This window comes from Triturus cristatus, chromosome 3_2 (assembly GCF_964204655.1).
Source record: "Triturus cristatus chromosome 3_2, aTriCri1.1, whole genome shotgun sequence".
Taxonomy (NCBI): Eukaryota; Metazoa; Chordata; class Amphibia; order Caudata; family Salamandridae; genus Triturus; species Triturus cristatus.
In genome coordinates this window covers 843,599,769-843,888,126 of record NC_140584.1, presented here as the reverse complement: position 1 = coordinate 843,888,126, position 288,358 = coordinate 843,599,769, and the positions used below count along the sequence as shown (strand labels likewise).

The window sequence follows — 288,358 nt, the reverse complement described above, 5'->3', positions numbered from 1 at the left end:
AGCTTCCGAATGGAGAGACGACTGCAGCATATGCTGTCACAACTTTGCACACGATTGTTGAAACAGCACGTATTGCACAGAATTCAGCGCAAGCAGCGGAGTTGATAGCATTGACTAGAGCGTGTGTGTTGTCAAAAGGAAAGAGAGTGAATGTTTATACTGATAGCCAATACGCATTTGGCGTGGCTCATAGTTTTGGTCGCTTGTGGAAAGAGAGAGGATTTCTTACTTCCCATGGTATGAAAATTCAGCATGGACAATTAGTGAGTGAACTTCTTGAATCACTTACTTTGCCGACCCAAATTGCGATAGTGAAGTGTAGTGCGCATAAGAAGGTGACGGATGATGTGGGTCAAGGGAATGCGTTTGCAGATGAAGTAGCGAGAGAAACGGCGAAAGATGTGACGAGTTGGATGTATGTTGCAGGTCCTGCCAGATGGGTTGTGGAAGGAGGAATGTGTGAAGATACAACAGAAAGTGTGAAGATGATTCAGGCAGAAGCTACTGAGAAAGAATTGAGTATGTGGAGAGAGAGTACGGGAATGTTGGATTCAACAGGCTGTTGGGTTGAGTTGTCAGAGCACCAGCGATGGTTGTTGCCGGATGCATATGTGCTTCCGGTGGTTACTATGGCTCATGGGTTGGCTCACATTAGTTCAAAAGGGATATGTAAGTTGTTGGCTTCGGTATGGCAGAATGGTGGAATTCCTAAGTGTGCTGAGATTTTGTTTAAACACTGCATGATTTGCTTGATGCATCATCCTGGAAAGGGAACCCCAACTCCAGCGGATCATTTTGCTCCTCCAACGTATCCGTTCGAGGTGCTGCAGATAGACTATATTCATATGGAAAGATGCAATAACTTGAAGTATGTCCTTGTGGTTGTTTGTGCCTTTTACAGATGGATAGAGGCCTACCCCCTAAAGGATAATACTGCCTTATCTACAGCCAAGGTTTTGCTCAAAGAATTCTTTCCCAGATATGGCTTGCCGAGGATGGTATGGAGTGACAATGGAAGTGAATTCGTGGGTCAGATTATGAAGAAAGTATGTGCGGGTCTGGGTTACATCAGATTGGTCGCACACTGCTACACCTACCAGTCATGTTCCCCCAATGAAAATGGTCCCTGAAGGTCAGCGTCGGCGGATACACCTATGCTCAAGAGTGCGTGCAAGTATGCGTGGCGTGTGCCATCCCTGGACACGTGTTTCGAGGTAGTTGCCTCTCATCAGCAGGGAGTAGGAAAATGAGAGTGGGGTTGCTGTGTAAGCTGCTAAAAACATAATCAGGTCTAGTACCTCTCTTAGCGCGCAGGTGCGTAACCATGAGTCCGTCGACTCCACCGGCTCAAGGGAGCCTGAATATAAAGTTACATCAGATTGGTCGCACACTGCTACACCTACCAGTCGTGTTCCCCCAATGAAAATGGTCCCTGAAGGTCAGCGTCGGCGGATACACCTATGCTCAAGAGTGCGTGCAAGTATGCGTGGCGTGTGCCATCCCTGGACACGTGTTTCGTGGTAGTTGCCTCTCGTCAGCAGGGAGTAGGAAAATGAGAGTGGGGTTGCTGTGTAAGCTGCTAAAAACATAATTAGGTCTAGTACCTCTCTTAGCGCGCAGGTGCGTAACCATGAGTCCGTCGACTCCACCGGCTCAAGGGAGCCTGAATATAAAGTTACATCAGATTGGTCGCACACTGCTACACCTACCAGTCGTGTTCCCCCAATGAAAATAGTCCCTGAAGGTCAGCGTCGGCGGATACACCTATGCTCAAGAGTGTGTGCAAGTATGCGTGGCGTGTGCCATCCCTGGACACGTGTTTCGAGGTAGTTGCCTCTCGTCAGCAGGGAGTAGGAAAATGAGAGTGGGGTTGCTGTGTAAGCTGCTAAAAACATAATTAGGTCTAGAACCTCTCTTAGCGCGCAGGTGCGTAACCATGAGTCCGTCGACTCCACCGGCTCAAGGGAGCCTGAATATAAAGTTACATCAGATTGGTCGCACACTGCTACACCTACCAGTCGTGTTCCCCCAATGAAAATGGTCCCTGAAGGTCAGCGTCGGCGGAAACACCTATGCTCAAGAGTGCGTGCAATTATGCGTGGCGTGTGCCATCCCTGGACACGTGCGGGTCTGGGTATTAAACAGAAATTCCACGCTGCGAATCACCCCCAGTCAGCAGGCCTGGTCGAGTGCTATAATGGCACTCTGAAGCTGAAGTTGGCCAAGGTGCAAGCGAGCTCTGGTCTTACATGGCCCGATGCCTTACCATTGGCACTTTTGTCCACGAGAACGACAGTACATTCTCGCGTGGGACTTAGCCCATACGAGATTGTTTTTGGACGCCCGGCGAATGTCTGGGGTGTGCCGAGGCCTAAGAAGTACAGTGATATCGAGTACCCTATGTTAGTTGACTACTTACATGATTTGACTGCTAAATTGCGTGTTCGTCACCAACAGGTCCATGACACTTTGCCTTCAGTTTCTGTAGACGCAGGCCACACGATTCAACCTGGCGACTGGGTTCTAACCAACAATTTCCAGAGGTCAAAGAACTTGGAACCAAGATGGACCGGTCCATACCAAGTCCTGTTATCAACTCGGACTGCTATTAAGGTGTTCGGCAAGAAAAACTGGGTACATGGTACCCATTGTAAGAAGATACCTTTGCCCTTACCGTACGATAAGTGGGTCCGGGAAGGTGTTGCCGATTCCGAGAGTGAAAGGGTTCCGAGATTTGTACCTTTTAGCGATGCACATCTGGAATGGACTCAGTCAGAACGTGCGGATGATAAAGTCTTGCAAGAAGCTGTGCCACCGTGTTTGAGACTTGATACTACGCACCCAGAGACACTCTTTCAGGATCAAACTGTGCCTGGTAAAGAACGCTACAACTTAAGGTTTAAAATGGACAAATAAAATTTGAATTTTTTTGTGAATTACACTCTTTCAGACAAGAGACTATTTTTCTTTTTCTTTTTCGAACCACCATCCGGGTTCAGCTGCAGGATCGCGGTATAAGAACTTAAGGGGTGGCCCGCGTATTGACGAAAGGTCTGCGGTTCTAGGGACGTCTAGGACACCTGGACGCACACTTGAGTGAAGAAGGAAAATTGCCGTGAGCAGCACGTTAGAGGATGGAGTCTGTTGTAACTGAAAGAGATGTTGAGAGAATAGATCTTAAGACAAGATTTTGTACATTGATACATAGCAAATGTTTTATAATATTGTGCTTTTTGATGTTTTTAAGTATCACATTAGCTTGTGTGGGTTGGACTGTCTATGCTACACAACAGACATCTGCACCCACCTCCCAACCTATGCTTTCTTTCACTACTGTTTCTTTGCATCAGTTTTATACGTTGCCTGAACATGAACAGACAAGGAGATCAGAATTTGTCAACAACTCGTATATACAGTTGTTGCATCAGCATCAGTTAGTAGTAAATACCACTAATTGTTGGGTTTGTGGTCTTATGCCTCATAAGACAGATAAAGGTATGCCATATTTGGTTTTGCCTTTTTCTTTTAATGGGTCTGTGTGGGCTTTTCAGACCATGTTTATCTATGCAAATGAGGTACGCTCCTTACGTTCCCTTAAAGATAACTCGAGCAATAGTGCCTTAATAAGGGGAATAGTAGCTATGATCCGAGATATTGATGCATATAATGCTATCCCTAAGGATGAGGTGCAGGCTTACATTGGTTGGAACGTGACTTGATATAGTACCAGTTTGACAGAAAAGGAGAGACGAAAAAGGCCTCCCCCTATTTGGATTGCACCCCACCGAGGCCACTTTTGTTTTCAAGGTAATGGTCAGAATCCGAAAGCTCAGCTAGGTAAGAGTGTGTGTGCTCAAACCTATGTCTATTCATCTCGGACTTCTCCACCGTTTGTGCCAGCTAAAGGCATATATTTTGTTTGTCATGACAGAGCCTGCACATGGTTGCCACCTGATTTTTCAGGAACGTGTTATGTGGCGTTTCTACTTCCTCCTACATACACTACTGCTTCAGACTATCATAGAACGAGATATGGTAGAGGTGTCTTCAATAAGGAAGATACCGCAGCACACGAAGTAGGAAATTTCTTCAAGGGCTTCTTGCCTTTTTGGGGTCCTATGATCAATAGTAGGCATATTCGACAGCTTGTCCGCGTTGTTGAAGCTACTATTAATGAGACAGCAGGTGCTCTTAGTAATGTTACAGCTGAGCTTCAAGCGGACCGCCTTATGACTTTGCTGAACCGTATGGTATTAGACATCATACTTGCAGATCGAGGAGGAGTATGTAAATTGATTGGATCCAGTTGCTGTGTTTACATACCAGATAATGCCCCTACAGTGTACCAAGCCATCTCTAGGTTGTATAAAATCTCTGAGTCTATCCATGTAGACGAAGGAGACTGGTCATTGACGGGATGGTTTTGGGGACTGCTGTCCAAATGGGGATGGAAGATTTTGACATTCCTTGGTATGGTTTTAACCATCCTTTTCTCTTGTTGTCTTTGCATCCAGTGTGGTCCCGCCATTTGTAGTCTTTGTGCTACTATGTGTGTTCGGAGACCTGTCCCGAGAGAAGTAGAGAATAATAAGATGATGCTACAGCAACACCTTGATGACCTAATGAATATCGACATAGACCTAGATTCAGATTAACATGAGTCTTAGGTTATTGCCTACGTAATGGCAAAAGGAGGGTCTGAGGTTCTGTAATTCTCGAGTCTGACTCCATTTTGTTCTGTGCCACCATTTTGTGTTGCCCTCACATAGGCCTGTGAAGGTAGCCTGGCGAATAAAGTGGCCTGGCCTTCTTAGTTCATGTATACATTAACTAGGTTTCTTTTTGACTCTGAAATGAACTGTAAGAAACTGACCTCTGCACCTGAAACTGGCCCCGCAAAGCCAATTTCCCTGATCGATCTTTGTCTGAGATTGCCAATCAATGTTCAGGACATCGTTAACTTTTAGTTTCCTTGCACATGCCTTATCTTGTTCAGCATCTGTTACCGTTTCTTTTTTTATGTTTCTTCAATACATGGGTTATGCTTTCAATTATAGGTTTGTCCGGCTTGTGGAGATTGAATTTGGGACATTCCTAATAATTAACTTTTGGGTTGGGATACTGTAAATTGAGTTTTTGTTATGTGACACTTATTGGCTAGAATTTTGTGCAGTGGGTGTACATTTATAATGTGAATATTGGGTATAAAAGGAGACGTCTCGCCTTAGTAAAAGGAGCAGTCTCCTGAGAATTTACACCGTGATGTATTTCTAGGATCACTGTTACTGGTTGCAGCTAATAAACTTGGTCTCTGATGCCATCCAGAAGTATTCCGTGTCTCTGTATACCAAGACAGGTGAACTCGTAGATCTTAGGCGTGCCCCTGACGCCGCTGGGTTAAACCCCGGTTCTTCAGCAGGAGATTGTGGGCCTCCACAGGATGCTGGGCAGTGAAATAACTGAGACTGATTGGGTCCTTTTCCGGTTGGGTAAAGAAGCAGACTGCAACCCTGCAAGAACCCCCAAGCTCGCAGATAAAAAAATGCACTACGCTGCCCTTTTAGAGGGCTTGAGATGCTTTAACTTCGCTGCTCAGGGAAGGTGAAAAATCAGGGCCTCTTCTTGCTTGGCTGGTACGACAGGAGGCCCCCGTAAGCCCAATTCTGGAAATATCCATAGAGATCATGTGGTTCCGTGAATTCTGAACCCGTTCAATGAAGGTTGTCGTATCGTGATGATTTGGTGTCAGCGAACCGCGAATGACAAGTGCGGTATGCATGAGTGTTTTCGTCATGCTACACCGATGGATTCACTGTGTATTTGACGATCTAGTCTGAACCCTTGGGTTTCATTTTGTGCATAACTGCCATTTTGTGGTTGCCCTCACATAGGCCAATGACTACAGGATGACTGGCCAAGCAAGCCTCTAGGGACGCATACACTTTAGTTTGAGTTCGTGTTGACTCCTGTTTGACCTGAGTCAACTGACCCTGTTGCCCGAGGCTAAACTTGTTGAGCCAGGTCCTTGTTAAGCAGCTGGTCAGATAGAGATCAAAGAGCAGGACATTATTGATTCTATAGCACATGCACACACCCCTCTATCTTGCTTCTCATCTGTTTCTGCTCCTTCCTTTTATGTCCTTATTGCCTAATTATTGATTTGGGTTGAGGTCTTTTATGACGGGCCCGTCCAGCCTGTTCGAGCAAGAATGCTGGATTTTTACCTTGTCATTGGCGATGGGCTGGATAACTGAAAGTGGGTTTGTCGTTATGTGATGCCTCTGTAAATGTCATCCTCTGATTGGTCAAATTTGTAAGTAATTGATGCTAGCCAGGAATGTGGTTTTTGGCATAAAAGACGATGCTCCACTCCTTTTGTTTGAGCAGTCTCCTGAGAACATACACCGTGTTGTACTTCTAGGATCTCTGTTACTGGCTGCAGCTAATAAATTTGATCTTTGATGTCACCAGAAGAATCCCGTGTCTCTGTACTCTAAGAGAGGTGAATCCGAAGACTTTGGGCGTGTCCCCTGCGCCGCTGGGTTTAAATCCTGGTTCTTCAGTTGGCGCCCAACTCTGGGGCGACTTCAGCGGTACCGGTCCAAGCCTGAAGATCGTGAGGAGCTTCGTGTGAAAATTCTGGAGGGAGGCCTATCACTTCATCGACCCCTGTATGTCGTTGTGGTCCAAAAGTCTTTGCTGCGAAGTTCCCCGCATTCTGACGGCTACGAAGGACTGCTGCCCTGACTGTCGGCCTGTCTTGGAGCCCTTTGATGACTTGTAAAGCAAGACGATAGACGGGTCTTCTGGCGACGTCATCAAAATTTCAGTTAAGTATGAGTGGAGCGTCTCCCAGTCCTTAGTTTGTTTTGGTATCCTTCGGGATCACTTTGATTTGGTACCTGCAGGCCCCAAAGCCGTGGGAATCTTGTATTCACGAGGCTATCGTTTTGATATTCCCTTGAAGTTTGAAGCTAGACTAGTGAGCGAAGATGCCTGGTCTTAGCAGACTTGGAAAGATATTTTGTTATGATTGTAAAAGGGATTCCCGATTGGAGGACTCGTGTTCGGTGCCTCCGATTGGAACTCCGACCTATGAGCTCTATTTAAAACACGGCGTGGGCCCCATCACGTATAATGATGTATGGATTAGGTATACTAGGAAGGATGGTGTCCTAAAGTGGCCCCAATATGGTAGTTACGACACGGAAATTTTAGATAATTTAGAAGTCAGACTCTTCAAAAAGAAAGCCTGGCCGGCAATGTTTGACTCTTTCCACCTTTGGCGAAAGGAAGCCAAACAAAAGTAAATTAAGTTAGCGAAACGAAATAAGCGTGCACAAGGTATGTCGATGGTGCAGGCTGCTATACAGTTTAGGGATAATGAGGAAGAGCAAGAAAGCGAACAGATGTTTAGGCAGCGGTAGACAAATGTTATCCAGCTTTGCCGCCTCAACAGCAAGAAGAAAAGAAAGATCTTGCGAAAGATCATTTAATGTCGCACCTATTAAGTTCGCCACCCCCTTATGCTCAGAGTGCTACCCCACCTCCGCCACTTGTAGTTGCGCAAACTTCAGTTGTTTTACCTCCAGTGGTTCCTCAACAGCCAGCTCTCCCTCTACTGGCTACTACTGTTTCGGCGCAGCCTTCTCAAAGGCCGCCGTCTTTGCTACCTCCTTCGTCTGCTACTCCTATACCTGTGTTGTCTGTTCCTTCTGTTACTGTTCCGACTTCGGTTCCTTCTCATTCTGCTTTGTCCCCTGTCCTTTTGTCACCTTCTCCTTCTGCTCGACGGAGAATGACTGATGCGGTTGCTAGTCTTTTTTCTCCCCTAATGGGTTCATTGGGTATGTCTCCTGTTGTAGAGCGTAAGCAATTGCGTAGTCAATTGCCTGGTCCTGATGAACGGACAGTGCTGGATCACTTGGTGCGTAAATGGGTTACCTATCCTTCGCACTATGATCTTGAGGGTGTTATGGATGTTTTCCATCAATGGGAAGCACCGAAACAGAGATACGTATTTGATATGATGTGTTCTTTCCTTCGTGAACAGTGGGAAGATAGTGAGGTAGGGCAGACTCCGCCTGAGTTGTTCCGAGTTTGCGAAAGGAACTATAGTGGGTCTTGATGTTGAAAGAGCAGTCGCGACATTGTTGTCGTTTAGGAGTGAGTTTCCTTCTAGTTCATTATTTGAGCCTGATTCTTCAGTTAGGAGAAAGGCACGTCAATATCCGATGCATGAGGTTCCTCCCGTTTGGAGACCTGGTGATGCGCAAGCTAATCCACCTGTTCTGCCGCATTTCCAGCGCGTTTGGGTACATGTTCCATGGAAGCGTGCCGAAGTCCTAGCTCTAAAACAGACTCTGCCTGATCCACGTAAAAATCCTGCGGGGTTTTATGAGGAACTATCTCAAACTGCGGTTTCATGTATTATGAATTTGGCTGATATAGATATGTTATTTGGGAATGTTGTTCCACAGCCTATATGGAGTAAGATTCGTCATACGGATCATGCGCAGGAATTAGGTGATACATGGAATAATCTTAGAACTGCAGATGAAAGACAAATAGGTGGTGCTAAACCCGAGAATGTGAATGCTGATCTCCCTGGTAGAATTATTGATTATATGAAGACTTTGATGCCTGCTATGCGGTTGTATGACATAATTTCGACAGACAGAAAATCGACCTACAAATATATCGCAACAAAAATATCGATGTCAAGAATATCGACATCCTATCTACAACATGGTAAGTACAAAAATATCGAAAATTAAATATCGATGTCAAAAATATCGTTATTAAAAATATCGTTTTTTTTTTACTTTAAAAATATATGTAAAATAAACCAAATTATACTTAGAAATTAAATAAACATAATTAAATATATTGTATAATATTTAAAATGTATAATTAATATATATAATTTAATAAAACTTTAATTAAACATATACATATAATATATAATATATATACTTACTTAATAATTAATCTTACTAATAATTTCTGTAACGTATAAATTATTAAATGTTTTTAAAAATTACCAATACATCTATACACATAAAAAAATAACATTAATAAATATTTAATAATTACATATAGCAAATAATAATCAATATTTTTAATGTGAATAATTTTTATTATTAATGATATATTACAATAGCAAAAATAATACAAAACATATGAAATATCAGACACAATAAAACTACTAGTCCAACTCCAACAAAAACAACAGAATGTAAAATGTTGGATACCGTAGGGGTAAAAATTACTATTCCAACTCCAAAGAGTGCAACAATAGGGAAAGCGTTGGATAGCGTAGGGTTAAAATTACTATTCCAACTCCAGAGAGTGCAATAGTAGGGAAAGCGTTGGATAGCGTAAAGGTAAAAATTACTATTCCAACTCCAGAGAGTGCAACAGTAGGAAAAGCGCTGGATAGCGTAGGGGTAAAAATTACTATTCCAACTCCAAAGAGTGCAACAGTAGGGAAAGCGTTGGATAGCGTAGGGTTAAAATTACTATTCCAACTCCAGAGAGTGCAATAGTAGGGAAAGCGTTGGATAGCGTAAAGGTAAAAATTACTATTCCAACTCCAGAGAGTGCAACAGTAGGAAAAGTGCTGGATAGCGTAGGGGTAAAAATTACTATTCCAACTCCAGAGAGTGCAACAGTAGGGAAAGCGTTGGATAGCGTAGGGGTACAAATTACTATTCCCACTCCAGTAAGTGAAACAGTAGGTAAAGCGCTGGATAGCGTAGGGGTAAAAATTACTATTCCAACTCCAAAGAGTGCAACAGTAGGGAAAGCGTTGGATAGCGTAGGGGTAAAAATTACTATTCCAACTCCAAAGAGTGCAACAGTAGGGAAAGCGTTGGATAGCGTAGGGGTAAAAACTTACTATTCCAACTCCAGAGAGTGCAACAGTAGGGAAAGCGTTGGATAGCGTAGGGGTACAAATTACTATTCCCACTCCAGTAAGTGAAACAGTAGGGAAAGCGCTGGATAGCGTAGGGGTAAAAATTACTATTCCAACTCCAAAGAGTGCAACAGTAGGGAAAGCGTTGGATAGCGTAGGGTTAAAATTACTATTCCAACTCCAGAGAGTGCAATAGTAGGGAAAGCGTTGGATAGCGTAAAGGTAAAAATTACTATTCCAACTCCAGAGAGTGCAACAGTAGGAAAAGCGCTGGATAGCGTAGGGGTAAAAATTACTATTCCAACTCCAAAGAGTGCAACAGTAGGGAAAGCGTTGGATAGCGTAGGGTTAAAATTACTATTCCAACTCCAGAGAGTGCAATAGTAGGGAAAGCGTTGGATAGCGTAAAGGTAAAAATTACTATTCCAACTCCAGAGAGTGCAACAGTAGGAAAAGCCTGGATAGCGTAGGGGTAAAAATTACTATTCCAACTCCAGAGAGTGCAACAGTAGGGAAAGCGCTGGATAGCGTAGGGGTAAAAATTACTATTCCAACTCCAGAGAGTGCAACAGTAGGGAAAGCGTTGGATAGCGTAGGGGTAAAAATTACTATTCCAACTCCAGAGAGTGCAACAGTAGGGAAAGCGTTGGATAGCGTAGGGGTACAAATTACTATTCCCACTCCAGTAAGTGAAACAGTAGGGAAAGCGCTGGATAGCGTAGGGGTAAAAATTACTATTCCAACTCCAAAGAGTGCAACAGTAGGGAAAGCGTTGGATAGCGTAGGGGTAAAAATTACTATTCCAACTCCAGAGAGTGCAATAGTAGGGAAAGCGTTGGATAGCGTAAGGGTAAAAATTACTATTCCCACTCCAGAGAGTGCAACAGTAGGGAAAGTGTTGGATAGCGTAGGGAAAATAATTACTATTCCAACTCCAGAGAGTGCAACAGTAGGAAAAGCGCTGGATAGCGTAGGGGTAAAAATTACTATTCCAACTCCAGAGAGTGCAACAGTAGGGAAAGCGTTGGATAGCGTAGGGGTAAAAATTACTATTCCAACTCCAGAGAGTGCAACAGTAGGGAAAGCGTTGGATAGCGTAGGGGTACAAATTACTATTCCCACTCCAGTAAGTGAAACAGTAGGGAAAGCGCTGGATAGCGTAGGGGTAAAAATTACTATTCCAACTCCAAAGAGTGCAACAGTAGGGAAAGCGTTGGATAGCGTAGGGGTAAAAATTACTATTCCAACTCCAGAGAGTGAAATAGTAGGGAAAGCGTTGGATAGCGTAAGGGTAAAAATTACTATTCCCACTCCAGAGAGTGCAACAGTAGGGAAAGTGTTGGATAGCGTAGGGAAAAGAATTACTATTCCAACTCCAGAGAGTGCAATAGTAGGGAAAACGTTGGATAGCGTAGGAGTAAAAATTACTATTCCCACTCCAGTGAGTCCAACAGTAGGGAAAGCGTTGGATAGCGTAGGGGTAAAAATTACTATTCCCACTCCAGAGAGTGCAACAGTAGTGAAAACGCTGGATAGCGTAGGGGTACAAATTACTATTCCCACTCCAGTAAGTGAAACAGTAGGAAAAGCGCTGGATAGCGTAGGGGTAAAAATTACTATTCCCACTCCAGTAAGTGAAACAGTAGGGAAAGTGTTGGATAGCGTAGGGGTAAAAATTACTATTCCCACTCCAGAGAGTGCAACAGTAGTGAAAACGCTGGATAGCGTAGGGGTACAAATTACTATTCCCACTCCAGTAAGTGAAACAGTAGGAAAAGCGCTGGATAGCGTAGGGGTAAAAATTACTATTCCCACTCCAGTAAGTGAAACAGTAGGGAAAGTGTTGGATAGCGTAGGGGTAAAAATTACTATTCCAACTCCAGAGAGTGCAACAGTAGGAAAAGCACTGGATAGCGTAGGGGTAAAAATTACTATTCCAACTCCAGAGAGTGCAACAGTAGGGAAAGCGTTGGATAGCGTAGGGGTACAAATTACTATTCCCACTCCAGTAAGTGAAACAGTAGGGAAAGCGCTGGATAGCGTAGGGGTAAAAATTACTATTCCAACTCCAAAGAGTGCAACAGTAGGGAAAGCGTTGGATAGCGTAGGGGTAAAAATTACTATTCCAACTCCAGAGAGTGCAATAGTAGGGAAAGCGTTGGATAGCGTAAGGGTAAAAATTACTATTCCCACTCCAGTGAGTCCAACAGAAGGGAAAGCGTTGGATAGCGTAGGAGTAAAAATTACTATTCCCACTCCAGAGAGTGCAACAGTAGTGAAAACGCTGGATAGCGTAGGGGTACAAATTACTATTCCCACTCCAGTAAGTGAAACAGTAGGGAAAGCGCTGGATAGCGTAGGGTTAAAAATTACTATTCCAACTCCAGATATTAAAACAGTTGGTAAAGCACTGGATAGCATAGGGATTCTATAAACATAATAACCAATTAAATAATTAGTTATAAAAAAATAGCATATTAATAATTAATTTACAAAATATGTATTATTAAATACCAATTATTTAAAATAATTATTTATATAAATAACTTTAAATTACATCCCACACTATTCCCCCTTTAACACACAACACACTACACATACAAAATACACAATACATTTAAATATCAGTGTATCTATTATTTACAATTCATAATACATTCTTTATAATTAATATACTTATTATTTACAAATTTATACATATTAACTACCAAATTACAATTATTCACAAATTAATGATGAATTAACAATACATTAATTAGCAATAACAACAAATAACATGGAATAATAAATTATTTATATTTACTATATTTAACGTACTAATAACAATTAAATACCAATTATAATTAATTAACAATTAATTATTATTAATTACAAATAAATAAAAATTATCAGTAATTATTTGAATTTAATTACATCCCACCCTATTCCCCTATAAACCCACAACCCACTACACATAAAAATTCACATAATTAATTTAATCATCAATTAATCACTTAATAAAATTAAATCACCAATTAATTAGTAATTAACAATTAATTAATTAACAATACCAATAAAAAAATATTAATATTAAGCTAATTATAACTTATATAATTAACCAATTAATAAAATTAATTTACAATTAATAATTAATTAACAATTAATTAATCAATTAATATATTTAATTAACAATTAGTAATTAATTAACAATTAATTAATCATAAATACCAATTAAACAATACATATTAATTAATTAATAATAATTAAATTACTTCCCACCCTATTCCCCTATAAACCCACAACCCGCTCTGATACTAAAACGCTAAATTATATTTTACATAATTATTAATCTCTAAACATTTATTTTTAAATGTATTAAAATACATTACAATAGTCTTTAACATACAAATAAAATACATATTAAAATACATTACACTAATAAAATATCGATATTCTTGACATCGAAATTTTTGATTACGATATTACTTACATCTATATTAATGACTTCGATATTATTAACTTCGATAATACTTACCTTGGGGTCGATATTCTGTCCATCGATATTCTTGACTTCGATATTCTTTACCTACGATATTTCCAACTCGATATACTTGTAGTTCGAAATTTAAAACTCGATATTCAGACTGCTCACCCTGCTATGCGTGTCAATTGGGACAAATTGTCTGCATGCAAGCAGAAGAAAGACAAAACTGTGTCTGACTTTTTCACTCGATTTGAAGAGACATTTGCAGACCACAGTGGTCAAGACATGAGTACAGAAGGTGGTCAAAGGTAGTTTGTGCATAATTTGCTTCCCGAGTTGTGCAATAGGTTGAAGGATTCTGAAAGTGCTTGGGCTGTTTCTTCGTCAGCACAGATATTGGCTACTGCCCAGTACTATGAGAATAGAAATAAGGATGAGATAGAGAAAGCGGATAAAAAGACTAAAGAATTGAAGACTAAGGTTCTTTTGCAGCAAGCATACCCGCCTCGCAATACCCAGCGTGATTATCAGCAACCCCAACAATATCAGAGAAACTCGCAAAGGTTCGAGTCTTCTCAACAGCGTTTTCCTGTAGGCCCTAATCAGTGTGCGTATTGCAAAGAAGAGGGTCACTTCAAGAATAGTTGCCCAATATTATTACAGCGCACAAATGGTGTTTCTGGTATGAGAGGTCGAGGTGTTCAACAAGCTCCGCGAGGTCGAGGACGTGGTATGTCTCAGATTGCGCGTTCCTTGCCTCCGCAGAATTCGATGAATTGTTTTGATCAACAGAATGGTGCGTCTGGTAGGACGGCTCAGTACTATGCGGATGATTATTACGTTGAAGGTGAGAATATGGAAGGTAATGATTGTTAGGACTAGGGGTGGGCGGAATTTGCGGAATTAACCTTCGCAAATTATCGCGAGAATGTTTAAAATTATCGCAAACAAGCAGAAATATCGCAAAGATGCGGAAGTTTTTTTCCGGCATGTTCGCGAGATTTTCTGCATGGTTGCGGGTCGCCAACTTACCCATGTGGTTGCTTGCGGGCGCGGCCATCTTGTTTTGAGTTGTTCTCGCGGTGCATGATCGCGAGAAGAAAGACGTGATCGCGCGACGCATGACGTCACTGCGGGCGCGAACTGTCGCGAGACAGCGCAAATGGCTAAAAACAATACAACATCTCATGGAGAACGCGACCGGATCAAGAAAACTTGTCGGCGAACGCAGGGATTCAGGTAAGGCGATCGCGCGCGCGCGAGAATGTATCATTTTACAGCGCGAGCAAGAAACAAATTATCGCCAAGCTGCGGAAACCGGAATTTTTGACATTTTCGCGCTCTCCGCGGAACGCAAAAATGTCAAATTATCGCAATTTCCGCGAACGGAACGAAATTTTTGCCCAGGCCTAGTTAGGACAGCCACAGACAAAGAAAGGGGGTCGTTTCAGTTCCAGTAGATCAGAGTGGACCTTATGTTGAAGTGATTGCATCAGGTGTGTCAGAACCTTTTCTGTTGGATACTGGTGCTGCGAAGAGTTCTATCATGCACACCAAACTCCCTGGCGCACCTTTGTCTGGCTTAACAAATGTTTCAGTAGGTTTTTCTGGCGCCCCGGTTAGTAATCCGATTTCTAGTCCTTTGTCTCTTTCTGTTGGACCTTGTGAATTCGAACCCCCCCTCATTCTGACGACAGGTTGTGGTGAGAACTTGTTGGGATTGGACTTGTTGAAGAGATTTTATGCGACGCTTTATTGCTCTCCTTCAGGAAGGGAAGGAGAGTGATCTGTCCGATGTATTTGTCTAAAGATCAACTTCCAGCTGAATTGTCTTCTCTTCCTGATTCTCTTTGGGCTACTGGTCCTAATGATGTGGGTCTTTTGGAGATACCGCCATATGTTGTGACATTGAAGGCGAATGCTAGATTGCCACGTATTCCACAGTATCGTATCTCAAGTGATGGTGAAAGAGCACTTTTGGCGATCATCTCTGATCTAATTGAGAAAGGTGTGATTGAGGAAACGAGAGGTAATGTGTGTAATAGTCCGGTTTTGCCTGTTCTGAAAAGAACCGATTCTTCACAACCTCCTGTATATAGGTTTGTGATCGATCTTCGCGAGGTGAATAAGATCGTTGTTCCACAATTCCCTGTCGTGCCTGATATCACCGCTTTACTGACTTTGATTCCGGCCACAGCCACGTGGTTTTCGGTGATTGATTTGAAGAATGCTTTCTTCAGCATCCCGATTGCCGCGGAGAGTAGAGATATCTTTGGCTTCTCTTTAGGAGGCCGAAGTTTCCGGTTTAGACGCGCTCCTCAAGGCTATTGTGAGATTCCATCGATCTATAGTTAAGCTTTGAAGACGCAACTTGATTTGTTGGTTTTACCTGATGGTGCTGCCCTTGTTCAGTATGTTGACGATCTTTTAGTTGCTGCTGACAATGAAGAGATTTGTAGAGAGGCTACTCTGTCGTTGTTACGTCACTTGTCTGATTTCCATCATAAGGTTTCTCTTTCGAAGTTTCAGTATTGCCGACAAGAAGTTACCTACTTAGGTCATCTCTTATTGAAGGAGGGAAGAAGATTGACCCCAGAAAGAATTCAAGCGATTGCGAAAATTAGTGTGCCTACGACACAGAGAGAAGTGCGTGCGTTTCTAGGTATTACATCGTACTGTAGACAGTGGATTGCTAATTTTTCGTTGCTTGCAAAACCTTTGATAGCTCTTACTGTTAAGGATACTCCGAATCCTATGCCTTGGACTGACGAATGTCAGAAGAGTTTTTCAGAATTGCGTGATGCGCTGTGTACGGCTCCTGTGTTGGGTACCCCCGATAACAGTAAACCTTTCACATTGTATGTCCACGAGAGAGAGGGATGTGCATTGTCAGTTTTGACTCAACAGTTTGGCAATAAGCAACGTCCATGTGCTTATTTTTCGTCGACTTTGGATCCGGTAGCTAGAGCGTTGCCGAGTTGCTTGAGAGCTGCAGCTGCTGTTTCAATCCGACAGTCTGCTGGTTTGGTGATGGACAATACACTGACTGTGATGGTTCCACATGCAGTGGATACCTTGTTGAACCGTACCAAGACACAGCACTTAACTAGTGCTCGGTTGTCAGGTTACGAATTGACCTTGTTAGCAAGTCATGTACATATAAAAAGATGCAACATGTTGAATCCAGCCACGTTGTTGCCGATCTCAACTGAGACAGATGATACCGAACAGCATGATTGTTTTCTTAGGACTGAGGAAGAAACGAAAGGGAGGATAGACCTTAGGGACACTCCTCTTGCAGAATGTGATGGTACTTTATGGGTTGATGGTTCGTGCTTCAAGCTTCCGAATGGTGATACGACTGCGGCATATGCGGTTACGGCTTTGCATACGATTGTTGAAGCTGCTCGTATCCCACATAATTCAGCACAAGCGGCAGAGTTGATGGCATTGACAAGAGCGTGTGTGTTGTCGAAAGGGAAAAGAGTGACTGTGTACACTGACAGCCAGTATGCGTTCAGTGTTGCTCTTAGCTTTGGACGATTGTGGAGAGAACGTGGGTTTCTGACTTCGCATGGGACCAAGATCCAACATGGTCGATTGGTGAATGAACTTCTTGAATCTCTTACTTTGCCGTTGCAAGTTGCGATCGTGAAATGCAGTGCGCCCAAGAAAGTCACGGATGATGTTGGTCGTGGTAATGCGTTAGCAGATGGAAGTCGCGAAAGAGACTGCGAGAGATATGATGAGTCGAATGTATGTTGCGGGTCCGGCGAGATGGATTCCAGATAGAAGTATGTGTGAAGATTAGGGGTGGGCGGAATTTGCGGAATTAACCTTCGCAAATTATCGCGAGAATGTTTAAAATTATCGCAAACAAGCAGAAATATCGCGAAGATGCGGAAGTTTTTTTCCGGCATGTTCGCCAGATTTTCTGCATGGTTGCGGGTCGCCAACTTACCCATGTGGTTGCTTGCGGGCGCGGCCATCTTGTTTTGAGTTGTTCTCGCGGTGCATGATCGCGAGAAGAAAGACGTGATCGCGCGACGCATGACGTCACTGCGGGCGCGAACTGTCGCGAGACAGCGCAAATGGCTAAAAACAATACAACATCTCATGGAGAACGCGACCGGATCAAGAAAACTTGTCGGCGAACGCAGGGATTCAGGTAAGGCGATCGGGCGCGCGCGAGAATGTATCATTTTACAGCGCGAGCAAGAAACAAATTATCGCCAAGCTGCGGAAACCGGAATTTTTGACATTTTCGCGCTCTCCGCGGAACGCAAAAATGTCAAATTATCGCAATTTCCGCGAACGGAACGAAATTTTTGCCCAGGCCTAGTTAGGACAGCCACAGACAAAGAAAGGGGGTCGTTTCAGTTCCAGTAGATCAGAGTGGACCTTATGTTGAAGTGATTGCATCAGGTGTGTCAGAACCTTTTCTGTTGGATACTGGTGCTGCGAAGAGTTCTATCATGCACACCAAACTCCCTGGCGCACCTTTGTCTGGCTTAACAAATGTTTCAGTAGGTTTTTCTGGCGCCCCGGTTAGTAATCCGATTTCTAGTCCTTTGTCTCTTTCTGTTGGACCTTGTGAATTCGAACCCCCCCTCATTCTGACGACAGGTTGTGGTGAGAACTTGTTGGGATTGGACTTGTTGAAGAGATTTTATGCGACGCTTTATTGCTCTCCTTCAGGAAGGGAAGGAGAGTGATCTGTCCGATGTATTTGTCTAAAGATCAACTTCCAGCTGAATTGTCTTCTCTTCCTGATTCTCTTTGGGCTACTGGTCCTAATGATGTGGGTCTTTTGGAGATACCGCCATATGTTGTGACATTGAAGGCGAATGCTAGATTGCCACGTATTCCACAGTATCGTATCTCAAGTGATGGTGAAAGAGCACTTTTGGCGATCATCTCTGATCTAATTGAGAAAGGTGTGATTGAGGAAACGAGAGGTAATGTGTGTAATAGTCCGGTTTTGCCTGTTCTGAAAAGAACCGATTCTTCACAACCTCCTGTATATAGGTTTGTGATCGATCTTCGCGAGGTGAATAAGATCGTTGTTCCACAATTCCCTGTCGTGCCTGATATCACCGCTTTACTGACTTTGATTCCGGCCACAGCCACGTGGTTTTCGGTGATTGATTTGAAGAATGCTTTCTTCAGCATCCCGATTGCCGCGGAGAGTAGAGATATCTTTGGCTTCTCTTTAGGAGGCCGAAGTTTCCGGTTTAGACGCGCTCCTCAAGGCTATTGTGAGATTCCATCGATCTATAGTTAAGCTTTGAAGACGCAACTTGATTTGTTGGTTTTACCTGATGGTGCTGCCCTTGTTCAGTATGTTGACGATCTTTTAGTTGCTGCTGACAATGAAGAGATTTGTAGAGAGGCTACTCTGTCGTTGTTACGTCACTTGTCTGATTTCCATCATAAGGTTTCTCTTTCGAAGTTTCAGTATTGCCGACAAGAAGTTACCTACTTAGGTCATCTCTTATTGAAGGAGGGAAGAAGATTGACCCCAGAAAGAATTCAAGCGATTGCGAAAATTAGTGTGCCTACGACACAGAGAGAAGTGCGTGCGTTTCTAGGTATTACATCGTACTGTAGACAGTGGATTGCTAATTTTTCGTTGCTTGCAAAACCTTTGATAGCTCTTACTGTTAAGGATACTCCGAATCCTATGCCTTGGACTGACGAATGTCAGAAGAGTTTTTCAGAATTGCGTGATGCGCTGTGTACGGCTCCTGTGTTGGGTACCCCCGACAACAGTAAACCTTTCACATTGTATGTCCACGAGAGAGAGGGATGTGCATTGTCAGTTTTGACTCAACAGTTTGGCAATAAGCAACGTCCATGTGCTTATTTTTCGTCGACTTTGGATCCGGTAGCTAGAGCGTTGCCGAGTTGCTTGAGAGCTGCAGCTGCTGTTTCAATCCGACAGTCTGCTGGTTTGGTGATGGACAATACACTGACTGTGATGGTTCCACATGCAGTGGATACCTTGTTGAACCGTACCAAGACACAGCACTTAACTAGTGCTCGGTTGTCAGGTTACGAATTGACCTTGTTAGCAAGTCATGTACATATAAAAAGATGCAACATGTTGAATCCAGCCACGTTGTTGCCGATCTCAACTGAGACAGATGATACCGAACAGCATGATTGTTTTCTTAGGACTGAGGAAGAAACGAAAGGGAGGATAGACCTTAGGGACACTCCTCTTGCAGAATGTGATGGTACTTTATGGGTTGATGGTTCGTGCTTCAAGCTTCCGAATGGTGATACGACTGCGGCATATGCGGTTACGGCTTTGCATACGATTGTTGAAGCTGCTCGTATCCCACATAATTCAGCACAAGCGGCAGAGTTGATGGCATTGACAAGAGCGTGTGTGTTGTCGAAAGGGAAAAGAGTGACTGTGTACACTGACAGCCAGTATGCGTTCAGTGTTGCTCTTAGCTTTGGACGATTGTGGAGAGAACGTGGGTTTCTGACTTCGCATGGGACCAAGATCCAACATGGTCGATTGGTGAATGAACTTCTTGAATCTCTTACTTTGCCGTTGCAAGTTGCGATCGTGAAATGCAGTGCGCCCAAGAAAGTCACGGATGATGTTGGTCGTGGTAATGCGTTAGCAGATGGAAGTCGCGAAAGAGACTGCGAGAGATATGATGAGTCGAATGTATGTTGCGGGTCCGGCGAGATGGATTCCAGATAGAAGTATGTGTGAAGATTAGGGGTGGGCGGAATTTGCGGAATTAACCTTCGCAAATTATCGCGAGAATGTTTAAAATTATCGCAAACAAGCAGAAATATCGCGAAGATGCGGAAGTTTTTTTCCGGCATGTTCGCCAGATTTTCTGCATGGTTGCGGGTCGCCAACTTACCCATGTGGTTGCTTGCGGGCGCGGCCATCTTGTTTTGAGTTGTTCTCGCGGTGCATGATCGCGAGAAGAAAGACGTGATCGCGCGACGCATGACGTCACTGCGGGCGCGAACTGTCGCGAGACAGCGCAAATGGCTAAAAACAATACAACATCTCATGGAGAACGCGACCGGATCAAGAAAACTTGTCGGCGAACGCAGGGATTCAGGTAAGGCGATCGCGCGCGCGCGAGAATGTATCATTTTACAGCGCGAGCAAGAAACAAATTATCGCCAAGCTGCGGAAACCGGAATTTTTGACATTTTCGCGCTCTCCGCGGAACGCAAAAATGTCAAATTATCGCAATTTCCGCGAACGGAACGAAATTTTTGCCCAGGCCTAGTGAAGATACGATTGAGAGTGTGAAATCCATCCAAGCTGAAACTACAGAGAAGGAGTTGAATGAATGGAGAGAAAGCAAGGGTAAATTGGACTCGAATGGTTGTTGGGTTGAGTTGTCAGAGCATCAGCGATGGTTGTTGCCTGATGCGTATGTACTTCCAGTGGTTACGATGGCACATGGAATGGCCCATATCAGTGTGAAAGGGATTTGTAAGTTGTTGGCCCCAGTATGGCAAAATGCTGGAATTCCTAAGTGTGCAGAGAATTTGGTCAAGAACTGTATGGTTTGTTTGATGTACAATCCTGGTAAGGGAACTCCAACTCCAGCTGGTCATTTTGCTCCTCCCACGTATCCGTTTGAGGCGTTGCAGCTAGATTTCATCCACATGGAGAGGTGCAACAACCTGAAGTATGTCTTAGTGGTTGTTTGCTCTTTTTCTAGATGGGTGGAAGCCTACCCTTTGAAGGACAATGCTGCCTTGTCCACAGCTAAAGCCCTTATTAAGGAATTTTTCCCTAGGTATGGGTTGCCGAGAATGGTCTGGAGTGACAATGGGAGTGAATTTGTGGGTCAAGTGATGAAGAGAGTGTGTGATGGGTTAGGTATCCGGCAGAAGTTCCACGCTGCCAATCATCCCCAGTCAGCTGGTCTAGTTGAGTGCTACAATGGCACGTTAAAATTGAAAATGGCCAAAATTCAAGCGAGCTCTGGTCTACAATGGCCTGATGCTTTGCCGTTAGCCCTTCTGTCCACAAGAATGACTGTGCATTCGCGAATGGGTCTGAGTCCTTATGAGGTTGTGTTTGGTCGCCCGGCAAATATTTGGGGAGTGCCGCGGCCGACAAAATTTAGTGAGATAGAACACCTTGTATTGCTTGACTACCTGTACGAATTGACGGCTAAATTGTGTGTTCTGCATCAACAGGTTCATGATACTTTGCCACAGGTTTCTGAAGATCCAGGGCACGCCATTGAACCTGGCGCGTGGGTGCTCGTGAAGAATTTTCAGCGAACCAAGAACGAGCAGCCCCGCTGGACAGGACCTTACCTGGTGTTGTTATCTACCCGTTCTGTAGTACGAGTGCACGGTAAAAAGAACTGGATTCACGGTGTACATTGTAAGAGGGTCCCTTTGCCTCTGCCGTACGACCGGTGGGTCCAAAAAGGACTTCCTGACTCTGAGACTGAGACCGTGCCTCGTTTTCTGCCTTTCAGCGATGCCCGTTTGATTGGAACAAACACCGAGCCAGAAAGCGATGATCTTCTTCAAGAAGCTGTACCTCCATCGAACCGTTTGAACACTTTTGAACCCGAGTTACTTTTCTGAGAACAGACATTGCCTGGCAAAGAGCGTTATAATTTGCGACCGAGAGTCGCGGGACAAATAACAAATTAAGTTCCTTCTTTGCTATTTTTAAGGTTAGCTCCCCTCCGAGAAACTATTTTTGTTTTTCGAACCACCATCCGGGTTCAGCTGTAGGGTCGCGGTGCCAAGTCCTTGGAGTGCAAGCCGAAGACGTTAGGTCGACGGTTCTGGTTGGTCTAAGGGCGTTCCCTGGACCGACAGGCGCATTCCTTAGCACGGAACACCCATCGTCCGCGAGCAGCACGATTAGAGGATGGAGTTTTTCGGGATGGAGAGACCTACTAAAAGAATGAGCTTCAAGAGCGAAATGTGTATAATAATGAGTAGAAAACGTTTTTTAATATCATGTCTGTTTATACTGTTTAGTTTAATGATGTTTTTAATTGGATATGTGACATTCTCTATTCAAGTGACATTCATGCCCACTACACAACCCATGCTTCCTCCTACTGTTTCTTCACATTCTTTTCACCCTCTGCCCGAACATGAGTCCATTAGGAGAATGGAATTCGCTAATAATTCCTTTGTTCAGCTTCTGCACCAACACCAGCTAGTAGTGAACACAACTAATTGTTGGGTGTGTGGCCTTATGCCCCATACTACCGATAAAGGTATTCCTTACCTGGTCCTGCCATTTAGCTACAATGGTTCTGTGTGGACATACAGAACAATGTTCATTTATGCCCGTGAAGTTAACCCCCTACGTTCTGTGAAGGATAATCCGAAGAATAGTGCTCTGGTCAAGGGAATAGTCGACATGATTAGAGGAATAGGTTCTTACGAGACTATCCCGAGAGATGAGACGCTAGCGTATATTGGATGGAACGTCACTGGATATGGAGTTAGTCTGAGTGGGAACCAGCGGGCGAAGAGATCCTCTCCGATTTGGATAGTACCCCATCAGGGTCATTACTGTCTGCAAGGTAATGGCAAGAATCCTAGAGCTCAGTTAGGGAAGAGTGTTTGCATTGAGACATATGTTTTTGCATCCCAGACTTCCCCACCGTTTCTAGCAGCTAAGGGTACCTACTTCATTTGCCATGACAGAGCGTATACATGGTTGCCCCCTGATTTCTCGGGCACATGTTTTGTCTCGTTCTTGTTACCTCCTACATTTACAGCTGCGGCAGATTACCACAAGATGAGAGTCGTTGGAGGTGTCTTCAGTAAGGAAGATACCGCAGGACAAGAATTGGGAGATTTCTTGAAGAGTTTTCTGCCGTTTTGGGGACCTATGGTTAACAGCAGGAACATACGGCAATTGACGAGAGTGGTTGAGTCCACCATAGTCTAAACTGCCGGCGCCCTTAGTAACTTGACTGCTGAGCTCCAGTCGGATCGCCTCATGACTCTTCAGAACAGAGTTGCGTTAGATGTCATACTTGCAGATAGAGAAGGGGTCTGTAAATTGATCCAATCGAGCTGTTGTGTTTTCATTCCAGACAACGCTCCAACAGTTTTCCAAGCCATCTCCAAGCTACATAAGATCTCCGAGTCCGTACATGTGGACGAAGGAGATTGGTCGTTAATGGAATGGTTCTGGGGATTGTTATCCACCTGGGGATGGAAGATTCTGATGGTCATTGGGATGGTATTAGCTATCCTTTTCCTGTTCTGTCTTTGTGTACAGTGTGCTCCTGCTATATGTGGCCTTTTTGCTACCTCGTGTTCGAGGAGACCTGTCCAGAGAGAGTTACTAAGTACCAGAATGATGCTACAGCAACATCTCAATGATCTGATGAACATAGACCTGGATTCAGATTGACATGAGTTTAGGTTATTGCCTATGTAAGGGCAAAAGGAGGGTCTGTGGTTCCGTGAATTCTGAACCCGTTCAATGAAGGTTGTCGTATCGTGATGATTTTGGTGTCAGCGAACCGCGAATGACAAGTGCGGTATGCATGAGTGTTTTCGTCATGCTACACCGATGGATTCACTGTGTATTTGACGATCTAGTCTGAACCCTTGGGTTTCATTTTGTGCATAACCGCCATTTTGTGGTTGCCCTCACATAGGCCAATGACTACAGAATGACTGGCCAAGCAAGCCTCTAGGGACGCATACACTTTAGTTTGAGTTCGTGTTGACTCCTGTTTGACCTGAGTCAACTGACCCTGTTGCCCGAGGCTAAACTTGTTGAGCCAGGTCCTTGTTAAGCAGCTGGTCAGATAGAGATCAAAGAGCAGGACATTATTGATTCTATGGCACATGCACACACCCCTCTATCTTGCTTCTCATCTGTTTCTGCTCCTTCCTTTTATGGCCTCATGGCCTAATTATTGATTTGGGTTGAGGTCTTTTATGACGGGCCCGTCCAGCCTGTTCGAGCAAGAATGCTGGATTTTTACCTTGTCATTGGCGATGGGCTCGATAACTGAAAGTGGGTTTGTCGTTATGTGATGCCTCTGTAAATGTCATCCTCTGATTGGTCAAATTTGTAAGTAATTGATGCTAGCCAGGAACGCGGTTTTTGGCATAAAAGACGATGCTCCACTCTTTTTGTTTGAGCAGTCTCCTGAGAACATACACCATGTTGTACTTCTAGGATCTCTGTTACTGGCTGCAGCCAATAAATTTGATCTTTGATGTCACCAGAAGAATCCCGTGTCTCTGTACTCTAAGACAGGTGAACCCGAAGACTTCGGGCGTGTCCCCTGTGCCGCTGGGTTTAAATCCCGGTTCTTCAATCACAGTCCGCTCATAAGGTGAGATACTTCAGGCATTTTTCAAACTCTACTCTCCATATATCGAGCATCCCAAAGGAATTCATGGCTGAGGCAAATGCATTCTTGCCGGGCCTTACCCTCCGCGTATCACCGATGCTGCCAGACTCTCCCCAGATGGCAAGATCACAATGTCCGATTCAAAACAGGCGATCCTGGAAATCACTAGGAATAAAACTATGGGCCTCAACAGGCTACCAATAGAATACTATATTACCTTCTCAACCAGTTGGGCACCCCACCTTGCGGAGATGTTTACTGAAGCACTCCAAACTTGTGGGCTCCCCGTGCCAATCCTTGAATCTCTCTCAATCCCTAAGCCAGATAAGAACTGCACCCAATTGGTATCATACTGGCCTATTATAATTCTCTGGGCAGACCACAAGATTCTTTTTAGTAGATATGCACAGGTACTTCCGGAACTTATACACCCCAACCAGAACAGCTTAGTCCCAGGACGCAGCACATCACAAAACATCAGATGCCTATTTCACAGGCAAGATCAGGTACACCAGCGGTTCCCTTGCGTGTCCTGCCTCATACTAGACCTTGAGAAGGCATTCGATTCACTGACATGGGATTACCTTTTCCAGATTGTCACCCAGATTAGGGTAGGTGGCCATTTGCTCACTCACACCAATTTATTCTACACCTAACACAGCTCCCAGATAAGATTTGGCAATCTCATTTCTTGAACCTTTCTGGTGCAGTGAGGAACCAGGCAAGGCAGCCCACTCTCCCCCCAGCTCTTTGCGATGGCCATGGAACCCCTTGCTATCCGGCTGAATAGGGAGGGTCAGACACAGGTTAATCCCCTAGCAGATAGGACACACACGGTATCCCCCTATACTTACGATTGACTTTTATACCTGCAGGACATAGGTCTGACTTTTCCCGACAGCAGGGCTTACTGACTAAATTTGCTAGACCTACAGGGCTCCGGGTTAACTGGGCAAAATCATTAGTCTACCCTTTCAGGCCCAACCAGACAGCACAGGAGATACGCCTTGATGACACATGACTTTGCTGGTGTGGGCAGGTGATCCGCTATCTAGGTATCCCCCTCTATCACACCCTATTTGACCTATATGAAGGCAACCTTCGGAACGCCGTGGCTGGCATCAAATCCCAAGTACACCACTAGAAGGGTCTTCCCCTGGCCTCTATTGGTAACATAGTACCAGCTAAAATGGTCATTCTCCCCAATCTTCTATACTATTTTGCAAACCTACCTATGATCCCACCAAAGACCCTCTCTGACGAGGTCTACTCTCTGCTCTGTGTCCTGATCTGGGGCGACAAACGCCATTGTATTGTACTGAAAAAACCACAACTCCTGGTGGGCCGAGGAAGACTAAGGGCCCCCTCCTTCAAGGCGTATTTACAGTGATTGTGACTTTGGACAGCTGAATGTTACATGGGAGAGAGGAGCTGTGGACCCGGCACTCTGCCCCTGTCCACAATTTGGAGCCTCCTCCTCCCCAGGATCTCTGGCCCCTGCAGGTGTTGATAGCCTGTGGTGTATCATCCGCCTACACCGTCTCACACATGGCACGCCTGCATATGCTCCGGCATGCCCCCTAATTGGTCTCCCACACTTCCTGGCGTTTTCCACATTCTAAGAGTTACGCAGTTGAAAAAAACAATGCCTGTAGACCTGTTCTCCGGAAGGACACCTCATCACATTCAAGCAACTTATTGCAGACCATGGTTTCCCACCCGGGCAATGCCCCACCCACAGACAGCTTCAATGCACCTGTTAGATTCTTTGGGGCGCACTAGATTCAGAGCCATTTACACACCCTGTGCTACAGACTATACTTACCGTGGGAGAGGGGCCTCGTCTGATCACATGGATATACAAGGCCATCCGAGAACTCACAGGCACTCCCCTAATAGCGATGCAAAACAAGCGGGAGGTTGACCAATGGAGAGCACTGCATGACAAAGAATGGGACCAGGCATTTCAATTCCCCCACCTTGTCTCCCAAAAGGCCCGCTTTAAAAATATACAGTTCTTCATGCTCCACCAGCCCTATCTGACACATGCACAATTAAATTGTATCTTCCCTGAGGTAGAACTTAACTGCCAGCTTTGCCATGCAATAGGTGGTGATCTACACCACTAGACCATAAGTTGTGGTCGCTCTGACCCTCCAGGATTACTGGCAACCGATAAACACCACAGTTCGAAAGGTCACAAACCTACCTAATATTCACACATGGGTAGCATGAGCTGTGGGAATTTTGCAGCGCAAAAAGCAGCACAAGGAGCGTGCGTACTTCGCAGCCCTGTCACTTCTCTTGGCCAAACATGCATGCACACTCCAGTGGAGATCCACGGTGGTGCCAATGGTAGTGGCATAGCAGGAAACAATATGAGAATTGGGGAGGGCAGTGGAGGAGGCTTTCTGCGACAAGGAGGCTCGCCAATTGCAGAAGTGGGCTACCTCTCCTGAGTGGGACACCCTTCCCACCCACTTTCTTCAACACATGGGGAGTGACGACCTTCCCCAGGGCGTTGCACTGGTTAACACCTCATATTATGTCTGGTCCGCCCCAACCACAGAGCACCACACCTTGAGCCTCCATCCCAATTCCAAACCCTATGAGCCCTTCTTAGAGGATCGGAGAGCCCCCCTGATGCCCCTTGGTCTGTGCACACTTCCAGCCCGGGAACAATACCCCCACAAACCGATATAGCCCCTGCCCAGAGCACTTGCCCACCCACACTAAGCAGCCCCATCCCCACTAACTACCCCCCTGCCACCACCCCCCTTTTGATTTCCGCTCCCCTGGTTCCACCCTACACCCAAGTTGGGTATCCTGCAACCACGAACCAGACACATCTATCTATATTACGCTGTTTAACCTTTAGAATCAGAGATGTTCTCAGACCATTCACCTGGTGCAAATATCAAGTTTCTATCATTCTGAGCCTAATCATAAATGTATTTACTCTAAGTGGTGTGTCAAACAGCATTATTTCTTTCTTGTATAACCCATGTTGTGAAACTCGAATTAACTGGTTATGGAACCTGCACACCGTTGAATCTCTTCCAACAAGTTGATTCAAGTATTATTTGTAATTAGAATTAAAATGCTGTGGCGGCGTGCACCGAGGTATCACCCTCTAAACCTGGGTGTGTGAACACAATGAAACTGTTGCACTTGCCGGACTGGCAAGCGTCCCTCAGAGTGCACTGCCTAAAGTCCAAATGGAAAAATGTAAATCCAAATTCAAGATAGGTTATTCCACCATATCAATTTATTGTAAGACATTGGTGGTTATACTTTCATTAACTCATGAAAATTATTATATTCTTTATATATCCATATTGACAATGTTTAAGGAACACAAACGTATGTTTGTTTAGCCCCAATGCATTTCGGGCAACCTCCTGCCCTTCGTCGGGGGGTTATTCCTTGTGATGTTGAAGAATGTACCCCGTGTTGCTCCGAAAACACGAGCCAAGTAAAACTTGAATTAAAACATTTATTCAAAAAAATCAGAAAGGAGTGTCCAAAGGACCGAAGCTCACTCCTTGGGAGGGCTCTGAATTGATATGGCCATTTCGACGTTACAACATTACCCAAAAACACTGACTAGGTACCCAGTAGCGCTTCCCCTAATTCCATCTGCTTGGCCTCCATCTCTGGAAGTTTTTTCCCTTGGATCTCATGGCTATTTACTTAAATGAGTAGAAATTTGCTCAGAAGAGCTACCTTCTCAGACTGCAGAAATCCTAACCTGGATATCTGTCTGACAATTGCCTGGCTATAGCTTCTGTCAAGACCCTTTCCCAAAAATTATGGGTCCTGTCTCTTCAACCAATTGTCGGATTTTTCCTTATCCCTGGTATTCTGGTGTTCCCCACAAACTCACAATCTGTACAATTCATACTTTCTGATGCTAATCATTGCAGGTTATTTCTGGACAAAAGCTCACATTGTGTTTCATGTACCAATCAATAAATACATTAATTACATAAGTTAATTGTGTTTTTTATAGAACATCACCACGTTTATCCTTTGAAGAATTAAGACCATTCATCAGGAGGGCTCACACAGAAGTGGCCAAAGGGCATGTGTCTGCATTGTTCATTTTTCTCAGTACTTCTGGGCTGTGACAAGAGATACCACAGGTGTGTGGTGAGCACACTGGTCTTGGTGAGCCTGAGTCTATGGGACTGTTGAGGACTCTCTCTCTCACACATGACCTTGGTCCTTGGAGCCTTTCATCTGCTGTGGTGGGGATCCATATTACTGTGTAGCTGGTGGCCCATCTGGCTGATTTCCACTGCTGGCTCAGCAGGGGTGACTGGAGACTGTGATCATGGCCACCATTGGCACCGCAGATCTGCCTTGCTGTGACCACCTCCTTCTCTCTTTTAATATATGTTTATAAAAACCTTACACATTTTGAAAATAGCCATTTCCAGTGACATTTTGGTTGCAGTGCATAACCTAAAAGCCACTGAAATGTGTCTATTATACAAGCTGCACAAGCCATAAGTTGTACTCCCACACATTACTCATAACCTCACACAGGACATCACTGATAACTGTGAGAAAGTGCCATCTTTCTTGCATGGTATGCCCCCACTTTTTGCTGAATTGCTGAATGTACTGTTGCAGGGATTCTGCTTATGCACAGAACTATGTGCAGGAAACCAGGACCTCAGAGAATTGTGGTGTACCAGAAACTCCCCTCAGAACCAAGAACCCCATATCCGACTAGCTTAGTGTCCCATTCGTTAGCCTAGATCTAGCTAGGCGGTCCCAATTTATAGACAACCCAGAACATGCGACTTAGATATTTCTCAGGAGTGGTGGGAATCCGAAATACCTGTTTGTACTTATTTAGCAGTCCACAACAGAATAATACAGACACGATAAAGTTTAAAGAGTTTATTTTTATAAACCTTGTGTCCTAAGATGCAGTACTTTGGCTAACACTAGTAGACAAATGGTTAAGATCAGAACCATCAGCATTGTTACAATACCATACACAATGAAAGGAGCAATCATAATAATAATGACAGTGGTAAAGTTTATTATACTAATAGAAGGTCTCTTAGGCTAACAGGCGGGACCCCATACCGTATATATCAGCTTAGTAGAATCACATCACAGGATCAGCTAGGCTCTCTCATGCATCAGCTCTTCTGTTCGAATGAATCTAAAACATTCTGTCCTGCAATATTAAAAGCACTTGTCCTTCAGATATTGGCAGCTGCATGTATGATATGTCTAAAAAGTGGTACGATCAATCTGAACACAACACTCTGCACCATCTAGTGTCCTAGACTTGTTCTTTACATGATGTACAGACGAAGGTCGCAGCACACTGTTAAGAATGTTAAACAACAAACTGTTATCCTGTAAGGCAAAGTCGAGTAAGCATTTCTAAAATGAATAACATATAACAACAGTGTCGCGTGCAAAGCAGCAGAAACGGCAAGCTGGATTTCTAACAGTTGGCTCGGTTATGCTAACTTAGTGTTGTAAATAGGGAGTGGCTAACCGATCCTACACCCCCCCTTGATCGGACTACTAACCACTAGGGGCGCACTTATCAAGAACGCAGAGTTCAAGTGATATAGAACAGAACCAAGGGCATGAACTATAAGTCCATATAAGGTAAGTGTAAAGTTCGAGAAAAAAAAGAAGAAGAAAAAATCGTGTAAAAAAGTAAAAACGATGTCCTAGAGAAAAAACCATTAAAAAAAATTTTGATAAAAAAATTGACATCTATGGATGCATCCTGTCTTGACTACGTGAAACAGTCAATCCATCAAGGTATTCGCACCGTAAGTTGCAACAGCTTCCAAGCGGAAATCATTGGAGCGTTCCGAAAAAGTATCTGCCTTCCAATTTAGCAAGGGAAAGGAACACACGTGTTCTTCAATTATCGGAGCATCCAGCACCATAACAGGACAACTGTCAGCATCCTCGAGATAACTCCGTTCAAGGAATTCAATAGCGGCCTCTCCGATATCCCAGTTACCAAGGACTCCTTGTGTAGCACCCAAAGCCATAAACCCAATTCCAGAACAAGCAAACTCATGATCCAGTAATGGACACATTAGTTCATCAAAATCCGGGTCAGGTGACACCAAGTTTGATAGACACAAGTCCAGAGCCCATTGGAAGGGACAATCTAGGCAATGAAAAACAGGTTGCGCACAGGTAAAATAAGCAAACCGGAATGACAATCCATACTTGACGCTTAAGGTCGCCAGAGGTAAAGTGCCGTAGTAATCAAGCATCCGGCTACGAAGATGGAGCAGGTGGAGCATTCTGTCTTGTAACCCCAGGCGTGCAGCCATAACGAAATGCACAGATCAACAAGAGGATCCCGGCCCCAAGAGCGAGGAGCAAGGGAAACCCTCCGAAGATACTTGAAAAAATAGAATGTAAAAACGCGGGGATCACACCAAAAATAGTTTGGAAAGATGTCACGAGGCCTGAACCGACAATTTTAAAAAAATGAACAAGGCCAGACGTAGACGAAGCATTAAAGATAGTCTGTATCAACGTTCCAAAATGTAGGGGGAGGTCAGTATTTAAAAGAGCTTGTACTTCAGTGCGTGTGTTTGCTATGTGAAGAAGAAATGTTTCACGGGACGAAGTCAAAGAAACTTCTTTCTGAGACAAAAGAGCTCCTATTCTACTCATCCTGTTGAACTCTGCGTTCAAGGTTGGAATAGCCGGCCAGATGGACATATCGAGCCTGCCGTGCGGGGGTGGGAAAAGGACGTTATTACAGCAAATCACCCTTTGTGAAACGGTGACTATGTAAGGAATACCCACTAGCATCCCACAGCAAGCTTCATTATTTAAAAGCAAATAACTACCGTTGGCAAGCAGCTTAAAAGAAGAAGTTATAACTGGCATTGGAATACCTTTTAGGACACAAGCTAAATTAGGAGCGTGTATATTGCAAGCGCCATGTAATTGTATATGTCTACAAACCACAGAATGATCAGGAGCTGAAGTGCATTCTTCACCTTTTAAGTAAACTTCCTTGCCATCCCTCACGCATCTATAGGTGAAAGGAAGTGACCAAACTTCGTGCAGGAAGGCATTACCAAGCTGTTCATATCTGCCTATGGCATAATGCTTCATGCACGAACTGAACTTAAACCGAGAAAAAGGCAACCTGATCAATCCGTGTACAAGCCACACAGCCGAATTCAACTCAGCAATAGAAAAAGGTAAAGGTTCTAGTTTTTCAATGTGCAGTAATGCGTAAGTTGCGTCTTTCATGGACATGAACTGCTGTTTATCAGTCAAATTAAAAGGAAGGAACAACGAAGACGTATTCATGTAATCCCAGGGGACTTTCCCTGCTTTTAACGTTTGCAAGGTCCATGCAAACTGCATAATTGAACGCAACTGATTTTGACCATGATATAACTCAGACACATCATCTTGCACAATGTCTACGACAGATGAAACAATATTATCTAATGTATAAATTCTAGAAGACAAGGTGTTAATACTATTATCTATAACTGCCAATACTTTCTCCATATTGGCCTGGTCAATAGCACGTAGTCTGGAAGCAGCTTCAAATTGCGATACCTTCCAAACTTCATTGTAAATAGCATAAACCCATCTCTTGGACCTGCCAGTCGCAGGACCCTTAATAAAATCATTTAAATCTATTTTGTCATTTAACCGTGATAAATGAAGCTTAACTGAAGCTAATGTGGAATGTTGCAACCATGACTGGCATAACTTACCTACCGAGTAGGTAGTTACCGTGTGTGACGATGGAAAACGAGGGTCTACACTAAATTGTGTATACCCTGGTGTCAAATCCAGAAACCGACGTTGACCGGAATCTGAACCTGTCTGCCATACCAACCATCCTTCGGGATCTATTGCTGAAATATTGAAGGTGGTGTTGGAGACGAGGGACTGCAACATAGTAAGGGACAAATCTGTGTGATTCGCCCAATTAGGATAAGCACCCAGATCCGGGATTGTGGGGGAATTCAATTTTTTAGATATAGCCAATCCAAAACAGGTGGTCTGAAAAATAGTTGAATTCAAAAATAACATATGATTTGGGATAAGACAGGCACGATGCAAAGCTTCTGTTCCTTGTACCTGCCACGGTTTAGTTCCCCAAACCGATTTAAGATCGACAGTAGCTTTTCAGAGGTCATAACCTCCAATAGCCAATTCATCCATAAAGGATTTGGAATATAATAATTTGGTGTGTGTCAGTCTAACCTTAGAAGCTGGTTCTACCGCCACCTTAAAATAAAAAGAGGCAGGGTGAGACACACTAAAATCCGAAAAGTATGTGAATTGTTTCACTAAAGTGGCAGAACTGCCAGGCATAGGGACAGGACAATGTTCCCACTGAGTGAAATTAACAAAATTCCGAAAGGTATTTGCCCTGTGTAGGAAATGTGTGCCATAATGTTGATAGCAAAATTGTTCATCGTAATTTGCATTATTTAAATACAAATCTTCAGCATCAAATGCAGCATAATATTTCAAATCAGAAAACTGTGCTTCTATCGCGTGCATATCCCAATCATCTGATCGGATGTTCTGTTTAACTACATCACCCATAGAAACACGAAAAACAGTTGGTACATTAATCACTTCTGTGGGTCCATGAATTTGAAAGTTCACAGCATCCCAAGCAATTCCATCACGTACAGGCCAGGCGGTGATGTTCACAAAAGTCTGGTCCCTTTTCATGATGTGTGATGAGGAATGGGGGGCTAACGTTCCATCAATTAATCGAATTGTAGATCGTTCATTCAGGTAGTGTCCATTGATCAATTTAAAAAACACTACCACAAAGCCAATGGTCATGAACAAAAAAATACTTATTAGCACCAGCCAGATGTAAGTCCAAGGTGCAACCAAAAAATGTCTCTTGAACCAGGCAAAAAATTTAGAAATTTTGGAAGGGGCGGTGGAAGTCAATGATTCAGTTTCAAAGGAAGAATGTGACTGGGCAATTGTTGTTGAATGTAATAGAGGCAAAGGTACTTCTGTTGGATAAGCATACTCAGGGTCATCAGGTAAACCACCAGCATTAGATGACATAGAAGGACCAGTAACTGCAAGCATCTCAATGGAAACTTCAGGCAAGATGTTAGAGGGTGGCACCACAACAGAGTTTCTCAGCATTGAAGGGCAAGAAACTGAAGGTGTCATACTATGGAGAATCGGCCACCCGCTGTAGCTTGACATTGTCAATCGAGATGTACCTGTTATCCTTGCGACCAGGAAGTGGAGGTAAAACAACTGTACGCGTACCCAGGACTCCAAGCACCGGGACCGGTGCACGATAAGAGGGGCCGAACTCCTTCTTGTTCTCCACCTTCTCACGGACCAGGTCACCAACTCGAGGTAGCCAGCCGACTACCGGAATCTGGAGCGCAGCTTCGGATGTAGAGGGTACGTGTCCTTTCGCTAGAGTGTCTCTGGCTTCTTGTAGATTCTGCAATACAGCACAGTGGTCATCTAGGTCAAAAGGGGCGGCTGCTGCCGCCATGTCTAGACCATCAAGGTCCGGGACAAACATTCTCACTCCAAAGAGCATCATGTACGGGGTCCTCCCACCCAGAGACCTTCTAGGGAGATTATTAAGTGCACGTTGCACGTCATACAAGTGGGACAGCCAGTTCCGGCCTGTACCTAATACCCTCGCTGTCAAAGATTGCTTTAGGTCACGGTTCATCCGCTCCACAACACTATTGCCCTCAGGCCGGTATGGAGACGAAAATTTGACTTGGACCCCCAGTTCTCGCATGGCCTCCTTGTACGCCCTTGAGGCGAACGCAGGACCCTGATCAGAATGAAGGGTACCACATGCAAAACTCCCTATAAAGACACGCAAATCCTTGATGACAGTTCTGGCATCAGCACTCCTTTGTGGCCATACCCACAGGAAACGTGTGCATGAATCAACTGCAACCAAGATATATTTGTACGCAGTATCAGAGGTAATAGGACCGCACTCATCCAAATAAACGCACGCAAGTGGTTGATTAGATATATGCAACTGTGTTTGTGGTGGACGCGCTGCAGAAGAAGGTTTAATCTGTTGGCAAATGTCACAATCAAGAACGTATGCCCGCGCTTGTTTGTACAAACCGTACCACCAGTAACGTTGCTGCAAAAGAGATATAGTAGCCGACACTCCGGCATGCGCAGACGCAACACCCTCGTGGGCAGCTGATATCAAAGATGGTCTGCAGTCCGCGTTGGGAATCAATCTGTCACCAACGTCGTTAATCCTCACTAACGGGACGTTATCAAGACTTAAGCGATAATGGAAGCGAGAAGGGAAACCCTTCGGAAAGTTTTTCCCGGTCTCGGAAGCAGCAATAGCCGCCAAGATTTCATCATCGATCTTACTTTTTGATCTTGTAACTGCTGCTACTAGATATGTCGCCACTGCTGCTTTTGCTGCCTCGTCAGCCAAACTGTTATCGACAGCATGGACGCCAACTCGTTGGTGACCAAGAGTGTGAATTACATTCACGAGTGGCAGCAGTTCTTTAAGTGCTGCCACTCGAACCCAAAGTGTTTTATGCTTTATTGTGCTACCTTTGGAATCATGAGAATCATTCTGAATCCAAAAATGTAGATTGTCATTGTAAGATTGAACACAATAGAACGAGTCACACACCACGAGAGTGGGGACTCGAAGATCAGCAAACTCCAGTGCAAGCACTAGAGCACGAACTTCAGCCAACTGCGCGGCACAATCACCCAATGTCTGTGTATGCACAGCTTCAGATTGGAACTCTCCATTCACGAAAGTACCCACAACAATTGCGCAGGCAGCTGAATAGGCGTGCTTCGATCCAGTAGCGGGTTGCGCAGACCCATCAGTGTAAATGACACAACGGTACTCCTCAAGTGGGCGCAACGTCGAAGGAGTCGGATGAACGAATTCATAATCCAAGAACTCCTGAGACTGCAACGCCGCGTCAAAGATATATGTGACGTCTTGCGAAGCTAAGGAAGTTGCCCATTGTATCCACCTTGGATGCAAAGCATTAGAATTTGGTACACTAGCTTTAGTGACTGCCTCGAGGGCAGGGTACGGTGTTACCACAAGCATGTGCTTTCCTTGTGATAGCGCTCGTTCTTTCAGGATCGCCATCTGAACTGCTGTCAGTACTTTTTCGACAGCGGAAAAGCGCAGCTCAGCTGAAGTGTACAGATGAGATTTGTAAGCAATGGGAACGGTGTTGCCTTCATTGAACGTTAAGTACGTGAAACCCACTGCGCCTGGTACAATTCTAATGACCAGGTTAGTGTGGTTATCACGAGTTTGTAAGTATTTTGAAGCAAGAAGATCAGACTGCAAAGTTTGCAATGCAGCTGTATGCTCTGACAGCCAGCATGATTTGGTAAAAGTAGGTTGTACCAAGGCATAAAGCGTCTTGATACGCTGGGCATAATCAGGAATGTAGGTACGACCGAAATTCAGAAAACCCAGCAATGATTGCAATTTTTTCAGCGTTGTAGGAGTACAAAGGCGTGCGCACTTCTCAAGGAAGTGCGGAGCCAAGCCGCGACCCTCACTGTTGAGTTCCTACCCCAAGAACAACACTGTGAACTCGGCAATGTGGCACTTCGCAAAATTGAATTTGTAACCGAAGTCTGCAAACATAGTAATTATGTTATCCACGTGAGCAAGGTGTGGAAGCAACTCGTCGTCTGTTAGATAGATGTCATCAACATACGAGTATGCATCCGGGTCCATATACTCTAGGAGCGAGACCACTCGAGCAGCAAAGACCCCAGGGCTGTTCTTATAGCCCATAGGTAGCCTTTTAAACTCTCTTTGTTTACCGCCCGAGGTAAAAGCCGTCCACTCACTACTCTGAGGGGACAGGTTATGGCTGTAAAAGCTATTGGAAATGTCAAGTGTGGTTTGAAACCGTTTTCTCACAAGACTATCGACGAGAGCCGAACTGTGAGTATTCTGTACCGCGCACGTCCGGCAGTGAGAGTTTAAGTGCCGGTAATCCAAAACTAGGCGGTACGACCCGTCAGGCTTCGTCACAGTGAATAAAGGGTTATTCATAGGTGACACACACGTTTCAATTACTCCCTAATATTCCAATTGTTCAAGGATAGTCGCGACGTGAGATCTAGCCTCGCGACGCATGGGATATTGGGGTTGAGGATGGGGATCGGACCGCAACGGAATCGTATGGTCGGGAGAAATTGTATCCCAGCCCACTTGATTGCGATACAACGCAGGCGCTTGCACCTGCGCCCACTCCCCGGCCAACCTGTTAGAATGTTCCATAGGCACTGTGTGCCCAAAGGAGGGGAGGATCACCACCTCCCCTCTAGGAGCATCTAAAATGAAAGCCGGAGGCCAATCCTTCTCCGCTAACAGAATGTCATAAGTGGAGGACAAATTATCCCAAAAAACTACTCTAATTCTACGATGTATGTCACCCTCTATTTTAAGGATTATGTCAAACATCTGTTCAGGGGGAGCTACGCGAGTTTCAGCAGTTTCAACACTCACATATGTATCAGTTGCTGTCACCTCCAGATACGGACGCAGTGCTTGCCGCACTACTGTAACTTCCGCCGCGCTGTCTAACACCGTTAGAGCCCATGTCCGGTCCTGAAGCAGTGTCCATACCATCTGAGGCATATCTCGCTGTTAGAGCAGCAACCTTCTTTTTCTGAAACGGAGGTCTTTGACGCGCAGCGTCGTCCTGCTTGCCATTTACGTCAGTCTGGCGGGGTTGCTCACGACCTTGGGCACCCCTTCCTCTTCCACGGTCTCCGCCACCGGATTGTGAAGCCGATGTTTCCTGTGAAGAACGAGGAGCGCGTTCAGAAACCTGAAATCTATCAGGTGACTTAATATTCCAATCCAATCCAAAATTTCTTTATTTCGGCCGATTAGGCCATAAAAGATAGAATCACACAATACATTTAAAACGGTCACTAAAAATACAAGCATGATAAAACCAGTAAAATCAATATACAAATGTTACGGACATCTAGACAATGGAATTCATTAAACAACACAGTTCTTATTTATATTAGACCTTATGTGCCACATAGCCGTTAAAAATTTTGCAACTGCAAAGACTATGTGCGGATCAGTGTTCGTTTTCAATATTCTGTACACCTGCTGATGACTCCTAATGCCCAGATTTCTGCATAGCGGGACTAGCCAGTATCTTCTTGGTCTATTGTAAGCTGGGCAAAAGAACACAATGTGGGTTTCTTCCTCATCATGATTGCAGCAGCCTGGACAGATTTTATCATTCTTTATTGTCCAGTTGTGGGTAAAAATTTTGATAGGGAGAGTCCCTAGCCTCCATTGTATGAACAATTTTCTGGATAAGATGGGAAAAATAATATCCATAAATCCCTCAAACTGGTAATGGTCCTTGAAAGTCAGAAATCGATCAGTCAAGGACCCTTTGTTAGATGCAGAGACCAGGGAGGCATAACGTTGCTCCCTATATATACCCACAAGGCGTTTGCGGGAGACCCCAAGACAGCCTTGCTCGGGCGATTCCCATAATTCGGGGAGCCCCAGCCGATAGAGTTCTTTCTTAATCGAGGCTAGCCAGGTAATTTTATCGCAGGAATTCAGATTCATAACATGTACAAGCTCTTGCCTATAGTGTAGAAGCTCAACAGTGGACCAGAGCCTATGCCAGAACCTTAATGGCATAAGTTCCAGGTCCTCTTTTATAGAGGGTAGACCCATATCCATTCTTAGGGGAAGAAGGGGTGTGCCTCGGGGGAGGGCCAGGAGACGCCTTAAAAAATTGTTTTCTACATTAATGATTCCTGTGCCCGCCGTGTATCCCCAGAGTTCTCCACCGTAGGATGCGGCTGCTTTGGCTTGCGACTTGTACATTACAACTGCCGGGCTAATTGGTTTGTAGGTGGAGGAATTTGCTACCTTCAGAATTCCCCCGGACAGTTGTGCAAGTTTCATGCGACTAATTGCTACGTGAGGTTCCCATGATAGGTTCTCATGCAGCGTTACCCCTAGGTACTGAAAGGTTTTTACTCTCTCCAGTGTGACTGAACTCAGGGATGGGTTTGGTCTAGTTTTGGCTGAGGGGTTAAATATCATAAATTTGGTCTTCCCTGTATTTATTTCCAGGCCATGTTGGCTACAGAAAAGGCCAAAACCATCTAAAATCCGTTGAATCCCCATCGGGGATTTGGACAGCAGGAGGGTATCATCCGCGAACATAATGGCCGGTACCCTCCTGCCGGCCAGAGACGGGGCGTCATTATCATGAACATTGTCAAGATATGCAATTACATTATTAACATAGAGGCAGAACAGGGTCGGGGCAAGGACACAACCCTGTCTGACCCCTCTATGTACTGGGAATTTAGATGTCAGCGCACCCGTCCTTCCATACCTGACCTGTGCAAAGTTGTTTTCATGGAGCCTAATAATGGCATTTAGTAGATGGGGTGGAACTCCCAGCCCCGTTAGTGTCTCCCATAGTTTCTTCCTGGGGACCAGGTCAAAAGCTGACCTCAGGTCCACGAACACCATGTACAGCCTTCCCCTCTCAATGATCACAGTTTTCCAATATAGGAGTACGAGGCGGAAGATCTGATCCATGGTGGACGTGTTTTTCCGGAAGCCAGCTTGTAAGGGGCTGAGAATTTTATTTTCCTCCATCCACTCCAAAAGGTGGTTTAGGAGTAGGCGCGAGTATATTTTCTGGGGGACATCTATGAGGCTTATTGGCCTGTAGTTGGCTGGGAGCAGAGGAGAACCCTTTTTGAAAATGGGCACTATCTCAGCCCCCAGCCAAGTACAAGGAATCTCCATCCCACCCAGAATAGCGTTAAAGAGTGTAAGGAGATAGGGACCCCATATGTCTGCGTATGAGCGAAAAAGATCGCCAGGCAACCTGTCAAGACCAGGGGCCTTCCCCCTCGAAAGGGCTAGAATAACATTGACCACCTCGGAAAGAGTAAATTCCAGGGCTGGTACTGGGGCGGGAGCAGCAGTAGAGACCATATCCCTCCCACCATCAATTTGAGGTGGTTCCTGGTATAATTGGCCAAAATGGCCCTCCCAAACGGATGCTGCAATATTTGGCTCTATTGCAGCTTTGGGGTCTGGCATACCAGTATTCACCAGGGACCAAAATTTCCTCAGATCTTTCGCTTCCAGTGCTGATGTTAAATCCTGCCATTTATTCCAATCCCATTCGGCTCGTGCCACTGCCATGGTTTTCTTGTAGATTCGTCTAAGCTCAACAAGTTTGCTCTTGTCCGATCCTTTTTTAACACACTTCAGGAGTTCGGACTTAGCCTTTTTACAAGATGCATTATACCAGGTTGGAGTTCGAGTTGTATTTTTCCTTGGGGGTAACACTGGGTAAAAGACCTCACCTAAAAGGGCCACCAATTCCTCATGTATGTGGGCTAGTTTCTTATTGAATTCCAAGTTTCTGGGCTGTGAGATTAGATTGTCCGTTTCTATTAGCTTCGGGAGTGCTAGCCGAAAAATCTTACTTAGGGACTCTTCGGAGCTCGCCAGTTTCCCCCATTTGATCCTACGTCTATTGGAACTAATTGTCAAGTTCCCGGGATCTTTGCTGGGCTCAGCGGCAAGTGATCGATCAGCACCTTTAGGGTGCGCCATATACATTACAAGTGCATTATGATCACTGTCCGTTCTTGATATTATTCTAAAATCCAGAACCATAGGCCAGAGACTAATGTCTACAAAAATGTAATCTAGCCTAGATTCTTGGTTCACCCTGTTAAAAGTACATGCAGAGGGAGTATCTGAGGTACTGCGGCCATTACATGCCCTTAAAGAAAAATTTAGCGTTAAGGACAGAATTTGTACTACTAGGGGCGACCAGATTTTGACATATGGCGATTGACAACGCGGTACGCCCCAAAGGTCGTCTTCCACTACGAGGGCTCCTTCCTTAAGGCCTTCTAAGGGCTCAAAGTGGCAATTCAAATCGCCTCCCAAGACTATCTTAAAGTCATTAGGGAGGCTGGCCAAAAAGCAAGTAAGATCATCAAGTGTGGGAGAATCCATGGCCAGCTTGGTGGGACGGGAGTATACATTGATTATTGCTAGACTCGAAGCGTTAGGCCACCTGAGTAGAACGCACTGGATGTCCTGCGAATGCGTCGGTAAGCTCTCCGCATTACACCCAATGTGGCTAGCCACCCAGATCGCCAACCCTCCGGAGGGCCTCCCTCTGCCTGACCAGATCGCGTTTATTTCGAACACAGCATACCCCACTCTAGATAATGGTTCCCTTGCCCATGTCTCTTGAAAGAGGCAGATGTCGCTGTTGGCTATCAGGGACTCCCAGTCGCTCGTGTCGAGTTTATTGACAATGCCAGCGACATTCCAAGAAAGAACCTTTAAGGAGACGTTAAGCGGGTCAGGGACACTTCCAGCACTTTTAAGCGGGGCAGCATCCAATGGTGCAATCGTAAGACTGGGCAGGAATGTTTCCACAGTAGATAGTTCCATCGGGTCTGCATTATGATGCGTTGGGACTGACAATTTTAACTTGTTATTAGTACAACCCAAGATGATTTTAGTTTTGGATGTTACAGTTTCTTCACCGTGGGGGTTAATGGATGTCAAGTTCTCCCCTTGGGGGGCACCGTATTCTTGAGTGGCGGTATCTATTTCGCATACGCCATGCCCCTGACCCTTAGAGAGTCAATCTGTCTGTTCAAGACAGCTATATCTACTGGGATGGAAAAGGTTACCAAAGTTTGTGCATGAAGCATTACGGGTGGGCCTGACTCTGCGGCCATCAGCAGCCGTTCCAACCCGGGTCCAGCCATTGTCAATGTTCAAAATTGGCTTAAAAATATTGGGATAAAAGTATGACAGGTGGACCACTTCAATAGATGTAGACCCTTTGTTCCCGGTCCAATTACAAATATAGGACACAATTTTGGGGTTCCTAAAATTTACAATTATACAGTCACCAGCACATTTCTTATCGGTATGGCCGATCCAAGGGACTCTTCTAACCATGAGAATTTCTCCCTTAGTGTTAGGTGGTAGTGGCCTGTGAGTGTTAAGCCAACTAGTGACCTTGTTATGTAAAGAATCATATGGTTCCACCACGGTTCCCTCGAACGGGGGTACTCCCTTCAAAACAACAGAATAGGCAGCAGCCTCGGGAGGCAAATTTACCACTTTGCGCCGATCTTGTAGACTGTCTTGCCTGTCTGTAGGGTTCCTTGCGTCATTTAATAATTTTACCTGATTAGGACCAGAGGCCGTACCAGATGAGTTCAGCCTACTGGTAGATCCTATGACGGGTTGGTGGTTGCAGGGTAGTGCGGAGGCGGATTTTAACAAAGAAGCTGGCTGCACATTTTCCAATGAGGTGGCTGTGAGGGGTACAGGGGACGGGATGATGGAATTTAAAAGTAGATTAGGTAAATTGGGAGCCCCTATGGAGTGCCCACCTACTGCGTGCATACCTGCTCTTTGGTCTGAGACTAAACCTAGTAATCCCCTACGCAAATCTATTAGGCAGATTTCAATGTTGGCCAGACGGTCTTCTAGGGGATTAAGCAGTTCCCTCAATAGAGTGCGTAAATCAGAGAACATACTATCATACATCCCGGCAGCGTTTTGTTGGCTAGGAGGATTTTTTGCCGGGGTGTGTTGGTGCAGGGCTTCGTGTTTACGGGATGAGACCGGCCCTTTGCTAACTATGTCCTGTTTAGTTCCCCTAGCTCTAGGATTAGCTTTAGTAGCTTTAGAATTACCCCCCCTGGTTTTGTAGGCCCTTTTATCCAATTTCGGGATTGCTCCCTCCTTCTCCTGCTGTATGGGCTGAGTCAGGGCCTTGGTATTGCTTATGGTCTGCTCAATGACAGCTACCTCAGCAGTGGTGTGTACTGTGGGGCCCTTACAGTTTGGGAGAGGTAGGATGCTAAGCTCTGCATGCTCAGAATTTTCACAGTCAATAGAGGAGGTAATGGAGCAGTTAGTAACAGATAGGTCTGGGAGAGCAGGCAGCCCAACTACCCCCCCTGCCGGAAGTGTTATGAGATTTGGTTGCTTGGCGGGGGTGGCAACATGTGCGATGGGTCCTAGGGAGGATCTCCTCACCCAGTCTATTTCTTGGGAGATACGTCTTTCAAGAATGGAGATCTCATCCACGAGAAGGGACCCAGCTTTAGCAAAGTACGTATCCAAAGTACCTGTTGGCCTTCCCGTCGCCATAGCACTCTTGCTCCTAGTTTCTCTCGTGGTCATAATGTCACCGACGGCACCTGATATGTGGTGGATTGCGGACACGCTGGAGTGCCCCACGCCCTCCCTCGTCCGTACTCGAACGGCCTCAAACGGCCCGCTCTTTGCCCGGTCTTTGCCCGGTCTTTGCCCGGTCTTTGCCCGGTCTTTGCCCGGTCTTTGCCCGGTCTTCGCTCCGGGCGCGTTCCGCTGGCGCGTTCGGGGAATAGGCTTAAACTGGGGGGAGGGGTCGATAAAGGGGCGGGACCGGGAAGAGACACCAGGTGTGCCGAGTAAGGTTGTCAGAGAGCACCCTGGTCCTCGCAGTCCCGGTCTCACGAGCTCCGCAGCGGCCTCTCCGCAGGCAGCGCGACTTCCCCTCCGGTCCAGCAACAGGATAGAGACCAGCTCCAAGGTATTCCTCAGTCCGTGGCAGGTTCAGCGAGCGGCACCCCACTTAATATTAGAACGATCGCGCAAATCATATTTACGTTCAGTAGACGACTGAACTGGCGAAGCAGAACGCGACCTACGCTTCTGTTGCTGTTTCCACTGTTTTTTGGTTAGCCAACTTTCCTTCGGAAACTTGGGCTTCTCGTCTTTTGTAGACGAACTCACCTTAGTCTGCTGTACTACATCAGGAATCTTAACGGTGGACTATGCGCAGGAAACCAGGACCTCAGAGAATTGTGGTGTACCAGAAACTCCCCTCAGAACCAAGAACCCCATATCCGACTAGCTTAGTGTCCCATTCGTTAGCCTAGATCTAGCTAGGCGGTCCCAATGTATAGACAACCCAGAACATGCGACTTAGATATTTCTCAGGAGTGGTGGGAATCCGAAATACCTGTTTGTACTTATTTAGCAGTCCACAACAGAATAATACAGACACGATAAAGTTTAAAGAGTTTATTTTATAAACCTCGTGTCCTAAGATGCAGTACTTTGGCTAACACTAGTAGACAAATGGTTAAGATCAGAACCATCAGCATTGTTACAATACCATACACAATGAAAGGAGCAATCATAATAATAATGACAGTGGTAAAGTTTATTATACTAATAGAAGGTCTCTTAGGCTAACAGGGGGGACCCCATACCGTATATATCAGCTTAGTAGAATCACATCACAGGATCAGCTAGGCTCTCTCATGCATCAGCTCTTCTGTTCGAATGAATCTAAAACATTCTGTCCTGCAATATTAAAAGCACTTGTCCTTCAGATATTGGCAGCTGCATGTATGATGTGTCTAAAAAGTGGTACGATCAATCTGAACACAACACTCTGCACCGTCTAGTGTCCTAGACTTGTTCTTTACATGATGTACAGACGAAGGTCGCAGCACACTGTTAAGAATGTTAAACAACAAACTGTTATCCTGTAAGGCAAAGTCGAGTAAGCATTTCTAAAATGAATAACATATAACAACAGTGTCGCGTGCAAAGCAGCAGAAACGGCAAGCTGGCTTTCTAACAGTTGGCTCGGTTATGCTAACTTAGTGTTGTAAATAGGGAGTGGCTAACCCATCCTACAGTACTTTGACTGAGTGTGCCCTGGACTCCTGCCAATCAGGTGCCCAGGGCCTATGTTCCTTCCCTAAACAGACAAAACCCAAATTGGCAAACCCTGGACACATGTCAGCCCCTGGTAAATGGTACCCTAGGTACCCAGGGCCTTGTGACCAGGGAAGGCCTCTAAGGGCTGCAGCACTCGTGCCACCCTTAGAGGCCCTGTACCCTTACACAGACACACTGCCCTTGCAGGCTGGGTGTCTGGGTGCAAGACAAAACAAAGAGCCGACATGGCACACATCCCTGTGTGCCATGCCCATCATCTACACTGCCATGGCATATATCAGCCACCCCTCTAGCTGGGTGCCCTATGCCAAAGGTGTGGGCACAGGAGCAGGAGCCCTGTGCCCCTACAGTACCCAGGTCCATTCCTGGGCACTGTAAGTGCAGTGCTGCCATTTAAGAGTACATGGTGCTGAGAGCTCGTCAAACACGAACTCCACAGCACCATAATGGCAACACTGAAGACTGAGAAGTTTGGTATCAAACTTCTCAGCACATTAAACCCACACTGATGCCAGTGTGGGATTTAATGTACCAAGCACCCCAGAGGGCATCTTAGAGATGCCCCCTAAAACCTAACCTACAATCCACATCTGTTCTGAGACTGCCTAGGCTGCCACACAGCAGACATGTTGCTGGACCCCTGGGTCGGAGAGACCCTGCTCTCCCGGGCCTGCAACAATGCACATCCTGGGCGAGGTGCTAAATCTCCTCCCCCAGGATGGGCAGGGGGAAGCTTCAAAGACATGCCGCCTCTGTGAGCTTCCCCAGGCCACTGCAACCCCCAACTCTGGCGGGAAGCTTGGCCGGAAACCCCAAATAAGGACAGGGGATGTGCCAGCCTGCCAACCCCACCCCTCAGGTGGGGGAGGCGAGGTGAAAGCACAACTCCGGGCTCTCGCCATCTTGAAGATGGGAAGCCCTACCCTATCAGGACTAGGCTACTGCCCCTCTCCCACAGGAGAGAGGCAGGATAGGGGGTGTACCCACCCCAGGACAGCGCCCCAATTGTCCCTGCCCTTCACCTACCTGTAACGCCCCTAAATCTAGTATTTAGGGGCACCCTGAACCTTCCTTCCCCAGATTCCAGATTCCAAAATCCGAAGAAGAGCTAGAAGAAAGAAGACCTGCCCTGCAGCTGCTAAGAAGAGGAAGACACAAACTGCTTTGGCCCCAGCCCTACCAGCCTGTCGACCCTCGAACCTGCTCCTGCTCCAACCCGGCATCTCTTGTGGCCAGCAACCTCACAAACCCCGGAGGACCTGGCTACCTTTTGACTCTAAGCCCCTGGGACTCCCATGAGTAGAGGCTCTACTCAAAATCTACTTCTAATCCCTGGCAGCAGCCCGGAACCGCTAACCCAGCACACTCTGCACCAGCCAAGCCTGGCCTGTGCCGGAGTGAACAAAGACCACGAGGACGGCCCCACGGCGGCTGTGACCCCGAGTCCGGCACCCAAGGACCCCCCTTGACACTCCTGAAGAAGCCTGCAGCCTCAGTACAAGGTGCCCCCAACCGCGATCAACAGAGGGTAAGATTTCCCGACACCAAAAGGCACCCCTGCACCCGGCGCCCCGCGGCCCCCTGTGCCCAATCCCGGGGTACCTACCGATCCTCCAACTACCTAACTTACCTCTCGAAGTTGTGGTGGCACCTGAAGAATCCTCGTCCCCGAGCTTGCAGTCTTTTTCTAAACCGGAGATTTCCCGTTGAAATCAATTGAGCGCCCGAAGGCTCAAAAGCACCCTGCACCCAGCCGCCCGAGTGGCCCTGGCAGTGCAAGCTCTACACCGATCTACTTCCCCACTTGCCCTGAATAAGTGACCAGGAGCCCAGCTCCCACAGCCGCATGGTCAGCAGCACCATCCAAGGCCCCCCTACCTCTCATAGGATAACATTGGGCCTAACTCTCTCTGCACCCAGTCGTCCTTGTGCCGCTGGGGGTGAACTAACTGTACCTACCTGACCCTGGGAAACCCCTGAGTCTATGCCCAGAACCTTAACTCTGCCAGTCGAGTACTTACCTTTAAACCGATAACTCAATTTTCTCCATAGGGTAACATTGACTGGCTTTTTCTGAAATTTCTTCTAAGTGTGGACTTTTCAAAACCTAAAATATTCACCAAAAATCAGCCGAGTAACGAAAACGAAAATACTCACCTGCTCTTAGGTGAGCTCCCAGTGCTGGTTCTTGGTGCCCAGCACTGACTCTGAAAACTACTTACAACTGTACTTACCAGTAACCCAGTTTTCTTCCATAGGAAATCATTGACTGTTTTTCTGTGAAATTTCTTCTAAGTTAAAAATCGTATAATATCTGAAAACGTAATTACTTACCTGTTTTGGATAAAGGTCCCAGTACTGAGTCTAGGCACCCAGTATTGGATTACAAAAGTAACGAGAACATACTATACCTGCAACTTTAATTTTCTGCCGTAGGGAATCATTGACTGTTTTTTATGAAATATTTTCCAAGTGTCAACTTTTAAAATAGCAAAATATTGTCTAAAAATCATCACAGTAATTAAGTCGACTTTTATCACTTGATTCCAAGTACTGACCCAGGACTGAATCTAGGATCCAGTCCTGGAATTCCAAAAGTAATCCTAAAAGTAATCTGTGGCAAATAACATGAAACTTCCATTGAACTCAATGCATTATTGTGTTTAAAATAGTGTTGCCTATTGCAACCACTTGTAACTGTTTACAAAAGTCAATTGCATATTGCAAAAGTATTTATATAAAGCATCTCATTCTGAGAAAGTATATTTTAATTCCAATTGTTGGTTCTAAAACAAAAGAAGCATATATTTTTTATATATAAACCATTGGCCTAGAGTTCAGTTATTGAGTGTGTGAGACCATTTGCTGACTGAGTGTGTGCAACAAATGCTTTACACTCTCCTCTGATACTGCCTTACTGCTAAACCAAGCTACCACTTTAGAGAGTAAGGTTATATTTAACTTTAGCCTCTGCCAAGCCTCTGGGGACTGGGGACTGTGGACTCTGTACACCCTGTACCTATTTGGGAACAGTATATACAGAGCCACTTTCTCACAATAACATATCAAAGTGCACCATTGGGACATCACTAATAAGATCTGCAATTACATAATTGATGACTGAAGAAACGAAATGACATGGCCAATTTTTTTTTTTTATTGAACTTGCAGTCCTGGTTTTATAATGGGATGAACAGCACTGCCAATCCCAGTATAAAAAAGAAGCAAGCATTGAATGAATAAATGACATAATTTTATAGAGCGTGCATTACCTGAGGGTGTCTTAGCGCTGAGCAGATCAAAAGACGAAAAGAGGGGCAGCGGGCTGGGGGAAACCTGGATGACTCTGCTAATTACAGTGGAAACAGCCAAGTCTTTAGCTGCTTTCTGAATAGCTGCAGAGTCGGTTGTGAACGGAGAGCAAGGGGAAGGGAGTTCCATAACTTTCCTCCCTGACAGACCAGCGTTCAGCCGCCCCAGTTTACTCCTTTAATTCTTGGGGTTATGACCTTACACACAGAGCTAGATCTAAGATTTCTGAACCGTTCTTGGAAGTAAGAGGGGCAAAGCAATTGGCACGTATTTTCCGTTCTAATATGTACCTCTTGGCTTTGCTAGCGCTTGTGACCCTATGTTTATTTCTGCTTGGGGGTGTTAGGAAAAGGGACGCCCCAGGCAAGGAGCAGAGGATCAATCATGCATTCAGAATCCACAGGCCCTGAAGCTGTGAAGCAGAGTGCAGAGGTCTGCCGTGGGAGCAGCGTCACATATCCAATCACCTAGCAGTTCAACTAAACACCAACGCTACTGCCGAGTAGTCAAAAGGTTGAAACAGAACAGGGATGACGCATACGAGTCAGGAAGAGGCTGTTGGTGAATTAACAGTGTGAAGCAGGTGCCACACCAATGCTGAGAAATCCACCTTATGATGTGTCATGCGCACATTGTAGGTGCAGTGGAGAGAGATGCAGGGGCACAGCGGCGAGAAGCCTGGAGTGGCATCAGAGCCATTGCACTCGTTTAACTTCGACATGAACCCTCAGCAGTCCTCTGCGGGTCTGAGTCCCTGCAAAGACACATGTGATTTTTTTGCTCCATTTTCAGTTCACAATATCAGGAACCATTTTTGTGAAAAACGTGCAGATTTCCATGCGGTACAGTCACTGGGTGTTCAGATAGTTTTGGAAAGTGGGTGCTGTGTTTTCCTCATTTGAGGACAGCCATCAAACGGTTCCGCGCCTCTTTTTCAAGGATTAGGATAGTTTGATCCACTTCATCTACATTGCGTGAAAAAGTTAATATGTATGTCATTACATGTGGAGTTAAAAAGAGCACTACATTTAGAACATATGCATGAGTGACACACGTTGCGCATCATGAGTAAAAGACATGGGGCCACATGTACAAGAAATTGCGATTTTTAAATAGCGATTTTATCCGAATCATTATTCGGAAATCGCTATTCTTTATGCGTGAAACATTTTGTCTCATGCTTGAGATTCCTAGTGGGTCGTTAATCGACTTTCCTCATGAATATTAATGAAGCAGGTCGTAGTTTGTGAGCCATTAGGAATGGCAGCCATCACAGGGATGGTGGCCTGCTGACCTCTGCAGACCACCATGTCTGTGATTGCCTTTGAGTAAGGGTTTTTTTTTTTGTTGAAATGCAACCGTTTTTAAAGGAAAACAGGATCCATTTCAACAATAAAAAATTAAACGTTTAGTTTTCATTTTTTTAAGGATAGGCAGTGGTTCCCAACATTGACAAAAGGGGTTGGTCTCATGGGGACCCCTTCCAATTTGCAAATGCATTACCACCAACTTTGAGTTGGTGGTAAACTGCGAATGTTTTGCGACCTGTACCTGCCATAATTACTACACTCTTATGAGTGTCTTGACTGGTTGTGTGTACTCCAGTCAACAGCAGGGGTCCTGAATGAAGGCCAACTCATCCTATTCAGGAAGGACAAATGTTGACGTTCACGCGCTCTTAACTATCCCTACTTATATTGTATATCCCTGCAGTATATCATACCATATAAACCACTTATTAGTCTTTGGCATTGGTAGTTTTCTTTTAGCCCTTGAGTGTGAAAATTTAAATATTTTTTTTATTAGATAAACATTAACATGTGAATACGCAAGTCTATTTTCTGTTCTTTATCCATGTTTAGATCTACCATTGCTAATGTAGACCTGCATTTTAAAACGGGTCCCATAGTCTGCCATCTTGCTTTGTGACACATTAATTGTATTTCTAGGCAAAGCTGAAGTCCTAATTTACATACATGATGTTCTTTTGCTTTCAATCCCATGTGACATGTTTTCTTAACTGTGATGATCTTGGAATGGTATAATTGGTAGTATATTCACAGAGGCACCTGTAGAGTATAGGCTGGTCCATGTGTCTCAATTTGTTGCTGTTAATGTAGGTTTGAAGGAAGCTGAGAAAAGCTGTATTGTGGAGGATCTTGTGAAGTATGAGTCTGCTATGGTATCATTTCTCTCTAACCTATTTGGATTGTTTTAAGGGAACCTCCTGTAGGTGTATCAGTTGTTAAAACTGTGTGAATTAACCTAGTGTAGAGTAGAATTACACCTCGGAACACGCAAGAGAAATGCTTTGTATGCAGCTTCGAGCAGAGTAGGAGATTTAGGTGCCGATCACGATCCGGCAAAAACCGGGTACGAACCGTCGGACGGAGCATATTCTCCGTCCGACGCGTACCCGGTCGTCAAAATATACAAACATGGAATTACGATTCGCACGGGTACACCATTACCGTACGAATCGTAAAAAAGACCGACCGAACAAAAAACACCTACCAATGCGATCCGGGAAAGCGCCGACCTGACGTCGGGACGCACGCAGCCAGCCATTCACGACCCAGGAATCACGATTCGCACCGACGTCACCCCGCACGGTGAATATTTTGCGGCAGCCAAAAACTGCCGGGAAATCAGGACGACGTGAACAAGGACCACCAGTACGCGACGGACAGACGGCGACGCGAACAAGGAGGACCAGTACGTGACGGACACACAGGACGACGCCACCAAGGAGGACCCGTACGCGACAGGACGACGCGATCAAGGAGGACCCGTACGCGACAGGACGACGCGAGCAAGGAGGACCAGTACGCGACGGACAGACATGGACCCGAACCTACGAGTCATCCCTGCCCTCATAGCAGTACACCTCCTCTACAGGTTACGACGCAGACGCCGCAGAAGGTCAGAATAACTAAGGGAGGGGGGAAAGTGGGGTGGGGTGGGGGTGGCACGACCAGGGCAGGCCACAAAACAACCACATGAGTGACACACTACACATGGCCTGGACATACCTGACTCCCATGCCCTGGTCACCACGAGGGGGTGGGGGCGTGTCCTGATAATCCAGCGACCGCCACAACGGAAGTCCGTCACCACGCGAACCGGCAACACAACCAGACAGGTACGTCCCGTACCCACGCCTGAAGAGCGTGGGTACGAGTCGGACCACGCCCACACACGTCACCCCAACAATGGCGGGACGGATCGCACCCATGTGGCAAAGGCCTGGGTACGGGCCGCACAAATATCACATAGCGTGGGGACGGATATGTACGGACCCTACCCCCACCCCGTATGCAAGGAGCGTACCCCCCAGCCCAACAGTGCAAGTACGACCCGTACCCCCACCCGCGGACGTACGGAGCGTACCCCCAGCCCAACAGTGTAAGTACGACCCGTACCCCCACCCGCGTATGCATGGAGCGTACCCCCCATGCCAACAGTGTAAGTACGACTCGAACCCCCACCCACGAATGCAAGGAGCGTACCCCCCAGCCCAACAGTGTAAGTACGACCCGTACCCCCACCCGCGGACGTACGGAGCGTACCCCCAGCCCAACAGTGTAAGTACGACCCGTACCCCCACCCGCGTATGCATGGAGCGTACCCCCCATGCCAACAGTGTAAGTACGACTCGAACCCCCACCCACGAATGCAAGGAGCGTACCCCCCAGCCCAACAGTGTAAGTACGACCCGTACCCCCACCCGCGGACGCACGGAGCGTACCCCCAGCCCAACAGTGTAAGTACGACCCGTACCCCCACCCGCGTATGCATGGAGCGTACCCCCCATGCCAACAGTGTAAGTACGACTCGAACCCCCACCCACGAATGCAAGGAGCGTACCCCCCAGCCCAACAGTGTAAGTACGACCCGTACCCCCACCCGCGGACGTACGGAGCGTACCCCCAGCCCAACAGTGTAAGTACGACCCGTACCCCCACCCGCGGACGCACGGAGCGTACCCCCAGCCCAACAGTGTAAGTACGACCCGTACCCCCACCCGCGGACGTACGGAGCGTACCCCCAGCCCAACAGTGTAAGTACGACCCGTACCCCCACCCGCGGACGCACGGAGCGTACCCCCAGCCCAACAGTGTAAGTACGACCCGTACCCCCACCCGCGGACGTACGGAGCGTACCCCCAGCCCAACAGTGTAAGTACGACCCGTACCCCCACCCGCGGACGCACGGAGCGTACCCCCAGCCCAACAGTGTAAGTACGACCCGTACCCCCACCCGCGGACGTACGGAGCGTACCCCCAGCCCAACAGTGTAAGTACGACCCGTACCCCCACCCGCGGACGCACGGAGCGTACCCCCAGCCCAACAGTGTAAGTACGACCCGTACCCCCACCCGCGGACGCACGGAGCGTACCCCCAGCCCAACAGTGCAAGTACGACCCGTACCCCCACCCGCGGACGCACGGAGCGTACCCCCATTCCAACAGTGCAAGTACGACCCGTACCCCCACCCGCGGACGTACGGAGCGTACCCCCACCACACCAGTGTCAGTAGACTCGTACCCTCACCTCTAATGCAGTGTGCATAACCCCACCGTGTATGTGCCAAGCGCACATATCCAGAAATCGGAGGTGTGTGTGCAGAGTCCACCCAGCAGTGCCCTGAGACAGGAGGGGTGGGTGCCCATCACTCCCAGCAGTGCCCAGAGACAGGAGGGGTGTGTGCAGAGTCCTCCCAGCAGTGCCCTGAGACAGGAGGGGTGGGTGTGGAGTCCTCCCAGCAGTGTCCAGACCCAGGAGGGGTGTGTGCAGAGTCCTCCCAGCAGTGTCCAGACCCAGGAGGGGTGGGTGCAGAGTCCTCCCAGCAGTGCCCAGAGACAGGAGGGGTGTGTGCAGAGTCCTCCCAGCAGTGTCCAGACCCAGGAGGGGTGGGTGCAGAGTCCTCCCAGCAGTGTCCACACCCAGGAGGGGTGTAACACATGTGTGTGATGCCACAATTACCCACATCCATACTGCCTACAAGGGAACATGTCCCCATGAACTCATGTCAACTGACTCCACACACAAGTACAGTGATCACCAAGGATGCCACGATTGTTGCAGGTGGAGACATGGCCATGCATGCATGGCCAAAGTAGAAGGGCTCCGTCACACACACAGCTCATGTAGACACAGCTCTGCGCTAAACATTGGGAACACCCTGCAGGGAAGAAACTGGGTACACAGAGGAAGGAATACACCCTGGGACAATTGAACCATGCAGTAACTGCTGACATGACCTAAGGAAGTTAGCCAACACCTTGTGATGGCACACAGATCCTAGGGTGGCCCCAAAGAGCAGAACACTACTACAAATCCCACACACCCAAAGCCTTAAACACCACCCAAAACAATGTAGCAGCCCCACCAACACCAATACCACCATAGCAGGAGTGTGATAATGAAAAAAGAAAATAAAGCTTTAATCAGCATGAGCACAATGTCCGTGGATCAACGGCAGTTCAAAGTCAACAAAGGCCATAGGGCAGTCAATTATTCCCAGCTGCATGGGGGTCACAGTGGGATGTGTGTCCCCTACCTTGCCTGCACAGTCAAATGCCATCGTCTTCCATACTGGTGAGGGCATCAGGGGGGGGGGAAGCAACAGGCACCGCAGGGACATCAGGGCAAAGGGGCGGCGTTGTGGGTGCAGGGATGGAGGACTCAACCACAGGGGGTGTGTCATGGCCAAAGGCGGAGGCCAGGATGGCACTACACACCTTAGCAAGGTCCTCCAGGGAGTCCCCTGCACCCGAAGTGACCTCAGGCCCCAAGGAGGGGGGGGGTTCAGAGGGATGGGTTGCAGCGCCACCGGGGGAGGGTGGAGACAGGGGGGGAGACTCAACCACCCTGACCGAGGACTTCCTTGACCGCTTGCGTGGTGGCGTAACTGTGGGGCTCAGGGACAGAGCGGCCATGAAGGAGTCCTTGGGGGAGATGTGGCCAGGAGAGCTGAGGGGAGGGGATTTGGAGGGAGTGGATTGTGTGGAATGCGGACTCCCACTCTGGCTGCGTGTCACACGTTTGCCCCCCGACCCAGTGGGTGTGCCTATCTCACCCTGTGTGTGCGTGTCAGGAGGAGTGCGGTGGACCTTCCCTGCTGGTGTGGTGCCTGTGTCTGTTGTGGTGGGTGCATGCCGACGTCTGGGTGTACGTGGGACAGGCATGGAAGTGGGAAGTGTGGATGGGGCAGGGGTAGGTGGGGGGAGGTCGCGCTGCAGGAGACCCACTGCTGCAGTCAGTGTGGAGTCTAGGGACCTCAGCAAGTTGCGTTGCTCAGCCTGCAAAGAATGAATGCCCTCCAAGAATGCCTCGATGTTGGTGAGGGTTTTCCCGTGGGAATGGAGGACATTCAGGATCGCAGCCTGACCAACCTGCATTTGCCGCTGGATGTCCATGGACTCAGCATTGGCGGCAGCAGTGGAGACAGGGGCAGGGGGTGCGGTGCCTGGCAGGAAGGAGACATGCGGTGACCGGGCACGCTGGGAAGGGACACGAGCAAGTGGGAGGCGGTTGGTGGGAACTGAGGGGGCGGTGGCAGGTGTTGTTCCACTGTCAGCTGCTGGTGCAGCCTCCGCCAACTCTGAGACATCCTCCTCGGACCTGTCAGCTTCGTAGTCTGATGTGCCAGTCGACAGGTCCTCGGCCACACTATCCTCCGCCTCTGTCCCACTCGATGTGCCAGCCCCGATGTCACGGCTGCCACTGGTGCTCGGTCCCTCCGCCTGGTCCGTGTCCATGTCTCCCTCTGTGTCCCCCGACGATGCTGTGGGCAGGGTGGAGAGACAGAAATTAATCAGACACCTGTACACATCTGTCACATGAGTCCAATCTACATAGTCAACATTGCATAGCCTGAAGAGGCAGATCCCTAACATCTGCAAAACAAGGTACCGATGTAGGGCATGAAACACAGTTGGTTGAGCCACCATGCCACTGAAATACCATGGAGAGCATGAGACAATAGCTGATGACAGGAAACGGAGTCTGACATAGCACCCAGGCCCTGGGGACAATCCTGCACTGCCTCTGCACCACACAGCGTTTGTGAAAATACCTATGACCAGGGACAATATCCATGAACTTGAGACACATGCTGCATAGGTAATGCTGCAAACATGCCCAACATAACTCGGTCACTGCACCTTGCGTGTGTGTCCAGTAACATCACACACTGTCCAGACCCAGCAATTAGGAATCAGGATTTGACACATAGGCATTGCCCGCCCCAAGCAACCCCCACACGATGCTAATTGCTGAGACACAGGTGGCACCAACATCTCATAGTCTGGGTGATAAACACAGTGGCAGGCAAAAGGCAAGATTGGACGCAAAACAGCAAAGGTGCGCCTGTACAAATAATGAGGTACCAGTGCCCATCCTCAGATGAGTATAACAAGACACACAGGCACTGGCAACTGTGAGTATGAAGAGGGACAATCAGGTCAGGCTGCACAGTGGACACCTGTACATAATAGCACGTCTATATACATGGTGACAGGGGACAATGGCACAGAGCACAACCTACGCTGTAGACAGTGAGAGTGTCCACGTTGATGATGACACAAACAACACTGAGGATAAGGTGCCCCAGGGGACAGTATTGGGCACGCAACTACATGCTACTGAATGGCTGAATGGGAATGACTGCTACACACGTCACCATCCCTGCACTATGCGTAGCGCACACTCATGCACATCATGTCACAGGCCACTACATAGGACATGCGCGCTGTAAGGCATGACACATGAGAGACCAACTCCCATGTCTGGAGCCAGCATCAGTGCCAACTGACATGGAACCCACATGCAGTGAACTTGACAGTTCACAGGCAAGGTCCCACAACCTGTTACCCACCACCACCACCCATGATGCTACAGTCATTGTTCTCGTGGACAAAGCGCCAGCCTACATTACCTTGTGAAGGAGTGACTACACACAGACCAGGGAACACATTGCAAGGAGGGGAAGGGTGGCAGGGGCGCAGCGCTACACTTGGGCAAACTGGATGGGCACAGCACCTTTAAACCCTGCCAGTGAATTAATGCCACTGTGCCCTTACAAATGCCGGTGACACACAACAAACGCACATGTACCTACCCCCTTCCGCCTGCTGCATCGCCTGTAAGCGCCTCTCCAGGTCTGGAAAGACCACCGGCAGCACACGCCTGTGGAGGTGGGTCAGACGGCGGCGGCCGCGGTTCTTGTGGCTCTCAGGTGAGTCCCCCAGCAGGAGCCGTGCAATCCTCCGCGTCCAGCACCGGATATCCTGCCAGCGTTTCCTCACCTGGGACAGGCTCCGCCTCCGACCATCCACACGCCTCACGGCACTGACGGCGGTCAGCCAGATCTGCTCCTTGGCAGAGGCGCCTACCTGTGAGGAAGTACAAGTGACACCACATCAATACACCAGCCACATGTCACAGAGAGACATATGTGAACATAATAGCTGGTTACTACATGGCATGTAATGCAGCCAACGCATTGCACCTCTGTCATAGGGACATCATCCTCTGGTGAGGGAAAAGGCAGTACGTGCCATAGTGGGTACTCAGGTGGAATGATGGCAATGTCACAATCAATGATCAAGGCTCACACTGTGCATCACACCCACCCCTCCTGTCTCAGGGCACTGCTGGGAGGACTCCACACCCACCCCTCCTGTCTCAGGGCACTGCTGTTAGTGATAGGTCCCCACCCCTCCTGTCTCAGGGCACTGCTGGGAGGACTCCACACCCACCCCTCCTGTCTCAGGGCACTGCTGGGAGGACTCCACACCCACCCCTCCTGTCTCAGGGCACTGCTGTTAGTGATAGGTCCCCACCCCTCCTGTCTCAGGGCACTGCTGGGAGGACTCCACACCCACCCCTCCTGTCTCAGGGCACTGCTGGGAGGACTCCACACCCACCCCTCCTGTCTCAGGGCACTGCTGTTAGTGATAGGTCCCCACCCCTCCTGTCTCAGGGCACTGCTGGGAGGACTCCACACCCACCCCTCCTGTCTCAGGGCACTGCTGGGAGGACTCCACACCCACCCCTCCTGTCTCAGGGCACTGCTGGGAGGACTCCACACCCACCCCTCCTGTCTCAGGGCACTGCTGGAAGGACTCCACACCCACCCCTCCTGTCTCAGGGCACTGCTGGAAGGACTCCACACCCACCCCTCCTGTCTCAGGGCACTGCTGGGAGACATCAGGCACCCCCCCCCTGGTACCCCCCCGACAGTACATGGCATGTGTGTCACACCGGGTCACAATGCCTGAAGACACAGTCACAACATAGGGACAGTCTGTGGCAGTGGCCTATGCACTCACCTGATACCCTGGTCGCCCATACAGCATGGGGTACTGTGGGAGGATCACATCCAGCAGAGCCATGTTCTCCTCCAGGGTGAATGGCTGTGTCCTCTCCACAGCCCTTGACATGGTTCCAGGGAATCAGTAGCAGCAGCTTGGTCGACAAATGCAAAGATGTGCAGGCAAGTAATCCCTCATGGGACCTGGCTGCCTTATATGTGGCCTTCTGCCCAGTCTCATGCACAGGAGTACAGAGTGATTGGTCACTCACATTTGCATCCTATGTTTCCACCAATCCCTTCAAACCTAGCAGTCTGTGGGTTCTCTATCGGTTTCATTCTCCTGCATGATGTCAGCCCCACAAACACATTGCAACAAAGTAGAAGAATTCCAACTGACTTCTGCTGTGCACCTTCCAGAACAAAATCGAAATTTGAACCTGGTCGCCATGACAACCAGCATGCATGTAGGCCTTAAAACATGTCCCCTATGTAATTAGGAGAATCACACACAGGTACGGTGCGTTTCCGGGCCCTAGGGCACCCCAAATGCATGGCAACGGCCCGTACATGCATGCCTACGTTCAAAATCACTATGGGTCTGCACGCGTATGCGTACACGTAGTGGTACGGACCGTACACACGCATGTACGCTCACTATCACTATGGGTCTGCACGCGTATGCGTACACGTAGTGGTACGGACCGTACAAATGCCTGTACGCTCACTATCACTATGGTTCTGCACGCGTATGCGTACTCGTTGTGGTACGGACCGTACAAATGCCTGTACGCTCACTATCACTATGGTTCTGCACGCGTATGCGTACTCGTTGTGGTACGGACCGTACAAATGCCTGTACGCTCACTATCACTATGGTTCTGCACGCGTATGCGTACTCGTTGTGGTACGGACCGTACAAATGCCTGTACGCTCACTATCACTATGGTTCTGCACGCGTATGCGTACTCGTTGTGGTACGGTCCGTACCACTACGTGTACGCATACGCGTGCAGACCCATAGTGATAGTGAGCGTAGATGCGAGTGTACGGTCCGTACCACTACGTGTACGCATACGCGTGCAGACCCGTAGTGATAGTGAGCGTACATGCGAGTGTACGGTCCGTACCACTACGTGTACGCATACGCGTGCAGACCCATAGTGATAGTGAGCGTAGATGCGAGTGTACGGTCCGTACCACTACGGGTACGCATACGCGTGCAGACCCATAGTGATAGGGCCGTACACTCGCATCTACGCTCTCTATCACTATGGGTCTGCACGCGTATGCGTACCCGTAGTGGTACGGACCGTACACTCGCATCTACGCTCGCCATCACGATGGGTACACATACGGCAGCACTCCCACAGTGATTTGGGAACATGCACAGGCCCTCTCAGCAGCAGTACGGCGGATTTTACACATCACTGTGGTGATAGGCGACACACATGTCGGAATAGGGCGGACATACTTGTCCATGGATGGACATACTTGTCCAGGAATGGACACCAAGGCATCGTCTGTGCATTACCACATGTGTGGGGCACAGGTGTCACAGGCTGTGATGTGGAACATGCCTCCTGAGTGGAGAAGGCACCAGATGTATGATGAGATGTGTACATGTGTACTGTGTGAGGGTGCAATGTGTGCCAGGCATGCCCTTGACTCCTTTGACATGTGTGCATGTGGGACTGCGCACTTGGGATGAGCGTCACTGGCATGGCACGGACACCAACACACGGAAGTGTCCCATGATGCCCGGTACAGGGGTCATGACACATGACTCATCACCACCCACAGTGCACAATGTGACTATGCCATATATGTGTCCGGGAGTTACATCGGGTTGATGTTGTAGCACCCTCAAAAGCTGCAGCCGTTGCAGCAACCAACATGTGGCTGTGTGTAGATTGTCATTGCACACTGTTCCCAACACCATGCCACATGTGTTACCGGATGTGAGGTGCACATGTATGCAAGGGACACGGAGTAGCGTGACAAGGCCATGTCAGCAAACTCAGAAGGAATGTGTGGGGAGTCATGACATGTGCACCTTCATGGCAAGGTGTGTGGGCTGGACTAGTGTAATGTCATGTGACCTGTGGCTCAAGTGTTCCGCTGCCAGTATCTGCAATCAGCATCACACTTCTGCTGATGTGTGGGTGTATGTCACTCCTGTCTTGCGTCGGGCAGTGCACTTGCACTGGGACACAGCTATTTTCATGGCGTGGCATGGGGAGGTTCTCAATCACCGTGTGTAGCTGGGTCTTGGAAGGAGCGTCACCTTGCATCCATACGTGTCCTGGGCATGTAGCACATGCCTGACTCCCTATGAGGCATGTGTGTATTGCCAGATTTACATGTGCTCAGTAGACATGAGTTGTTCTCGTAGTGCACTCACTCTTCCTTGTCACTTCCAAATTACTGCAGAGCGCCTCCTGTTGCCCGAAGAATTCCAGACTTGGCCACCATGCAGGAGAATGACACGATCCGGCTCTACCGGTTCACCCAACCGTTGATTCTGGAGCTGATGGCGAGACTGGCACCACACCTGCAACCGCAGCACAGGTATCCTACGGCACTGACACCCCAGCTGAAGGTAATGGCTGCCCTACATTTCCTTGCCACGGGTACCTTCCAATATACCATAGCTCATGTTGGTGGCATGTCCCAGAGCATGTTCAGCGGTGTGCTGCATGATTTCTTGGAGGCCATGTTGATTCACCTGGATGACTTCATCAAGTTCCCAACCCCTGAACAGATGACTGAGGTCAAGCGTGGTTTCTATGCCCTGGGAGGGATGCCCCATGTCATTGGGTCCATAGATGGGACACATGTAGGTTTGGTACCACCACACGCACGGGAGGTGGCGTACCGCAATCGGAAGCACTACCACTCCATCAATGCCCTTGTGGTGTGTCTGTCCAACATGGTGATTTCGCATGTCTGTGCTCGTTTTCCAGGATCAGCACACGATGCCTACATCATGAGGCGTAGCGGGATGCCTGATATGATGATGCAGCTGCGCAACGAACGGGCATGTGTTGTTGGTGGGTACAGTCTGTCTGATCTGTATTCTGTTTGGCCGAGCAGCACTACCGCTTCGCCAGTTCTAACGATATCCATGTGCTTTCCATTTAGGGGACGCTGGCTATCCCAACATGCCTTGGCTGCTGACACCTCTCCGCAACCCCATCACGCCGGCCCAGCTCCGCTACAACACCGCCCATGGCCGGACAAGGCGAGTGATAGAGAGGACGTTTGGCATGCTGAAGAGCCGATTTCGGTGCCTCCACAAGACCGGCGGTGCACTCCCTTATGCCCCGGCGAAGGTCTGCAAAATCTTCATGGTCTGCTGCATGCTGCACAACATGGCAGTTGAGAGAGCTGTGCCACTCATCCTGGATCAAGATGACGAGGACCATCCACCCGTGGAGGACGAAGGGCTTGGCAATGGGGCTAGTGATGTGGAGGATGTGGAGCCGCAAGAGGACATCCGGACTCGGCTCATACGCGACTTCTTTGCTTAGTGGTGAGTACCAGGGTCTGAGTGTGCACGCATTGGTCCCCGTGTGGCATGCGTTGTGATGTGTGTCTCCACCTGCATGTATGGCACGTGGGTCAGAGGTGTGTGTGGGTGTGTCACTGGAGTGATGGTGGCAGTGATGGTAGTATTTCCCCAGGCATAATTGTGACCTAGCATGTTGTCATACATACATGTGTCGAGTGAATGCACATGCAAGTGGCTGAGCTTCTTGTGGCTGACTTCTTGTGTGTCTCTCTTCCCCAGGTACCTGCGCATGCCGTTTGCTGGTTGCATTGTTGTGGCACTGATATTCCTCATGGACATGGCATCGTGGGCTGACTCAGCGTTACAGGCACGGACACGTTTGGAAGTCTCCATGGGGTAAGGGATGCATCTGGGGTGTATTGGGTGTGGCAGTTGTTCACGATGTGTGCACACTGCCCCGGTCGGGGTTTGGGTCCTCTGCAGACATGTGGCATCCCCATGGGACACGACATGCAGCTGGGTACACCTGAATAGATGGGCTGCCTGGTTGTCAGTCATCAGTGATGGGATAGTGGATTGTGATGAAGGCATCAATGTGTGTGACACTGCCCTCGGACACATACGGTTAACATTGTCTTGACATGGCGTGGGACTTCCACATCAAGGGATGTATGGTGTATGGCGGTCTCTCCGTGAGCAGCTGTGGGTATTTAGCTGTTATCCGACACTTGTGTGCCAGTTCCATGCCTATCACGCATTTGTGCTGCAGAAGGGGGGTGCCAGTGTTGGAGCCACATGTTACTCCACATGGTGTGTTCATGTGTACTTCAAGTTGCCTCTGCAATCCCAAACACATGACTATTAAAGGTGTCCCTATGCCTCCAAGGTGCCTCTTCTCAGTCAATGCTGGTGTGTTGGCACGGTGCATCCTGCATGTCTGGCATGGTATTCCCTGATTGTGGCTATGTGTCAATGTGTCGAGTGGCAAGATGCAAGCTGTGTGTGTGTGCTGAGACTGTGTAATGGGCATGATGTCCATGACTGTGTGGGTATTGTGACATGTGCCATCCCCATGCATCCAACGTTGTCCATGACCCCATTCTCTGCATCCACCGGACTCAAGCTTGCAGGACATGGTTCTGCCACCTGTCTACACGTACCTGGGTGCCCCCCAGGACACGGGCCAGGATCCCTGACCTCTGCGCATGACTGTTGCTGTACTCAATGTGTCTGTCAGCACGGTTGTTCGGCCACCCCCTCAGCTGGTTCTGACCATCACGGGTGTGTATGGTGCTCCATGTCTGTCTTGCCTAGAAAACTGTGACCCATGTGTCCTGTGCCAGACTCAGGCCCCAGGGTGTGGATGGTTGAAGTGAACAGATGACTCAGGCATGTTTAGACTGTACAAGTCACATGTTAGGTAATAATGCTACCAGCAGGCATCTACTCTTAATAGTGTGATTTATTATTGGGGGGGGGGGGCCAAGTGAGGGGCTTTCCGGGATTAGGGAATCCAAAGTTCAGTAGGGGAGTTGGTGTCCTTGCCATTGGAAATCCTCAGAGTCCATGCCACAGTCTTTGTCAACATTGGTCAGCCAGTGACCAGCAGGGCCATGTGGCAGAGAATGTCTCTTGATGCTGTGATGCTGTTGCTCCAGTGGGCCAGGTGCCAGGCCAGGTGTCCTGGGAGATGGTGATGTAGCAGCCACCCTCACGGTCCTTTCCGTGGACGACCCGGCTTCCTGCGGGGAACCTCAGCAGCAGGCCGTGACGACGTCTGGGATGCTCCGTCGGATGTTTCCTCCTCCTCCTCATGATCCCTCCCTGTGGGTGGTGATGTTCTCCGCCTTCTGGCACAGGGAGGGTCGGCCATGGTGTTGGCCATCCGACGGAGTTCAGCGTGAATCCCCTGGGACGCCGTCACTTGCTGAGCCTGTCTGTCCTCCATCCTCCGTTGGTGTAGCTGTAGACAGGCTATTAGCTCCGCATGTTGCTGGGCCTGCTGGACCTTGATCCCCTCGAGGACGGACACAACCTGGGCCATGCCCGTGGTGTCCTGCCGGTATGAGTCCAGGATGTTACGGACATGGGAAAATACCGGATCCCCAGCCAACTGGTCAGGCTCGCGCCTCCGCCGTCCTCCACTCCCACCACCCCTGCCCACTTGCGTCTGGCCTGCACTTGTGGGCACATGGGGTCTCCGGGACCCCTGAGGGGTGGCATTGGCGTTGTCGCCTGCCTCCTCCTGGGTGCCCGGGACACCGTGTCCCTCCTGGCGAGCCTGGCTGCATTGTGGTGTTGGGGCAGGGATCCTGGGTGTCTCCTGGGATGTGGCAGGAGTGGGGGTGGTGGTTGGCACGGTTGTACCTGACGCAGGTGCTGCAGGTGGTTGGACACCAGAGGGGCCAGGTCGGTCGGGGTCGTCCGCAGAGTGGTGAGAGTGGTCGCTGCCGGTGGGATCGGTCTCCTGCAGATCCGGGTCCTGTGAGTGTTCCCCCCCAGTGTTGGGGGGTGCAGCACGACGTTGACCTGTGTGTGAGAGAGACAATGTTAAGTTTGATCCATGCAACATCCATGTTTCATCCGTTACAAAGTTGGCACATTTCCTCTTGGAATTTGGATCTGTCTTGCATTCCACTCACAGTGCACTTGTGCATGTGTGTGTCCCTTGGGCACCAATTTGGCCCCTTTAACTATGTGTGGCACAGTCTTACTTGCTGCGTCAAGTGTGACTGCAGTCAGCAGTGGAGTGTGCATGTGTGCCGAGCTATGCATTTGCGCCTTCCTTGTAGCACTGTACATGTGCACATGGAGTGGATCCACACACTCATATGATGCAGGTGGCTGTCCTTGTGCTCGTGTACAGGTTGTAACATGGCCCTGCGTTTTGCCATGATGAAGAGGGGGGGTTCTGGCACTGGCCACCCTTGTCTACATGCACGCAGTCCACCTGCTGACGGGCAGACATTCCCACACACCAAAGGACTGATTTGCTCTCCCTGTGTCTCCCTCCTTCTCTGTCCCCCTCTCCCTCCCTCTCTGTCCCCCTCTCCCTCCCTCTGTGTGTCAGCCTCCTCCCTCTGTCCATCTTCCTGTGTCTCCCTCTCTCTCTGTCCCCCTCTCCCTCCCTCTCTGTCCCCCTCTCCCTCCCTCTGTGTGTCAGCCTCCTCCCTCTGTCCGTCTCCCTCCCTCTCAGTCCCCCTCTCCCTCCCTCTGTGTCCCCCTCTCCCTCCCTCCGTGTGTCACCCTCTGTCACCTTGGCCCAGCTTCCTGGGCACACACTGTTAGCAGATCTTTGAGTGGCCCTTGGCCTGTTGATGTGAGTTTGTTTCTGATCTCCAGGCACCCATTTTGTCTGCTGTGTGTCTGTGCGCTGCTGCTGTGGTGGTGTGTGCTGCCACTCTTTCACACTGTTGGCTGTTCATTAGCTGCTGGCATGTGCAAAACAGTGCCTTCACCCCCATGTGTTGATGCAAGGCGTCCGCCATTTGCTGGCAAGTCATTCCTGTGTTGGGACACAGTGTTTGTCTGGCTGTGACCTAGGCCATATGGGCAGAGGGCATTGTTGTCTACTTTGGAGTCGCACTATGTGATTCTTGGTGCCCAGCCTCCCGCCATCCGGGTTACCGTGTCATGTGTTGTTGTCTTCTGTGGCCTGTGACTTGACATTGTCCAGCTGGGTGCATGGGGCATGGTGGCAGCAGTGGCATGTGCCTGCTCATGGAGTGTGGTTGAGTAATGCGATGGCTTGTGGTGGTTGCGTGCCTGTTATTAATTTTGGTTGTGGTTGCAGTTCCCCCCATGTGAGGTGCGTTGTTTGTGTACTCACCCGGGTCTCGGAGTCCTTCTACTCCTTCAACTGCCTCCACCGGCAGTATGGCCATCACCCTCTCCTCCCAGGGATGGTACTGTACGGCTCTGCGGGAGGGCCCTCCTCCGGTGGCGTTGGCCTGGTCGTGTTCCTCCTGCCTCTTGGCTCTGACCCTCCTCCGCAGATCGTACCACCTGTTCTGGCAATCCTGCTTGGTCCTCCTGGTGTCCGCAACAGCATTCACAGCATCGACGATGGTCTGCCACATGGCTGTTTTGGCTGCCTGGCTGGTGCTTCTGACCAATGTTCCAAAGATCTGTGGCTCGACTCTGAGGATTTGATCAACAAGGACCTCCAACTCTCGGTGACTGAACTTTGGATTCTTGGTAGTGGGCATGGTGAGGGGTGTGGGTGGGGATGGTGTGGGTGTGGGGGGGGGTGTGGATGTTGGGGGGGGGTGTGGATGGTTGTGTGTGTGTGTGAATGTGATGAGAGGGTGTTTGTGAGGGTGGTCGTTTGAAGGTGTGCAAGTGTAAGGTGTGGTGTAGCTTGTAGTCTGGTTCTGTGGTGTCTGGCAGCAGTGAGTCTGTTGGAAAGGCTCATGGTTTGTGTGTGTGGGCCCTTTTTATTGGTCCATGGGTGGGTGTGGCAGTTTTTGAATTTTGGGTGGGTGTGTTATAAGGAGTGGTGGTGTATTGGGCCTCTGTTTGTTTTTGGCAGTTGCAGGTCAGTGATTGTGTTATTTAAGTGGTTGTTGGCCATGTTTAGTGGCTGTGTGCCTTTCGACTGGTGTATTCTTGTGTTGTTTTATTGTGTCCTGGTTGTGTACGTGCGTTTTGAGCGTGTGTACGGTGTGTACATGGGCCATTTGGTTGTACGATTTTGTCCTTGTGTGTGGCTTTGTAAGACTCGTACATGCGGTTGTGATGTTGGGGCATGGGGTGCGCTCCGTACTTAGGAGGTTGTGTTGGGGGTGCGCCAGGAACGTCCAGGGGTGGGGGTACGACTGGAACGTACTGGGGTGTGGGTACACGGGGGGTACGACACGTCCAGGGGTGGGGGGTGTACATTGACGGTGGTACGACACGTACTGGGGTGGGGGGGTGTACATTGACGGTGGTACGACACGTACTGGGGTGGGGGTACGACTCGAACGTACTGGGGTGTAGGTTCACGGTGGTACGACACGTACAGGGGTGGGGGGGTGTACATTGACGGTGGTACGACACGTACTGGGGTGGGGGTACGACTGGAACGTACTGGGGTGTAGGTTCACGGTGGTACGACACGTCCAGGGGTGGGGGTACGACTGGAACGTACTGGGGTGTAGGTTCACGGTGGTACGACACGTCCAGGGGTGGGGGTACGACTGGAACGTACTTGGGTGTAGGTACACGGGGGTACGACACGTACTGGGGTGGGGGGGTGTACATTGACGGTGGTACGACACGTACTGGGGTGGGGGTACGACTCGAACGTACTGGGGTGTAGGTTCACGGTGGTACGACACGTACAGGGGTGGGGGGGTGTACATTGACGGTGGTACGACACGTACTGGGGTGGGGGTACGACTGGAACGTACTGGGGTGTAGGTTCACGGTGGTACGACACGTCCAGGGGTGGGGGTACGACTGGAACGTACTGGGGTGTAGGTTCACGGTGGTACGACACGTCCAGGGGTGGGGGTACGACTGGAACGTACTGGGGTGTAGGTTCACGGTGGTACGACACGTCCAGGGGTGGGGGTACGACTGGAACGTACTTGGGTGTAGGTACACGGGGGTACGACACGTACTGGGGTGGGGGGGTGTACATTGACGGTGGTACGACACGTACTGGGGTGGGGGTACGACTCGAACGTACTGGGGTGTAGGTTCACGGTGGTACGACACGTACAGGGGTGGGGGGGTGTACATTGACGGTGGTACGACACGTACTGGGGTGGGGGTACGACTGGAACGTACTGGGGTGTAGGTTCACGGTGGTACGACACGTCCAGGGGTGGGGGTACGACTGGAACGTACTGGGGTGTAGGTTCACGGTGGTACGACACGTCCAGGGGTGGGGGTACGACTGGAACGTACTGGGGTGTGGGCACACGGGGGGTACGACACGTACTGGGGTGGGGGGGTGTACATTGACGGTGGTACGACACGTACAGGGGTGGGGGGGTGTACATTGACGGTGGTACGACACGTACTGGGGTGGGGGTACGACTGGAACTTACTTGGGTGTAGGTACACGGGGGGTACGACACGTACTGGGGTGGGGGGGTGTACATTGACGGTGGTACGACACGTACAGGGGTGGGGGGGTGTACATTGACGGTGGTACGACACGTACTGGGGTGGGGGTACGACTGGAACGTACTTGGGTGTAGGTACACGGGGGGTACGACACGTACTGGGGTGGGGGGGTGTACATTGACGGTGGTACGACACGTACAGGGGTGGGGGGGTGTACATTGACGGTGGTACGACACGTACAGGGGTGGGGGGGTGTACATTGACGGTGGTACGACACGTACTGGGGTGGGGGTACGACTGGAACGTACTGGGGTGTAGGTTCACGGTGGTACGACACGTCCAGGGGTGGGGGGGTGTACATTGACGGTGGGGCGACACGTACTGGGGTGGGGGTACGACTGGAACGTACTGGGGTGTAGGTTCACGGTGGTACGACACGTCCAGGGGTGGGGGTACGACTGGAACGTACTGGGGTGTGGGTACACGGGGGGTATGACACGTACTGGGGTGGGGGGGTGTACATTGACGGTGGTACGACACGTACTGGGGTGGGGGTACGACTGGAACGTACTGGGGTGTAGGTTCACGGTGGTACGACACGTCCAGGGGTGGGGGTACGACTGGAACGTACTTGGGTGTAGGTACACGGGGGTACGACATGTACTGGGGTGGGGGGTGTACATTGACGGTGGTACGACACGTACAGGGGTGGGGGGTGTACATTGACGGTGGTACGACACGTACTGGGGTGGGGGTACGACTGGAACGTACTGGGGTGTACCTAGACGGGTGGGGGCGTACATACACGGGGGGTACGTGTCGGACGTACGGGGGCTGGGGGGAGTGTTGGGCGCGTATGCGGGCACATGTCTCCATGGTTGCTATAGGTGTTCGGTGCGGACGGTGTTTTTTCCATACGGTTGTACGCTCTGACGCACGGGATGGATCGTGATTCCTCGGTCGGACTTGGCTTTTCACGTTTGTAAGGTGAATCGTCCGAGGACGTGTCGGGCACATTTTCCGACCCGAGGACGTGTGGGGAAATATTCCCAGTGCGGTTCGTATGGACTTTTTACCATGCGAATCGTGATTGCCAGTTCGTACGGCACTTGTACGATTCGTACGGTAAAAAGACCCGATACGAGTCGCACGGGGATATTTTTTGCCGGATCGTGATCGGCACCTTAGGGTCCTCTCGTTATCGGAAAACTAAAGTTTTAAACCAATTCCCTTTGAGGTGACTCCATGATAATTTGTCCTGGAGAGCATGAGATACTGGGTAACTTACTTGAACAACCGATGCATGTCATTGGTCAGGCCACGCCCTCAACCACTCATTTTCTCTGAACAGATCTCTTTATTCAATCATGTGTTCATTCACTTCAACCTTAATAGTCAACTTTGATAGATGCAAACCACAAGTGATCACACAGGTTCTCTCCTCCCATCAGAACCTAAAACACATCCAATGCACCCTTCATCAACTCACTCCATGCCATCCACCTTCTCATCAACTGCCCTTCAGCTGACATGCTGGATGGGATTGACAGAACAGCCGCCCTTTCCCAGGACAGCCTCCCACCCCTCAAATAACAAAGGGATGCCTCCACTGACCTCAGAGATCATCGACAATGGAGAGGTGCTGGAAGGAAACCAAGTCATAGACCAAACGGTGTGCCGCAATCAAAACTCACAGTGAACAAAGCCGTATTTATATTATTATTTTATTTTAGTATGATTTTATTCAGTGCATACTAAGTCCAAATGACATCTGAGTGCTTTACAGAGAAAAAAGGGAAAAGTTTTTCCACCATTTTATTCGCATTGATCAATATTTATTCCTTATTACTATGAAAATATATGTAAAAAAAAAACTAAAATATATTTACATGGTTCGATTCTTCATTGGTGGGTATGAGGTGCAGTATTACCAGGTGGGCGCTCATTATCACAAATCTACGGAGATGTTCACTAAATATAAAACAGGCTGGATGAAGAAAGTAATGTTAGGTGTAGTACATGGCATGTGTGTCCAGGTGGAGCGAGTGTCTAGGACACGGGTACTCATAGTACGGCCCGCGGGCCGCCTGCGGCCCAGCAAGCCTTCCTTGGCGGCCCGCGGACTTTGCAAACATCGTACACGTGTTTAAAAAAAAAAAATAATGAGTGTTCCTAAACACTGCCGGTTGCACCAGCGCGACTCTGACTCTGCTCTGTGGGTGCCGCGGGCGGTTCCAGGGATAGTCACAGTGGAGCTGCGGGGCCTAAGAGGTGAAATGCAACAATTGACATGCAAATGGTCTTTTAAAGACCTGTGAAGTGCTCGGATGCGGCTGTTGGTGTGCCCGGGAAGCTCTCTCAGCCGGCTGACACACACGCAGGGTGGAATGACAGAGGATGACAGAGGGAGGTAGAGGGAGGGAGACAGAGGGAGAGGGAGGGAGGGAAAAGGAGGGAGGTGGACTGAAACATGACTAGTATCCGGACGTGAGGCCTACACATTGCATTGTGAGGTGATGTCATATAGTGTATGTGTGGAGTAGCCACTTTGGTTTGGGACAAGCTTCCTAGGTGCTTGCAAGATTTCATAGCGGTTGTAAGAAGACATTTGTTCTTTATTTTAACCTACTGTGTGATGTCTGTGTTTACTATTAGACATAATTCTACAATACTCAACTATTTAAAGAGAATAATATAGGCCATAGCAAAAAATAAGAACAAATACACTGCAGAATTATTAAATAATATTGTTTCCTTTTATTCTTTGGTCATTTCAATATCATAATTCTGGCATTAAGAGGGAAAGTTGGTTTGTCTGTTCGTTTGGTTAAAATATTACAAAATATCTAGTATTCAGCCTTCTGCTTCTTTTGTACAAAAGACAAATAGGGCAATATTGAATGGATGATGTGGTTGGGTTTACTTGAGAGCTTTTGTAAGATTTTAGAAGAAATAAACTAAACCTCAAAGGACATTTTCTCTTTTGAAATTACCCATTGTAGCTGAAGTTCCTAAGCAATTTATAAATTGATGCCATCTTGTTTCTGCTTCCAGTGAAATAGATGTGTACCGATATGCTGGTCCACCGAAGCAGGGAACGCTTGGAAAAAAATATCCCCGTTCTGGAGTATTATAAATGTTATTCCAGAGGACAAAAAAAGGAGAAGGCTGTGACAAAAGGTAGCTGTATTAAGAAAGCTGGCAGCATTTTGGGATTTTTAGAACATTACATATGATCAAGTTATAAGAGACCACCTTTTAAATAAAGACAAGAAGTAAGGATGTGCCCACACTTAATGTCACTATAAACATAGCAAAGGCGATTGAGCGGTCTAAAAGATATGTTGAGGAAATGCATGCTAAAGAGAAAACGAGGATAAGTGCTTTTTCTCAAACAATTCCTAAGAAGAACAAGCATTTACAATGCAATGGTCTCGGCATTGGTAAAGTTAGAGCTATTGGCATTGCTCATGACATTATTTTTGTTTATGTTTTTTGTTTTTAAAACATTTAAAGAAACGGCATTGTCATGAGCAATGGCAATAGCTCTAACTTTAAGAATGCCGAGACCGTTGCATTGTAAATGCTTGTTTTGGGTAGGCACGGGCGATTAAGTGAGTTGCCCAGAATCACAGAATGTGGAGCGTCCCTGCTGAGACTCAAACCCGATTCCCCAGCTGCGAGGTGACCGCCCTAGCCGTTAGGCCACATTCTCTCCCTATTAATGGAGCCAAGAAGCTTTACGTGTATAACACGTAAAATTTACAGAATAAGAGTAAGTGAATCATAGACTGAGTAACACCATTACAACACAGGCATGCAATCACATCTAAGTTGGTGTGATACCGTATTGGAAACCAAAGTAGGTCTTTTACTGTCTGCCCTGGATCTAAATAATAGAGAGCGCTCCCAGGTCCTCCTTGGTTTCGATATGTAGCTACCTGATGTAACCTCCGTATTCACGGACAGATATTTTCCAATCAATGCTTTCCTATACTCCTCCAAAACCCTCTTATCAAGCGATTGTGCTAATAACATTGATGAAACTTTTCTTTTATTAATGGATACATGTGTGGTGGTATCAGAAAAAGTATATGACAGACCATCCTCATCAAAAGAGCTTTTCACGTAAGCCAACCATGGGATTGACATACCTTTGTCACAATTCAAGCAGTCACTAATTATAGCCCTTGTTAGTCAGGCGTCCTCATGTTAAAAATATGTAATAGTTCATCCATTAGTTCCCTTCTTAATGATTATTTGGCTTTTATCTTTGAGCAAATTCACAGGACTGGAGAAAATATAAACACGACTGGGACAATTTAATTTAAAAATGTATGAATAAACCCATCTAGTTTTATGTTAAAAGAAGCCTGTACACTACGGGCTAGGGACGTTCTATCTTGTGTACACCACAGTCTGATTCTCCACATTGCCAATTGAAAACGGGATACTGCATAGACAGTTAAGTAACTTACATCGTTCTTAAATATTTGGAATGCAATAATATGAGCTGTGGTGCCCATGACCTGGCAAATAGGGATAAGCCACTTTTTCCTGGATAATGTATAGGTGGGGCAGAGAAAGAATACATGCTCTATAGTTTCCCTCTCTGCTCCACAAGTGGGGCAAAAACGTCCCATTAAAGGCAGTTTTTTTAGGGGCTTGATAGCATCAAAGAAAAATTCAAGGCTGTTGGATACTTTAACTTTGAGAAATTGGTCCCTCATAGTGCCTATATTGGAATCTGACCCAATTTAAACTGATAGTTGGGTTTGATCGTGGATTTGCTGTTGGCTGGGTGGTTCTTGCATGCTTCCCATAGATCACTACACCCAATCTTGCCTAGGGTGTCTCTCACATATTTGAACCACAGGATATTTCATGTTTCCACATTTTTCATGCATGACTTCCGAAAATCCTAATCCGCAATGTATGATGGTGTACACTGCAAGTAGCAAAATTGCAGAAACAACTTTGCCTGGGTTGGGATTCAGATGTAGAATCAGAAAACCTGAGTGCAAAATCAGGGAAGAAATGACTCAGCATACTGAATTTACTTTTTTTTTTTTTTTTCAAATTAAGCACTGCCACGAAGGCTGACTTTCCACTCACATTACCAGAGATGGGCTAAAAAAAAAACGAACAGTCGACTCAGCAACATGTCAGATTAAGAAACTTGTGTTTATATGCTGTGCTTGTATGAACGGGCTCCTACCATTTGTACACAAAATCTACCCATTTTGGACACGGGACCCCCTTCTAACCACACCCGTTCAGCACAAGCCGTACAAGTTTAAAACAAGCTTTTTCAAAGCAGGAATTTTTAAAATTCCCACCGTGACTGTTGCACCCCAGCAAGTACACACACACACACCAGAACAGCGGGGGATGCGTCAGTCTGGGCCTGCTCACTACAACGGATGTGACGTTTCACCAGTGGCGCGGGTCTTCAAGAAACCGAGCTAAAATCCATCCTGAATACACCAATGTCCCGAACACGCGCCATAAATGTGCTGCGTTTAACTAGAACGGATTTATGCCATGCCTGAAACGTTCCAACTCATTTCATGAAACAACCTAGTGCATTCTGGGTGTTGCAGTTCTGGCTGGCTTGAAGTAACCCAATATGAAAAATGTAATAGCAATTGTCTGCATTTTAATGCGGGTTTAGAGATCGCCCTCGACCGCTCTCTAGCGTTTGTTTGCCCCGTTTTCACTGTTGATTTGCCCCTATAACTTCGAAATAAAACATTCAGAACTCAGCAGCGGGTGTAAATAGAAATCGATGCCGATTGAAAAAACGTTCAAAAAGGCAATTTTCATTGAAAAAAACAATACGAAATAAATACACAGCATAATTGACATTTTAGGCGAGGAGACATTTAAGTAACTTATAGAATGCCAGGTTCAACAAGCATTGAACACGCCCGACCATCGCTCTGGGAAAAGCGCTCACAGAAACCGAGGCGCAGAGGTGGACCTGTGTCCGAGGAGTCCACGCCCGCCCCCTCCACTCCCCCCTCAAACCAAACACAAGTGACGGGGCTCATTCATGATCAGCATTGAATGAAGGCTTCGAGGGCAGAGGCCGGCCTGGCTCGCGGCAGCGAGGTTTGGAATAAAGTTCCAGTTTGTGGGTCACTCCTAGTCCTACACGCGCACACGTCTTTATGACCCTCCCCCCCCGTTCATCCCTTCCGATGCCTCCCGCCCTCTGTTCGTGGTTTGCTCCTAAACGCTCACAAGTAAAAAACACAGAACTTGGAGCAGATTAAAAAAAAACAACGGAAAGTTGAAGTATAAAAATCAAAAACCAGGATAACTTTTTCTGATAAACCTAACACAGGTAAATCACAATACAAAACACAAACCCTTTACAACCTCCCTCCCTGCAACCAACCCCACTCGCACAGTCAGAAACACCATCAAAATTTACTTTAAAGTTGCTTGCTGTCGCTTGCGAAGGATAAAAAGCCGTATCGCCGCGCCTTCTGCAGGGCGTCCGATGAAAGCGGCGGCCATGTTGGAATGGGTGTAAAAGAGAGGCGTATCTTATCAAAAGAAGTCCATTAAATGTTTAATTAGGTGATTACATTTAACACTATCGCAGACGCTCTAGCGAAAAACTAAAGTGCTGGTATTACTGGACACCGACATTCTGTAGGGGTATCTGCAGAGAAAGCGCCGCCTCCTTCTACCATGATAACCGCGCAGCCCTCCAAGCGGCCGAGACTTCCTGACTAGACGCAGTGTATTATGATGGCAGCGGCACAGACAATGAAGGTAAGTCTGCGGTACCACGAAACTAAAGACATTAACAGCGCCACCGGAGACCTGTTCCAAAGGTTTCCTATTACGAAAGCGACGTGCGCCCTTTCACGAGGACTTGTGTGTTCGAGCTACACTCCCTCCACACGTTTAATAATAGTGCAGCACCGGGACAAAGTGTCCCTGCACCTCTGCACCAGCTCTTCGCAATCACGTCTCATTCACGCTAAAAATACACTTTCCAACACTGCGGATCATACACAGAAATAAAAACAGATCAGCTTTCCCCCACAAGCAATGAGCGCCAGCAACCAGTTGAATGCCGAAAACACCCCATTAGGGCCAACGCTGCCACCAGCAGAGCCTGCAAAGGGCTCGCGGGGGGCAGCGACAGCTGACGAAGTTTCTTACGTGCTCGCAGATCCATGTTTTTGCTTGCCCGGTGCAGTTTGTCCGAGGTTTCCTAGAGGTCTTCGTATTCGTCGTCCGCAGGCTGTGTAGCTCAGAGGTAATCCGAGATAGGATAAACATAGTAATCCGTGCGGCTCATGCTCGCTTTCCCAAGATCGCCGGAGCTCCCCTCGGACACCAACTTGCTCCAATGTGCTTGCTCCCAGAGACACGCAGAGTTCCGCCCCGGTCGGGATCAAAGTTGGTCTCAAACGGGAAGCAAGGCAGCCAAACCACGAGCAGCGATTCTGCGGGAAAGGGGGACCTCAAAGCAGCGCGCGCGCACCCCCACGTAAAGCTTGTGACTGGATTAACAAGCCGAGGGCACCGAAAGACACCACCGCCTTTCTCCGAGGCACAGCAAAAATGCCTCGGAGAAAGGGAGCCTCATTTTCGGATTTGGGGGCGTGTTTTGCTGTTGTCTCCTCCCTGAGACTTCTTGCAAAAAACACGCCCCCCGATCCGAAAAGGACGGGGCTTCAACGGAGTGACTGGACCTCTTCTCCAGTGGCTGGCCAGCATTTAAGAGGCCAGCCAATGGAGAACAGGAGAGAAGAGGGGCGGGTGCAAGCCCCTCTTCTCAAAGTCACTCCAACTCATTAAATCTCGGAGCGAGACTGCGCAAGCGCAGCCTTTCGCAGCCGAGACCTAAAAAAGGGGCATGGAGACAAAGGAATCAAACACAACTTCCGAAACAAGACAAAAGCCATGTTGTCACAGTGGTAGCCAATCACATTTAGCCAGCTGCAGATTTGCTCCTTCAGTTATTAAAATATGCAGTCAGCATGGCCATGGAGGATTTGTTTGAAGTGTATGTTTGAATATAAAGAGGTTGAAGTTAATAATGTGGACAAACAGAACTCTTCTGAAGAAACTCGTAAGGAGAGGGAAGGAGACAGACAGAGGGAGGGAGAGAGAGGGAAAGAGACAGACAGAGGGAGGGAGTGAGAGAGAGGGAGAGAGATGTGTGTATGCCAGGTCTGGAGGCTCAGAGACAGAAGGAAACAGACAGCGGGAAGGAGAGGGAAGGAGACAGACTGAGGGAGGGAGACAGAGTGAGGGAGAGAGAAGGAGGGAGACAGACGGAGGGAGAGAGAGGGAGGAAGACAGAGGGAGGGAGAGAGAGAGAGAGAGAGAGATGTGTATGCCGGGTCTGGAGGCTTAGTGGATGAAGGCGTCTGCTGCAGGGACCTGTGTTCAACCTCATGGTCACATTTTTTTTGTGGCTTTAGCCCCGCCCCCTCCCCCCACTAACCCCGCCCCCACCAGTGCGGCCCTCGGCCACGAACCACACTGTAAATTTGGCCCCCGAGAGAAAGTTTGTGAGTACCCCTGGTCTAGGAGGAGTCACTGCCCAGAGAGCGTTTCAAAGTTCTCATTCATTCCTCCTCAGTTCTAAAGGCACTCCAAGCTGTACACGCCTTTCGATATCAGCCGACTCTAACAGCTAGAGAGCTATGCATTACTGGCTATAAGATTACTGGGGTCATATGGGTTTTTCTCAGGGCCATTTTAGTTATACAGAGCTGCCAACTCGTCCGAGGCTGTATGTACGACCTCCTGCCAGTCCTGGCTAGTTTTCAGCCTGCTGCACTTGGCATGCTGCTACAGAATAAATATGTGTTTCAAGAAGACAGCATACAAAGTGTTTGTGGGCGAAAAGCCAAGACTATCTGAAAAGGTTACTAGACACGCAAACACGGTCAAAAACAGACAGGATGGCCTAGTCTGTTGTTTAAGAGGCACTATGGGTTTAATGACAAACTATACAAGCGAGTGCTTGGTTACTAAAAAGATACAAGTTTATGTTTGTGGAGCTTAATGGACTGTATGAGAAAGGCTCACCTTCAGTAAAAAAAATGGCTATTGTGTATTGTTCATGTGTTATTAGTAACTGTTTGCTGAACGTTTAGAACAGAAAGTAAACATCGCAGCCTGCACTCGGGCCAGCGCACTCATGGTGTGGGGAAGTGACACACCCACCAGGGGGCGCCATAGCCAAAGATCTAGGTTGTCTATGTTTAGAGATTTCCTGAGCAGCACAGTCTTTAGAAAGGTGTCAAACAGGTAAAATGGTGAAGGTTTGAAGGGTTTTATTTATTTTTTTAAATAATAAAATGTTTTAGAAAAAGCATCACATTCTACACATTGCTCGTGGTGGCACGACACACTAAACTTTCCGAAAAAGATGCAACGTACAACGTTTACTTCATTCTTCACTAATCGTTAGCGAAAGATGCTAAAAAATACTGCCTCAAGCTAAATAAAATCCTAAAATATAACCTAAAACATGTCCCTCAATTGTTTAAACGTCAACACCCGCAAGAATGGGCTTCCCAGTACAACTTCACGCTAATTTGCAGTTAGCCCTGGGCATTTTATGGCGGGTCCCATGCGTCTATTATGGTAATTATTCGATACCCCAACCGTTTCCTGTAGGATGGGAGATCTCGACTCATGGGATCTCGACTCATGGGATCTCGAATCAGGGAATGTCTGCTTTATTCTCTCAACTCCTTGTCCATTAACAGGCGTAGCGGGCCAGTACTTCATTTGTAATAAAAATAGAAAAAAAGTGCCTTGGACCCTCGTCAGGTTGCCACCTGACCGCACTTGCACAACCCATTGCCCGCGCTGCCAATGACTGTACCAACACAACTACTAGCTATCACACTCATACAAGTGAGACAATTCAGCAGGAGCGTAGCTTGCGGTCTGCCCCGGCTGGCAGTTTATGGGGGGCGGCAGGTGGGATGAGCCGTTTTTGGCAAGCACAAGGTAAGTGGTTTTCTTTTTCTAAACTTTTATTTTCCCTCATTGTTGTCTGCCGACCTGCACTGGCAGTCACTGGGCGGCGGCAAACTCAGGGACCGCCACACGCGTAACGAAACTTGCAAGGTGCGTCTGGAGCTCTCAGGAGAGAGTACTGTGCTGAGGGGGCTCCCTGCAGCTCGCCCCACCCCCCACACTGCGGGGACTGTGGCGGCCCATGTTACGCCATTGGGTACCGCCCCGTCACTAAAAGCTCTAGCTACGCCACTGCAATTTAGACTATTCCAGGCAGTGGCATAAAAATAGTTTAAGGGGCCCCCCTGCAATGTACACGGAGGGGCCCCCTGCTCCGGATTTTATCTGCAGCGCTCAGGTGTGAGTACTGTGCTGAGGGGGCCCCCTGCAGCTGGGGGGACTGCACCGCAGGGGATGCGGGGGCCTGTGTTACGCCCCTGATTCCAGGCCCCTAAAGCCTTAAGAATGGCTTGGATGACAAATATTAGACACTTTTAATATATTTTGAATTCATAAACAACTATTGTTGTATTCATTTTGAAAGTAGACAAATGGCTTTACCATGAGCAAGGCTGTCATAATTGCCAGTGTTGACAATTAGGTGCCAGTGGCAGCACCGGAAACCACTGGCTCAAATGAAGCACTGGTCTAGACTGATCATTATGAGTGGTTACGTGCATAGTGGAGACAGGTTCACAGTTATCACCTGAAGAAACAAGATCTCCCCATCACATGCATGCTATGTGTTATGTTCACCAGGTGGCCCAGCGTCATGGTACATACCTGAAGAAAATGCGTCATATCTGCGGGACATGAGCTTCTTCGGTCATCTCCTCTGGGAGGTGTTGGGTGATGGAGGGAGACTGTGGGCTCCACTATCATCCCTACCACCATGGTGAGGAGGTAATGGAAGAGGTCCTCTGCAAGGACTTATGTCATCATAACCTCATCTTGGTTACTGCATTGGATATCCATGTCAACACGCAGGCACGCGGTCAAAGTCGCCTCTCCCTCATAGGGGCAACCCTGTAGATCCACCCTTTGGTCACTGAACACCAGTGTGAAGCTACAATAGGCATAGGTTTTGGCACAGAACTTGGGATGATATGGCTGAGAACTGTCTTTGATTAGACACTCAAATGCAAGGTCAAGAATAACTTTGATACTTTCAAAAACTCTATCATCAATTAAAACAACAGTGAGTTGCTGGGTCTTGTGGCTCAGTGGACTAATGCATCCACTGCAGAGGCCTGTGTTTGACCTCATGGTCATAGGTTCAAATCCCGGTGGGTCCCCTCAGCCTTTCATCCATTTAAGGTCGATAAAATGAGTACAGTTGGGTATCAATAAACATCTTTTATTCAGGCCAAGATACCCAGTTAGGGGTGAACAGCTGCTTTACAAATACACATGTTATGTTAAAGAGGGCAGGACTACTATAAAAAACTTGATGGACCACCTTAAGTGTACTTAGCTCCTTGATCTTTGCATCCCTGACACCAATAATTCCATTACTAAGACTGGTGAATCCATACCTGCATTTTGCAGTCGCAGTTGCTTCCTTACTCCAGATTAAAAAGAGACTCTTCCAATTGTTTCTACTTAAGCACTGATGCTCCTATTCGCAGGGACTGAGACCCTAGCACTGTAGTCTGTGCTTGGTTCTTCAATTTCTCTACCATCTTTAACTAACGTAACACCTGCATGCCTGCTTTTGAGCATTTTACCATCTCGTCAGTATTTGTGGGCCTCTTGAATGCCTGTTCTTCCTCCATGTCATCTGCTGGTGCTTTCCATTGGTCTTGATGTTGGAGAGTTTAATATCTTATTCAGTCACCCTTTTCTTGAATGTCTTTTTGATGTTAACCAAACTTCTTGTAGTCATTTTGGCCCAGATGCTCTGAACACGGACAGTAGAAGAGGCAGGTAAAATGTAGTGCATCTAAGAAGTATGTTGCCATGTGTTCAGGTTACAAACCACTTACCCATTTAGAATTTTGGGCCGTAATTAAAATCTGTGCTGCTCCGAGTCCCAAACCGTATGCTGCTTCCAAATTCATGGCTAAATCTATTCTAGACATCATAACCATCAGTGTGAAAGTTACAGATGCATTGTAGTTGCAAATATTATGACTCATATTAGTCATTCCTGATTTACCCGTCTTCACTACGGGGGTTCTTTAAGACTTTTCCTGGTTCTGTGAAGGGTCGCAAGAGTATTGCAGTTGCTTAATGTGAGAAATTGAGTTACTGGTTGACTGGGGTGTTAGCCCTGGTCATGCTGCAACCACAACCCTTGGTTGCTTGGCACAGAGCAGTCAGGCGTAACTTAGAGGCAATGTGTAAAGCATTTGTGCAACACCCTAAACAGTAAAACAGTGAAAACATCCCAGAAAAAGATCCTGCATGAAGTTAGAATAACAGAGCGCCTAAAACCACAAAGCGACAACCGCAGCTATCTGGTTGCACTGGACCGGGTAAAAGTCAAAGGTTCAAGCCAACTGCGATGGAGCACAGTTTGGATACAGTTCCAAATTAGTTCCTCAGAAGTTTTACCTTCTCAAGTTTTGTGCTAAGAGTCCCTTTGCATTGGAGAGGGCTGCAAGGAGAACGTCACAGGAGTCTGCGTAGCGCAAAGTGCAACCGGGCATTGTGGATGTGAGGCTGGAGCTTTGCATTGGCGGTCCCTCGTGAGCAGGCAATGCTACAGTGCAAAGAAAAGGGCTGGCAGCAGCTCACGCTGGTTTTCAGTGCTAGCAGTGCGCTCTCAGTGTAAAGGATCCGTTTGTGGTTGCTAAGAGCCCAAAAGCTTCATTTAAGCTTGTCGTTCCCAGGGCCGGACTGGGAACCGCAACGGAAACCGGACCTGGCAAACTGCTCGGCTGGCCCCCCTGGGGGGGCTGAGGGGGTGCGGTTGAGATGTTTGCAAGGGCTGATTTCAGCTGATTTTGTTACAGAGGGTCGATATTGCCGGCCTCCAGTAACAAAACCGGCCCCCAGGGGACCAAAACCGGCCCCCACCCTGGTGGCCCACTGGGGAAACGCCGGGTGCCAGCTATGGCCATTACAGCCCTGGTTGTGCCACAACAAGGTTCCAGGACCTGAGGGGCATGACTTGGCGGTGGCACAATATGTGCTGCAGGTCCATTGGAAGCATTTATGTTAGAAATTGGATTTTTGGTCTGCTAGGGCATGTGCCAAAGTCAGACAGAAACCACCACTCTAGTCAGGATAAGGTAGTTACACTCCTAAAATAACCCCTGCTCACCCCCTTGGTAGCATGGCACGAGCAGTCAGGCTTATCTTAGAGGCAGTGTGTAAAGCATTTGCACATAACCAACAGTAATACAGTGTGAGCAATACAAAAGGACACCACACCAGTTTAGAAAAATATCCAATATTTTTATATACTTAAGACGAGACCAAAAATCATAAAAATCCACAATACAATACTTAAAAATCTTCGGTTATCAAAATATGCTTCAAAAATAGTTCCTTGATGTCGATAGCTCCGTCCGGGGCTAACACGGCATCGTGAGCAAACAAATACAAACAGTTCTGGCTGACCGCGGCGTCACGGGCCAGCTACGGTGTCGGGAAGACCCGCAAACAGTACCTTTTAGAAATGCAGGGCATCGCCGACCTCTCATTGGGCTTCTGAAAGCACGGCGTCCGCAGGTGTCGGTTCCAGAGGTCGGTGCAGGAGTCGTCGGGGTCCTCAAAGTCACATGCGTTGCAGATCGATCTCCTCTCTGTTGATGTCAGGAGCGCAGGTATCGGCAGGCGTCAGGTGCTGCGGTGCGAAGTGCAGTGGTGCGGCCTGTGGTGCCCTCAGGTCGCGGTGTGAGCAGCCACTCAGTGGCGGCATCAGATGGCGTCGTCGGTGAGACCAGGGTTGCGGTGCGAAGTGAATGAAGTGCTTGTCGCGGTGTTGGCAGGTCGCGGTGCAAGCAGCGTCGTCGTAATTACAGTAGCTTCTGTTGTCGACTGACGAACTGGAGTCGATGGTGCCGGCGTTGGTAGGCCAAGGCTGCATTGCGGGATGAGGGTGGTGCATCGTGTAACTATACGAGCGGTGCCCTCGAACCACGGTGCAAGCAGCGGCGTAGATTTCGGCATGGAGCGGCGTAGTTGGGGATACCAAGGCGTCGTCGTGAAGCGAGGCGGTGCGGAGTGTGGTGCCCACAAGTTGCGGTGCGAGCAGCGGCTCGGTGGTGGCAGCAGCAGGGGGCGTTGGTGAGACCAGGGTCGCAGTGTGGCATTGCAGCGGTGCCCTCTGGGGTGCCTTCAGGACATGGAGTCGGCAGCGGCGTCGTAGACGGCGTCGGGTTGCTTTTTCCTCTGTTGCAGCATAAGACACACCGTCCCCAGTGCTGAAGGCAGAAGAGCTTGAAGGCTTTGCTGTTCCTGAGACTTTTTGAACAAGGGGCAAGCTCTACCTCAAGCCCTTGGAGAAACCCACAAAAGTAGATTGCAGAAAGTTCAGTCCAGTCCTTTCACTGCCCAAGACAGACGCAGCCACTACAAGCCAACACAGCAAAGCATACAGCAAAGTGGTAGTTCCTCCTCACAGCTTCTCCTGCTCTCCTTCTTGGCAGTCTTATTGATCCAAAACAGTTATAAAGTTCAGGGGTCTGGGCCCCTGTATTTATATTCCCAAATCCTTTGATCTCTTAGGCATAGAGTATCCGTGCCCAGCCAGAACCAGTTCTGCCTTCTCTGGTGTGACTTTCTGGCAGGAGGTGGGGACGGCATTGTCAGAGGCAGACCAGGCCCTTTGAGGTGCAAGGAAATCTCCTCCCCCTTCTCCAATTGCAGCCCAGGTCTATTCAGCCCTTTCCTGACCCACCTAGACTATCTGGAGCCACTCCTGCTCCCCAGCCTTCTGTCATCTAATACCCAGACAGGCAATCCACATTCCAGCAGAGGCACACGGGATGACTAAGCAAGAAAATACCTACTTTCTAAAAGTGGTATTGTCAAACACTGAATGTAAAAATCACCTTCACTAAAAGATGCATCTTTAGATTCTGAGTTCAGGCATACTAAACCTTATTTTCCTACCTAATTCACTGAGCCAGTTATGTTTATAAGATGTTATAAACAAACTCTCCATTCTGTTCTGTGGTGAACAGATACTCTTGCAATAGCGAAAAACGAATTTGGCCGTATTTCGCTATCAGAACATGCCTCATACACCAGGGCACGTCCTATCTTTCACATACACTGCACCCGGCCCACAGGGGAACCTTGGGCCTACCTTAGGGGTGGCTGACATGTAAGAAAAGGGAAGGGGAGGGACTGGCCAGGCGTGCGCACTGGCCAAGTCAACATGGCAGTTACAAACTGTGCGCAGACTCTACAATGGCAGGTCTGAGTTATCGTTTCAGGGTTACTCATGTGGGTGGCACAATCAGTGCTGCAGGCCCACTAGTAGAATTTGATTTACAGGCCCTGGCACATCCAGTGCACTTTACTAGGGACTAACAAGTAAATCAAATATCCAATCATGGAAACACCAATCCATTACACCATTTACCACAGGAGCACTTGCACTTTACCACTGATCAGCAGTGAGAAAAGTGCGCAGAAACACTACGCCAGCAAAAACCTGGAGGTCAGACAGCAAAAACTCAGGGGAAACACGCCAAAAGATGCCAAGTCTAACAATTTCATTTACAGGCCCTGGGTATATGGTATACCACTCTACCAGGGGCTTACAAGCAAATTAAATATGTCAATTGAGTATAATACAATCACACCATGTGTAGGGGAGAGAGCACAAGCAGTGTAGCACTGTTTAGCAGTGGCAAAGTGCAGAGAGACCTAGGGCCAACAAAAAGGAATTCAATAACAAAATGGAGGGTGAAGGCAAAATGTTTGGGGGTGAGCCTGCAGAGAGGACCAGGTCTAAAACGTAGTATCACTTTGAGACAAACAAGTCCTGGTAAGAATGAACTGTGAGCAATATATAGTCTTTGTATCGGCACTATGGGCCTGATTTAGAGTTTGAATATCTGAATAATGTCTGTCAGGGTGACAGAGTAAATTACTTCGTCACCCTGACAGACATCCCATTCCCCAAATCTAGAGATGTCCACCGTCCTGTGGATATCTTTTAACATCTGTCACGATGGTTCCTGTCAATGTTGTAAGATTTTGACAGACGGCTCAGTCAGACAGGAAGGCTGTCCATCAAACCTTTATATAGTTTTACATTTTTTCAAGAACAAACTCCGAAAGCAGGAGTTTGTTTCTGAAAAAGTTTAAACTAATGAACCACACACCATGAAAGCTCTCTCCCATGGTGTAGGGGTTGTTTTGTTTTGTTTTGATTTTTGCTGTCCCTCACAACCAGGTTTTGCCTGGTAGTGATAGACTGCAAAAACAAAAGTCCTCCGACCACCCATTCTTAATTGAGCAGATAGTCAGATGCAAGGGAGTAAACAGAAAATTAAAATACCCCCCCCCACTTTGAACCAAAGCTTTGATGGCACTAAGCAAGTGAGCCCAAACCTTCCCTTGTCTCTTCTATCCTAGCATCTATCCTTTCATCCTTTCACCCTTCCATCCACCAAGCTGACATTTACCACTTCACTTTTACATACTGTTGACCATTCGTTTTGACATCCATCATTCAGTCTTTCACTGATGCATCCATTCATCCATCCATCCATTGATCTTTTCACCTGTCCTTTCACCAATCCATCCTTTCAACCACCTACTCATCCTTTCACCCATCCACCCTTTCACCCATTCACCCACCCATCTCTTTATCTACCCATGCAGCAATTCACCCATCAACCCTTTTTACCCACCCACAAATTATTTCACCCACTCGCCCATCCTTTCATCCATTCACCCATCCACTTACCCACTCAAGCATCCATTTATCCATCCTTTTACCCACCCATGCTTCCTTTCACTGAACCATCTATTCACTCACCCATGCATCCTTTCATCCTTTCACCCCAAAACACATCCTTTTATCTCTCACAGATCCTTTGACCCTCCCATGCATCCCCTCACCCATCCTTTCACCAATCCATCCTTTCATCTATCCTTTCACCCACCCACGCAACATTTCACCCATTAACCTATCCTTCCTTTTAACATTACATTCTTCTTTCCCTTTTCTGTCAGCCCATCTTTCTTTAACTTTAATTGTGAGCTTTTGTCTGCAGAGCTGCAGACAGAAGAAGCCCATAAAGAACTCAAAGCCAGCTGGAGCTGGTCAAGTGGGGGTTCACTACACCCCTGGTGAGATGGCTATCCTCCAATGGCCTGTACGGCTTTGGGCCGTCACAGAAGTATGTTGGAGATGGACCCGCAGTTGACTCTGCAATTGATGTACATCCAACTCTAAAATGGGCAGGCAGACTGTGAGTTTGACAGAGAGGGCACTCTGTCACCCTTGTGACAGTGTCTCCTCTCCACCAAACTCTAAATCAGCCTCTATATCTGTTTTTGAGGACACCCTGTCTCTTTTTTGATGGCAATGTCATTTCTTTTTGACAACTTCTTTTTGCTGTCACAATACCTCCTTGTGAGACCACTCTATATAATTTGGAGGATATATACCTTTACTTTGAGGGAACTATAAGCTACCTTATTTTTCAGGCACTTACAGCATCCCTTTGAGAGGAGAAATGCACTTTATATTGACATTCCAGTATACAAGAAGTGCAGTTTAAAGAAAAAACGGTCTGTGTATCCCACGCAGTGGATGTTGGCAGATGACTGGATTTCCCTATCCCTCTCAGATTTGTTCATTTGTTTAGACCACTGTACGTTATATTTAAAAGTAAATCTACAACCCAAACCTGACACTCTAGACTTTAAATGTAGTAACTGAAGGTCGTTTTATTTCTGAAGTGAGTGCATAAAAATATGTTTAAAAAGAGGTTGAAGGAAAAATGTTAGCTGAATTCAAAACATACATTAGATAGTACTTTCTATGTCAATAAAAATAGAACGTCTACTGGCATGTTAAATTGATATTGGAATTAAAATGCCATCTCAAGCTTTGGCTGTAAGAAAGTGATGACAAAGCTAAAATTTAAATTCACACCCTATGCTTTTCCACATCTTGAAGAAGCCTGTTGGCTGACCTCTTTTGCCCAGGTCAGTTCCTTTGCAGACATGGACACCCGGCTGTATGATGGTTTCAGAAATATTTGCAAAGATTCATCAAATGGCGCCAAAGTCGTAAGCAAATAAACAAATCAATTTCCTATGGGAGCTTGGTCCTAACTATAACTACCTAGTGGTGACCTTCACTGGGACACACACATATAGATATATATATACTTATATCTTCCAGATTTAGTATGTGATATATCTATTTATCCATCTATCTATATATCAATATAGATGACAGATATATCGATATATTATATACTAGAAGATGAAGTATCACAAGAAAACAACAGTCAGCCAGGGCAAAAAATCCAGATCCCAAGAAATGAAATATCCAAGAAAGTGACTCAAACAGATGGACTCACAAAAGAGCAAAAATATATTTCCACTACAATGTTTCAGCTTCCGCCTTCTTCAGGTAGTACAAGATTGTTTGATCAGTAGCTGCATAGATGAAACTTCTGGATTTTCAAAGAGCATCATGAGTGAAGATTCCCTTTAGAATGTGGAATAAATGCAGTCCTGAGATCTCTTGAGATATGCAGTAACCAGGTGGTATTGTCAGTGTGTATATATGTATGTGTATTTATATATTGTCACAATCTTGCACAGAAAATAACACACTTTCAGGACACGTAAAAGATGATTACAGTACTCAAGTTTACTGAGCTTCACGTAATGCGATTTGGCTGTCCCACTGCCTTGATTACACTTAAAAACCACCACAGTGAGAGTGCTTTACATAGGAGTTTCAACAAAAATATAGGACTGCTTGTTTGCGTTTCATGTCTACTATGTCGGCCATCTTAAACAGTCTAAATATCTTCACATGGTTTATATGTGTCTTGCATCGAACTGTTAACAATGTCTTAAATAAATTCATAGGTGAGCAAAACAAATAAAAGTAATAATAAACATGAAGTAAAAGGTATGAAATATATTATGAGAATTCATATATTGTATCCCTTTGTAGAATGTTGCAAAACACAAGACTAATTCTCAAAACATGTCAGCCACCTTGAAATACCTAATTTTATATATAAACATATACGTGAATCCTCAAAGCATTCTTTTTTTATGCAGACCAGTTGAATGACTTTAAAAACCGTTGCCCACAAAACCTAACAGACCTACAAAAACAAGCCCTTAAATCTCTGGCTGAAGGCAACAGCATTGTCATCCGCCCCGCTGACAAGGGTGGTAATGTTGTTCTGCTGAGCAGGGAAATGTACATTACTGTGGCCAATGAGTAAGTCAACAACAGGAAATTTTACATCATTGTCCTGAAAGAGACATATTCCAATAGCATTGTGGAGATATGGGATAAAAATACAGAGTGGAAGGATAAAGGGATCTTAGAATGGGAGGAATACTGCTTTCTGAAAAAAGATCATCCTATACTCCTGGTTCTGTATCTACTCCACAAAGTGCATAAGAACCCTGTTAACCCACCGGTCAGACCAATAGTGTCCTCTGAGGGGAGTACCATAGAAAACATCTCCAGGTACGTAGACCACTTCCTCAGAGATATGGTATGCAATTTACCTTCCCATGTTAGAGACACTAAGGAGATTTGGGGAAAACTAGAGGGTATAAACTAGGGGTGCGCGGAATTTATGCAGTTGCACTACGCAAAGCTCAGTGAAATGGTAAAAAATCTCCGTGAGCACGCAGAGTGCAGCGAAAACGCGGAATTGCTTGTTCCGCCAGTTCGCAATGCTTTGTTCCTGTTCGCGAACGTTGTTTGCAAGCTTGGTGAAAATATCTCGCGAACACGCATTTTGAAAGCGCGAACACACACAAAATTCTGCGAAGCGTTGAATTTTTGGCAATTCTGCGCTCTCCGCGGAACGTGAAAATACCCAAATTCTGCAAATTCCGCGAGCGGAATGGAAATTACCGCCCAGGCCTAGTATAAACTAGGTGAAGGATTTCTTCCTGATTTCCCTGGACATCAATTCATTATACATGATTATTGACCACCAGCAAGGGATACAAGCATGCCAACACTTTCTCCAGACTAGGCACATCAGATTCAAAGCACACACGGAAATGATTCTTAGTATGATTGTAGGAGAGTAGGATCTGCACTTATGTCGCCCCCACTTTTTTTTTATGTTAACACTGGTTTCTGGCTATAGTCTGGCTGGGTCCATGCTAAACAGGGCCCCAGTCTCTCTGTTCTCTCTAAACAACTTGGAGTGCATATAAGATGCACTAGTGATTGGATACTGTGGTACCTTATGAGCCCCTAGTATATGGTACCTTAGGTACCAAGGGCATAGGTACTTCACAGGCCTACCAGGGGCTGAAGCATGTATTATGCCACCCCTGGGAAGCAGACTAAATCTGACACCACAGGCCTGCTACTGCAGCTTTGGTGAGGTAGTGTTAGCACTCCTCACTGAGGTATAGGTTCCTATATCTCACCTTACACACACATATAAACCTATCAGTCACCCCTAATGCAGGCCCTATCAATCCTGAGGGCAGGGTGCTTGGCTTACAATGTGAGGGGGTGCCTCTGCATGAGCAGGGCCCCTCTGCAGCTGGCAGAGTATATTCTCTGTGGCTGTTTGTGGATGCGGTTAAACCATATACTCTTAAGTGCATTATAACCTACGGGTAAATGTTAACTTTGGAATGACTGCATCAAAACATGTCGTGTTTGGTGTCAAACAACTTGGAATCATACCCCCACACCAGTAACTGGTGTGGGAGTATGATCTCACACTTCTAGAGGGGAAGACATGTACCTACTGTGGAAACACGGTAGAAATCTGAAAGAGCCCTGGCATCACAAAATGGATGCCACCAGCACAGACACTGGGCTGCCCTCCTGCTGCTGACTGAAACTCGCAGTGGAGGAGGCCCAACAATAGGCATCCTGCCACAGGGAGGTGTAACCACCTTCCAGACAGGATTTAGTGTATTGGGGCTGGGTGCACTCCTAGAGTGCTTTGAAGTCCTGCACTGGGGGAGCAGTAGGTTCCACTGTGCATATGCCAGCTCAAACCGGTTCAGGGGCTACCTGCCCTTGCTCTGGCGTGAAACGGGACAAAGGGAAGTGGGTGTAACCACCCACTCCCCTGACCCTCCCAAACAAGTGGTCATAGAGCTAGTCCCTCCCTTTCCTTTAGTATAAGATAGGGAAACCTTGCCATTGCAAATCAGATGTCCCTGGATGATGCTCTACAAGAAGAATCCTGGCCCTTCGACATTCCACTACCTTTGGAAGACTGAAGAATCTCCCTTGGAGTCAAGGAGTGACTCCCCTGCTTGGCAGGCACCAAAAACTTTAATCAACGGTCGTAAACTTTCCCGCTCCTGCCGGAGTCCGAAGTCCCTGCAGCCCTGGAAGTAGATTTCCTTACTTCTCAATGGCCATTGTGAGTCCCCAGCAAACCTGATGCGAGTGGACCCCACGAGTGACGAGGAACAGCAATACCCGGGTACCATGCACTATTGTCAAGTGCAACCCCTTCACGACGTTCTACGAACTTGTGCATTGGACCACGTGTGGTCCAAGCCTCCAGCAGGATTTTCCTTGAAAATCAGAGGCCTACCTCGTCCCGAGTGACCGTGGGCTCCTGTGAAGTGAATCCTCACAAGGTGTCTTCATGATCCCTTGCTGGCTGGCTTGTGGGTCCCCTGAAGACTTTCTCATCAAACCAAAGGGCTCCCCTGGTTGCTCCAGGCCTGCTCTGACTTACCCTCACTGGGTGAGTTCCTCAGACCTTGCTGGTCTGCACCGCTGACTTTCTTCAATTTCCACAAGACTTACTGTTGCCAAAGCTTATTGGCTCCAATCCAGTTGCTGACACCTCAGTAAGCTGCAGACTCTGTGGGACACTCCGAATCCAGCTCATGGTTGTCGTTGACACCTCCTGGACCTCGTGGCTGAAGAGTCAAAACACCATTGATCACCTGAAATCACCCAACTTCCGTGGGCATCCATCTTCCTGGCCCCGGGTCACTGGCAAGTGACTGTGAACACTGTCCCTTCTGCTTTCAGGTCTTCTTCATCCTGAATCCAGCCTTGGATTCCACCGGACACTTCTCCAGTCTTCACAAGCAGCAATACTTCTTCGGCTTCCATTGAAAACGACGACGCAACCCGACACCAATAGACACCTATGCACCTGGCTTCCCTGGGTGAGGTAACTCGTGCACTCTGGTGCTCCTGTGGGTGTTGGTCCTCGAACTACTTACCTTGTAAGTGGCTTGCTTGTAGACTCCCTAGAAGTACCCTAAAACTTTAAAATTCCAACCGCGACTTGCTCCATTGAAATCAATAGGGAACCCGCGGCTGTGTTCTCACACTGCACGCTTCTCCCGTGGGTCCTTTACTTACCTGCCTTGGGTGGATTAGTGAGGCCCCAGCGATTCTACAGGCCCTAGGCCTTGTCCCCTTGCAAGTCGACATTCCTAAACCTCTTTTTTAGTATATGGTCTGGTACGCCCCTAGGGCCCCAGCCATAATTGTGATTAACTTATTGTGAAACGTTGATATTTGCATATGTTCCTGACTTCTAATCTCATAAAGAGATTAGTAGAGTGTGTCTAGTAATAAATACATATATATTTGATATATATACCTGTGTGGTGTCCTTTCATTTGGTAATTCAAGAGATTATAAGGTAAAACAAGCTGCTTTGCATTCCTCTGAGACTTAGCCTGAAGGCTGCTCTCCACAGCTACCACTAGGATAGCTTTCTTTAAAAGGTTGTCTTAAACCTATCTACCATAAGAGTCGAATTGGACTGGTGCAAGGTGGCCACTATAACTAGTGACCAGCATATGCCAGGCCAACTTCTCACAATGATCAAGTATTGTTTCAAGAACAACAATTCTCTATTCAATGGCACCTTATTTAAACAAATCTTGGAGACCGCCATGGGAATATGCTTTGCCCCAAGTTCTACAAAAGTATTCCTGGGACAATGGGAAGATGAAATCTTTAAAGACACTATGCACTTCCCGGAGACTGAACAGGTCATACTATGGCTGAGGTACATTGATGACCTGTTTATCATTTGGAAAAGAACAAAGGTGGAGGCTAACACGTTTGTTGACAAACTGAATATCAATACACACACATTCTTTTCACCCGCACCATTAGTAACAAGATAGTTGACTTCCTAATTGTCACGATTGAAATTGTTTATGACAAAATACAGACTAAATTGTTTTGCAAAGAAACAGCTGGTAACAGTTTGTTACATAGCCTCAGCAGTCATCCAGATACCCTCAAATGCAGAATCCTAATCGGGAAACTGCTGAGGGGAAGGCAGAACTGCAATACTGATGAGGCTTTTGTAGCAGAACAAAAGATTATTGTGGAAAGATTCAGGGAATGTGGGTACCCACAGTGGGTACTCAACAAAGCGATTACCAGAGTCTCCAAAATACAGAGAAAAGAAATTCTATTCACATCTAGTACCAAAGAGGAGGAGGAAAGTGAGACAAACACCAGACTTATGCTCACCTACAATGACAGCAAGAAGGATTTCCAACGTATCCTTACCAATAGCTGGGATATACTGACAAGTGACCCCACCATTGGACACATGATACAAGACAGGTACAAGATTACATTCAGGAGAAGACGTAGCTTCAGGGATATGCTAGTCCATAGTGATATCACTATGCCCACGACGAACAAGTTACATACACTACAGGGTTTCTTCCCATGTGGTCACTGTGAGGCCTGTAGAAACAGCTATATGTGGAAGGAAAATACCATGGGGGTAGGACAGAAGAATAAGAAGATCGTATCCCAATTCCTCAAATGCAGTATGTCATTTGTCATCTATGTCTTGGAGTGTCCTTGCAAACTTAAATACGTTGGGAGTACAACCCAGATGATCAAAAAGAGAGTATTGGAGCATATGCGGGTTTTCACTAATCAAGATCAGCATTACCCAGTAGCCCGCCATTTCCAGATGAATACAGACAGTTCTCAACTCACGTATTTTACGATTGAGCAAATTCAGAATACATCTACAGGTGGAGACAGGACCCTTAAACTCAGAAAAAGAGAGTCTAAATATATAATTGATTTCCAAACTATGAGTCCTGGGGGGTTGAATCTGGATGAAAAACTGGGGGTTCACTTACACGACAACTAACGTGTACACGTATTTATTGCCCTGTATCCTCCATGTTCATTTATAGCTTCTAGGGGAATCTAGTTAAATTATTGATGCATCCACTCATTGGCCTATGTTGTTTTTAATGCACAATCTATACAACCTTTATCTCAATTATTATTATTCTGTTTGTTCGTTACAGGAGGAAAGCAAGGGGCCCATATGGCTTTGGTGGTTTCACTCACACGGGCTTCCTACCATTTTCTTAGGAGAACTGCTGGATTGCACATCCACAAAGAAGATTTCTTTATTCATGTGGTAATTGGAGTTTTGTCTAGCTTTGATTTTGGAGCACACATTAGATTTGTCCCATTTTGCGACATTTTGCAACAACTATTGGGAGCATGGGCACTAGTCCCTTTATCGGACACCAGTTCCTCTCTATAGAGTAGCCTACTCCTCTGTCAGCCTGAGATCTGCACGGGTCACCCTTGAAAGTAATACTTTATAATATAGAAGTATTAGGTCATGTGTTTTATATGACAGTAGTGACTCTTTAGTTAACTTTGACATTCTAGTCCTCATCTGAATATATTATCGGGTGTACCATGAAAAACCTATACTGTACACCACATAGCATGTATTTTTCTGATCTGCAGGGTTAAGGACCAAACACTTACCTGATATGCTGCTAAGATCCTAATTTTGAAAGTCATTCAACTGATCTCCATATCGTAAGAGTGCTTTTAGGACGCACGTATATGCGTATGTATAAAATTGGGTATTTCAAGATGGCAGTCAAGTTTTGAGAATGAGTGTAGTGTTTTGCAAAATTCTACAAAGGGATACAATATATGAATTCTCACAATATATTTCATATCTTGTACTTCATGTTTATTAATAATTTTGTTTGTTTTGCTCATCTATGAATTTGTTTAAGACATTGCTAACAATTTCAAAGCAAGACACATATACTCTATGGGAAGATATTTAGACTGTTTAACCTCTTCAATGCCTATGACGAGCTGGTCTCGTCATGGGCCGCGGTTGCGCTGTGCCCATGACGAGACCAGCTCGTCATAAACCCCGCCCGCTAATGAAAGCGCCGGCACAGGGCGGGGAAAGGGGCGGGCACTGAAGGGGTTAAGATGGCCAACATATTAGAAATGAAACGCAAACAAGCAGTCTTATGTTTATGCTGGAACGCCTATGTAAAGCACTCTCACTGTGGTGGTTTTCATATGTGATCAATGCTGTGGAACAGCTGAAACGCGTTAAATGAAGCTCAGTAAACTTCAGTACTGTAATTATCTTTTATGTGTTCTGAGAGTCTTTTATTTTCTGTGCAAGATTGTGGCAAGGTTTCAAGTTGGTACACTTCACCGATGGATAAAAACAATGGTTAGGCTGATATTTCAGTCATACAAAAGCAGAGAAATTCAGCTGTTATAGTTAACTGAGTTAACTATAACTTGCCCCCTGCAGTGCACTGCTTATGACCTCATATATTACATCACTCATGACATGGTCAGTGACATTTCATCACACCAGAGCAATCTAGGGTCAAATTTGTGAACTAAACCAAAGCTATGAGAGCACTAAGCAGAGTCAGAATGGATACTAATAAATCCCATCAGCCACCAAGATAGCAGCCCACATCATCTGGGATTCGGTAGCCCGTCCTGAGCCTCCAAGATAATCAAGGCTGCAGATGAGAAGGGCAATTGTAACCTCTCCATTCATCTAAGATGAGGTATGTGCCCTGGATGTTTGATAGGCTACCTAATGTATTGATGGTGGTGATGGAAGCAGTGCAAAAAGAGTGTAAAGTGATAGTAATAAAATCATCTACTAAGATAGAAACAACCTTTAATAATGTCTATCCGAGTGACAAGGTTAAAAACAGTGTAGTAGCAGTTTTAACAAAATAACTGCTCAAGTCCGAAAGAACTAAAAGGGATCTACATGTTTCAGCCGAGGGATCAAATTATAATCCGGCTTTCATCAGGACCAACAAGAACCTGTGCTACTGCTGTATGTATCGTGAAATTTCTATAAAAGTGAAAAACACTAGAAAAACAAATAGAATGACCTACTTGGAATAGAGATTACTCCTGGTTTATTTGTAGGAGAAATATATCTTCAAATCCTGAAAAGAAAGTACAGGAAAAACAGTGCTCATTATGACTTGAATAGTGCCACAACTAAGTTTAAACACAGTCATGATTTGTCAATTGTGCAAACCATGCAGTAGACCACTCTAAACATATGTGTGGCGCAAAGAGCCAGCTAGTGCTCAAATAATTAAATGAATCAAAAAAGCTTACCCGTAAAAAGTACGGGAGACCGCCTCACCTCACCTGGCATCCGCTCAGATAAAAGAGGCCCCGCTCTATATGAAGACAAGCAATTATCAGCAAAATTTTGAACCTCCTGTCTTCTGTTTAAAAACACACCCAAATGTCACACTAACGAAAATAAGCGTCAAACATATATATACCAAAAATATCTATATGTATGAATAGGCATAGTCTGTGTCAAAAAGATATGTTATTCAATATCTTATTGTGGAAAAAGCACAAAGCAAAGGCTATATGAACTGAATCTTAATGTCACAAGACCAAGGTCTGGTGTAATGAAACTTCTATCTTCTGTTTATAGACACACATGGGTATCACCCGTGTCACGCTAACGAATTGAGCATCACACATATATATACCAAAAATATCTATATGTATGAATAGGCATAGTATGTATCTCAAAAGTATGTTATTCAATGTCTTATTGTGGAACAAGCACAAAGCAAAATCTGTATGAACTGTATCTTAATGTCACAAAACCAAGGTCGGGTATAATGAAATCTGAACTTACTAAGCAAAAACGTTACATAGAGCCAACTGCTCTGATATAAAGAAGATATAAAGAAGATATAAATAGACTTGGAGCTCTGGATATATGTGTCTACATGAGTAGTCACACTTCAAATTAGGAACAACAACGTTCCATTCACATGCACCGGAAAAATAGTTTAAACATGTGCAACCAAATGTCCCTAGAGCACCTCTTAGCTCCGCGCACAATGTCAAAAGGATTATATGCCGGCTGACCGGTAATGAAGAACTAACCTGTCCGTCGGTACCTCGATGTGTCACAGAGCAGGACGGGGAGGTAAACGCGCGCGTTTGTTGTATGTTGCAATAGTGCAGCAAAAGGCGCCGCGCGCTGTCTAATGACGTCAGACTGATGCACCCAGGCATCATGGGAAATGTAGTCTTCCATCTGGTATTCAGCTAGTAAACAGAAGTAAGGGACGAGATATACTCGTACTAGTGGATCTGACTAAGTCAGATATAACATCATGTCTTGTGCAGAAGGAGGGAAGATGGAAAACCTACAATATGGGTTTCGCACAACAAAAAGTTTGCATTGCTCCAGATAAATGTGTCAATGTCCAAGTACATAATTAATTCATATTAAGTGTTACAACCGCCCCTCAATAAATACTATTAGGAAACAAAATGGAAGAGCCATGTACTTAAGACATTGGTCATGTCTGAGCAGTTATATCGGTTAAGAGAGAGGTCACCCTATAACTGCCTACACAGGTTAGTCAATGACTGCTATAAATGCCTCCAATGCGGCTTCGATCTAGACTCCTGGCGTCCGCCCCCGGAGCAGAAAGGCCTGCCACCGGTAATGACTTTCAGGATGGCCCTCCTAAATTGCCGTTCATTACCTAGACATGCCATAGAGCTCTCCCTGCTCCTTGAGGAACATGACTTAGACGCCTTGTTTCTTACTGAAACCTGGCTCACAAAGGGAGCTGACTCAGCTGTAGTACAAGCCCTCCCCCCTGGATATGTGATTCAGAGACAGGATCGGGAAGGGAGCAGAGGAGGAGGCCTGGCTATTATTTTTAAAGATACATTTAATTGTCGAATTTTACCTACCCAGATTCCAGTGTGAAAGTTTGCTTTTCTCCCTCGGCTTCTCTCCTACATGTAACTTTTCCGGAGTCCTCATTTATCGCCCGGCGGGCCTTTTTATTAGAGAGCTCCCGGATTTTTTAGCTAAAACAGTTAGCTCCTCTTCAAACTTCTCTGTTCTGGGCGACCTCAACATTCATCTGGATTTATCCACATCTGTAGATGCTGAGGCGATCATAGATAATCTGGGGGCTCTGAAACTTATTTTAAAAGTGCTCGCCCCTACCCATCAGAAAGGCCACCTCCTCGACCCACTTTTCTCCAATATTGATGGTCTTGTGGTAGGAAAGCATACCCCCTTGCCTTGGTCAGACCATTTTCTAGTCCCTTTCGGCTGGACAATCCAGGAGGGTTGCCAGCCACGGGAAAAAGGGAAAACATGGTGCCGAAATTGGTCCAAACTCTCTGTTGAAGCCTGGGCATCTATCCTCAATAACTCTAGATCTGTGCTAGGGGAGAACCCTGAACGGGATGATTATCTAGTCCAGCAATGGCTGGAATCATCCTTAGATACATTGATCCCGGAAAGCTGGATAACTAGGAAGAAAGAGAGGCTTTGTGTAGCATGGTACTCCCCCAAACTTAGAGAACAGAAACAATTATGTAAACGTCTCGAGAGACGTTGGAGGAGGGACTTCTCAAATGTAGAGAAAACTAAATATAAAGAAGCTATTAAAGTCTATAAAACGGAAATTAAATGCGCACAAGCTGAGTATTATTCAAGCAAGATTATGTCCGCATCTAACTCTCCACGGGAAATCTTTAAAATTATGAAAACCTTAATCAAACCCCCCTCACCCACATTGCCTTCAGAGGACGCTGCAGGACGGTGTACTAGGTTGGAGCAGTTCTTTCATAAAAAAAATCAATGATATTTACTCTACCTTTACTCCCCCTCTGTCTTCAGGAATGACTTCGGCAGAAGCAGAGCCGCACTTTGCGGAGCTACTCATTGAGACCATTCCCCACATAGATATAAACTCCCTGAAAACCTATATGGAAAAATTGAAATCAGGATCTCCAAGAGACGCAGCATCTCCCTCGACCCTTTATCGGGTCTCTGACTCTGTTGCACCAACTATTTTAGAACTCATTAATAGCTCACTGTCCTCTGGAATTGTGCCGTCCACATGGAAGCGAGCTATGGTCAGAGCATTACTGAAGAAACCCTCCTTGGACCCCGAGGTGTTTGCCAATTATCGCCCTATCTCACTCCTACCAGGTATTGCAAAGATCTGCGAAAAACACGTTAATCATGTTCTCTCCACATTTTTGGAGGAGAATGATCGCCTACACCCGTCCCAAACGGGCTTTAGACCTCAACAAGGCACAGAGACAGCCCTGCTAGCGGTGGTCGAAGAAGCAAGGAAAATCGTAGACAGTGGCGGGTCCGCTGCTATCGTATTGCTCGATCTCAGTGCGGCATTTGACACTGTCCACCACCAGCTTCTGATCACAAGACTTAGAGAAGTGGGGGTGTCAAGAACTATACTCAAATGGCTGGAATCTTTTCTGTCAGATAGGTGTTTTCCGGTCTTTGAGGGTAGTACCAGCTCTGAAAGAATGCCTTTGGGGTTAACATCATTACATATGCTGATGACACTCAGCTGATTGCATCCCTGAATAGTCTGGATAATACCATGAGCAATTTGGCCAGCTGTTTGGAAGGGATCTCTACCTGGATGGACAATTCCTTCCTCAAACTGAATGCGGCCAAGACCGAGGTGATGTTTCTGGGCAAAACTGGTAATATGGACATCAACACACTCTGGCCGCAATGTTTGGGGGTCCCACCTGTTCCCAAAACCCAAATAAAAAGTCTTGGGGTGTGGCTCGATCATAACTTAAATCTTAAGGAACAGGCACGGAGGGTGGCAGGTACCTGTTATGGCATCCTGAAAATGCTCAGGAATGTCCTTCCTATTCTGCCTTTTGTTGCCAGGAAGCTCTTGGTGCAAGCCCTGATTCTTTCAAGGCTTGATTATGCCAATGGGCTTTACCTAGGGTCTCCAGCCATCACAATCAAAAAATTACAAACAGTTCAAAACTGTGCGGCTCGATTATTGCTGCAGGTGCATAGGCAGGATTCGGTCAGAGCTCATATCAAATCCCTGCATTGGCTCCCGGTGGCGGAGAGAATCCAGTTTAAGTCCTTGTGCATTGTCCACAAGGTACTCTCTGCCAAGGCACCGCCGGCACTTAGAGACATTATTCTCCCTTATCGCCCTAATAGATCCCTTCACTCCGAGAAAAAACAGCTAGCCATTATCCCCAGAGTACTTCGTGCCCGAAGTGGGGGACGCCTCTTTTCCCGCGTTGCAGCTAAGGGTTGGAATCAGCTCCTGGATCATATCAGATTGGAGACCAACCACCTCTCCTTCCGCAAACAGCTGAAGACCCTGCTGTTCTCCGGAACTGTCTGATTGCTTGATTGTTGGTGGCTTGTCTCTAGCGCTGGGAGGCCTTTGATAGCCATGTGCTCTATAAGTACTATTCATTCATTCATGGACATTTAATCAATGTCAAACTCACAATACTGTGAAAAAACAAATAGAGAGCTCGCTTAAATACCAATACTTCAGCACAAGAAATATGAATTCTTCAACAAGGAATACTACTGCACAACAAATATGAAGTATACAGCCAGGATTAATGCTGCTCCTTAAGTGTACTAGGAAAAAGGTATCAATAGTCACCCTCCAGTAACAAAAAGTGAACAAAAGAGACCCTCTTGAGACAGAAGAGAGTCTCATACCCTTTAGATGATATAAGGGATGTAAGAAGCACAATCAAAATAGGTTGTGGATCTAGAGTGATACCCAAGGAATATCATCATTCAATCATATTGTGTCCGTCCGAAGCCTAAAAATCCAATTCTGTTCTCTTCTGAGCAGGAATTGTGTGACATCAGTTATATGTACAGGGATAAGTGGCTGTTCAAGTACCGTCCACCTTAGATCTTCAGCTTTGAGATTAAACAAAAGAAAGTGATTGGTGAGTCTCGTTATCTGTTTTTTACACCGAATGGTGCTCTTATGCTCACTGATACGTAACTTTATTTTGCGTGTTGTCATACCTACGTACCTCAGTGAGCAAGGACAGGTAATGATGTAAATGACCCTTTCAGAGTTGCAATTTGTATGTTTCTTAAGAACCCAAGGTCTGGAAGTTCCTATATCAACTTGTTTGGTATGTTGTGTCTGCGGACAGACTGAGCATGAGCCACAAGGAAAATGGCCTTGTACTGGTGGGAGATTCCACAACGTATTCGTTGGGGTCACTATGACATTCTTAGGCCTTGTGTGTACCAGGCTGTCTCTCAGATTGGTCCCAGTTTTATATGAAAAGAGTGGACTCGGCAAAGTGTCTGGTCCCACATTCAGGATCCGCCAGTGTCTGTGTATACTTTTTTGTACCTTATATGTCAGAGTACTAAAAGTATGTACAAAAGTGAGTCTGTTTAAGGGTGGTTTTGTCACTGGTGGTTCTAGAAGGGCCTCCCGATTGTTATTGGAGGCTCTCTTCCAAGCTCTCTTAACTAGACGAGGAGGGTAACAACGTTCTTTCAATTGGATGGAGAGATTCTTTGCGTGTTTTTGGAAAAGCCGGATTATAATTTGATCCTTCGGCTGAAACATGTAGACCCCTTTTAGTTCTTTCGGACTTGAGCAGTTATTTTGTTAAATCTGCTACTACACTGTTTTTAACCTTGTCACTGGGATATAAATTATTAAAGGTTGTTTCTATCCTGGTAGATGATTTTATCACTATCACTTTACACTCTTTTTGCACTGCTTCCATCACCACCATCAATACATTAGGTAGCCTATCAAACATCCAGGGCACATACCTCATCTTAGATGAATGGAGAGGTTACAGTTGCCCTTCTCATCTGCAGCCTTGATTATCTTGGAGGCTCAGGACGGGCTACCGAATCCCAGATGACGTGGGCTGCTATCTTGGTGGCTGATGGGATTTATTAGTATCCATTCTGACTCTGCTTAGTGCTCTCATAGCTTTGGTTTAGTTCACAAATTTGACCCTAGATTGCTCTGGTGTGATGAAAGTTTATGGATCAATAAGGGATTAGCTATCTAGTGGTCGGTAAATATTTTTCCCTTCGACCCTCCTATGATATATCTGGCTTGTTTTGATATATCGTGTTATTAGTTGTTTAGAGCAGCTTTGGCTGCGGGTCGTCTTTTCCTTCTCGCTCTTAAAACTTTTGTCTCCAATGTGACACAAACATTTTTATACCTTTCACACACTTTTTTTCACTTTACCATTATGGCCAAATATGCAGGCTTGTCTTTTGATGATAATGTCTTACAGTCCATCTTGGCAGATAATCCTAGTATTTTAGATACGATACCGGATGTACCATCAGGCTCTCAGGATGATGGGCAATCCTTGCTTAATTTGAAAAGAACACATACACGAACATCAATCCATGGAGCAATAATGACCGAATATCTCCGTGGCAATTGTGCTCCGACAGGATTGATAGTGACAAATGCTCCTAGGCTCTTTCTGACTGATAAGGGTTTTATGAAAGATTGGTCGCTAATCACGTGGCGCTGTACACGCGATTGGCTTATACTAATTATAAGCACTGCGAATAGAATAGCGGATGCTATTCTGATTGAGATTCAGGTATTAGAAGGCCAAATTAAGACTACTGTCACTAATACTCTGTATAAAATTTTTTGGGAGGAAACAAATAAATCCAACAAAGAATACAAAGATTCTATTCTTCTGAACAAGATAGAAAAATTCAAGAAAGATTTGGCTCGTTTCTCTTTTGAGAAAGTGTACCCCTATACTAAAGAGGGATATGTAGCACCAGAATTCAATAGAAAAGGTAGGAAGAATGGCTCTAACTATTCCTCCTCAGGATCTGACACACTTTTGAGTGATTCAGAATCTTTTGGTTTTGATGGACAGCAAAATCAAGGGATGGGGACCTACTCCAGGCCAAATCGTAGACGAGGAAGACATGGCCCTTACTCACAGCAAGGCCCTTGATGGCCGCCAGTACCATGGGGATATCCCCCCCTCCCACAATATCATCATTCTATGACACCTTTTCCTCTTCCAACACAATTTCCTGGGAACCAGGCTTTTTTGGGACAGAGCCATGGAAGAAACAGAAATCGAGGTAGAAGAAGTAGTTCATTGGGAGGAAGACCCACCCCCTCCGAACACACGGAGCAGGAAGGGTCTCCAACAACCCAGCACGAGCTCAAGTCTGATAACTTAGTGGTCAATTTGAGTTCTCGTATTTTAACAACAGATGAGAACTCGGTCTTGAATCGAGGATTGGGTTTTGTACCGACTAACCCGGGAGATCCTTTTCTGATTAAATGTGAATTGGCGCGCTTCTTTAGGAAGATTCGTTTGCATTTCTTCTTTAAAAATATAAATAAAGAGATTGAAACTGAGACAATTGAGGAAAATTCCACCCATACAGGATTGAAATTACCCTCTAAGTTCAATCCCCCTAATCACTTGATACCTGACCAGGTTTTGACTTTCGAAAAAGCTGTCACACATGATATGAGTTTGATTTATGACACACAGAATAAACCATATCGGAATCTGCCTACAAAAGAAAGACTGGCTTTACTCACTTTATCTAATGACAACATGATCACTATCAAACCTGCAGATAAAGGGGGAGCGATTGTGGTTCAAGATACAGTAACCTATCGCAATGAATATTTACGTCAATTGGGGGACTCGCGTTCTTACCGTCTTTTGAAGTCTGATCCAACATCCAGATTGACCAGAGAAATTGAGAATCTAGTGGAGGAAGCAAAAACTGAAGGATGGGTCACACCAAATGAAGCAGACTTTTTGTTGACAAAATATCCTGTCATGCCTCAATTCTACACACTTCCAAAAATTCATAAATCACAGAGACCCCCACCAGGTCGCCCTATCATTTCGGGAATAGGCTCTCTTTTAGAGCCTTTATCTACATTTGTGGATTTCTTTCTGAAACCCATGGTGAAAAGGATGCCAACCTTCTTACAAGATACTAAAGATATTCTCAGACTTCTACCAGAGACACCATTTGATGTTGAGAAAGATTATCTTGTATCTTTCGATATAGAATCTTTGTACACCTCGATTCCCCAAATGGAGACTCTCGATGCCATTCGAGAACTTTTAGAATCAAATCTACAAGAGGTAGATACTATCACACCTGTTTCATTTATTCTTGAATGTGCGAAGATGGCGATGACTGAAAACTTTTTTAGATTTGAAGACAACATATATCTTCAAGTCTCAGGCACATCTATGGGCAGTATTTTTGCGCCATCTCTAGCGAATCTCTATGTCCATAAATTCGAACAATCTCACATTTTTACTCAGAGTAACCCTTTTAGAGATAAGCTACTATTGTGGAAAAGATATATAGATGATATCTTTGTCATCTTTAGAGGCACATCTGCAGATATCCAAAATTTTCATCAATGGCTGAATCATCAGAATACCTTTTTGAGATTCACAGTAGAATTTACAAAGGAGCGGTTATCTTTCTTGGATATTTGTATATATCCAGGTCATGGACATTTGGCAAGTGAACTATATAAAAAGCCTACGGCAAAAAAATTCACTGCTTACTTTTGAAAGCCATCATCCCAGAGCCTTAAGGGAAAATTTGCCAGTAGGTCAATTTTTACGAATCAGGAGAAATTGCTCCGACCCTGCAAATTTCCAAAAACATGCAAAGAATCTCTCCATCCTATTGAAAGAACGTTGTTACCCTCCTCGTCTAGTTAAGAGAGCTTGGAAGAGAGCCTCCAATAACAATAACACCAGTGACAAAACCACCCTTAAATAGACTCACTTTTGTACATACTTTTAGTACTCTGACAAATAAGGTACAAAAAAGTATACGCAGACACTGGCGGATCCTGAATGTGGGGCCAGACACTTTGCCGAGTCCACTCTTTTCATATAAAAGAGGGACCAATCTGAGAGACAGCCTGGTACACACAAGGCCTAAGAATGTCATAGTGACCCCAACGAATACGTTGTGGAATCTCCCACCGGTGCAAGGCCATTTTCCTTGTGGCTCATGCTCAGTCTGTCCGCAGACACAACATACCAAACAAGTTGATATAGGAACTTCCAGACCTTGGGTTCTTAAGAAACATACAAATTGCAACTCTGAAAGGGTCATTTACATCATTACCTGTCCTTGCTCACTGAGGTACGTAGGTATGACAACACGCAAAATAAAGTTACGTATGAGTGAGCATAAGAGCACCATTCGGTGTAAAAACAGATAACGAGACTCACCAATCACTTTCTTTTGTTTAATCACAAAGCTGAAGATCTAAGGTGGACGGTACTTGAACAGCCACTTATCCCTGTACATATAACTGATGTCACACAATTCCTGTTCAGAAGAGAACAGAATTGGATTTTTAGGCTTCGGAGGGACACAATAGGATTGAATGATGATATTCCTTGGGTACCACTCTAGATCCACAACCTATTTTGATTGTGCTTCTTACATCCCTTATATCATCTAAAGGGTATGAGACTCTTTTCTGTCTCAAGAGGGTCTCTTTTGTTCACTTTTTGTTACTGGAGGGTGACTATTGATACCTTTTTCCTAGTACACATAAGGAGCAGCATTAATCCTGGCTGTATACTTCATATTTGTTGTGCAGTCGTATTCCTTGTTGAAGAATTCATATTTGTTGTGCTGAAGTATTGGTATTTAAGCAAGCTCTCTATTTGTTTTTTCACAGTATTGTGAGTTTGACATTGATTAAATGTCCATGACCAATGTCTTAAGTACATGGGTCTTCCTTTTTGTTCCCTAATAGTATTTATTGAGGGGCGGTTGTAACACTTAATATGAATTAATTATGTACTTGGACATTGACACATTTATCTGGAGCAATGCAAACTTTTTGTTGTGCGAAACCCATATTGTAGGTTTTCCATCTTCACTCCTTCTGCACAAGACATGATGTTATATCTGACTTAGCTGATCCACTAGTACGAGTATATCTCGTCCCTTACTTCTGTTTACTAGCTGAATACCAGATGGAAGACTACATTTCCCATGATGCCTGGGTGCATCAGTCTGACGTCATTAGACAGCGCGCGGCGCCTTTTGCTGCACTATTTCAACATACAACAAACGCGCGTGTTTACCTCCCCGTCCTGCTCTGTGACACATCGAGGTACCGACGGACAGGTTAGTTCTTCATTACCGGTCAGCCGCATATAATCCTTTTGACATTGTGCGCGGAGCTAAGAGGTGCTCTAGGAACATTTTTTTGCACATGTTTAAACTATTTTTCCGGTGCATGTGAATGGAACATTGTTGTTCCTAATTTGAAGTGTGACTACTCATATAGACACATATATCCAGAGCTCCCAGTCTATTTATATCTTCTTTATATCTTCTTCAGAGCAGTTGGCTCTATGTAACGTGTTTGCTTAGTAAGTGTTAAACCTTCACTCACCTGAAGTCCAGGATGTTCAACTTGAGAGATGAGAAGATTTTTCTCAGCTGCCCCTAAGAATCTGCCTCCGGAAAGCTGAATTCGTAAACACAGCCTACCAGGCGCAAAATCCTAAGGGAAGGGGGAATTGGGACAAAATAATAAATAGAGAGAAACACTCCACTTTCCAGCTTCTATCTGTTGTGGCTGATCGGACGTCTTTGTGCTGTATCTCTAGTTTACAAACAAAATAGAAAAACAACAGAACATTAACATATGGTAATGAACGATTAAATCTCCACTTTGGCGAACAGCCGTACCTCTTTATTCTGGCCTTGTCTCTACCAGAATGTCATTTGTTCAAATGCGCAATTTTAGAGTTAGTCACTCACTCTGTAAAAAAGTAAACACACCTGAACAGTGATATCAATAATCACTACATTTGACCAAGGAATAATATGTTTGGCGCTTATTGTAGACTTACTGAAATCATAACGACATCACAAATTATATTATGCCAAAATGTCTTATTTCTCTTAATAATGTTCTCCTATGTACTTTCAGGTTCACGGAGCTGTTCTTTGCCAAGAGGACGAATTGTCTACTGAAAGATAAGTGCTGTTCTTTCTCTTAGCGTTTATGTACTTAATTCTTTGTCCGATGTCTTTTCCTCTTTTTCGATTTTTTTTAAAATAACTTGTAAATTAACGTACTTGATTCATCTGCACGTCCTGCATGTGATCGTTAACTCACTTTCATTTCTTTTCAGGTCGAGGTGCCTTTGCGAAGTGGGGCCGGAACGAAGAAAACAGGTTTCCTGCGCTGAGAAGGGGAAGACCAAGCTGGATGGACCGGAAGACTGTTCAGCCCGTCCAGGATGCCGAGCTGACGGAAGAAGGAACTCCGAATGAAGGGCTGCAGACTCCAGGTAAGTGAAAGCAATAACGAGCGCAAGCGTGTGCTTGAACTCGCTTCGGGTTTAAATAGGTTTGTCAGGAGGGTGGGGTTGTTTGAATGCACAAGGGAACAACACGTGCAGCAGCATATGCACCAACTGTCAGAATCTTCAACGTGACTCACGGGTGTGTTTAAAAAACGTGCGGATAATACTTTGTACCCCAAAACGTGTTCAAATGGAAAAAACGAGGAGCAAACGGCAGCGTGTTATGATAACATGTGCTTCTGCATACAAAATATGTTTTACCACGTGCTGATACTAAACAAAGGGGTTCTATTGGAAAGCTTCATGAAAAACAAAACCTAGCCTTGCTAAAAAGCACTGGCAAATACAAATAAGCACTGGCAAAAGGACAAAAGAAATACAAATACAAATGTAAGCTACACATCTTTGACAATCAATGCTCCAATAACTTGAAGTTCTTTCATACTGAAGCAGCGTAAATTATAATTAGTCAGAAGCTGCATGGGGTTTAGCGTGATTCTTTAGACAAACCCTAACAGTCGCTCCTTCAAAGACCCCCCCAAAGAACGCGGTTTGTGTGGAAATCTCACATAAAACTGCCTCAACAATCTTGGGACGTGAACAAATGTTGCTGGCTCCCAAGAGTTTTCTGTAGCAACATAGCCTTTCCAAGCTATTAAATAATACAGTTTTCCTTGTATTCGTTTTGCATCTAATATTTTTCGAACTTCATATTCTAAATGCCCATCAATGGGAATAGGTGGAGGTGGGGGTTCCAATCTAGTTTCAGGGTTATAAGGTTTTAACAAAGAAACATGAGATGTAGGGTGTATTGCATATTCAGGAGGCAGTTCCAACTGCACTGTTACTGGATTAATAATCTTGATTACAGAAAATGGCCCTATGTATTTTGGTAACAATTTTCTAGCCCCCATTAGATTCAAATTTTTTGTTGAGAGCCATACTTTATTTCCAACTTGATATTCCTGAACATCTACTCTATGTTTGTCTGCTTGTTTCTTCATCACCTCTTTATATTTATTTAGATGTTTTGTTGCTTTTTCTTGGATACTTAATAGAGACGAGAGTCGTTCTGTGACTCCTGGAGGTGAAGAAGGACTTATTGTTATAGGCAAAACTCTGCGATGATAACCATTTAAAAAGTAAAATGGTGTACATTGTGTTGCTGAATGTACATTATTATTATAAATAAATTCAGCAATAGGTAGCGCTTTATCCCATTCAGAAGTAAAGTCTGCCATTAAACATCGTAAGGTTTGCAGTAATGTTTGGTTCACCCTTTCCGTTTGACCATCAGTTTCTGGATGGAAGGCTGTGGAAAGAGCTATTTCCATTTTTAGAATTTTACACAAATTTGTCCAAAACTTTGAAGTAAATTGACTTCCTCTGTCCGAAATGACCTTGGTGGGCAAGCCATGTAACCTTACTATTTCTTTGAGAAAAACATCTGTCAATTCTGCAGCGGTAGGAAGTTTAATCAATGGTACAAAATGTGCCATTTTGGACAAATAATCCACTACCACTAAAATCGTTGTGTAGGAATTAGCTTCTGGTAAATTAGTTATAAAGTCTAAACTGACTGTATGCCAAGGACGTGGAGGAGTAGATAAGGGCTGTAGCAAGCCCAAAGGTGCCTTGTGTAAAGATTTATTTCTAGCACAGATAGCACAAGCGCTTACATAGTTTTTAATATCAGTGATCATTGAAGACCACCAAAAATGTTTTTTACAATTATCCAGAGTTTTGTGGTACCCTGGATGACCAGCTAACATTGAGTCATGATGCCATGTCATTACTTTTTCTTGCAAATCTTTGGTTGGCACAAATAACAATGATTTATGGTGTAGCAAACCATCTTGTATTGAATTATGAGGACCTTTTAACCAATTCTGTGCATTTATTTGTAAATGCTCGGTCCTCACTGTTTTAAAAAAATCCTGTTGAACAATCGGTGCCACTATCTTTTGTGGAGGAATTATGGGAGGTCCTGTCAAGTCTTTTGTAGAGTCCTGTGTATATCTATACCTAGATAAAACATCTGACTGTACTTGCTGAGTTCCTGGTCTATAAGTAATAACAAAATCAAAGGCACTAAAGAAATTTAACCAGCGCATTTGCCATGGTGTCAGTGCCTTTACGGAACTAAAAAACTGTAAATTCTTATGATCACTAAAGATAGTGACCGGAAATTTTGTTCACATTAAATGGTGTCTCCATTCTGTGAATGCCAATTTGATAGCCAAAAGTTCCCTTTCAGCTACTGTATAATTCTGTTCAGCAGGAAGCAATTTCTTCGAATAGAAAGCTACAGGATGTAACTGACCATCCTGAGCATCCCTTTGAGAGAATAGCCCTCCTACTGCCATTTGTGAGGCATCTGCCTCAATGAAAAATGGAAAATCTGGATCTGGGTGTTTTAACAGAGGTGCAGAGGTAAACTTTTGTTCAAGGGACTCAAATGCTTGAGCTGCTTGTTTAGACCAAGAAAATACCTGACCTTTGTGCAAAAATTTAGTAAGAGGCAACACTGTCTCAGCAAAATGAGGAATAAAGCGTCTATAGAAATTGGCAAAAACCAAAACCTTCTGTATTCCTTTCACTGTTGTGGGTTCTGGCCAATCTCTGATGGCGCTCACCTTTTTATGATCCATCATTATTCCGGCTGGGGACAAGCAATAGCCAAGAAAATCAACTGTATCTGTATTAAAAATACACTTCTCCAATTTTGCAAACAAATGATTTTCTAACAATCTGTTTAATACTGCTCTGACGTGATGAACATGTTCTTCCTTTGTTTTAGAATAAATAAGTATATCGTCAATATACAATATTACACAAACATCAAGAAATTCATGCAACACCTCATTAATAAAATATTGAAATGCTGCAGGGGCATTACATAACCCAAAGGGCATTACTGTGTATTCAAACAAACCGAATTTAGTTTTAAAAGTTGTTTTCCATTCATCATTTTCTTTTACTCTAACAAGATGATATGCCCCTCTTAAATCCAATTTTGTGTAAATAGTTGAATGACGTAACTGGTCTAAAAAGAACTGGTATTAGAGGCAAAGAATACTTATTTTTAATAGTAGTTTTGTTTAATCCGCGATAATCTATACATGCGCGGAGACTACCATCAGGTTTCGGAATGAAAAATAATGGCGAGGATACAGGGGATGTGGAATGCCTTATAAAACCTGACGCCAATAACTCATCCAAATACGTTCTCAAATATTTAGTTTCTTCCTCAGTAAGAGCATATACTCTGCTACTTGGCAAGGAAGCTCCAGGTATTAAATCTATACGACAGTCGTATGACCTATGTGGAGGTAAAAAAGCTGCCTTCACAGGATCAAATACATCCTTCAAGTCCTGGTATTCAGATGGAATACTAGGAACAAGAGTTGATGTATTTGCACAATGCAAAGTAGTCAGAGTCGTTAGGTGCTTCTTGATAACAAGATTCACGACAATGTGAGGAATCCAAGGTTACCGTTCGTGAAATCCAATTTATTTTAGGGTTATGCAGTGTTAACCAAGGTACCCCTAAAATAAGGCCAAAAGTAGGTGTATCAATTAAATCAAAACATATTTTTTCAGTGTGACCATTTTGACATACCATGTTAAGAGGACTAGTTCTTTTAGTTATCATGCCTGAGGATAGTGCAGAACCATCTACTGCACAAACTGACTCAGGGTGAGTTTTCCACTCAGTGGCTACCTGTAATTCTTGAGCCATTTTAATGTCCATAAAATTTCCAGTGGCTCCACAGTCTAGTAATACTGGGATGGAGTGACGTATATGAGTGCTAATTATTAACACCACTTGTATAACAAAGTGTCGTGGAATTTTTGGTACTGTATTTGTCATTTTGGAGATCTGTAGATTTGTTTCACTCGTGCAAGTGACCTCCCTTCTTGACGAGTTCCCTAGTTTTCCTGCTCTAGAGAGTTTAATGCAACTGCATTTGCCTTTTTAGACAACTTTGGTTTGATAGGACACTCTTTTGCAAAATGTCCTGGCCTAGCACAATATAGACATAAATGTAATTTTCTTCTTCTATCCTTTTCTTCTACTGACAAAGGTCCTTTAATGGTCCCTATCTGCATAGGTTCAGATTCAACCACCTTGTTATCTGATTCCTTTTTGTCCTGCTTTATTACTGAAAATTTAGCCTCAAATCGTGTTTTATCTCCTTTTCACATCTTCTTTCAGTGCCTGAGCCATAGCCTGGCCGTCAATTCTTACGTCTTCCAAATCCATATCTCTCAAGGAGAACCTTTTGTTTTTGTGAAGGCTTGCGCTTCTGTTAAACCTTCACTCACCTGAAGTCCAGGATGTTCAACTTGAGAGATGAGAAGATTTTTCTCAGCTGCCCCTAAGAATCTGCCTCCGGAAAGCTGAATTCGTAAACACAGCCTACCAGGCGCAAAATCCTAAGGGAAGGGGGAATTGGGACAAAATAATAAATAGAGAGAAACACTCCACTTTCCAGCTTCTATCTGTTGTGGCTGATCGGACGTCTTTGTGCTGTATCTCTAGTTTACAAACAAAATAGAACAACAACAGAACATTAACATATGGTAATGAACGATTAAGTCTCCATTTGTCTATTGACCACTTTGGCGAACATCCGTACCTCTTTATTCTGGCCTTGTCTCTACCAGAATGTCATTTGTTCAAATGCGCAATTTTAGAGTTAGTCACTCACTCTGTAAAAAAGTAAACACACCTGAGCATAGATATCAATAATCACTACATTTGACCAAGGAATAATATGTTTGGCGCTTATTGTGGACTTACTGAAATCATAACGACATCACAAATTATATTATGCCAAAATGTCTTATTTCTCTTAATAATGTTCTCCTATGTCCTTTCAGGTTCACGGAGCTGTTCTTTGCCAAGAGGACGAATTGTCTACTGAAAGATAAGTGCTGTTCTTTCTCTTAGCGTTTATGTACTTAATTCTTTGTCCGATGTCTTTTCCTCTTTTTCGATTTTTTTTTAAATAACTTGTAAATTAACTTACTTGATTCATCTGCACGTCCTGCATGTGATCGTTAACTCACTTTCATTTCTTTTCAGGTCGAGGTGCCTTTGCGAAGTGGGGCCGGAACGAAGAAAACAGGTTTCCTGCGCTGAGAAGGGGAAGACCAAGCTGGATGAACCGGAAGACTGTTCAGCGCGTCCAGGATGCCAAGCTGACGGAAGAAGGAACTCCGAATGAAGGGCTGCAGACTCCAGGTAAGTGAAAGCAATAACAAGCGCAAGCGTGTGCTTGAACTCGCTTCGGGTTTAAATAGATTTGTCAGGAGGGTGGGGTTGTTTGAATGCGCAAGGGAACAACATGTGCAGCAGCATATGCACCAACTGTCAGAATCTTCAACGTGACTCACGGGTGTGTTTCAAAAACGTGCGGATAATACTTTGTACCCCAAAACGTGTTCAAATGGAAAAAACGAGGAGCAAACGGCAGCGTGTTATGATAACATGTGCTTCTGCATACAAAATATGTTTTACCACGTGCTGATACTAAACAAATACAAATAAGCACTGGCAAAAGGACAAAAGAAATACAAATACAAATGTAAGCTACACATCTTTGACAATCAATGCTCCAATACCTTGAAGTTCTTTCATACTGAAGCAGCGTAAATTATAATTAGTCAGAAGCTGCATGGGGTTTAGCGTGATTCTTTAGACAAACCGTAACAGTAAGTTCGGATTTCATTATACCCGACCTTGGTTTTGTGACATTAAGATACAGTTCATACAGATTTTGCTTTGTGCTTGTTCCACAATAAGACATTGAATAACATACTTTTGAGATACATACTATGCCTATTCATACATATAGATATTTTTGGTATATATATGTGTGATGCTCAATTCGTTAGCGTGACACGGGTGATACCCATGTGTGTCTATAAACAGAAGATAGAAGGTTCATTACAGCCGACCTTGGTCTTGTGACATTAAGATTCAGTTCATATAGCTTTTGCTTTGTGCTTTTTCCACAATAAGATATTGAATAACATATCTTTTTGACACAGACTATGCCTATTCATACATATAGATATTTTTGGTATATATATGTTTGACGCTTATTTTGGTTAGTGTGACATTTGGGTGTGTTTTTAAACAGAAGACAGGAGGTTCACAATTTTGCTGATAATTGCTTGTCTTCATATAGAGCGGGGCCTCTTTTATCTGAGCGGATGCCAGGTGAGGTGAGGCGGTCTCCCGTACTTTTGACGGGTACGCTTTTTTGATTCATTTAATTATTTGAGCACTAGCTGGCTCTTTGCGCCACACATATGTTTAGAGTGGTTTACTGCATGGTTTGCACAATTGACAAATCATGACTGTGTTTAAACTTAGTTGTGGCACTATTCAAGTCATAATGAGCACTGTTTTTCCTGTACTTTCTTTTCAGGATTTGAAGAGATATTTTTCCTACAAATAAACCAGGAGTAATCTCTATTCCAAGTAGGTCATTCTATTTGTTTTTCTGGCGTTTTTCACTTTTATAGAAATTTCACGATACATACAGCAGTAGCACAGGTTCTTGTTGGTCCTGATGAAAGCCGGATTATAATTTGATCCTTCGGCTGAAACATGTAGACCCCTTTTAGTTCTTTCGGACTTGAGCAGTTATTTTGTTAAAACTGCTACTACACTGTTTTTAACCTTGTCACTCGGATAGACATTATTAAAGGTTGTTTCTATCCTAGTAGATGATTTTATTACTATCACTTTACACTCTTTTTGCACTGCTTCCATCACCACCATCAATACATTAGGTAGCCTATCAAACATCCAGGGCACATACCTCATCTTAGATGAATGGAGAGGTTACAGTTGCCCTTCTCATCTGCAGCCTTGATTATCTTGGAGGCTCTGGACCGGCTACCGAATCCCAGATGATGTGGGCTGCTATCTTGGTGGCTGATGGGATTTATTAGTATCCATTCTGACTCTGCTTAGTGCTCTCATAGCTTTGGTTTAGTTCACAAATTTGACCCTAGATTGCTCTGGTGTGATGAAAGTTTATGGATCAATAAGGGATTAGCTATCTAGTGGTCGGTAAATATTTTTCCCTTCGACCCTCCTATGATATATCTGGCTTGCTTTGATATATCGTGTTATTAGATGGTCAGTGACATCACTGATGACATCACTAATGACATCTCAAATGACATCTCAAATTACATGACTGATAACATCATCCAGTGACTGTGAGTCTTTAAAAAAGTTTGAGTATTAAATATATATACCTAGGTCTATTGGTGAATCAGTGGGTGTATGAGTTACTGTTTGGACAACTGAGAGGGTGCGTGACTGGCTGTATAAGTGAGTGTTTAGGTGTCTCAGTGAATGTATGGATGAATGACTGGTTCTGTGAATGTATCTGTCTGTCAGTTGATGTCTAAGTGGGTGTATGAGTGTGTTAGTGGGTACGTGAATGGCTATACGGGTGATTGTTTGGTTGACTATCTCTATGGTTGTCTGGGTGTCTGTGTGTGTGAGTGAGGATGTGTGTGACTGCCTCTATGGATGAGTGAGTGGGTAAGTCAGTGCCTGTATGGGGTAGTGAGTGCGTGTATGAGAAGCTGTATGATTGAATGAGTGTCTGTATGTCTGTGTCAGTGATTTAGTGCTTGTGTCAGTATGGGTCAGTAACTATGTATGTGAAAGGCAGTATAGGTGAGTGACTGGGTATATGAGTGACTGTATGTGTGAGTGAGTGACTGTGAGAGTGGCTATATGAATGAGTACATGCTTCTAACAGTGACTGTATAGGTGAATGAGTATGTGATACTATTTGCATGAGCAAGTAAGTGGATGTGGATTTACCTGTTTGGGTTAGTATGCCCCTATATGATTGACTGTATGGGTGAGTGTGTAGGCGTGTGAGTAGTTATATGGGTGACTCACTCAGTGCATGAGTACCTGTATGGGTATATGAGTGAATATGTAAATGGCTGTATTGGTGAATCAGCGGGTGTATGAACGGCAGTATGGGTGAGCAAGTGGATATGTGTGTGTAGATCTATGAATTAGTAAATGGCTGTGTAAGTACTGGTATGGCTCTGTCAATGGGTTTGTGAACAGTTCTGTGGGAGTGCCAATGGGTGTTTAAAAGATTCTATAGGGGTGCGAGTGGATTCATCAGAAATTATGTGGATGATGCCATCTCTGATGTCATCAGTGATGTCACATGAGATGTCATCAGTAATGTCATCAGTGATGTCACTGACAATGTCATGAGGGATTTAATATGTGAGGTGATAAGCGGGGTGCAAGGTATAGTTAACTCAGCTAACTATAACGGCTGAATTTCTCTGGTTTTGTACGAGTGAAATGTCAGCCTAACTATATTGTTCCTGTAACCTTTGTTTTTTTCTGTGAATTTCTAAGGCTTTTTTAAATGTTAATTCCTAACTATATTGTCCCTGAAACCTGTGTTTTTTTCAGTGAATTTCTAAGGCTTTTTAAATGCTAATTCCTAACTATAACGTCCCTGTAACATTTGTTTTTTTCTGTGAATTTCTAAGGTTTTTTAAATTCCATTTCATTTTAAGGTTTCTTAAATTCCATTTCCTAACTATAATGTCCCTGTAACCTTTGTTTTTTAAGTGACTTTCAAAGGTTTTAAAAATTCTATTTGCTAAATATAACGTCCCTGTACCCTTCATTTTTTGGTGAATTTCTACGTTTTTTTAACTAGCAGTCACGTTTGCAGAGTAGTGGACAAAGGTGGCTGGGCCTCCAACCAGCTCTCAGGAATTCTGCTGCGTATGACTTACCGGAGGTAAAAGGAGGGCTTCTTGGCCCCCAAGGTCCCTCTGGAGCCAAGGGGAATTTATCCCCTAACTAGTAGTGTGCCCGGAGACACATTTGCAGAGTGGTGGAGAAACAGGGTGTGGTCTCTGACTGCCTCCTGGTGCACTGCTGCTTGGAGGATGAACTCCACTTTGGTCCTGAGGCCCTCAGGATGCAAGGGGAGTGCAGCGCCCCACCAGCAGTGCACCAATTGGCACATTCGCAGAGTGGTGGAAAAAGGGGTGAGGCCTCCAACCACCTCTCAGAAATGTGTGGACTTTACTGGAGTTAACAGGTGGGCTAGTTGGCCCCTAAGGACCCTCACCATGAATGGAACTTCAACCCCCAACCAAGAGCGCTCAAGGAGGCGCATTTGCAGAGTAGTGGAGAAAGGGGGAAGGGCTTTCCGCTAGTTGCAGACTTAGTTTTTTGTTGTTGTTATTTTAGGAAGGGGTACATTTTGGCCCCCTTCCCTTGACCCTTTTGTGCCCTGGGAACCCCATCCTCCAGGGCCTTTCCATTTTTTATTTTTTTATTAAAATAAAATGGGAAGGGGGCTGCGCAGCCCCCCTTCCGAGACCGATATATGCCCCATGGACCCCCTCCCCGGGGCTGGGCCTTTATCTACATAATTATTTTTAAAGGTGAAGGCCCTGGGGACTCCATCCCTCGAGGCATGGCCATCTCCTTCAGGACCATGGGGTGCCTGAATGCCCCCATGGCCCCAGCTGACTCCCACCTCCTGCGGGAGCCAGCATTGCTTTTTACCCCCGGGTTCCCTGGTGTAAAAAGCAGTGTGATCGCTTTGAACAAGCGAGAGCAAAGTGCTCTTGCTTGTTCAAAACGAGTACACTTGTTTGCTATGGGATGGTGGGAGCAGTGCTCTCACCATTCACAGCAAACAGCAATGTCCCAGGGGTGAGCACCCTGGGACACTGCTGGTGGTGGCCCGGGGAAATGGGGGTCCCCAGGGCCATCTTTAAAATAGCCCCAGGGAGGTGGTGGTCCCTGGGGCTGCTTGAGGGGTATGGAGCCCCACATGCACGCCTATTAAAAATAGCCCCGGGGAGGTGGTGGTCCCAGGGGCTGCGTGGGAGTGTATAACTCACCCATGCTCTCTAAATAAAATAAGCCAGGGGAGGTGCTGGTCCCTTGTGCTGTGTTGGGCCCATGTGGACCCCGGCATCACTATTTTTAATAGCCCCCAGGACCTGGCCCACCCGGAGGCCTAAAGCAAACGAAGGGCAGGAGACCGCGCTTCCCTTTTTAATTTTTTTTCAGCCGGATTTACAGATCCACCGCAAATCTTGCCGAACATTTAAAAAAAATAATGCTTTTTTGGCCCTTATGGTCCCTGTGGGACCTCCTGAGCAGGCCTAGGGGTTCAGGGTGTTTCTACCCTGTCCCCTTTTTTTATTTTCTCACATTTTTTCTTGTGACTCAGTTCAATCAAGTCACAATATGTCTGCCAACACTTCCTGGTTTGAAGTGTTGGCAGCCAATCGGATCTCAAGCCCGGGATCGGGAGGTTTCGCAGATCCTCCGCAGCCACAGTTTTATGTCTGAGTAATCTTTACATTTCTCAGAAACTACTGAACGGATTTATACCATTTAACAAAAAGAGTGTTTTCTTTACCAAGAGCTACCTTTTTTTTCTATATTTGGTGGAATTCCGTTCAGCAGTTCGGGCTGTAGCCGTTTCTGAAATTTCCTATGGAAATTAACATGGAGAAAAAGCGTTTTGGGACCCCCCTTTTTCTCGGCCCCGCTTGACGGATCACTCCACAATTTTAAAGACAGGAGCTGACATAAGCTCCCCATTCGTTTTGAAAAGTTTGCAAAGATTCGTCAAACGGCGCCAAAGTTATTGGTAAATCAAAAAATGCTTTTCCTATGGAAACTAGTTCCTCACTATAACTACCTACTGGCGACCGCCAGTAGGTTATATATGTGAAAACGTGCTCCTAACTATAGCTACCCAGTGGCAGTCATTTCTGGGTAGTTATAGTTAGGGACATATTTGTATATATATCTACAACTTTGGCAACATTTGATGAATCTTCACAAAACTTTACAAAAATGTCTCATCCACCTCAGCTCCTTCCTGGATAGTTTCAGGGTGATCCATGGGGGTGGAGAAGATGTGCGGGTGACACATTTACAACCAAAGCATGTGAACTGAATTACACCAAATTTGGCAGAATGCAAGGTCTGGTCCAGAAAGCATGCTTTTGTGATGTTGTGTAATTTCCTTCAGTAGTTTTGAGAAATTAAGGTTAAAATAATATAGTTATTTCACCTCACAGAGGATCCGTGAAGCTGACAGATTTTATGATAAGATCTGATTGACTGTTACATCAACTAAGATGTGACAGCAACCATTTTAGGACTAAGGGACTCAGGGGCATATGTATCAACATCTCCATTTGCGATTCTCAAATAGCGATTTTTAAAGAATCGCTATTTGAGAATTGCAAAACGGGATGTATTTAAAAAATCGCAAAACTTTAGCGATTTCTTAAAATTCCTTAATTGCGATTAGCAAATTGCGAAATCGCAATTAAGGAATACCTTCCCATTCATTTCTATGGGCCAGGAGACCCATAGGAATGAATGGGAAGTAATTCTCAAATTGCGATTCGTAATTTGCTAATCGCAATTTGAGAATAATTTCAAAGGTGTAAGGGTGTCATGATGACACCCTGATGCACCCCTGAAATGAGCATGTGTGTGCATATGGCCACGTGGCACTTTGTAAAATTCCAAAAAGTGCATTTTTAACAGAAATCGCAAATTACCACAGACTAGAAGTTGGTGGTAATTTGCGATTTCTTAAGGATAATTCGCAATGCTTTGGTGCATGTTACATGTCATTTAAGAAATCGCAATTTGCGATTTCTTAAATGCTTACGCAAAATTATGAAATCGCTAAATTAGCGATTCCTTAAATTTGCGTTGAGAATTTGCCTCATACATCCCGTTTTGCGAATTTTTAATCGCAAATGCTGCTTTTTGCGAATCGCAGCATTTGCGATTAAACATTCGGTTGATACATATGCCCCCCAGTCCCCTGTCCTAGCGTGCTTGTTATTGAATGTTCTCACATTGCCTGACATCATTTGTAAACGAGCATGACCTACTGCATACATCTTACCACTTAAATGTTTCTCGTGACCTCCTTGCATACGTGTTCTTGGTAAGTTGAAGATGGAAGGATTTTTTATATATTTCTCAGATATACAGAGCACTTAAAATACTTGGCAAAGGTCTCAACTGTGCTGTATAAAAACAAAATTTTTTTTTAATACATTATATTTTCAGACGCTTCTGTTCCCATTGCTGTATCTTTGCGTGGTCTCTAAAAGCTGAGACGGGCAGCTGTGAGGTACATTTCACACTGCACAAAACGCCAAAACAATCTACGATGCATTTTTGAAGTGACTCGGAGTTAAGGGTGGAGGTTTGCTCCCATGGCAGCAAGGGTTAGTGCGCAGTCAGGCCGCGTGCCCTTGAAGCACGTGCAGGAGATGTGCTCAGAGTCTGGGATTCGCGTGGTGAACATGGCCCGGTAGAATTTCACACTTTGGCTCCAACACACCTACCACACAGCTATGGAGGTGAGTAAAGTCTTTAAACGCCGACCTGCTTAGGAAACGTGATGCCTTCAGTGGTTCTGTCCGAACCCTGCAATCGCCATAAGAATGCAAACTCTCTCCTCTGTGACTGCTCATGCTTCAATTACGTGGGTATAAAACAAATCTCTATCCCTTAAACGTCCGAACTTCTTGGAGTGCTGGTCACACGCCCTGGCCTGCTATACATTTGTCTGAATGTATCTTGTAACGTGAAGCCTGTCTGATAAAGTAATCTGGTGGCAGATTGAAGCCATGGCCTACTGGCCTGGTGCAGTCTCTGTACTTGTTTGGGAAGTCCCCTTGAATGATCTTGAAGCACTGACACAGTACAGTATTACTTTTAAAGATGGCAGTTCTAGTTTTTACTGTAATTAGGAGTATTACTGTCCGCATCTTGTACAGTGAGTTGATATCCCCAGGCCCATTAGTATTGATGCTGGAGTAATTCTAGCTTTCCGGTGCTTCCGGGGAAGTGAAGATTGGATGCCTGTGCCCTCACCTGTTTGCCTGCATCTGTGTCTTTATTCGTGTTTGACTGTGTGTACCTTTAGTGCCTCTCTGACTGTGCCTTTGCCTATGTCTTTGCCGTAGTTATGCCTTGTATGTATATCTATGTGGGCCCTGTACTTCAATATATTTAGGTATACGACTTTCTAGTAGAACGTACGTGTGTGTGCGCTTGGGGGGTTGTTTGCGTGTACCCATGTGCGGTAATGTCTTTGTGAGCGGTTTGGTTGTTGTTTCCACTTTCTATACCAAGAAGTGAAATCAGTAGTGAACTCTGCGCTATTATTCTTCTTAGTAGGTGGGCAGCGGGTGTACCTTTTTTCAATTTCCAACTAATGCAGCTCCTCCTAATGATAAATGTCAGCTCAAAGCACCCATTTCCTCTCAAACCCCCCCCCCCTACCCCTACCCGGGACCTCACTCCCCTGAGCCGCCCGAAAGGGGTGTTGAGGTCTGGTGAAGTACCCCCTGAGCGCAGTGGTGGACTGTAGTGGGGCAGAGCTCCCTGAGAACTGCCTATGCCATGACACAGAGTCCACCTTATCCCATGCCAATGACGCGTCAAATTCCCTAGCTTTCCTGAAATTGACATCATACTCCTTCCATATTACAGGAAACAGTGGTCCCTGAAACCAAACGATAGAGCAAAAAGTGAATATAGTCAAAATTGAAACTATATTTTAGCCAGTGTCCAGCCGGGCATGGCAACTTTAATAAGTAGAAATTCTTGATAGTGAACAGGGAAATGTAAGTAGAATTCGGTGGGACACAAGCCTGTATCCTCTGACTTACATACCGAGTAAACAGAAAATGACAAAACACATTCAGGCAATTACAGTGATGTTTCTGTGACAGATAATGAATAGCGAAACATCTGATATTCAGACTGCCACCTTCACACTATATTACATACAGCAATATTTATGGTGTAGGGTGGGCAACAGAGTCGACGGCGTTTCGATCCTTATGGGAAAGATACAGGATCATCATCAGGACTAAATTAGTTAAATTGCCCTTATTAGGAATGCCTGAGTAAACATTAGACATAAGGCAAACGTACAACCAACATAAATATGGAAAAAACAATAAAAATAATAAAGGGGAGGGAAGGGAAAAAATGGAAAATAATAATCAATCAGTTGGTGATTACAATAAAAACAATACATTTCGCATCAACCAGGTACTGCGTCAGATCAGGTGCTCATTCAGGTGTGCATTCTTATGTAAAAGTGACATCGCAAGTGGTTGTTTCATGGCGACTAATGTCTATACAGAATTATGAAAGATAGACGATTGTAAAGGTTACGTTAGAAATTTATTAAATTAAAAAAGGCATTTAGGACAGCCGTGGTTCGATAGTCACTAGATGCGCGGTACGATGTGGACCCGTGAGGCGTACGAAGACGTTAAGTGAAGAGGGGTGGTGGGGAACGAAGGTGAAGAGGGGATAAGTGAATAGGGAATTACCTCATGTTGCCATGGAGGCAACGAAAAAGATGGCGAATCACGAAAAGGTACCGTTGAGATAAGGGTACGAGTTTACGGTAGGACAATGCCTGTGAAATAATAGAAAAACATAAGAAGGGCGAAGTGTGGAAGTGAATGCGTAGGGCGTGCTGTGAATGAAGGGCTTACCTACGGACAATTGTTCCGGGAGGAAGGACACGGATAGGTCTAATGAAGGAAAGTGAAAGCAATAAATATGGGTTCAAAACTAAAAATAGTTGGAACTGCGTGTGGTCTGATGCGTGTCTCTAAAGTTTCTTCAATGACGAGCAAAGCCTCTCGTTGGGGGATGTTAGTGTAAAGAGACTCCACATCGAGAGTGCAGAGTGTATCTGTAGAGGGATCAAAACCCTGGTTTTCGACCAATGTAATCATCTGCATGCTGTCTCTGACATAATATGGTGTAGATGGGACGAACTCCTTTATGAAAAAATCTACATACAAGCCTAATGGCTCTAGAATGGAGCCGCAACCGGAGACGATAGGGCGTCCAGGGGGGTGTTCAGTGTCCTTGTGGATTTTAGGTAAGGTGTAAATAACTGGGTTCTACCAACAATTGCCTTCACTCGCACGGCGTTGTTCCTTGGTCACATGACACCATGTGACCACCCATATGACCTGCCACACCATGTGACTTCTCACATGACCTGAAACACCTACATTAGGCAGTTTCACCTTTCTGCCCCCACAGTTGATCCGGCATCGTCCGTTCACACTGCATGGCCACGGAACCCATTTCTGCAAGTTGACTGAGGTAAGCCCTCCCACCACGCACTCACGATCCAGATGTCCCGCTGCTCATACTTGGACCCATATTTATTGCTTTCACTTTCCTTCATTAGACCTATCCGTGTCCTTCCTCCCGGAACAATTGTCCGTAGGTAAGCCCTTCATTCACAGCACGCCCTACGCATTCACTTCCACACTTCGCCCTTCTTATGTTTTTCTATTATTTCACAGGCATTGTCCTACCGTAAACTCGTACCCTTATCTCAACGGTACCTTTTCGTGATTCGCCATCTTTTTCGTTGCCTCCATGGCAACATGAGGTAATTCCCTATTCACTTATCCCCTCTTCACCTTCGTTCCCCACCACCCCTCTTCACTTAACGTCTTCGTACGCCTCACGGGTCCACATCGTACCGCGCATCTAGTGACTATCGAACCACGGCTGTCCTAAATGCCTTTTTTAATTTAATAAATTTCTAACGTAACCTTTACAATCGTCTATCTTTCATAATTCTGTATAGACATTAGTCGCCATGAAACAACCACTTGCGATGTCACTTTTACATAAGAATGCACACCTGAATGAGCACCTGATCTGACGCAGTACCTGGTTGATGCGAAATGTATTGTTTTTATTGTAATCACCAACTGATTGATTATTATTTTCCATTTTTTCCCTTCCCTCCCCTTTATTATTTTTATTGTTTTTTCCATATTTATGTTGGTTGTACGTTTGCCTTATGTCTAATGTTTACTCAGGCATTCCTAATAAGGGCAATTTAACTAATTTAGTCCTGATGATGATCCTGTATCTTTCCCATAAGGATCGAAACGCCGTCGACTCTGTTGCCCACCCTACACCATAAATATTGCTGTATGTAATATAGTGTGAAGGTGGCAGTCTGAATATCAGATGTTTCGCTATTCATTATCTGTCACAGAAACATCACTGTAATTGCCTGAATGTGTTTTGTCATTTTCTGTTTACTCGGTATGTAAGTCAGAGGATACAGGCTTGTGTCCCACCGAATTCTACTTACATTTCCCTGTTCACTATCAAGAATTTCTACTTATTAAAGTTGCCATGCCCGGCTGGACACTGGCTAAAATATAGTTTCAATTTTGACTATATTCACTTTTTGCTCTATCGTTTGGTTTCAGGGACCACTGTTTCCTGTAATACGTATCTACCCAAGGTCCCTGTCTATTTCCTTTGGGTGCCCTTGTTCCTCCTTTGATATCATACTCCTTCCAAGCATCCCCCGGGTACTGCTCGCTCCACCCCACGATTCTACTCTGGTAGCAAGCCAATGACGCCTGCACATTAGGAGGCCGCTCGGCCATGATGGTCGTGAACACTGCAAAAGCCCTAACCCAATTGAGCAAAGATTCCTCTACCCTAAATCTAGCACACTGTGCCCTCCACTCACTTGGAAGCATCCACTCCTTTAGTGTCTTTGCCTGTTCCATCTCCCTGTGATCCAGTAGCAATGAAAAAATGTAAACATATTTCCCCGCCCAAATCAATTCCTTCGTTGCCTGGGACACATGTTGTGCCAAATTCTCACTCCTAGAGGGCAATGACCCATCGCCCAAGAGGGGCAGTGCCACCTCCTTACCCTTTTCCTGCGCCGCGACCGGTTGACCACCATCTGCCTTCGGTTGGGCGGGGCTGGAACCTGCAAGTGAAGAAGAGGGGGGAACCGCAGCTCTATCCGCTGCCGCTGCTGATTTACTCTTTTCTACCAACTGTGCTGCTTCTGCTGCATGATCTGACGACGCTGGTAACACCCCCCCCTTTTTTAGCCAAGGTAATAAAGCCGCTATCTGAGATACCAATTCAGGCGGGACCGAGTCCGGGCTATCTGCTGGGACTACGGGCCCCCCGGGAGGCATAGCCGGTGGCGCTGGCATGGTAGGCAATGGAGAGACCGGTGCCGGCAGACCCGGCACTGGGATCGGTAGCACGGGCGGGGGAGTAGGCCCCACAGGAGGTAGCGCCGGCGGCATGGCAGGAGCCAATGTAACGGGTGCCGGGACAGGTACAAGGGGTACTGAATCAGGTACCAGGGGTACCGAAACCGCGGGTGTGATTGAAACCGGTACCACTGGGGCTGGGGCACTGCGCCTTCGCTTCTTAGCCTTGGACGTCTTGGGCGGGCTAACAAAATCCCCTCTGGACAAGGGTGCCTTCCGCTGCCGCGCGGGCCTGCCTGAAGAAGCTGGGGGGTCAGTAAACCTTTCATTCAATCGTGCTTCCAATTCATCCACTTTACTCAATCTCTTATTGATGCTATTCATCTCCTGCATCATGGCCTGCCACATAGCCTCCATCCTGGACCCCCCTTCACCACCCATTGGCCCCGCCATGACTTGGGTGCACCGCCCTACACTAATACCCTAATACAGGCGTCAGTACGCTTATTACCTTCACCAGATGGAGGATCTACAGGGGGCTGTAAGCACCATGCAACCGTAACCGCAACGCCCCGGCTTATCCGGTTTGTCAGGGGTGAGTAAACTCTAACGTAGACCCACCCGGCGGCTACCAGAAGCAATGTAATGCGAGCCCCCCGCTCTCCTCTTACCGTTCCAATCCTGCGTACTCCCAGCCGGAATTGAAGTGACCTGCGACCACAACTGCTGGCCACCACTCGGGGCTTACCACAAGAAATTGCAGGGACGCAGTAATAACACCTGAAATAGAAAATGTATTAAATCCCGGGAGTTATGCAAAGTTACACACGTATGTACAAGCTCTAACCTTCTTTCACTGCCCAGTCCACTGGCCTTGGCTGTTGCCCCTATCCTACCAACCAGAGAACGTGTACTAGCCACCAGGCCAATGCAGGTGCCCTTATTATTCCCTTGCGCATGTTTCTGTCTCACACAGTTCCAGCAGTAAAGCCGATACCCTGTACTTTCCCTGTATCCCCCTTGCAACTCCTCCTAAAAATAAGCAGCACCAACTTCCTTTAACTGCCCAGTCCACTGGACTTGGCTGTTGCCCCTACCTTATCAACCACTGATCGTTTTAATTATAAGGTGCACCAACAGTACTTTCAACTTTGCTCTGTAGAACAGATTTATATTACCCAACAGCAGTTATTGTATCGACAACGTCGGTAGCATAAAGGCTCAGCTAACACGTTAGGGATTTGAACCTGTGACCTTAATATTAAACACAGGATCCTACACTGGACGCCTTACTCCCCTAATCCACCAAACCCTGCTTAATGTCCGTTCCCTCCCCGGCGGAAAAACGAGGAAAAAGAACCCAGGAGTGACGCCAGCACTTAAAGCGGCACCAGTCGAGAATGGGCGGCAAATCCGCACCCCACCCGCTCCCTCGCAGTACCTCTGTCGTGTACCGCAGCACTCGACCCAACACGACGCACCGGACCGGACCTCGCTAATCCTCCGAGCCGGAACGATCCTCGGAAGGCTCCCGCACCGCAACTCTGCTCTAATCACACGACACCGCAGCGAAGGCACGAAGCAGCTTCCTTCGATAGGCGGGAGCCCAGCGCCGACGAGTCGCGATCCGGCCGACCTGAAAGACAAAAAAGAGAAGAGAAAAGTTTTCCGCCCCGAGCGCCGGGGCACGTCCTATGTGGGGGAGCGTCCAGGGAACAAGGGGGTCACCTGGGCGCTCCCCACCGCTTTATCCCCCCCCCAGTGGCCCGCCCCCCCTCCCTTCCGACCCGGATGTCGATTAACGACATCCGGGTCACGCAGGCAGCCAATCGGTGGTAGGGCGCGCCCCCCAGTGACGCGCCCCACCACCGAGTAGTCCGGGGGAGGTCGCCGCACTGCCATGCAGGCGGGGGGGCCAAGAGCCCCCCCTTTCCATTCTATACCAAGAAGTGAAATCAGTAGTGAACTCTGCGCTATTATTCTTCTTAGTAGGTGGGCAGCGGGTGTACCTTTTTTCAATTTCCAACTAATGCAGCTCCTCCTAATGATAAATGTCAGCTCAAAGCACTACCGGATAGTTTCCCGCACTAGTTTCTAGTGTCACTGGCAGAGCCTATTAATGGAGGCGTAACGGCTAGGGCGGCCAACTATGAAGCTGAGGAACCGGTTCCGGTCTCGGCGGGAGGCTCAACATCCTGTAAATCTGGACAAATCTCTCCGTGCCCCGTGCCTAAAATGAATGTGTCTGTCTGTAACGCAACTGGTGATCACATAGAGCACCCCGATATCTTTGGGTCGAGTGTGCGCTATGTAACAAAAAACAAATAACAAAAAAAAAACAACAAAGTATTGTATTTATCGACCAGTATTGCAAATAAAGTTTGAGAGTTCTAAGGAGGAGGGATGCTTTCCATGTTGGTTGCAGAGTATTTTCATGTTTTTTAAACTGTGTTCTGTAAGTCTCCCAGAAGGGTTAGAATTCCGGAAGGTTGGCGCAGCTACGCCAGGCTGTAAGTCACTGCGCAGACGGGGTGCCCTGATAGCGCATACTGCCCACAGCACTGTCCATTTCTCCTTGAATTCATCAAAAAGCTCATCAAAAAGCTCAAATGGTCTCCAAGTGCACTATCGCCCTATAACACCCTCCCTACCCCCTAACACCCAACGAGGCATCTGCCCGTTTTATTCATTTATTGAATGCAGTTTAATATAGCGCAAACTTTACCCAAAGGTGTCAGAGCGTTTTACAATAGAACCAGGTAAGTTACAAAAGGTACACATGATATAATTTTCATCCAGTAAAGGGTTCCGATGCTTTGCAGAGCGCTTCACAGACAACATTTACTGCAGCGGGAGCTTCTAAAAGAAGAGGCGCTATAAATGGAGTAGTACGTAGTATGCAGGTCAGTCCTTGGATGGATGTTCTGCTCTGCAGAATCACTGGCTGCGAAGTAGAAATAATTTTCTCCCATCACAGAAAATTTCTTCAGAAAACATCATGGCGCTGCAGAAATAGTGCTCTGCAATATTGTGGGAAGATATATATTTTATTTTACTCCTCATGTCCCCAAAAAGAGCTGCCAGAAATGCTTAAACAATGTCCCCTTGTCCCAAAATACCCAATATACTCTGTCCAAGAAATAATGGTAAAGTATAATGTGCCAGCCACTAGTTATGCCAAAGTATTGTTTCTCATAGATGAGACCCAAACGTTCTCTTTCTGATGAATTAGTCCCCAAAAATGTCTGTGTCTTAAATGTTGTAAAAATACAGCGGCCGGGGAATAAAGCCTGCAATACAACATAGCTAAGCCCAAATGAAACAAGCATTGGCATAGCCAATAGGTCTCGCCTTTGGGACCTTATGAATGTTTAGTTATGCAGCACAATATGCTTGGTGCAACAACATCAACTTTTGCATGGCTAAACACTTATAAGGTCCCAAAGGCGAGACCTGTTGGGCATGCCAATGCTTGTTTGATATTAGGGGAGGGTGGAGTGTGGCCCCCCTCCCGAGACATCTATCAGTCTCTGAGGACTCCATCCCATGGGGCTGTTTTCAGTTTGAGGGGAGGGGTGCTCAACCCCTCTGCCCAAGCCATAGCAGGGGCCAGTGATTTTTTTACAGGGGAAAGGACATTGGGACCCGCTCCCCAAGCCGTAGATTGGCTCCTGGGAACCCATTCCCCAGAGCCCAATGTCCCGGGGACCTCATCGCCATGATCATTGTTGTTTTCAATTGTGTCATTTCAGAAGCTATTATTTATACATTTGTAGAGCGTATGGTTACACCATCGGTGTGTTCCCGTGCTAGTAGCTGAAAGAAAATAGCGGACAGTAGGGCAGAGCGACAATCCAGGATCGGTATACTAAACTAGGTCATTCATAGGAGGTCTAGGGAGACAATTCACTAACTTATGGGAAAAAGCCAAGTCTTCAGCTTTCTCTGGACGGTCGTTTCACCAGGCTCTGTTCTTATTTCAACAGGGAGAGTATTCCAGTGTTTGGCTGCCAGGAATCTAAAGGAGCAATCTCCCATCCTCCCCTTTTTGACTCTGGGAATCTTTATTAACGCTTCAGATCTCAGGTTCCTGCTAGGTGTGTAGGTAGCTATCATAGTCTGAAGGTATCATGGTCCTTTATTTGCCAGAATCCGATGGCAGTGGCACATTGTCTTCAATAGTATTCTCTTTTCGACTGGTAGCCAGTGCAGTCTGGCTAAGGCTTTAGACATGGACGTTCTTTTTGGTAATTTTAGCACTAGACGGGCTGCTGCATTTTGTATTGATTGTAGTTTATTGATTCTTTTTTGGATGCGCCTAAATATAGAACATTGCCGTAGTCAAGCTGAGAGGTGACCCTGGCATGTATTATAGTTTTCCTGGCATTGGCAGGTAGTAGGTCAAGGACCTTCTTCAGGATTTTTAGTGTCCCAACACATTTACCTGTGACTTTTTGAATCTGACTCTCAAATGTGGATCGAGCCAGACTCCTAGGTTTTTGACTTCTGTCTTGGGAGTAGGAAGTTGGCCGAGAGTCTCAGGCCACCATGCTGACTACCAGATGGATGGCGTTTTCCCCACTATCATTACCTCTGTTTTTCTGCCGTTCTGCTGTTCAATTGCAGGTAATGATTTGACATCCACGCTGTAACATTCTCCATGCATTGGGAGAAATGGTGGCCAGTGATTCCTGGGTTTTGAGACAATGTGATGATAAGCTGGTGTTGTCTGCATAGGATGCAATAGACACCCTATGACCTTCCACGATGGTGGCCAGCGGGCCCATGTATAAATTAAACAACGTGGGGCTTAAGAGTGAACCCTGGGGCACTCACTGGAGCAGGGGAAAGAATTTGGAAGTATGCTTGTCTTGTGTGACCTGAAAACCTTGTGACGACAGGAAGGACATCATCCATCGCAGCGCCAAGCCCGTAATTCCACACGTTTCTAGTCTTTAGAGGAGGAGGCCACGGGATATGGTGTCAAACGACGCACTGAGGTCCAGCTAGATTAGAACAGCTGTGTGGCCTTCATCCGCTTGGGTCTTAGGGTTTCCGTAGCCAGGAAGAGGACTGGCTCTGTGGAATGAGAAGTTCGAGAACCTGATTGTGAGGGGTGCAATAGATTATTTCAGTTGAAATAATTGGTCGGTTGAATATTCACAGCTTTTTTTGCTATTTTTGCAAAGAAAGGTAGCAGTAATATAGGGCGCAGTTTCTCAAGTACTTAGTGGTCAATAAGCAGCTTTTTCCTTAAAGGACGGACCATAGCTTGTTTCCATTCATAGGGAACTTCTCCCGATTGGAAGGAGCGGGTGATTAGTTCAGATATTATGGGTAAAATACATTCCACTCCCTGCATCAACAATTCTGGGCGAGCTGGGTCCTTTGGGGATCCAGATCTTATTCCATTTGCTATCTTTCTCAACTCATCGAATTCAGGCATCTTAAACTCTTCCAGAGTTTCTCCCTTAAATATAGTACAGTCGTTGCTTTTGCCCAGTTGTACTTCCCTAGGGAAGGTATCATAGATCTTAGCTACTTTATCTGCAAAAAATGTGGCTTTTTTATTGCATGACTCCTCCGTGGAGATATGCGGTTCGGTTAAATTATCAGCTGACTGTAAGGATTTTAGAATGGTAAACATTTCTTTGGAAGAGTTTCTAGCCTTTTCTATCTTTTCGGTATAAAACGCGCTGCGAACTTCTTTAATTAATGTATGGTAACTCCTAAGTTCTGTTTTATACTCCTCCTTGCTTTTGGTGCAGTAGTTTTTAAGCCATCTGCATTTTAACTGTTTGCATTTTTGTTTTGCTTTCCTTAATGTCTCATTAAACCAGGGGGCCGTTGCTTTTGCCCTCTTGGTATTAGTTGTGGTCCACGGTGCTACTTCATTCCGAGCTTCTGTTATCCAAGCTCCCACTTGCTTGTTGGCAACATTTATGTCCTTATCCATATCAGGTTCCTTATTTTTTTATGCCTGTGTGAACGTATCGGTTTTAAAGGTGGTCCATTTCCTATGGGTGACTATCTTATTGGATTTTCCCGCCATTGGGCTCTGTACTGGAATCAGGAAAGGGATTATATGGTGGTCAGACCATGGGACAGGTAGAGGCACCCCACCTCGAGATCATTTACATTGGTAAAGATTGGGTCTAGGATGTGGCCAGCTTGATGTGTTTAGGAATGTTATCAGTGCAGTCATTAAACATGGGATAAGGGATATAATATGCAAGGGTAGAAGCAGTGCATGGAGGGGCGTGAGTTATAGTAATGTTTTAACAAAAATCTTCATCTAACTATAACGTCCATTGCACCTTTGTTATTTCAGTGAAGGTTTTCCTAATGTTAAGTAAGCTATTAATAAAATTTCCAGCTATACCAGGAAATTCAAATTTTTTAGTGTACACACACACACACACATATATATATATAAATATATTACCTAGTGGTGGGTTGCTTTCAGCTTTGGCACCATTGGACAAACTTTCACAAAAATGTCCCCCCAAAAAAATCTCATCCACCTCAGCTTCCTTCTAGAAAGATTCAGTGGGCGGGGCCGAGAAACGGGGGGGGTGTCCTAAAGTGCATTTTCCCAAGTCATTTTTCTATAAGAGAATTGAACAGCGATACTGCAAAAACTGCTAAGCAGAATTACACCAAATTTGGCAGAAAGCTAGATCTTGGTCCAGAAAGCATGATTTTTTAGATTTGGTGTACATCCGTTCAATAGATTTAGAGTACTAAGGGTAAAAAAAAATGAATTTTTCACTGTGCATTCTCGCGCTCAACCACACATTGTGATTGGCTGGCAGTAACCAGAAGGAAAAGTTGTGGCCGCTATCTTAGTATTTGGGGACTCGGTCCCCAAGTCCTAAAAATGAAATAAGATATCAGGGGGCAGGGTAGGGACACCCTGATCCCCTAGGTCCATTGGAAGGGTTCCAACTCCCAGATCAATTTTTTAATGGGTTTTTGGTGTTCCGTCGATCCGCAGATCCACTGTGACGCCCAGAGCAACACCACTGGGGTTTTATCCTTCATCCATAAACACAGTGAGAGCTTAACTCTGGTTGTATTGAAATACTTCAGACATAGGCCACATGGCAAATGCACAGTTCTTTTACCCAACCAATTCCACGGAGCAGCATGCTACCCAACTGCAACTACAATACAATACGAAAACTGGCAAAGCCAAGAGGTCTTGACTTTGACGACTATTGGCTTTGCCAATGGGTTTTTACCCAGCTGAGCAGAATAGCCAAAGAGGACTAAATAAAATCCTATAACATGGCCAGCTGTGTCATTTTATAGCTGCTCATCCCTCGAATACTTGTGCCTACAAATTAATGCAGGTGCTTATTTTTTATTTTAATTTTCTAGTCTTAGTTGGATCTGTAAATAAAAACCTAAAATGTAATGCAAAAGTAATGACTTTTTTAAAAAGTGGGTGGGGGTGAAGGAATAAACACGGGGAGTGGGGAAAAGCAACACAGGAGCAAAAGCAACCCAAAGGTCCAGCAGGAGGGAGGGCAGATGCAACACGGAGGGCACAGGTAGGTGGTAGCTACACGATATGAGAGACAGCAATGCAGAGTGTGAGGGGAGAAGAGAAGCACACGAGTCAGAGACAGCAGCCTGGAGCTGGGAGGGAGAAGCAGGCAACGTAGGGTAAACAATATGATGACGCATCAGGAAGAGGGCAGGGGAGATGCACATAAGTGAGAGAGCAACACCGAGCCACAGAGAGGGAAGTGCACAAGGAAGACAGCCGGAAAACACATGCACTCTCATGAGTGCTGAAGCAAGAAGAAAAACAGTAGTGTCTTATAAAAGAGCAGTGGAAGGACACAAGTAATGCTGCATGTTCCAGGGGAGGGACAAACATAAGATGAGGAAGTAAGCCCACACTAGCTTATGAATAAGAAGCAAGCAAAGAAGAGCGACAATAAAGCCAATGTAAAGCAATAGGCAGACTCAAGTCCACTGTAAGCTAACAACGGGTCTTTACACCAACAAACAGCTAACCAAGCAGACCTAACATGCAACATCGCTTATTCTATTTTTAACAAAAATACCCCCATAAAAACTCTGTTCAAATCTGTTTGTGTCTAGGCGAGTTCCATGGTAGAGATTATATTATGCGAACAATGCTATGAAGTCTTGGTAGACATGCCGTACATCAAAAAGCAAGTTTTCTATTAAAACACTGTCTTTTGCACCTGTCAAATTTTCAAAATAGAGAATGAGTCTGCTACAACATCATGGTAATTAATCGCTCCTGGGTCAGACACTGAAATCTCGGTAGTGCATCAAAAACTGAAACAAATTATAAATTAATTTCCTCAGCACTGTCCCACGTATGACAACATTGATCATGGAAAATAAATCCCTCTAGAGAAATCATTGACAAAGCCGATAGGTCTCACCTTTGGAACCTATTGGGTTTGCAATTGCCTTTAGGCAATGCTGAAAAAGCATTGGCAAAGTACCGTGCAGCAAGGCCAAAAGTACAAAAAAAAAAAGAAAGAGGGAAAAAATGGTGTGATGATGTGGTCCCTGTAGCCGCATAATTTTATATGCACTTATAAGTCATTACATATGGATTTGCAACAACCATTTAAGATGGATAAGAAAATAAAAGTGAAAAAGAAGTAGCGCTAAAGCATGCTTTTTTGAGGTGGGGCTGGCAGTATGTTGCTGCTGGTCCTCCCCTCTTCCAAAAAAACACTTTACAAAAAAGATGATGGGAGAGTGTTCAATGGAGGAACAGGTGTGGTTGAGCATGAGGAGAGGACAGAGGAAGTGGAAAGCCAGTACTCATGGGCAATCAATACAGAGGGCTAATGGAGAAGCACACAAGTGAGAAAGTAAGAAGGAGTGCGGGCAAGCAAGGAGTTTGACTTGGGAGAAGCACACAAGACAGAGCTTGCAACACGAGGGAGTAAGCAGCAGGGAGTGTGGGGTGGGCATGCTGGGGGAAAAGCACATAAGGCAAAAAGTAGTTCTCTAAAAGTGAGCAGTGGAAAGATAGAATCCAGCCAGTCAGAGAGATGGTAAAGAGGCTATTTTCCAGGAAAGGTCCAATCACAACATGGACAAGCTGCGACAAAGAAAACAATCAAACAAGAGGCAAGCAAATTAGAGTGACAATAAAGCCAAATATTGTTAAGCAAGAGTTGGGCTGTAAGCCCTTTTAACTCATGATAAGCCACAATAAGTCCTTGTAATACGCTCTCTGGTAAACTTGACCAAAACACAAACGAAGCCAAACTCTGCCTCGTCTTGAGGAAACATCAAATACTTAGGGGCTGGGGGGATGCAAGTGAATGTCTCCAAAAGAAGCAAGACACTTTTCATCCTTCCAAGGTCAGTCGAATAAGCTCTATGGGTTTGGGTGATGGCAGGCACTAATGGAGTCTTATAAACCAAAGCTAACAAGCATTGGTAAATGCAATAAATTGTGCCTATGTGATTAGTAATAATTTTTTTGTTGCTGTAAGTTTTATCCTGGTGAGCAGGAGTAAAACTGATATCGTAAAGTAATATTTGAATGAGGTACCTGGATGCCAGAAGGTGCGGGTGTGACATGCAAAAGGTGTGCATGCTTACCGATAGAGGTAATGAAAATAATAATACCTTACTCTCTGTGCGACACTGTAGGAGAATAAGGTACAACATTACAATGGACTAAGCCAGGGAGAACAAAATGGTTCAAAAATAAAATGCACAAGCAAGCAACTTATTAAGAGTAAAGTATGTATTACTGCCCAGAGCAGGTGAGGTCAGACACTGTCACAGGCTCCTGGTGACGGGATGAGAGGCAGAAAGGAGTCGTGAGGCAGGCACGCTGGTGCGGCACTAATTGTGCTGAATTAGTGCCCCGGGTGAGTGTGCAGCTGAGGACAGGGCATTATAGCCTAGTGCATTGATCTGTGGCATTCCACTGACTATTTAAGTAATCAGTGGACCAGCCTTTGTCCTAATCAGAGATCGGTACGAGGAGACTAGATGCAGGGTACTCTGGGGGGCCACCAATGGCTTATATAACAACACGTTAACCATACCCATTTAAAGAATTAAAAACTCTAGTGATTTTACACAGAGGGAAAGGACATTTTAACGCTATTTTGTTCCAGGAAAAAGTACATTCTCCGAAGCTACCTTTGACTGTAAACAGTACAAAACGTTTGGAAAACTAAAAAGCTGGGTTCATTAACTGAATTGTCTTGACCTGCACTTTTTAACTAGGGGGCACCAAAGGTAAGAAGGAAGTCCTAACTGAAAAAAACACAGGACTCCTGATGAGTTTTAAAATGAAAGTATTTTACTCCTTACTTTGGAAAGTTGGGAATAAAATCTTTTCTTAAGGAGTAAAAAAGGTAATTCTCGATTAAATATATTTTTCATGTTGAACAACTGTTTTTTTTTACATGCATTAGAATCAAGGACAAATCTATGCTGTACAAGAGTGGCTTCTGACCTTCCAAGATGGAGTGTTCCCTCTACTATAACAAAACAACCACAGACAGGGTGTAGCCTTGAAACTGAACCGGACAGCTGCATTGACCTGAGACTTCTGGCTTATCCTTTTTCCTAAATCCGAAAATGGAGATTACTGGTTACCTGCTCTATTTTGGGGTTTGTGGGTCTTCGGGTATTTTAAGTACAGTGCTCAGGTCTTAAATGATACCTTTTCACAAAAAACTCTCAGAACTGAAAACCAAGCTACTGCAACCAAATGCCTATTTGTGAAAGCTTTTTGACTATCCAGACTCACATAATAATGTGCTTAATAAATATCACACCTATGGCCTGTGGGTGGTAGACATTTTGCACGCCCTTTGTAGGAACCAACATCACGCTCCGACTCAGGTAGCCACCCAAGAGGACCACCAATTCTAGGATGCTGGAGCACTTCAAGGAATGGAGGAAGCCAATTCTCATGTGGCAGTGAAATTAAGCAGTTCCTTTAGGTGAAAGGGAAACATCAGTTGCAAAAGATTGCCTTTTCTCTGCTTGCCATTTTTGTTAGTTTTATAAACTTTTTTTTTCCTGATATTATGACACTGTGCCCGGAGACTGTGCGTTTTATTTACCCATTATGTGAGCTTTGTTCCTAATTGGGTATTGTGAAATTGGTTACACTCTGCGTGCTTAACTTTCCAATAAGTTATTAGCAGTTTGGTCCAGAAATGCATCAGTGGCATGAAATGTATACTTTAAAAGTGGGTTGCAGAATATATTTATGCATGCCACATATATGAATAAAGTGTATGGTTCCAATGAACTTCGTAGTGTCCTGGCTCGAGGGAAGTTGTAAAAATAGTGTAGCGACACATAGCAAGGAAACACAATTTGCCATGCAGAAAACCCTTGTTTAACCTACAGTTGAACTCAGTCTTAAGATGATCCTCTAACTGCTGCAGGGCTGCCCAGTGCATCCTGTGCTGTGGCATCCTCCATATGTTGGGCAATTGGTCTCACCTAAATGCATCCGAGCAAGTACCTCAAGACTAGCATATGCTCCCCTAAACCTTATGTCGTGAAGATGACCCTTTATTTCACTGCGGGTCAAATCGTCAATGCTCAGGGCAATTGGACTTTTTCTTGATTACTCCCATGGCTCATTAGTTATTTAGTTAGTCATTAGCAATGAGGAAATTTGGTTTTTCTAGCTTGTGAGTGCGGTGCGCAGAAGTTATAGCTTCTGGGTAAACAGGTGAGTTTATCCAAAATTTTGGTTTGGAAATTTTGAGGGACATGATAGGCGTGTGCAAGGTGTCGCTGTAGTGGTGTTGTAAGTGTGCCTTGGCTTGCGTGGCATAGGCCGCCTGGAGTCAGTGCTCGAGCCCTGACAGCGCGTGTATGCAGAAGCATCAAAGGAGGTGCTAGGATGTTTTCCTTCAAATGTGTGCGGCTAATTAGAGAGCATGCGGGAAATGCCAGGGCAACAATTCAACTTACTGGCACGAGGCATCTTTTAATTTCCAAGGCAGGTGCGCTCTTGAAACCTAGCGAGCCCCTTATGCCAGCAAGCAAAATGGAGATAAGAAATTGTAAAGATTTTCCACTGTTTGTAAAAACACCCAGCCTATACAGTCTTTCCCAATTCTATCGCCTTTAACGCCAATTGAAACCCTTCCTGTAACACTAGATGAGGTAGTAACAATTGATTCCTTCGCAAAGTTGCATATTTCTCCCCCTATCGAAGTTTCATCTCTGGTTCCGACATTCTCTGTCTTTCCTAATATAAGAGGGGAGAACACATCATCATCTTCCATGTTAATCGATTCTGCAGAAGGGGGTCTACTACCGCAAAATCCTTTAGCAACAATCAACTCAGAACAACAGCCAGAAAGCTTGCAGCAGGCACAGGAACTCTTGGAGAGTGGCCAGATATTATTAAATCAGCCTGAAAATAATAATAATAATAATGGGAATAAAAATGAGCAAGAGAAGCCACAAGAGAATCCGGAATTGATACCCTCTAGGGTTAACTTACCACAGATGGAAGTAAAAGATCTGCTTAACCTTATATTAGAGGAGATAAGGGAAATGAAAAAATCCCAGACCCAAGAGATAGCCATTCTCCATCTTAGGCTTGAAAAAATCGAGGAATCCATCTCAGGCACTCCTGCAAGGCTTGAGGAAGCAGAGTCAAGAATAGCACATTTGAAAGACCAGATGAGCTCTACAATACAGAAAATCAATGAGGTCACGGCAGATAAGATCGCCTTAGAGACTAAAGTAGAGGAGTTGGAAAATCACTCACGTCGTTCAAATCTTCGCATTGTGGGAGTGCCTGAAGGGACAGATGGTACTAATACCTTGCGCTGGGCTGAAATATTTATTAAGCAAAAAGTACTTCTTGACTTTACGGGAGATCTTACAATAACTAGGCCACATCGGAGCATCCTATACCAAACTCCAAATACCCTCGTACTATCTTAATACATTTTTCCGATTACAGAATAAAGGAAAAGGTGCTAAATAAGGCAATTCAACAGAGACAATTTGCTATTGATGAGGGTACCAAATGGCGTTTTTTTCCAGACATGTCGGCAACAGCAGCCCGTAGACGTAAAGAATTTGTTAAGCTTCTGTTTTTATTTAAAGCACAAGGGGCTCAGGCATCCATCGCACAACAATCAAAGTTAAGGGTACGGGTTAAAGGCAAAATTCATATGCTCTCTCGGGTGGAAGAAGTTCAGGAATTGCTGTGAGATATTTCGACCGGGAGATGAATTGATATTGATTGAATCCATGAAATCTAAAATACATAATGTGTGAAGGTTTTTTTTTTTTTCGCCAGTTCTATCCCGGGCATGGGGGGTGGGGTTGCTCACCTTGGGTGCAGAGAGTTAAGGAAAATGTGGTTTGTGGGCTCAGTTAGGAAAAATGAACAGGGAAAACAAAAACGCGTATTTGATTTTACAGATTTTTCTTACCTGATGCAGGCCATGGTAAATGGGCTTGTTCAAATCTATAGATAAATGGTTCAAATGCAGACTGTGAAAATTGTATCCTGTAATGCTAATGGATTACTTACTTCACGTAAAAGAGCTGCCTTCTTAAATTGGGTTACGGCTCTTTCTCCTGAGATTGTGTTTCTACAAGAAACTCCTTTTAGATCTGATAACCCTAAGATAGTATTTCCCAAAAGATATACACAGACATTTTTTTCTTCTGACAATTTAGCTGTCCGAGGGGTTGGGATTCTAATCGCAAATACACTTAATTGGCAAGTCAAAGATGTTCAGCGAGATTGGAAAGGCAGATGGTTGTGGGTAAAGGTTAAACTGCAAGAAACATTGCTGAATTTGGTAAATTATTATGGTCCTATTGAGGATGACACTTCGGCACTTATTCAAATTTACCAATTAGTGATCAGCATGGAAGGTCTTGTAGTTTTGGGTGGTGACTTTAACTTTATCCAGAATATAGCCCTGGGCTCTTAGAATAAAGCAAAGCGTCAATTGAAACCCAAAACTGCAAAGATAATTAGCAGCCTAATAGGAGATTTTTCTTTGGTCGATCCCTGGAGATTAGTTAATCCCACTCTCTCGCAATATACCTGCTATTCCGGTAGATTTAGATCAGCCTCACGTCTGGATTATTTTTTATTGGAAATTGTAACTAACTCATTTTCAGATCATTCTCTAGTCTCTTTCACTTTATTATTAAATAAAAGGGTGAAAAACACACCTAGATGGCAATTTGATAAAACTCTTTTACAAGATACGACCTGGTTAACAGAAACCAGACGGTTTATAGAGGAGTTTTTTCAAAATAATTTAAACACGGCCCCATTATTTTCGGTATGGGAGGCCTTTAAAGCCACGTTTAGAGGGCACGTTATCTCCTATAAGGCAAGAATTAATAACTTACGGAGACATAAGATTGCCATACTTCAAACTGCCGTGGAAGAGGAGAGACAAAAAGTAACTCTTGCAGATTCCTCAGCTCCCATAATAAAGGCACAGCAAAAAGTGGTAGCCACGGCAATGGAGAATCTGAAAGATTTTTTTTTAACAGAGGAAATTGCAGGAAGTAAGGCCTACCAACAAAAATTATATGAGGAGAGCCAGCAGATTGGTAGATTTCTGGCTTGGTCGACGAAATCACAAAAGGCGGCACAATTAATCTCTCAAATTAAAAATCCAGTAACCGGTCATTTAGTTGAGGATAAGCAGGTTATAGGTGAGGTGTTTAGTTCACATTTTGATCATATCTATGGAGAAACGCAGGGAGTGGATGAGGTAGATCTTGAGAGATACTTTGATTTACTGGAGCTACCTTTGTTACCAGAGCAATTCTCGGACGCACTATGCTCGCAAATTGGAATCCCTGAAGCACAGGTAATATTAAAGAGTATGGTGAATGCCAAAGCTAGTGGAGCACACGGGATTCCTGTAGAAATTTATAAGATATTTCCGGTAGAATTGCTTCCTTTTTTAGTAAAATTGATTAACGAAATTAAGGATGGTATAGATACTACAAAAAGTTCTAAGGAATCGGTAGTCATAGTTTTTCTTATAAAAGATAAGGACCCTGCCGATCCAAGTTCTTACCGTCCTATTAGTCTGTTAAATACAGGTAATAAATTTCTTATGAAAATTTGGGCTAAAAGGATTGCTCCCTGTGCACAACAGCTAGTTCATAGCGATCAAAATGGTTTTATTCCTGGACGTTTAATGGTATCAAACACTTATTTTTTAATGCAAGCTATTGATTATTTTTCTATTAATCAGACAGATGCGGTGATTATGATGATGGATGCTGAAAAAGCTTTTGATTTGGTGGACTGGAGTGCGTTATTTTTTATTTTATAAAAATTTGGTTTTCCACAACAACTTATACAGATGTTGATTAAAATATATAGAGGCGCAGAAGCTACAATTATGATCAATGGCTTAGTAAATGGTAAAGTTACTATTAAGCGAGGCACTCGTCAGGGGTGCCCGCTGTCTCCTCTTTTATTCTCATTGTTTATCGAACCCCTGGCTCAGAAGTTTCGGAAGAACATAAGTATCGTCCCCCTACAGATGGTATGACTAAAATCAAGCTTTATGCAGACAATATCATTTTATTTTTGAAGTCAAGGGTAGATAACTTACAGAACGTATTGGATGAAATTCAAAATTTTACACAAGTTGGAGGATATAAAATCAACCATGCAAAAACCAAAATTTTGGCATTTAATATGACTCCTCTAGATTTTCCATCTACCATCCATCTAAAACCCCCGCATCCAATTAGATATTTGGGAATTTATGTTACTAATTATTATGGACAATTATTTTCTATGAACTATGCTAGATTGCTTACTAAAGTTAAAAAGTTATTGGATAATTGGTCTTTGCTGCAACTGTCCTTGGTGGGAAGAGTATCAATGGTTAAAATGACGGTACTTCCATTGTTCTTGTTTTTATTTATTAGCCTCCCTATGAAAATCCCGAGTTATGATTTCAAGGAGCTGGATCAATTCATAAGGAGGTTTGTTTGGAATAATAAACAACCAAGGGTTAGGCTTTCTATATTGCAACTTGATGTAACCTCAGGAGGATTGGCACTCTCACACTTTTTAACATATTATCAGGCTTCTTTACTTAATCTGTTTTCTCAACTGGGTAAGGAAAATTTAGTTTTTGACATATTGTTTTTATATATATGTTAAATGAAAGTGCCATTGGACTTCCAGCTTTCCTACGTTTGGCAAAACTTCCCAAAAAAACGCGTTATAAGGTTATTTTTACTCTGGCAAACTGAATGCAGCTATTTTTTTAATCTTGGAATTTACCTCTATTTCATGCGTATACCCCAATACAGGACGGAGCATTTGGAGGTCTTAAACTTTCCAGAAGGCTTTGTCAGGAATGGCAAGAACAGGAATATCTTCAGTTTGGGGATTTTTACAATGTTGATTCCTTAATTACATGGGAAACTGTTTGTCTTCAGGCCAATACTCCAAATACTGCACTGGCCCTGAGGTTTGCACAAATATCTAATTTTCTTAAAAACAATTATGCAATTTTAGATTAGACAATAAGACTAATTGTCAGGCAGATAGTAAATAAAATGGCAGGAGTTGGCTCCTGGTATCAGTTACTTCATCAGAAAGCCAACTCAGAGGAGGTCATGACAAAAGAGCTCCAGAAAATTTATTCAGAGACAGGTTGCAAGTTTAATACTAAAGAGTGGACTAAGTTAAATGATTTAGCAAATAAAGCTCTTAGAGGCGCTAATTTTAAAATAATTAATTTTTTATCTAGATGGCTATTATACTTTACTCCTCTGAAATTGTTTAAAATGTTTTTAACTTGCCCGAATAAATGTTTCTGCTGTAATAGAGAGGGGGAAGGGGGATGGTTACATATATTTTTTGAATGTAACGATTTACAAAATTTCTGGAAGAGGGTTTTTGAGGAAATGTCTCGGATTTTATTCTTAGAAATCTGTCCGTCAGCTATGTTGGTGTTATATGGTTCTTCAGCAGAAGTGAAATGCCTTACAAAATATCAGCAATATTTTATATTAATTGCTATAGCAGTTGCTAGATCACTCGTTTTGCAAAATTGTAGAACCAGTATACAACCTAGTATTGAACATTGGTTTAATAAATTGACTAAGACTTATGAACTTATTGCCAAACGTGTAGGAGCGGTAGTAAGATTTAGAGCTATTTGGCGTTCCTTTGTCCCCTATTAGTTCACTTCAATTTGCACTTTATCTTTGTATATTGCTCTTGTCACTTTATTTGTTATTTGTGGCTAACCTAATCTTTTTAAACTAATTGGCTCAGCCAGGATGAGGATTGTGGGAGGTTGATTCTTTATCAGCGCTGTTTGAAATTTTTATATGAAATCCTTTTTTTAATTAATTCTTGAACATGCTTGCATTGTTTATTGGCCTGGCTATTTGATATGTAAAATGATGTGTAAAATATTTGCTTTTATTGTTTTTTCCTGTTCTAATAAAAACATTTTTTTTTAAATAATAATGTGTGCAGCTAATTAGAGAGCATGCGGGAAATGCCAGGGCAACAATTCAACTTACTGGCATGAGGTATCTTTTCATTTCCAAGGCGGGTGCGCTCTTGAAACTGTGCTATGGCAGCTGTCTGCACTTGTAAGGTGACATGCAGATTGGCATGAGATGCCGCATTAGAGCTATGTATTTTGTTTTGTGCTGCTACTGTAATCGGGAAAGTGCAAGATGCGATGTAGAGTGCCATTTTAGTTTGGATAAAACATTGTTCCCAGTGAAGATACAAAGGTGGCATATGTTTTAATCTCGCTCAGAGGCATAAGCTTCAAGCACAGACACTACAAAGCTGCGGTTAATTAAAAGGGAAAAACAGAGGCAGAATGTCTGTCGTCTAGAGTAGCGATGTACTGAACATGTGATGAAGCTTACGTTATTCAGAGTTGGACGCAAACTGAAACAAACAAGGGTGTTGACACGCTTGCTCATAAGAAAGAAGTTACATCACAGGCGGATATAGACAAGTGCTTGTGCCATGGGACACTGATAAGAGAAACAGACAGAGAAACAAGAGGAGATACTATGCTACTGCCAATAGACATGGATCAAAAGTAAGTGGCAAGCACAGGAACCAATGAAAAGCAAGGGTGGGGTGAAAGTCCTTTTAATATTGATATTAAGTACAATATATTTCAATGGGCAAAACCTAAAAACAGACTCAAAACAGCCTTTCACAAGTCGCATTTGCCCCAGATACAAGGGGTATTTGCAGCTCAATTTATAACTTGGATATACAAAATGATGACTGGCATGTAATACGTTTGTCTGTGAGGCCTGCTGTTCTATAGAGCTACTTTATGCTGGTGCAGTTACATATATGGTCTCCATTTTATTTTGAGAAACACTCGACCCGAAAGTGCCTGAAATTGCTCAGTTATTCCCAGGTCTTCAGATAATACCCAGAGCATTATCACAAAAACTCTATCGAAATAAAATACATTCAAAGCATGCATATTTTTTTTCTAAGCAACGGTACCAGGTAGACCATTTGTAGTTCAAGAGCAAACAGTCATAAGACTAAGGACCTGATTATGAGTTTGGCGGTAAGGGAACCGCAGTTGAAACTGCGTTGGAAACGCCACTGCCTACTTGGCGGTCCGCCCAACATATTACGATGTTGATTGTTTGCAGAACGAAAGACCTCTGGAGCTCTGCTGTCACTGACAGCCATTCACTAACAGCTGTGATGGTGGCATGGGGAAAGCAGCTGTCAGAGGGCAGTACAGACAAGGTCACTGCCGTCGGAATTATGAGTTGGCTTTCCGTCGAGCCGACTGTGGCGGGAAGACCCTCTGTTTCAAGTCAGCAGAATCAAAGGAATTGGGTTGCACACTCACCCATTTACTCTTCTTCCCTTCCGTCTCCCAGGGCCCACCTTCACAGAAGCATCTTGACCACTGTTGGCGCCAAACATGAGGTCAGTCCATTTTGCAGTATTTACCCACCGACTGGCCTGGGCACTTATGTTCCTGACTCCAGAAATGGAAAGGTACTGATATTAGGTATTTTTTCACATGTGTAATGCACAAGTGCACATTTAACACATGTGCAGTCAAAATGTACACACCTGCAACGAGACATATGAAAAAATATACCCTGCCATCGGAAACACCGCTGCTGTCCCAGCGGTGACATCATAATATGGCGAGCGGGAGTTCGCCCCAGTAGCAGTCTTCTTGGGACCACAGCCGTGACAGCATGGTGATAAGACCCCCAAACTTGTAATCAGGCCCTAAATGTTTCAGGGACCTTAAAGCACCCTTACCCTCCTGTCAGGGACAAATGTTCCTCCAATCCATCCACTAATTAGGCCCTGGCCACTGTGAGGATATTGCCAAAGAATGCAGTGGCTTATCAATAAGACACACTTTTGGGAACACTGGTCATTGGTGGAAATGACATTGGAATCTAGGACTGGTCCAAAGATTGGGCACAAGTGATTAATGTAATTCTCCAAGGGTGCCCCATATAAAAGGTATTTTATCTACTTACTTGCCCTCATACTGGATGGGGAATCAAGATGTTTTGAGAGATAAGTCTGATCCTTTTCCTTAAGGGAATACTTATACCACTGACAACTAGTGCTGCCACCTGTTCTGTCTTTTTGTGACAGTACCTAAAGTTATTTACTGCCTTGCCCTTTAAGCAGGGCCACTGGAATTATGTGGCAGGCGAGGGCCAAATTATGCGGCAGGGTTTAGTAAATTATGCAGCAAGAAAAGACAAATTATGCAGCGTATTCAGGCACATTTTGCTATAGTATTGGGTAATTATTTTGTCACTTTTACATTGTTTAGGCATTGGTTGCACCTCTTTAGTACCAAAGTAAAACCCCAATATAGCGATTGGCAACAGAAAAGTGACCAGCCAACCTTGGCAAAGGGCCTTCCATTAGACGACAACAGCTGTAAATGCCTTTTTAGTAACTTTTAAACCTTTTGAGCTAAAAACATTTTTTTTTAATCTGCAGATTATGCAGCAGAATTTGGAATATGTGGCAAATGCGGGACATCTTTAATTATGCGAAGAATGCCTTGGCTGCACTATTATATAATTCCAGTGACCCTCCCTTTAAGTGTGGTAAGACCATTGACCTCTCCCGACTACATATTTGGAATGCAGATCTTTCTATGTGCTTGTCCAGAAAGCCTCCCACGGTGCTGGGAGGTTGAAAACGAAAACAAGAAAGTTTGAATAAACATATGCAACACAACCAATGCCGCTAAGAAAAGGGGAGCTCTTAGATCAGGTGCTAAACTTGTAAAACAATTAGTGTGGGGCCCGAAGTTATGTTTAGGATGAGGTGCTGTGAATATTAAGGTCACAGAATTGCATAGTCTGGATTCCACCACATGCCTCTTTCCTTCATCACCAGACAGTCTATGCTCCTGTGTCTAACCACACCAGATTCTTTGTCATCCCTGCTTTCTTCTATTTCGGACTTTCTCTTCTTCTTTATTCCCCCCTTTTTCTCCCTCTCTCTCTTACACTGGGTGAAAATCTGATTAGGGAAAACAAGTTTTGGTTGCCCTAAATGAGTGCCGGTGGGCTCCAACTGCAACAACCACATCAAATTGAAAGCGCGAACGTTGAAAAAGCGCGCCATTAGGGCCCGGCACCCTGGGGTCCTGCCCACGCCCACCTTGACGCCAGGGTAGCCAGATTGGCGACTGGCCGCAGGAATTGCTTCCAGGGCACGGTGTGACGCACTGGGACTGGCGATGAGGGGGAGGAACTGGGGGTGCCTATTTAGGGCATGGTCCCCCTCTCCTTTTTCCAGCGCCAGCACCAGTCAAAGTGGATGTCACGAGAATCTCCCACCCACCCGTCCCTTAGATTTAGGCTTTTGGGAAGGTGTTGGAAGGCGAACGGTGAGTGGCGTTGAGGGGGCCACAGAAGACTGACTTACATTGTTAACAGGAGTCCTCCTGCAGACTCCCTAGGCCAGCACTGAGGAGGAGAGAAGGTAAGCTCACCGCAGAGAGAATGGGGATACCGGCTGGGGGCAAGGGTGCCAGGTTACAAGCTAGAGCATGGGGCAGCGGCCCCTGGTTATATCCTACGAGCCCCCTTGGTCAGCCTGGTGGTAGAGGGGTGGGCCCTAAGGTTGCGGACAAGGACCAGATGGCTGGGGCTTACCTCTCACGGACGCAGGTGGTTTGCGCCTTGCGTGGTTCTCAGTTGGGGGACGCGAGCCAGACGGCCCCTTGGGGCTGGAGCAAGAGAGAATTTGTTGTATATAAGTAAGTCTGTCATTTATGCTGATTGTTTAGGATGCTAAATTAAAAGTGTAAATATTGATTGGTGACACCAATCACTGTAAGTCAAGTGCAAACACAAGTCCTATCCTCACCGCTGACAACCAATGTTAGAAATGGGATTTTTAGTCGGCTTGGGCATGTGCCAAAGTCGGGCAGAAACCACCACTCTAGTCAGGATAAGGGAGTTACACTCCTAAAATAACCCCTGCTCACCCACTTGGTAGCTTGGCACGAGCATGCAGGCTTCTCCTAAAGGCAGTGTGTAAAGCATTTGCACATAACCAACAGGAATACAGTGTAAGCACTACAAAAGGACACCACACCAGCTTAGAAAAATTTCCAATATTTTTATACATTTAAGACAAAACCAAAAACGATAAAACAAAATCCCCAATACAGTACTTATGAATCTTCGATTATCAAAAAATGCTTGAAAAATAGTTCCTTGATGTCGATAGCTCCGTCCGGGGCTATCACGGCGTCGTAAGCAAACAAATCCAAACAGTTCTGGCTGACCGCGGCGTCGCGGGCCAGCTACGGTGTCGGGAAGGCCCACAAACAGTACCTTAGAAATGCAGGGCGTCGGTGACCTCTCGTTGAGCTTCCAAAAGCACGGCGTCCGCAGGTGTCGGTTCCGGAGGTCGGTGCAGGAGTCGTCAGGGCCCTTGAAGTCACACGTGTTGCAAGTCGAACTACCCTCTGTTGAAGTCAGGAGCGCTGGCGTCGGCAGGCGTCGGGTGCTGTGGTGCAAAGTGCAGCGGTTCGGCGTGCGGTGCCCTCAGGTCACGTTGCGAGCAGCGGCTCGGTGACATCGTCAGATGGTGTCGTCGGTGAGACCAGATTCGCAGTGCGAGGTGAAGGCGGTGCTCGTCACGGTGCTGGGAGGTCACGGTGCAAGCAGCGGCGTTGTCGTGGGTGAAGCGCTGTCGTCGGCTGATGAACTGGAGTCGATGGTGCTGGCGTTGGTAGGCCAAGGTTGCGGTGCGGGATGAGGGCGGTGCGTCGTGTAACTTTACAAGCTGTGCCCTCGAACCACGGTGCAAGCAGCGGTGTAGATTTAGACGTGGAGCGGCGTAGTCGGGGATACCAAGGCGTCGTTGTGAAGTGAGGCAGTGCGGTTCCCACAGGTCGTGGTACGAGCAGTGGCTCGGTGGCGGCGTCAGCAGGTGTCATCGGTGAGACCAGGGTCACGGTGCTGCCTTGCGGCCATGCCCTCTGCAGTGCCTTCAGGACACGGAGTCAGCAGCGGCGTCATAGACGGCATCGGGTTGCTTTTCCCTCTGTTGCAGCTCAAAACACACAGTCCCCAGTGCTGAGGCCAGAAGAGCTTGAAGTCTTTGCTGTTCCTGAGACTTCTTGAACAGGGGGCAAGCTCTACCTCAAGCCCTTGGAGAAACTCACAAAAGTAGATTGCAGAATGTTCAGGCAAGCCCTTTCACTGCCACAGAAGCAGCCACTGCAGGTCAACACAGCAAAGCACACAGCAAAGTGGTAGTTCCTCCTCACAGCTTCCCCAGCACTTCTTTTTGGCAGTCTTCTTGATCCAAAAGAGTTCTAAAGTTCAGGGGTATGGGCCCCAATTTTTATATCCTTTGATTTCTTAGGCAGAGAGTGTCTGTGCCCAGCCAGAACCAGTTCTGCCATCTCTGGTGTGATTTCCTGGCAGGAAGTGGAGACGGCATTGTCAGAGGCAGACCAGGCCCTTTGAGGTGCAAGGAAATCTCCTCCCCCTTCCCCCATTGCAGCCAAGGTCTATTCAGCCCTTTCCTGACCCACCTAGACTACCTGGAGCCACTCCTGCCCCCCAGCCTTCTGTCATCTAAAACCCAGACAGGCAATCCACATTCCAGCAGGGGCACACGGGATGACTGAGTAAGAAAATACCTACTTTCTAAAAGTGGTATTTTCAAACACAGCATGTAAAAATCACCTTCACTAAAAGATGCATCTTTAGATTCTGAGTTCAGGCATGCTAAACTTTATTTTCCTACCTAATTCCCTGAACCAGTTATGTTTATAAGATGTTATAAACAAACTTCCCATTCTGTCCTATGGGGAACAGGTAGCCTTGCAATAGTGAAAAACGAAATTGGCTGTAATTCACTATCAGGACATGACACACACACCAGGGCATGTCCTACCTTTCACATACACTGCACCCTGCCCACAGGGGTACCTTCGGCCTACCTTAGGGGTGGTTGACATGTAAGAAAAGGGAAGGTTAGTGTCTGGCAAGTGTGTGCACTGGCCAAGTCGACATGGCAGTTACAAACTGCACGCAGACTCTGTAATGGCAGGTCTTAGGTACCTTTTCAAGGCTACTCACATGGGTGGCACAGTCAGTGCTGCAGGCCCACGAGTACAATTTGATTTACAGGCCCTGGCACACTCAGTGCACTTTACTAGGGAATAACAAGTAAATCAAATATCCAATCATGGAAACACCAATCCATAACACAATTTACACAGAGAGCATGTGCACTTTAGCACTGATTAGCAGTGGTAAAGTGCCCAAAGTCCTAAAACCAACACAAACAGGTCAGGACAAAATAGGAGCAAGACGTTTGGGGATAACCTTGCATAAAGGACCATTTCCAACACTAAGCATGTATCTTGAAGCAGAAATGACTCTAACCCCACAAATCTGTGGCATTGTCAAGACCTGCTCTATCCAAGTGAAATAATTACACTATGCTGTGGTGGGCAGTGACCCTCAACAGTAGAAGTGCGTCGAGCAGACTGAGAGCCAATCCCATGACAGGCATTATAATAAATAACAATGCCTATTTTTTGCACCCCCAGTTCCTGCACGGGAAGGAATGCATGACTTGGCGCATTCCTTCCTGTGAAGGAACATGCAATGGTGGTCCCATGGCGGTGCTGTTTAAGGCTTACAATGAGCCTTTAAACAGAACTGCCACGGGACAGTCACGCAGTCTGCCCGCCAAACCACAAAATGATTTGCAATCTGGTGAGCTGGCAGCAGTAACTCTTGGCGGTTCGGGGGCGTGGCAGTGGCATGCTGCCAGCTCTCATACCGCCAAAAGTTGTAATCAGGCCCTAAGGGCCTCATTATGAGTTTGGTGGTGCGGGAGCCGAACTGCCCTGCTCCCGCACTGCCAAACCTGTGTAGGAACCACACAACAGATCAGGAGTTTTCTCCTGGTCTAGTGGGCGGTTCTTTGGCATTCCCAGGGCGGTGCCTATGAAATAGGCACCGCAATGGGAAAGTCAAAGGCAGTACCTGCACAGCATGAACTACTGCAGTCCATGCCGTGCAGGTACTGTGGTGCATACACACAGGGGGGGCATATGTTGTGCCGTCATGTGTGCCCCCTGTGTGCATGCACCACAGAACCTGCATGGCATGGACTGCAGCAGTCTATGCCGTGCAGGTACTGCCTTTGAGGTTCTCATTGCGGTGCCTATTTCATATTTTTTTCATTATTTTTTTAGTGCATATTGTGAAGTGAGTGGCCTCCAGGTACCTGAGTGTGTTCAGGTTGTGAGTTGGTGTTAGTAATAGGGCAGAAGTGAGAGCTCTGGATATAAGTCTGAAGTTTCTCATAGTGCATGTCTGAAGGTCATAAGGGTATTTAGAATTCATACACATCCCACCCATGGCCTCTCTACAGAGTGTACAGTTTAGTAGTGACATATGTGTTAATTGTGATTCTAATGGAAAGTGTCTGAAGAAGGTACACAGCTGCCAAAATATTGACAGTGCCAAAGTAAAATAAGATGAGGTACTTAAAGATGATTTTGTGGGTTGTATGTCGAGAGATCGTGACATGGAAGAGAGGAACAGTGCAGGTGGAGAAATTTGCAAGAAAACGTGAGGATAAAATGGTGACGTGAGATATGCAGATCAAGTATTTCAGAACAATATGGGGTAAAAAGTGTAAAAAGGGTAAACAGAGTGAGAAACAGAAGAGGAAAGTGGTGTGAGGGGGAACAGAAGTGATCGAGACACTCTGAAGACCACCTTGCCTTCCTCAGACCATAGCAATGTATAATTCAGTTAACAAAATTCTGAATTGAAACATTTTCAATTCTAATTAGAACATTGGAATGCTGTGAGCTCCACTGAAGACAATCAAGAAGCTCCTGGCTTATAAAGGCTGGCATTAGCCCGGAACTCCAAGATCGCAATGTTTATCTTCATGTTTCTTCCTTTTTAATTGAGAACATTCTACCCTTAGTGGGTTGAACGTTCTAAAAGCCCTTTAGCCCTCTGTCTTGGGCTATACCAGTTGTTAAAGGCCCTCTCCCACATTATAGAGCCTTGCCTGTGTCTAAGGTCAGGCCTTTAACAACCAGCTTAACTCTTGGCAGCAGCCTATAAGGCTATATAAGAACATTGGAATGTGGAGCACTCCATTGAATACAATGGAGTGCTCTGAGCTTTCTAACTTTACTACTCCTAAAAGCCTTTTTTGAATACCGAAAGTCATAAAGTTAGGATTTTGTCTCAGTTTAGGAGTAGTACAGTTAGGAATCCTAACTTTACTACTTCTTAATGCCTTTTGTGCATACCGTAAGTCGTAAAGTTAGGATTTTGTCTCAGATTACTTTTGTGAAACGGGCCCTCTGTTTTTATATTTTTTTAGTAGCGGGATATTGGAGTTTTAGGGGATAATATTTTAAATGTATTTTGTTATTTTAATATTTTTAATACATTTTAATTTAATATTAAGTCAAATATATACTGATGGTATTAAATAAAACAAATATTTAAAAATTTAAATTATTTAAAAAAAAAATATTGAACAATATATTTTAATAACGATAAATAATTAGGGATTGTTTTGATATAAATGTTTACAATTTTATAATTGTTCTGAAACACTAATTTCAAATAATACAAACATTTGAAATGCATTTTGTTTTAAAATTATGATTTTATCTTTAAATTAGTTTTAATTTTTTTAATAAAATATTGGTTTAAAATATTTTCTATGTTATGATTGATAGTTTTGCATTATTATTATTTTTTTGGATGTTATAAAAGTTTAGGAATGGTAGTAAACATTTTCATAATTACATATATATATATATATATTGATAGACAGATAGATAGATAGATAGATAGATAGATAGATAGATAGATAGATAGATAGATAGATAGATAGATAGATAGATAGATAGATAGATAGATAGATAGATAGATAGATAGATAGATAGATAGATAGATAGATAGATAGAGATATAGAGATATATTATGGCAGCGGCACGAGACATGAACATTATCAAATTTGAGGGCCACAGACTGTGGATGTATCAGGATCTCTCCCCACTTATGTTACAGCGGCGGAGGGCCCTCCGACCTCTAATGGCCTTCCTCCAGGAGCAGGACATTATATATAAATTGGGCCATCCTTTTTGCCTTCAATTTGTATGGCGGGAGGAGGTGTGTGCAATATGCACTCTTGAGGAGTCCCACGTATTCCACGACATGCCGTCTCAGCGCCCTGCCTTGCAGACAGCCTCACCATCCACGAACGCTCTGGCCGCCGGCTCTGATCCCCAGCGCTCCTCCAGATGGAAGAAGAAATTGCTGAATAAGCCATCTGAAGCGGACAGTCGTGAGGAGCGGGCCTTACTGCTACACCATTTGCAGCACAAGGGTGACTTAGTGGGTGGGGATGGCGACCACTAACTGCTGCCGATTGTTGTCACTGCCCTCACTGGTAGAGGAATCTCAATGATCCAATTGACTGCCGCTGCCTCCGGCCACCCCAGGTTTATCCCCCTCTGACACCAGGTTCATAGCTCCTCCTGCGGGGTTCCCATACGGAGGTTTTGTGCTCTACATACAGTCATCTACGACATGGACCCTCTTTCCAAGTTTCCAATGGTCCCCAGGTGGGGGACGCTTTTGGTTCATTGTGTTCCCCCTCTTTCTCTTGTTGCTCTGTACCCTGTCTCTTCCTCCTCTCCCCCTTGCCTCAGTCATGCATGCGAACACACATCAACTGGCCTGTTGCAATTTTGCTGGGCTTGTGTGATACACTACACTCTCATCTAAGCCTCAATAGGGTCTCTATACTTAGTCTCAATGTCCGAGGCCTTAACGCGCCAGCCAAGCGCTTAGCTCTTCTCTTCTTCTTGAAGGATTCAAGCTGTGACATCTGCCTGTTACAGGAAACCCATCTGATCCAGAGTGATTGGCATTGGCTGCGCTCTCTGTGATTTGGTCCCCAGTACTTTTCCTCGGGCATGGCCAAGAAGTCCAGGGTAGTGCTCCAGCTTGCCACATATTTCCCGGGGTGGGTGGAGCGGGTCTTTACGAAGGTTCCTGAGAGACTTTTAGCTTTGCATGTCCTGATACATTGTATTAGGTACACCCTAGCTACAGTCTACACCCCTAATGACCACCAGGAGGCATTCCTAAGTGATTCCTTGGGCCAGCTTCTGACATCACCGGACAAATATATAATAGTGGGTGGGGATTTTAACATAGCGATTGATGCTCAGAAGGATAGATCTACTAGACACTGGCTGGGTGAGGTGGGGCTGACTGATATCTGGAGACACATGCACCCTACATCCACTAAATACACTTTATTCTCTGCGGATCACCAAACATACGCTTTTATTGTATTGATTATTTTCTCACATCCCCGCATGATCCTGAGCACAGTTTTAGTAGACATCGGAGTAGTGCTGCTATGTGACCACTCCCCCATTATCACACGATATAACCCAGGGAGACATTCTCTGGCCCCTCTTGTTTCACAGCTTATCATTAAACTCCTCACCACTTACCACATCCTAGCGGACACCTTGACTGCCATTATCAGTTTTTTGCATATTAACGACACACATACCACCCCTGTTCCCATCTTAAGGAAGACACTGAAAGTTGTATTCAGGGACCACTTTATCTCTATTTCCACAGGTTCTAATTCAGACAGACGGACCAAGCAGCTTCAATTGGAAATGTGGTTCAAGGAATTGGAAACTGGCCACATTAGTTCTGGCTCGGTGATCACTCACCGTCAGCTGACGGTGGCACGAAAACAGTTACTGGCTCTGGACATGGGAAGAAAGAAGTACGCCCTGCTATGTATCCACCAGAAGTACTATGCTGGTGGCAATAAAGCAGGATGCATGTTGGCATATCGCCTTTGTGCGCAAGCGATTGACCATAGGATTCCTGAACTGCAAGAGGCAGATGGTTTCCCCAGAAACCGGGACGAGGATATTGCTATGGAATTCAGGACCTTCCATGCAGCCCTCTATGCAGCAGAGGCCAACACAATGTCCTACCCCTCTTAGTCCCCCCCCCCCAGCGGCACCGGACATATATACCGCACTTGACACTGACATTATACCACAAGAGGTCATAGCAGCCATTTAACGACTACAAAATGGCAAAGCACCTGGCCTGGACGGGTATGGCACTGAGTTTTATTAAAAACCTTTGGAGCACAGCTAGCTCCCGTCCTGGCACGACTTTATAATACACTAAGCTCAACTGAGGAACTTCCAGACCCCATGCACCTAGCCACATCCCGAAACCTGGTAAAGATCCTACAAGTTGCGCATCCTACCAACAAATCTCTGTCTTGAATGTGGACACTAAGATCTTTACAAGTGTCTTAGCCAATAGACTGGCATCCTAAGTTCAAGGGTTGGTGGACCCTGACCAGGCCGGGTTTATCCCAGAGCGATGGTGTAGTGACAATATGAAATGGCTGTGTCACCTGCTGGATAATGTGCTGTGTATCCTAATATCGATTGATGCTGAGAAGTCCTTCGATTGTGTGCACTCTATCTACACCTCGTCCTTGAGAGAATGGTTCCACCAATGGATCCATTCCTGCCACTTTGCCCCTGGGGCCAGGGTGTGCCTGAACGGATTATTGTCAGCAACATTTGCTGTCACCAGGGGCACCAGGCAGGGCTGCCCCCTGCCACCTTTGCTCTGCATGCCTTATATGGAGCCGTTTGCAGAACGGATCCGCGGCAACCCCCAAATAACAGGCATTCCTGTGGGCAGATGGGAACATAAGATCATGTTGTATGCCTATGACATTCTCCTAGCCCTCACTGCCTCAGACACCACCCTAGAAGCCGTGATGACAAGAATTAACTACATTTGATGGAACCTCCGCGTTCAAGACTAATCTACAAAAATCTTTCATCGTCAACCTGACTAACCCTGACTTGATGAAGGCCCGGCTCAGCACACTGTTCCCCTTCCAGTGGGCTGACCATGGACTAACCTACCTGGGACTACAGATCTACCCCACACCCGCGGCCACAGCTGCCCACAACAATGGCCAACTTGTGTTGGCCACACAATCAGACCTCACTAAGTGGAATAGTCATGGCCTCTCTTTGCTTCGGCGAATAGCAGCAGTCAAGATGGCGATCCTACCCAAAATCCTTTACGTGATGCAAACTCTTCCCCTCCAGCCTCCCCCATGGATGCTAGACAAGCTACAATCTCTGATCTGGGATTTTATCTGGGAGAGCAGATGTGCCAGAAAGGCTAGAACCTGTTCCTATTTCCCACTGTCGGTTGGGGGATTGGGGATACCACATTTGTGCTACTACTACAAAGCCGCGCACTTGCACTATATAGTGGAATGGTCACAGACATACACAGAGAAACACTGGTGCTTTATAGACCAGGCGATTGCGGGCATCCATATCTGGAGGGTCTCCTGGGTGCCGAAACCCCATAGGCCAGCTGGGGTTTATGTCTCGCCAGTGGTGAGGGCCACTGTTGGGGTATTGGGACACAGTACAATTGAGTCACGGTCTCTCTACGCCCCTATCCCCACAGACACCACTGATTGGCAACCTGGACTTCCCACCCGCGACCAAGCGATTGGCATTTCAGGCATGGCAGGAGGCCCATTGCAAGCGAATTGGGGACCTGTTCGATGCCCAGGGCCTTATGGACTTCCCTACACTACAGTCGGCTGATAGCCAGCCCTGGATCTGGCCACACGCTAGTCGGATGCTCACATCCTTTAAAAAAAAGTGGATCCTCAACAACACATCTGACAAAAAACTCTTATCTGAAATTTCTGCCTTTCTTGTCACGCCCCTGACCCCTCAACAATCACCCGCCCGGGCCAGATGGGAGGGGACTGTTGACGCCCATTTACTGACAGGGAATGGAATGACATTTTACATGGCGCACAAGCATTAGCCCTTCACACCACTAGTAAAGAAATGTTTTTAAAGATAACACATTACTGGTACCTCACCCTGACTAGGATTGTCTCTTGGGATCTCACCAACACAGGCTGCTGCTGGCGCCAATGTGGCCAGCAGGGATCTCTCCCATTCCTACTATGGCAGTGCCCCAGACCAGATTCCTTTTGGGAGGGGATCCTGGATGCAGTGTATACTTTGATTGATCCTGATATTCCTTGATGTCTGAGTAACGTTTTTATGGGTCTCCCCAATCCACTTACCTACACCTTGAGGTCCAGTAGAGGCTGCTCAATTGTCTTAACACTGGGCCCAATCAAGCAACTCCTTCTTGCCAGATGGGGCACCGATAACATTCCTACACATTTAGACTGGCTGTACAAACTATGGGAACTATTGGGAATGGAAAAGCTAACTGCAGTAGCCACAAATCGCCTCCTCATCTTTGACAGGATGTGGCAACCTTGTCTTATCCTCCTATCTGCGGAATTCCAGGAACTGATCTGCCCACAATACCTTCGGATACTCCGCTTAACCTCTGCAGGCAAATCTGACGCACACTAACCTACCTAAGATTACTTGGTACATGAGATCACTAGCTCAGGCCCGGCATAGCACTGTCTCGTACCATGGTATCCCCCACTCTCACCCCCTCTCAATTCCTTTCTTCTCTCCTTCCACTTTATGTGATGCACATGTATATTCTGATATTTGATGTTTCACCACTGGCCTATGGATGTAGGTGGTTGGTATTTGTATCACTTTCTTTCATATAAACTAATTAAATAGATTTAAAACCTAATTACTTGGTAAGGTAGTTCCCGAGATGTATACATTTTTTCTTTGAGGGTATGGTCATAAAATCAGGCAGAGATTAATCATCTTGCCGCATCTGTCCTTTCTGAAGTCTTTAGTTGATAAAATTAGTTTATCTTTATATTGTTGATTTAATTTTTTTTACGGTTTTATTGGTAAAGGTTGTTTATAGTTTAATTTTACTGGTTAGTTTAGTTTTAGTTAGACTTTTTTATCAGTTATTTTCTTCTATGGTAAAAGCTAATTTAGGTTTTATTTGTAATATTTGATAAATAGTTTGATATTTTTTAATATAATGTTTTATACATATTAATTTATTACTATATAAGTTGTTATATAAATGTTTGTATTTAATGGATTTTTGGGGGTAATATTGTTATGAATTTAGATATAGTGGGCCCGATTCACAAAGGTAAAATGAGGCGAAAGACTAACTTTACGACTTTTGGTATTCACAAAGGGCATTTACTACTTGTAAATGCCCTTTGTGTATACCAAAAGTTGAACTTTACGACTTTTGGTATTCACAAAGAGCATTCACAAGTAGTAAATGTCCTTTGTGAATACCAAAAGTGGTAAAGTTAGTCTTTTGTCTCATTTTACCTTTGTGAATCGGGCCCATAGTTTATTGTGGTGAATTGTAAATATTTTGGTGATTTGATATATTTTTATTTTAAACATGTGTATAAAATGTGTTATCCTTATTTTAAATGATTGTTTTCTGTAAAAAGTAGTTTTTTAATATTCATGAATGATAATATAATTATTTTGGCAATATTATTTTAATCGACATTGTGTGGATAAATAATTTTGCATAATATATGTTTATGTATATTTTCAATATAAGTAAAAATCAATATTTTTAACAACGATACTTCTGTTCTCGGGAATTTGTAGTTTTATTAGTTAAGTATAGCAAGGCAATATTTTTGTTAACAGTATTTATTTTCCAATATTATTGTGTTTCGATTTTGTATGCATGGATGTTATGTCAGTGATTCGTGAACACCACACTACTGACTCGCCAACTCAGATCCTGCACTGACTGACCTCACTTTTCCCAATACCTGCAAACTAATGCCCCTAGCCTTGTAAAATACCACTTTCCAGAGGCCCGGAGTGCCCCTCTACTTTTTAGATGGGTATACCACATTGCATGTTAGGAAGTTTCAGGATCACATCCCCCTCATTATTGACTAAGCTACAACACTCCGCCCACTGGTCTGTAGGCAACACACTTTGCCATCGTAAATGTATGACAGAGGGACGTGGGGACAGGAACGACAGGATACACTGTGCATTTCAGTGCCATTGAAGTGTGCCATGGGTTGGCATAGTCTGCTCATAACTTTCTATCTGGGTTAGTTGAGCCTTCCAATGTTTACAGTCAAACATAATTGGAGAAATGGACACTCTTGGCTTCTGGCAACTTGTTGTTGTCTCAACCCACTCACAGGGACAGTGCCTCCACCTATTTTCCATGATTTCTGTACTCCTCCATATTGCCTCCCAGCATTTATCCTGGTCACGCCGTAGCCTAACAACTAGTGAGTTCTGTTAAAACGTATCTCACAACCCGATAGGGGCATAGCTACCAGTAGTGCAGTAGGTGCAATGGCATTGGGGCCCAGAGGTGAAAGGGGCCAGCCTACGCTGAACCAGCTGCAGATTAGCACTGGAAGACTCATATCTTGTGGCGACAGTGCCTGCCTAGTGCTGGGCTCCATGACTCTATCGGTACTAGTTAACCATGCAGTGATGAAGAATGATGCAGGCCCGAGGTACACATTAGCACGTCATCTACTGAGCCATTACATGGGAGTGAGTGAATACTTTCAGAACGATGGACTGTAAGACTGTATGGATGAGCTGGTTTGTAATTGGATGACTGTGAGCACAGTCTACATTCATGCAATTACAAAGCCGTTCCAGGCACTCACATGCATTGAAGAGTGGTCCAACATATGAGCCTAGCTGAGCATGGAGGTGATGGAAAGCTCAATCAGTAAAGGAAAATTTAACTGGCTGACAAGCAGGATCCAACCCGCCTCCGGTACTGTTAGCTGTTGTGTTGTCCATAGCGGTCCATAGGTCATAAGGTGATGGCTTAGGGGGACTCGGCCGACTCTTGGGGCCTTATTTACCAAAGATGAGGCAGCCCGACGCCGCAAGCCATTTTGCTGCTGTAGTGAAGACTGCTATCTATATACGTACAATGCTAAGTTAGCACAACCGCGTTAGATGTTAGAAAGCCATCTTGCCGCTTTTGCTGCTTTTGCTGCTTTTGCACACAACACTGTAGTTACATGTAATTAATTGAGAAATGCTTGCTCGACTTTGCTTCACATGAGAACTGTCTGTTGTTCACATCGCTAACAGTGAGCAGCGACCTTGGTCTGAACATTGTGTAAAGAAACAGTCTGGGTCGCTAGACGGTGCATGATGTTGGGTTCAGGTTGATCGCCCACTATTTAGCCATAACACGCACGCAGCTGCAAATACCTGAAAGTCGAGTGCTTTTAATATTGCAGGCTGCATGCTTTAGACACATTCGGAAGAAGAGCTTTCCCAGGAGCAGAGTCTAAGCTGATCCTGTGATGTGATTCCACTAAGCTGATCTTTACGGTATGGGGTTCCCCATTCAAGCCTAGAGACCTCTTATTAGTCTAATAATAATAATATTAGTTTACTAGCGAAAGGAAGGTGGCTGTCATCCACTGTCATTTTATTATGATTACTCCTTTCATTTTCTATGGTATTGTAACTATGCTGATGGTTTTGATCTTAATCATTTGTCTGCTTATGTTAGCCAAAGTACTGCATCTTAGGACACGAGGTTTATAAAATAAACTCTTTAAACTTTACCGTGTCTCTGTTTATTCTGTTGTGGACTGATATGAGAATAATTACGAACCGGTATTTCTGATTCCCACCATTCCTGAGAATACCCTAAGTCGCTTGTTCTGGGTTGTCTATACATTGGGACCGCCGAGATAAAACTCGGATAACGAATGGGACACTGATGCTGGTCGGACAAGGGGTTCTGGGTTCTGAGGTGAGTTTTTGGTACACTACAATTTACTGAGGTCCTGGTTTCCTGTGCATAGTTCTCTGCATAAGCAGAATCCTTGCAACATGGCGCACCTAACGTTTGGTCGATTGATTTGAAATGCCTTAGTAGTGCTTATATTAGTCCACAACACCCTCACTCTGGTTTCCGGTTAACGGAAGTGACAGGTTTAACCTACCTGTGTTTCGACTAATAGGTTCTTTCAAGCTTGATCATTAAAAAGGTTATTTTTACTGAACCCCAGTGCTACTGTTGATATCGTTGATACTCTTTAGTGTGACCTTCTGGCGGTTGATATAGCCGCACATAGTCGTGCACCTCTACACCACACCGTCATTTGACGACGTATGGGGTGCTGGATGATGGGAGTGCAGTACGTGTCACGCAACGTGCAGGTGGGGGCACCTGCTGTTGCGGGACAACCAACAAACCACCACGCGGTGGTTGTTAGTCCTGTTATGGTTAATTCGGTTATGGGCAAGCGCCCCCAAAGTAAGGATGATTTACCTTATTGGCTTGCTGAGAAATTTGACCAACTGGAGGCGGTTTTTCCGCATACCTCTCCTGTGGAGAAACACAGGATTCTCACCATTAGTTTGCCGAAAGACTTGGTCCCAGATATGGCCGATTGCACAAACTGGGGCAAGGTCTTTGCCGCGACCTACTCGAAGTGCTTCGGCACTCGGTCTATGTCTGTACTACCCTCCGTCATTAAACGTGTTCAAGAGAATCACGGAGCGGAGGCTGCTGTTGAATTAGGAATGAGGCTTGTCGGAGTGTTCGATGTGGTGGCTTCCATGGTAATGGGCAACCTCAAAGGCGATGCCATGCAGTTCCAAGTAGCTAATTAGCTGGACCGCGTGGATGAACTCGACAGGCCTAAGGAGTTCGCTAAAATAATTGCGCAAGCCTATAGGACCGTAGGCCGTAGTGCCTTGGGTGTTAAACCAACTGTGATAGTTCCTGATATAGTACAGCAAACTAAGGTGAGCTCGTCTACTAAAGACGAACGCCCAAATTTTCCTAAACAAAATTGGCGAGCAAAGAAACAGGGGAAGCAGCAACAGAAACAGGGGTCTCGTCCTGCCTCACCCGTACAGTTGTCTAGCGAACGCACATATGATCTGCGCGATCGCTCTAGTATTAAGTCACCTGATAGATTTCAGGTTTCTGAACAACGCTCTCCTCGTTCTTCACAGGAAACATCGGCTTCACAATCCAGTGGCGGAGACCATGGGAAAGGAAGGGGTGCCCAAAGTCGTGAGCAACCCCGTCAGGCTGACGGCAAAGGCAAGCAGGACGAGTCTGCACGTCAATGACCCTCGTTTCAGAAGAAGAAAGTTGCTGCTATAACAGCGAGGTATGCCACAGATGGTGCGGACGCAGCTTCAGAACCTGACATGGGCACTAACGCTGCTCGACAGCGCGGCGGAAGTTACAGTAGTGCGACAAGCACTGCGTCCATATCTGGTGGCGACAGCAACTGATACGTTCATAACTGTAGAAACTGCTGACACTAGAGTGGCTCCCCCTGATAGACTGTATAATATAGTCCTTTTGATTGAAGGTGACATACAACGCACGATTCAAGGGATTTTTTGGGATAATCTGACCTCTTCCTACGATATTCTATTGGCAGCGGCTGATTGGCCCCCGGCTTTCATTTTAGATGCTCCTAGAGGGGAAGAGATGATCCTCCCGTCCTTTGTGCACACAGTGCCAAAGGACCAAGCTAAGAAGTTCGCGGAGGAGTGGGCTCTGGTGCTTGCACCTGCTTTGTATCGTAATCAGGTAGGCTGGGATAAATTGTCTCCCAGCCATGAGATTCCGTTGCGGTCCACGCCCCAGCCACAACCCCAATATCCCATGCATCGTGAAGCAAGACCTCACGTCGCGGCTATCCTTGAACAATTGGAATATCAAAGGTGTAATTGAAACATGTGTGTCACCAATGAATAATCCTTTATTCACTGTGACGAAGCCTGATGGGTCGTACCGCCTGGTTTTGGATTACCGGCATTTGAACTCTCATTGCCGGACATGCGCAGTACAAAATACCCACAGTTCGGCTCTCGTTGATAGTCTCGTGAGAAAACGACACTTGACATTTCCAGTGGCTTTTACAGGCATAACCTGTCTTCTCTTAGTAGTGAGTGGACGGCATTTACCTTGGGTGGCAAACAAAAACAATGGGCTATAAAAACAGCCCTGGTGTCTTCACCGCTCGTGTAGTCTCTCTGTTAGAGAGCATAGACCCTGATGCGTACTCGTATGTGGATGATGTTTATCTCACAGATGACGAGTTGTGGCCGCATCTGTGTCGCGTTGATCGCATTATTGTTTTGTTTGCAGACTTCGGTTACAAATTCAACTTTGCGAAGTCTCACATTGCGGAATATACAGTGTTGTTTTTGGGATACGAACTCAACAATGAAGGTCGAAGATTGGCTCCGCACTTCCTAGAGAAATGCGCATGCCTACGTGCTCCTACGACACTGAAGAAATTACAATCTCTGCTGGGCTTTCTGAATTTCGGTTGAACGTACATTCCTGATTATGCCCAGCGTATCAAGCTGCTTTATGCCTTGGTACAACCTACTTTTTCCAAATCATGTTGGCTGCCGGAGCATTCAGCTATATTGCAATCATTGCAAGCTGACCTTCTTGCTTCAAAATACTGACGCGTGATAACCACACTAACCTGGTCATAAGAATTGTGCCGGGCGCAGTGGGTTTCACATACTTAACGTTCAATGAGGGCGACACCGTCCCCATTGCCTACAAATCACACCTGTACACTTCGGCTGAACTGCGATTTTCCGCTGTAGAGAAAGTTCTGACGGCAGTGCAGATGGCGATTCTAAAAGAACGAGCGCTATCGCAAGGAAAACGCATATTGGTGGTAACACCATATCCTGCCCTTGAGGCGGTGACGAAAGCAAGTGTACCAAATTCTAAAGCTTTGCATCCACGGTGGATACAATGGGCCACTTCCTTGACATCGCCCGACGTCACATATATCTTTGACGCGGCTCTACAGACTCAGGAGTTCTTACAGTATGAATTCGTTCATCCAGCTCCTCTGTCCTTGCGCCCGCTCGAGGATTACCATTGTGTCATTTACACTGACGGTTCTGCGCAACCGGCTACTGGATCGAAGCATGCCTATTCAGCGGCCTGCGCAATTGTGGTCGGTACTTTCGTGAATGGTGAATTCCAATCTGATGTCGTGCATACGCAGTCATTGGGTGATTGTACCGCACAGTTGGCGTAGCTTCATGCTCTGGTGCTTGCACTGGAGTTTGCTGATCCTCGAGTCACTACACTTATAGTGAGTGACTCGTTCTATTGTGTTCAATCTTACAACGACAATCTACATTTTTGGTCTCAAAATGACTACCGTGATTCCAAAGGTAGCACAATTAAGCATAAAACGCTTTGGGTTCGAGTGGCAGAACGTAAAAAACATCTGCCTCTCGTGAATGTTATTCACACTCTTGGTCACCAACGAGTTGGTGTCCATGCTGTCGGCAACAGCCTGGCTGACGAGGCAGCAAAAACAGCAGTGGCGACATACTTAGTAGCAGCAGTTACAAGATCACAAAGTAAGATCAATGATGACATCTTGGCAGCTATTGCTGCTACAGAGAAGGGAACAAAATATCCTAGAGGTTTCCCTTCTTGTTACCATTATCGCTTAAGTCCTGATAACGTCCCATTAGTGAGGATTAATGACGTTGGTGACAGATTGATTCCCAACGCGGACTGCAGACCATCTTTGATATTAGCGGCTCACGAGGGCATGGAGTCCGCGCATGCCGGTGTTGCAGCTACTGTATCTCTGTTACAACAATGTTACTGGTGGTGCGGTTTATATAAACAAGCTTGCGCTTATGTTCTTAATTGTGACATTTGCCAGCAGATAAAACCTTCAACTGCGGCGCGCCCACCACAAACTCAGTTGTACATATCTAATAAACCACTGGGTTGTGTTTATTTAGATCATTGCGGTCCATTTACCACTGATACTGCGTACAAATACATCTTGGTTGCAGTGGATTCATGCACACGTTTTCTGTGGGTGTGGCCACAAAGGAGTGCTGATGCCCGTACTGTCATCAAGGATTTGCGTGTCTTTGTTGGAAGTTTTGCATGTGGTACCTTTCATTCTGATCAGGGCCCTGCGTTTGCCTCTAAGGCGTACAAAGAAGCCATGAGAAATTTGGGGGTCCAAGTCAAATTTTCGTCTCCATACCGACCTGAAGGTAATAGTGTGGTGGAGCGAATGAACCGTGACTTAAAGCAATCTTTGAAAGCCAGGGTTTAAGGTACTGGCCGGAACTGGCTAGCCCACTTGTATGACGTGCAACGTGCACTTAATAATCTCCCTAGAAGGTCTCTGGGTGGGCGGACCCCATACATGATGCTCTTTGGCATACGAATGTTTGTCCCGGACCTTGATGGTCTAGACATGGCGGCGTCGGCAGCACCCTTTGACGTAGATGATCACTGTGCTGTATTGCAGAATCTTCAAGAAGCCAGAGACAGTCTAGCGAAGGAACACGTACCCTCCACATCTGATGCTGCGCTTCAGATTCCGGTAGTCGGCTGGCTACCTCGAGTTGGTGATCTGGTCCGTGAGAAGGTGGAGAACAAGAAGGAGTTCGGCCCCTCTTATCGTGCACCAGTTCCGGTGCTTGGAGTACAGGGTACACGTACAGTCATTTTACCTCCACTTCCTGGTCGCAAGGATAACAGGTACATCTCTATTGACAATGTCAAGCTACAGCGAGTGGCCGATTCTTCATAGTATGACACCAGCGGTTTCTTGCCCTTCGATGCTGAGAAATTCTGTTGTGGCCCCAGCTTCTAACACCTTGCCTGATGTTGCCGTCGAGATGCATACAGTTACTGGTCCTTTATTGCCACCGACACCTGGTGGTCTACCTGAAGATATTGAGTATGCTTATCCTGCGGATGTCCCGTTGCCTGTTTTACAATCCACCACAGTTACCCAGTCACGCTACTCTTTTGACACTAATTCAATGACTTCCATTGCCCCATCAAAAGTTTCGATTTTTGTTGCCTAGTTCAAAAGACATTTTTTTATTCCCCCTTGGACTTACATTTGGCTGGTGCTCATATGTATTTTTTTGTTTATGTCCATTGGCTTTGTGGTAGTGTTTTTTAGACTTATAAATGGACACTACCTGAAAGAAAGATCTACAATTAGACTAATTGATGGAACTTTGGCCCCCCACTCCTCATCACATATTATGAAAAGGGACCAGACTTTTGTGAACATTACTGCCTGGCCTGTACTGGATGGGATTGCTTGGGATGCTGTAAAATTTCAAATTCATGGTCCCACTGAAGTAATCAATGTGCCAAATGTATTTTGTGTTTCTATGGGTGATGTAGTTAAGCAGAACATCCACTCGGATGATTGGGATGTACAAGCAATAGAATCACTGTTTTCTGATTTGAAAAATTATGCTGCATTTCATGCTGAAGATTTGTATTTAGATACTGCTAATTATGATGAGCAAGTCTGCTATCAACATTATGGCACGCATTTCCTACACAAAGCAAATACGTTTAGAAATTTTGGAAATTATACACAATGGAAACACTGTCCAGCCCCTAGGCTGGGCAGCTCCACCACGTTAGTGGACAAATTCACATATTTTTCTGATTTTAGTGTGTCGAATCCGGCCTCCTTTTATTTTAAGGTTGTGGCTGAGTCTGCTTCTAAAGTTAGACTGACACACACCAAATTGTTGTATTATGGACGAGTTGGCAATCGGAGGCTATGATCTGTGGAAAGCTACTATCGATCTTAAATCGGTTTGTGGTTCTAAACTGTGGCAGGTACAGGGAACAGAAGCTTTGCATCGTGCCTGCCTCATCCCGAACCACATGTTATTTTTGAATTCGTCAATTTTTCAGACCACCTGTTTTGGATTGGCTACTTCTAAAAAATTAAATTCTCCCTCCGCTCCGGGTCTGGGTGCTTATCCTAATTTGGATAATCATACGGATCTGTCCCTTGCTACGTTGCAGTCCTACATTTCCAACACATCCTTCAATATTTCTGAATTGAATCCGGAAGGGTGGTTAGTATGGCAAACGAGCTCAGATTCCTGTCAACATCGGTTTCTGGATTTAGCGCCGGGGTATACACAAGTTCGTGTGGACCCCCGTTTTGAATCTTCTCACACTGTAACTACCTACTCAGTAGGGAAGTTATGCCAGTCTTGGCTGCAACATTCCACCTTGGCATCTGTTAAACTTCATTTATCACAATTGAACGACAAAATAGATTTGAATGATTTTGTTAAGGGTCCTGCGGTTGGCAGGTCCAAAAGATGGGTATATGCTGTTTACAACGAAGTTTGGAAGCTATCACAGATTGAAGCTGCATCCAGATTACGAGCTATTGATCAAGCCAATATGGAGAAAGTATTGGCTGTAATAGATAATAGCATTAACACCCTGTCTTCCAGAATTTATACCATAGATAATATTGTTTCATCTGTGGTAGACATTGTGCAGGATGATTTGTCTGTTTTGTATCATGGTCAAAATCATTTGCTTTCCATTATGCAGTTCGCATGGACGTTGCAAACGTTAAAGGCTGGGAAAGTCCCTAGGGATTACAGGAATACTTCATCTTTGTTCCTTCCTTTTAATTTAACTGCGAAACAACAGTTCATGTCCATGAAGGATGCAACATACTCATTGCTGCACATTGAAAAGTTAGAACCTTTACCTTTCTCTGTTGCCGAATTAAACTCCGCTGTGTGGCTTATCCATGGGTTGATCACATTACCATTCCACCTGTTTAAGTTCAGTTCGTGCATGAAACATTATGCCCTTGGCAGATATGAAAAACTGGGTACTGCCTTCCTGCACTAAGTTTGGTCACTCCCATTCACGTACAGATGTGTGAGGGACGGAAAAGAGGTTTACTTAAAAGGTGAAGAGTGCACTTCCACTCCAGATCACTCTGTGGTGTGTAGGCACATTCAATTGCATGGTGCATGTAATGTGCACGCTCCTAATTTAGCTTGCATCCTGAAAGGGATCCCGGTGCCAGTTGTAACACAGTCTTTTACGCTGCTTGCTAACGGTAGTTATTTGCTATTAAATAATGAAGTTTGCTGTGGGATGTTAGTGGGAATGCCCTACATAGTGACTGTATCACAGAGAGAAGTCTGCTGCAATAACGTCCTTTTCCCACCCCCGGATGGACGGCTCGATGTATCCATCTGGCCTTCCATTCCAACCTTGAAAGCAGAGTTCAAAAAGATGAGCAGAATAAGGGCTCTATTGTCTCAAAAAGAAGTCGTGTTGACTTCATCCCGGGAAACATTTGTCCTTCACGTAGAAAACACGCGCACAGAGGTGCAAGCGCTTTTGAATACTGATCTCCCACTTCATTTTGGGGCCCTGATTCAGACTATCTTTAATGCCTCGTCAACAAGTGGCCTGGCTCATTTTTTTTTTAATTGTGGGCTCCGGCCTCGTGACATCCTTTCAAACTATTTTTGGTGTGATCCCGGCATTTTTTCATTCTATTTTTTCCAGCGTCTTCTGAGGTCTCCCTTTGCTTCTCGCCCTCGTAGCTGGGGTGCTTTTGTTGATCTGCGTACTACGCTATGGATGCACAACTTGCGTCACACGACAGCATGTCATGGCTGCTCCATCTTCGTAACCGGATGCTTGAATACTATGGCACTTTACCACTGGCGACTTTAAGCATAGCCTATGGAATGTCCTTCCGGTTTCCCTACTTTACTTGTGTGCAGCCAGTCTTTCATTGCTTAGATTGTCTGTTCCAATGGGCTCTGGATTTGTGCCTGTCGAACTCGGTGTCTCCTGCCCCGGATTATGATCGGTTAATGAGCCCCTTAGTGGCTTGTGAGTTGGACTGTTCTGGCGTCAGGATTATGGCCTGTGGAACAGCACATGGAGTCCTAGGGAATTGGGACATCAGAACGGCTGCAGCTGTATTCTTAGCGAGAAGTTATCTTGAAGAACACACCAGTTGTCCTCGGATGGTGCTAGAGGCTCCGGTTGTCGAGGAACATGTGTGTTCCTTCCCCTTGCTGAACTGGATGGCAGATAATTTTGCAGAACGTTCCAATGATTTCCTTTTGGAAGCTGTTGCAACTTATTGTGCTTATACCTTGATGGATTAACTTTTCTCCCCCTTCATTTCGTTGAAAATCCATCGATGATATTTTTTTGCCCTTTAAATGGTTTTTTTCTCTCCTTTTTTTTCTTCGAACTTTTCACTTACCTCATATGGACTCACAATTTATGCCCTTGGTTCCGTTATATCGAACTTGAACTCTGCGTTCTTGAAAGTGCGCCCCTACTGGTTAGTGGCCCGATCAAGGGGCGTTGTAGTGAAGACTGCTATCTATATACGTACAATGCTAAGTTAGCACAACCGCGTTAGATGTTAGAAAGCCATCTTGCCGCTTTTACTGCTTTTGCACACGACACTGTAGTTACATGTTATTAATTGAGAAATGCTTGCTCGACTTTGCTTCACATGAGAACTGTCTGTTGTTCACATCGCTAACAGTGAGCAGCGACCTTGGTCTGAACATTGTGTAAAGAAGCAGTCTGGGTCGCTAGACGGTGCATGTTGTTGGGTTCAGGTTGATTGGCCCACTATTTAGCCATAACACGCACGCAGCTGCAAATACCTGAAAGTCGAGTGCTTTTAATTAAGGGTGGGCGTAGTGGGCGTAGTGGGGCTACGTGAAGCAGCACGTAGTGTGCCCAAATCTACGCACACTACGCGCTTCGCGTAGCCCCACTACGTGCCACCCACCTCCCGCCCACCCTTCTTTTAAATAATATAAGCAATGAAAAATAAATTAAAGTAAGTCGACTTACCGTAAGCGCGGCGTCTCCGGGGCTCCCTCTTCTTCGTTTCTAATTTCTTCTGACAAATGCGCATGCGCGGACGCCCGCGCATGCGCATTTCTCGTGAGAAATGCGCATGCGCGGGTGTCCGTGCATGCGCATTTGCCAGAAGAAATTAGAAACAGAAAGAGGGAGCCCCGGAGACGCCGCGCTTACGGTAAGTCGACTTACTTTAATTTATTTTTCATTGCTTATATTATTAAAAGGAGGGCAGGCGGGAGGTGGGTGGCGGGTGGCAAGCAGCTACGCTTCGCCCTCGGCGTGTGCGTAGCGCTGCCCTGCTTCGCCTACTTCGGAAAGTGCGAAGCAGGCAGCGCTACGTACACTACGTGGGCGAAGCGTAGTGCTACGCCCGGGGTTACTTTTAATATTGCAGGCTGCATGCTTTAGACACATTCGGAAGAAGAGCTTTCCCAGGAGCAGAGTCTAAGCTGATCCTGTGATGTGATTCCACTAAGCTGATCTTTACGGTATGGGGTTCCCCATTCAAGCCTAGAGACCTTTTTATTAGTCTAATAATAATAATATTAGTTTACTAGCGAAAGGAAGGTGGCTGTCATCCACTGTCATTTTATTATGATTACTCCTTTCATTTTCTATGGTATTGTAACTATGCTGATGGTTTTGATCTTAATCATTTGTCTGCTTATGTTAGCCAAAGTACTGCATCTTAGGACACGAGGTTATAAAATAAACTCTTTAAACTTTACCGTGTCTCTGTTTATTCTGTTGTGGACTGATATGAGAATAATTACGAACCGGTATTTCTGATTCCCACCATTCCTGAGAATACCCTAAGTCGCTTGTTCTGGGTTGTCTATACATTGGGACCGCCGAGATAAAACTCGGATAACGTATGGGACACTGATGCTGGTCGGATAAGGGGTTCTGGGTTCTGAGGTGAGTTTTTGGTACACCAAAATTCACTGAGGTCCTGGTTTCCTGTGCATAGTTCTGTGCATAAGCAGAATCCCTGCAACACTGCACTGAGCTGCGTCATTTTAAAAGCAGAGGGATGGATCGTATTAACAACAATACGATGCATTAGTGTGCTTTCCCCTGTGCTGGCGCATGATTGGCTGTCATGAGCCAGCGCAGGCACTCGGGTCAAGTTGCAAGGGTGCCTGCATTGCAGTGATGATTGTTTTTGTGCAGGAAGGGATTGATGGCATTTACCTCTTTCTATGTGCGCTACAGAATGCAGCACGCATAGAAAGAGAAAAAGCGAAGAGGAATAAAACTATTTCTCCCTGTTGTGCCATTCCTATGCCTCCCTAGGGAGGCGTAGGATTCTGATGCATTCCCAGCTTTACAGAATTTGGTAAATCTGGGAATGTGTCAGGTTCCATGGATGTTGCATGGGAACACCCACAGCAGCACCAATGGAACGCCCCTTTCACGCAGAGTAATGCATGAAAGGGGCCCATATTTACTGGCCTTGTAAATACGGACAGGCACACAGGCATTCAAAAAAGGGATGCACAGGGCGCAATGGCCTTGTAAATGAGGCCCTTGATGCGTACATTCCAGTCCAGGGAAGACATGGCTTGGCAGTTCGGGCTGGACTGTTCCCATGAGGCACAGGGTCAAGACTGATTTGCATATGGCCATGTCTGAACTGGGGTGGCGTGGTGAGCAAAATAACGATGGATTAAACCCAGATCTGTGACTGGGGGTGAATGTTTTGCCAATGTGCACCATTCCGCCCATCATCTTGTGTGTTTTGCTGTTCGCCCTATGTGGGAAGGGTATGCCAAGACGTGGGTCCTGTGCTCACTACGCCACTGGAGTCAAGCTATCCGGGCTGAAGAGGGATGATACCCCGAAACCGGTCCTAGGATGCTTGATTCCGGTCCAGGAAAGACATGGCTTGGCAGTTCGGGCTGGACTGTCCCCATGAGGCACAGGGTCGAGACTGATTTGCATATGGCCATGTCTGAACTGGGGTGGCGTGGTGAGCAAAATAACAATGGATTAAACCCAGATCTGTGACTGGGGGTGAATGTTTTGCCTATGTGCAACATTCCGTCCATCATCTTGTGTGTTTTGCTGTACGCCCTATGTGGGAAGGGTATGCCCAGACGTGGGTCCCGTGCTCACTACGCCACTGGAGTCAAGCTATCCTGGCAGAAGAGGGGTGAAACCCCTAAACCGGTCCAAGGATGCTTGATTCCGGTCCAGGGAAGACATGGCTTGGCAGTTTGGGCTGGACTATTCCCATGAGGCACAGGGTCAAGACTGATTTGCATATGGCCATGCCTGAACTGGGGTGGCATGGTGAGAAAAATAACGATGGATTAAACCCAGATCTGTGACTGGGGGTGAATGTTTTGCCAATATGCAGCATTCCGTCCATCATCTTGTGTGTTTTGCACATCCCACTGTATACCTGTAGAAGGAGCCCCACTTTAAGAAACTGTGTATAAACCCCAGGACAGAGCTCAACCCATTCCGCACATCGTCTGGCACTGTTGGTGAGTTTGGAGTTGTGAAACTCATGAAACAAAAAAGTTGTCTGTTTATTCCCTCAACTGCAGAAGGGCATAAATAACATTATCTGGTGTCCCACTGAACTGCTTACAGGTGAATGGCTAATTACAGGTTTCAACAGTGTGGAACCTTCCCCCTTACCCATAGCCTCCTGCCTGGTAGCACTGGCTCTGGGGTAAACATCAGACCCACCTCGTGCTCATTCAACTCTTGGCCTCTCTAAGGAGACTGCTGTTACATTGGAGTCAGTAGTGGCAGCTCATATGATGGTGCTTTCAGAAACTTTCAGAATTGCTATTGGGCCACAGGACAGTGCTAGCATTACCAATAAACAGCATTGAAACACACTCAACTCCAACCAAGCGCCTATAGACGATCTGCATTTCAGTGTGCCCAAAGCCAAATAATTCACCCAAAAGCCAATTCCCCCACTCTGAAAAAAAGTTACAAAACTAGAAAGGTATATATCCGCGAGTGTAACTCGAAAGTCATGGGTTTGAATTCCTGCAGAGACCACTCACCCTACCGCCCGCTGCGGTAGAAAAAAAACAAAGTATTGTTGACATGGGTAATTGCGGTGTTTGTCATTAGAGCGCATCAATAACAAGAGGTTACAACTTGTGTGATATGTGGAATTCCTGCGTATGTGCATGCATAAGTCGCTGAACTTTAATGGAGTCTGTGTAAACACTGGCACAGAGATTTATGTCTCCAGATAATCGCATGTCATTGTTAGTGAGTTCTTAGGAAAGTGTCAAGTGTTCTCCGATAACGTCTGAGTCCTTCGGTTTTGTAGATAGAGGCATTTTGCACGCCTAGCATGTTGACACTGCTAAGCAAGCATTGGCAAAGCCAATAGATCTCGTACATGTGAGAGCTATTGGCTTTGCTAATGTAAGGCTTCATCTCTTTAGTATCCGTTTAAGAGATAAAAACAACAATCGGCATCTGAAAAATGGCCACTTAACCTTTGCAAAGAGCCTTCACAAACGCGCAGTAGCGTTTTTAGTAAACTTAGTTCCTATCCATCTGAACTAGAAACATTTTTTGGTAAAAATCTGCATATGCAGATGAAGGATTATGTGGCAATTGAAGCCAATCCATTTTTTATGTGGAATATGTTGGAGCAACAGAATCACATAATTGCACTAGCCATGACTATAACTCAATTCTGCTTGAGTACACTCTCAAGCAGAATTGAGTTATAGTGTATAGGAGGCGGATTTTTAGTAGATTCAGTAAAAACCCATCTAAGGCCAGCTACCGGTGCCCCGACAGTCCTAGTGACCGCAGAGTTTGCAGAACTAAAACGTGAACAAAGAGAGCACTTCTGGGCTTTGGTCACGCAGAAGATTCTTAAAAAGGATGTTATAGTATGCTACCAGTATTAGTGCCAATATCAACAACACTCACCACCCGTCATGCAGCATCATACCGGATAAATAAACAGACAAGACACTTTTTTCATGGAGAAAATTGCTGCAGGTTTATTAGCATACCAACTATGCCAACATGGTGGGTTATCTTACAGGCGATCCAAAGGCAAGCAGCCCCTCGCGGACTACCACCTGATGGGCCAACTTGCATCGTGGCCTTAGCCAATCGGTGCTTAGCGGTTATGGTGAGGGGATAGCCCCTCCCACCTCCGGTGAACCGTCAGGGTCCACCCCATTACTCATGCCCCCCCGTACGAGGGGCGGAACGTTCAAGCGACCCACGGTTGTACAGGTTTCCAACTGCCCGTAGGACAGATGGGGCGCCATCGCACCTCAGGGTCCACCGCGAAGACTTCCTGGGGATATTCGGCCTCAGCACCCTTTGTGCTCATGAAGAGGGTACCCCTGAGTACCTTTCCGCCTCTGGATCACCCTGTAACTCCGCCTGCAACACAAAACAACAGATTAGAAATTTTTACCCCACCACCCTGATTACGCCGGGTAAGCGGTAGGGAGGGAATGGCGTCAGGAGCGAGGAGAAAGAGGCCGCTAGGTGGGCGGGGGAGGAACTTATACCTTTCCCCTTCCCCCACCTGGGCCAGAAATGACTAGCGGGACCCCAAAGGGGTCTCGCGACGCTGGGCTGTCCTGTGTGCCATCTTGTGGCACTAAAGGGGTGGCCCTCTTAGGAGGGTCCCCTTCATGGACGTCGGGCAGCCCACATTGTATAGTGACTGGGTACCATTTGTGTGTACTTGTAGCACTTGCGATATTTAGGCATGCCTTCTGCTCAGATCTGAATAGTGTAGGAAAGAGATTTGAGTAAAGTTTTCAAAGTATAACGGATCGATTCGTTGAGCCAGATAAAAACAAAACAAAAAAAAGCACCCTCAACCAAAGCACGCTCGAAACAAAGATTCTCAAGATTCTGGAAGTGCTGGCAGTTGCAGCTATGCAGAGGACCACAAATATATATGTTGTTTCTGAGAAATTGAATCTGCATGCCTAACTACCCAAACTATATCCATAACTCAGGAGGTTGCATAAAGTGTACATTTCCTATTCTTAACGCCACAAACGTGTGTCCAGTTTAGTGGGTTTTCTTTCATTCATGTAAAATCGATTCCCTCAACGTTAAAGTCATAATTTGCATCCAGCAAGAAGCTAAAATTCTTTATGAGTAAATCTCCTTGGCTCTTTGTCAAAATGTGAGACTGCCGACTGTACGCGTTTAACCTGAAGGCAACAAAAAATGAAGGCAACAAACTTTAATTTTGCCCTTGAGCGCCGACAGAGGGAACAAAAACAACAATTACGAACAGTGGGCTGAGAGGGCATAGAGTAAATAACAGGAGGGGGTGTGGGGGAGGAGGGACAAAGTACCATACATTGCAGGGCGTTTGAAAAGTGGAGGAAGAAATAGTACCTCAATCACATGGGGAACAGCGGACGGACATTGATTAAATTGAATTAATCTGTGCTTAACCCCTGCTACACAGGGACTAAAGGAAATTACGTTTGGGCAACGCTGTCCAATTAGGAGACAGCAAAGAAGAGAGAAACTGAATCCAACAAATGGAAAGCAACGGGTGGGGTTGAAGCCCTTTAATTGAAACCAATAGTGCCCCGCAAGCAAGCGCGTGCACCAGTGCAAACTGTTGCAGGCTCGACCCTAAAAAGGGGGTGCACACGGTATGCTGCTCTAAATCGCAGAGCCACACTCTTAGTCACAGCTCAAGTTACAGGGGAATTCTCCATGCCCACCCAGGCTTGACGTGTGTGCTGAGGTTAAACAAAAATAACAAATCAACAGAAGCTCGCTAAGGGGAACACAAAGCAGGAGCACACGCTAACTAAAGTCATGCAGGGGTCCCTTTCTATCCTAAAAGAAGCACACTCTGCATAAATATTATAGCCACTTGGAGCAGTGCCAACATATTTTTGCATTTGTCACCCTGAGTGGGACGGGTATGCTCAGACGTGAGTCCCGTGCTCTCCATGCCACTGGAATCAAGCTATCCTGGCTGAAAGGGGTGAAACTCCGAAACCAGTCCTAGGATGCTTGTTTCCAGTCCAGGGAGGACCTGGTCTGGCAGTTCGGGCTGGACTGTTCCCATTGGGCTCAAGGTCAAGACTGATTTGCATATGGCTGGGTCCGAACTGGAATGGCATGGTGAGCAAAAAAACGATGGATTTAGGCGCAGATCTCTGTACTGGGGTGAATGTATGACATTGTTCTGCATTCTGTCCATCATTAGTTCTTTTTCCATTTGTCACCCCGAGTGGGACGGGTATGCTCAGTCATGAGTCACGTGCTCTCCATGCCACTGGAATCAAGCTATCCTGGCTGAAGAGGGGTGAAACCCCGAAACCGGTCCTAGGATGTTTGTTTCCAGTCCATGGAGGACCTGGCCTGGCAGTTCGGGCTGGATTGGTCCTATTGGGCACAGGGTCAAGACTGATTTGCATATGGCTGAGTCCAAACTGGAATGGCATGGTAATGTGAGAAGTTGGCCGGGCATATGCTGGTCACTGGTTATAGTGGCCAACTTGCACCAGACCAATTTGACTCTTATGGTAGATAGGTTTAAGACAACCTTTTAAAGAAAGCTATCCTAGTGGTAGTTGTGGAGAGCAGCCTTCAGGCTAAGTCTCAGAGGAATGTAAAGCAGCTTGTTTTACCTTATAATCTCTTGAATTACCAAATGAAAGGACATCACACAGGTATATATATGTATTTATTTCTAGACACACTCTACTAATCTCTTTATGAGATTAGAAGCCAGATACCCATTCAAATGTCAACGTTTCACAATAAATTAAGCACAAATATGGCTGGAACCCTAGGGGTGTACCAGACCATATGCTAAAAAAAGGTATAAGAATGTCGACTTGCAAAATGACAAGGCCTAGGGCCTGGGGAATCGCTGGGGCTTCACTACTGCAGTGTTAGCAGGTAAGTAACATGCCCACAGAGACGCGTGCAGTGTGTGAACACAGCTGTGGGTTCCCTATTGATTATAATGGTGCAAGTCGCGGTTTGATTTTTAAAGTTCTAGGGTACTTTGAGGAAGTCTACAAGCAAGCCACTTACAAGGTAAGTACTTTGAGGGCCAACACACACTAGGGCACCGGAGTGCATGAGTTACCTCACCCAGGGAAGCCAGGTGCATAGGTGTCTTTTGGTGTCGGGTCACGTCGCTGTTTTCTATCGAGACCAAAGAAGACTTGCTGCTTGCGTCAACTGAAGAAGTGTCCGGTGGAATCCAAGGGTGGATTCAAGATGGAGGCAACCTGAAAATTGAAGGGACAGTGTTCAAAGTCACTTGCTAGTGACCGGTGGCCAGGAAGATGGATGACCACAGATGTCGGGTGATTTTAGGTCGTCGATGGTGTTTTGACTCTTCACTCACGAGGTCCAGGAGGGATCGACGATGACCAGCAGCTGGATTCCGAGTGTACCACAAAGTCTGCAGCTGATGGCAGTGTCGGCAATCAGATTGGAGCCAGTGGCGGTTTATGCGTGAGGGCATCGGGGCTCCGCCCCCTTTACTTTCTAACCAAATTCAAATAATCAGTAAAAAAAATTAAATAAATTACACACACCTCTTCTTGCTTGGGGCCAGTCCGGGGCTGTTGTTGCTGCGACCAGCAGTGATCACGAGTGTCATGTCACGTGACCCTGGCTGCCAAGCCTATGCATTCCATTTTGGCCCCGAGTCTTCTTTGCCGGGCTGACGAGCTCACAGCCCCGAGGCCTGTGAGGTCATCAGCTCGGCAAAAACATAACCTCAGGGAGCAGTCTCCACCCCCTAATGACGTGTGACTACAGTTAGCCCCGGGCGCTTCAGGCTCAAGCCCTGTATCGCCAGGGGCTTCACGTCAGTCAGCGAGTGGAGAGGATGACATCCCACCCTTTCCCAACACGTCACAGGGAGGTGGGTGCTGCCCTCTGACAAGCTGGGAAAGGCGTAGTAGAGGCTGCAGGTGGGAAGTCGAGTTTGCCATCTGGACTCTTGAAGACTAACTGCGCAGACTCGAGGTGTCTGCTTCCCGTGCTGCTGGTGCAGGGTTGTGTGAATGGCTGCCATCATTCATTTGCAGCTCCAGTGTTTCAGTGGGAGGCTCGTCGTTATGTGCACCTTTTCTCTCCATCTAAGTCCCTTCCCAGGGTCTCCTCCGGCCCCCGACTCTGTGCTCATGAGTGCTGCAGTAAGAAGTCCGACTCGACTCCGCAGCTGACGAAATCCTCAGTCTTCTACCTGCGTTAGGGAAAGCTGACAGGAACGCTCCAGAAAGTTCTTTTCAATCTAACACACTCCCAGCTCGAGCACAGCTAGAGGCCGGAGACAAGCAGTCTAACAACTGTGCCAAGGTGGACAAAGAGGGCCAGTTGACCCGTAATCAGGTGAGACAATCCTTAAGTGTGACTTTGTTCTCTGTTGCAGATAATTAGTAAAACTTTGTTTTGGTTAGTTTGGCGGGAACTTAATGAGCTGTAATTATCTTCCGCTTTGCACAGCTGGTATCAGGGACCTGACTTCAGCCCTTCAGCTAACTAGCTGCTCCAGAGGGCTCCGAGGGCAGGGTGTATGCAAGGGGGAGGCCAGCACGGTTGCTACATACCCAGTGCTGTGAGCCGTGTGTATTTGAAGGGATGTAACTTAATTTTTCTTTCGGGGTTTTGGGTGCCTGCCCTTTGCTCGGCCAATGCAGATTGCAGAGTGTTTTTTAACTTAGACGTTACAATGAAGGTAAGTGCTATGCTGTGCGTGTGTGCACGAGAGTACAAGGGTTTTGTGATGTGCAAAGTTTCTCCCTTACATCCTTCCCTTCCTTCCTTCCAGGCATCTGACTCTCCTCTACTTTATGTCCCTCCTTCATGCCTCTAACATTATCTTCCTTCCTTTACTCCTTCTGTGCCTCTACCTCACGCTTGTTTTCTTTTCTCTCTCCATGTCTCTCTCTCGCCATTTCTTCCTGTCCCCTCCATGCCTCTTCCCCTAGCTTCAACACTCTTTCAGTCTCCTTTCGCACCTCATTTCTTGCTTCCTCGGTTTCCTTTATTACCCCTCCTTTCTTTCTTCTCTGCTTCCTTCCAGCTCCACTGCCTCCTTTTATCGCATGTGCCTGTCGTCCCATGTACAAGACGAGGCTGCGCTTTTCTCTGTGTTGCGATAGTTCCCCAGCAACTAAGTCAGGCATTTGATGGGAACATATGTCTAGCGTTTGCCTTGCTGCTGTACACAAAACTGAGCTGCACAGAGAGAACGGATACAGACAGCTATTAGGAAACAAGCATTGGCATAGCCGATAGGTCTCGCCTTTGGGACCTTATAAGTGTTTAGCTATGCAACAGTTGCATAACTAAATACTTATAAGGTTCCAAAAGTGAGACCTATTGGCTATGCAAAGTGATCGCGATCAAACATCAAAGTGGCCGCGAAAGTGAAAGTAATCGTGGTAAGGCGCGGCGCGCGCGCCCGCGCACATGCACTGTAGCTCTAGGCTGGCCTGGTAGCACTTTTTGGAGCCCTCTCAATAAGTCTCGCCAGACCAGCACATGCGCTGGGTCAGACGGGACCTAAAAAAAAAGGCCAAACAATCAAACTTTCCCCGTTAAGGGAAAAAAAAACCTGCCTGGCCAAACTCGTGAAAGGTGGTAAATACGTTGTAAATTGGCAGTGAGGGTAATAAAGAGCAGGCAGCCCTCTCATGCACCTAGTGTGGAGTGGGCCCTGCACATTCCTCTCTCTCTCGACCTGCCCCTGGGCTCAGTTTCTTGTCTTGCAAAGTGTGCTCTTGGGCTCACAAGCTGCAAGCTTCAGGCTTTGAGCATTTCACAATGCACAATAGTTTAGCCTATTGCTATCGCAACATATTGTGGGCTCAATGCAAACAAGAGGGCGTATTTCTCCTGCAAACAAAAAAAAGGCAAGAAAACCATGTGTGCAGGTAAGATTATTACAAACCTTGCTTGTACTGTAAAATGTGTACACTACAGTTACTAAACAATTTTATTCTGTAAAATATGGAGTATTTGTCATGTGTTGAAATATTTCAAGTCGACACATCACAATTGCATTACAAATGGTCTTGCTTCATCAACTATGCCTTTAAATGCACGTATATGTTTGGTGAGGCAGTGTGGATGAGATATAATGAAGAGATGAAGGCCAGGATAGAATTAGACACCACAAAATCTTAGGGCGAGATTGACCAAGAGTTATGGCTGCACAATAACGAACTAGATCAGTACCAGCTGCAGATGCAGCGAATGGGTTACCGTTCCTGCATGGGCCAATTCAAGGACGCCCTGATTAGGATTTGACAAGGAGGCATGAGCTGGAATTTTAACAATGGAAGCTGCAGTAGGTACAATGCAGGTTCAGGCACGAGTGCTGCAGGCACAAAGCTCTATGGGGCAGGCAGGAAATGGCAGGGGCACTGAAGGGGCCAATACACCTGTTAAAGTAGAGGCCTTGGAGCTATGGCTGCACTTAAACCCCGACACACCACCTGCAGAGAAGTTGAGGAGGAGTTATTCCAGAGGTGTTCCCATATACCAGGCAGCTTCGGAGAAGGAACTGGGCTGACAGCCTGGAGTTCGTCAAAGGACTGTAAGACATTCTGTGGGACAAATTGGGAAAATAAATATGGGCGGGAACAATGCTAGGTGCATTTTGGGAATTACCCATTGCGAATTTGATGATTTCCCTTTTGGGGATTGTGTGCAAGAAGACAAAAAGAGAATGCAGATTGATACACCACCTGTCCTGGCCTGAAGGCAACTTGGTCAACAACTACATAGCAGCGGGTGAGTGCTCATTGTGTTCTTCGTATATAAATGAGGCTACACATTTAGAGAGAAATTGCAGAGTAGGGGCAGCGATGGAGAAAATAGACATCGAACCAGCCTTCAGAGCTTCCGAAGTTTTCTATATTAGGGATTCAGTTTGAGAGAACATATTTTGTAGACATAGTCAGTCCATAGGCTGCTCTGTGGCATGTGCTGTCTTTGAGGCCTTCCCTACACAACTGGGAGGTCAGAACTGTGACTTCTGCAAAGTGCTCTGCGAGGGCAGTGTGCCCTCCTACGGAGGCAAGTGTGTGTATTATACTTGTCTGCGGCCTACTCAAAAGTGGTTTCTTAAACATCATCCATACACATGGCCTGAAAACCTGATGATGCATTTGCATTTGGGAAAGAAAGTGGCTTCTCGTCTGCTACGGCAGGACCAGCTGCACGTCTTCTCATCTCAGAAAATGAATCAATCAATCAGGCGTTTATAAAGCGCGCTACTCATCTGTGAGCGTCTCAAGGAGCTGGGGGTGGGGAGGGTGCATCTCCGGATCAGTCGAAGAGCCAGGTCTTGAGGCTCTTCCTGAAGGTGTGCAGAGTGGGGGAGCGTCTGATGTTTACTGGGAGAATAACAACTACACTGAAAACTGGTGGTGATTCACCGTCCATTTTTAGATGCTGCAACTTAGAGCATGTGGTCGGTAATGGCAGCTTTCCAACACACTTATCTACAAATGCCTTGTCAAGCACACCAGGTTCTTCGGGGTGCTCATAGTAACTTAGCATATTAACCTTGGTGATCACGAGCTCTCTACTTGTGGGGTAGATTTGGGGAGGCATCTTTTCTCTGGTTGGAGAGGTAGTTTAGCGTGTTTATGCATCTGCTGCAGACATCTGTCTGTAACATGAAGGTAACAGAATCAAATCTTGGTTGGGCTCTCGGAGCATTTCGTTCTTCAGAGGATTATAGTGGAGTTGTACTGAGGTGGACAGTTTGCACTTTGGACTTGAAATAGAAACGTTATAAATGTATGAATGCATGCTTTTATTTGGTCACACTTCACAGCACAGTATTAAGTGGAAATCACCCCTGCCCCCACCCTTAACACAACTCTTTTAGTGCGCCTTAACCTCTGTTCTGTCAGATGTGACTTAAGAACCATCAATGATTTCAAGGTAAGAGGTCGAACAATCCTCTACCAAAACAAGATTTAATTACCATGAAGCACTGGAAAGCATATCAGTCTGAACCACTTGGTTTGTATATAACAAGTAAATATTGTTATGAGATACTTTAAGACAATAGAATTCCACAATATTACTCTATAAGGTGCTCCGTGCGTTACACATACTGTGCTTCACTCAGGCTACAATGGTAGGTGTGACGCCATGGTTGCACTGCCACTATAGAGAATGGCACAATAGGCGCTGTAGTCCCTTAGTGCCATCTAACTTCCAAGCCATTGGTACATTTTGTACCATATACAAGGGACTTATACACAATTTGGATATACCAATAAGGAGAATACCAATTCAACCATGGTTAAAGGAGGAGCAAAGTCACTTTAACACTGGTTAGCAGGGGTGAAGTGTGCAGAGTTCTACAGCAAGCACAAATATAGGGTCCGGCAAAAGGTGAAAAATCAGGGATGACCATGCAAAAAAGTTGGATTTCCTACAGGGCTTGTACTGGGTAAAGTAGTGCATAGCCTAATTGCCAGGTACCTAATGTCATTGCACTATACTGAAGTCACCTCACCCATCTACCATCTCTGCTTCAGACCAAACAGCACAAGCGGAGATAACTTATCTTCTCTCTGAGTATCCTTCATAAACAACATTACAAAGTTAACAATCGTCTGTGCACTTTTACAAACATTGTATGGCATATAAAATTCTCAATAACGCAACAGGTGGCAAGCGATAGTTTGGAGTGGTGGAAAAAGGGCAGAATGTTGCCGTGGAAACGGAGCTTAAGGACCATTAATGGTAATGTTGCCAGGGTGGTACCCAAGTATTCAAACTAAAAGTTATCCAAAAACCAAATGAAACTGTAATTTATTTTCAGCTGAGATTGGCAAACAATAACATAGTATTCTGATAGGGTACTGCTTTACTTTTTTCCAAGCAATCTGTCCCTACACTGTCCTACTTATTACAGATCTTACCTGCTCTTCACTAATATTATTGTTAATGTCACAGCGACTTGTAGAGCGCAAACAAATACACAAAGGGGTCAAGGCACTAGCAACTGAGAGAGAACATACATAACCCATAAAGTAATTGCTTAGTGAAAATCCAAGTTTTCAGTGCCTTCCTGAACTGGAGCAGGTTAGAGATAGATCTAATATGAAGGGGAAGTAGGTTCTATTGAATTGATGTGGTATTCGGAAAGCTCTTTCCACCCCAATTGGTTTGTTTAAATTTTCTGACCACCAGTTTCCCAGCTCCTGAAGATCTCAGATTTCTCTTTTGGCTGTACCCTCTGAAAGATTGTTTAAGGAACTCTGGGCCAGTTCCATGCAGACCTTTATGGGCAAGGCAAAGAGCCTTAAACTTAATGTCCTGCCTAATGGGCAGCCAGTGAAGACGTTTGATGGCTTGAGATGCTGATTTGTGTTTGGGAACCCTAGTTAACATTCTGGCCCCTGTATTCTTTAGAACCTGGAGTCTGTTAATCTGTTGCTGCTGCATGTTAGAGAATAAGGCATTGCAGTGATCTAATTTTGCTAGCAATAGTGCTGTGATCACTATTTCTTAGCCATTGATCGGGACAAAATTAAAAATCTTTTTGAGCATCCTTAAAATCAGGAAGGCCGAAGATGTGACCACCTTCACCTGTAGTCCAAAGGTTAGATGTTTGTCCATAACCACCACTAAGGTACTGACCTTGTTAACTGGGGTTGGAAGGGCACCCTGCTTTTCTGGCCACCAGGACAGGGCCAATAAAGAAGGTTATTTCAAAACAGGATGACCTCTGTTTTACTTAAATTAAGTTTTAAGCAATTGAGGTTAATCCATTTGTCAATGGCTGCCATACAGTCATGGAAATTTACACCCGTTTGGTTGTTGGAGGAAGACATAGCTACAACCAATTGGGTGTCGTCTGCATATAATTATAATAATCCACATTTGTAAAGTGTGAACAATCACCCGTAAGGGTCTCTAGGCGCTGGAGGCCGATCAATTAATGTCAAGCTCTGCTGTGTTAATTCTATGAACAATAAAACGTTCATTTCAAACAAATCCAGAAATAGGTCAAATAACTTGAGAATCTATTTTGGAACAAACACCGGAATCATGACGGCAAAAATAATGCATCAATGGAGTTCTTGTAATCACTACTTATGATTCAATAAACAAAGTAGAGTAGCAATAGTTAATGTAGAGATTAAGGAAACTATAATCCAACTGCATATTTTCTACCACACTCTTAGTTGATTTAATATTTAAAAAAAAAAAAAAAAACCTTGGGCAAGCGTGACCCCATTTTGATGGAGAACCAGAACTATAGTATTCTCAGTGAACTAACAAATGTGGCGGCAATCTTAGACTGTCTACCTTCAATCAAAACATACCATTTAGGGCATGGTGAACTAACTTTACATGCAGAAAGAAATAAAACAAATACACAGTATATAGCATGTTCAGTCCCAGATAAGTCATTAGTGGTTAATTGAAAAAAAGGGGGGCCAATAGTTTTTTTTTCTTTTGAAACATTTTTTATTGTTTTCATAGTATCAACTCAGTACAAGCCCCGCTACCCCCCCCCCGTCAAAGAGGATACTTCACATACATTGTTACCAGCCAATATCCGGGAGAATGAACTTCCAGCCCATGCGGGAACCCCCCCCTCCCTCCCCACCCCATGTCAGTGTGCCCCCTTCCGTCTTCCTCTCTCCTGATGTGCCCCTTCCCTGCTATAAATCAGGCATGGGTGCTCAACCTCCTCTAGGGAACCAAGGCTGTCCCTCACGCCTAGCCACACCCTTGCTTCCAGCCCTCCTGCAGTCTGTAGATACCATTACGCCATCATTCTGAGTCGCCACTACCACTATAAAAATCACCATGGGATATTCCACGTGCTGTGTTTGCGCTGGTGTCTGAATTTTCCTGCTTAGATGAACGATAGCCTGGCTTGGTCTTGTCAATATAGTGAAAGTTTATATTTGACATTTTTTTTGCATGGCGCAGTCTTGACAAGTGACTGGGCTTCTAGGCGCTGTTCAGAGGCTGGCCAGTTCGAGCCGTTTGTGTGTTGTGGATCATTCCAGAAGAAAGTGCAGAAGGTGTTGGGGAGTAGGAAGGAAAGAGGAGGGAAGGAACTTGACACACCAAAGGAAGCATGTAGTTCATGAAAACACACTGTTCATGTCAAACACAGACGTAATGTGTGTTTCCATTTCCCAGTAAGTTGCATTTAAGTTTACAGATCTCTTTCAGTTTGGGAAACAATGCATCATCAAAGATGGGAAAAGGGAAGAGGTCAAAATCAATTTGTTTTCTACAGTAGTTGATTCCGTGCTTTATTCGTTTTGACATTTCTTAGCTATGAAGCAAATGTTAGCTTTGAAAAGCCATTATCTCCAGCTCTTTCCTCAGCTTTTCGGCCATCCCCCTGACGTGTCGCTTTGGTTGTCTGCCTCAGCTCAGCATGCAGTAGCATTTGGCAAGTGAGTGGGCACTGTTTGCAGCTCAGTTTGACTGTATTATTCAATAGTGCTCCTGTAGCAGGCTTCACTATGGCATATTTCATTACCTATTCCTCTGTCAAAGTACAGTACGCGCCATGCTTGTTTATGTACAGGAAGAAGGGCAAACACAATCTTGGTGAGAAACTGCTGCAGCGGCATTATCCAGAACATAACCTCTGTCTGCGATTGTGTCACTATACCTATGCGTACCTGTTTGTGCAGTATGATATACGAGTGTATGCCAACGTGCCACTCACCCTGCAAGTGCTTATTTGTCCTTGGTGCAGTCACAGTGTCATGTGTGATTGTGCTGGACTCTTCTGTCGCTTTTAAGTGCCCTTGGTGCAATGTGCTGTGCGTGAGCGCGCAGTGCTGTGCTTGTGTGTGTGTGTGCCTGAAGCTGGGCTGTCGCACCCTGGGCCTGGCTCTCCCAGGAAGGCCTCTCTGCAACGAGCGGCATAGGACGCCATTGAACCCCGTCCCCATTGAACCCTGAAGAGTACACCGTCTGGCCACGCCACCCATGGGCGCACAAGCCCGGCTGCAGCTCTGCACACGTCCAATAAATAAGGAGAATTAATATGCGCGGAGGTGCTGCTGTCAAAGCGGGCAGCCTTTCAGATGGCGCTTCCCAATGTCAGGAAACAGGGAACATTTATTTATTTGTTAATATGGCGGTTGTGCAAGGGGGAGTGAGTTGCTGGCTACTCTACTTTCTATTACCTTCTGTGTGGGGCCAAAGCTTGACTTCCTGATCACAATGGCTTTGCTTTACCTTTGTCACTTTATTTTGCACTTTTTACAAAGAGAGGAACAGAGAGAGATGGAGCTAAGCAGAGCCAGAATGAGAGAGTGTGGCAGAAAGAGAGAGGGGCATAACGGGTATGTTGAGCTAGAGAGAGAAAAAGAGGGACATAGGAAGTAAGACAGATATAGGTATGAGCATACGTACACAGTTATCTCTACTATAATCAGACACTGAAACAGACCATTGAATGTTGGAATGTAAAATCTTGTCCCGCTTTGGGGTAACTTAAAATTTTGTCTGCTACAGGAATTTTTAAATATGAGAGAATGTTACTTTGCTTTGGCAAGTCATGCATTGTAGACTGCACTTAACACACATGAAATAACACATGGGAGGCCTGCTTTGGCAGTGAATTGGATCTGGAATTTCTGAGTTTGAGTTGCATGGTCAATATTTGTGTGTCACTTTCATAGTTATTTAGACTGTGTTTCTGTTTTATACTGTTTCTGCCTACATATTGAGCCACAGTTTTGGTTGATTTTGATTGCAGTGGCTCAGTTTATTTGGTGATTCACAATTCCAATCATGGGTAAAACATGGCTTGTTGAACATAGATGAGATGTACTTGAAAATAATTGTTGGATTGCGTATTGCAGTTCAGGTTTTCAATTTGACAAATCTTTTTACTTCTTACCACCGAAATATGAGTGTCTTCCTGGTCGAGGACCACACTGCTTTTTCTCTTATCTGTCTTGTATCAAGACCCTGCTGGACTATGGGGTGAAAGAAAGCTTGAATAAGCAGCTACCTATGTTATTTGACATCTCTTTATTAATGTAATAACTGCACTTTCACAATTGCTTTATTAACCTTCCTGCGTTCTCAAATTTGCTTGAAAATGCACCATTTGTCCACTCGTTTTTCAAAATTTTCTCGGGGGGGGTAATCCCCCCGAACCCCCCTTAGGTTGTTCAGGCTCGCTCGCTACGCTCGCTCGCTGCGGTGCAGTATGCCAATACTTTTACGCCCCACCACTTTCAAATGTCACCAGCCGCCACTGATTGGAGCCCAAAAGCCTTGGCAACTGCAAGACTTGTGTAGATTGAAGAAAGTCGATGGTGCAGACCAGCAAGGCCTGAGGGACTCACCCAGCAAGGGTAAGTGAGGGCAGGCATAAATCAACCAGGGGAACCCTTTTAGTTGATAAGAAAGTCTTCGGGGGACCCACAAGCCAACGGGCAAGTGATCACAAAGATGCCTCTTCAGGAAATGCTTCACAGGAGCCCACGGTCATTCGGAATGGGGTAGGCCTCTGAGTTTCACTGCAAAACCTGCTGAAGGCTTGGGCCACAAATGGTCCAATGCACAAGTCTGTAGGATGTCGTGAAGGGTTTGCACTCAACAATAGTGCACAGTCCCCAGGTATTGCTGTTCCTCGTCACTCATGGGGTCCACTCACCACAGCTCTGCTGGGGACTCACAGTGGCCGTTGAGAAGTCAGAAAATCAACTTCCGGGGCATCAGGGACTTTGAACTCCGGCTGGAGCGGGATAGTTTGCAACCGTTGATTAAGGTTTTTGGTGCCTGCCAAGCAGGGGAGTCACTCCTTGACTCCAAGGGAGATTCTTCTGTCTTCCAAAGGTAGTGGAAAGTCGAAGGGCCAGGATTCTTCTTTGTAGAGTGTCGTCCAGGGTTATCTGATTTGCAATGGCACAGCTTGCTATCTTATAGTGAAGATAGGGGAGGGACTAGCTCTATGACCACTCCTCTAGGAGGGTCAGGGGAGGGGGCGGTTGCACCCACTTCCCTTTGTCCAGTTTCGCGCCAGAGCAGGGACAGGTAGCCCCTGAACCGGTTTGAGCTGGCATATGCACAGAGGAGCCTACTGCTCCCCCAGTGCAGGACTTCAAAGCACTCTAGGAGTGCACCCACCCAGCCCCAATACACTAAATCCTGTCTGGAAGGTGGTGACACCTCCCTGTGACAGGATGCCTTTTTTGGGGTTTCCTCCACTGCGAGTTTAAGTCAGCAGCAGGAGGGCAGCCCAGTGTCTGTGCTGGTGGCATCCATTTTGTGATGCCAGGGCTCTATATGATTTCTATCGTTTTACATGTCGTCCCCTCTAGAAGGGTGGGATCATGCTCCCACATCATGGACTGATGTGGGGGTATGATTCCAAGTTGTTTGACGCCAAACACGACATGTTTTGATGCAGTCATTCCAAAGTTAGCATTTTAATGCACTTAAGAGTATATGGTTTAACCGCATCCAGAAACAGCCATAGCGAATAGACTCTGGTAACTGCAGAGGGGCCCTGCTCAGGCAGAGGCACCCCCTCACATTGTAAACCACGCATCCTGCCCTCAGTATTGATAGGGCCTGCCATAGGGGTGGCTGATAGGTTTATATGTGTGTGTATGGTGAGATATAGAAACCGATATCTCTGTGAGGAGTGCTAACACTACCTCACACAGGCTGCAGTAGCAGGCCTGTGGTGTCAGATTGATAATGCTTCCCAGGGGTGGCATAATACATGCTGCAGCCCCTGGTAGGCCTGTGAAGTGCCTATGCCCTAGTTACCTAAGGTACCATATACTAGGGGCTCATAAGATACGACAGTATTCAATCACTAGTGCATCTAATATGCACACCAAGTCGTTTAGAGAGAACAGAGAGACTGGGGCTCTGATTAGCAGGGACCCAGCCTGACTATAGCCAGAAACCAGTGTATACATCAGAAAAAAAGTGGGGGCAACATAAGTGCAGATCCTACTCTCCTACAAATGGTGAGCAAAAAAACGATGGATTTAGGCCCAGATCTTTGTACTGGGGTGAATGTATGACATTGTTCTGCATTCTGTCCATCAATAGTTATTTTTGCATTTTATTTTTAACATATTGTAGCATGACAATCACCATTTGCTGATCTAGACTAAGGCCCTAATTACGATGTTTGCGGTCAGACCGCTGGACTGCTATTGCTAACTGCCGACAAGCAGTCCGACTGCCGAATTTCGATATGCCCACCAGACAGGCATTCGGAACTCAGCGGAACCAAGGCAGAGGCATGCCGAGGTCACAGGAAAGTGCCACAGCAGATACCACTGCAGTGCGGCACCCTCAGCACATCAGTGCTAATGTAGGTGGGCATTACATGTGCCCCCGGCACATTTAACTCCAGGCTCCGACGCCCATGGGCCCTGTTTGGGGCCACCACGATCCCTTTCCGACAACATTCACATGGCAGGATCATCGCATGTGAAGGTTGTCAGAAAGGGATATCATAACCCCGACAGTGGGGCGTGCCTCGGCGCCGCTGTCATTCAGAGACACACTTCCAACCGCAGCACCATTGGTATCCTGGATCCTTGCGGTGTCAGCAGTGTTGCATCTGGCTGGTTTCCGTCCGACTGCCAGTATTGAAATGCAGTGGTCAGACCAAAGGGGCTGTCAGCAGTCGGACCACCATTGATGGTATGGCTGCGGTCCGACCGCCAACATCGTAATCAGTCTCGAACTCCTGCAAATGCTGATCTCGCAGTATACCGCCAAAAGCACTCTGAGGCAAGTCTTGGCTGCATGATACTATACGTATTTTCCCTTGTTCCCCGGCCCTCAGTAGTCTCACTGTGGCAATGTGTGTTGCTATGCCCTGCATCAAATATGTCAGCGCATCTGAGGAAGAATTTCTTTGATATTTAAGCCCAGATAGGCTTCACAAATATCTTCATATTCAACAAGCTAGGGCATATGGTATAGGGCATAGGGGTTGATGGGTGCAACTAATATTATTTCAACAGCACCAGAGCGAGGTGTGAGGAGACAACTGCACCTCAGTTATGACACCCTTACTGCTGAATCCAGAACAATATATTCCACAGATACTTAAACCCTAACCTTCTTCTTTCACACAACTGCTTCTGTGTTCACCAGATCCCACACTGGAAAAAACTATAGGTTCCATCTCATCGTACCACTGTAGAATGTTGCTCAGGGGCTACAATGAAAGAACCTGTTCATGCCTATATGGAGACTGTAACACCTAGTCCAATAATAAACCTCCTTGTACCCTCAAATGAATTGTGTGACTCATTGCTTTCTACACCAACAAAATTGCTGCTTTAAGAGAGAGCATCTCTTTCTCTACTCCTGGAACTCATGACCCTCACTTAATGGTAGATGTTTGCTCTATCCCTCTATGTGAGTTCCCACTACCGATGACATCAGAAAAATCTTGACGTCTTTTAGAAAATCCTCCCTTTTATACAAAGCTTGTAATGCAGAAGTGGTAAGCCTGGGTCTACCTGAATGGTAAGCTGTCATCACCAGACTACTCAAAACCTTTTTGTCTGTGAAATAAGTCCTCAAACATGCCATGATCACCACTATTGTAAAGAAATCTTTATCAGATCCAGAAAGTCATTGAAACTGTCAACCCATCACAAGCTTAACTTGTTATCCAATAGCCTTGAAACAATAGTCATTCGTCAACTTTCCTCACACCAGTAATGAGGTGGTCTTCTCAGTGACATTCATCTGGGTTCAGACCCTGAAGCCAGAAGTGCTAAATAGCAAAATAGAAATACCAAAGAGACGCAGGGCCAATGCACTCGCTACGCCTTGATTTCATTAGCTCTCTTGGCCTCATTTTGACACCTCGAGAGCCTGTCCCCTTTGATTCATTTCAGCATTTTAGGAATTATTTTCCTGGCAGCATCAGAGTGTCTTGGATTAGATTCACATAAGATTGAAAATGGATTAAGATCTGGATAATAACTCTACATTTCCTAGACTGGCATTATAAATTCAAAGAATCCATCATCCCTGGATGCTGGTAAATCTTTGAGAAGACTCAGTCGTATGAAGGGGCTGAGCCCGTTATTATGGATTTGGCGGACATGCCTGAGGAAACAGGGAGAATAGACGTGAGCACATGGAGGACTGTTCAGATGTCTGCTTGAGGAAATGGGTTTGTATCATCCTCCTGAATTTGAAAAAGACCGATTCCATGTTTAGAGACAGAGGGAGAGAGCAGAGATGAGCCTTGTACATGAACGATCAAAAGTTAGGATCTGTAGACATTAGACATCTGGTTGAAAGTTAAGGGACAAGAAACGTGACAGCCAATTCAGAGCTCGGATATGTAAGACTTTGTGGACTAGGCTGATGAATCTGAAATTGGCTCTTTCCTTTACAGTGAGCCAGAGCAGGGTCTGCAGCACATGCGTGATATTTCAGATCGAACACAAGGTTTCAGGGCTCTATGACGTTTGGACATTCATTGTTAGGGAGTCCGTGTGGAAGTTATTGCAATGCTAAAGATAAGAAAATAGTCGATAAAGAGATGCTTAATGTTTCTTGTCCCATAATACCAGAGATTATTTTTTTTCCAAAACAATTAATCATTTTGGCTAGGAAAGAAAGGAAAATGCATCTTAACCACGTCTTGTTTGTCTGCCTTGCTTTGCAACTCCTCCACCACTCTGTCAGTTCTCTGTGGTTAATAAACAATTGCCTTTTTAGGTCGAGCCTGTAGGGGCAGCGAGCATGCGCTGCTCGCTTTGCGAGGCATGCAGTATTCAGTATGGCGTGGCAGCTCCGCCCACTCTCCGCCCATCTTTTTCATTGGTTTAGGTGCTTAATGCTGCCTTCCGATTGGTGTCAGGCTTGTTAGCCCCTCCTCATGACGGCCATATTGTCATTTGCATCCTTCCATGGCTACTGACCCCTTTACTCTGAACACTATTTTCTTCCTGTGCCTCCCCTCACCACCTCCCACAGTCCTTGACTTCTTGGCCCCCCCCATTCCCCTCCCTCACTCCCGTTTGTGCCTTCCCGACCGCCCGTACTTCCGTTTCCAATGCAATAGGTCTTGCCTAAATGCGAGTCCTATTGCATTGCAAATGCTTGTTTAGGACTTGTGCCCTGTGTAAAACTGCTATTATAAGGAAATTATTCTTTTATATGCATGTGCTTTTCAATTACCCAAGGGTTGCTATGAGCGCAGTCACTGTACGGCCGCACTCCAGCACTTCGTGGCAGGGAATTTCAGCCAGCCGAGTGGTGCTGGGAGGCAGCTACTTCGGTACTGTGCGGTGCAGCTTTATTGCAGGCCAGGAGCCTCGACCAATCACAGGGAAGTCTCTCTTGTCCATGTGGCACTGAAGTCCGTCTTTTGTATCTAGTACAGTGTGGCATTCCTCCCAAGTACACTAGTGTCTGCCTTCCTCCTTCCCTTACAAGCAGCAGCATCTCACCCTTGCAAAGCACTGCCCACACTCTCTCCTGTGCGGCACCATCTTCCCTCTGTGTGGCAGCTCCCCCCTCCTCTCTGGTGTACACAGTCTCTCCCAGATGCTGGGAAGGAAGGAAGTGAGCTCGGACTGACGTCTTCGTGCGGCTGTTGTTGTGGTTAACGTTTCCTCTCCAGAACTGAGGCAGGAGGACACTGAGGGGACCTGGGAGGAAGAGAGGGCAGCCGGCATCCAGACGGGGCATTGCTGGAGGGTAAGCATCCCATGCACAAGGCAAGACACAGGGCGAGTCATATGAAACACAGGAGGCGGACTGTTTATGTTATGTCCATATATGTTAGCATGTAGATGTGTCTGTGTAAAGCTTATCGATACATGTCTGTCTTCGTAGGTGAATGTGTTTCTCTGCGTGATATTGTGTGTGCGCATAAAACAGTGCAAATGATTCCTCTGTGTGCCTGTGTCAGAAAGTCAGATCTGGGTGTATGCGGTATATTATATTCAAACATCCTTGCTATTTTGTTGTCCTCCTCCTGTGTATGTGTGTTTGTGCAATGTGACGGCATCTGCATTTTGAATGTGGCTCTCTGCGTAGTGTACATTATGCCTCCTGTATGCCCGTGTGTATGTGCACGCGAGCTTGTATTATATAACGTACGTCTTTTGTACATGCCAGCAGATATCAAGGTCAGATCTTTGAAACATTAGTTTTCTATAGATTAATGCTTTACAAGGAGACAAGGGCGGTGGTCATCTACTACGGAGGATGGTTGTGTGTCACTCAAGTGGGCCTTCCTAGCAGTTTTAAACCTTATACGAGGTGGCGGTGCTGTACACCATCAGTGAGTCCTGGTCTTTACCTAATGTTGTGCTCGGGCAAGGAGTGTTTGTACAGCGCCTATCCGCCAGTTACTTGGCAGTGGCAGTAACATCCCTGGCGGGTGGGGAAGACTTGAGTTGTCCTGTGATATATTCAGGGCCACTGGAATTATGTGACAGGAGACGGCCAAATTAGGCAGCAAGAAAAGGCAAATTATGCGGCATCATGTGCCTCATTTGTAACAGTATTACTTCGTTTTTTTTTTCATTTTTAGGTAGAGCCTGGGCAGCGCATGCGCTGCTCTGGAAGGCATGCTGTATTCTAGTATGGACTAAAAGCTCTGCCTACTCTCTGCACATATTTTTCATTGGCTTATGTCATTGTCCTTTGTTAATGCTGGCTTCTGATTCATTAATAGGCGTGTTAGTCCCTCCTTAGTACCGCCTTGTCTTCATTTGTAACCTCCCATGAGGACTGGCCCTTTTACTTCTGTTGTTAAATGGTACGTCTTATGTAGTCTGTCAGCACTTTTTTCTTTAATGAGTTTCTCTTAATGCAGGCACAACAAGCTTTCCTGTAACATTCACTGCACCATGCACGCTTTCACTTTCCTATCAGCGGGCACTTCTTTAAAGTAAAATAGGTCTCACATTTTTAAGAGTTTGAGCTGTTGGCATTGTAAATGACAATGCCTTTTATTTATGTGTTAATTATGAAAACAGATTACAATGCCAAAAGCTTAAATTCTTGCAAATGCAAGACCTATTGCATTGCAAATGCTTGTTTCATTAAGCGCGCGATGTCGCGCTTTACCTTTAAATATTCTTTTTTTTTTCAATAGATGCACTTGTGCACTCGGTTGCTCTAGGGCTCTGGACTGAGCTCCGAAGCTGCGCTGCTGTTGCCCACCGTGGCGTTGCCTGCCCCGCTCGACCCCACCTTGAGTCGGCTCCTCTCTCCTCGCACCTCTCTCCTCCTCCTCGGTTGAGCTCAGCATTGCTCGGTGCTCTGTCCCGCGTCCATCAGCACCAAACAAGATTTGTTCAGACCCAAAATCCTCTTAACAGAGGCTTGGGGACATGTTTAAGCGCTTGTTAATCGCCACAGACACGCACACATCACTGAGACCTTGATAGGCACCCCATTTCTAATGGAAGTGCCATATTGGTTGACAGTTTGTAAAAGCCTTTGTAGTTGCCGAAGAGTTGAAGGGCAGCTCGCTGGCTCCAGGCGCACTCTGGATTTTGCACCCACATGAGGGAGGACCCACTCACCTGTCTGGGTAAATAATTAAACTCGTGAGTAACCTCCTGTGAAAACAAACCGTCCTGGGGACCAGCACGAACGTTCATCGCCTTGTGGCTCCAGACGATGAGGGGAATGCTCCTCATTGTTTACAGTGCAATTTTACACCCTTGAGGGCGCTTGTGAAAGTTTACTTCACACCAATAGAGCTCCGGGGCACTCAGCTGCTCCTAGATGTGCCTGAGGGCATCCACAGATGCCCAGTTGAACACGCAGTTATAGTGCTCAATCATGTTGCAATCCTCGAACCTTGAAATCCAATTAGAACTGACAAGGCAATTTTCCTCATCAATAATGAACATTGATCATAGGATAGTGTTAGTTGAGGAAGCTGTTAAAGACACGCTAAGAAAACAATCAATCCAAGCTCCCATGGACTGCCAAAGCTCTGTTCCTCTACTGGAGAAACTATAGCAAGTTCTGATATTCATAAACGATATGATTGAGGACTGCAGGCAAAACTTGGGAATGGTACTTGAATTTCATACAGTTCCTAGAGAATCTTTAGAAAAAATATCACCTATTGACCCAGAGCAAGTATCTGGGGGGAAAGGGTTTGAGAACCCCTCAAAGCTGCAATTGACTAGCAGAGATATAATAGAGTATTCAATCGAACCACACAGGTCTATGAAAAATGTCCCTTCTCCACACAAAAGAAAGACCAGAACCACGAGGCTTAGTTAAAAAATAAAAAGTAAGATGATGGGCAGCAGAAGAATTTTAAGTATAAGTGGGAATCAAAATAAATTTAAAAAACTCTAAGTACAACATTCCAGAGCCAAATGTACCCAGAGCAGATCAACTTCAATTCGGGAGTGCAACAGTAGCAGATCCCGAACGTTTGGAAGCAGCAGGCGACCTAGGCAATTCTGTATGGGAAACATGACGAGAGTGTAGTAATGATGACACGCTGGTAAGTTGTAATCCAAGTAGGTTTATTCACAGGTAACATCAGTAGGTCCTTAACAACAGGTAGGTCATCATTAACAGGTATATAAGTCCTGTAAGGCAATCTGTAAGCTGATATCAACAACCCCACCAGGAGCAGCCTGCTAGCTGCTCAGCCCCTCTCACCAACTGTCACTCCTCATCCAGTCACCCAGGCATTCTACTCAAGGTCCACTCACCAACATTCCATACAGAAGACACACACACAGGCTGAGCAGCAAGAGTAGAGAAACATAGGGAATAAAAAATCATGGAAGAATACTACATAGATCAAAGGTGACTTTGTGAATTAAAACCCAGGTTTGCTGTATGGTAAAGAATGTACACTTTACTCCCATATAAAATGTATACCAACTGGACCTAGGCCAGCTCCTCCTACTCACTCACTCACCTCAGTAATATGCTTAACCAAGGTAATTACATCAATTTCTTACACCAACCTGAGCAGCTATACACTATTTGGGCACTACAGGAAGTAAAACTACGAGATGAAGCAATGTCTAGCTCTAGAAATCTAGCTCCAAGTAGCATCAATGCATGATCAAGCACAAGTGCACCAAACACTGGAACAATCAGAATCTAGCCTCAGAAAGGCTATTCATGGAAGTTCGGGAGATTTACACTTATTACCTCCGACACTTCAACTGGAGCAAATAGTTCCTGGTGCTGCGCAACTCTGGGATAATCAATATAATTTCCTGAATGCTAGGCCTTACTTGCCAATGCCAATGTGCACACAAAATAAACATCATTGTAAAAGGGCAGAGAAAGGCGAACAAATTTTTAAGCACTTATAGAGGTAGGTTTGCGCCCGCTCAATGGCTAAATCAAATCTGATAACCCCCTCAAAAGCCACTTTTCGAGCTGGTGCAAGACAAAGTGTCATCGATCACATGGCAATAAACATGGAACCATTGCACCTTGTTATCGATATGGGAGTAATCAGCAGGTTGAAAATGATCATGATTCCTTGTCTCTGTTTATGGAACATCCTACTTCATGCTCTGCTGAGCTAAATATTACGCGAATTACAAGTAGCCAAAAACTTGCCTTATTAAAACTAAACAGGAAAAACATTAATATGTTCCCGACAACCACGATTCAGAGATTTACGTCATTAGCTCAAAATGGTTAACATTACATAGCACAACATTAAATGCAGCCGTGAATTTAGCGGGGCAACAGCATATCCAAATGCACAACTTCGAGAATCTGCTCTCACAAACACCTCTGGAAAGAGAGCATAAAATAAATTAAACCCCGCCTCTGTGAATTTTTCTCAAAAAGGTCATGATTCGTTTACCGAGGAGTGGGTGAAATTTTAAAAAACACAGTCTCTAGCCTAAAAGAATCGACACCTGTGCGAAACTAATAACAGCTTTTTCTGGAGAAAATGAAACAGTATAAGGGGCTACTAAAACACAAAAAGAACTACTATTCGTATAAGTTATGGGAAGATCTGTTGGATGCACTATCCTCTAGAAAACCAAAGACATTCTGGGATATCATTAGATGTGGTTGTGAGGGTGCAGCAAAGAATCTGGAGCTGAACATTAGTCTGCAACTCTGGATTGACTACTTTACCAGTCTTTACAAAAAATATGTTGAGCCCCTGCCCAATGAGTGTATTGTAAAGAAAAGGATCCCCTTCAAATGGGTGAGCTTTCCTCTAAAATGAAATGTAAACACCTAGGGCAACTCACATGCATTCAAAATTGACATAATAAAGACTTACATGAACATATGGGGACAAGAACAAATTATGATAACAAATGCAAATATTATTTTATTTAAACAATACAAAATAAATATTTAGCTATGCGATTCACATTCACACTCCAATCGTATCTGCATTCACTCTAAAATCATTCTACACAGTAAAAAGACGTACACAGATAATGAGAATGAAGTTAGGATGAACTGATGATATCTCGTGCTTCCTAATTTCTAATGCACAACTGGTCAGGGTAAAGCTGCTAATCAATAACACAAGAAATAATATAATCAAATAACATTCAGTGGCTTGACAATCAAATTTCTTTCTACACACATTTTGGCACAAGGGTGCCTTCTTCAGGAGTAGCCACAAAGAACACTTGTGTGGTACCTGCAAATATAAAAAATTTATATATAGTCCATGCCAATGATTTAATGATAACAATAGAGTTTTTAGTCAATGCTTTGTGTTTATAGGCTAGCTGTTAGTTAGGACATGAGAGAAGAAGATTATAAGGGGGAACAAATGTAAGAGAAGAAAATAAAAGAATATGAACCCAAATGCACCAGAAAAGTGATAAAACAGAAGTGCATATAACTTATACTGATTCACTGTGCATGCAGCCCGAGAACTGTGTATTTCATGGTGTATGCTGTCCACCGGGGAACTCAAAGTGACAACATTTAAAACTGTACGTGAGTATAGGCTCCAAAAAGACCTGTGGATGTATGGTTTATTTATGATGATTGAAATATGAAGATGCATGCAATAGACCAACGAGGGTCATATGCGAGAGATTATTGATGTAGCCTATAGTCTAAAATATACTGATGTATTACCTAAGTATGCGGGGTATCGTTGTTTATTTTGGACTGTGTTGACATATTGAGGTAGGAAGAAAACCTCACACAACGATCCGCAAGACAACCGAGGAAAGGGTCAGATTATAGCAGGTGCTATGTAAAAAGGCATGTTTCATGCGGATACCTAACAAGTGAAAATAACAAGGTTTAACCGGAGTGAAAAATGAAAGGACGAGTACATACTTGCAAAAGCGAGATAAACTCACCTAATAAATATGTATAACAGAATCCTAATGCCGCTAGTTCTGAGCAAAGCCCGATGAAGAAATGATGAATCTACATTGCAGAGAAAGTAAATTTATGCAAATAACTACAGGCGTCCAGGAGATTTGCAATCTGGGCAAAAGCCAGGCGTCAAGTTGGCTTACCCTGATTAAAACTCGATCCAAAGCTGGATACAATGTGCTCCTCAGCTGAACGCCATCTGACAAGGAGAAAACATGCTGGAACAATGTTGATTAAAAAAGATGAAGGACAAGGGCGTGTATCATGTTACTGGGTCACATGCAGATATACATCTGCACAGAATTGTAGCCACAACAGCGGTCATGATAGAATGTGTAAAGGGCGATGGAAAAAGAAACATAAATTGAGCAAAAACAGTGATGTATAAGCTGTGTTAAAAGTGGACACCATGATGTCTAATACCTAGGGAACATATGATAGTCGACCCTGCAATGAACAAAATATGGTTACTAAAATAATGCCTTTAAAGTTTATCGATACCTGTAAAAAGGACCGCAAGAGAAAGAACATGGTTCTGAATATATCAAAAATGAAAACAAGAATATAACATAGAGTGACTCAATACAATTGAGCCTGAAGGTTGGGATAAAGTGGACAAAACAATGCAAACCCGGGAAAGGATCCCCAGGAAGAATGAAGGCTCAACCACAAACATGGCAAACTAATGCTGAATTAATGCAACAAAATAGAAGAAACAGGTGAAAAAAGAACAAGATATAATGCAACAGCAGGAAATAACCCCTAGGTGTCAATGGAAATACCTGTATTGTGCTTATGTCAACTAAAATAGTAATAAAGAGGACTGATATGGGTTAACCTGCATTGTAGTGAATGGCTTGTTCCAAAGGGATTTCCTGATTCAGACCATGTGGAAAAGTATCTAACGTGAAAATCCATTATACTTCTCTGCGTTTTCAAACTTCATCAGGATTGTAACGTGATTTGCTATCAATTTTCTCTACAATGAGCTAATCAACATCTTCAGGTTTGTGCCTCATCTCAAGATAGTGTCTAACAAGGGGGGGGCAGTAGTTTTCTGAGTATGTATTGCAGAAAGATGCTCAGTGAGGCATATTGCTAGAGACCAGGAATGTTCACCCACATACTCAAGCTTCCAGGGGCAAAGCAAAAAGTAAATAATATTTTTTGTTTTGCGATTTGTGAATGTCTTAAGAGGTATGTGGTGTGTATTGTATTAAAAGGTGTCAGTCACAATCGCCGTATCGCACGCTTTACATTGGGTGCATTTGTGATTTCCTACAACAGCCTTTTGACCATCGATAGTTTTCTGTATGTATGGTGCATTTGTATTCATACGGGATTCGACTACATGATCTTTAAGATGCTTATTATGCCTATGAGCAAACATAGGGTGAAGTATGATCTTACTCTGTTCAGTGTTTGTAGTCAAAATGCGCAAGTTAGCACATATGTTCCGACGATTCTGGTCATTGAGAATGGAGTGTCTGGTGACACACACTAATTTGGATTCCTCCCTAGAGGGTTGATAATGAAGAAGACGGTCTCTATCATAGAAGCAGGCACATTTATAGGCCTCACGCAGTAATCCCCAGGAGTAGCCTCTTGTGATGAATTTAGTTTTCAACATGATAGATCTAAAATCATAGTCTTTCAGGTAAGTACAATTCCGCCTGAGGCCGAGAAACTGTCCTAGAAGGATATTTGTTTTCTTTCTGTACTTCAGGATGGTAGCTGCTAAAGTGCAACAATGTGTTCCAGGAAGTTGGTTTTACATAGAGATCTACTTTCAATTGATGATTGTACTCTAATTTCGATATCTAGGAACTTTATCTTCCTATTACTTCTATGAGCAGTACATTTCAGGTTATTGTTGCACCGGTTGATCCGATCAAGAAATTCTATGAGGGTTTCTGATTTGCCACACGAGATGAAAAAAAATTCATTGATGTAGTGTACCCAATGGGTAATGGACTCATAGAAGGGCGCCACCTCATTGAAGATAAATCTCTGTTCAAAACTGGCAATATAGATGTTAGCTACTGTGGAGACACAGGATGCTCCCATACTGACTCCTTTGATTTTGTCTGTAAAGACTACCGTTAAATTCAAACCTGTGCTTTTTTTTTTAAACCACTTGTAAGATATTCACAATGAAAGTGGGAGAGCAGTTAATATGGTATTGCATGATAAACCAATGTCCTGCTTTTAAAGCTGCCTTTTGTGGGATGTTACTATAGTGAAGAACCAGAACCTTTTGGACCTGGCGGCGCAGGGTACGCCTTAATCTCCTGGGTTCTCCTGCTTAGCTACACAGAGACACAGGAACACTCTGTCGGCGTAAAAGATCAGATTTATTAGCTGCAGCTAGTACAGTTGTCCCAGAAGTACACGAGGTAGGTTCTCAGGAGACTGCCACTTCACTCCGTGGCGCACAATCTTATATACCACATAGGTGAAATATACATTAACCAAATACACACCCAGAACATATAGAGCCAATAAGAAAAGTTGGAAAACAGGATAGTACCAATAGGAAAGGTTTGAAAACAAAGTATCAGATGACTCGAAGAAGCCTTTCCTCCAACTGTGTTTGTCACCCTTCCCTCAAACTAATTCATTAACAGATCCGCGACTAACTTGCAGGTGGCGAGATACGTTTGTGTGTGTTGGAGGACAGTTGTGAAACGAGAGAATGCTAGCAGAGGACAGCGAAGGCCAGACGATAAGATAAAGTCAGAGGAGAATAGTGTGAACCAACAGATAGTTGAGACGGGGATTAGAAAAACCAGACAGGGATTAGTGTATTCAGCCAGTCCTAACACCAGTTTTGCAAATAGAGGCAGAAGGCTTATTTTGACACGAAGCTGCAGGAAAAGCAGAAAAAGACTTCGATCGTCGTGCTGCCTGAGTGAGGGCAACAAAAAATGGCGGCGGAGCACAGAATGGCGGGTCGATACGATCACAATCAAAAATCGAAGTTCCTCAGACCCTCCTTTTGCCAGAACTCAGGCAAGATACTCAGACTCACATTTTAATCTGAGTCAATGTCGATGGCCATAAGGTCGTCGAGCTGTTGTTGTAGCATCATTCTTATGTTCTCTGTTCTTTCTGACTTGGGTTTAGGGATGCACATAGTAGCACAAAGGTCGCAGATGACGGGGCCACAGTGCATACAAAGGCAACAAGAGAATACGATGGCTAAAACTACTCCAAGGAATGTCAATACCTTCCAACCCCATTTGGACAGTAGTCCCCAAAACCACTCCAATAATGACCAATCTCCTTCGTCTTGATGAATCGACTCATTATGTGTAACTTAGAGATAGCTTGGTATACTGTCGGAGCGTCATTAGGTATGAAAATACAGCAACTTGACCCGATCAATTTGCATACTCCACCACGGTCTGCAAGAGCAAAGTCTAAGGCAACTCGGTTTTGTAAAGTCATAAGACGATCTGCCTGTAGTTCCGCCATGATATTACTTAAGGCTCCTACAGTGATGTCTATTGTGGTCTCTACGACACGAACCAGTTGCCTTATATTTCTGCTGTTGGCCGTTGGACCCCAAAAAGGAAGAAATCCTTTGAGGAAATCTTCTCCTTCTTGTCCTGCTGTGTCCTTGGAATCAATAATCCCTCTGCCATATCTGTTCCGATGATAGTTTGCAGAAGTGGTGTATGTGGGGGGAAGAAGGAAAGCTATATAGCAGGTACCAGAAAAACCCGTTGGCAATCACGTGTAAGCCCTATTGTGGCAGATAAAATATGTACCTTGAGATGGTACTAGAGGCGGTGAATTCTGAGAGGAGTAAACGTGTGTGTGGGAACAGCTATTTCTTTGTACAGTGTCAGCAGACTGACCATTTATCTGTAGACAGAAATTGCCCTGATGTGGTATAGTCCAAATCGGTGAAGATTTACTTTTTTAACTTTATCATTAAGGCTAGTGACGTAATGGGTGACGTTCCAGTTAGTGTACGCTTTTCTTTCGTCAACGGAGATTTTACTATTTTCCATGATTTTAGCCATAGCTACCATTCCCTTTATCAACGAATTATGACTAAAATCCGGACCACTAATATGTGAACTAACGGATCGTCTGAATTTGCTTTGATAGGCATTGGAGAAGATAACATAATAAGCCCAAGCAGAACCTTCATAGGCGAACGGAAGGACTAAATACGGCATTCCTTTTTCTACGGCATGTGGCATGAGTCCACACACCCAACAGTCAGTTGTATTGATCACTAATTGATCTTGATGTAACAACTGGACAAATGTTCATGTTGAGGAAGTGTATGAAACAAATGTGGAGAGACAGTAGAAGAAGACAAAGAGGTAGAAGGAGAGACAACTTCTTGCTGCAGAGCAATAACAATCCAATTTATACACGCCAAAAGAATACACAATAATATAATAATACATAAAGCAATACTACAACGACTATACATTTCTTTACAATGATTCTTTTTATCTTTACATTCTCTTTTGCCTAATGTAGTCCCCATCTTTCTAAGTGGATGCTCACAGCAATCTTCCTCAATCACTTAATCACGATTGTCTGCCGTCCTATGACACTGCAAGTCCTGCAGGCCTATTGCCACTACTCAGGTCGCAACCAAGACTCCTACCGTGACCTTGCAACCGGGACAGAATACTACACAGGAGAGAGAAAAATCTTAAGTTTTCTTTAGTCCAGGTCTTAGGTTATAGTGTTCTTTACCAGGTACAGTTTGGTCTTGGAACAATGTTCGTGGATTGGTCGTATTCAAGCGACGATGTGGTGGTATTGCTTCCTGAAGAATGTCGTCGTCCTCTTTCTCAGACAATGTTCCATTCAGGCGTGCATCGCTAAAAGGTACGAATCATGGAACTTTTTCACTTTCAGAGTCACCAATACCCCTACGTACCCATTGATCGAAGGGTAGAGGAAAAGGCACTTTCTTACAATGCACACCGTGAATCCAATTCTTCTTTCCTTCGACTTTCACTGCTGTTCTTGTTGTCAAAAGCACTAAACGAGGCTCCCTCCACCTGGGCTCCAAATTTGTCGTCCTTTGGAAATTCTTTGTACAGACCCAGTCACCTGGTCGGATGGAATGACCTGGGTCTGTGGAAACCTCCGGTAAAGCACTCTGAACCTGTTGATGGAGAACACGCAATTTAGTTGTAAGATCATGCAAGTAGTCAATCAACATTGGGTATGGCAAGTCTGAGTATTTCTTAGGGCGAGGGACTCCCCATACATTAGCCGGGCGTCCAAAAACCACTTCGTAAGGGCTAAGTCCCAAACGAGAGTGTACTGCAGTTCTGGTGGACAGAAGGGCCAATGGTAAAGCATCGGGCCAATTGAGTCCTGTACTAGCCTGAACTTTCGCTAGTTTTAACTTTAGTGTACCGTGTAGCATTCTACTAAACCCGCTGACTGTGGATGATTTGCCGCATGGAACTTTTGCTTGATACCAAGAGCCGCACAAACTTTTTGCATGACTTGGCCCACAAATTCGCTCCCATTGTCACTCCAGACAACGCGCGGCAAACCAAACCTGGGGAAAAATTCTTTTAGTAAAGCTTTAGCTGTGGATAAGGCTGTGTTATCTTTTAGAGGGTATGCTTCTATCCATCTTGAAAAGGCCACCAAAACGTATTTGAGGTTGTTGCATCGCTCCATATGAATATAATCGATCTGCAACACCTCAAATGGATATGTCGGAGGAGCAAAGTGACCTGCTGGAGTTGGGGTTCCCTTTCCCGGATTGTACATCAAACAAACAATACAATGTTTCACTACATTGTCTGCGCATTTTGGGATTCCTTCATTTTGCCACACTGGAGCCAGAAGCTTGCATATACCTTTTGCACTTAGGTGAGCTGGACCATGCGCCATAGTGACTACTGGCAGCACATAAGCGTCTGGTAACAGCCAACATTGGTGCTCAGACAATTCCACCCAACATCCCATCTCATCCAACATTCCTGTACTTTCTTTCCACTTGCTTAATTCTTTCTCTGTAGTCTCTTTCTGAATCGCTCTTACACTTTCCACTTTATCCTCATACATTCCTCTCTCTCTAACCCAATTCGCAGGACCCGCAACATACATTCGACTTGTAGCGTCTCTCGCTGTCTTTTTTGCTACTTCATCCGCAAATGCATTTCCTCGGCCAATATCGTCTGTAATCTTTTTGTGTGCACTACACTTCACAATTGCTATTTGGGCAGGCAAGGCAAGTGACTCAAGAAGATCAGTCACTAACTGACCATGTTGTATTTTAGTGCCATGAGAAGTAAAGAAACCCCTCTCTTTCCAAAGACGCCCAAAATTAAACGCTACACCAAAGGCGTATTGACTGTCAGTGTACACGTTCACTCTCTTTCCTTTTGACAACACACATGCTCTCGTTAAAGCTATCAGTTCTGCTGCATGAGCTGAATTGTGTCTGATACGTGCGGTTTCCACAACTGTATGTAAAGTAGTAACAGCATAGGCTGAAACTGTATCTCCATTAGGAAGCTTAAAACAAGAACCATCCACCCATAAAATTCCATCCGGATTTTCTAGCGGCGTATCTTTCAAGTCAATTCTTCCCTTTGTCTCTTCCTCTGTACGGAGGAAACAATCATGTTGTTCTTGGTCATCTTTGTCTACTGGAAGAGGCAACAAAGTAGCTGGATTTAAAGTATTACATCGTTTGATGTGCACGTGGCTAGCCAAAATCGTCAACTCATATCCAGACAAACGAGCACTCGTAAGATGTTGCGTTTTTGTTCGGTTTAGTAAGGTATCCACTGCATGCGGCACCATAACAATAAGTGTGTTATCTAACACTATTCCAGCAGACTGTCGAATAGAAATTGCTGCTGCTGCTGTCGCTTTGAGACAACTAGGCAATGCTTTAGCTACGGGGTCTAGCGTAGCCAAAAAATATGCACATGGCCGCTGTTTGTCTCCAAACCGCTGTGTTAAAACTGACAACGCACACCCTTCTCTTTCATAAACGTAGAGCGTGAAGGGCTTACTGTAATCGGGAGTACTCAATACAGGAGCGGAACACAGAGCAGTACGTAAGTCAGTAAAACTCTTCTGACATTCGTCAGTCCAAGGAAGGGGCTGAGGCGTATCTTTCAAAGTGAGTGCCAACAAAGGCTTGGCCAACAGAGAGAAGTTAGGGATCCACTGCCTACAATAGGAAGTAATACCTAGAAATGCACATACCTCCCTTTGTGTGGATGGCACAGACATTTGCGTAATCGCCTGAATTCGTTCTGGTGTTAATCGTCGTCCCTCCTTTGATAGGAGATGACCCAAGTAGGTAACCTCTCGGCGAACATATTGTAGTTTTGAAGGTGAAACCTTGTGATTCAAATTAAACAGATGGCGTAACAATGCAACAGTCACATCTTTGCAAATATCTTCTGAATCAGCAGCAATCAACAAGTCGTCCATGTATTGAATAAGAGCAGCACCAGACGGCAAGGAAAAAGTATCAAGATGACATTTTAAAGCTTGGCTGTAAATAGAAGGACTTTCACAATAGCCCTGAGGTGCGCGCTTAAGAGAGAAGCCAAAAATATCCCTACTCTCTTCTGCAATGGGAATACTACAACAAAGCAGTGATATCTGGGACTACGGGAAATTGTGGTACAACAATTTTGTTTACCTCCCGGAGATCAATTACGAAACGATATACAGGAGGCTGAGAAGGATCAGTGCGTTTAAGAACAGGAAGAATAGGACTGTTGCATATGTTACCTCTCGTTTCCTCAACCACACCCTTCTGAATCAAATCATGAATGATTTCCAAAAGCGCTTTTTCACCTTCAGTAGAAATTCTATACTGCGGAATACGTGGCAATTCAACATTAGGCTTAAGAGTGACAACATAAGGTGGGATCTCAAGACAACCCACATCATTTGGACCCGAGGCCCAAAGCGTTGCCGGAAGAGAAAGCAATTCAGGTGGAAACTGATCTTTGGACAAATACATCGGAGAAATCAGTTTTTGTCCTAAAGTAAGATGTACACCAGAAGGAGAACAATATATCGTAGCATGCATCCTTTTCAACAAGTCCAAACCCAACAGATTCTCACCGCAACCATTCATCAAAAGAAGTGAAGCTTCCAAATCATAAGGGCCAATTGAGATAGGCAAAGGGCAAGAAACCGGATTGCGAACAGGGGCACCAGAAAATCCTACAGATACATTCGTTAAGCCAGACAAAGGTGCCCCAGGGAGTTTAGAATGAATGATAGAACTTCTCATCGCCCCAGTATCTAGAAGAAATGGCTCTGAAACACCCATTGTAGTGACATTAGCATAGGGACCATTCTGATCTACTGGAATCGACACAACTCCCTTACTTTGTCCATGGCTGTCCTAGTTGGCATGAAGACTTTCATTCTCGCCTTCTACATAACAATCCTCATTGTAATACTGTGTAGACCTAACATTTTGCTGATCAAAATAATTCACAGAATTGGGAGAAGGAAAGGCACGCTGTTCTTGAGTCAACACACCTCGACCTCTACCTCTGTTTGCGGACTGGAGGCCAGCACGACCTCGTGGGTCAGACAATGCTCCATTGCGCTGCAATAAAACCGACAACTATTCTTAAAATGACCTTCCTCTCTACAATAGGCACATTGATTAGGTCCTAACAGAGGTCGCGGAATGTATGGCTCAGGTTTTTGATACAACCTCTGAAACTGCGGAGGCTGTTGAAACTGAGGCTGAACATAGCGAGGAGGATAAGCTTGTTGCAAGAGAACCTTTGTTTTCAGTTCTTTCGTCTTTTTCTCTTGCTTTTCTCTTTCTTCTTTATCTCTATTTTCATAATATTGTGCAGTAGCTAACATCTGGGCAGAAGAAGAAACAGCCCATGAACTTTCAGAATCTTTCAATTTGTGTGACAGCTCAGGAAGCAAATTAAATACAAATTTGTCCACAAATAATCGCTGTCCACCCTCTGTAGCCATATATTGACCACTGTGATCAATAAATGTCTCTTCGAAACGAGTGAAGAAATCAGAGACACTTTCATCTTTCTTTTGTTTGCATGCTGCTAATTTATCCCAATTAACTCTCAATGCAGGCATCATCGTTTTCATTAATGTAATAATCCTACCAGGGAGTTACGAAATCAAAGCGTCAGGCTTTGCACCACCCACTTGGTCTCTATCTGTGGCAGTTATAACATCCCAATTAGCACCTAATTCCTGTGCGTGATTCTCCTTACGAATCCTAGCCCATATTGTCTGTGGGACTACATTTCCCATCAACATGTCGATATCAGCTAAATTCATGATGCATGAGTCAACTGTTTGTGATAATTCTTTATAATAACCTGCAGGATTTTTACGAGGATCCGGTAGAGTCTGTTTAAGGGCCAAAACTTCAGATCTCTTCCAGGGGACATGTACCCATATACGCTGAAAATGAGCGGGAATAGCTGGATTAGCACCTGCTGCTGCAACCTCTTCCTTCAATACTGGAGGAACCTCTCTCATGGGATAATTTTTCTGTGTCAGTCTAACCGATGGATCGGAATCAAGGAAAGTCTGAGAGGTTAATAAGTTTCTAAAGGAAATAAGTGTCCTTACAGCGTTTTCAACTTTGAAACCCACAATAAGTCCTTTATCAAAGTCAGCCTGAACATCTAACAGACCCTGTGGAACCAAATTCAAATTCACATCCTCCCATTCTTTAATGAGAGTATCACACATTACATTAAAATCATATCTTTGCGTAGGCGCATTCCATTGTGAGAAAGTAGACATAATATCAGGCACACTATACTGAGGACCCTTCTTGATCCATTTACGTGCGAGAGAGTCCAACCTTTCTCGTTCTTCAGAATCTGGGAACTGACTACGAGATTGTCTTCGAGCAAAAGCCGGAGACACATTTAAAGCTTCAAAGAAAGGAGATAGAATACCAGTGACGGTGTCCGTGAGACGCTTACGCACAGATGGAGAATTGGACATAAGAATAGGGGACAAGGTATTAGGCGAACTAGTGGAAGGAGAACCGGTAATTGCAGGAGGAGCAGAAGGCAAAGGAGATCGAAGATCAGGTGATGAGGGCAAAGAAGTTGAAGTTAAAGGCAAAACTGGCACAGGCGGTAATACAAGAGGAGGCAAATGTGGAAGAGCCAGAACAGGCGGAGGTACCGCTAGCAGCTGAACAGGCTGTAACAACTGGGGTGCATTAGTACCTTGTGCATAGGGCGGAGGCAACCTCAATTAATGGGACATTAGGGGATCTTCTTCTATATCTTTCTTGTTATCGGAAGGGGAAACAGGCAACACCGGATAACATTTATCTATCACCATACGATGTTGTCTTTCTGAAATTTCCATCGTATTATTAATTTCATCATCTTTATATTGTTGGGCAGCCTGTATAATTGTCATACCCTGTGTTTTCCTATCTCGTTTTGCTTGCTTAATTTCTTTCTGTTTGGCTTCCTTACGCCAAAGGCGGAAAGAGTCAAACATTGCCGGCCGGGCTTTTCTTTTGAATAAAACTGCTTCCAAATTATCTAGCACATCAGAATCGAAACTACCATTTTCTGGCCATTTTAAAACACCATCTTTCTTCGTGTATCGGGTCCATGCCTCGTTAAAGGCAATGGGGCCAACACCATGTTTCGAATAGAGCTCATATGTGGGAGTTCCAACCGTAGGAATCGGACAAGAGTCCTCAAGCCGGAAGTCCCTATTACAACCAAAGCAACAAAGTTTTCCAAACTTAGTCAGACCAGGCATCTCGTGATTTCACCTGACTGTTCACAAACTTCAAGGGGTAAAACTCAGTTTACGCAGCACAAATGCACCTACCCTCGGCTTCGGCTATTGCAATTGTCGAATCTAAGAACCAAAGGGGCTAAGAAACAAAGGACAAAAATTGTGGGTGCGACCCATGAAATACTTAACTAAGGACGTCTTCTTACACCAACAGAGGCCCGTCTATCGTCTCGCTTTACCATACATCATCAAAGGAAGGGCCAAGGCAGGGCGGCAGTCAGGGCAGCGGTCGTCAGTAGCCGTCAGGAAGGAGTAACCGTGCTGCAAAAGACCTTCGGACCACTTTCGACATACAGGGGTCGCTTGACGTGGCTCACGATTCCTCCAGAATTTTCTTGCAGGGTTCCTCACGACCTTCAGGCAGAACCGGTACCACTGAAGCCGCCCAACGTTGGGCGCCAGTTGAAGAACCAGAACCTTTTGGACCTGGCGGCACAGGGTACGCCTTAATCTCCTGAGTTCTCCTGCTTAGCTACACAGAGACACGGAAACGCTCTGTCGGCGTAAAAGATCAGATTTATTAGCTACAGCTAGTACAGTTGTCCCAGAAGTACACGAGGTAGGTTCTCAGGAGACTTCCACTTCACTCTGTGGCGCACAATCTTATATACCACATAGGTGAAATATACAATAACCAAATACACACCCAGAACATATAGAAAAGAGCCAATAAGAAAAATTGGAAAACAGGACAGTACCAATAGGAAAGGTTTGAAAACAAAGTATCAGATGACTCGAAGAAGCCTTTCCTCCAACTGTGTTTGTCACCCTTCCCTCAAACTAATTCATTAACAGATCCGCGACTAACTTGCAGGTGGCGAGATACGTTTGTGTGTGTTGGAGGACAGTTGTGAAACGAGAGAATGCTAGCAGGCCAGACGATAAGATAAAGTCAGAGGAGAATAGTGTGAACCAACAGATAGTTGAGACAGGTGAGGAACTTCGATTTTCGATTACGATCGAATCGACCCGCCATTTTGTAACCCGCCGCCATTTTGTGTTGCCCCCACTCAGGCAGCACGGCGAACTAAGTCTTTTCTGCTTTCCCCGAAGCTTGGTGTCAAAATACGTCCTCGGCCTTGTTTGCGAGGCTGGTGTTTGGACTAGCCGAGTAGACTAATCCGTGTCTGTTTCTCTAAATCCCTGTTCCAACTATCTGTAGGCTCACACCATTCTTTCCCGATCATATCTTATCAGCTGGCCTTCACTGTCTCCTGCTAGCATTCTCTTGTGTCATGCCCGTCCTCCAATACACACAAACGTATCTCACCACCTGCAAGTCAGTTGTAATCTATTAATATATTAAGTTCGGGGTGGGATGACAAACACAGTTGGAAGAGAGGACTCTTCGAGTCACCTGGTCTTTCTGTTTTCGAACCCTTCTTACTGGTTCCGCTTTGTTTTCCACTTACCCTATTGGCTCTTTTCTTCTTTGCTTGGGGCGTGTGTTCTGTTAATTATCCTGTGTTGTATAGTATTTAATCTGATGCGCCACAGAGTAAAGTGGCAGTCTCCTGAGAACCTACTTTGTGTACTTCTAGGATAACTGTACTAGCTGCAGCTAAATAAATCCAATCTTCTAACGCCGACAGAGTGTCCCGTGTCTCTGTGTATCGAAGCAGGTGAACCCAGGAGACGGAGGGCGTACCCTGCGCCGCCAGGCCCAAAAGGTTCTGGTTCTTCAATTAGCGCCCAGCGTGGGTCGGCTTCAGTGGTACCGGTTCTGCTCGAAGGTCGTGAGGAACCTCGCAGGAAATTTCCGGAGGGTTCGCGAGCCACACTAAGCGACCCCTGCATGTCGAAAGTGATCCGAAGGTCTTTTGCAGCGCGGTTACTCCTTCCTGACGGCTACTGGCAACCGCTACCCTGACTGCTGCCCTGCTTTGGCCCATTCCTTTGGTGATGTAAAGCGAGACGATAGACGGGCCTCTGTTGGTGGTAGAAGACGTCCTTAGTTAAGTTAAGTATTTTCGTGGGTCGCGCCCACAACTTTGGTTCTTTGTTTGATGTCCTTAGGTATCTTAGATTTAGTTTTTGCAAAGACTAAAGCCGAGGGTAAGTGCATTTGTGCTGCGTAAAACTGAGTTTTACTCCCTTGAAGTTTGTGAACAGTCCAGAGAGATTGTGAAATACCTGGTCTGACTAAGTTTGGAAGAATTTGTTGTCTTGGTTGTAATAGGGACTCCCGACTTGAGGACTCTTGTCCGATTCCTTCGGTTGGAACTCCCACATATGAGCTCTTCTCGAAACATGGTATCGGCCCCATTGCCTTTAACGAGACATGGACTCGATACACGAAGAAGGATGGTGTTCTTAAATGGCCAGAAAACGGTAGTTTTGATCCTAATGTATTAGATAATTTAGAAACAGTTTTGTTCAAAAGAAAAGCCCGGCCGGCAATGTTTGACTCTCTTCGCCTTTGGCGTAAGGAAGCCAAACAGAAAGAAATTAAACAAGCAAAACGAGAGAGGAAAGCACAGGGTATGACGATTATACAGGCTGCGCAACAGTTCAAAAATGATTAAATTGACAATACGACTGAAATCTCAGAAAGACAACATCGCATGGCAATAGATAAATGCTATCCAGTGTTGCCTGTATCTCCTTTTGATAACAAGAAAGATATAGAAGAAGATCCCTAATGTCTCATTTATTGAGGTTGCCTCCGCCCTATGCGCAAAACGCTAATGTGCCTCAGCCGTTACAGCCTGCTCAGTTGCTGGTAGTACCTCCGCCGGTTCCGGCTCTTCAGCATTTGCCTCCTCCAGTATTACCGCCCTTGCCGGTTTTACCATTAGTCTCAACTTCTACGCTTTCACTGCCTGATCCTAGTTCTCCGTTGCCTTCTGCTCCTCCTGCAATTTCTAGTTCTTCTCCTGATAGTTCTCCTAATATTCTGTCTCCAGTTCTGATGTCTAATTCACCGTCTATGCGTAAACGTCTCACAGATTCTGTCACTAGTATTTTATCTCCTTTCTTTGGAGCTCTTAATGCATCTCCGGGTTTTGTTCGAAGGCAATCTCGTAGTCAGTTTCCAGACTTCGAGGAACGAGAGAAGCTAGATTCTCTTGCACGAAGATGGATCAAGAAGGGTCCACAATATAGTGTGTCTGATATTATGCCTACCTTTTTGCAATGGAATGCACCTACACAAAGGTATGTTTTCAATGTAATGTGCAACGTTCTCATTAAGGAATGGGAAGATGTGAGTTCGAGTCCGATCTCACAAGATTTATTAGATATCCAAACTGATTTTGAAAATGGACTTATTGTAGGTTCCAAGGTTGAGGAAGCTGTAAGAACACTCATCTCTTATAGAACTTTATTGTTCTCTCAGATTATTCTTGATTCTGAACCGTCGGTTAAACTGACATCGAAAAATTATCCCATGAGAGAGGTTCCTCCAGTATGGAAAGAAGAGGTTCCAGCAGCAGGTGCTAATCCAGCTATTCCAGCTCACTTCCATCGTATATGGGTACATGTACCATGGAAAAGATCTGAAGTTTTGGCCCTTAAACAGACTCTACCAGATCCTCGTAAGAACCCTGCAGGTTATTACAAAGAATTATCACAGACAATCGATGCTTGTATTATGAATCTGGCAGATATTGATATGCTAATGGGTAATGTAGTTCCACAGACAATATGGGCAAAGATTCGTAAAGAGGATCATGTACAGGAACTGGGTGCTACTTGGGATACCATAGCTAATACAGATAGAGACCAAGTGGGTGGTGCAAAGCCTGACGCCTTGATCTCGGAGCTTCCTGGTAGAATCATTACGTTAATGAAAACTATGATGCCTGCATTGAGAGTGAATTGGGATAAGCTAGCAGCATCTAAACAAAAGAAAGATGAAAGTGTCTCTGATTTCTTTACTCGGTTCGAAGAGACATTCATCGATCATAGTGGTCAGGATATGGCTACTGAGGGTGGACAGCGATTATTCGTGGATAAATTTGTATTCAATTTGCTTCCCGAACTGTCACACAAATTAAAAGATTCAGAAAGTTCTTGGGCTGTTTCTTCTTCTGCCCAGATATTGGCTACTGCACAATATTATGAAAATAGAGACAAAGAAGAAAAAGAAAAGCAAGAAAAGAAAACAAAAGATCTAAAAACAAAGGTTCTTTTACAGCAAGCCTATCCACCACGTTACGTTCAGCCTCAGACTCAACAGCCACCGCAGTTTCAGAGATTGTATCAGAAACCTGAGCCATATATTTCGCGACCTTTGTTAGGTCCTAATCAATGTGCCTATTGTAAGGAGGAAGGTCATTTTAAAAACAGTTGTCCGGTTTTATTGCAGCGTAATGGAGCATCATCTGCTCCATGAAGACGTGCTGGCCTTCAGTCAGCAAACAGAGGTAGAGGTCGAGGTATATTGACTCAAGAACAGCGTGCCCTTCCTTCTCCTAATTCCTTGAACTATTTTGATCAGCAAAATTTGAGATCCACTCAATATTATAATGAAGACCATTATGTTGAAGGCGAAAATGAGAGTCTTCATGCCAACTAGGACAGCCATGGACAGAGTAGAGGAGTTGTGTCAGTCCCATTAGATCAAAATGGCCCTTATGTCAACGTCACTACTATGGGTGTATCAGAGCCGTTTCTTCTAGATACTGGAGCAATGAAAAGTTCTATCATTCATTCTAAACTCCCTGGCGCACCTTTGTCTGGCTTAACGAATGTTTCTGTAGGATTTTCTGGCGCCCCTGTTCGCAATCCGGTTTCTTGTCCCTAGCCTATTTCAGTTGGTCCTTATGATTTGGAAGCTTCACTTCTGCTAACGAATGGTTGTGGTGAAAATCTGTTGGGTCTAGACCTATTGAAAAGGATGCATGCTACCATATATTGTTCTCCTTCAGGCGTACATCTCACTCTAGGTCAGAAGTTGATCTCTCCAATGTATCTGTCCAAAGATCAGTTTCCTCCTGAGTTGCTTTCTCTTCCGACAGCACTTTGGGCCACAGGTCCGAATGATGTGGGTTGTCTTAAGATACCGCCCTATGTTGTCACTCTCAAGCCGAATGTTGAATTACCACGTATTCCACAATACCGAATTTCTGCTGAAGGTGAAAAGGCGCTCTTAGAAATTATTCACAATCTCATTCAGAAGGGTGTGGTCGAAGAAACGAGAGGCAACACATGCAATAGCCCTATTTTTCCTGTTCTTAAACGTACTGATCCTTCTCAGCCTCCTGTGTACCGGTTTGTGATTGACCTGCGAGAAGTGAACAAAATTGTGATTCCACAATTTCCTGTTGTTCCGGATATCACTGCCTTGTTGACTATGATACCTTTCACAGCGACTTGGTTCTCTGTTATTGATCTAAAGAATGCCTTCTTTAGTATTCCAATTGCAGAAGAGAGTAGGGACATTTTTGGTTTTTCTCTTGGAGGCCGAAGCTTCCGGTTTAAGCGCGCACCCCAAGGGTACTGTGAAAGTCCCTCGATTTACAGCCAAGCTTTGAAATGTCATCTTGATACTTTTCACTTGCCGTCTGGTGCTGCTCTTATCCAATACATGGACGACTTGTTAGTCGCCGCTGACTCATAAGATATCTGCAAAGATGTCACTGTTGCACTGCTACATCATTTGTTCAAGCTGAATCACAAGGTTTCACCTTCCAAACTACAGTATGTTTGTCGAGAAGTTACCTACTTGGGTCATCTCCTATCAAAGGAGGGACGACGATTGACACCAGAACGAATTCAGGCAATTGCGCGAATGTCAGTACCAACCACACAAAGGGAAGTACGTGCTTTTCTGGGAATCACTTCTTATTGTAGACAGTGGATCCCTAACTTCTCTTTGATCGCCAAACCTTTGTTGGCACTCACCTTAAAAGATACACCTCAGCCCCTTCCTTGGACTGACGAGTGCCAAAAGAGTTTCACTGATTTACGTACTGCTCTGTGTTCTGCTCCTGTACTGGGTACCCCAGATTACACTAAGCCTTTCACGCTGTATGTTCACGAGAAAGAAGGTTGTGCATTATCAGTCTTGACACAGCAATTTGGAGAGAAACAGCGGCCATGTGTCTATTTTTCGGCTACGTTAGATCCCGTAGCTAAAGCATTGCCTAGTTGTCTCAAAGCCACAGCAGCCGCAGCGATTTCTATTCGACAGTCCGCTGGGATAGTGTTAGATAACACTCTTATTGTCATGGTGCCACATGCAGTGGATACCTTACTAAACAGAACAAAGACACAGCATCTCACAAGTGCACGTTTAACTGGTTACGAGCTGACGCTATTGGCTAGTCACGTACACATCAAACGATGCAATACTCTGAATCCAGACACTTTGTTGCCCCTTCCTAATGAGGAGAGTATTGAAGATCAACATGACTGTTTCTTCCGTACTGAGGAAGAGACAAAGAGAAGGATTGATTTGAGAGACACACCTTTAGAGAATCCAGATGGGACTCTATGGGTAGATGGTTCCTGTTTTAAGATGCCTAATGGGGATACGGTTTCAGCCTATGCTGTAACTACCTTACATACGATTGTGGAAACTGCACGTGTTAGACACAACTCAGCGCAAGCAGCAGAATTGATAGCACTGACGAGAGCTTGTGTACTATGAAAAGGGAAAAGAGTGAACGTGTACACTGACAGTCAATACGCCTTTGGTGTCGCGTTCAATTTTGGGCGTCTCTGGAAAGAAAGGGGTTACCTAACTTCACATGGCACTAAAATACAGCATGGTCAGTTAGTGACTGATCTCCTGGAGTCACTTACTTTACCTGTCCAAATTGCGATAGTGAAGTGTAGTGCTCACAAGAGGATATCGGATGATGTTGGACGAGGAAATGCATTTGCCGATGAGACAGCAAAGAAAACAGCGAAAGATTCAATGAGTCGAATGTATATGGCAGGTCCTGCAAATTGGGTCACAGAAAGAGGAATGTGTGAGAATACAATAGAAAGCGTGAAAACGATTCAGAAAGAGGCTACAGAAAGAGGGATAAGCAAGTGGAGAGAAAGTACGGGAATGTTAGATGAGATGGGTTGTTGGGTAGAATTGTCTGAACATCAACGATGGTTGTTGCCAGATGCTTATGTACTCCCAGTGGTTACTATGGCTCATGGTCCGGCTCACCTTAGTGCAAAAGGCATTTGTAAACTTCTAGCTCCAGTTTGGCAGAATGAAAGTATCCCTAAATGTGCAGACAACGTAGTAAAACATTGTATTGTTTGTCTGATGTATAATCCAGGAAAGGGAACCCCCACTCCGGCAGGTCACTTTGCTCCTCCGACATACCCATTTGAAGTGTTGCAAATCGATTATATTCATATGGATCGATGTAACAACCTCAAATATGTTCTGGTGGTAGTATGTGCCTTTTCAAGATGGATAGAAGCATACCCTTTGAAAGACAACACAGCTTTATCCACAGCTAAAATCCTTCTTAAAGAATTCTTTCCCAGATTTGGATTGCCGCGCATTGTCTGGAGTGACAATGGGAGCGAATTTGTTGGCCAAGTCATGCAGAAAGTTTGTGCAGGTCTTGGAATCAAACAAAAGTTCCATGCGGCAAATCATCCCCAATCAGCAGGTTTAGTAGAATGCTACAATGGGACCTTGAAATTGAAGTTAGCGAAGATTCAAGCAAGTACGGGACTTAATTGGCCTGATGCTTTACCGTTAGCTCTGCTATCCACCAGAACTGCAGTACACTCTCGTCTGGGACTTAGCCCTTACGAAGTGGTGTTTGGCCGTCCGGCCAATGTATGGGGAATACCTCGTCCTAAAAAGTACTCAGATTTGCCCTACCCAATGTTAATTGACTATTTGCATGACCTTACAACTAAATTGCATGTCCTTCATCGACAGGTTCGGAGTGCTTTGCCAGAGGCTTCCACAGATCCAGGTCACTCCATCCATCCAGGTGACTGGGTCTGCATCCGCAATTTTCAGAGGAAGAAGAATTTGGAGCCCAGATGGCGGAAGCCCCGAATGGTTCTACTTACTACAAGGACAGCAATTAAAGTTGAAGGAAAGAAAAATTGGATTCACGGTGTGCACTGCAAGAAAGTACCTTTGCCCTTGCCTTTCGATCAGTGGGTTCGCAGAGGAGTTGGTGACTGTGAAGGCGAAACATTTCCACGATTCATACCCTTTAGCGATGCACACCTGAATCGGACATTGTCTGAGAAAGAGGACGACGACATTTTACAAGAAGCGATTCCATTGCATCGTCGCTTGAACACGACTGAACCAAAAACATTGTTTCAAGATCAGAGTGTACCTGGGAAGGATCGCTACAACCTTAAGCCCAGACAAAAGAACACTTAAGACCTTTTTTTTATTCGTCTTTCTCCTTGTGTGGTGTTCTGTTTAGGTTGCAGGGTCACGGTAGGAGTCTAGGTCACGACCTGAGTAGTGACAATAGGTCTGCAGGATCTTTCAGTGTCATAGGACGGTAGAGTATCGTGATTTTAGTGATTAAGGAAGATTGCCGTGAGCATCCACTAGTGGAAATGGAAACTACACCAAGTATTGAAGAGAGAAGAAACGAAACAAAGAAAGCATCTTGTAAAATAATGTACAGTTGTTACAGTATAACCCTATGTGTTTTGATATCATTATGTATTACTTTGGCGATTATTGGTTGGATAGTTTATGTTCTGCAGCCAAAACACACCTCCCCTTCCTTTTCTTTGCCTTCTTCTACTATCTCTCCACACTTTTTCCATACTTTCCCTTCACATGAACTTGTCAGAAGAACCGAGTATTACAATAATTCTTTTGTTCAACTATTACACCAGCATCAATTAGTGGTTAATACAACTGATTGTTGGGTATGTGGTCTTATGCCGCATACTACTGAAAAGGGAATACCATTTCTAGTTCTTCCTTTCTCCTACGAAGGTTCCGCTTGGGCATTCTTTGTTATCTTCTCAAATGCATATCAAAGTAAATTCAGACGATCTGTTGCTTCACAAATTAATTATCCGGATTTTAGTCATAGTTCTTTGATTAAGGGTATGGTGGTTATGGCTAAAATCATGGAGAATAGCAAGATTTCTATCGATGAAAGAAAAGCATACATTAATTGGAACGTCACCCAGTACATGTCAAGTCTTAATAATAACAGAGAAATCCTCACCAATCTGGACTGTACCGCATCAAGGTAACTTCTGTTTAAAGATAAACGAACGCTCTTCTGACACTATACCAAAAAGTAACTGTTCCTACACATACATTTATTCCTCTCTGAACTCACCTCCTCTAGTACCGTCACAAGGCACCTATTTCATTTGTTATAATAGAGCCTATACCTGGTTGCCAACAGGTTTCTCTGGTACCTGCTACATAGCCTTTCTTCTCCCCCCTACTTACACTGCTTCTGCCCATTATCACCGAACCCGTCTCAGCCGAGGAATTATCGACTCCAAAGACACCTCGGGACAAAAAGGAGGAGATTTCCTTAAGGGTTTTCTTCCCTTCTGGGGTCCAATGGCCAATAGCAGAAATATATGGCAACTGATCCGTGTTGTAGAGACTACGATAGACATCACTGTAGGAGCCTTGAGTAATATCACGGCGGAACTGCAGGCGGATCGTCTTATGACATTACAAAATCGAGTTGCCTTAGACTTTATTCTTGCTGATCGTGGTGGAGTGTGTAAATTGATCGGGTCAAGCTGCTGTATTTTCATTCCTAATGACGCTCCGACAGTATACCAAGCTATTTCCAAGTTGCATATAATCTCCGAGTCTATTCATCAGGACGAAGGAGATTGGTCCTTAACGGAATGGTTTTGGGGACTACTGTCCAAATGGGGTTGGAAAGTATTGACATTCCTTGGAGTCATTTTGACAATCATATTTTCTTGTTGTCCCGCTATCTGTGATCTTTGTGCCACTATGTGCATTTCAAGACCCAAACCTCAAGTGACAGAAAACATTAGGATGATGTTACAACAACAGCTTGATGATCTCATGGCTATTGATGTGGACTCAGATTAACGTGAGTCTATCTTGCCTGAGTACTGGCAAAAGGAGGGTCTGAGGAACTTCGATTTTCGATTACGATCGAATCGACCCGCCATTTTGTAACCCGCCGCCATTTTGTGTTGCCACCACTCAGGCAGCACGGCGAACGAAGTCTTTTCTGCTTTCCCCGAAGCTTGGTGTCAAAATACGTCCTCGGCCTTGTTTGCGAGGCTGGTGTTTGGACTAGCCGAGTACACTAATCCGTGTCTGTTTCTCTAAATCCCTGTTCCAACTATCTGTAGGCTCACACCATTCTTTCCCGATCATATCTTATCAGCTGGCCTTCACTGTCTCCTGCTAGCATTCTCTTGTGTCATGCCCGTCCTCCAATACACACAAACGTATCTCACCACCTGCAAGTCAGTTGTAATCTATTAATATATTAAGTTCGGGGGTGGGATGACAAACACAGTTGGAAGAGAGGACTCTTCGAGTCATCTGATCTTTCTGTTTTCGAACCCTTCTTACTGGTTCCGCTTTGTTTTCCACTTACCCTATTGGCTCTTTTCTTCTTTGCTTGGGGCGTGTGTTCTGTTAATTATCCTGTGTTGTATAGTATTTAATCTGATGCGCCACAGAGTAAAGTGGCAGTCTCCTGAGAACCTACTTTGTGTATTTCTAGGATAACTGTACTAGCTGCAGCTAAATAAATCCAATCTTCTAACGCCGACAGAGTGTCCCGTGTCTCTGTGTATCGAAGCAGGTGAACCCAGGAGACGGAGGGCGTACCCTGCGCCGCCAGGCCCAAAAGGGTCTTGTTCTTCACGGGGATTAGAAAAACCAGACAGGGATTAGTGTATTCGGCCAGTCCTAACACCAGCTTTGCAAATAGAGGCAGAAGGCTTATTTTGACACGAAGCTGCAGGAAAAGCATAAAAAGACTTCGAACGTCGTGCTGCCTGAGTGAGGGCAACAAAAAATGGCGGCGGAGCACAGAATGGCGGGTCGATACGATCACAATCGAAAATCGAAGTTCCTCAATAGTGGGGCTCTATGTCAAGGGTGACAAGAGTCTCTCAATTGGCATTAAAGGGAGGACCTTCCATTGTCTTAATAATATCTTTAGTGCCCTGTAAGTAAGATTCAGTTTTTGGTATAGGTGAGCATAAGATCAAATCTACATATTTAGAATAAGGTTCAGTGGTTGAGCCTATAGTGATGATGATGGGACGATAGGGAGGGTCGCTGCTGTTCTTATATATTTGAGCACCCCATAATTACTAGCCATACACAATGGCTAATAATGAGAAAATCATGTTCCTTCTAGCATATAACTCCTTGTTCTAAAGCACTTTTTGTAATGGAGAGAATTTTTCTCCTCACTCTGGCTGTGGGGTCTATTTTGATTGGTAAGTAATGCTCTGGGTTCTTTAACAGAACATTCATATTTGTCACATAAGTGTCAGTATCGAGTACTACGATGCCTTTGCCGTTATCACAGTTTTCAATAGTCACACGTGAGGTACTGCTAAAATTTTGAAGAGCATCCAGTTCAGTCTTTTCCAAGTTTGGAGGGGGCAACGTATATTATGGGTGACCGTTTTTAAACGGGTCACAACTGCATGTTCAAAAATGCCATCCCCTGGGCCAACCTGATCTAAGGTAGGGGTAAAAGTCGAAGGTGGAGAACATCATGAGCGTTTGTCAGAATTGGAACTGGTACAATTAACATCAGAGAAGTATTTTATCCCAACATCAAGCAACAACTGGGATAATGCAATGTGGAGATTATAAAAGAAACCTGGAAAGCAATTTAAGAGCTATCAAGTATAAAGGTCTGAAACACCCTTCCTCAGTAAATCCTACGATCAAAGAGCAAAAGCAAAAATTCACTGAGGTGGAAGTTGTACACGCAAGTAACTTGCAAAAACTCCACAAAGCAGCTGGCCAAGACAAAATTCCCTTGGACACCTTTAAAAACATCTGATCCTTAGGAGACATACCACTATCATGGTGAAAATCAACAATTGTGCATATTTAGTCCCATGGTCTGACAGACCGTGGGACTAATTATTGGCCGACCTCGTTGCTTGATGGAGCCGGCAAAATATTTGAAAAATTGCTTCTATCATGTCTACACCAATAGTTGGAAGAAATGGATTTCACCTTAACAAGCAGGCTTTTGGAGGGGCCAGAGCACCGTAGATCAGGTTTTCACATTGAATTTAATCTGTTCAAAATACACGCCTCTGACAAATGTACCACTTTACCTGGTCTTCGTCGATCTCCAAACGGCTCTCGATAGAGTTGATCGCTCTATATTGTAGCAAATCCTAAATGGAATGAATATTCCAGAAAACATCTTGAAAATCCTAATTGCCCTTCATTCTGGCAATACCACAAGGTTTAGATACAGCACTAAAAGTGAATACACAACTGAAATACCAATACAGCGAGGCATAAAACAAGGTTGTTTTCTAGCACTAACCCTCTTTAATTGATATATATACAATATTGTTACAACCTTGAAGGACCTCAACCTGGATGTACCTAAATCAGGCAACAAACAAACACCAATCTTGCTCTTTGCTGACAACGCGGTACTGTTAGCCAGAACAGAGATATAAACCCACCATCTTCTGAAAGGTTTCGAGTCCTTCTGTACAGAAAGGAAATTGTCCATAAACATTGGAAAACAAAATACATCATTCTCAACCAAAAACAAAAGCTGCAAGCCACTTTTAAGGTCTATAAAACATCCTTGAACCAAGTATCCACCTACGATTACTAAGGCATCCGATTGGAGGACACATTTATGTGGTCTCCACAGATATCAAAAAGTGCTATCACTCTGGCTCAGCAAGCTGGAGCAGTGTTGAGATTGACAAATTCTTGTGGCAATCACTCAGTGAAGTTAATAATGTGGCTCACAAAATGAAAGCAAGGGCAGCTTTTTATACGACACTGAGATATAGGTCCATAAGAAGACCACAGAGCTATAAACCATTGAAAATATTTGTATATGACAGTACATCATGTCCGTAGCACTTCAGTGTTGGCTCTGAGAACTGATTCCGTATATGGTCTTCGGATGAACTGGCATCATACAGATTGACTTTACAAGATATCATGAAGCAGCAAAACTATCACAAGGTACCGTGGTTTAATCATTTGTCAGATGTCCTGATCAGTATTGGCCTGAAAGAATACTAGCTGCATCCCGAAATGATCATGAACAACACTTTTGAAGTGGCTACGAAGACATATTGGAAATACAAAAAGAAATGTGGGAACTTTAGCCATCTAGGTTCCTTGTCAAAATGTTACTTTTCATTCAATCAAGATTGGGCCCTCATTGATTGCATTGAGGACATCTACCCAGTAGCAAAAAGATCTTGTTACTTAAAATTTAGACTGGGAACACTACCAGTGACTTCAGTAATCAAAAGGTGGTCACTATGACCAGGCGAGAGATCAGATCGGTGCCGCTGCTCTTTGGGAGGAGGAGAGACACTATCTCACTTTCTTACGTTGTGCCACTTTACGTACTGACTTCGCAAATACTATCTACGACCTTTCTTCCTAAGATTTAAGATCAGGACTTGTAAAGGGGCAGAGGCTTTCTACACGAGAACCGATGATAGAGCTATTATAGTGGCTGTCTCATCCTACATTTACGCAGCATGGAAACAAAGAGCAGAAGCACACCTAAAAGTGAATCTTGAGAGGCAAGTGTGCAAAGCCGTCAAGGGACCACAGGCTAGCAAATTAGCTGGCCAGATGCAATTATTCACCTTTAGTGACTAGAAAGAACGATTCTTAATGAACAACGTCTAGTGGACTCCCATTGACTAAAATAGCACTCAAGCACTGATACATTATTTACCAGCTTGACTGGTAAGCAAAGTTTGCAATGGTACACAGGTCTTAGTGCTGAAAGTAGGCACCTAGACAAGACAAATGAGTTAGCGTTAGGTTGGTCTGGTTTTAAAAAATGTTATTGTATATTGTACCTCGGTAAACTACTCAGTACATAGTCATTATTGAGTATTGGTTTGCTATAGTGTTGGAAAATGACATCTTTTTAGCACAGGAAATTATAATTATTTATTGTTATTCCTCAAGATATCTTTATCAATTGAGAGGTCAATTGATCATGATTGAACATAATGTATTCAGACTCTTACAAAACATACACATATTTATTGATGTGCGCTTTTTGTGTCTTAATCTGTCTTGTAGGCTTTAAATTCATACACCACCATGTGAATCTGTTTTAAGATCATCTATATTGGTTTAATCAAGAGAAATCATTTTTTTTACGGTAGGTTGTGATCATGTAAATCGCGCTATTTACATAGTTTTAAAGGATTGCTGACTACATTGTATTATTTATTTGCAGAAATGTTAATGTAAATAATGAGTTGTATAATGAAATATTAATTGTTATGGCCATTTTGGTTGAAAACAATAAACATTTGCTTTTATTTGATTTGATTTGATTCACCATGCGCTGCTTAACATCACGGTGCAGAACCCTGCCTACACCTTTGATTAGTCTGCATGACGAGTTAATGAACAATCACATATACAGCACTCTGCTATTTTCATTCAGAGGCACAGTGGTTTTATTTTGCTTGGAACTAGATGCATGGAGTATGTGCGCTGAGAGTGCTTAGCCCTTGTTCCCTTAAATGTGTTGTCTACCACAGTAAAGCCATACTAAGCTCGTTGGGCAGCTTAGACATTATGTTGAAATATGTTGACCCACTCTAAGGATTTGAGAGTTCATTGGTCTTTTGCCACACATTTACCACTGCTTTTAGTCCTTGTCCAAGGTTGTCCCTATTGAAGTACGCCACACTGGTGGGTAACCCAAAGACATCTTTAATCCACTTCCGTTCTAATTTGAGGCAATTAAAAAAAATAACCTCTGCAGTAATCAAGTGTCAAAGCACACCTTCGACGCACTATGTGTCTCGAGTGGGACCCCAGTGATGAAGCATGCCACCAACTAAATTGGTTGGTCAGGGTTCATTCAACAAAACATAGAGGCTTTTTTTTCACGCGAGGTGTGAGTTACATCTCAAAAGAATTATTAAGTAACTTGGCAGTGTGCTTGCTTCTTTTTTGTAGCTATTGATACGGGAGATGAGCGAGCTCTTACTTTTCACTCTCTTCTTTTTTACATTTTCTCATAAGAAAAGACACTACATCCCTACAGGGAGCCCTAAGAATAGAAGTGGTCTTCCTACAGGGAGTCATTAGAAGACCTGCTGTTCTCCTGCAGAAGAGATCCCACAACACCTCCTGTGTGTATCTCGAAGATTAGCTGCTGTACTGTGTTGAGCCCTCAGAAGAGTTCTTGTTCTGCTGTGTGAATCTCTGAGAAAAACTAGTATCCTCCTAAGAAGAGTAACTTTACTCATAAAAGGAGCTATAAGTCCTTTCCTCCTTCAGTGAGTCATTAGAAGGGCTGCTGTCCTCTTACAAAAATCCCTAACAAGAGGACAGTACAGTTTATGAAAATTCATATCCGGTTTGGAGTACAATGGGCCAAAGAACACATTGCATGTGTAGAAGGTGAACTTTGCAGGGAGACAGATATTTAACTCCTGGAACAGTGCAGTAAAGTACACTTTAAGATGAAGGTATTCCCAGATTAGAAAACAGGGGATGTGTTATTGTTCTTTGCAAATGGAGGCAGGGCATATTGCAAGCAAGGCTTCTCTGCAGATGGATAGAGGGCATATAAAGTACATCGAAGCACATAAGCGAGAGAGACAGAGAGGAACACAGAGTGCGGCAGGAGTAGAGAAGCAAACGAGCGAGACAACTGGAAAACATGCACTCAGAGTGTTTAAATAAAAAGAAGAATGTAGCCTCTGAAACAGCAATCAGTGGAAGGATATAATAAAGTGCTCTAGGGGAGGGAAAACACAAGAAGAAGAAGGAAAGCTCAAACAGCTACCAATAAGAAGCAAGTAAATGAGAGTGACAATTGAGCCAACCAATGATAAGTAATAGGAGGGCTCTAATCCCACTGTAATATAACACCTGTCTTGCAACAGACAGCGCATGTGCTGTCTTGGGTGAGACCTAAAAAGCACTCATATATGGACAGATCACTGGAGATTATCAATATTCTAAATATAACGGTGAGCGAAAAATGCAGGGGAGACAAGAAGGAAACGAGGAACTGGTGGCGGGGCAATTCATCATGAGACGACAGAACCACTGATGAGTGAGAAGAGGTAAATGTAGGTGTATTCATCGAATAATGCAATGCTCCTACGATGAAAGGGCTAGGCCAGGGTAAGCAAATCACTGAACTTAGTAACTGAAATATTCCAGATGTAAGAGGGGAAGAAAGAACACTATAGGCTGCAGTAAGGGATGGAAAGAGGTATTATCTGCAGTAGAAAGTTAGTGAAGGAAGGCAGAAGACATGTTCTTCCTCACTGAGACCTGGTTTAATGACTCCTCTCATACTTTGTTTGATCTTCTGGTACCCACCGACTACTCTATCCTCAGAAATGACAGACCAAACAAAATTGGGGGCGGTATCGATATCATCTTCAGGAATTCCCTTCAAATGAAAGCCTTCCCTACCATTCCTTTCCGTACATTCGAATGCCTATCCCTAGAACTTCAAATACATCAAGGCTCACCCTTTAGATTCCATGCCATCTACCACTCGCCCGGTAACTGCTCTGCCTTTGTGGAGGAACTCACTAACTTCATCAGTGACCAATTTTCCCAAAATGACAGGGAGATCTTCCTGGGTGATTTTAATCTCCATTGGGGCTCTCTGGAAGACTCGACTGCCAACAAGCTTGCCACCTTTCTCTCAGCCAATGATCTATTCCAACATTGCTCAGAAACCACTCATTCCAAGGGCTCAGTTCTGGATCTTGTCATATCCAAAGCAGACCTGCTGATTTCTGCCCCCCCATCCATGTAGACTGATCTGACCACTTCCTTGTTCCCTTCCATTTTTACCTTTCACACGTTATAACGCTCGGTCAACACTAAAAACGTTGATCTTGTCACTTTTTGTGACTCTGCTATGCGGTCACTTCCTGGACTTGATCCTAACATGGATGTCAACGTTCTCACCTCTCAGTGCTTCTCAGTCCTAGCAGTCGAAATTGACAATGTAGCTCCACTCCAAAGCAAAAGGAAAAGACCCACCCCCTCAGCACCGTGGTTCAATAAAGCCCTCTACGATGAAAGGAAAAACCTTAGAACAGCGGAGAAACATTGGAGAAAATCTCCTTCCACCTCTAATCTCTCTCATTTACGTTCAGCAAGATCTAAATACCACAACCACATCTTCCATGAAAAAGCATCACATTTCAGATCCCTCCTCGACTCAGCCAAAAACAGACCCCAAAAACTTTTTGACCTCATCAAAAACCCAAACTGTTCTCCCCTAACTACTACTAAATCTGTCCAAACCTTATTGGACACGGAGTCGGGCGCCACACGCCTCGAGAATAGCCTTCTGCCAAGTTCAGTAGTGAGCGCTACTGAACTTGGCAGAAGGCTATTCTCGAGGCGTGTGACGCCCTCGCTACTGAACGTGGCAGAAGGCTATTTTCGAGGCGTGTGGCGCCCGACTCCGTGTCCAACAAGGTTTGGACAGATTTACTTGTATGTCTCACCATATATTAATCCATTGACGGTTTTGAATACCGCTGAGGACTTCACAAGGTGGGCCTCAGGATTGGATTCTCAGCTCGCCATAATTGGAAAACCCTGACTGAGTTACTACTGAAGCTCCAGCGTGATACCTGGGATGCCCTTGTGGCAACAGTATTAGGTTGCACCCTGTCCCCCTTCGTCCTGAGGAAGACTTGCAGCGAAGGTACAACCCACCCTCTAAGCGCAAGCCAAGTCGAAACGTCGATGCACCCCACCCATATAGGGCCTGGACCTCATCCCATTCCCTTCACTTAATGTTGCATATATGCAATTTATAAAATGTTATAAATAATTTGTTCAGGCCAGGCCTGTTGTACTGGTCTCCTTACCACTCTTTCGACAAAACATCAAATGTATAATTCTAAATATCTGTGACTATTCACCTTTCTACCCTTTCACCAGCACACCCAATCTTCCCCCCTTCTTTCTTTGAGCAACCTTTGTATCTGATTAACTCTGATATAGTTTAAGTATATGATATTAAATATACTGAATCTAAACAAATCCTGGTGTTCTTTGGCTAACACTGACTGTATGCTTTGAACTATGCTATCTCGGATAGCAAGGTATGTTGTTGTGTTCAATGTGGTATTCATTACCAGTGTTTGACTTATGAAGCTACACACATAAGAAAATGTGTAAATTCATTTTTGCTTTAAAGCAGTCATGGACCACCTTTTTCATTACCGCATTGTACCCAGGTCCATTGGCGATTATTGGGCTACCCCATTATTTTGTAATAGTTCTGATTCTTCTAGACCTCTCTGCAGCCTTTGACACTGCTAATTATAGTATCCTCCTGAACACTCTTCAACAGAGAATGGGATTGGATGGAACAGTGCTTAAATCGTTTGCCTCTTTCCTCTCGGACAGATCCCAAATGATTAAGATAGCGAACAGTCTTTCATCCCCATTGGCTGTAGGTCAAGACGTCCCTCAAGGTTCTATCCTAGCACCCACCTTGTTTAATCTCTACCTGGAACCATTAGGGAACCTTCTAAGCAAATCTGGGATCCATTACCATCTATATGTGGATGACACTCAAATCTACCTCAAGGTGTCTTCCGCATATGATCTCTCACTACTCAACTCTACTTTCAACTCCATTTACAACTGGATGTTAGGCCACCAACTCATTCTAAATCCCGCCAAAACTGAATTCCTCCTCCTTTCTACCTCTCTCTCACCTCCTCCCGTTCAATCGTGGATGGATCAGCTGAACTTACTGAACAGCAAACCCATCATTGTCGACAGCGCTAAATTCCTAGGTGTCATTCTCGACAAAAGACTCAACCTAATCTCCCACATCAACTCTATTGCCAAGAACGCACGATACCAGTTGCGCCTCCTGTGGGGGATCCGTCGGTACTTCCAGGAGAAAGACTTAAAAACCTTGGTACAATCGCTGGTTCTCTCAAGACTGGATTATTGCAATTCTCTCCCTACGGGCCTACTTAAATTCAACCTCTCCCCTCTCAAATCCATCCTCCATTCAGCAGCTCGCTTCATTTCAGGGTCTAAACGAAGCAAGCACGTCACTCCTATCCTGTCCGCTCTTCGACGGCTTCCGATTGAGGCAAGATCCATTTACAAAACTGCCTGCATCACGCATAAAGCCTTACACACGTCCTCCCCTCGTTACCTGGCAAACAAATTGAAATTGTCCGGAGGCTCTCAACCCTCTCGCAATGCGGAAAAGCTTCTGCTTGAGCCCCCCATCTTCAAAAGGGAAAGATCGATGGCACAATGCTTCTCAGGCAACGCGGTGAGAATCTGGAACTCACTTCCCCCATTGCTCCGTGCCACCTCCTCTATCCGGATCTTCAAAGCTGATCTCAAATCTCTCCTCTTCCAAAGACACTTTGAGAACTAATACTTTCATTCTCAGGCCCCTTTTGGAAGATCGCTTCTCATTGTAAAATTTTTTATTTTTTCCTGTACATTCCTCTCTCCTGCGTGCTTTATTGGAATTTGTGTCTATGTAACCTTCATTTTTAGCTCCTGTTTTTCTTTGTAATGTTTTATTGTGTTCCGCGGTTCTTTTGTAATGTAACTGACTCTATTGTACAGCGCTCTGACACCTTCGGGTAATGCCCTCGCTTTATAAAAATGCATAAATAAATAAAATAAATAAATCGTCATGCTCGTTCGGAAATATGTAAAAAGGGTTAATTACCCTGCAAGAGTGTTGAAATTGTTTTCAAGCCCCTTATAAAGCATAACATTGTAACCTCAGTACATGGATATAGCTGCTTTGTTTCGCTGACCAGAATTGTCCCATAGAGTGCAACATTGTCATAGGGCAATAAAATCACTTGCAACTGTATCGTCTCAAATTACTGACACTATCCCGCGCGAGAGCGCAGGCGCTGTCAAAATCTATTCTAACTCGCAATGCGAAGAACATCATTTTGTTGTTTTGAATTGGACTGTAATTTCCAGTTTTTCCATTTGTGTCGAAACTCGCAAAGTCAATAAAAGTATTTTTGTGTTTTGAATAGCGCTGTCTCGCGCTCACGCCCTACAAGATGGGCGCCGCAGATGCGAGTGCGCAGTCTAGCTCTCCTGCTGCCCACGGAATCACATGACCCGATGTGGTCACCCACTTCAGCTGATACTGGTGTCCCTTTCACCCGGGAGACACCAGCGATGCTCTTTTTCCTCCCTCTCCGACTTCCACTTCTGCAGCACAATGACAATCACCTGCAGCACGGCTGATTCCCTTATACATCAGGACTTAAGTCCTCCTGTGTCTTCCTCGCTGCAGTAGGGTTGTGTTTGTCATTTAGAGCCGCCTGCCCCGCCCGGGCACACTGCTGCAGTGCCGTGCTCGCCCCACTACAGCAGTCCCACTTTGTCTGTGCCTCAAGAGCTGTGTCCGCCGGTCTCGCTTTTACCTATCCCTGCGCTCTATTTCCGGCATGGCAGACTCCCCCACCCTGGATCTCAGTCCGGACTCTCCTACCCTCCCGGACTCCCCAGAGGTGGTCGGTCGCCGGTGTCCCCGGCCCCGGGTGTCGGTGGAGCCGGTCCTCTTCCTGGCTATGTTCTCCGTGGCCCTGCAGGGTCCCCTGTGCACACAGTACCTTTGGGAGAGGCTGAGCGAGGACGTGGGCTACAATGGAACCAGAGAGAAGGGCTGCGGGAACCACAGCCGGGACTCTCTACAGGAGGTGAGGAACTTTGCAGACCGTGATCCCAGGGGCGCAAATAGACCCGAACTTCCGGGCGGGGGTTTGCGTCGCTGGCCCTAGGACCGGTCGCACACGGTCCATGATTTTTTGGGGCGCCCCATTCCCCCATTTTACTCCTTTTTCATGAATTACTTCAGTACCACTTACCAACAATTACTCCTATAGCACCTTTCTGACAAATATTTCATTTTTTATAGCGCTACTCATTCACTTCTCTGATCTGCATGGTACGCGTTCTTTGTGGCAGGCACATTAATCCTCTGCACTGTGTGGGTGGCAGGAGTGCCCATGTGAGTTCACGGTGAGCGATGCGACAGTGTGAGAGTAGGGTAAGAGGAGTGAGCGAGATGACCATATGGTGCGGATGTAAGTTCAGAGTGGAACTAATGAATGCATGGTTAGTGATGGGCTTTTTTGAGTGAGATTGAGCAGTGAGGGTGGACAGGTGGGTGAGTGTCACATGAGTGCGGGTGAGTAGTGTGTTCGTTTGACTGCAGGGTGAGGTACAGGGAGGGTGAACAGCGCAAGTGCATTGTGAGTGTAGAGTGATCGCTGTGAGTGCAGGGTGAGTGGGTGAATGGTGTGAGTGCATAGTAAGCAGTGTGAGTGCAATGTGATCGCTGTGAGTGCAGGGTGAACGGGAAAGTGAAGGGCGAGAATGAGGAGTGAGTTGCCTGAATGCAGGGTGCATTCCCAGACACTTGAAGTAACTCAGCATGCTAATGACGGCGGCATAGAGTTTCAGATATAAGTTCAACTATTGCTTTTATGCAGGGCTTTAAGTGGGATGAAAAAACTGGAAGTTGGGTTTCGGTTGCAGTAACCCCCCTCCGCCCCCCCTTTTTGCTAGATTTCTAATGCACTTTGACTTGATGTGCCCTGTGTCCCTGCTACTCAGGTTCCCAGGGCCTGTATTCTTTCCCAAAACTGTACCTTTGTACCCCCAGTTGGCACCTCTCTGGCCACATGCAAGTCCCTTGTAAAAGGTACCGTAGGTACCAAGGGCACTGTGACCAGGGAAGGCCTCTAAGGACTGCAGCACATATTTTGTTACCCCTAGAGGTTATATATATATATATATCTATACAGAGGCGCAACTAGAGCCACATTTCGGGGGGGGCTGAGCAAAAATTTCGGGGGGGGCTGAACTTTAAAAGTTCAGCAAAGTGGAGCTGCAGGGGCTCTTAGAAGGGGTGAAACAACAGCGAGGCCTCATTAACATGCACATGGTATTTTAAAGACCTGTGAAGTGCTCGGGTGCGGCTGCTTTTTTGCCCGGGAAGGTGTCTCATCCCGGGCTGCCACACACGACGGGGGGGGCTGCAGCCCTGTGAGTCCAATGGGTGTTGCGCGCCTGTGTATATATATATATATATATATCTATATATACACACAAGTACGTTTTGGTGCAGAGAAAGTGAAGCTGGGTGAACACTACCGCTGGTGAGGGTACAGTTGCATGAGCACTGTACCCCTATAGTGTCTAAGTCCATTTTAGACATTGTAAGTGCAGTAAAGCCATAACGAGTGTATGGTCTGAGAGTTTGTCATTACAAACTCCACAGCACCATAAGGGCATTACTGAATTCTGAGAAGTTTGGTAGCAAACTTCTCAAGCATAATAAACACACACTGATGCCAGTGTGGGATTTATTATACAATACACATTTAGAGGGCATCTTGGAGATGCCCCCTGAAAAACGACCAGCCTCTGGTGGGTTCCCTGACTGGTACACACCAGCCTGCCACGATGAGCCATGATTCTGGACCCCTGTGGTGGGAGCCTTCGCTCTCTGAGCCCAGAAACAAAGCCTTTCCTGGGCATATGTGCTCACACCTCCCCAGGCCAGGAAAATTCATCTGTGGCAGAGAAGGTTCAAAGGCCTTGCAGCCTTTGTAACACAAGCCCCAGCCTCTCCTGCTATCAAGAGCAGGTCCCTTCCTGCCTCCCGTCCTTTTCTGTGGAAAGACAGGTGGGAAAAATTAGCACAGCTCAGAAGGTGTGCCCACCTATGCCAATCCCACCCCCTCAGGTGGGGGAGGCAAGGTGAAGCTCACTCTTCAGTGCCCGCCATCTTGTAGATGGCAGGCACTCTCCAATCAGGATTAGGGATTGTGCCCACTCCCCCACGTGAGATGAACACATCAAGGGTGTAGTCTCCCTAAGGTCAGGAGCCAACTCGAGACCACTAAAATGTCCCCTAAATTCAGTATTTAGGGGGCAGCCATGAACCAAGAAGACAGATTCCTGCAACCTAAGAAGAAAAAGGACGAAAGAAGATGCCCAGCAGAGGAGAATACAGAGAAGAACTGACTTGTCCCCAGCCCTACCGCCCGTCTGCAGTTTTCAGAGATCCTGTGCCAAAAGCCGCCTTGTCCTGCAGACAGCGACCTCCAGAACCCTTGGGAGGACTGACTGCATTCAACAAAGACCGGATCTCTTGTGAACAGCAGTGCTGTTCAAAAGAAACTCCCCAAACAGACTCTTAGCCTGCTGAGGACAAAGAAACCTGGCGCCTGGCCCACCACTGCACACAATGCCTATGGCCCGAATCTGGGTGGCCCACCAGCGCTCCAGAGACCGAGTCCACTGTGGGTTGACCCCTTCAGGACTCCCCAACGTCACCTGCAGCCTCTGCATGGAGACACCCCCAGCCGCGAGTGGCCTGGTAAGGTGAAATCGCACCTCAAAAGACACCCCAGTGCCAGCCGCCCTGCGCCCTACAGAGGAGAACCTGAGGTGCACCTACGTTCCCGAGCCCTCAAACATACCTGCCCAGCTTTTGGTTCCTCCTGGAAGTCTTCCTGGACTGAGCCTGCAGCCAAAAACCAAAACCGGCAATCCCCATAGAAAACAAAAGGGCATCTGATGCCAAAACATCACCCTGCACCCGGCCGCCCCTGTGCTGCTGTGGGTGCACCTTGTGTGCTAACTCGGACCCTACTTTGCCCTGAGCCTAACACCAGCAGATTTGCTCCCACAACCTTGTGGCCTACTTGTGAGCAGCCAACAACCGGAGGCCACCTATCCCCCTATTGGATAACATTGGGCCTCAGCACTCTGCACCAGGATTCCCTAGTGCCTCTGAGTGTGTTCTAAGAGTGCAATCTCGACCCGGGGGGCACCCTGGTTCTAAACCCAGAATACGAACTCGCACAAACCAGTACTTACCTGCAAACCTATAACTTCATTTCCGCCTATAGGATTGCATTGACTGCTTTTCCTTGAAAATTCTTCTAAGTGTGGAGTTTGTTTGAATGAAACATTGTAAAGCTGCATATGTGTAAAAACTAACTCACTCACCTTTTGTCTAGGAAATGTCTCAGTGTGATATCTAGCATATCACACTGATTTGCAAACGTAACTTAAAAAGTAATCTAAAAAGTAACGTGCACAGTAATCTGTAAAGTGACTGAAAGTAATTTCAACCTGTTGACTTACCTGTAAGTCAACCAACTGCATTTGAACCTGCATTCAACTGTAAATCACTGTATATGATTTTGCAAAGTATTATTTCACCCACCTGCACCAGGCCTGGCTTGGTTTTAGAAATAAAATAACTAAATAATATTTTTATACAAACGAATTTGTCTGAGTTTAGGCTTTGAGTGTTTGACTTCATTTCTTGCCTGAGTGTGTACAATAAATACTTAACACTACCCTCTGATAGAGCCTTACTGCTCGCCCACACTACCACAAATAGAGAGTAAGGTGCTATCTACTTTTACCTCTGCCTAACTTTGGGGTTCCACTTGACTCTATACCTCATTTTGGTATAGTGTATACAGAGCCACCTTTGTACACAGGGTCTCTCAAGGGGGCGATATAATGTGCTGCCCGACTGGTATTTCGCTGCTTCTGTTATTGCCTCCACAAAAGTAACTTTACAACTACAACAAGCCAGGACTGTTGGCTTTGTCAAAGGTTGTTAGTTGCACAAGATAAATATACTACATGCATACATACAGTCTTTAAGAAATTGCATCCGTGCCCACCACATAAAGCTTAAAAATTGGGATATAGCATAAACAATTTGGAATTCGGTATTGTATTTTAGGAGCCTGAATGTTTCTTTGCAGTTACGTGTGCCGAGATTCCTACACAGTTGGATCAGCCATCTATGTCTGATTTTGTGGTATCCCGGGCAAAAGAAGAATACATGGAGTACAGTCTCCTCTCCTGAACTACATGCTGGACACCCCAGAATGGTGCTACTGGACCATTTATTAGTCAATGTGCGCAAGGGGAGAAAGCCATGCTGAAATTGCCCGTACAGTTTCCTGGCTAGTGCAGGGCGTATTTCATCTAGGCATGGCTCTATGTTATACATGTCCTTTACTGCCAGGAAATTAACAGTAAGGGATCCAGTGGTGGAGTTTTCATGGAGTTTGGCAAGTTTGCCCCCCCCCCTATAGCTGCTAACTAGATGTTTGCGCGTAATTGTCACACAGGCCGACTCCGGGTTGTACCATAAGTTGTCTCTACCAATGATACTAAGACCTTCCCTGATGTGTGCAAAACAAGCCAGCTTACCTATGCCAGGGAGTCTCAGAAGTTCTAGGAGCTCAGACCTATACTCGGCCAGTTTGGGTGTTCGCCATAGGCACCGCCAAAATAGTAGTGATCTGGGGAGAGGATGTGGTCCGTCGGCTGCGCTGCCGCCTCTGGTTCAGGAAACCAGGGTTCGAGCCTCGAGGTCGCGTCCACATCCTGTGATTCAGGCACGGGGAGATTAGGAGATTTGCCCAGAATGTGTAATGTAAATATGGTGCTATGTAAAGTGCTCCAATACCTTCGGGTCGAGTTCGCGCTATATAAATATGCAACAACAAAAAAAAAAAAAAATCCTCTGCCATGGGTCTCACCCCTAGATCTAAATGCAGTGGAAATAGCGGGGAGCTCACCGGTAGGCCGAATAGCTGCCTAAGAAAACTGTTCTCTATTTTTATGACAGACCTGGGGTGACAGTGCCCCCAGAGTTTGGCCCCGTACAAGGCAGCACTCCAGATGAGTTGAGTTTTATAGATCTCTATAACTGGACTTACAGGCTTACGATTAGAGTTTCTATAAAACTTGGCCAGGCCACCAGCGGTCTGAGCCAATTTAAGGCTTGACTTATCCGTTTTGGGCCCCCAGGCCATATTTTCAGTTAGAGTAAGGCCCACGTAGTCAAAGACGGATACCTGCTCAAGGGGAGTACCATTCATGTGCGGATTGGGGCGGGTTGATCTACCAGGGTTGAATACCATATATTTGTCTTATGTATGTTGATCTCCCGCCTCCTATGCCTACAGAATTCACAAAACCCATCTAGTATTCTCTGGATTCCCATGGGGGATTTGGAGAGGAGTAGAGTGTCGTCTGCAAACATTATTGCCGAAATTGGCTTGTGTGCTAACTTGTGAGCATCTATGTCCTTCAGTTCGCTCAACGCACTTTCCAGTCCGTTGATGTATGTACACAAGGTAGGGGTGAGCACGCAGCCCTGTCTAACTCCCCTGTTGATGGGAATGGGCAACGTAAGTTCCCCCTTCTTCCCATACCTAATTTGGGCATAGTTGTCAGTATGTAGCATTCTCAGTATGTTCAAAAGATAATGGGGTATTCCTAGTTCACTCAACATCTCCCAAAGAACATCTCTGGGAACCAGGTCAAAAGCACTTTTGAGGTCCACAAAGACCAGATACAAGCTACCGCCTTCTGAATACACTGATTTCCAATAGAGAAGTTGGAGCCTAAAGATCTGATCTACAGTTGATGTTTTTTCTTTAAACCCAGCTTGCAAGGGACTCATGATCTTATGTTCCTCCAACCAGGATTGCAGACGATCTAGTAGGATCCTAGCAAAGACTTTTTGTGATACGTCGATCAGACTGATCGGTCTGTAATTAGTGGGTAATAGAGGAGATCCCTTTTTGTGTACCGGGAGGATCTCTGCTCCTGCCCAAGTAGAAGGGAGTGCCATCCCTACCAAGATGGCATTATAGACCACCTGTAACATTGAAAATACTTTAGTTCTTGTGGAAGAGGTTGTGGCATAATGGCTAGAGCTGCCAACTTTGGAGCTCAGGAAGCAGGTTTGAGACTCGGCGTCGGCTCAACATTCTGTGTTACTGGGCAAATCCCTTAATTGTCTGTGCCTACCAAACAATAAATGAAGATGTCCTTGTTGGTGCTCATGTAAAGCTCTTCAAGTTTAGCAATACAGAACTTAAAAAATGATAAAAGTTACATCAAAACAGTGAACTGCAGCAGAGTTAGGATTTTCTTTTTCCAGTCTGAGTGTGCGGGTGAAAATGGAGAACTCAATAGGGACCCGTCTAGGCGCCTGGTTTTACGAGGACCCGGCCTACATAAAGCCTTGCTATTATGGCATTAATCAGGGATCGAGGGTGAGGAAATAAATAATGTGCTGATCCTGCAACAAACTTCCAGTTTTATGATTAGGGTTGCCAGATTATTATTGTGATGTCCAAGACTGTACAAAAATAAGAAGTCACCTAAAGACGTAGTTTCAGCACTTTTCTGTGCATACTTTTAATTGTGTTCTAGGGCTGCCTGAATGATCAATGACTGATAATTAAAGGAAACAAAGACAGAGAAGTCACATTTCAAATGAATACATACTTTTTTATTGATAACGTAATTTAGTGTCAAGATGATGATTTTGCAGGCTCTTTAAAGAACACATGGCTGGCATTCTTCTTTTGGCAACCCTACTTTATATTCCTTTTCACGAAATGCATTCTCACACTACGGCAGTAAATGTAAAATACAATGTAAGGAATGGGCAGAGTGGAGGCCTAGGGGTTACTGAAACCAGAAAAAAAACTAAGCCTCAGTAACCAGTTAACAAAGATATGTAAATGGTCTTTAAAGACCTGTGGAAAACTCTGGCATTCCGGAGATAAGACTCCAGACATTGCCCAGCTGAGCCCACAGGAGCTCTACCTGCAGAAGCCGGGCTGAGACACAAGACAGGGGAGTGGGGTGTGGGGGGGCTGAAGCCCTTTCAGCCCAATGGGCGTTGTGCGCCTGTGTGATCCCATTACCGTATAAGGGCCACCAGGTGAACCCTGGGCACCAAGCCTATTGTGCGATGTAAGCACACAGTAAGGATGCCATCAGGAATCACTCGCAGGAGGACCAAATGTTGGTATTGGGTTGGTATTAGGAGTCAGGGATTTCCCATAGAAGCTGATATAAAGGGTGCAGTGACCTCATTCAGGAAGTGAGTGCAAATGGAACAAGTTTCCTTCAGTGTTGAGATCGAGGCTTGAAATCAAGGCTTTTTACATGTCAACCATATGGCTCTGGAACGAGGGCGAGGCCAGATTTTTTAAAAGGGTGATCCAATTAAAGTGAACTGAGTGAAATATGTAAATGACCAATTGCAATGTTTGAGGTGAGAAAAATGGAGGCAGGGCCGTACTGGCTGAGGTGGGTACCGGGCGTTTCCCCAGTGGGCCGCCAGGGTGGGGGCCGGTTTTCGGCCCCTGGAGGGCCGTTTTTGTTACCGGTGGTCGGCAATATCGGCCCCCTGTAACAAAATCGCCCGAAACCGGCCCTACCAAACAGCTTGGCCGCACCCCCCCCCTCCCCTCCCAGGGTGGCCGACCAAGCAGTTTGCCAGGGCCGGTTTCTGTTCCCAGTCCAGCCCTGGGGGTACCTGGACCCTTGTAGCATTTGGGAAAAGACGAGGGGCAAAGGGCTGCTGTAGGAGGTGAGATCAATTTGAGAGAGGATGCAGCAAATAGTGGTGCGGCGATTCCCTTGAGATGAGTTGTGGAGGGGCAGCCAGGGACCATATGCATTGAGTGAGCACAGTGAAGCCAAATCAGTGAACCCCAGAGGATGTGACTGCGTGGTTTAATGCAGGAGATGACAGCATGTCTTCTGCAGCCCATTCACGAGGCAAAAGCCGTGATGATGTGACCGTGCCAAGAGAGAGAGGAGGGGGATCAGAAACCCACTGAATGAAGCATGTTGCACCTTAAGGAGTGTATAGCAAGGGAAAATGTTTTATTTTGTATCAGTTGTGACCTGAGAAAGACACATAAGTAAGGGTGGGGCAGAGAGAATACCATACACCAGCCCCGACTGCTTCCCTAGCTCACTCTGCAGATGTGACTGCCATGGACGGAGTGGAGGAAAGCTGAAACAGTGATGGGACATGCCAGCTGGTTGCAGGAGCTGGGAGGTTCCAGTTAGAAGTAGAGGCAAGTATGGACTATGAATAGGAGGGTTTATTCCTGCTGCTGTATTCTAATTTCTAATAAACACTTAATGTTCACTGTCTGTCTGAGCTCTATCATTATGATTTAGATTGGGGTGGAAGAGTCTTCCGTAGTATGGAGACAACAAACAGAAACCACTTACTTTAACCAAGACACGTAATCAACAGGCCGAAAAGAGTGAAATTCTCTTGCAGTTGATTTATTTATTGCACCATGTAATAAATATATTTATCTTTAAAGAAAGAGATCTATCTGATGCTCATGCTGTAAGGGAGAAAGGAGGTGCAGTGCAAGGTGCTAGGCAAAACAACATGCATCACTACTGAAGACATATGACTCCTATTTATACAAATATTTCCCTGTTATTAGAGTTGATATAAGTCTGGTGTCAACGGTCTATAACTGTGAGGTCAACAAAACTGGACTACTGCAGACCATTGGACAAATACATCTGTGCATGAAATCAGCCGTTCTTTCAATTCAATGTGCCTTTATACGTTGTAATAGGCGGAAAGAGTAGACGCAAACAAGCTATTTGCAGAGTAAGGGAAGCATCCGTTTGTGGTGCCCGTGTAGAAGCAGATACCAGGGTGAGGGCAGAAGAAGCTGTCTAGCAAATCAAACTGCTGGAGAGTGACTAAGATTAAACTGGTGCACAAAAAAGTCCTGCAACCACACCTTCTACAAACGGTCAGACCAACTTCCTCCAATGAGTCTGTGACCTTGTGGAGAGCTCCCAAGAGAGACCCCAGGGGCAAAATCCACAAGTACAAGATGAAAGGGGCATGGCCCACGTCAAAAACTTTGTAGGACGGGGAGCAGTGATGTGCTCAGAACAAAGTTTTTAATCAGTGCAGGGGCACAAAGTTTCTGACCATCACATACGATGTTGGTCACCCTGGATACATGCGACCCGGGTCGCAAATGAGATTACTCAAGAAAGAAACGAGAACTGGCAGCATTCTTGAAACTAGAATGGACTGAGGTCCTTAAGCACTTAGACCCTTAAATTGGGTGTAGTGAGTGATGGGAGAAGGCAGGGCTTTAAGTAGGCAGGGTCTCTCTGGGTCTCAGACTCAGACGTAAGTAAAAACGGACTTTGAAGCGGGTCCCTATCAAGCCCTATATTCTTGTCTTTAACTTTACTACTGGCAGAAACACTGATCGATTTCTGAAAAAGGAATTTGAAAAAAACATTAAGGTAATGCATGTCGGTGATTTTGCTTTCTGTTTCTAATTCACTTTTTTGGGATAAATCTTGCATTATCTAGGAGTGTTTTCTTTTTCCAGGATGTTGTTTTTCTGTATTTTTTTTGTATGTGGCATATTACTCTTGTAAAGTGCATACTTTGAACGAAGTCACCTCCAGCAGTTTATAATGGGCTACAATTGAAAGCTCAGGAGTTGAGGCTGGCGGCAGAGTGAGTTTCTCACTGTGTGGGTCAGTGAGTCAAAAAGCTGTTTGGAAAACATAGTCATCCAGTCCATGGAGCTTCTGGAGAGGGAAAAGAGCAATGGTCACGGATTACAGTTGCAATTGTGATTCTGTGCAAATGTGTGTGAAGGAGGTATACATTTGTCAAAATATTAAAATGGCAAAAGTAAGAGATAGTGCAGAGCTTACAGGTGAGCGTGTATGTTTGGAGGGTGCGGAAGTGAAAGACATACAAGTGCATTCAGGAGAGAGTGAAGAGAGGGTGCTGAAGAGGAAACAAATGGAGTGTAAGATATGCAGATGGAAATGTGGAGAGAAAAAGAACCCACATGTCTAACAGAGTGAACGTAACAGGAGTGATTGAGAAACTCGACACTCTGACAACCGCTACTCATTTCACAGGCTTCTGTAATGTTTAATTCACTTTCAGAATTGAAACATTTTCAATAGTGTTTACAATAAAATCACTGTTGTTACTCATTTATCTTAACCCCTTCGCTGCTAGGCCTTCCCCCTCCTCCCCCTTCCCAAGGGGTCATTTGTGTAGATCCATCGAGGTTTCTTAATAGAAACTAACAGTTAAATATAGGAAAAATTGAAAATTAGGTGAAAAACAGCCTTTTGTGTCAACGTTTTCACCTGTAACTTGTTCTAATTATGACAGCTCTTTGAAAGCAATATACCGTTACATCCGCTGGACCTTCCTGGTTGTGGGGATATATAGGACTTGTAGGCTCACCAAGAACCTGACGAACCCAGAGTCCAAAACTGAGCAGCAATTTGCAATGGTTTTTAGGTCTCGCCTGACCCAGCGCATGCGCTGGTCTGGCGAGACTTTTTGTGAGGGCTCAAATAAGTGTTACCATGGCCAGCCTAGAGCTACAGTGCACGTGTGCGGGCGTGCGCGCCTCACTTTCGCGGCCGCACGCCGCATTGATGTTTGATCACGATCACTTTCGGGGCTGCACGGCCGCTTTGATGTTCTCTTCGCTTTTTTTTCCTGTTTATTACTTCTATGTAGTAATGGTGGCACCCGTGCGCCGCCATTACTACAGAGCAGTAATAAACAAACAAGCATTGGCATAGCCCATAGGTCTCGCTTTTGGGACCCTATAAGTATTTAGTTATGCAACTGTTGCATGGCTAAACACTTATAAGGTCCCAAAAGCGAGACCTATTGGCTATGCCAATGCTTGTTTATTATGTTCCGGGTATATAGCAATTATTGTGGGAAAATGTATACATGGAAAAATCGGTATGAAAGACACCTATGTATTTCTGAATTGGGAACAAATTATAGAGTTTAGAAACAGTACATATTTGCACATTTTCAAAATTGGGAATACTTATACTAGCATGAGAATTATCGGTCATTTTTCAAAATGCCTTCTTTTTTACACAATGTCTTTCATTTGGAAGGCAGAAAATGCATCAAAAATCAATAGGTGATAACAGTTGCTTTACAAATCTGAATTACTCTAAGTCTCCCGATTAAAAATGGTACCTCACTTGTGCGGGTCAGCCTAGTGCCCGCGTCAGGAAACGGCGCAAAACGCAACGTGGTCACACCTCAATTTCACAGTGAAAAATGACCCTTTTTTGGCAAAGTGCCTAGTTGTAGTTTGTGAACCATAGCTTTGCGGGCACTTTGGGAAACCTAGCAAATCTATATGTTTTTGGAAACTAGACACCCAGGGGCTTCCAGGGAGGTATGGCTTGCATGGGTGATCCAGGATGGAGTGACTTGACTGCCTCCCACCAGGATCTGTTACCCAGAATCCCTTGCAAACCTAAAAATTGTCAAAACACATTTTCCCCACATTTCTGTAGTGGAAAGTTCTGGAATCTGCGTGGATCCACAAATTTCCACCCACCCCCACGTTCTCCAAAGTCTTACGAGAAAAATGGTACCTCACTTGTGCGGGTCAGCCTAGTGCCCGCGACAGGAACCGGCGCAAAACGCAACATGGTCACACCTCAATTTCGCAGTGAAAAATGACCCTTTTTTGGCAAAGTGCCTAGCTGTAGTTTTTGAACCCTAGCTCTGCCCGCACCTAGGGAAACCTACCAAACCCACACATTTCTGAAAACTAGACACCCGGGGGCTTCCAGGGAGGTAGGGCTTGCATGGATGCCCCAACGTTTCCTTACCCAGAATCCCCTGCAAACCTCAATTTTAGCTGAAAGAAATCCCTTTTTTCACACATTTGTGTGTGGGAAAGTTGTGGCATCACCGGGCTCACACAAATTTCCCACCACCCAGCGTTCCCCAAGGTCTCCCGGTAAAAATGGTGCCTCACTTGTGTTGGAGGCCCAAGTACCCGCGACAGGCAAGGGCCCAAAAATCTTTTTGTTTTTTGATAGGCAATGTTGATGTCGCCTCACTACGTATTCTGCTAGATATTCCTAAACACAAATCCGTTTCTGCCACATTAAAAGAATTACATTGGCTACCAGTAAAGACAATTATTGAGTTTTAGGCTCTCTGTATAGTTTTTAAGGCTTCCCATGACACAGGCCCAGCCATTTTTAAGCAGCAGCTCCGTCGATATATCCCAACGCGCCATTTACTTTCAGCTGAGTATTTTAATCTGATGATCCCTAGGTTCAGGAAAAGTTCAGTGGGTGGGAGACATTTTCTGGTCAGTACGGCCAGACTCTGGAATTCTCTCCCCCAGAGGTTAGAAAATGAAACTCACCTACTGGCGTTTAAAGAAGCGCTAAAAACATGGCTGTTCAATCTTTGACGGTATAATTAAATCCTCAGGCATTTGTTACTAGATAAACTAGCGCCTTGACACCTTCGGGTAAATGTATCGCGCTTTATAAATCTTCTTTTTATTTAATTCATTTTTGTGTTATACATCTTGGCCCATAATACATATAGTGTGCACTTTCCTTGTTTGTGCCGCAGCACATCTTTAAGCAGGTGTACCAGGTCTCTTAGTGTTTCTTTATGCGGGCAGCAACCTGCCTGCACTTTGAAAAGGGGTTAGACATTCGCCACCCCTGCAAGCAAGTGCAGTGAGTGACTGCACCCTCCTACAGGGGAATGTCTGGGGGTGGGGGGTCCACAGGGACTCCTTTTACCCCTCTCCAGAGTGCTGCAGACAGTGTGCCACCTTTTTGAGTACTTGCACTTCTTTAATTTGAAAGGGAGAGTACCTGCTCTTTTCAACACTGCATGCAAATCATTTTAGTGGGAGAGTACTTCTCAGAAGCAAACAGGTACTCTGACATGTACATCTATATTTCCATTCAAAGCACGGATTTGAATAGTATTTCAAGAAATTCTACCCTAGTTATAACCGTCAGGCAGAGTACTTCACAAGTGACTTCAAGTCTCTCTAAAGCATCCCTTATGTTTAGGGGTGGGCGGAATTTGCGGAATTAACCTTCGCAAATTATCGCGAGAATGTTTAAAATTATCGCAAACAAGCAGAAATATCGCAAAGATGCGGAAGTTTTTTTCCGGCATGTTCGCGAGATTTTCTGCATGGTTGCGGGTCGCCAACTTACCCATGTGGTTGCTTGCGGGCGCGGCCATCTTGTTTTGAGTTGTTCTCGCGGTGCATGATCGCGAGAAGAAAGACGTGATCGCGCGACGCATGACGTCACTGCGCGAACTGTCGCGAGACAGCGCAAATGGCTAAAAACAATACAACATCTCATGGAGAACGCGACCGGATCAAGAAAACTTGTCGGCGAACGCAGGGATTCAGGTAAGGCGATCGCGCGCGAGAATGTATCATTTTACAGCGCGAGCAAGAAACAAATTATCGCCAAGCTGCGGAAACCGGAATTTTTGACATTTTCGCGCTCTCCGCGGAACGCAAAAATGTCAAATTATCGCAATTTCCGCGAACGGAACGAAATTTTTGCCCAGGCCTACTTATGTTTATTCCTTCATGAGCCAATAATCACAGACAAACTGTCAGGCTAAGTAGAAAGAGCTATGCCTACTACATGAAAGTTTGTCATTCTGTGAGAGCACATACAACTGGTGCTGTTTGCAAGTTTCAGAAATGAAGTTTATTATGGATAATTTAGCTTGAATCCGAACAGGTGCAAGCAGGAAACGCGTCGCGGCGGGGAATAGCTGCAAGCTCCAGGACTACAAGCCCCAGAAGGACTGAGGGGCTGCCTCACCTGTCGCCAGTATCGGATTTCACCCCAGCGCCTACAAAAACTCCTAGCGCTTCCCGCTTCGCGGGAAACGCATCGCGGCGGGGACTAGCTGCAAGCTCCAGGACTACAAGCCCCAGAAGGACTGAGGGGCTGCCTCACCTGTCGCCAGTATCGAATTTCACCCCAGCGCTATTTAGTCATCTGATATTGCCGCTACGCGGGACGCGCGCGGGTGGGCCGTCTGTGGTCGTCAGGGGCCGACAGAGGCTGGGCTGTGGCCCTCCCCTTGACTGTTTCTCATAACTGGCTGGGTAGTGGGGTGCTTGGATAAAGCGGTTTTCCTGTTTGTCCTGAGTGTTACTCCTCCTTATTGTTTTGTGATATCCGTTTGCTAAGGCATTGCTGTACCCCCATTCCAAATGGGTAAGAGAAACCGCGTAAGCAGTACTCTGCCCAAACCGCGTAAGCAGAGGAAGACTCGAAGAGCAGCCAAGCAGCCTGACCCGGAGGGGGCCTTGGCACGTATTGGCTTATTGGTTGGGGAGTGTGAGACTATTCTGGGGTCTGATCAGCTTCTGTTGGGTGATGGAGAGGTTGTTGCTATGCCCCCTGTTGATTCGGGGTTTGTTAAACCTATTGTTTCCCCTATTGTTCCGGATATGTTCCGCACTAAATTAAAATCATCAGGTTGCAAAGGGGCTAGTACAGTGGCTGTGCCCGACGTTCCGGTTAATGGGGATAACTTGCCATTGAACTCTGAAATTGCCATTGGGGAAATTGTACCCGCTGTCCCGTGTTTTAACAGGTTTTCCCCTCTGACGATTGAGCAGGGTGATATAAATGCGGGATTACCTGGAATTTTGATCCCCTCTCCTACCGTTCCTCTAGATAGCCCTGCTGAGTTTTTTGATAACTCCTTACAAGATCTTATAAAAGTGGTCCATTCGTTGAGGGAGGAAATTGGTTCACTGAAGGCAGTGATAGAGATTCTGTCTATCAAAGTAGGGATGTGCTCTGTGGTACCTTGTCCTCCTCTTGGTAACCCTAAGAGGACTCCTTCCCTTGCCCCAGCAGTTCCATCAGACAATCAGGCTGATCCCTCTGGGCTCCCTAAATTCAGTCCTAAAGGTAACGTTACTTACAGTGACGTGGTAAAGGCTGGTAATAGCCATATTTTGGTTCAATCTATAGTTAACTCTGAGAGTTCTGGGCAGGATAGAATGAACTGCATGAGGAAGAGACACTGTAACCCATGCCCAAGGTGCTTTGGAGGGTCGGGGCGCTCGTAATGATCACTCTAAGGGTAATACCATCAATTGTTCCTATAACATTTTTATGACTAATGTCCCTAAATTGCCAACAAACTGTGGCAAAGAACATCCCGAGTCATTGACAAATAAGGCGATACATTGGCTGAGACATGTTAGAGGGTGTCGTTCAGTTATTAGAGAGGAAATCTCTAGAGCTATTAGACTTACTTCTCCTAGGGTTCCTGTTGATTGTATTGAATTAACTTTAATAAGTAATGCCCTTGTAGAAAATCTCCTTGCCCTGGAATACAGGTCTAGCCCCCCGGAGGGCTCTTCCATTCAACTAAGAAGATATATTTCATATGATCTAGGGGGGACGAAGTGTGATCAATCGAGTGAGAGAAAGGAGGATGGTTCATCCCTGGAAAGTATTGATTGACTACATAGTGTGGGGGGTGTTGGTCTCTGGGATTGTGGTGTTAGGGTGAAGGTCATTGAGTATCAAGTGCCCATGGTGGGTGGTCTCTGTATTGACCCCTGTCTTACCCATGACCATCAAGTGGACAAAGATCCTAACAGCTATCACCCTATCATTGCCCCTGAGCCAAGTCCGGGGTTTGTCCTACCCAACAACAGTATATCCCCTGAATCACTATCTACTATCTCTAACATGGATTGCCCCCCCTTGGCTGGTGATTCTTTATGCTAGTGGAATATTGCTGGTTTAAATGCCAAATTATCCATAATGGATTGGGTTGAATTCATCAACAAAAATGATATTTGTCTTTTCCAGGAGACTTGGCTCTTAGAACCACGTTTTTGCGTGGGTTATCTAAATTTCCATATTCCGGCCTCCAAAGGGTCCCACAGGCGTCCATCTGGGGGTCTAACTATTTGGCTGAGAAGTGAATTGTGTTTGAATAGTAAGCTCCTCCATACTGGGGATAGAGACATCCACCTATTGAGGCTAGAGCTTGGATCCTTGGGCACAATCGACATATACAATGTGTATGTTAGGGGCTCTAGATGTGCTAAATCTCCTTTTATAGATGAACTCATGAGTTTGTTTGATCTTTATTCACCCGAAACCTTTATTATTGTTGCAGGTGACTTTAATGTAACGTTTGAACCACTTGTTGAAACCGAGTGGGATACCCAGGACAAGGAAGAGTTACAATGGGGTATTCCTCTCTTGGAGTTGCCTCCCATAAAATGGTGGCCAGAAGTCGCCATTCAGATTAATTCTCTTTGCATGGAAAAGGGCTTGAGGGCCTTGAATGGTAGGATGCCCAGTGATCGCGAGGGCGCCCATACTTTTAACAATCGCCTGAGTAAGAGCCGAATTAACTATATTTTAGCGGATGTGAAATTATGGCACTCTCTTGTTGACATGAAGATAATGGCCCTCCCCGAGAGTGATCACAACCCCCTTTGTTTATCCCACAGATGGTGGAAGGCAGATTGTGGTCCACTAGAGGCAGGGGTGTTGAATTTTCTTGAGGTTGTGCCATCTAACGATATGTGACGGCTGAGGTGGTCCGGCCTAAGGGAGAATCCTACTGCCCTATTAAATATTTTAGCAGAGGTTGACGGTTCCATCCATGCTATCGAGCAAATCCTTTCTTCCAATGGGGTAATGGGGGATGTAACATTAGTCCATAACAGTTTTTTTGACAGTTTGAAATCTTACTTTTTAAAAAAAGCGAAATCTGGCCAAAGAGCTGCTCCTTGCCAAGCAACTTGGTATAATGGGGAATGTAGGCAGTCAAGGCTTTTACTCGGGGGAAGCCTTGAAGGAAGGTGATGTATGTGCGGTGCGACATAACAGAAATACCTACAAAAGTTGTATTGCCAAGGCGAAACGATTATGGGATGAAAAGAAGTGGCAGGGCCTCCTTGAAGCAAGTGTCCAGAATAATAGTAAATTATTTTGGAGTATAGTAAAGTGGGGATCTGGTGGGCAGCCTGAGGGTCCCCAAAACAATGTTCCCCAGGGGAGGTGGGTTGAGTATTTTAAACCCCAGTATCCTTCTCTCACTGACCCCCCTGGAAGTCCGGGCTTGCTCCAGGTGTTTAACTTGGAAGACAACTTTACTAAAGCTGAGGTGGAAACCGCGCTTGCTGATGTGGCGTCTGGGAAGGCCCCCGGCCCGGATGGAGTACCAGCGGATGTCTTCCTATTTGATAGGGCTAAATGGGGAAGATACATCCAATTGATTGCTAATGCGCTGGCACAGGGTGCACCAATTCCTAGTTCATGGAAAGCGGCGGAAATAATACCGGTCTTCAAAAAGGGGGACCGGTCGCTTCCAGAGAACTATAGGCCCATTAGCCTGATTGACGCTATTCAGAAGATCATAGGTAGGCTGATTCTAATTCGTGTTCACTCCTGGATAGCATCAAATAACATCTTGTCCCCATTTCAGGCAGGATTTAGACAGCACATTAGTACTGTTGACCAGCTTTTCCGTTTTGTCCTCCTCTATTGGAAGACTGTGGTTTTGGGCAAGGGAAATTTGTATGCCGTGTTCGTGGACCTAAGGGCCGCCTTTGATTTAGTCTCCCGTTCTAAACTTTGGTCGACGTTGGAAGATCTGGGGCTTCATGGCGGTTTGTTGTCCTTAATCCAGAGGCTCCACTACGACAATTCTGCTAGAATTAGATGGGGAGGCCAGGGCAAGACGACTGAGGACTTCCCGGTACAAAGGGGGGTTAGACAAGGTTGTGCAATGGCCCCAACCCTATTTTCATTATATATCAACGATCTAGCCGAACGTCTCCTGAAAGCGAATGTTGATGCCCCCACCCTTGGTGACACTAAAATCCCAATTTTAATGTTTGCGGATGAAACGCTTTTAATTGCTAAGACACCTGGCGGTCTCCAGCGTTCATTAGATATTTTTGAGAATTTCTGTGTGGACCGTGGCCTTGAGGTAAATATAAAAAAAAACAAGTTCATGGCATTTAGGCCTCATAGATCGTTCAAAAACAAACTTGTATTGTTTAACAATCCTTTGGAGCAAGTGCAGACTTTTAATTATTTAGGGGTTAACATCCAAAATAATTTTATGTGGAAACAGCAGAGGGAATTGTCTACTTTAAAACATAGGCAGCTGGTAGGAGCCATATTTGGCAAATTTAAAAAGTCTTTAACTAAACCGATTAGACCCGTGCTTCAGGTCTATAGTGCTAAAACTGTAAGTACAGCTCTTTATGGTGCTGAACTGTGGGGATACGAGAACTTGTCTTCCTTAACTACTTCGGAAAACAAGTTTCTGCGTAGTATAACTTCCCTCCCTCAGAGCACGCCTATAGTTCCTTTAAGGCACGATCTGGGTAAGAATTCCATTGCCGATGTAGCTAGACTACGACCTATTCTTTATTGGCGTAGATTGTGGACAACCTCGGCTTTAGCTCAGTATGCTGAAGGCTTCCTTGATGTAATGTCTTTGGTTGGCTCCCGTAATATTGGTTGGTTCAAAGAACTCAGAAATTCCCTTGTGGCTCTGGGGATGAGTGATCTCTGGGAGAACCCTTCGGGTGCCTCCTTTCCATCTAAAGCACTCTTGAAGGAGAAATATTGGGAGCTGGTTAATGCCAAGGTACTTTTTGATAGCAAACCCCTTTCGCTATCTGATGGCTTTTTGAGCATAAAACCTGCTCCAATGCTAGAATTTTTCAGGGATCTTGTTACAAAAGTGCTAGATAGGAAACTATATTTCCAGATGCGGGTGGGATCTTTGCCTTTAAAATCATTCACTGCTCGGTGGGATACTAACAGCAATAATTTATGTTTTTTGTGTAAATCCCACGAAGAAACAATTGCCCACATGTTTTTTTCATGCCCTGCCTATATGGCTCCGAGGCGTGTCTGGCTGAGACCCATTTGTAAATTATTGGGTACGAGACTGAGTGGTGAAGCAGGAAGAATTCTTCGTACTAGTACTGATCCAGCCATTGTTGTGGCTGTCGCTAAATTCTTGGGGCGGGCATGGATTATAAGAAACCAGAGTATTTGCCAGTAAAGTGTTAGCTGTCCTAGATGTCTCCCACTGCGATACACTTTGTAATTGTATGTATTTTAATCTTGTATATATGTTAAAAGGTATCCGATTTTAAAGTTTTTTGTCTTGGTTTATTACCTTTGTATTGTGTATCTGTACTTGTTTGTATTGCTTTTATGACTTTGGTCGAATAAAGCTGTTTTGGATTGGATTGGTGCAAGCAGTAGTAAAAGTATTCTGTGCTTGATTTTAGTGTCTCTGGCTCTCCTTCTTACTCTGCTTTTTTTTCTTTCTTCAGGAGGTGCAAACGCTGACCTCCCACTGGAGCCTCTACATCAACCTGGGTGGATTCCTGGTCGGCCTCTTCTCTGTGATGCTGCTGGGGCCATGGAGTGACAGTGTGGGACGGCGGCCAGTGCTTATCCTCCCTGCTATCGGCATGGCTGTTCAGGCTGGAGTCTATCTAGTAGTCATGTACCAGAAACTTCACGTGGGCTACTTCCTGCTTGGGCGAGTTCTCAGTGGACTGACTGGAGACTTCAACATGATCCTGGCTGGCTGTTTCTCCTACATTGCAGATGTCAGTGACAGGCGCTCGCGCACCTTTCGCGTCGCCATCTTGGAGGCCTGCCTTGGTATATCTGGGATGTTTGCCAGCATCATTGGAGGGCAGTGGTGCAAGGCACAGGGCTACATCAATCCCTTCTGGTTGGTGTTTGCTGTGAATGTTGCGACTGCAGCCTATATTACAGTCTGTGTGCCAGAATCTGTGAAAGAGAAGAAACCAGCCAAACTCTTCACCCTCTGCCATTACAAATCAGTGTATCAGTTATTCACTGTGCCTGCTGTCAATAGGCGCCGTAGCAAACTTTGCCTTTATTTACTCACTCTGTTCTTGGTGGTGTCTGTGCACATGGGTGCCAAAGACCTCTTCGTCATATATGAGTTGGGCTTTCCCCTATGCTGGGACTCAGAACTCATTGGCTACGGTTCAGCAGCAGAACACTTAACCTACCTGAGCAGCCTCGTTGGACTGCGCCTGTTGCAGATGTGCCTGCGAGACACCTGGGTGGCTGAACTTGGACTTCTCTCCAACATCTCTGGGTTGATCGTGATTTCATTTGCTGTAACAACTCCAATAATGTTTTCAGGTGACCATGGGAATTCAGAGTTTTATTTGGAATGCTCTAAGAAGGGGTGGGGGGAATTTGCGTAGTCGCGCTACGCAAAGCTCTGCGAAACATTAAAAAATCTCCACGAGCACGCAGAAACTCCGCGAACATGCGTAATTGCTTGTTCTGCCCGTTCGAGATGCTTTTTTCCTGTTCACGAGCGCTGTTTGCGTGTTCGGGGGGAAATATCTCGCGAACACGCATTTTAAAAGCATGAACAAGCATAAAATTCCGCGAAGCCGCGGATCGTGGAATTTTTGGCAATTCCGCGTTCTTTGCGGAACGTGAAATTACCAAAATTCCGCGAGCGGAACGGAATTTACCGCCCAGGCCTAGCTCTAAGTAGGAAAAGTTAACAGAGAATGCTTTCGTTTTTATATTGTCAAATGCTCAGGGGCCAGTACAAACCACGCAAACATCCTGGGTAATTCTGATGATCATGGAAGGATAGAAAGTTGTTAATGCATCGTGTCCTCATGGTGCTTATCTATTTGATACTGCAGTTTTCAAGAGACAATACATTTTGCTAATCAGCGATAGGTTGAAGAAGTGACCGCTTCACTTTAACACAAAAGGTAATCAATATTCATACTTCATCATTTTGAAATATTTGCCTACAGTATTGTCATTTGTAGTTCTGCTAGGTTAAAGTCGGTTAGCAGAACAATAATTCGGGCTTTGCTGTGCAGAGACATAAATTGTATCACTTGAGATGCCATTTGAATATGGTATTGGGTGATTGGTGATTGTAAGGTTGTAATAGTCTAGAAATATCAGGTGTCCACATGGTCTGTGACTAGGAGATTCCTCTAAAAAGTCTTAATTGATGCTGTGTCTTATTTGATGGTTTTATAGTGACAGTGGTTGAAGAGTCTCCCTTCCCTGGAAAAGGGATAGAGAGTATGCTGCCCACTTGCCAACAGTATTAAGCAAGTTGAGAGATAGCAAGAGCATGATATTGTGCTTGGGTTGTTATGGAATCATCCTGCCCGGTTCATTAGTAGATCTTCAAGTAATTTGAGGAGCACCAGACCCTCCCGCGTCAGAGCGTGATCACTATTTGGGGAACCCGCTCTTAACATGAATGTAGGGTTGAAATGCTTGGATGCGTAAGAAAAGGGTAAACCATGGGACATCACTGTTGGAAAAGCAAATTAGGATAAGTAAACCTACAGAATTGTTTTCTCTGTCTTATTCCCTTGTGCAGAATGTTAACAAAGCTACAAGTCACTAACGTAACTTACTGGGAAGATGTATATCCAGAATATCAGTTGTTCATTACGACGCATACCTTTACAAAGAATGCAATACATCGCGTTGACCTTGACAATGTGTTGTATCACATTATTGTACTTGTACGTTACCACACATTGTTCATGGTGATATATATGTATATATTTATTTATGTGTGTGTGTGTGTAATTGTGTAATAAATAAATATATATATATATATATATATATATATATATATATATATATATATTAAGCTCCAGAAAACTCCACTCTGTGAATGAAGGGGACCGCACACAGCAAGGTTTCTCGATGTATATAATTTATTCCATGATTTCGAGAAAAACAGCAGTAACAGCATATATATTGAATTTCACTGGTTTTGTATGAGGGAAATCTGAGCCTAACTACAATGACCCTGTAACCTTTGTTTTTTTCAGTGAAAATATATATTTTCACTGTAAAAACTAAAGGTTACAGGGTCGTTATAGTTAGGCTCAAATTTCCCTCATACAAAAGCAATTAAATTCAGCAGTTATAGCTACCTAAGCTAACTGTCACTTGCGCTCCTGCAATGCACTGCTAATGACCTCACATATTACATCACTCATGACCTGGTTAGTAACATCACTCATGACCTCATCAAATGAGTGTAAGTGTTTTTAAGAGTTTACGGATGCTTAAACATGTATAGTGACCTACTATAAAAGTTAACATAGTATACTAGGTGCACTACTACTGAGTGATACTACTTCTAACCTATATTACATGAGTGGCTGTGTGACTGTATCATTGTGTGTATGGGTATGTAAGTTGCTGTATGGGTGTATAAGTGGCTGTATGAGTGTATAAGTGGATGTGTGAGTATCTGTGGGTGAGTGAGATGTTGTATTAGTGGATGTATGGGTGAGTGAGTGGGTGTTTGAGTGGGTATTTGGTTAAGTGAGTTGGTGTGTGAGTGGATGTATTGGAATTTAGGGATGCTTAAACATGTATAGTAACCTACTACAACAGTTAATTTAGTATACTAGGTGCACTACTACTGAGTGATACTACTTCCAACCTATATTATGTGAGTGGCTGTGTGACTATCATTGTGTGTATGGGTATGTAAGTTACTCTATGGGTGTATAAGTGGATGTGTGAGTGTCTGTGGGTGAGTTAGTGGATGTGTGAGTGTTTGTATGGATCTGTGAATAGGTATGTAAGTAGTTATGTGAGTGCTTGTATGGGTGAGTGGGCTTGCATGCGAACCCACGCACCTTTTTTTTTTTTGTTTGTTTGTTTTTATTTTGCCGCCAATCCGCGGGTCTACCAGTGAATTTGCAGAAAAGTTTTTAATTTAAATGCTTTTAATCCCCAATGGGGTCCCTGTGGGAGATCCCCACCATATCTAGGGGGTCAGGTTATTCCTACCCTGCCCCCTTTTCTTTAATATTTACTTTATTTGTGGGACTCGGCTTCAAGCAGAGTCCCAAGATGGCTGCCAACACTTCCTGGTTGAAGTGTTGGCAGCCACTTAAATTCCAGTTGGATCCGAGAGTCCACTGCGGGGACTCTCATGCCCAGATAGCTATATTTTTTAACTTAAATATCTTTGAAACTACTTAACGGATTTACACCAAATCACAAAAAGCACGCTTTTTGGACCAACATTTAGCTTTCTGCCAAATTTGGTTTAATTCTGTTCAGGCTGTAGTCCTGTTCTAAAATTGCAAAATCCCCATAGACATACCATGGGGATAACGCGTTTTAGGACCCCCCTCTTTTCTCAGCCCCTGCTTGAAGAATCACCCCGAAACTTTTGAACTAGCAGCTGAACCAAAAAGGGAAAGTTGTTTGGAAAATTTCGTGAAGATTCATCAAACTGCACCAAAGTTATTGCCAAAGCAAACGCTTTTCATATGGAAACTTTGGTCCGAACTATAACGACCTACTGGCTATTGCCAGTATGTATTGTGTGTGTGTATGTATGTATGTGTATATATATATATATATATCTCCTCTCTTTAGATCTTGTCTGAGACAGTGCATGCGCTGTCACTTGTGAAGATCTTTTGTTACTTAAAGAAAAATCTAAAAATAGCCTTGGCCCCGCCCATTGGTTGGCTTCATTGTCACTCTTATTTTCACGCTTTGGTGAGCGCATGTCGGCTTCAGTTTCTTTGTATGTTTATCTCTTCCCCAGAACATGGACCAAGTACTGATTGATTTCTTCATTAGTGTTCTTCCACGCTTGTTACGCTGGGATTGTTGGATTTGTTTTTAGGTTGAGCGTAATAGCACGCATGCGCTGCTCTGCGAGGCATGCTGTATCTCCTCTAGGGGCATTGATCACACCCTTTGCTTCCCATTGGTTCCTTTGTGTGCTTTTTGAAATTCCCTTCCTTTCTCTGGCTAATTTTCACATTCGGCCCGCCTTTCAGTGGGCGGTTCCTTTCCCTGGCAACAGGCCCTGTTATGTGTATTATTGCTCTTCTGTCTATTTCCATAGGTTTAGTTGCACTTCTCTTTCTGTTTCCTTCGGTTAAAAATTGCTAATTTCTCATGCTTGTTGGATCAGCATGCACGGCTTCAGTGTCACAGACATGGCCCGTGCAGATGGAATTTGTCTAGTGAGCGGTGACAAACAAAGGTTTTAAAATTACATGCATGCGCAGAGCAGAGGCCGCCACCCGCTCCCGCAATCCGATGCCATTCACCTGCCGCTAACTCCAAAACCCATTCTGAAGTGGCCAGACTGCACTGCTCCTAGCCACAGCATGGCCCTTTACCAGTGGCACAAGTGGTAACCAATGTTGTGGCACCCAGGATAATGTGCTGCATGGCTTAATATTTATAAGGTCCCTAAAACAAGACCTGTTGGCTATGCCAATGATTGTTTGTTTCTTTCAAGACAACTTGATTTACATATTGGTGAGAACTTTGTAGACTGCAAACTACTTTATATCGTAAAACTATTTTTGTAAAGCATGCAAACAAGTAATAAATCACTTTACAATATAAAGTCATTTTCACACTGCAGTGTGGTCCCTGAGCCATAAGCATAACCTTTTTAAAACACCGCATGTTTGATGAATAAAACATTTGTCTGTATTACAAAACAAAAATGTTGGCCACATGTCGCTTTTACTGATTATGAAGCTATAAACATGCTCCTTTCCTTTAAGACTGTTGCCAGAGAGTTTGTGTTTTTCAGAATTAATTGCCGCTGTGTGATGATTAGTTATTTGTTGGTTACCTCTTTTATAATTTATAGGATGTTTTATAAGTCCTCAAGTATGTAATGCTTTCAAAAAGGTTTATGTTACACCCTTACCTCCCAGTACATTTTCTTCCTTCTAAACACTAAAATCACCCATACCGCCCTTTAGCTCTACCCATCCCTAAAATAACCTTTACCTCTCTGTGTCTATCCACCACTGAACCTTAAAATTACTATTGCCTCCCTTTACCATACATCTGCCCATCCCTGAAGCCTAAAGTCACCCTTATGTCCCTTTATCTTTACCCATTCTTGAACCCTAAAGTTACCATTACCTCCCTTTACCTCATTAACAACTTCAGGCTGCTTCGAGTAGGTTGCAGCCCTCACAGCCATTTATGAATGGCCGTGATCATTTATTTTTGTTATTGCTTAATTTGTATTTTACCTAGCACCCTCAGCCTTTGACTCACATTTCCTGCTCACATTAAACGATTGATGCATAAATGTGTAGCTCAATTTGTTGTAGGTTTAAGCTTACTCACAAGGTGTCATTGTCATTTTTCCTGCAAACCTTTCTTTTTTTGGTAAATTTTAAGAAAATTGATCACTGCCTCTCCTAGTCAGAAATGGCTGCGTCATACCGCTTTTTTTCCCTCTAACTTTCATCCTTGATGCACAGCAACCGTAATGCTGTACAACATGGCTAAAAAACATTGACAAAGCCAGTAGTTATTGTACAGGCATAACTTAGTAAAGTAGTAAACTTCTTTACATACCTTAAGTACATGCTCTTTCCGAAACTGGAGTTTCGCTTAACCTGTATGGGAAGTACTGGACTCAAAGTAGAAATAATAATATAAGGGAATAAGCAGAAGTAATTTTCTCTTTTTTCCCCTTAACTGGTAAAGCAAAACACTTAATGGGGATGCTAATGCTTTATATTGATTTATATAAATTCTTCTGAGATGACTTTATTTATTTATTTTCTTCCTTTGTTTTTGTGCTCTCGATTACGACACTGATTGTTTTGTATTCTAGGGTATGGATTCCGTTTCTTTGCAATGGCAACCACTCCTGTAGTACGGTCAAAGTTGTCCAAGCTGGTGGAAGAAACGGAGCAAGGTAAGAAGACCCTTTGTTTAGAAAATGTTGATAGAGAAAATGTTGAGAAATGGTAGGTCTGAGATAGTGACTGTGTGTCATGACATAATGCGGATCAACTGTAACTAGTTCTTAGGAAAGGAGCAAAATACTAAAATGGTCTGTTTCACTTTGAACTAGCCAGTCACAAATAAAGACCTCTTTGATCACAGTAGTATCAAGAATGATTGCCTTTTCTTAAACAGTGTAAAATAAAACTGTAGTTTGTCAATTAACCTTTTTAGATTCCCAAAGTACAAATTGTTAGCTTGGGAGGCTGCACTGTGAAAACTGTTTTGATGTAGATTTGGAAGAAAGTGGTTCTGAATTTTTTTTCCGCAAAAACCCTTTTTGACAAATTTTTCTTCAGGAATGGCTTTTATCAGATGAACGAAAACAACCTGGTGAAAGTCTTTCATGAAGAAAAATGCATTACTTCTCGTGCCTTCCGTTTAGTTTTTTTTTAAGGGGGCCCTCCCTTAGCCCCCTTCCAAAGAACCTTTTGCTTATTTTTCCTTTTAAGGGAGTTCTACCCGAACTCTCCCCATCTCCATCACGGTTTTCCATGCATCCCTTCCATTAAAGCACCTTGTACCGCTCCTTTTCCTTTTTTCTCAACCCTAGATTTTTTTTTAAACCTCGCAATTGTTCCACTCTACTCTACCCCCACCCTCTCTTCCCACCCTCTTTTCTATTCTTACCTGGGTAGCGTTCTCCTTAATTTATATTAACAAAAAAAAACAATACTCGTTTACCCTGTCATTGTGGAATTTTTGTCAGCCTGATTTCATTTTGGAAAATCGTCTTAATGACAGAATATGGGAAAATGTATCTCACTTTGATAAATCATCAAAAACCACACATCCAGCAGTTATGCCAGTATGCCCATGCAGGTGGGAGACTCACAATATTTTTAGCTGATTATAATTTGTGCATTTTCCACTCTACCAATGCATGTTAAAAGGAAAATATAATTCTTCTATTGTGGTTACTTGACCTTAGCCCTTATATGTTCCTTAATGTTGGCATGTACGAAGAGATGCCACCTATAATGACTAAGGCTGGGTAAGAGATTCTTGGCCGGAGAAGCAGCATCTTCTTATGCAACAAGTGTATTTCTGTCTTGCCACTTTGACAGTTTCCGATCTTGCATCCATTTTCATATCCCTGCAGTGTGTGTAAGATATTGTATAAAGCCATTTGCCACTCTGTAATGCATAGTGAAAAAAAATATTTTTCTCAAACCTGCATTAATAACCGTTCGTCTATCTGACTGGTCATATCGTTGAAATCTGGCTCAGCAGTGAGACCACAGCAAATTTCTGATATGTCATAATCTGCTATGATTGGACTCCTAACAAACATGTTCTACCCATCAATAATCCATACACAATACCTTTTAAACTGCAGGTATAATTTGCCTTGCTGAAACAGAACTTGCTAGACACTCCCTTGCACACTCATACACAAAACAGAGCCATATAATTATAATAATAACCTGATTTATAAAGCACATAGTAATGCTAGAAGCATATCCTTGCGCTGCGGAAAGAAACCCCCAAAATCCTACATCCCAACAGTCCTTACCTACTAACACATGAGGGCAGAACGCTTTATACCACCCAGACTGCCAAATATGACCCTGTTCGTGAGCCGCTTGGTGTAGGCAACTTTTAAGCCTCTTCGGAAATAGTTTTTCAGAAGATTCCAACCTCCGCTGAAGAGGCAGAAAATTCCAAAATGTTGCTGCTAGAAAACCAAAAGAGCAACCGCCCATCCTGGCTTTTCTCACACGAGGGACCACCGCCATATGTGGACCCAAAGACCTGATCTAGTTGGCAAATCATTGCCAACTCGAGCACTGTACATAAATCATACATCATGGAAGCATTCGGATAAATTTGGTTAAACAAAGCACACCCACGTTCATATACATCATTATAGCTATTTAGCTGGTTAGAGATGCCTTTCTAGAAAGCAAAGACCAGGCAATCAAAGCCTATCCATCACCCATTAACCCACATGTCCAGGCCAATGCACTTTCTTTATTCAAACATGCGGTTCATGTCTCAGACTCAATTACTCAATACTATTTAAATGTGTTTTTTTATTAAAAAAGATAATAATAATATTTGCATGTAAACAAAAAGAAACCAGGTGACATTAGATACAAGCATGATGGTACTAAGAACGCTGGTACATTGCGGTACATATCCAGGTATTTACACACCCCCATCCAGCACCCCACACCCAGCAACTCTTAGACATGCAAATAGATCCAACCCTTCCCGGTCCCAAGCATTTCAAGCAGCACTTATCATAGGAGTACACAGGTTTCTCCAATAGGCATTCCATACCATGGTCCATTGGTGTGGACACTCTACTTTCAAAGACTGCCTTCTCCTCTTGCATACACCAGTCCATATCTCTCTTCTGGTCACTTAAACTGTGGTGCAGTGTCAACTCCCTAAAGTGTGGCTATGTTTAGTTTGGCCATCATTCCGACTGTAGCCAAAGGCAGTGCATGTGGATGAGATCGGTTTCGCCCCAAAAGAGATACCATTTTGCTGATGGCTCTAACACACCTCCACACACACTCGCAAGGCAGGCAACCACCGGCGCCCAATACCTCTGGAGCGCTGGGTTATCCCAAATCATATGATAAAACGTACTTTCTTGTCCAAACTTTTGGGGGCAGAGCACCACATCCATTTTACCAATTTTCACTAGTGTTGTGGCTGCGTAGTAACTCCTATGTAGGACCTTAAGTTGTCTAAGACTGAAGCACAAGGGTATGGCTACGTCACATTGGAAAGCCAAGGCCCGGGCGAGTCGTCCTCTCCCACACCACCCAGGTCCCTTTCTCAGGCCTCCTTATGTCGGATCAGACTGTCGGGAGAGTTATTTAACAGTTTCTGGTATGTGAGGGAGATTCCCCTTTTGGATAATTAGGCATCTAGTAGTCTGTACTTGAGAGGGGGAAGACTCAGAAAGGGCCTCTCCACATGGGGATCACTTTATAAAGGGCATGACTGGCTTGCAGATATCTATAGGCCTCCGTGGGTGCAAATTGGTAGTAGTTCCGTAGTTCAGAGTAGTGGACCACATCACCATTGTTCCATAAATCTCCCACTCGAGACAGACCAATAAGATCCCATTAGTCAAAACCCCTCTGGAGAGCCAGGGTGCCGGGACATGTTGTGTCCCACAAGGGAGTGGCCTGTGTGATCTTATTCCCCCCCATGTGTTTTTTGTCACCGAGGCTTGGGAGAGGTGTTGTGCAGCAGCCAGAATGGCTGACTCCGAGCATGGGACTCGCGGTTCGATTCCCAGTGCCGGCGGCAGCTCGGCTCAGCATCACGTTACTCTGGGCAATAGCTCACTTAATCTCCATGGCGGTCCTTGGTGCCTTGAGGGGTAATTTATTTGTGCTTTATAAATACAAATTATTATGATATACATTAGATTCTTCTACACCTGATTACGTGTTAGCTTGTTCACCTGGTATCTGAAAGAGACATTTAGTTATAGATTCCTTACCTTAGAATTACCCCCAGGCGTCAGACTGGATCCGGAGAATTTTTTTCTTAGCAGTTGTAGGAGAGTAGGGTCTTCTATCCTATGGTCACCCCAAATTTTTGATTTTTGCTTCACTGGTTTTTGACATATTGAGGCTGTGGGCCTGCCAATCAGACCCCCAGCCTGCTGTTCTCTCTACTAAATTTACACTATGCACCCTAGGTGCATAACCAATTGGAAGTGGATCACCCTGTGAGCCCCTGTACCAGTGTACACTAGGTACCCAGGGCATTGGTGTATCTAAGGCCTGCCAGGGGCTGAAGCATGTATTATGCCACCCCTGGCCTGGCCTAACAAATTTGACACAACTGGCTGATCACTCAGCTGGGGTAAGTTGGTGTAACCACCTCTTACTTAGGTGTAGTATACCTATACCTAACCTTAAATGGAACACATGTTAACCTATAAGTCACTCCTATGGCAGGCCTTAACAATCCTGAAGGCAGAGTGCTTGGTTCCATGTGAGAGGGTGCTCTGGCATGAGCTGAGCCTGTCTGCAGTGGTCGGAACAACTTCCTTCTACTGTTTCCAGATATTGTCATACCATATACTCTTGAGTGCATTATGAACCTCGCGGTTAAATGCTATCTTTTGTTTTGCTTTATCAAAACATGTCGAGTAAGGTGTCATACGAATTGGAATACTAACCCCTCGCCAATTCTGGCGACGGGGTTAGCATTCCACCCTTCTAGAGGGACACGGCATGTACAGTACCTGAAACCCGGGTAAAATCAGACATAGCCTCAGCTCCACAAAATGGATGCTGCCACCACAGACACAAGTCTGCCTTCCTGCTGCTGGGAGTCCTTCCAGCTTGGGAGACGTGGACAAAGGGTTTCCTGCCAGGGGAGGTGCGTGCACCACCCCAGACAGGATTTTGTGTATTGGTCAGGTAGGGCTTGAAAGAAACCAGACATGCCTGAGGCTCACAAGGAGCCTCGGTGCATATACCAGTTCAATCCGGTCCTGGGGCACACCAGTCCCGGGCCTGGGGCGAGCTGGACAAAGGATTGGGGGTGTAACCACCCCCCTTCCTGGTCCCACCCTTAGGGAGGGACCTAGCAGGTAGTCCGGCACCTAGAATCCGCTTAAAGGTAGGAGCTGTGTCCTAAGACTTCAGACATCCTGGAATCAACTTGAAACTAAGAAGAAGACGGGAACTTCGACATTCTGCTGCACAGAAGACTGAAGGAAATCTCCCCTGTGGTCCGGGAGTGACCACCTTGCTAACGCAAGCACCATCCAGCGAATCAACGTCTGCTTTGCCGCCGCCTCCTGCCGGAGCCCGAGCCCAGAGACTGACAAGACCTGGACCTCCAGACCTCTCACCGCCCGATCCACAGTCCCTGAAAAGAGGAGACCCGTGGAGGCACCGAGACACGTGGAGCCAGCCATCTTGAAAAGACCACAACAAGCTGCAAGCACAACAACCGAGGCTCCCTCCAAGTTGTGCCTTGGGATCTGAGAAGCCCAACACCCGAGCAGCATCTGCACCAAAGGTGAGCCCTCCAGCATCTCCACGATCTGCGTGGGGCCCTTCTGCATTTTGCCACTCGACGCGCCTAACCGGTTGCTGGCCCGCTGGCTAGTGGCCATCTTGGCGGCGAACTACAAGAAATACACCGCTGGTCTGCTTGCTCCAGACTGGCCCTTGCTCCCCTCCAAAGGAGCAGTCCCTCTGACCTTGCTGGTCAGAACCATCAGCTTATTTTGTTTTCCACAACAATTGCTTTTGCCAAGGCTTGTTTGCTTCGATCAAGTCGCCGACACCGCCGACAGCGAGAGCCTGCGTGGGACAGCTCGTGAACCGACTCCTGGACGTCGTCGACCTTCAGGGACCACGTGGCTGCAGAGACAAGCTGCACCTTTCTTCCTGTTTGCACCCGACATCGCCTGGTACCCACCTGGTGCCACGCTGGTCACTGGCTAGTGACTGTGAACACTGTCCCCTCTGCTTACAGGTCTTCAACCTCTCCGATCCACTCTTGGATCCACCGCATCTCTTCCAGACCGACCGCCTGCAGCATCTTTATCCACAGGCTCCACGTAACAGATAGAAGAAACCCGACACACTTCGACGCCTATGCACCCGCTTCCTGTGGGTGAGGTAAAGCTGGCACTCCGGTGCCCAAGTGTAGAGAATCATATCTAGTGTCTGTGTTTCCAATCTTAAGTTCCTAGTCCATCCGGAAGATCCTCTTTGCAGTAACTTTGTACTTTTTACGCACCCATTGAAACCTATGGGAGCTCGCGTGTGACTATTTGCTCTGCACACGCAACCCGTGGACCTCCTGGTCACTAACTGAAGTTAGCTCCGTGTAGGCCCAGCGATTCTAGAGGCCCTAGGCCTTTTCCCTTTTCTGTTCGTGGTACTTATACCACTATTTTAGTATATGGTTTGAGCGGCCACCAGGGCCTATCCATATAAAGTGCAACTTCTGTGTATTCTACTGTAATCTTGTTTGACGATTTGTGCTCCTGTGCTCATAAAGAGACTAGGGGTTACTTTGAGAAATAAATACATATATATTTTCAATATATATCTGTGTGGTGTCCTTTCATTGGTATAAAAGGGGGTTACATTTGGTAAAACAGCCTGCTTAACACGCTTCACGAGTTTAGCCTCAAAGACTGCTTAGCCTACGCTACCACTAGGGCAGCTAGTCCGAAAAGGTTGACTTACAACCACACCATAAGGGTCGCTTGGCATGGTACAAGGTGATCACTTTAACTAGTGAGCATCATATACCAGGCCAACTTCTCACATTGGTGAGCAGCGGTTGGATTTGAGCTTGCTGTGTTTTACCATTGTAATCTCTTGGTTACCAATTGAAAGATCACATAGGTACCTGTAGGTACATATAAAACAAGATTAGATATACTTAAGTTCTACTGAACTTAGTTGTTGTAGAGCAAAGGGAGTAGCACACCCTGACTACAACTACTAGATAGGTTTAGTAGGTAAACCCAAGTGTAGGTAGATTGCAACACATCCACCCACACTTAAGAGCAATGGCTGGGGCAGAGGGGTCCACTGTACCCATCTCTGTTGAGAGTGACCCCCAGAGGGCACCATCCATCTTTGCTACCCTTAATCAAAATGAGCTCAGGCAGTTGGCAAATATCAGGGTCCTTAAACAGCCCAAGAATCCTACTTCTGCTGAACTCAGAGAGCTTTTACAGGCTGATGAAGATCAGAAAGCTCTCAGGAAAGCCTCCCAGTTAGGCCCCTTAGGGACAGGAACAGGAGGCCCCCCTTCTGAAGATGCCACAGAAGTACCCCTTTCCAATAGCCATCCCTTAGATGAGAATCATACTACGGAGGAGGAAAGTGGTGGGGATACAGAAGTGAGTGAGGATGAAGGGAGAACTAGCCCAGTGCCAAGTGTTATACGTGGCCCAGCTAACCTAAGGCTATTGGGGACTGACAATGGGATCATCCCATTGGATCTCCTCAGTGGACTTAACACAGGGCTTGGGAGGCAAAGGAATCGCTCAGGTGAATCCAATGCTTCTCATGGCTCTAGAGGCTCTCAAGGTCACTCCAGGAGAAGGATGACCACCCCTCAGAGGAGGGAACATGAGGCCAGAATGCAGGAAGCCCAGCTGAGGATCAGGAAGCAGGAGCTAGAGGTAGCCCTGATGGAAGAAAAACTGAACAAGGCTAGGCAACCTAGAGAGAGTGGGTCTATACCCACTGGTGGCAGCATTGTCCCTAAGGACACAGATAGGGTCTTTGACAATAGGAACCTGTCTAAGGTTGTGCCCCCCTACAAAAGTGGGGATGACATCCACAAATGGATGACTGCTCTTGAGAGAGCCTTCAAAGTGCAGCAGGTTCCTGAAGACCAGTGGGCAGCAATCCTCTGGCTCTCCTTTGAAGGAAGAGGCAGAGACAGACTCCTCACTACTAGAGAAGAGGATGTCAGAAATTACAGAGTCCTGAAGAGTGTCCTAGTTGATGGGTTAGGCTTAACCACTGAACAGTACAGGTTAATGTTCAGAGACACCCAAAAGACACAGACTCAGGACTGGTCTGAATACATTGAATGTGCCACTAAGGCTTTGGAGGGTTGGTTGCTGGGAAGTAAGGTATCTGATTATACAGGATTGTACAATTTGATGATGAGAGAACAGATTTTAAATAACTGTCAAAACCAGCAACTGCATCAACACTTGGTTGACTCTGATCTGACCTCTCCCCAAGAATTGGGAAAGAAGGCAGACAAATGGGTCAGAACCAGGGTTAAGCAAAAGAACCAGAACCAGGGCCAAGGGGGTGATCAGAAGAAAACAGACCAAAAGGGTGCAGATCAGAAATCTAAAGACCAGAAGTCTTCAACAGGGCCCTAAACTACTGCTAAGGAGGGTGGGTCCCAGCCTAAAGGGAAGAAGAAAGAAGGTCAAAAGAAACCCTGGTGCAATCATTGCAAGAATACAACTCACTGGACTAGTGATTGTAAAAAGGGTGGAGCCCCCAACACTGTTGCCCCTAAGGCACCTGCTCCCAGTACTACTGTTAGCAGTGTTGGTCCCCAGACAAAGGGTGTAGTGGGAATCACTATGGGAACTGAAGGAGATTCTGACTTAGACAGAACCCTGACACAGGCAGTCTTGATCTGTGATGGGGACATTGATTTGTCCCTGACTGTGAGCCCCAGTAACCTGGGCAAGTACAGACAGACTCCTTTAATAAATGACAAAGTGGCTCAAGCCTACAGGGACACATGTGCCAGTGTCACTATGGTGACACCAGGCTTTGTGGACCCTGGACAGTACATACCAGGTGAGAATTACCTGGTGACCAATGCCACTACTTCACATAGTGTGGCAGTTGTTAACTTCTCATGGGGAGGGGTAACTGGCCTCAAAAGGGTTGTGGTTAGTGCAGACCTCCCAGTAGAATGTTTGTTGGGCAATGACCTAGAGAGTTCTCTATGGTCTGAAGTGGAGTACAGGACACATGCAGAGATGTTAGGTATATCACCACATGTCCTTGCTGTGACCAGGTCACAGGCCAAAAAGTGCCTTACTGAACCTCAGGTCTTGGATCCTGGAACAATGGACCAAGCACCTACCAAGAAGAAGAACAGGAGGGTCAAGGCTGTGCCTTCCCCCCTGCCTCAGAGTGATGATCAGCCTTCCCAGGAAGCTGATCTAGAGGACCCTGAAGGAACTGTCCCTGAAGAGCTTGAACCTGATCAGGTTGAGTTTCTGGGGACAGGGGGACCTTCAAGGGCTGACTTGAGGCAGGCTCAGTTATCCTGTCCCTCTCTTGAACCCCTCAGACAGCTGGCTGCTGCTGAGGCTGCTGGGAATGCTCAAGGTACCCATAAAGTGTATTGGGATGAAGGGCTCCTTTATTCAGAGGCTAGAGACCCCAAGCCTGGTGCCACCAGGAGGTTGGTTATACCTCTGCAATTTAGGGGCTTCCTTCTTACCTTGGCCCATGATATTCCTTTAGCAGGACACTTAGGCCAGAACAAGACTTGGGACAGGCTTGTCCCTCACTTTCACTGGCCTCATATGAATGAAGATACAAAGGAGTTTTGTCGCTCCTGTGTGACCTGCCAAGCCAGTGGCAAATCAGGTGGCACAACAAAGGCCCCCCTAATACCACTACCTGTGGTGGGGGTCTCCTTTGAAAGAGTGGGAATAGATATAGTGGGTCCCATGGATCCTCCCACTGCATCTGGGCACAGATTTATACTGGTGGTAGTGGATCATGCCACCAGGTATCCAGAGGCAATTCCCCTTAGGACCACTACAGCACCTGTTGTGGCCAGGGCCCTGCTGGGAGTATTCTCCAGAGTGGGGTTTCCTAAGGAGGTAGTTTCTGACAGAGGTACCAACTTCATGTCAGGATACTTGACAGCTATGTGGAAGGAATGTGGTGTCAACTACAAGTTCACCACCCCTTATCACCCACAATGCAATGGGCTTGTTGAGAGATTCAACAAGACCCTAAAGGGTATGATCAAAGGATTACCTGAAAAGCTTAGGCGAAGATGGGACATCCTTCTACCCTGCCTTCTGTTTGCTTACAGAGAGGTCCCACAAAAGGGGGTTGGCTACAGCCCCTTTGAATTGTTGTTTGGGCACCCTGTGAGAGGCCCACTGTGTTTAGTGAAGGAAGGATGGGAGTTACCTCTCAAAAAGCCTAAACAAGCCATAGTGGACTATGTACTTGGTCTCCGCTCCCGGATGGCTGAGTATATGGAGAAGGCATCCAAAAACCTTGAGACAAGCCAGGCCTTACAGAAAGCTTGGCATGACCAAAAGGCTGTCTTGGTTGAGTTTCAGCCAGGACAGAAGGTATGGGTGTTGGAGCCAGTGGCCCCAGCAGCACTCCAAGACAAATGGTCTGGACCCCATACAATCCTGGAAAAGAAGGGAGAGGTCACCTACTTGGTGGACCTAGGAACTCCCAGGAGTCCCCACAGGGTACTCCATGTTAACAGGTTAAAAGCATATGTTGACAGGGCAGACATGGGCTTGCTCATGGCTACAGATGAGGGACAGGAGGAAGAGAGTGACCCTCTCCCAGACCTGTTGTCTCAGAACCCTGAAGATGGCTCAGTTGAAGGAGTGACCCTTGGAGGCAACCTCACTGCCCATCAGCAGACTGAATGTAGACAAGTTCTACAATCATTTCAACATCTGTTTTCCCTAATACCTAGCCAAACTGACTGGTGTACCCATGTGGTGGACACTGGTGACAGTCTGCCTCTAGCTTCTGCTAAGTTTTTGAGCACATTTGACTTGACAGCTGGCTATTGGCAAATCAGATTAGCTGAGGAGTCTAAGGCCAAAACAGCATTCTCAACCCCAGGTGGGCATTATCAGTTTGCGGTGATGCCCTTTGGTCTGAAGAATGCACCTGCCACCTTCCAAAGGCTGGTGAACCAAGTCCTTACTGGGTTGGATGACTTTTGCGCAGCATATCTTGATGACATTGCTGTCTTTAGCACCACCTGGGAGGATCACCTGATCCACCTGAAGAAGGCTCTTGAGGCGCTGCAAAGGGCAGGCCTCACTATCAAGGCTACTAAGTGCCAGATAGGGCAGAGTAAGGTTGTGTATTTGGGCCACCTTGTAGGTGGAGGCCAAGTTCAACCACTGGAGAGTAAGATACAATCCATCAAGGATTGGTCCCCTCCAACCACCCAGACTCAAGTTCGAGCTTTCTTGGGCTTGACTGGGTACTACAGGAAGTTTGTTAAGAACTATGGGTCCATTGTGACTCCTCTTAATGATCTGACATCCAAGAAGATGCCCAAAAAGGTTCAGTGGACAGTAAGCTGTCAAAAGGCATTTGATGACCTGAAGGAGGCCATGTGCTCTGCACCTATCCTGAAAAGTCCTGACTACTCCAAAGAGTTTATTGTCCAAACAGATGCTTCTGAGTTGGGTGTGGGAGCTGTGCTGTCACAACTTAATGTAGATGGTCAAGACCAACCCATTGCTTTTATTAGCAGAAGGTTGACCCCCAGAGAGAAGAATTGGTCCGCTATTGAGAGGGAGGCCTTTGCTGTGGTGTGGGCCCTGAAGAAGCTGAGGCCATACTTGTTTGGCACTCACTTCAAGATTCAGACCGACCATAAGCCCCTCTTGTGGCTAAATCAGATGAAGGGTGAAAACCCCAAACTGCTTAGGTGGTCCATTTCCCTACAGGGGATGGACTTTACAGTGGAGCACCGGCCAGGTACTGACCATGGGAATGCAGATGGTCTCTCCAGGTACTTCCACTTAGGACATGAAGACGAGACTGGTCAAGGCTAGTTTAATGTCCCTGCGTTTGGGGGGGGAGTTGTGGAGGAGAGTAGGGTCTGCTATCCTATGGTCACCCCAAATTTTTGCTTTTTGCTTCACTGGTTTTTGACATATTGAGGCTGTGGGCCTGCCAATCAGACCCCCAGCCTGCTGTTCTCTCTACTAAATTTACACTATGCACCCTAGGTGCATAACCAATTGGAAGTGGATTACCCTGTGAGCCCCTGTACCAGTGTACACTAGGTACCCAGGGCATTGGTGTATCTAAGGCCTGCCAGGGGCTGAAGCATGTATTATGCCACCCCTGGCCTGGCCTAACAAATTTGACACAACTGGCTGATCACTCAGCTGGGGTAAGTTGGTGTAACCACCTCTTACTTAGGTGTAGTATACCTATACCTAACCTTAAATGGAACACATGTTAACCTATAAGTCACTCCTATGGCAGGCCTTAACAATCCTGAAGGCAGAGTGCTTGGTTCCATGTGAGAGGGTGCTCTGGCATGAGCTGAGCCTGTCTGCAGTGGTCGGAACAACTTCCTTCTACTGTTTCCAGATATCGTCATACCATATACTCTTAAGTGCATTATGAACCTCGCGGGTAAATGCTATCTTTGGTTTGGCTTTATCAAAACATGTCGAGTAAGGTGTCATACGAATTGGAATACTAACCCCTCGCCAATTCTGGTGACGGGGTTAGCATTCCACCCTTCTAGAGGGACACGACATGTACAGTACCTGAAACCCGGGTAAAATCAGACATAGCCTCAGCTCCACAAAATGGATGCTGCCACCACAGACACAAGTCTGCCCTCCTGCTGCTGGGAGTCCTTCCAGCTTGGGAGACGTGGACAAAGGGTTTCCTGCCAGGGGAGGTGTGTGCACCACCCCAGACAGGATTTTGTGTATTGGTCAGGTAGGGCTTGAAAGAAACCAGACATGCCTGAGGCTCACAAGGAGCCTCGTGCATATGCCAGTTCAATCCGGTCCTGGGGCACACCAGTCCCAAGCCTGGGGCGAGCTGGACAAAGGATTGGGGGTGTAACCACCCCCCTTCCTGGTCCCACCCTTAGGGAGGGACCTAGCAGGTAGTCCGGCCCCTAGAATCCGCTTAAAGGTGGGAGCTGTGTCCTAAGACTTTAGACATCCTGGAATCAACTTGAAACTAAGAAGAAGACGGGAACTTCGACATTCTGCTGCACAGAAGACTGAAGGAAATCTCCCCTGTGGTCAGGGAGTGACCACCTTGCTAACGCAAGCACCATCCAGCGAATCAACATCTGCTTTGCTGCCGCCTCCCGCCGGAGCCCGAGCCCAGAGACTGACAAGACCTGGACCTCCAGACCTCTCACCACCCGATCCACAGTCCCTGAAAAGAGGAGACCCGTGGAGGCACCGAGACACGTGGAGCCAGCCATCTTGAAAAGACCACGACAAGCTGCAAGCGCAACAACCGAGGCTTCCTCCAAGTTGTGCTTTGGGATCTGAGAAGCCCAACACCCGAGCAGCATCTGCACCAAAGGTGAGCCCTCCAGCATCTCCACGATCTGCGTGGGGCCCTTCTGCATTTTGCCACTCGACGCGCCTAACCGGTTGCTGGCCCGCTGGCTAGTGGCCATCTTGGCGACGAACTACAAGAAATACACCACTGGTCTGGTTGCTCCAGACTGGCCCTTGCTCCCCTCCAAAGGAGCAGTCCCTCTGACCTTGCTGGTCAGAACCATCAGCTTATTTTGTTTTCCACAACAATTGCTTTTGCCAAGGCTTGTTTGCTTCGATCAAGTCGCCGACAGCGAGAGCCTGCGTGGGACAGCTCGTGAACCGACTCCTGGACGTCGTCGACCTTCAGGGACCACGTGGCTGCAGAGACAAGCTGCACCTTTCTTCCTGTTTGCACCCGACATCGCCTGGTACCCACCTGGTGCCACGCTGGTCACTGGCTAGTGACTGTGAACACTGTCCCCTCTGCTTACAGGTCTTCAACCTCTCCGATCCACTCTTGGATCCACCGCATCTCTTCCAGACCGACCGCCTGCAGCATCTTTATCCACAGGCTCCACGGAACAGATAGAAGAAACCCGGCGCACTTCGACGCCTATGCACCCGCTTCCTGTGGGTGAGGTAAAGCTGGCACTCCGGTGCCCAAGTGTAGAGAATCATCTCTAGTGTCTGTGTTTCCAATCTTAAGTTCCTAGTCCATCCGGAAGATCCTCTTTGCAGTAACTTTGTACTTTTTACGCACCCATTGAAACCTATGGGAACTCGCGTGTGACTATTTGCTCTGCACACGCAACCCGTGGACCTCCTGGTCACTAACTGAAGTTAGCTCCGTGTAGGCCCAGCGATTCTAGAGGCCCTAGGCCTTTCCCCTTTTCTGTTCGTGGTACTTATACCACTATTTTAGTATATGGTTTGAGCGGCCACCAGGGCCTATCCATATAAAGTGCAACTTCTGTGTATTCTACTGTAATCTTGTTTGACGATTTGTGCTCCTGTGCTCATAAAGAGACTAGGGGTTACTTTGAGAAATAAATACATATATATATTTTCAATATATATCTGTGTGGTGTCCTTTCATTGGTATAAAAGGGGGTTACATTTGGTAAAACAGCCTGCTTAACACGCTTCACGAGTTTAGCCTCAAAGACTGCTTAGCCTACGCTACCACTAGGGCAGCTAGTCCGAAAAGGTTGACTTACAACCACACCATAAGGGTCGCTTGGCATGGTACAAGGTGATCACTTTAACTAGTGAGCATCATATACCAGGCCAACTTCTCACAGCAGTGCACCCGTGTGTCTGTGGGTGGCATCGGTCGACTCCGTGTCTGTCGTCGTGGTCGCCGGAGTGGCGGTGCCATCTGCGCTGCCGCCCCTGCGTGCTGATGTTCTTTCTTTTTCCACACCAGCCTAGCCCAGATCCAGAGAAAGATACCCCTTTAGTCACTTTTTGACGAAACGTTTTCAACGTTTTGTCGACTTCTTTTTAGAGTCTTCAACTCCTGGTGTGCGAGGGATGTCTCATCGTCCTAAGCTCTTGGAGGCCCAGCAATCGGCTCCATGTCACTCCCGGTCTAGTTCGAGAGGAAGGTCTCGAGGCTGCTCGCGGAGCCCCCACACCTCATCCCATTCCAAATCTTTGAAGTCCTCGGGTAAGTCGAAGCACAAGAAGAAGGCAAGGAAGCACCGTTTCTCTTCGCCTTCTCCCTGTCAGTCAGCTGACGTGACGCAGGACCCAGAGTGTCGTCACTCTAAGGCTCGGTCTCCGGTGCCTTCTTTAGGGATGACTCTGCGCCTCCCTGTTTCTGGGAGCCGTGGCGTCCCCTGCCCAGCTCTGTACATTTTACTAAGCCCTCCACCGTATCTATGGGCAGCCCGGCTCTGATGGTGTGCCTGTGGGCCCCGCAAAGCCAGTTTGGGGTCCTGGGAATTTGATACCGACCGCTCCGGTGCCGGAAGGCAACTGTGTATCAAACGCTGTCCCCATCCTCACCCCCGAGATGGACCCAGAGCCGGACCGACGTCAGTCAACGTCAAATCCGACGCCGGAGGATACTTTTGTTCCCCTGTTCATCCCTGGTCTTCCCTATTGCACAGAAGGTGGTGATGAGGATTGGGAGGGGCCGCTGGACTCTTTGGCAGACCAGCTTGAAAAGCCAGACTGGAGGGAGGACCTAGGTGACGCCAGTAGTCTGGACACTCTTCCAGACCTTGGTATGCTTTCTCCCCCTACCGTGGCTATAGAGGAGGGAGCCTTCGGCCTGGAGCTCCCTTCTGTGGCAGTCAGGACTAATATCCTGACAGAGGTGCTTCATCCTGCGGCAACCTCCTCTGAACCCCTTCTGCCCTTCAACGAAGCCCTCACTGATGTTCTTCTGGGCACCTGGTCCAAACCCAGCACAGGGGCTCCTGTGGAAAGGGACGATTGCCCACCTCCACCACCCGGCTTTTTCTCACCCAACACCCTTCTTCCCCAGACAGGGAATCCAATAACATGGATGATCATCTCCTTCTCCAGCTTGGTACTGCGATCTGTGAATAGCTTGTGCCTCTTTGGCCGATACTCCCATGCTATCTGGGATACAGTTGTGCAAGTGCTGCCTCAGTGCCCGGAGGAGGCCCGGGCCATTCTCAATCAATCAATCAATCAATCAATCAATCGCATTTATAAAGCGCGCTACTCACCCATAAAGGGTCTCAAGGCGCTGGGGGGGGGGGGGGGGGGGGTCAGTGCTCGAAGAGCCAGGTCTTGAGCTGCCTTCTGAAGGAGAGGTGGTCAGGTATGGCGCGAAGGTGGCTGGGCAGAGAGTTCCAGGTTTTCGCTGCTAGGAAGGAGAAGGATCTTCCTCCGGCGGTGGCTTTGCGGATGCGGGGTACGGCTGCCAGGACCTGTCCGGTAGAGCGTAGAGTGCGCGGAGGAGTGTAGAAGGAGACGCGGTTGTTGATGAGTTTGGGTCCGAGGTTGTGAAGGGCTTTGTGTGCGTGGGTGAGGAGTCGGAAGGTGATCCTCTTGTTGACTGGGAGCCAATGAAGTCTCTTCAGGTGTCCGGAAATGTGGTGGTGGCGGGGTATGTCCAGGATGAGTCGTGCGGCAGCGTTCTGGATCCGTTGTAGTTTCCTCTGCAGCTTGGTGGTGATGCCGGTGTACAGAGTGTTCCCGTAGTCCAGGCGGCTGGTGACGAGGGCGTGGGTGACGGTCTTCCTGGTGTCGGTGGGGATCCAGCGGAAGATCTTGCGGAGCATGCGGAGGGTGTTGACGCATGCCGAGGTCACCGAGTTGACCTGTCTGGTCATGGAGAGGGATGAGTCCAGGATGAAGCCGAGGTTGCGTGCGTGGTCGGTGGGTTGGGGAGTGCTGCCTAGGGCGGGGGGCCACCAGGAGTCGTCCCATGCGGTGGGAGTAGGGCCGAGGATGAGGACCTCCGTCTTATCTGTGTTCAGTTTCAGCCGGCTGTCTGTCATCCAGTTCGCTACTTCCTTCATTCCGTCATGTAGTCTGGTCCTAGCTGAGGTGGGGTTGTTTGTGAGTGATAGGATGAGCTGGGTGTCGTCGGCGTAGGATATGAGGTCGAGTCCGTGTTTGCGTGCGATGTTCGCCAGGGGGGTCATGTAGACGTTGAAGAGGGTGGGGCTGAGGGAGGATCCTTGGGGTACGCCGCAGATGATCTCCGTGGCTGTGGATCTGAAGGGGGGCAGACGGACTCTCTGAGTCCTTCCGGAGAGGAAGGAGACGATCCATTCCAGGGCCTTGCCTCTGATGCCGGCGTTGCTGAGGCGGCGTATCAGGGTGCGGTGGCAGACCGTGTCGAAGGCTGCAGAGAGGTCCATGAGTATGAGGGCCACGGTTTCTCCCTTGTCGGCAGGGCTCGGATGTTGTCCGTGGCTGCGATGAGGGCGGTTTCGGTGCTGTGGTTGGCCCTGAAACCGAACTGTGTGGGGTCGAGGGAGTCGTTGGTTTCCAGGGCAGTGGTGAGTTGAGCGTTGACGATTTTCTCAATCACTTTGGCGGGGAACGGTAGGAGAGAGATGGGCCGGAAGTTTTTGAGTTCGGTGGGGTCTGCTGTAGGTTTCTTTAGGAGGGCGTTGAGCTCTGCGTGTTTCCAGCTCTCCGGGAAGGTGGCGGCGGTGAGGGAGGCGTTGATGACATCTCGGAGGTGCGGTGCGATGATGCTGTCGGCCTTGTTGTAGATGTGGTGCGGGCAGGGGTCTGATGGGGATCCGGAGTGGATCGAGTTCATGACGCGGGTGGTCTCCTTGGTGGTGGTAGGGCTCCAGGTGAGGATGGTGGTGATGTCGGTGGCGGGTTCCGGGTGGGGGTTCGCGTTGGCGGTCGGGAAGCTGTTGTATATGTCGATGATCTTGTGGTGGAAGAAGGTTGCGAGGGAGTTGCAGAGGTCCTCTCCCAAGCAGTAGCAGATGGGAGAGACACAGCTAAATTAAAGATTCGATGTGGACTGGATAACACCGACTCACTAGGCAGAACGATTGCCACATCAGTAGCCCTTCGGCTCTACTCCTGGTTGAGGACATCTGGCTTTTCGGGAAATATCCAGTCAAATTTGCTAGACATGCCCTTCGATGGCAGTCGCCTTTTTGGCGACAAGACCGACTCGGCGCTGGATCACTTTAAGGAATCTTGTGCCATGGCCAGATCCTTGGGCCTCATTGCATCTTCCTGTCCACCCCAGTCTGCTTTTCCCCCTTTCGAGGCTACAGAGGGGGCACCCTGCCACATCCGGGCCGGTCTAGCCACCGGTCTACGCAAGCTGCCCAGCCTCTGCGTGGCCGTGGACCTGGGACCCAGCTACCTTGTGGGTCTGGGAGCCAGCGGATGGGCCAGGCCATCCTTTCCTCCCCTGCAGCAGCCTTCAAACCCTCCTAGTCCAACCCTTCGGGACCATCAGCGGCCAATGGGTGGCATGATTCGCCATCAACTTCCCCCACTGGCAAACCATCACGTCGGACAGGTGGGTTTTGCAAATAGTCCAAAGGGGCTACTTCCTCCCTCATTGTGACTGCCCCTCCCTCCATGCCACCGTCTTTCGATCGCTTGGCGCTTCTCTGCTGGAAGTTTCCACTCTCTTGGTCAAGGGAGCTATCGAAAGGGTCCCTGTGCCATAAGTAGGTCATGGCTGCTGTTCCTGTTGTTTTCTGGTGCCCAACAAGTTCAAAGGCTTGCACCCTATCCTAGACCTCAGGGCCCTCAACTGCTTCCTTCAGAATGCTCATGATGGCTCGGGTCCTCAACCCTGGACACTGGATGGTGGTGTTGGACTTGCAGGACGTCTATTTTCATATTTCCGTCCTGCCAGCCCACAGACGCGATCTACTTTTCACGGTAAAGCCATGAGCATTTTCAGTTCACTGAGCTCCCCTTCGGCCTTACCAGTGCCCCTCGGGTGTTCACGAAAGTGATGGTAGTGGTCGTAGCTCATCTGCGCAGATCAGAGGTTCCAGTCTTCCCCTATCTCGACGACTGGCTGTTGAAGGTGGGCTCGCCCCAAGTTGTCGTCTCCCACCTCCATACTATGGCAGATCTCCTGCACTTTCTGTGGTTCACTATCAATGTGCCGAAGTCACACCTACCTCCCGCTCAGACACTCCCTTCCATCGGGACTGTTCTGGATATAGTGCAGTTTCGGGCCTATCCTCCCGATCAGCGAGTCCGGGATATTCAGGCTATGATACCGATGTTTAAGCCTCTATCGAGGATTTTGATGAGAATGACCCTGAGGCTGCTGGGCCTCATGGCCTCCTGCATCGTGCATCCTGCTGGTATATCATGCCAGATGGCATATGCGAGCTCTGTAGTGGGACCTGAAGTTCAGTGGGCGCAGTACCAGGGGCATCTTTCCGACTACGTCCAGATCTCAGAGGGTACTGCACAACAATTGCAGTGGTGGCTAACAAACCAAGCTAGGGTCAGAGGCAGATCCCTATCCCTTCCCCAACTAGATCTCACAGTGGTGACAAATGCGTCACTTCTGGGATGGGGCGGCCATCTGGGAGTGGTGGAGATCAGAGGCATCTGGTCTCCAGAGGAGTCCGGCCTCCATACCCACCTTTTCGAGCTTTGAGCGATCCGCCTGGCACTGAAAGCATTCCTTCCCTCTCTCAAAGGGAAAGTGGTGCAGGCATTCACCGACACCACCGCCATGTGGTACTGCAAAAAACAGGGTGGGTGGGGTCGTGGACCCTGTGTCGAGAGGCTTTTCACCTCTGGACCTTGCAGGTTCTCTGAATACTAGGGCGGACAAACTCAGCTGTTGGTGCCTAGTGGATCACAAATGGCGTCTTCACTCAGAGGTGGTGCAAAGTCTCTTTCAGAGGTGGGAAGAGCCTTTGTTTGATGTGTTCGCCACCGAAGAGAACGCGCAATGTCAGCAGTTCTTCACATTGGAGTTTCCAAGGCGGCACTCGCTCGGCGACACTTTTCGTCACAAGTGGAGTTGCAGCCTCCTGTACGCCTTTCTGCCTGTACCACTTCTGCCCTGGGTGCTGAAGATCAAGCGCGATTTGGCCCAAGTCAGTTGTGTAGCTCCGGACTGGGCACAAAGAGTCTGGTACCTCAGGGTCCTGAGCTTGGCCATCGATCCTCTGATCAGACTGCTCCTTCGGGAGGATCTTCTGTCACACCAGCAGGGGACGGTTCTTCATCCAAACCTGTCCAGCCTCCACCTCCTTGTGTAAAGATTGAGCGGCGACAGTTGACAGCCTTTGACCTTCCACCCGAAGTTTGTAATGTCATCTTGGCAGCCAGGCATCCCTCCACTAAAACGGTATATGCCTCTAGATGGAACAAGTTTGTAGCATAGTGCACAGCAAAGCCTGTGGATCTCCTTTCTGCCCCTCTTTCACAGGTTCTCTTGTATATACTTTCTTTGGCCCAGCAGGGTTCTGCTCTGGGCACTTTAAAAGGCTATCTTACTGCTATCTCTGCTTTTCTTCAGCTGCGAGATCAGCCATCCTTATTCAAGTCTCCTATAGTAAATAGATTCTTTAAGGCCATTACTCATCTATTTCCTCCATCTCCTTTCATAATGTATCAGTGGGACTCAAATCTTGTTCTCACATATATGTGTGCTCCCTTCGATCCTCTTCACAGCTGTCCTCTCAGGCTCCTTACTCTGAAAACTGCCTTCCTTGTTGCTGTCACCTCTGCTCGCAGGGTGAGTGAGCTTCAGGCTCTATCTTCCAAGCCCCCTTTCTTCTCTGTGCATCTGTACAAAGTGGTGCTTAGGATGAGGCCCTCGATCCTTCCTAAAGTGCTTACACCATTTCACATAGGAGAAACAATCACTTTGCCCACTATTCTGGCCACCTCCGCACCCTTCCAAGGAGGAGGACCGACACCACCGCCTAGACCCTAAATGTGTGTTGTCCTTCTACCTTGACTGCACAAAAGATTTCCGGGTGAATGATCAACTCTTCGTTGACTATGTAGGTGCCAATAAAGGTTGAGCTGTTCAAAAGCGTACCATCTCTCAATGGGTTGTCCTTTGTATTAAAATCTGTTACACTTTAGCAAAAAGGAACCTCCAGTGGGGCTGCGTGCTCATTTCACTAGGGCTATGGCAGCAACCACTACATTAGCACGTGGAGTCCCACTTCTTGACATCAGCCAGGCTGCCACGTGGGCATCGTTGCACACGTTCACCAGATATTACTCACTGGTTAGCCAAATCCGGAGGGACGGCTATTTTGCCCATTCTCTCCTCCAGGACTTTCTTGTGTGAGCTTAGTTGGCAGTTCCTCCTCCAGGGATGGTATTGCTGGGGTATCTATTCAGTATGTGCACATGAAGTCCTGAAGCCCCTTAAACAGGAGCAATTTGGTGCGATCATCAACCCCGCCCCCTCCCACTTCAGCAGCTTGAGTAGGGAGGAGTGCCATGTGAAATGAAACATTTAAATATGTGTTTACAGTTTCTTTGACTTAATTGAAGATGCAATGTGGCTTTAACTGGATAGTATGGTGGAGCTATGAGATGTGGTAGCGGGGTTAAATGGTACTAAAGAGCACAAAATGGAGGGAGAAGGGGGATGAAGATGAGGATCAGTGGATGGATTGAAAGAAGGATGGATGGACAGATGGATAAGTGAATATGTAGAGATTAGATTGAATGGATGACTGCAGAGATGGGTGACTTGAGGGAGAGAATGATGGTCGTAAGGAAGGTGAAAGCATAGACAGATACATGGAGAAAAGGATGGAGAATGATGGATGGATATGTTGATCAAAAGAGGAAGTTGGATAGATGGAGGGAAGGATGGAGAGATGATGGAACTAGAAAGTGCAGGATTGATCATGGTTGAATAGATATAGACGAAATAGAGGAGGGAAAATACAGAAAAGAGATGGGTAGATGAATGAAGAAAGATGGAGCAAAGGAATGATGCAAGGAATAAGTCTTTTACATCTCTACCTTGTATCACAGTCAAGAAATTCTGTGGTTAACTGATTAAGCTTTGTCATTTGGGGACTGAGTGGGGATTAAAGTTCTTGAGAACTACCGTGAAACCACAGTGGCTGAATTATGATGCAGCAACATTTTACGTTTATTGCGAGCGTCCCCATCACTATGGCACAAATCGGCTCCTGCTCAAGGATTAGATGTGAACAACTGCAGGCATTGTCACGGAGTATGCAGCTAGACTGTAATCCACTGTTTGTCCTCTTTTTTTCCAAAGGATCTCTCTTTGCCTCTGTGGCCTGCGTAGAAGGTCTCTCCTCTCTGGTGGCTACAGGCCTTTTCAACGCCCTCTATCCGGCAACCTTGAGCTTTATGAGAGGGTTCCCCTTTCTCTTCGGAGGGATGGTGCTGCTCATCCCGGCTGCAATTATTGGGTATGTACACTTTCTCTCGATCTGTGTCTCTCATTTGGATTTGAAGGCTCTATGCATACAGGGTAACACTTACATCTACATAAATACAGAGTCTCCTGAGCTGCCTAATCTGTGTATGAGTGGCGTACTAGCTCGGGCAAGTATGGAGAACATTTTTCCAACTGTACTTGTGCAAACTATTCTTCCAGTATTTAATAATAAAAAGTTGTTGCCATTGGTTCACCTCTTCTACTGTAATTGAATGAATGAATGAATGAAATTAAATTTATAACGCGCAAAACTCAGCCCAAAGGGCATCAAGGCGCCTATTGTCTTTATACTGTGTTTGAGCTACACTAATCGACCTGATGCTGGTAACTTAAGTTTCCCCAAGTTCTTTATTTCTGGAGATGTGATCACATTTCCATCCTACACACCAGGGAATGGCTGAGCTTGCATTTCATTTCATTCCTGACTCCCCCTGCACCCAAATATATTTGAACCAAAGCTGTTCTAGGTTGAGGGTATCTACATTTACCTCTCACAAGCACCTTGCATCCTAAACTGTGGAATCCCTTGTCTGCCAAAAACCTGGTCTGTGTGAGGTTAGATGAGGCCTGCAGTCACCTGCACTTTGTCCTAGTCCATGCTTGCTCAGTGTACGCAGACTGATGCTTTCTTACTGACCCACCAATTCAAGACTTGCATGTCGGGCAGCTCAGCACACGGGGAAGAATAGCTGAGACTGCCTTACTAATTTCTGAAGTGTCGCTGGAATAGTATTGGGCATATGTATTTGACAAAGTGTATTTAAGCAGCACACTAATCCTATTTCAAGCATTTAAAATGTACATATTTTATTTGAGGAAAATGAAAGTTACCATTGAACATCATTTAAAGGAAAATGTGTTTGAGACGCACCCACCCCTAACAAAACAATACTAGATATGTTTAACTCACTGAAATGTATTCCATTTTTGCACTAAGAGTTTGTTGCTTGGCATTCTGGGGTATTCCTCTCCTTTGCAATACCGGTGCTGAAATATTGGCTGTCTCTGCCATAAGAAACCACTAAGAGAGTATCTCGTGGAAAATCTACCAATGTCGGATAGCGACATTTCTGTCACCAAAAATACGCGCTAGAAATGCAGACCTAAAATGGGTCTCACATAGTTGCCTCCAGGAACATGCTGTAGGGTGTTGCTTGAGTTCTAGGAATGCCTTACCTAGCTTTTAATGGAGGTCTACCCTTATCTGTGTTGGACGTTTACTGAAAGAACTCTGCATTAAAAGATGGCATATCAGACTCTTCAGATTGGTCAGCTGATCTGCTACAATTTATGGTGTGATTATCTCCGAAGATTGGATGACGCAGTTGCGGAACTATTGGAGTGTTTACCAACAGGTTATCCTGCCTTTTGGTGAATTGAATTCGAACAGGAAGAATACCAGTTGCAGACTGAGAGTCCATATTTAAGAGATGTTTTGGTGACATTCCAGTTATCATCTTTCTCTGAATCAAACCACCATTGTAGGAATGTATCATTACTTTCTTTCTTCAAATATTTTATTGCGGCTATTAGACCATAAGAGTGCAAGTGCAAAAAGCTACCAGTACATAAAAGCAATCACCAATACATGATCAAGACCCCAGAATCCTATATTACAAATGCAGACTGATGATAACACACACCCCAATAGGTTAGCAAAATATGTAACAACACATACAAAGGGCCATATTTACTAAAATATACAGTTATTGGGCAGAAATAAAGCTTAATACATTTCATATTTATAAAACACTAAAAGAACAGTCTATAAAATCACATAAAAATGAATTGGTTAAAAGGGAACATGCCATACTAAAAAGATTTCAAAAAGTTCCGTCAACGTAGTCCTTTACATTGTTTTTAAAATGCGACATGCACACACACCACATAGAGAGTAAGAAGCGTGACACCGTAAATTGGGGATAGAGTATTGTACTTCATCAACCTAAACGCCTCTACACAGTGATTGGCCTCCAGATTTCTACATAATTGGATCAACCAACGACGTCTGGAATTACAGTAGCCAGCGCAGGAAAAAAAATACATTTAGCTCAGACTCCTCAACATAGTTACAGGCCGGACAGCCTAGTGAGAATGTACCTGCCCGTTTATTGCAAAAAACTCATAGCGGGAGAACCCCGTGCCTAAATTGGATGTACAGTTTCATCGCCAGCTCGGGCTGAATTTCATCCAGGGCAGACTCTAAGATGTACTGGTCTTTTATACTCAAACACACAACTGTTAATGAGCCTGTTGCTGAACTCCCCCTGTAAACGATCGAGTTTACCCTTCCTATAATTCCAAGCCAGTTCCTTTCTAGAAATAGTGGTACAATCTTCCTCAGTGTTGTACCATAGACTTCCTCTCTCCATGTCCAGAAATGAGTCCCTGACATATGCTATCTGCTGTAGTTTCCCAGTGCCGTGCAGGCCCAGGATCTCCTTTAACTCGTCCCTGTACAAAGCCAGTTCCGGGGTAACCCATTGGCGATGCCAAAAAGGTAAGGGTCTAAGAGCAATTTTGTCTGCAATTGGCCTCACCCCAAAGTCCAGATGAAGCAGTACAAGCGGTGAACTTGGGGGAAGACCACATAACTGCCTAACAAAACTGTTCTCAGACTTGGTGATGCTGCTCAGAGAACTATACCCTCAAAGTTCAGCCATGTACATTGTAGCACCCCTAGTTTGCGCTTTATAGATTTCCAGGAGTGGTCCGAGTGGTTTATGGAAAGAATTCCTAAATAACTTAATCAGCACTCCAATGTTCTGCACTAGCTTCAGGCTTGTTACGTTGATTTGAGCTCCCCAGTCCATTTTTTCAGTTAATGTGAACCCAATATACTTGAATACATACACCCGTTCCAATGAAATGCCATTCAGGCTGGGATTGGGGTGATTAGAGCTGGTTGGATTAAAGACCATATATTTGGTCTTTTGACAGTTGATTTCGAGACCCCCTACTATTACGAAAGGCCTTGAAGTTGTTGAGGATCTTCTGAATGCCCATTGGTGACTTTGAGAGCAATAGAGTGTCGTTGGCAAACATCATTGCCAGTACTTTGTTATTTGCTATCTTGGGTGCATCATTATCCATTCCTGCATTCAATGTATCTACGAGTGCATTTATGAATAGGCAAAAAGGGTGGGCGCAAGCAACCAACCCAGTCTCACCCCTCTATCTATAGCTATAAGAGTGGTAAGTTCACCTTGTTTGCAGAACCTGATTTGGGCATAATCCCCTTTGTACAAACACATGAGCATATAGCAAAGATAGGACACCACCCCCAGTCCCCTAGAACAGCCCACAGTTTATCTCTAGGTACCAGATCAAACAGGGACTTTAAACTGAAGATCAGATAGAGGCTGCAACCCTCTATAGTCACCGTTTTCCAGTACAAGATTGGGAGGCTTCATATTTGGTCTATGGTGGACGTATTACTCCTAAAGCCAGCTTGGAATGGGCTTTATATTTTAAATTCATCCATCCAGGTCTGGAGACGAGCCAACAATACCTGGGCAAAGATTTTCTGGCGTACCCTTGCCCCTGGTGGTTGGAGCAATTCTAAAGGTTGCAAAACCCATCTGCTGTGTGTCCTCCCTATCCCAGGTTTCCTGGAACATACAGGTGTTATATTGGTCTACGAAAGACCCCCAATCAGGATTGTCCAGTTTGTTTCGAAGATCTGCAACATTCCATGATAAAACCCTCAGCTTAGATGGAAAAGTCTGTTTAGCTGGCATGGGTATCCTAAGATTACCATTAGGTGGCGTCATTTCCCTCCTTTGGCCCCTTGATCTAAACGCTAAGGTTCCAATAGGAACCTTACTACTGTCTACTGTGGGCACTAGAGGCTTGGCATCTAGTGGCTATTGTTGGGGCTTTGATCTGGGCCACAATATGTGGCGGACCCAACGGTGGGCTTGTAGGAGTAACATTGAGCGACAGCCCCACATCGGTTTGTTCTACACGGCTTGCCCTCTTTTCCCTGTCTGATTGGGTTGTGTCAGGAGGCTCCATCATTCTGCTCACCCTTACCCCAAAAGTTGAACTATGGTGAAAGGACTCCCTGTTTAGAATTGTTTGCTCCCTGTTTCCCTCCTTACTATTCGTTGACTGTACTGGTTGCTGCGTTGCTATGGGTCAATCAACCTTTTCTAAGATCCCAAATCTATTTGCTGTGGGTAGGTTATATAGTACGGGTCTGGGGGGTTGATGCCACTGTCTACTATGCTGGAGGATCTGCTTCCACAACCCCTGTCTGTGTAATTTCTGGGCACTGGATGCTGAGGCTTGGTGTGAAATATGGAAGTATCCTAGCGGAAGGGACCTTATTCCCACATCTTGGCAACAATGATTTGAATATAAAATACTTTGGACAGTCATTGGATTTTTAAAATTGACCACTGTACAATCCCAGTGTACTTCTTTTGGTCTGTTGCCCACCCACCTGACCCTACGTGTCATAAGAATTTCACCAGCTTCCTCATAGGAGAATTGTCTCCGCCTAGCCAACCAGAACAGGCATTTGTTCTTCAGTTCAAGGTGCGTTTCCCGCTGCCCTTGTTTGAGCTCAGGTACAACTACTAGAACAGTGACATACGGGGATGAGGTGGGGGTAGGTTAATAAAAGGCAGATCAATACTTTCTTCTCTGTGCTAGGCTCATTATCGCCCCCTCCCAACTATGCCTGGACCCCTGCTGGTTCGTAAATCTTTGGTTGCCATGCTGGGATGTACCACATCTCTACTCCTAGTCTCATGATTAGCCCTATTGGGGTCCGAGATAGATATGGAATTTTGAGAAAGTGGGAGTTCAGACCTGGTACCAAGAGTCGGAGTATCAGTGTCAGCCTGGCAACTAGAAATGATTTCTTTCCCCTATGGGTGGGACTAGCCTTCCCACAATAGATTCAAACAATTCTGCCAATTTATCTACCCATGCCACTAAGGAGCTGGGCTCATCCTTAACAATGGATCTAAATTGGACCTGCAAATCCCACACCAAGTTCGTTACACATAGTGGGTAGTCCAATGACACTCGTACAATATCTATGTTGCCCATACTTGTATCTGGGTCATCCAAATTCCCTCCGATGTCAGGCGTCCCATGATTGAGCATCTTTCTCTTTGCCCCTGCTCTGTTTGTTTGTTTAGGTTTCCCCTTCTTGACTGTGCCAGTGTCGTTGGCCCCTTTGCGCGAGTAGACTTTTGGTATTTTTTTCGCCTTTGCGCTATCAGTAAACTGTGGTTTTTGAGAGATAGATTCTGGGGCTGAGGTCGTTTGGGGGAAACCACACCAGGCGTGGAAAAATGAAGTTTGGGGGTTAGGTACAGCCGCCTTTCAGCCAGTTCAATTTCCGTTGCCAATTTCCGTTGCCACGACACCATCTGTAACATCTTGTCGATTGAGGTTGGGGCACTGCAAAGGCAAGCTGCTGAGGCAAAGCTTGCTGTTTTGAAATACCATGTCAGTTTCCCTGTTGTGGCCAAGTATCTAGAGTTAGAAATGGCAACTGGTTTAAAATGTTACTGAACTATGGGCATACAAGAACAGCATGCAACCCCCATTTACTGGGACCAAACAAAATGCTGGTTACTTGAAGAACCCTTGACTTGATATGACAAGTGAAAACACAGAACAAAACGCCGTACCTTAGGTTTCCTGTTTCAGCCCCATGTAAATTAGAGTTGATGTCAGGGGGGTGGCCTGGCCGCTTCCAGGCAATTGACGGGCAAGGACGGGCCCTCCCGTCGCCCGGGAGTCGCCCGCTTCCATCCCATTCCGAGGGAGTGCGAGGCGCCTTATGAGGCGTAAGCAAGCGGCTCCACCTGTGTTGGCTGCCAGGGGTTGTGGGACATGTAGTCCCCAGCGGTAGCGGTCTCACCTGCGACGGCTCCCACTCTACTGGCGGAGTCCATAAAACACCTCCTCACGCTTTGGGGCAAGCTAGCAGGATGATTTGTCCTACTGGATTGCGGCAGGCTGCCCAAAAAGGTCCCACGGTTTATCATTACAATTACTAAAGAATATCATTTTAACCTCAGTTGCTTGAAGAATAGGCCCCTATAATCATGAAAGTAAGTTTGCCTTTCAATGATTGACATTTCTATAGAAAAGCTTGTTCTTCACGCGGTTCCAGACCTGTTTCTCTGCTAGATACTGCTGGTAATTTGACTCTGTGCACTGAGAAACCACCTTTAAGACGTGATGCAAAATTGTAAGACTCCTTATAGGAGTGCTTCGAAATGCATGCAAAGTTGTTGTATTTACTTTTTCACCCCAGACACAAAACCTGCCTTTCTTTTAAGGAGAGAGTTGCAGAGGTGCTTATTTCCTTTGCCTGACCCCACACGCTTCTGCAGCCCTAGGAGGGTGAACAGGGGTGTGATAGCCACCTTTTTAGAGGTCCTGGGAAGAGGAAAGGAATGTGGAATTAACTGGGACCACTCCTTCGGTGAGATCGTCACAAGAATACGAGGCTGTGGTGCCAGAATGGGGAGATATTTCTTCACCTTGTTTCCGTTGAAGCCTAAGATTGCCAAACCCATTCAGGTGAGACCAGCATTGGTATTCCTGAGAAGGAAATAAATGTAAATAGGCTGAACAAGGGCAGCCCTGTTTTGACCATTACTAGTGTAGGTTTATGAAAGGTTGGAACTGACCACTCACTTAGCAAAGCTTTACTGTAAAGAAGCCTGACACAGATGATGGTTGTGGGGAATTAAAATGCAGGTGTTTTTCAGTCCAATAAGGCCCAGTATACACTTTAGAAAAACACTGCATTCATATGTCAAAGAATATGTCGCAAAATTTGATTTTGTAACTTCATGCTCGCTCTTTAGGATCACACGTAATCAACTGTTTTACTGTATTCGTATAGTGCTGCTCTTTGGAAGGGAATGGGGCACGAGGAACCATTAACTATTGCAGTTTTCGTAAGAGTTACTCCTTGCCTTCAAACGGCATAAGAGGTCGCTTCAACAGTGGGACCATTCCCAAACCAAAGGAAAACTCAAGAGGTTACAATCCTCTCTGACACTTTATGCACTCTGCTTCTAGTCTGAGGTATGCGGGAATGGTCTTTATGTTGTTTGACCCTTAGAAGTTTAGGATCTCCTTTCAAACACGTAGGCCCTCATTATGAGATAGTGGTACCGCATACAGATGTAAATAGTGTCGCATACAGATGTAAATAGTGCATGACTTAAAAGAATCGCCTGATCACAAATTAAAAAATGCCTGCGTTATTTAGCACATGTGCTAAATGCTGCATGTTTGTAGTCCACATGCGTTAACGCATGCGCTATTTAACGCATGCACTATTGAGCACATGCGGAAAATAACGCATGTGGTAAAGAACCCCCAATTACAAGTATGAGAGGTGATTACAAAAACTGTGGAAAATATCACCCTAAAATGCTACCAGTCAAAAGCAGGCAGTAAAACTTTATGAAAGTATAAGGAATGAAAGAAAAGCAGTAAAAGATTAGAACAATTCTAAGACTAACACAATAATGCTAAAAAAACACAGTACATGCACTGTTTGAGATGAAAATGATAAAATCTCACACACAGCTGCACACAGGGTCAGATCTGCATTAACAGCCAAGGATGGACACAGATGATCTCTATGGGCTCTTTCAAGTCACGCACTACGCTTATTAACAAGGTAATCTCCCAGGGTTCATCTGAGCCCTTTGTTATTCAAGATCTTTTTGGCCCCTCCCCTTGCCCAGATTGTTAAGTCTGGTGGTTTCAATGTCATATCACAAGCAGCGGATACTCAGTTATTCGTCTCGTTTGGACAGGATCTTGACCAGGTAAAACATAGTTTCATAGATTATATGAGAATGGTCGCTGGTTGATTAGTGGCAAATTGTTTACAACTGAATAGCAACAAAACCGAGTTACTGGTGTCAGGTAAAGCCCAAAGCAAACACAAGGCGATAAAGGATGGAGCGCTGAAACTTTTCAGATACTCACCCACGGTCACAGATCTGGGTTGAATCCATCATCATTCTTCAGCTCACTTCGCCACCTCAGACCCAGCCATATGCAAACCAGTCTTGACCCTGTGTCTCATGGGAACAGTCCAGCCCGAACTGCCAAACCAGGTCTCCCCTGAACCGGAAACAAGCATTTTGGGACCGGTTTCGGGGAAACGCCCTTCATCAGCCAGGCTAGCTTAAATCCAATGGCATAGTGAGCAAGGGACCCACCTCTGGGCATACCCTGCCTACTTAGGGCGAATAAAGCAAACACGAGGAGATGAAGGAAGGCCGACCTCGAGACATTCTTTCATGTCTTCCTCTCCAGACATCTTGAGGATGGTCATAAATATTTCTTCTTACAGCTTGAGGTGAACTGAGGTTGAGAACTACAACCAGTTGCCATGCCATGCTTTAGTGCTCATGCTTTGAAACGCGCTTCAGTGCCTTGAATTTGAAGGTTTAGAACCGGTTTTAAGTGTTCTCAACTTCCTGTAAATATGTTTATTTAGTATTAATTTTGACCATTCTCTCCTACAAGCATGTTTTTGTTTTGTTTTTTGTGGTATCTGCAGCATGAGAGGGCACATTAGACAGTCATGGTGTTTACCACATCCTTGATCAGAACCTCCAGCTCAGGGTCCGTAAACTTGTACTTCTTTTTACTGCCTGGGTCCATGATAGAAGAGTTTCGCAGGTTGCTAATGAGTGATTACCGAGTGATATCAGAGCATGGCAGTGAATTCTGTTTGTCTTGTTTCAAGGTTCTTTTCTCCACCAAAATGAATGTCTGCACACTCCTGCACAGTAAGGAGTTCTTGGTGTACTTTTGGGGTGTCCCAAGGTCTTGTGTGTTGCTCTGGCCATTTCTGTTCTCGAGAGATTCATTGCCACACTCCAGGAATTTCCAATGCCTGATAATGGTCACTTCCTGATATTTTATGCTTGTGCTATTCATTGGGTGAGGTATTTAGCTCATGTGCTAAATATCACATTCAGTATTTACCATTTGCGCTAAATAATGCACATTAGCTATTTAATATATGCGCTAAATAAACATTCTTCGTCACACAGTTAAAAACTCATAAAACAGTGCTATATAAGACGTGTAATTTACAAGCCCTGTGGTACCGCTATTTACCCTACTACAACTTTTGTAATATTTACTACCAAACTTGTGATCAAAGCCTTACTATAGTCTTTGATCGAAGCCAGTGTGAGGCCTTTGGAGGAGGCGTCATGTGATCAAATCGCTATATGCCAAGCATGAACCAAGCAACATGGTTTTAGATTCCCTGAAGCTTTGTAGTGTCCCTTTTGGCAGACTAGTGTATGGCATGTTACAGTAGTCCGGCTGTGATGCACTACTGGTAGCATCAATCATACATCATGCCTTACTGTGAACAGTTACACACCACTCCTCACTACAAGTGCTCACTGACAGTCCTATATATTGGGGAGAGGAGTTTGCCTTACGGCTAGGGCTATCTACCTCAAAACTGGGGACTTGGGTTCGAGTCTCGGCAATGACGCTGAACATCCTGTGATTCTGGGCAAATCACTTAATCTCCCCGTGCCAAACCAAAATGAATACGTGTCCTTATGTAACGTAACTGGTGCTATAGAGAGCGCTCTGATACCTGATTCGGGTCAAGTTTGCGCTATATAAAACTCTGCAAAAAAAAATATATAAAAAGTGCTCTGAAATTATGTCTTAAAGCCTTTGCCTCTAGGTGGGTATCCACATTGAGAAATTTTAAGCACCTGGCAGCCAGTGTTTTTTGTACTGTTCCGTGCAACATTCCTCGCCGCTCAAGCTTATACCCCACCCAATATTCACCTTTTGTGATATGTTTCTTCCTCTGTCATGCTTGGTAAGAAGCACAGAGGGCCTGGCTGAAGGCCATCTGTTGATGTTTGCTCAATTCCGCCTCTTGTGCTAGCTGTGGTAGTATTTGTGCAAATCTCCCCATGCGCCCCTTTCGGCACTCTCTTTTGCAGCACATAGCAGGTGTGGAGACAACTCAACCATTACTGAAGTGCCTCATGTTTTTCTCTCTCTCAGGGTGGTAGAGCTGTGTGAAACTCCCCGTCAATACAGCAGCTTTGTTGAGGATTCCTGACCGCTGTCAAAGCATCAAACTTAAACAAGAAGGGAACCCTAGTGACCCGAAGTACCTGGTGCCTCCTGCCCATCGCCGCCTCCTGTCTCCATACGAGGAGGCAGTGGATCTCTCCGGCTGCAGGGATGAAGGGCTGCTGAAATTTGTGATACAGAATGATGAGGACTTCAAAATGTGATTTTTACAAATGAGAAAAGCAATGGCTGGCTAAGTGATTTGAAGCACAGACCTCCATCAGCGTTTGCAAATTTATTTGATTCATTTTATGATTGACATGAAGGAAATGTGAATGATGCAATTGCTTTTAATTCGCTTAGAATGTAGCTGATCAGAACTTGAAATGGACTCTGCTGTGCAGAGCAGCCCTCCTCTGGTCAGGAAGTGCATCTTGTCAATAAACATTCAAAACTTTTCTTCACTACACTTCTCTGGTAAATGGTGTTCCACGCAAATGTGACTCACTTTGGGGCATATTTGGGGAGCAGCGTGATCTCTGTAAATGAATTTGACTGTAGTCCCGCAGAGGTTTCCTGGCTCTTTCACCTTCTCAATCACTGAAGCGTACCTGCATAGGTGCACACATCTTTAGCCTAATGGGTTCTCCATGTTGTGCCTTACATTTATATCTGAGTGTGCACTGTCGATGTGAGAAAGGTTCAAAGCTCCTTTAGAATCTGCTGGTTTGATGATGTCTTGGTGGGGCAGGGGTTCTAGAGAGCCTAAACTCTATATCAGAAGTTTTAAAACTGGGGGACCTTAAGTGATCTCGGGGGCGGGGGGTGGCGCCAATCTCTGGCCAAGAGAAGCACCATGCTCCTGTAAGTCTCTATGTAATGTGCCATCACTAACCACTTTTGTCATTTATATCCTGAATGGGAGTATGTATAAAATGGGGTAACAGAGCTGAACTGCAATGTTTAAATATGTTTAGACATATTTAAACATTGCCAGTTTAGCAGCTTAACTGCAGAAAAGTTGAGGGGGAGATTTTTTTGATTTGTAGGGTTGGGGGAGCGAGGCATTAGGAAGTTGGACGACCATTGGTCTAGATGATGATCATGTCTGTCTGCAGGTCATAGGGTTCCATTGATTTGTCAATATTTGAATGTGGTGTACTGTAATTAGTGAGGGCAGTCAGTATCTGTCTCTGCCAAGTGCACTCCGCTACTTCTAGTGCATGCCTGTGGGTCTCTCCCCTGTGGACTCCTGTGGGTTCCTTCTATGCTGCTCTTGGGTGGCTCCTTGAGTGCATTTATCCTGGCTACCTGTAAGTAGTCCATGCCATAGGATACTCCTTGTTTGTGTTCTTCTGCGCATGCCTGTGGATTGTTCCCCGGCATTAGATGCATTCAGTGCTTGCATGCAGGTCTCTAACTTGTTGGTCTGTGTGAACATATATAGCATCTGCCATAACTGCATGTATTCAGTGTATGCCATTGGGTAGTACTTTGTCACTCAGGGATAGATTCTAAAGGCACTTGCTCAAACAGCACCACAGTTCAATAATGTAATCTGCATTCTCTCGCTCTCATTCCACTCCTCATCATCACAGTTTCTCAATCAGGGGATTGTAAGCGCAGTACTCACCCGTGAGGGTCTCCAGGCACTGGGGGGGGGGGGGGGGGGGGGGGGAGGTTGGGTAGAGCAGCTCCGTTTATTTGAAGAGCCAGGTCTTGAGTGTCTTCCTGAAGATGTTCAGGGAGGGGGTGTGTCTGATGTAGATCGGGAGGGTGTTCCAGGTTTTTGCCACGATAAAGGGGAAGGCCCACCCACCTGCTCTGGCTCTGCGGATGCGCAGGGTTTCGGCGAGGGCGAGGTCGGCGGATTGGAGGATTCTCCTGGGTACATGGAAGGAGATTCTCTTGTTCAGGTGTTTGGGTCTGGTGTTGTGGAGGCATCTGTAGGAGTGGGTGAGTATCTTGAAAGTGACTCTCTTATCGATTGGGAGCCAGTTGAGGTTGTACAGGTGTTGGGTGATGTGTTCGTGCCAAGGACGAGTCTGGCTGCGGTGTTCTGTATGGTCTGTAGTTTGTGGAGCAGAGACTTGTTGATCCCAGCGTAGAGGGCGTTTCCGTAGTCCAGTCTGCTGGTTATGAGTGCGTGGGTGACGGTTTGCCTTGATTCAGGGGGACCCATTTGATGGTATTTCGGAGGATGCGCAAGGTGGTGAAACAGCTGGAGGCGATGGAGTTGACCTGCCGGGTCAAGAAGAGGGAGGAATCGAGTACGATGCTGAGGTTTTGGGTGCGGTCCATGGGGGTGGGAGGGCTTTCGAGGACGGTAGGCCACCAGGTGTTGTCCCAAACAGAGGGCGGGGTCCAAGGATGAAGACCTCTGTCTTCTCCGAGTAGAGTTTCAGGCAGGTGCTGCTCATCCAGGATGCAACATTTTTCATTCCTCCCTGGAAGTTGAGTCTGGTGGTGATGGGGTCCTTGGTGTGGGAGAGGATGAGCTGGGTGCTCTCGGCATAGGATACTATGCTGAGTCACAGCTGTCTGACAGTGGTAGCGAGGGGGTCCATGTAGATGTTGAAGAGCGTGGGGCTGCGCGATAATCCCTGGGGTACTCCGCAGTTGATATCTGTGGGTTCGGACAATAAGGGTGGTAGCCTGATTCTTTTGGTTCTGCTGGTGAGGAAAGATCGGAGCCAGTCGAGGGCGGTTCCCTGTATGCCAGCATCATGGAGTCTGGCCGTGAGTGCGTGGTGGGAGACTGTGTTGAAAGCTGCCGAGAGGTTGGGGAGGATGAGGGTTGCAGTGTGGCCTTGGTCGAGGAGGGTGTGGATGTCGTCTGTGGCGGCGAGTAGATCGGTCTCGGTGCTGTGGTTGCTGCGGAATAGGATTGGGAGGGTTCGAGGATGGAGTTCTCTTCGATGAATGTCGTTAGCTGGGTGTTGATGATCTTCTCAGTGACTTTTGCCACGAAAGGGAGGAGGGAGATGGGTCGGTAGTTCTTTTGGTCCGTGGGGTCTGCTGAGAGCTTCTTGAGGAGGGGTCTGACTTCTGCGCATTTCCAGTCGTTGGGAAAGATGACGGTCTTGAAAGTGCTGTTGATGGTGCGCTGTAGTTCTGAAGCGATGGCGGTGGCGACTCTGTGGTAGATGTGCGTCAGACAGGGGTACGTGGGGGCCCCTGAGTGGATGCTTTTCATGGTCGAAGTGGTGTCTTCAGTGGTGACTGAGGTCCAGGAGGAGATGGTGGGCTTGTTGGCATTGCTGGTGAGGGAGGCGGTTTCGGAGTCGGGTGAAGGTCGCCGAAATGGTCGTAGAGGCCCTTAATTTTGAGATGGAAGTAGGGTCCGAGCTTGTCGCAGAGGTCCTGGGAAGGGGTCATGTCCTTGGTTTGCTGGGGAGCTTGGTGAATTCTTGGATGATACTAAAGAGTTCCTTAGAGGTGCTGGAGTTGGCGAGGATCTTACTTTGCATGAAGGTCCTTTTGGTGGTTCTGATACGTTGGTGGTATTCCGTTCTGACCTTCTAGTAGTTGGTGCGATCTGCTGACATTTTGCTGTTTCTCCATTTCTTCTTGAGATGCCTGTTGGTACATCTGGATTCTAGGAGGTCTGTGGTGAACCAGATGGCCTTTCGGGGGCGCTGTCTGTCAGAGTTTTTCGTAGGGGTGCAAGCTCATCTGCACAGTTCTAGGTGCAGCGACCTAGGGCAAGGAGAGTTTCTCTTCAGTCACCCATGTGCGACACCAAATCCATCCCACATTGGCCACACTGCCATTCAACACACTTTCAAGAAAACACTTCTTAAAGTGTAGCGTGCTGTCCATCCCCTAATGAATGAATGAATACAAGCTTTATAAAGCACGTACTTAGCCTGGGGGCATCAAGGCGCGGCGGAGAGGGATCAGGATCGGAGATGTCCATAGGCATAAGGGCTTACAGATTCGAGCAGGTGAAGAGCCAGGTCTTCAAGGCCTTACGGAGCAAGGAATGGGTTTCCAGATTAGAAATTGAGGGAGGGAGAGAATTCCACAGATTGGCTGCAACCAGTGAAAAGGCCCCCCCATCTGGATTTCCTAAACCTGGGAACTGTCACCAGATTCTTGCTGGCAGATCCTAGCAGCTTGCTGGGGACATATCTCCGAAACAGTTTTTTAATACCTTTTGACCCCATATTGTAAAAGGCCTTGTGCACCTGGCACAGGGCTTTAAACACAATTCTCCATCCCAAAGGGAGCCAGAGCAGGCTTCTGATGGTAAACGATACAGAGTGGAATTTAGGAAGGCCCATCACCAGCCTTGCAGTGGAATTCTGCACAAGTTGAAATCGATGTAGGAGCCCCTTATTTATCCCTACATAAAGGGCATTGCAGTAATCTAATCTAGACAGCACAAGTGCCACCACTGCCTGTTTCCGCGAGGGGAGGGAGTGAAATTGAAAGATCTTCTTGAGAGTCCTTATCCCGAAGCAGGTAGAAACTGTTCTATTTATTTTGGGGCCCAGGGAGAGGGAGGTGCCGACTATGATGCCTAGATTGTTGGCACTGGGGCCAGGGCAGGATCCAAGCGTGTCAGGCCACCAGGCCTCAGACCAAATATCCTTTTTGTCTCTGAAAATTAAGATCTCAGTTTTATCCTTATTGAGTCTTAGATAGTTCTCTACCATCCATGAAGCCACCGCCTGCATGCAATTTTTAAAATTTGCTGCTGACGCTTCGACACTCTGTGATGGTAATCATGATTTGAGTGACGTCTGCGTAGGATAACACTTATAGGCCAAAAGATCTTACCACCCTGGCAAGCGGGCCTACATAAATAATAAAAAGGGTAGGACTCAATGAGGAACCCTGGGGAACTCCACAGAACAACTGTTTAGAAGCAGAGAAGAATTGGCCCATCTTGACTCTTTGTGACCGTTCCATAAGGAAGGATGTAAGCAGAAGAAGGGCAAGGCCCTCAATCCCTATTTCCTGGAGCCTCCCAGCCAGTCTAAGGGGAGAGATGGTGTTGAAGGCTGCTGTCAGGTCCAGAAGGATCAGTAAGGTAGTATGACCAGCGTCAACCTGTTGTCGAATGTTGTTGAAGACAACGGTTAACGCCGTCTCGGTACTGTGCTCACTTCTGAACCCATGCTGCGAGCCATCGAGCAACTGATGTTCCTCCAAATAAGTACTAAGATGGAGTTTCAGGTGTTTCTCCAAGATTTTGGCTGGGACAGGCAGCAAGGAAATTGCCGGAAGTTCTTTAATTCCGCAGGGTCCAGGGAGGGCTTCTTTGAGAGAGGTTTAACCACTGCAGTTTTCCATGCGGTGGGGTATCGGCCAGAGGTAATGAAAGCATTAAGGATTGAAGTCAAAGGTGGGGCAATAGCCTCCATTCCTAATTTCAGGATCTTCAGGGGGCAGGGCTCCAGGGGGGAACCAGACCGAATTCCACTTAACATCCGCTCAGTGTCCTCTTGAAGTAGGAGAGGAAAGGAGCACAAGCGGCAATTCTTCAGAGGAGCTGCCAGAGAATCTGATGGGAGATCTGACTTCAGCGTTGGACATCTCCAAGGAGGAGTATATGTCCTTAATTTTGGCATAAAGGAAACATGCCATTTTATTACACAATTCCTGGGAAACCTCGGTGTTAGCAGTGGCCGTAGGAGCTAGGAGGGAATTGATCACAATGAAAAGTTCACTAGGGGATTTTATGGATTCCGTCATCTTGGAATAATAAGTGACCTTTTCCTCATTAATGGCTAGCTTATATTCCTTCAATTCCTTTAATGTGTTATGATGTCCTCGTCATGGGTAAAAGTGCTATGAACACTACTACAAACAATGGAATTACCAATGACTTAAGAGTGCCTCGTGTGGGTGACTCCTCTCGTGTGGGTGACTCCTCTCTTGCTTCTGAAACAGTACTCCCTTATGGTTTAGCAGTGCCTCCAACTAGTTGC

At 45.6% G+C, this 288,358-nt stretch overlaps 1 protein-coding gene across 4 annotated transcripts; it reads left to right on the top strand.

The window, feature by feature from the left end:
• The first annotated feature begins 76,669 nt into the window (after positions 1-76,669).
• On the top strand, positions 76,670-282,883 carry SLC46A1 (solute carrier family 46 member 1). Of its 4 annotated transcripts, XM_085649110.1 has the most exons (8): positions 76,670-76,777; positions 104,042-104,405; positions 109,308-109,671; positions 141,565-141,674; positions 244,176-245,028; positions 250,526-250,609; positions 272,169-272,325; positions 282,408-282,883. In XM_085649110.1, the coding sequence occupies exons 3-8, from the start codon at positions 109,590-109,592 to the stop codon at positions 282,463-282,465; spliced, it is 1,344 nt and encodes a 447-aa protein (XP_085505236.1). In that variant the 5' UTR covers positions 76,670-76,777; positions 104,042-104,405; positions 109,308-109,589; the 3' UTR covers positions 282,466-282,883. The 4 variants fall into 4 exon arrangements, with proteins under 4 accessions (XP_085505236.1, XP_085505238.1, XP_085505237.1 ...); XM_085649112.1 differs by lacking the exon at positions 141,565-141,674; XM_085649111.1 differs by lacking the exons at positions 76,670-76,777; positions 104,042-104,405 and adding an exon at positions 140,463-140,583 and having other exon boundaries at positions 109,423-109,671.
• Positions 282,884-288,358: the final 5,475 nt, after the last annotated feature.

Coding starts and splice junctions, on each gene's coding strand:
- SLC46A1 (XM_085649109.1), top strand. CDS start 224,550: ATGGCAGACTCCCCCACCCTGGATCTCAGTCCGGACTCTCCTACCCTC. Junction 224,802..244,175: donor GCCGGGACTCTCTACAGGAG/GTGAGGAACTTT, acceptor TTCTTTCTTCAG/GAGGTGCAAACGCTGACCTC. Junction 272,326..282,407: donor ATCCCGGCTGCAATTATTGG/GTATGTACACTT, acceptor TCTCTCTCTCAG/GGTGGTAGAGCTGTGTGAAA.